We start from the raw sequence: 288,358 nt of genomic DNA, 5'->3' as shown, positions 1-288,358 counted from the left end.
TCACTCTATCGGTGCGGAGATCTTCGCGCGGAGACATCCCAACTCCTGTCTGAACTGCTGCAAGATCAGCAACGCACTAAGCAGCTACCTACTGTATCTCTTACACGTGTTGTTCAAAGACCGTTGTAGCTGAAATGTTTCCCTGTATCTACTCCTGCATTCCCTGCATCTATTTATAGTCCTGCGCCTCCTTTCAGCTACGTGGAGTGCTAAGACTGTGCTTCGGTGGGCTAGTCAAATAGCTAGGCCACCCGTGTATGGCTTCAACCAACTGCCATTCACTCTTCCTGGGAAAGGTTCTCCATTTAACTTTACCAACTGCACCGCGCCTCCATATATGACTTCCTTAATAACATATAGTCACAGCCAATGTATTCTAAATTTTCCCGGGAATTTATCAAACTTACTATCATACAGTAACACCAAATCATTCACCTTGAAGGTGCTCAACTTAATATGTTGATCGTGCCAAGCCTTTTCGTATTGCTTTTGTACATGTCGGTGAGATCCAGCCAGAAATCGTTCTTCCTCGAGTTCCTCCAACTGTGGGAGTCTTTCCTCCAGAGCTTCGCGGTCCGTCATACCTGTGAGCGCTACTATGCACAGACTAGGCACAATGTATCCCATCGGCATTACGGCTTCCACTCCATAGACCAGCAGAAAAGGTGTCTACCCCGTTAGTTTCTTGTATGTCGTCCTATAAGCCCATAATACTGCAGGTACAGGTAGGTCCCAATCACTTCGATGCGTGTTGCATACTTTGGTTAGCACAGTCTCCACTACTTTGTTAAATGCTTCTACTGTCCTGTTGGCTTGTGGGTGATATGGTGTGCTTTTCTAATGATACACCTGAAACTCTTCTGTCAGCGCATTGATCATCTCGTTCAGGAAATGTGTACCACAGTCGCTCATCAAGATCTTTGAACATCCAAATCATGTCAATATGTGTTCAAACACAAACTTCGCAGCTGTGGTGATCGTGAAATCTTTTACCGGCTGCGCTTCTGCCCAACAAGTCAGGTACTCTGTCACAGTGATAATATATCTCGCGCCCTTTTTTCCTTGAGGTTTGATAGGTCCTACAAAGTCGATCGCCCACTTTCAAAGGGCTGCAGCGTCATTTGCGGATTCAAAGGCATCTTGTCCCTCCACGATGGTTTACGTATTCTTTGACATACATCACAGGCCTTGCAATGTGCTTTTGAATCGTGATGAAGGGTCAGCCACCACAACCCTGCGCGGAGAATCTTCTGCGCGATCGCTCTCCCTGCATAATGTCCTCCCACAGTGCCCACATGCGCATCCGCGAGGATATGGCTTCTTTCAAATTCAGGCACATACCTTCGCAGTATCTCATCATTGCCCATCTTATATAAGTGCCCCACAATGACATAGAAATATGCCACGCGCACCGCTAGTTCCTTCTTCTGCTGGACGGAGTACTTTTTCGGCGCAGTTCCAGTCGTAAGAAAGTGGATTATATCTTCAAAATGTCCATTCGCTACGCACACAGCAAAGAGCTGTGCGTCAGGTAATCCTTCCTCCATACTAGTAGGTTCCTCTCCTGTCTCAATGCACAACAGGTGATCCGGTCCTGCGTTCAATCATCCAGGTTTCACAACAACTTCAAAACCATATTCTTGGAACAATAAAAGCCATCTACATATGCACCCCCCAACACATGCTTATTGATCGTATTCCCCAACGCGTAGTTCATGTCTATCCATGCAGGTTGTTTACCATATGCCTGTACCCACCTGGACAGATGCGCGCATGGACCATCCCATCCATTGTATTTATCTGTCAATCGCACTATAGGTTTCCCAAACCGTGAGCGCTGCATTTTCCTACATGCACGCCAGTGTTCAAAGCTTCCTCTATACGTACCCCACCACCTTGCGGGCGTAGTGCGCAGTACCCAATTCAAGGTCTAGAAACGTTGCTTTTCCGGCACCTCCCTTTCAAACCTATCTAGGAAAGTATCTACCTCACTTAACCCATCATAAGTAGGCAAATCCCTTACTTCTGTCGATACACAGCGTAGTGACCTTGTCATCATGTTACAATCAAGCATGGTTACCTTGTGTAACCGGTTCTACCATCATTCTATCTCCTCATCTGAATCCGAAGAACAGGGGCTTTTGCACTCCCATGAGATCCGTTCGTCCACAATGGGATTTACCTAGTCTTGCTCTTACGCAGTTATCTTGTAGATGTATTCCAAATCATAGTCGCGCACCGGCTCGGTGCGGCGCGATCCCTTAGCAGGGTCTAAGGGTATAACTATGCGCAAAGACTTCTTCTCAAAAATCATCTTGCGCTTCTTCATATTAATCACCTTGTTCATGTCAGTGGCCCAATCAATTCCTAAGAGCGTGGGGTGGGGATTACTATCGTCAACAATCTCTATCACTTCAAGTCTGCTAGCATGCTCGCTCCCTCAATATCCACGGTGATTCCCTGCAATCTCCCCATAGGTATTACCTTTTGTTGGTTCTCCATTCACAACTGGATAGAAGACCATTGCAGTGTAGGTCTCCCCATGCGCTCCCATGTCTGCTTCGGCAGAACGTTCGCGTCCAATCCTAAATCGAGAATTACTTGGTCCATCTCATATTCTCCAATCTGCACAGTTAGCCTCATTTCTTTCCGTGTCCTAATCTTGTGTTTTCCAATCCTCCGGACTATGCCCAATTCTCCTAGCACGGTCCCAGCGCATCTGTTAATGAGTTCCTGCAATCCTTTTACAGCCTTACTATCGCATAGTAACTTCATGCATGTTTCCAGGAATGTCGTAAGCATAAATGGGTCCATTTTCAGCTCCAGTCTATCTTTTCTTTCTAAAGTGGAGGCATCAGCGAAGCTCTTCTTAGCTTCCATGAAGGTTTCCTTAGTGCGATCCAAATCAAACTCTGCTTCTTTTGTTGGAACCTTGTGAACCCAAGTACTATCTTCGAGTTGTTTGCCTTTATCATCTCCCGTCATGATTCCACTTCGGAGCACAATGTTCACATTTGGATCTTCCTCGCGTGGCTCAGACCTCATCATCTGTAGGTTCTGAGTCGGGGGAGGTGGTAGTGCTCCCTTATCGCGTATCCTAACTATCAGTGTAGGACAATCCTTCGTCTCATCATCAAACAAGATACAATACAGACATGATGGACACATTGGGTTCGTACAATCCGCAATTGTAGCATATCAGTTGTTCGCAACCTCTTCCAGGTCCTCCTCCACCTTAGCCTTGTCCACGCCCCTGAAATCTGATTCGCGCCACTTTTGCAATCTGGTCTAGGAGTTGCGTTTCGGCCTGAACTCTATAAGTGGGAGTTCTACCCATCATCAGCTCATAACTTCTACAAGTGCACTCATCATGTCCTACTGACCTACAAAAGTTACAAAACAATTGCGGCAAATTCTGTGTGTACTTTTGTAACAAATAGTAGTTTTTCGTAGCATGCTTTCTCCCTGTTTGACAAATCATGCACCACAGGGCAGGTGTTGCACTAGGTTCTGATTGCGCTTCCGGCCTTAACGGCATCGGTCCTCCTCCCGCGAGGTTATTCGCGAACACAAGGCAGTGGTTGTTAGGTCCCTATAATACTAGTGATTACCCCATTACTATTGTAGTTGTATCCCTTATTAATATTTTTGTGCCCCTATTATTCCCATATTGTTATTATTGTGCCCCATAGAATCCCTCTATTGTTATTATTGTGAGGTCGGCTGGGTTATATTGTGACTCCTTAGACTCTTATATATAGAAAGGAGGTTTTGTCATTTGAATCATCAAAGAATCATTCATTTGTGTAATGTAAAGGAGGTTGCCCCCTCGAAGAGGCTGAATTCTAAGGCGTTGATCTATCTTTTCTATCTTTTTGTGAGTCGGTTTCATAACATTTGGTATCAGAGCTTTCAATTCTAGGGTTTCGCTGCTCCAAACAGGTCATCGTGGCATTTGCACTATAACTTTTTTTCTACGACGTTTCAGATGCTAAAAAAAACGATTTGGGCCGAAATCGTTCTAAACGTAGGTCTGAATTTCATAGCTTTTCGCGCTATATTTGCGGAGATATGATATGAGGAAGTTGGCATTTTTGCAAACTCCCAAATTACACTCCAAACAGGTGACCTGGGGAAAATAGTCATAACTTTTGTTGTGAGCATCAGATTGAAACATCGTAAGATGTTACATAAAGAGGACAGATTTTGGTTTCCTATGTATATTTTTCAGATCCTAAGGTCGAAACAGTGACACGTGGCACTTCCTACAAGTTCGCCCTTCTGAAAATGTCTATAATCAGGTCATCTTGGGATATTGTGCATAACTTGGACTTGGAGAATCTAAATTCGATCACACTGGTGGCATTGGAAAGAGGACACAAAGGGCTACTGCAGGTCGCAATTTCAGAACTGGATGATCCGAAATTACAGAGATACATCAGAGGCAATATCGAGCTCCTACAAAGTGAAAAAAGGTGTGTAGATTTTTTTAAATTTTTGCTTAAGCTTGGTTTGAAAAATTATTTTGAAGGAATTCAAAGGGCATAGTAGAGCATTATTATCGGTAACTGATGCCCCAAGGAAAGAAAATAAAAACACCTAGTAAGCAACCTGAAAGCTCTAGAATGACTTAAGAAGAAGAGGAAGAAATGCAACATGATATATCAAAATTACGAGACCAAATGCAGCAAATGTCACTCGCACAAAAACTAACAAAATCTAAGATGGATGGTTTAAGGAAAGATGTAAAATCTAAGATGAATGATGTGGAAGCTAAAATGGAAGATTTGAAGATAGACATGGCAAATTTGAAGACAGACTTGACAAATTTTGTACAAGAAATACTTACTAATGGTAAAAGGGAAGTAAAGGAAACTTATGATGAGAACAAAAGAAATGTTAATCATGATTTCATAGACTCTAATGTTGGATCAAAGACCCACCATATTCCAAAAATCAATATGAGGAAGTTTGATGGCAAGGATCCCGCAACATGGATATTACAGATGGAGCAATTTTTCGATCTCAATAATGTGCAAAACTCACAAAAGGTACGTATTGCAACTTTATATTTGGAACCAAATCAGTTTGTATGGTATCAATGGCTTTGCTCTCGTAAACAAATTATTACTTGGGAAATTTTTATGGAAGAATTGACAGCACATTATGAGGATACAAAAAGCAACACTTTTTTTAGCTAATTGATAAGTCTGAAACAAAAGGGTTCAATAATGGAGCACATTGAGGAGTTCCAAAAATTGAACATAAGGGTAAAAAATATTCCAGAGGAGCATAGGATTGATGTGTTCATAGGGACTTTAAAGGATAATATCCAACATGATGTTCGCCTTTGGGAACCTGATTCATTAGAGAAGGCATTCAGGTTAGCAAGAAAAATGGAAAGAAAAATTATGGCAACCAGGAAGCATACCACTCACAACTATAAATATGGAAGTGTTTTTGCCCTTGGTCTTCCACAACTTATAATGTTGACACAACAACAATTGGAAGAAAAAAGAGCAAAAATGCTTTGTTACAGTTGTGATAGCAAATACACTAAAGATCATAAGTGTGCTAAGAAGAAATTATTCTACATAGATTGTGAAGAGCAAGAAGAAAAGGAGCAAGAAAAGTTAAAAGAAGAGGATATACTCCAAGAACAAAGCCTACATAAAGAATAAATGAATCCGACCATATCTTGTAATGCATTGGCTGGAATTACCACTCCTCAAACCATCAAGATAGAAGGACAAATGAAGAAGAAAAATGTAATAGTGTTGATTGATTTAGGAAGTACCCACAGTTTTATTCATTGTAAGATAGCAAAAGAATTGAATTGCTTCCTATATCCAGCACCAGAGTATCAAGTGATGGTTGCAAATGGAGGAACGATAAATTGCTCTGGAAAGTGCCATAATATCAAGCTATCCATGGGAGAATATGTATTGACTAGCCCAATGCTTTCCATTCCAATGGGAGGTGCTGATGTTGTACAAGGAGTCCAATGGCTACATTCCTTGGGTACAATAGCTTTTAATTTTCAAGAACTTTTCATTAAATTTTCTGCAGAAGGAAAGGAAGTTGAATTAAGGGGTATTGCAGGGAAATCGGAAAAGATAATCAGCTCTAACGATATGAAAAAGCTTCTAAAAAATTAACAAAGAGGTGTAATTGCACAATTATGTTCGCTAGATGTTTCCACATCGAAATCATCTATTTCTCCAAATCTCCAAAAAGTCTTGGATAATCATTCCAAGGTATTTCAGACTCCCAAAGGTCTCCCACCTATTCGTGATCATGGTCATGCTATTCATCTAATTCCAGGAAGTGTTCCTCCAAACATCAAGTCGTACAGATATCCCTATGCCCAAAAGAGTGAAATTGAACGTATGGTTGCAGAAATGCTAGAGGCTGGTATAATTCAACCCAGTCAAAGTTCTTTCTCTGCTCTAGTAGTATTGGTGCACAAGAAGGATGGATCATGGCGCATGTGTCCAGATTATAGGGAGCTCAACAAGCTCACTATTAAAGATAAGTTTCCCATTCCTTTCATTGCTGAATTACTGGATGAATTGCATGGATCAATTTACTTCACCAATTTGGATCTTCGTTTAGGATATCATCAAATCATAATTAAGACTAAAGACATTTTGAAAATAGCATTTAGAACTCATGAGGGTCATTATGAATTTTTGGTCATGCCTTTTGGCCTTACCAATGCACCTTTTACATTTCACGGTTTGATGAAGTCCATTTTCAAACCCTTAGAAAATTTGTGTTAGTATTTTTTGTTGATATACTAATCTACAGCAAGTCTTGGAAGGATCATGTTGAACATATTGACAAGGTGCTACAGCTATTGGATGAGAAACAATTATATGCAAAAAGATCCAAATGTTTCTTTGGAGTACAAGAGGTGGAATATATGGGTCATATTGTATCTCATGAAGGAGTTAAGGTAGACCCTAGCAAAATTAAATCCATTAAGGAATGGAAAATCCCCACATCCATAAAGCATATGCGAGGATTTCTCGGGCTAACAGGGTATTATTGCAAGTTTGTTAAGAATTATGGGAGAATAGCAGCACCTCTAACAACATTATTGAAGAAAGATGCATTTTCATGGACTCCAGAAGCAACAAAGGCCTTCGAACATCTTAAAAAGGTAATGTGCCAAGCACCGGTCTTAGCTACACCAGACTTCACAAAAACCTTTATTGTGGAATGTGATGCTTCAGGAAATGGAGTTGGTGTTGTTTTAATGCAAGATGAAAGACACATTGCTTTTTAAAGTCGTCCAATCAAGGGAAAAATTTTACACAAAGCTATTTATGAGAAGGAAATGTTGGCAATACTACATGCACTTAAGAAATGGCGACCCTACCTAATGGGAAGACACTTCAAGGTAAAAACGGATCATGATAACCTTAAATACTTTTTAGAACAAAGATTATCCTCTGAAGAGCAACAAAAGTGGGTCACAAAGATGTTGGGTTATGACTTTGAAATCATCTACAAAAAAGGGAAGCAAAATGTGGTGGCAGATGCACTCTCAAGAAAGGATGAGGATGTGGAAGCATTGTTGTGCGCCATTTCTATTATCCAACCAGATTGGATAAACGAAGCAAGGGAGGAATGGAAGAATGATGAAGAAGTGTGGGCACTTATTCGAAAGCTACAACAAGATTCCAGTACATCTGATACATTTAGCTGGAAAAATGGTTCTTTATGGTACAAAGATCGCTTATACCTCTGTAAGAATTCCCAACTCAAACAAAAGATTCTTATGGAATTGCACACTTCTCCCTTAAGAGGGCACTCAGGATTTTTAAAAACTTACCACAGGGTTAAGAAGGAATTTTTTGGATGGCCTTAAATCGGATATTCAGAAGTTTGTGGCGGAATGTTTGGTTTGCCAACAAAATAAAGTTGAAACAATTAAGACCCCAGGTCTATTACGACCTTTATCCATTCCAAACCAACGTTGGGAGGAGGTTTCAATGGATTTTATCACAGGTTTACCCAAGTTTGAGGGAAAGAGTGTCATCATGGTGGTAGTTGACAAACTTACCAAGTATGCACACTTTTGTGCATTATCACATCCATTTAAAGACAGTACAGTTTCTAATGCATTTATGGAAACAATTCAAAAACTACATGGAAACCCAAAGATTATTGTAAGTGACGGAGATCCCACTTTCACTCGAAATTTTTGGACAGAATTATTTTCTTGTCTTGGTTCTCAGTTAGCTCATAGATCATCTTATCATCCTCAATCTGATGGGCAAACTGAGATAGTAAACAAATATTTGGAAGGATATCTTTGTTGCTTTGTATCTGATAAATAGACACAATGGGTCAAATGGTTGCCTCCGGCTGAATGGTGGTATAACATCACATCATATTTAAGAGAAAATTCTAAGGTTCAAGCAGTGGAACATCACATCGAGCATCAACAACAAGTCCTCCAACTCTTAAACGATAACCTCGTGTTGGCACAGAATAGAATGAAACAACAGGCAGATCAACATCGCATCGAAAGAAGTTTTGATGTAGGTGATTGGGTATTCCTACGGCTACAGCCATATAAACAAATGTCCCTCAAGCAAGCTAAGAAGGATAATAAATTATCACCAAAGTATTATGGTTCGTACAAGGTGTTGCAAAAGATTGGTATTATGGCATACAAAATGGAGCTTCCTACAGCTTCTCGAGTACACCCAGTTTTCCATGTTTCATGTTTAAAGAAGGTTATAGGCGACAAGCTCCCAGTTCAAACAATATTGCCAGAACTTGACGAGGAAGGAAAAATTATATTGGAACCGGAAGCAGTCACAGAAACAAGAACTCGACAGGTACGAAATCGATCAATTTCGGAGTATCTCATCAAGTGGAAGAACTTATCCGCTGAAGATTCCACATGGGAGGATGAAAATTTTATGCAGAAGCATCCATAACTACTCAATCGTTGAGGACAACACTTTTTTGAAGGAGAGGGGCATGTTAGGTCCCTATAATACTAGTTATTACCCCATTACTATTGTATTTGTATCCCTTATTAATATTGTTGTGCCCCTATTGTCCCAATATTGTTATTATTGTGCCACATAGAATCCCTCTATTGTTATTTTTGTGCCTTTATATTATTATTGTTAGGTCGGTTGGGTTATATTGTGACTCCTTAGACTCCTATATATAGAAAGGAGGTTTTGTCATTTGAATCATAAAAGAATCATTCATTTGTGTAATGTAAAGGAGGTTGCCCCCTCGAAGAGGCTGAATTCTAAGGCATTGATCTATCTTTTCTATCTTTTTGTGAGTTGGTTTCATAACAGTGGTCCTTATCATGACCTTGACCCTTGCATTTTACACACCACACCTCTTCGCACACTTCTGGTCGGGTTGTCCTATCCTGTTTCAGACTCTGCATCTCAAGGCACAAGTTTTTCAACTAAACGTGGATCTGCTGAACTCGCAAGTTAGGATCTTGCATCGGGGTTTCATTTAGCCTCATCGCGACCTCCAAGCCCTCTGCCTAAGTTGTTAACCTCTGTTACGATAGCGCATTCATAAAATGCGGTGTTAGCAATGCTACAAACCATTCACGGTGATGCCCATCTGTCAAAGTCATATTAGCTTTGCAAATCGTACACTTTAGTCTCTGATCCAGCTCCCAAGGAGTCTCGCCTGGTAGCATTGTCATCTCTTTGAATCCATTGATCATTTTTTCTTCTAACTTTGGCATGCTAAATTCTCTGTTTAGTGCAATTTGGATATCTGTGATTCCCACATTCGGATTGTCATTAGAATGCTTAATATACCAGGTCAGCACGCAATCCTGCAAAGTGCTGACCAGCGTCGCTTTCTTTATATTATCATATATGTAACTCCCTGCGCTTCCCATACGGTTCTTATCACAAACCAAAACTGGTCTGAATCTTAATTTCCTACTCCCTTAAACACAAGCAACTTTATCGTGCTTGCCATATTGACTCGCGGTTGTGGCGTAGGTGGTACGGGCGAAGATGGAGGTGAAGGCGGTGAAACTGGCGGCAGTGTGGGTGGGGGTGGTATGTGCAGAATTATTTGCCTTATAAAATGGATCGCACTTTGCGGCGAGACCTTCACGAGCTCTTCCTTGTCCCCTCACGAAGGTGAAATCAAAGGGATATTCTCTGGTCCCTTACTTCGTTCATTTCTGTAGGTTTTTCCACTTCGCATAGCTCCGGACATCAATGTAGTTGCATAATCCTCTTTTCACACAATAGCATTTTAATCCAAATATTCAAATACTTTACATACTTACCTTGCGGTCCTTTGAGAAAGCGTCGCATTGTCTCGCTATAGCTGACTAAAGTATCTACCGCAAACTCAGTAATAAATCCCTTTATAATTCGATCAAGCCAGTGATCAACAGCACGCGTGATCTTATCTTCCGATGCTTCCAATATGCGCACCAACTTTGGGGTCCACAAAATAGGATTTTTGAATTTCCACCTTCTTTGGCTATCTTCTAGCTTCACGATCCACTCATACAACTCAGTAGAGAAAGATGTGAAAAAAATTTCGTGGATTTCTGTGTACAAGTAGCAATCTAACCACTCTTCTTTTGTCAGTCACGGGTTCCTGTTCTCCTGTGCCATGAACTCATGAATTCTTATGTCCAACCAACCTTCAATTTCCTTCTTAGTTGGATTCCAATGGTATGACATCAGACATCTCTATGCAGATTCTAGTCCCGACAATGGAACCATTTGTTGGCTTGAGGGGACCTGACCAAGGTTCAGAGTTAATTAGCCAAAAAAATCCCTGTACCACTGGCCCTTTCGGCAACAGCCCACGGAGCGCAAACTGAGGTCTCACCCGAAGCAGTATGGGGGGATGCTAGAACCAAGTTTCTGCACCCTTGAGATGTCTGAGGGGTCCGTTTAGTCCAACTATGAATACCTTCACACAGGTCGCTTCGCGCACTGTCCTAACCTGCGAGGCCTTCGCGATCTGTTATAATCACCTTCTCGCTGCCCTAGCAGCAATATGCGCTACTTCCCCAAGTTATACCGCGGATCTTACTTATCTTCTTATTACAGTTAGTTATATTCGCGTAAACAGATACTTTATCTTATATTCACTTTATCAACACATTCATATAAGTTCACGCATCATATAAACAATAGAAATGCAATTTATATCTGATACATTCAATGCACAAAACAGGAAAAAGATACACAGAAATGATGTAAAACTTCTCTTTATTAATTCTCTAAATGTTACAGACTCAACTCGCCCTATACACTCAACTGCAGGGGTCCATGCACTCAGCGGCGGACTACTAAGCCTCTGTGCACTCAGTTGGAGAGCCTTCTCCTACTCTACGACCCAAAGACTCGACTCTACACTTAGATAAGACTCAATTCCCCATCTATTACTTCCACTTCTCGTACTTCGGTCATTTACAACTTAGAGCCTCGCTCTATTTATACAATCCCATGATCGTAGATCTTTAAAGCCAAAATTACATTACAGAAATGAGGGCGGACAACCCTAGGACTCATTTACAATCTTCGCGGTCCATGCCCACAAAACACGGAGTCTTTACATCATATTTAGTCAAAATCTGGGCTTTAAGCCCAAAAACTTACCTTGGGGGATCCCGCGCCCAACACCTATCTAGGGTAATCCATCAACACCTATTCAGCAAGTTGTCCCAAGTACTCCACAAACTCTGGTTCAATTTTTTTTGTAACTTTTGTTCAAAATCCAGTTCCAAGTTCACCCTCAACTCCCATCCTAGGAGTATCACAAGTAATTGTTCCAATTACTTCCCAAGTAATAGTGGAACCAATTACTCGAACTATTCCTCAGGCATTTGTTTATCAAATTGTTCCTACAGTTCATTCTATACCCCAAATACCTATGGTACATCCTAATACACCATATATGCAAACACTGTTTCAAGGGAATGTTTTTCAAGGTCAACCCGAGAGTCAATTTTTTCAAGGCCAACCTTTACAAAGCCAACATTTTCAAAGTCAATTCTCCCAACGTCAACCTTTGCAAAGTCAACCCTTCTAGGGACATTTCATCCAAGGTAAAATGGGTCAGGGTCCTCCTTTCGAGAATCAACCATACCCCAGTCATACTTTTCAAGTACTAATTCAACTGCAATTCAGTATGGTTCATCCTAGATATCCGGGAGGTATGAAAATTCCAACTGCTCAGGCTATTCCAAGATATCCTGGGTATCCTCCTCCAAGAACAGGACTCGTCCCTCAGGGTTATCAATACCCACAACAGGACCCTAACCATCAATTACCATTTATTGCAACTTTGGATTTATCAAATCTATCTCGGTTAACAAATGATCCAATTTTCTATCTACCGTTTTTGTGGAAATCTATACAAAGTTTCCCAGTTACACTCCAAAATTTGAAGGTAAATTAGGAGAGGACCCATTAAATCATGTCATGACTTATCATCTTTGGTGAACCTCGAACTCATTAGTCGATGATTCCATTATATTGTGACTTTTTCAACGGACTTTAACTGGTTTGGAAGCGAAGTGGTATGTTGAATTACTGCGAGCTTCTTTCAGTACTTTCAATGCCATAGCCATTACTTTTTTGACGCATTTTCAACTGCCCATCCGGTATGATAATGGTACTGGACTTTTAACTTCTCTGAAACAGTCAACGTCTACTTATATTTCAAATCATATTCATGAATGGAGATGAAGACGTCGTTTCTCAAGTTTATCATCATCATGATTTTAATAGAGAGTATACATATCCTTTACTGCGATCATCATCATAAATTCAATAAAAACCTAACTTAACCATTTAATATTACAATCATCATAATACCAATAGATAACATACATAACTATTCATGCTATCTTCATCATAATATCAATGGAGAACATACATAAACATCACAACCATGAATATCTCAATCACTAATACTAGCGTCATGTGCCCAGATCCTCAACCTAAGGTCCTCAAAGAATAATGTGTGGGCCTTAGGGCTAAATAAATGTTAGTGTCATATCATTGTCAGTCAACTAGAACAAGCACTACAAGGATCACGCGTTGTTGATGGTGTGATTTGTTCTGTTAGCCAAAATCCTAAGACTAAAAAGAAAAATTCTAAGACTCAGATTTTTGCCTTACTAGATTCACCCAAAGAAGATCCTTCTCCTAAAATTACTTCTGAAATAAATGTCATAGATTTATTTACTGGCAAAAAAAAATAACCCGGGTGCAAAAAAAAAAGGGAAGGGAAAAACCAAACAAGACACTGCGCCCAAGGAGAAATCAAACAATAATGAACCATCTAACGAAAAGAAGAAACCTCGTTATCCTTGTTTAATTTGTGATGATGATCATTACACCAAGGAATGCACTCATCGCGTTGAAGTTTCTAAATTTGTTAAGGGTTCACCTACTCCCATTGTTTTGAAGGATATGTTTCCTTCTAAAGACACTAAGATGGTTTCCCATAACCCATCTTCCTCTTCCACATCGGCAGAAATTATGATGATGTCCTCACAAGTTACGGTAGCTACGAGGTCCAAATACTATGGATATAAAAGTCATAGTGTAGATGGAAATGATATTGGTTCACCTTGTCATTCTTCAACATCAACTCTTCGCATTTTTGAACCTTTACAAATTGAAAAACCTAATCCTAATATTGTAATTCGACAGCCTCCTAAAGGTGTTATTCGAAAGTCAACTTTTAATCCTCATGCTAGAGCTACTCAGAATTACAACATTGTTGAAGATCTAGCCATAGGTTCAGTTGATCCACGGGACTCTAATCTAATCGTTTTTTATCTTGAAATCATGTACCAAGACTCCCACATCAGTTGACCTTCCAAATACCAGTTTTTTTCAAGACCAAAGGATTTTTTCGAATGATAATTGACAAAGGAGCGTCTACATGCATTGTGTCTATCGCTTGTTGGAGAGCTTTAGGTTCTCAAAGCTATCAATCAGTCTCCCACGAATTTTAAAGCCTTTGATGGAAGAGGTTTTAGACCTTATGGAATTTTGAACGACCTACCTGTAGAATTAGAAGGTAAAACGGTTGTCGTTGAAGTTGAGGTCGTTGACACTCAACTTGATTATAACTTGTTACTAGGCCGAAGTTGGACTTACGCCATGTTTGTCGTGGTCTCATCGTTTTTTCGAATGATTATGTTTCCTCATAAAGGAAATATTACAAAAGTAGACCAACTGTCCTATTACACTTCGGACCCTAACTCTACTAGTAGTGTTCCCTTTGTTGGAAAATTGATTACTGCATATGAGGATGTTGGTGTTGGTCTTCTTAAAGACTCATCTCTTATGGGAACTTTCGCATTCCCTCCACCAAATCTTCATCATAATGTTGCCCAGGTTAATATGATTACATCAAGAACTTTTGAATCTTCAGATCCTTGGAAAGTGCCTTCAGAGTTAGAGTTAGCCTTGTATGGCAATCAAATTCCTCTTAGTCCTTTTGAATTGGCTTATGTGGCAGTTCAATCCTTTTCCAACCCATCACCATCTGAAGATAATTGAGTGAATACGATCATCGATGATTATTCTCATTTGACACATTTAAAACCAATATCAATACCTGATCCTTTTGATAAAGAGTTTATAGCTAATGAAGGCATTATGGAGGTAATGACTTTCGATGAAATGCCATGGGACGATTACCGTCATCACTCATCTTTCTTACCCTACCTTGACAAAATCGAGAATAATTTTTCATCTATGTTTTCACCTGAGATTGTGAATAATCCAGAATGTCTTATGTTTATCCTTCACCCTGAATCTAAAAATAATTTAAAACATATCGGCAACTATGCCAATAAACATCTCAATGAAACCAAGAATTACTGAGAATATTCATATAGGAGCTTCTTGTTCTTTTGAATTAATTCAAACATATAAAGCCCTATTCCAGACATTTCACGACATTTTTGCTTGGTCTTACAAAGAAATGCCAGGAATCGATCCTAGTATTGTAGTGCATGAAATTAAGACTTATTTGGATGCAAAACCCGTTAAACAAATATTGCGTCCAATGCATCCGCGAAAAGTTGCTGCTATAAAAGTTGAAGTTGAAAAACTATTAAAAGCAGGATTTATTTACCCCATTCCTTTGACTGATTGGGTATCAAATATTGTACTAGTTAATAAGAAACAAGGAACCATTCAAGTATGTGTCGATTACAGGGACATTAAAAAGGCTTGTCCAAAAGACAATTACCCAACCCCGTATATCAATCAAATTGTTGATGATTGTGCCGGAAATGATATTTTCTCTTTCATGGATGGATTTTTCGGTTACAACCAAATAAACATACTCCATGTCGATCAACATAAGACTGCATTCATATGCCCATGGGGAAATTTTTCTTATCGTAAACTCCCATTCGGCTTGAAGAATGTTGGCGCAGATTTTCAAAGAGCGATGTCTTACGCTTTTCATGATATAAAACACATTGTCTAGCCCTACCTAGATGACCTACCAGCTCACTCACAGAAATGGCAAGATCATCCATTGCATTGGAAAGAAATTTTCATTAGATATAGGCACTACAATATTTTTTTGAATCTGCACAAATACGTTTTTTCGTACAATCCGATCAACTGCTAGGATTTGTCATTTTGGAAGAAGGCATTTGTGTCAATCCTCTTAAGGTAGAGGCAATTCTAAACTTTCCTGCTCCCTCTACTCTTCGTCAACTCCAAAGTTTGCAGGGGAAAGCAAACTTTTTACATAGCTTCATACCTAACTATGCCGAGCCGACCAAAGGTTTTACCCGACTTTTGAAAAAGGGATTTCCTTTCATTTTGGATGAGCTTGCTGAAAAAGCTTTTGATGCATTGAAATACGCATTGACCCATGCACTGTTATTGCATCCACCTGATTATCATCAGGATTACTTTCTATATCTAGCCGCATCAAATGCCACCATTAGCATGGTATCAGTACAGGAGGATGAATCTAATAATGAACATGTTATTACCTACGTGGAAATCTCACTAAAACTGAGACCAAGTATGCACATGTGGAAAAATTAGCATTGGCAGTTTTTTAAGTTATTCAATGTTTTCGTCACTATATACTTTTGTGAAAAACAACAGTCATTTCGGATTGCAACCCTATGATGTATATTCTTACCAATCAATTTCTAGGGGGAAATACTCCAAATGGATAGTCATTTTACAAGAATGTGATTTAGAATTCAAAAGATCCAAATCAAAGAAATCATTAGTTTTCACTGAATTATTATGTGACTTTCCCTGTACTGACACAGAAACAGTGATAGAAGATTCTTTGGCAGATGAATCTCTATTTCTAATCAGTGTGTTCGATCCTTGGTATGGATATATCATCACATATCTTCAAACCTAAACTTTTAGGCCTAATCTATCTCGAACGAATCGTCGTCGCAAAAGCTATCAATCCCAGCAATATAACATTGTTTGTAATACTCTTTATCATCGTAGTGTTGATTCTATCTTTCGATGATGCTTAACTCTTCAAGAGGCTGAAAAATCACTAAATGATTTCCATTCTAAAGCGTGTGGTGGTCATATGTCTAGGTATGCCACTTCCAAAAATATATTGTGTGATGGCTATTTTTTGCCTTCCAAGTTTAAAGATTGCATTATTGCAGTGAAAAAATGTCATAATTGTCAGGATTATGATCGCAAGATGCAAGCGCCTCCAGCTCCTCTTCACCCTATTATAATTGTCAGTCCTTTTTCAAAATGGGGCATAGATTTCGTCACCTGTAACCCTCACTTGACTAGGGGGCATTGGTATATTATCCTTGCAGTTGATTATTTTACGAAATGGGCCGAGGCAATACCTACATACAAGGACAACAAAAAAACAGCGGTAATTTTCATTTTTCGATCATGAGATTGCTCAATTGGGTGTCCCACAAGCCATTGTTATGAACCATGGTAGCCATTTTCGCAATTTTATGATGACTGAACTATCTGCACAACTCAGCCTATGCCATGATAGCTCTACCCCTTATTATCCACAAGCAAATGGTCAAGTCAAAGTTGTTAACAAAGTTTTAACAAACATGATTAAATGGATAGTTGGCATTCATAAAGTAAACTGGCATACCATGCTTCTTTTAGCCTTGTGGGCATACCGTACTACTGCAAAAACATATATGGGTTTCACTCCCTTCCAACTTGTTTAAGGTTTGGAGGCAGTTTTACCAATTGAATGTGAAATTCCATCTTTGAAACTAGCCATCGAGTTATTATTAGTGACCTCTACAGAGGAAGATTGTTTTTTGCACTTAGCAGTCTAGATAAAACTCATTGCGAGGCTGCACTAGCTAGCGTGGCTCATAAAAATGAGTCAAAACTCAATTTGATCAAAAATTGAATCCTCGTTCTTATGTAGAAGGTGACCTAGTCTTGGTCTATGATCAAGCACATGACAAATTAGGTGCAGATAAATTCGAGCCTATGTGGCATGGCCCTTACATTGTAAAACATGTATTAGCTAAAGGAGCCTATGAGTTGGTCGATTATGATGGTGTTCCTTTGGGAAAGCCCAGAAATGGCATTTCCTTGAAAAGATATTATGCATAAAATATTTCGTGGAGACTTGTACGTTACTTGTATTATAATTTTATAGGCATGTGCGGTAGTTTTATCATTTTTTTACAGTTCACTACTACTTCTCCTGCTTATCTTGTTTTACACTTGATTTGCAGAGGTCAACGTCCCCTCAAACTTACATTGGCTTTGCCAATGGCGCTAGTTGTAGTACTCAAAACTTGTCTTCCGCAACCTGGGTCATTTATTCACCCAGTGATGAGTTAGTTTCTATTCATGGGATATACCTTGGTCAAACAACGAACAACATATCAGAATCTAGTGCAGTTATTGAACTATTATATGACACCATCTCATTTGGCATTCGAAGTTTGATTGTTAGGTTAGATTCGCAATTCATAGTATTACATTTAAAAAGTGTTTACACAATAAGAAGTTCATCAATGTTAAGAATGTTTTTATAGGACCGTCTTTTGGAAAGGTAATTTGATTACATTGAATATCAACACCTTCCAAGAAATTTAAGCACATTAACCGATGTATTAGCCAATCACGTCTTAAATAGACATTTGCAACATTTGTAAGTAAAAGCAATGTCCATCCATACATTGAACAAGATAAACTGAAATCAAAAGTAGTAGTCTCCATTAAATAAAGTCTATAGAGAGTGTGTTATACAAAAAATATGTCATCCAAGGACATAAGGCCCCGTGGCCTTTATTATCTGAATATGTCGATACAAAAATCAAAATGTAGCCCTAGAAGACTAAGCAGCTAAGCATGATGATGATCATGATAGCAGACTATAGCATGAGAAACCTAGTGTAACAATCACCTGAGCAGTCCTAGAACCCCAACCACGTGCCTCTCGTACCGGAGAGGCAAATCATCAATCCCAGTCTCTGGGATATATATAATCAACCTCTCTAGGTTGTGTTCCAGCTCAGTCAACGCCTCTACTACCTCTGGGTTTTGTGTTGCAACTGCTATAGGCTGGTCACCCCGCCTGTCAAAACGTCGTAGCCATGTTGGTCGAACTAGGCCCCTAGCTGCATCTACATTTTGAATAATTAGCCTTGAAAGACAAAAAACAAATAAAATTTATAAACTTTAAAAGAAACACCAAAATGAGAATTTTTTAACTAGGTCACCCCATTGTGTCCCTATTGGAAGTGGTATATCTGGGTCACCCCTGTAGTCCAACCCTGCATATGGGAAATCCTTGATTGAGATGATCTATTGACCAAGCCATACAAAAAACTCAAGAGCATATCTCACCACCGAACCATTACCTCCATGGGACAAGCCATAAGTGAAACCCACCTCAGCATCCATGGATCTCGAGGCCCTCCCTCATCCACCAAAATATGTTATGGCTTGAGGAGTGGAATCCTCTCTAGACCAAAAGAAATAAGAATGGCACCATAACCGAAATTCTTCAGTATGCCATTCTTAGCTTTGTTCAGTGGTCCTTTCATATTGACAACCACTGCCTCACACCAGCGAAAGACCGTGGACTCCCAACATTCCACGGCATTCTACGTCTGGGCCTTTGTGGCCAAGTGAAGAGTTGTGCTACCACACAGTTTTTTAATAGTGAAATCTATGGTCCTCCAGGCCAGGTTCCCAATAGTCTGAATATCAATTTTGTCGTCCTTGAGTTGTGCATTCCGACAGTATCGTCGCAGGTATCCAACAAAAGTATCATCACCCGGCCTTTGCCCATTTAAAGAAATATCAACTCCTCTATGAGAGAGCTCAATCAAAAATTATACATCATCGGCATCAATGGTGACATGATGATTCTTGATCACAAAAAACTGATCCTGGACATCCCAGGATTTCACCAACCATGTCATGAGCTCTACCTGAGCTTTCATCCCCGGAATAATCCAATATTTGTAGATGCCACAATTTCCCAAACCCTACAAAGTGGTCAGATCATCCAAAGTTGTTGAATTTTGGTTATCATGTTCTCTTTCCCTCCATTCCATTTTGAATGGTTAAAAATCCTAAAAATGACATTTAAAAGGAGTCAGCTTAACATTTGAAACAAGTTTTGCATTTTTTGGGGCAGAATTTCTGCATTTTGAAAACCTTGGTGCTTGCGCGATCGCTTTTTGGTGAATAGAGCACAGTTGCTCAGTTACTCAGGAAATCTTTCACACAGACAGTGTTTCTCCGTACACCAAAAATCACTGGCGTGCGCAGACCTAATGATGAGAAATCGTGCAAGCCAGAGGGCAAATTTTTTAACATAAAAACCCCCCAAAAAAGTAAAAGAAACCCCAAAATTGAAATTTATACGGATGAAAATGTAGATATTGAATAAATCTTACCTAGAGGAAATGGTTCGAGATTTCGTCCACCAATTTGCTCAGAATCAGCCTCGAAAGTTTGGCGGTAAAAACCCTCTTTTTGCTCTAAAACTAGTTAAAAATCAAATGGTAAAAACAAAATTACTTTTTGAAGTTTTAAAGTTTTTGGTGATTAAAATATTATTTTTATGCCTAAGACCTTTTAAAATTCAAATTTTTAATGTTTTTACCCTAATATCGAGCATTTGTGATAATTTAGTGAGTTTAATGTGCAGAACGGGTTACAGCATAAAAATGGATCATTTTAACTGAGCAGAGTTTTATCGCTTTTCATACTCTTGAAAATCATGAAAAAGTGAAACCCTGGAGTCCTCTTTTAAGTCCTTTTCAGACTCTCAAAACATGAAAAGATTGTCAAGCACTTGTTTGTTCGAACTCGTAAAAGTAAATGAACAACTGTCCACTCAGTATAAGTTTACCCCTTTTACGGACTAAACTGGATTATTTATGAAAAAGGTATATGTTGACTAATTATGGTCAATATAGTTCTCTCCTGCATTATTTTATCCTTTTTCAAGTTTAAGGGACTAAATTTATGAAAAATAACAATGGGAATTTACTTATGTTTTTCTGCTGACTCCCTAAAACTAAGAGCTTTACTTTCTCCAAGATCGTTAAAATTTTACAGTAAAAGAACTGAATGAGTTTTCTTTTTGTGCATTTTCAAACTCTTTAAACATGAAAACGACATCGAGTTACCCCTTTACTAGACTAATTAAGCATAACGAGACCGAACCACTCCTTAGTGCTCGTTAAAAATACTTCAGAGTACTCATCCGAAGGATGAGCTTACAGGACAAGCATATGTTATCCTCCTCAAGCTTGTAAAAAATAAAGAGGTACTTGCCAGTAATGGTGGGGGGGGGGATGGAAAAAGGTATTCATTTTACATTCATTATAAAGGCAGTATGTCGCTCTTGAACACGACACTCCGTCACACCTGTGTCTAGGTTGGGAAATCCATTTTTTCTTAGAATTAATCAAACCCCATTGAAAGTCTTCAGCTGGTTTTCAATGTTATCGTTGAGTCAAATGTTTCCAAGTCAATTGTCGTGTCACTATGTGTTCAGGAGAATTTTAACCTCAGTTCATATTCCTTTGCAAATTTTAGCCTTTAGTTGCATCAGCCATCCCTCAATCAGTCCTTTCAACTATTCTTCAAAACCTGACATTGTTATTCGTGTCGTAGGGCCTCTTGCGACAGGTCGCTTCCTATCGATATCAACTCATTATCTAGGAAGTTGATCTAGAAATATTCAGTACCTTGAGGCCTGCATGCCTTAATGGCAGGTTTTTCGCCTTCGACGATAGGTTCTCATCATTTGCCTTCAATCGAACAATTCTATGAGTGTTCGACTTCAAATCATATTTTCACACTCTATAGATTGTACTGAGAATACCTTGAGAGCCATTGTCATTATTGATGGTTTCTCTCACGCTTGTTAACGATTCACATCATTGATCAGTAATCAAGTGGTTTCTACCATGTTCGACTTCGAGACATTCACTCGCATCGCTAGATTTGTACTACGTATCAAGAGATGGAGATCAAGACTCTGGATCTAGTTTCAACAATCTAGGTTGCGAGGAGATATATATTCATGATTATGTAGACAAATTCATAACTGATAGTTTTGTCCATACTGTGTCTACTATGGATATGATTTTTGAGTTTTTTCGTACTTGTTCATTGATTATTCTGAGTATGGAAATGTCTATCTCAATGATGATTATATATTGCATTGTAATCATTGAATGTTTCTTATAGGTTTCCAACCATTGTCTCTGATCCAATCTTTGGCATGATAAAGCACTTCAATCTTTAAAACTTATTTTTCAAACTTTGCACTTTAGGGGGCAATCTATTACACGTCATTTTGTCAACATGACACTTGATTGTTAAAATGGATCACTCGCCATCCATAAACATGTTCCATTACACTCCCTTACAAGTCAAACAATCAAAAACTCTTGAAAAAGATGTGAATTTTGGGTAAAATGGCTTTATGGCTTGTTAAGTATGACCTGCGCACTTTTCCTAGTCAGTTTCCATGTATTTGCAGTTTATATACCTAAAAACTACGTAGAACTGTGCTCTGTCTTTCATTATAGACGCACAAATAAATCAAAGAAAAGCAAAAATAAAAATCGAATTCCAAAAGTATTGTTGGTCAAATATATCCCAACTGAAAGCTTCTAGGTCATATCTATTCGAGTCATACCCCTCAAATCATGGAGCTAATTCCCTTTCATCGAGGAACCCTAATCCCCCAATTAGAGGATCTCATCCTTCTCTTTTGGATTTGAAAATTCTTCCTCTTGGCCTATAAATTGACTAGAGGATAGAGGGATTAGGGGGTTCAAAAAAGTGAAGAAATTTCAACCCCCAATCCAGTTATCAATTTTCCTTATCACTCCATGCATTTAGTTTTAAATCCAAACATGATAAAAATTATAAAATCTGGAAATGACAATATTTTCTGAAAACACAAATTCAAAAATTTCGCAACCACCGAAATTGCAGAAATAAATGACAGCCACACACAGAAAATAACACAGTGTTTTTTTGTCAATGTGACTGTTGGAAATACTGAAAGGGGGGGGGGGGGGGGGGGGGGGGGGTGGTGAATCAGTATTCCTTTTTTTTGTTGTTCATGTTGTTACCAAAAGCACATATATATATATATGAAACACAGAAATAGATAGATGGAATTAATGTTTTTATTAACACAAAACAGTGCAATGAAATAAATACAATATAAGTATATATCTGGTTGTGATTAGTTGCCAAGCTCCAACTTGGACTTCAATGAGGCTCCAACCTCCAGAGCACCAAACCCTGTTTTGCAATGGTTTTGCACTTAGGAGCACCAACCCCCCAGCATTTCAATCATGTTTAGTTCTGAGGCTCCAACCTCTTGGGCTCCAACCCAACACTGGTATAAATTGTTATGTCGCTGATCTCTGTTATGTTGAGGTTCTCCTTCACTCCTATTCTCCTGCTTCTCCTGCCTCTACTGCCTTTGCTGCTTCTTCTGCAATTGCTACCTCTCACTCTATTTATTCAACATAACTACTCACGAAGTTCTTTGCTTTTTCTGTTTTATTCATTCCCCATGCCTCTGTCCATTCGTTTCCGCTTACACCGCCTCTTTGGCTTCCTCCTCGGTCGTTGTGGCTTCCTCTGCGCTGTGCAAGTTCACCGACTCTTCTGGGGACACGTAGATTCATTAGAGAGATCCAAATAATCCACGAACAACACATATTCCTGGTTAACTGTAATAGCGCTCCTTTTGAAAATGATTTCAAGCATACACAAAAATTTTCAGTTTAACAGAGGTGTTATGCCCCAATCGCAATCTCCATTGCCATGATGCACCCCATTTAATTGACGTTCAACCTCCTGAATCATCGGAGCAGTTATCATAGGTCTTTCGGCCTAAAAAACCCCGTGCAGGCCAAAAAACTCGATTACACAGTGAACATGGGCGAAACAGTCGAAAAGACTAAAGGGCGAACTTCAGGATATATTACACCCGCATCTATTTTTGTATCGGGTCCGCGCTTAAATCGCAATCGGAAAATTCGTGACTCATGGAGGTCCTTTATATGTCGAGACCATGGCATCGCCGATGGTCGACGGCCGATCCTCCACAGTTTCATCGCAATCGGACCCAAAACGTTTTCCACATCATCCATGGCTTTTCCTTTCGAAACCGGAATGTCCTTGAAGAATGCCTAAACACCCCGAATCACCCAACAGATCACCCTTTTAACTATATCCACCTGTTTTCCTTTTAAACATAAATACTTTGAAAAATACCCCAAAACACTGGTGTTTACCTTTTCCTATTGGCGCACTTACCATACGCCGAAGTCAACATGCCAAGCATTTGTGACCATTGATCTGAAGCGATGAGATCTGACGGTCCAGATCAAATCGCCTTGTCGACAATTGGAGGTCCCAATGGACTGCACCATCGGCACTATTCCTTTGGTCCGATGCAATATCGTTGATCGCTATCGGCGATTTACAATGGCGCTTAACACTTAATACACTCCCGCTCCGATATTCCAATGCGATGTAAGTCCCAGACCTGATTGGATCCCAAAACTCCGATGCATATATTTTCAAGTCCGCAATTTGCCTCTGATAGTGTATTTTCCCTAGAGCCAAGTTTTCCGCCTCCGATAGTATAAAGGCATTTATTCGTGAGCTTTTGGCCTCCGATAGTGTATTTTCCATGTACTTTGCCGGAAGCCTGCGTCGTTAGTATATTTTCCATATTGCATAGTTTTGCCCACCGATAGTGTTAAAGCATGCATACATGGGTTTCACGAGCCCAATAACGTAAATATATATATGAGTTCAGCTTCCGATAACTATGTCTACTGTTAAAAGCATGCATATAAGCTCTCTGATGGCTCTGTTTGCTTTGTGTGCTCCTCTTCTTTGGCTGATATATATGACATATACATACAATGGCTTTGTTTGCTCTGTGTGCTCCATATACATATGTGGCTCCTCTTGGCTCTAATATGCCTCCTTGCTCTGATTGCTTCCTCCTATGGCTCTGACTGCTCTGTGCTCTATTAGCTCCTGTGGTGGGTCTGTCCGCTCCTCTTGGCTCTTCCGATAGCTCTGTGTGCTCCTCGAATATTGCCACAATGACAATTTGTGTCCAACAATCTCCCCCTTTGTTATTGATGGCAATATTCCTCAGCTCTCCTCCCTTTACATCAATGGCAAAGGAATGCATACGGACTCCCCCTGTCCTGCTACATCTTTATGAATGAAATTGAGTGATGATAAAGAGATAACCCCCATCTTTTCACATAGATGTTTGAATGCTTCTCAAGGAAGAGGTTTTGTGAAAATATCAGCTATATGCTCCTTAGTACTGATATATTCCAGGACGATGTTTTGTTTAGCTACTTGCTCACGGAGGAAATGATACTTGATTGGTATGTGTTTGGTCCTTGAGTGCATCATTGGATTTTTGCTGAGACTAATAGCACTTGTGTTGTCACAATAGATGGTAATTGGTTGATCTGTACATATGTTGACATCTTTTAGAGCTTCCTTCATCCATGGTATTTGAGTACAACAGTGTGCTGCAGCAATATATTCGGCTTCGGTTTTGGATAATGATATGGATGACTGTTTTTTGCTGAGCCAGGATACTAAACAGTCTCCTAGGAAGAACGCATTTCCACTAGTACTTTTCTGATCATCTATACTTCCAACCCAATCAGCATCAGTGTATGCAGTTACAGTCAATGTTGAGCTCTTTGGGTACCAAAAACCGAAATCGGGAGTTCCTTTCAAATATCTGAGAATTCTTTTTACAGCGAATAAATGGGATTATTTGGGAGCAGATTGAAATTTTCCCACCATTCCTACTGCCTGCATCATGTCTGGTCTTGTCGTTGTTAAGTATAGAAGGGCTCCAAAGGCGTTTATTCGATTCCCTGTTCGTGCGGTAAAGTTTATATAGGGGAAACAGGGAGATCCTTTGGAGTAAGATTAAAAGAACACATTAGTGATATTACTAGAAATAGGTCTGATAAATCAGGTCTTGCAGAGCACGCTTGTTCCTCCTCTCACTATATATGCATGGAACAAGCTAAATTAATCCATAAGGAAGACCACCATTTAAAAAGAAGAATTAAAGAGGCAATTGAAATTGAAAAATCTTCTAATAATATGAATAGGGATGATGGTCTTAAGCTAAGTAATACTTGGAAACCCTTGCTGAATAAAATAAAGTAACCTTAATTTTATACAAATTCTTCATGGAGACAGCATTTACAGCTCATAAATTTATAAAATTAAAACAAGTATATATATTTAAATTAAAACAAGTATAAATATTTAAATTAATCAATTAAAATAAAATTTAAACTAAATTTAAAATTAATATTAATTAATTAATTAATTAAATTAATTTTATTTTAAATCTAGTTTAAAATAAAATTTTATTTTAATTAATTAATTAATTAAAATAAAATTTAAACCAAATTTAATTAATTAATTAATTAATTAAATAAATTGATTTTATTTTAAATTTAGTTTAAAATAAAATTTTATTTTTAATTTAGGTTAAATTTATTTCATTTTTAATTAAAATAATTTAAAACTAAGTTAAAATTAATTTAATCAATTGATTAATAAATTTATGTAAATCAAGCCGACCTCACCATCCCAAAGTTATCTCTCTATCCTTCTATTAATAGGTTCACATTTTCTTGACTCTCTCTTCTCAAAATACAGATCTCATTACCCTGATGATGGACTCACCTAGCTAGTCTGAAACGTCGGTTTCAAAAATTGCTCATAGGTTTTTTCCATTAATTATAAGACCTATAATGAGTTGCATCCACTGGAGGGGAGTCATCGTCTTTTCTCAATTTGCAGTTTGTGGTCATAGCCATGGGTGCATAGTCCTCCATTCCATATCTTTTGAGCATGTCTTTTAGATATTTGGTTTGAGATATATACAGTGCTGCTCTGGTTTGAGATACTTGAAGTCCAAGGAAGTGAGACAGCTCTCCTATCATTAACATCTCAAACTTTTTTGACATATTTTGAGAAAATTCATGGCTCATTTCATCATTATTGCTAGCAAAAATCAGATCATCGACATAAACAAGAGTAGCTAGTAACTTACCTTCATCTGTCTTTATGTACAGATTACTTCCAGCCACTCCCTTTTTGGAGCCTTGTTGTTGTAGATAGTGATCCAATCTTCCATACCAAGCTCTAAGAGCTTGTTTCAACCCATATAAAGCCTTTTTCAACTTATAGACTAATTCCTTTCCCTCTATTAAATCAAACCCTTCTAGATGTTCCATGTAGACTTCTTCCTTGAGTTCCCCATTTAAAAATGCTAATTTCATGTCCATTTGATAGATTTTGAATCCTTTTGAGCAAGCAAATGTTAGGTCCCTATAATACTAGTGATTACCCCATTACTATTGTAGTTGTATCCCTTATTGATATTGTTGTGCCCCTATTGTCCCAATATTGTCATTACTATGCCCAATAGAATCCCTCTATTGTTATTTTTGTGCCTTTATATTATTATTGTTAGGTTGGCTGGGTTATATTGTGACTCCTTATACTCCTATATATAGAAAGGAGGTTTTGTCATTTGAATCATAAAAGATCATTCATTTGTGTAATGTAAAAGAGGTTTCCCCCTCAAAGAGGCTGAATTCTAAGGCGTTGATCTATCTTTTCTATCTTGTTGTGAGCTGGTTTCATAACATTTGGTATCAGAGATTTGGATTCTAGGGTTACGCTACTCCAAACAGGTCATCGTAGCATTTGCGCTATAACTTTTTTTCTGCGACGTTTCAGATGCTAAAAAAAAAAACCATTTGGGTTGAAATCGTTCTGAACCTCGCGTCCAAAATTCAAATTTGTTCACGCTATATTTGCGGAGACATGATCTGAGGAAGTTGGCCTTTTTGCAGACTCCCAAATTTCAATCCAAACAGGTGACATGGGGAAAAGTGTCATAACTTCTGTTTTGAGCATCAGATTGAAATTTCGTAAGAAATTACAAAAAGAGGACGGACTGTAGTTTCATGTGTATATTTTTCAGATACTAAGGTCAAAAAAGTGACACGTGGCACTTCATACAAGTTAGCTCTTCTGGAAAGGTCTATAATCAGGTCATCTTGAGAAATTGTGCATAACTTTGCCTTGGAGAATCTAAATTCGGTGAGACTAGTGGCATTAGAAAGATGACACAGAGGGCTACTGCAGGTCGCAATTTCAGAACTAGATAATCTGAAATTACAGAGATACATCAGATTCAATATCAAGCTCCTACAAAGTAAAAAAAAAGTGTGTAGTTTTTTTTAACTTTTGCATAAGCTTGGTTTGAAAAATTAGTTTGAAGGAATTCAAAGGGCATAGTAAAGCATTATTATCAGTGATTGATGCCCCGAGAAAAGAAAATGCAAACACCTAGTAAACAACCTAAAAGCTCTAGCATTACTTATGAAGAAGAAGAAGAAATATCAAAATTATGAACAACAAATGTCACTCGCACAAAAAGTAACAAAATCTAAGATGGATTGTTTAAAGAAAGATATAGAAGCCAAGATGAATGACGTGGAAGCTAAGATTGACGATTTGAAAATAGATTTGAAGACAGATTTGAAGACAGATTTGACAAATTTTCTACAAGAAATACTTACTAATGGTGAAAGGGTAGTAAAGGAAACTCATGATGAGAACAAAAGAAATGTTAATTATGATTTCATAGACTCTAATGTTGGATCGAAGACCCACCATATTCCAAAAATCGATATGAGGAAGTTTGATGGCAAGGATCCCGCAACATGGATATTACAGATGGAACAATTTTTCGATCCCAATAATGTACAACACACAAAAGGTACATATTGCAACTTTATATTTGGAACGAAATCAGTTTGTATGGTATCAATGGCTTTACTCTTGTAAACAAATAATCACTTGGGAAATTTTTACGGAAGAATTGACAGCACATTATGATGATACAAAAAAACACTTTTTTTAGCAAATTGATAAATCTCAAACAAAAGGGTTCAATAATGGAGGACATTGAGGAGTTCCAAAAATTGAACATAAGGGTAAAAAATATTCCAGAGGAGCATAGGATTGATGGGTTCATAAGGACTTTGAAGGATAATATCCAACATGATGTTCACCTTTGGGAACCTGATTCATTAGAGAAGGCATTCAGGTTAGCAAGAAAAATGGAAAGCAAAATTATGGCAACCAGGAAGCATACCACTCACAAATATAAAGATCGAAGTGTTGTTTCCCCTAGTATTCCACAACCTATAAGGTTGACACCACAACAATTGGAAGAAAAAAGAGCAAAAGGGCTTTGTTACAGTTGTGATAGCAAATACACTAAAGGTCATAAGTGTGCTGAGAAGAAATTATTCTACATAGATTGTGAAGAGCAAAAAGAAAAGGAGCAAGAAAGGTCAAAATAAGAGGATATACTCCAGGAACAAAGCCTAGATAAAGAAGAAATGAATCTGACAATATCTTGTAATGCATTGGCTAGAATTACCACTCCTCAAACCATCAAGATAGAAGGACAAATCAAGAAAAAAAAATGTAATAGTGTTGATTGATTCAGGAAGTACCCACAATTTTATTCATTGTAAGATAGCAAAATAATTGAATTGCTTCCTATATCCAGCACCAGAGTGTCAAGTGATAGTTGCAAATGGAGGAACGATAAATTGCTTTAGAAAGTGCCATAATATTGAGCTATCCATGGGAGAATATGTATTGACTAGCCCAATGCTTTCCATTCCAATGGGAGGTGCTGATGTTGTACTAGGAGTCCAATGGCTACAATCCTTGGGTACAATAGCTTTTAATTTTCATGAAATTTTTTGCAGAAGGAAAGGAAGTTGAATTAAGGGGCATTGCAGGGAAACCAAGAAAGATAATCAGCTCTAACGGTATGACAAAGCTTCTAAAAAAGGAACAAAGAGGTGTAATTGCACAATTATGTTCGCTAGATGTTTCCACATCGAAATCATCTATTTCTCCAGATCTCCAAAAAGTCTTGGACAATCATTCCAAGGTATTGGAGACTCCCAAAGGTCTCCCACCTATTCGTGATCATGATCATGCTATTCATCTGATTCCAGGAAGTTTTCCTCCAAACATCAGGCCGTACAAATATCCCTATGCCTAAAAGAGTGAAATTGAACGTATGGTTGCAGAAATGCTAGAGGCTGGTATAATTCAACCTATCCAAAGTTCTTTCTCTGCTCCAATAGTATTGGTGCACAAGAAGGATGGATCATGGCGCATGTGTCCGGATTATAGGGAGCTCAACAAGCGCACTATTAAAGATAAGTTTCTCATTCCTTTCATTGATGAATTACTGGATGAATTGCATGGATCAATTTACTTCCCTAAGTTGGATCTTCGTTCAGGATATCATCAAATCAGAATGAACACTGAAGACATTCCGAAAACAGCGTTTAGAACTCATGAGGGTCATTAGGAATTTTTGGAGCTCAACAAGCTCACTATTAAAGATAAGTTTCTCATTCCTGTCATTGATGAATTACTGGATGAATTGCATGGATCAATTTACTTCCCCAAGTTGGATCTTCGTTCAGGATATCATCAAATCAGAATGAAGACTGAAGACATTCCGAAAACAGCATTTAGAACTCATGAGGGTCATTAGGAATTTTTGGTCATGCCTTTTGGCCTTACCAATGCACCTTCTACATTGCAAGGTTTGATGAATTCCATTTTCAAACCCTTCCTTAGAAAATTTGTGTTAGTATTTTTTGATGATATACTAATCCACAGCAAGTCTTGGAAGGATCATATTGAACATGTTGACAGGGTGCTACAACTATTGGAGGAGAAACAATTATATGCAAAAAGATCCAAATGTTTATTTGGAGTACAAAAGGTGGAATATCTGGGTCATATTGTATCTCATGGAGTTAAGGTAGACCCTAGAAAAATTAAAGCCATTAAGGAATGGAAAATCCCCACATCCATAAAGTATCTGCGAGGATTTCTCAGGTTTGACAGGGTATTATTGCAAGTTTGTTAAGAATTATGAGAGAATAGCAGCACCTCTAACAACATTATTGAAGAAAGATGCATTTTCATGGACTCCAAAAGCAACAAAGGCCTTCGAACATCTTAAAGAGGCAATGTGCCAAGTACCGGTCTTAGCTACACCGAACTTCACAAAAACCTTTATTGTGGAATGTGATGCTTCAAGAAATGGAATTGGTGTTGTTTTAATGCAAGATAAAAGACCCATTGCTTTTGAAAGTCATCCAATCAAGGGAAAGTTTTTACACAAAGCTATTTATGAGAAGGAAATGTTGGCAATACTACATGCACTTAAGAAATGGCAACCCTACCTAATGGGAAAACACTTCAAGGTAAAAACGGATCATGATAGCCTTAAATACTTTTTAGAGCAAAGATTATCCTCTGAAGAGCAACAAAAGTGGGTCACAAAGATGTTGGGTTATGACTTTGAAATCATCTACAAAAAAGGGAAGAAAAATGTGGTGGCAGATGCACTCTCAAGAAAGGATGAGGATGTGAAAGCATTGTTGTGCGCCATTATTATTATCCAACCAGATTGGATAAACGAAGGGGAGGAACGGAAGAATGATGAAGAAGTGTGGGCACTTATTTGAAAGTTACAACAAGATTCCAGTACATCTAATACATTTAGCTGGCAAAATGATTCGTTATGGTACAAAGATCGCTTATACCTCTATAAGAATTCCCAACTCAAACAAAAGATTCTTATGGAACTGCACACTTCTCCCTTAGGAGGGCACTCAGGATTTTTAAAAACTTACCACAGGGTTAAGAAGGAATTTTTTCGGGGTGGCCTTAAATCGAATATTCAAAAGTTTGTGGCGGAATGTTTGGTTTGCCAACAAAATAAAGTTGAAACAATTAAGACCTCGAGTCTATTACAACCTTTATCCATTCCAAGCCAACTTTGGGAGGAGATTTCAATGGATTTTATCACAGTTTTACCCAAGTCTGAGGGAAAGAGTGTCATCATGGTGGTAGTTGATAGACTTACCAAGTATGCACACTTTTGTGCATTATCACATCCATTTAAAGCCAGTACAGTTTCTACTGCATTTATGAAAACAATTCAAAAGCTACATGGAAACCCAAAGATTATTGTAAGTGACAGAAATCCCATTTTCACTGGAAATTTTTGGACAGAATTATTTTCTTTTCTTGGTACTCAGTTAGCTCATAGCTCATCTTGTCATCCTCAATCTGATGGGCAAATTGAGATAGTAAACAAATGTTTGGAAGGATATCTTCGTTGCTTTGTATCTGATAAACAGACACAATGGGTCAAATGGTTGCCTATGGTTGAATGGTGGTATAACACTTCCTTCCATACAGCAACCAAAATGACCCCATTTATGGCACTTTATGGATATCAGCCACCGTCCATCACATCATATTTAAGAGAAAATTCTAAGGTTCAAGCAATGGAACATCACATCAAGCATCAACAACAAGTCCTCCAACTCTTAAAGGATAACCTCATGTTGGCGTAGAATAGAATGAAACAACAGGCAGATCAATATTACAACGAAAGAAGTTTTGATGTAGGTGATTGGGTATTCCTACGGCTACAACCATATAAACAAATGTCCCTCAAGAAAGCTAAGAAGGATAATAAATTATCACCAAAGTATTATGGTTCGTACAAAGTGTTGCAAAAGATTGGTACTATGGCATACAAATTGGAGCTTCCTACAGCTTCTCGAGTGCACCCAGTTTTCCATGTTTCATGTTTAAAAAAGGTTATAAGCGACAAGCTCCCAGTTCAAACAATATTGCCAGAACTTGACGAGGAAGGAAAAATTATATTGGAACCAAAAGCAGTCACAGAAACAAGAACTCGACAGCTACGAAAGCGATCAATTTCGAAGTATCTCATTAAGTGGAAGAACTTATCCGCTGAAGATTCCACATGGGAGGATGAGAATTTTATACAGAAGCATCCAAAACTACTAAAGCATTGACAACACATTTTTTAAGAAGGGGCATGTTAGGTCCCTATAATACTACTGATTACACCATTACTATTGTATGTGTATCCCTTATTAATATTGTTGTGCCCCTATTGTCCTCATATTGTTATTATTATGCCCCATAGAATCCCTCTATTGTTATTTTTGTGCCTTTATATTATTATTGTTAGGTCGGCTGGGTTATATTATGACTCCTTAGACTCCTATATATAGAAAGGAGGTTTTGTCATTTGAATCATAAAAGAATCATTCATTTATGTAATGTAAAGGAGGTTGCCCCCTCAAAGAGGCTGAATTCTAAGGCATTGATCTATCTTTTTTATCTTTTTGTGAACTAGTTTCATAATAGCAAGTGCCAAGAGCATCGTGATAGCTTCCATACGAGCTACTGGTGCAAATGTCTCTTCAAATTCAATTCCTTCAATTTCTGAATAGCATTTGCAGACAAGCCTTGCCTTGTTTCTAATAACCTGTCCTTCTTCATTCATTTTATTTTTGAACACCCACTTGGTTCCTATTATGATTTTGTCCTTTGGACGAGGTACCAGCTCCCATGTCTTGTTCTTCTCAATTTGGGACATTTCTTCTTCCATGGCTTTTACCCAATGAGGATCCTTGCTTCTACAAATGTTTCTGGTTCTATCATAGATAGAAGAGCAATAACATTTCTCTTTGGTGTAATGGTCATCCTTCTTCGGGTTTGCATCCCTTCATTTCTATTGCCGATAATCTGCTCTTCTGGATGATATTTCTGGATAAACTTCATCCTTGAAAGGGTATGAGGTGATTCTTTCTCCTCTTCTTCTTCTTCCTCATCTATTTCTTCTTCTTTAGGTTCTTTTTCTTCAATCAGAAGATCATCTTGATGTCATTCAATTTCGTTTTTTGGAAGGTCTTCATCAACCTTTACATCAATGCTTTCCACTATTTTCTTCAGTTGAAAATTGTAGCACTTGTAAGCCTTGCTCTGTGTAGAGTATCCAAGAAATATCCCTTCATCAACCCGAGAATCAAACTTTCCTGGTGAGCCATCATTGATTTTTATGAAGCACTTGCTTCCAAAGATATTGAAGTACTTTACTGAAGCTGGTCTTCCTTTCCATAACTCATAAGGAGTTTTTTGTTATGAAACCAGCTCAAGAGAAGATAGAAATGATAGATCAACGCCTTAGAATTCAGCCTCTTCGAGGGGGCAACCTCCTTTACATTACATAAATGAACAATTCTTGGATGATACAAATGAAAAGACCTCCTTTCTATATATAGGATTCTAAGGGGTCATAACATAATCAGAGCCGACATAACAAAAATAATGTAAGGGCACAATAATAACAATAGTGGGCTTCTATGGGGCACAATAGTAGCAATATGGGCACTACATGGGTACATCAATATAATAAGTGGGTTGTACTAATAACAATAAGGGGTTACACTAGTAGTATAGGGGCCTAACATGCCCCTCTCCTTCAAAAAGCGTTGTCCTCAACGCTTGAGTAGTTCTTGATGCTTCTGTATAAAATTCTTGTGCTCCCATGTGGAATCTTCAGTGGATAAATTCTTCCACTTGATGAGATACTCTGAAATTGATCGATTTCGTAGCTGTCGGGTTCTTGTTTCTGTGACTGCTCCAGGTTCCAATATGATTTTTCCTTCCTCTTCAATTTCTGGAAATATTGTTTGAATTGGGATCTTTTGCAACTTTTGAATAACTGGCCATACTTCTTCGTCCTTCTTCCATTCATCGCTTGCTTCGTTTATCCAATCTCGTTGGATAATAGAAATAGCACAAAGCAATGCTTCCACATCCTCATCCTTGAAGAGTCTTCCCATTCGATAAGGTCGCCATTTTTTAAGTGCATATAGTATTGCCAACATTTCCTTCTCATAAATAGCTTGCTTGAGATGTAGCAGTAAAAATACCCAATCACCTACATCAAAACATTTTTCAATACGTTGTTGATCTACCTGTTTTTTCGTTTGATTTTGCACCAAAGTGGCGTTATCCTTTAAAATTTGGAGAACTTTTTGTTGATGCTCGATGTGATCTTTCACTGCTTGAACCTTTTTCCTCTTGATATGTCCTTCTATCTCTAAAGTTTGAGGAGTGGTAATTTCTTCCAATCCTTTACAAGATATGGTCGGATTCATTTCTTGATGCTCGATGTGATCTTTCACTTCTTGAACATTTTTCTTCTTGATATGTCCTTCTATCTTGATAATTTGAGGAGTTGTAATTTCGACCAATGAATTACAAGATATGGTTGGATTCATTTCTTATTTCTTGATGTGATCTTTCGCTTCTTGCACCTTTTTCTTCTTGATATGTCCTTCTATTTTGAGAGTTTGAGGAGTGGTAATTCCTGCCAATGCATTACAAGATATGATCGGATTTATTTGTTCTTCATCTAGGCTTTGTTCCTGGAGTATATCCTCTTCTTTTGATCTTTCTTGCTCCTTTTCTTCTTCCTCTTCACAATCTATGTAGAATAATTTCTTCTCAGCACACTTATGACCTTTTGTGTATTTGCTATCACAATTGTAACAAAGCCCTTTTGCTCTTTTTTCTTCCAATTGTTGTGGTGTCAACCTTGTAGGTTGTGGAAGACTACGGGCAACAACACTTCCGTCTTTATAGTTGTGAATGGTATGCTTCCTAGTTGTCATAATTTTGCTTTCCATTTTTCTTGCTAACCTGAATACCTTCTCTAATGAATCAAATTCCCAAAGGCGAACATCATGTTGGATATTATCCTTTAAAGACCCTATGAACACATCAATCCTATGCTCCTCTCGAATATCTTTTACCCTTATGTTCAATTTTTGGAACTCCTCAATGTGCTCCATTATTGAACCCTTTTGTTTGAGACTTATCAATTGGCTAAAAGAGTGTTGATTTTTGTATCCTCATAATGTGCTATCAATTCTTCCGTAAAAATTGCCCAAGTGATAAATTGTTTACGAGAACAAAGCCATTGATACCATACAAATTGATTTGGTTCCAAATATACAGTTGCCATACGTACCTTTTGTGCGTTTTGCACATTATTGAGATCGAAGAATTGTTCCATCTGTAATATCCATGTGGCGGGATCCTTGCCATCAAACTTCCTCATATCGATTTTTGGAATATGGTGATTCTTCGATCCAACATTAGCGTCTATGGAATCATGATTAACATTTCTTTTGTTCTCATCATGAGTTTCATTTACTACCTTTTCACCATTAGTAAGTATTTCTTGTAGAAAATTTGTCAAATCTGTCTTCAAATCTGTCATGCCTGTCTTCAAATTTGTGTTCAAATCTATCTTCAAATTGTCCATCTTAGCTTCCATGCCATTCATCTTAGCTTCCACGCCATTTATCTTAGATTCTGTTAACTTTTGTGAGCGTGACATTTGTTGCACTTGTTCGTGTAATTTTAATATATCATGTAGCATTTCTTCCTCTTCTTCATGAGTCATGCTAGAGCTTTCAGGTTCCTTACTAGGTGTTTGTATTTTCTTTCCTCGGGGCATCAGTTACCAATAATAATGCTCTACTATGCCTTTTGAATTCCTTCAAAATAAATTTTCAAACCAAGCTTAAGCAAAAATTTAAAAAAATCTACACACCTTTTTTCACTTTGTAGGAGCTTGATATTGCCTCTTATGTATCTCTGTACTTTCCAATCATCTAGTTCTGAATTTGTGACCTGTAATAGCTCTCTGTGTCCTCTTTCCAATTCCACCAGTCTGATCCAAATTGGATTCTCCAAGAAAGAGTTATGCACAATCTCCCAAGATGACCTGATTATAGACCTTTCCAGAAGAGCGAACTTGTATGAAGTGCCACGTGTACAATTTTCGATCTTTGGTTCTGAAAAAGATATACAAGAAACTACAGTCCGTCCTCTTTCTGTACCTTCTTACGAAATTTCAATCTGATTCCCAGAGAGAAAGTTATGACGATTTTCCCCAGGTCACCTGTTTTGAATGTAATTCAGGAGTCTGCAAAAAGACCAACTTCCTCAGATCATATCTCCGCAAATATCGTGCGAAAAGCTCTAAAATTTGGACCCAAGGTTCAACGCGATTTCTTCTCAAATGGTTTTTTTGTTGCGACTTCTGAAACGTCACAGAAAAAAGTTATAGCAAAAATGCCACGATGACCTGTTTGGAGCAGCCAAACCCTAGAATCCAAAGATCTGATACCAAATGTTATGAAACCAGCTTAAGAGAAGATAGAAAAGATAGATCAACGCCTTAGAATTCAGCGTCTTCGAGGAGGTAACCTCCTTTACATTACATAAATGAACAATTCTTGGATGATACAAATGAAAAGACCTCCTTTCTATATATAGGAGTCTAAGGGGTCATAACATAATCAGAGCCGACATAACAATAATAATGTAAGGGCACAATAATAACAATAGTGGGCTTCTATGGGGCACAATAGTAACAATATGGGCACTACATGGGTACATCAATATAATAAGTGGGTTGTACTAATCACAATAAGGGGTTACACTAGTAGTATAGGGGCCTAACATTTTTTCACAGTTTGGTCTTAATTGAGTTCGATTTAATGTATAGACAGTCGTCCCTACTGCTTCTCTCCAGAATTTTGGTTGTAAGTTTGCTGCTAATAACATTATTCTTGCCATTTCTTGGACTGTTTTGTTTCTTCTTTCAACTACCCTATTTTGCTGAGGTGTTCTGGCAGCAGAGAATTCCCTTTTAATTCCATGAATATTACAGAACTCACTAAACTCGTTTGATGTGAATTCTCCCCCTCTGTCTGTTCTGAGGCACTTAATTTTTGAATCTTTTTCATTTTCTACAAGGGCTTTTAGAATCTTAAAACACTCAAAAGTTTCAGATTTAAACTTTATAAAATATATCCACATCATTGTAGTATAGTCATCAACAAATAACACAAAGTACCTTTCTCCTTGGAGTGCCTGATTTCTAGTTGGTCCACACAAATCAGCATGGATGATCTCCAAGGGCTTTGATGTAGAGAGCTCCTTTGTCTTGTGGCTGGTTCTGGGTTGCTTTCCATGTTGACATGGACCACATACTCCTTGATTTGGTTTGAACAACCTTGGGACGTCTCGTACATCGTTAATCTTGTTGATATTGATCAGATTTTAGAACCTTGTATGTCCAAGTCGCTTGTGCCACAGCTAACTTTCATCTGTCTGACTCAAGTAGCATTTATTTTTGAATCTTGTCCAGAATGTAAATGTTGTCTGGTGTTCTAACCCCTTTCGCCACAAGTTCCCCAGAGGAAGAGTTCCTTATTTCACAGTCTTTGGTGCTGAAGACAACCTTATGTCCATGATCACAGATTTGGCTAACACTCAGGAGATTGTGTTTGAGCCCGTCTACTAACAAAGCATCTTGAGCTTTTCCTTTTCCATTGATCAGAGTAACAGTTCCTTTTCATGTAATTCTGCTAGATCCACTTCCAAAGGACACATTCCCTTCCTTTTTGCTCAATGAAACAAACTTCCTTTTGTCTCCTATCATGTGTCTGAAGCACTCACTATCCACAAACCAATGATTTCCATTATTTTGAGCATATAGAGCCAGGCCGCATTTATCCATGTTGGAATTCTTACTACTCGTCTTTCTTCCTTTTACTGGGAAGTCTTGTTCATAGTGTCCATTATTGTAGCAGAATGAGCAAATCAGATCAAATTTGGTCAAGGGATCAAATGAATTGAAGGTTTTGATTTGTCCCTACATTTTGGGGGCATATGAATTGATTATTCAGTCCTTTAGCTTTGGTGTTTCACTTCTGCGAGCCATGCAATGTCTGGCTTGATGACCGAAGTTTTTACAATGAAAACAGTGTCCAAGAATGATGGTTTTGTACCTGTTGAAGCAGCCACGGTTTGAGACGGTTTCCTTCCTGGGAATTACTCCTCCCTCATTCTTTGGATTTGAGATGGGCTCTTGGTGGAGTACAGATTTGTATTTTCTGTAGTGTCCATGATTCGACTCCACATTCTTCTTTGGAGTAATTCTCTCTTCATTCTTTGGATCTGGGATGCGCTTTTGATAACATGCTTTTTCTTCTTTTGGATTGCAGGAAAGTGCATCGGCATAGCTTTTCGCACTATTCTTAATGCTTGAGGATTCTCCTTTGAAACCCATTCCAAACTTTTCATGTTGAGGTTTTTGACTTTTTAAAATAGTCTCACGTATTTGAGAGCTTTTACAACCCTTTTTAATTTGCTCCAACTCCTTTCTCAGAGACACTATTTCGGCCTCACATTCTTCACAAGTCTCTTCTTTTTCTTTTAGCTTTACTTCCAAGAGATCTTCTCTCCTTCTTGTTTCCTCTTTTTCCACTTTGAGAGAAATGATTTTATTCCGTAGTTTCTCATTTTCTTCAATGGCACTTATTAACAGTTCATCTACATTTCCTTCCAGCCCTGAGTCATCATCATTTGCGAATGCCATGAATAATGTTTCTTGGCTTTCATCATGGTCATCTGATTTATTTTTTATGACCATAAACTCATCCTCATCAGACTCATCTTGCTTAGAGAAGAAGTCTTCTTGTTGAACCCTTTTTCTGTGTGCAATTCTTTTAGAATTTCCTTCATCATCACTATCATGTTTATGAGGACATTTTGTTGCATAATGACCTATTTTTCCACACTTAAAACACATAAGAGGGTACTTGCCTTTAAGCTTAGATCCTTTCTTCAGCTTTCGTACAAATTGAGCCAATTCGGATTCCACATCAAACTCATCACTACAGTCATTCCTTTCTTTCCCCTTCTTTGACTTTGAAGCCTTGAATGTTGCATCTTTGGAGGTTGGGCCACCTTTCCTCATCTCATAGGCAGTGAGGATTCCATGGAGTTCATCCATCTTGAGGGTATCTAGATCCTTTGCTTCTTCTATGGCACTTATTTTGGAGTCAAATCTGTCTGGAAGAGATCTTAATACCTTTTGAACAATGGTACTTTCTTCAATTTTTTTGTCCAAACCTTTAAGGGAGTTGACCACTTCAGCTACTCAGAGGAGGTATGCTGCAATATCTTCTTCATCTTCCATCCTCAGACTTTCAAATTGTCTTCTGTGAGTTTGAAGCTTTGCCTTTTTGACTTTTGATTCTCCATCGTATAAGCCAACTAGCTTCTCCCACATTTTTTTGGCAGAGGTACAGTGCATGACTTTTGTAAACTCGGAATCAGTGATTCCACTAGTGATGGAGTTCAAGGCCTTTGCATTTGCAATGTAGGATTTCCTCTCGTCTTGATTTGTTGGAAGAGTGGTAGGCATATGGTACTCATTTTGAACAAAATTCCAGACTTCAAGTCCAAGGGACATTAAGTAGTAGGTCATTCCTTTTTTCCAGAAACCAAAGTTAGTGCCATCGAACAGAGAAGGTCTTCCTGATGCTTCGTGATTTCTCATCATGGCTGCGGATCCTTCTTCAAGCTGTTAGGCTAGTATGAAGAAGTCTGCTCTGATACCAATTGTTGGAAACACTGAGAGGGGGGTTGAATCAGTGTTCCTTTTTTTTGTTGTTCATGTTGTTACCAGAAGCACATATATATATATGAAACACAGAAATAGATAGTTGGAATTAATGTTTTTATTAACACAAAACAGTGCAATGAAATAAATACAATATAAGTATATATCTAGTTGTGATTAGTTGCCAAGCTCCAACTTGGACTTCAGTGAGGCTCCAATCTCCAGAGCACCAACTCTGTTTTGCAATGGTTCTACACTTAGGAGCACCAACTCCCAAGGATTTCAATCCTGTTCAGTTCTGAGGCTCCAACCCAACCCGGATATAAACTGTTATGCTGTTGATCTATGTTCTACTGAGGTTCTCCTTCACTCCTATTCTCCTACTTCTCCTGCCTCTGTTGCTTCTTCTACCTCTGCTGCCTCTCACTCTGGTTATTCACCACAACTACTCACGTTGTTCTTTGTTTTTTCTGTTTTATTCATTCCCCATGCCTCTGTCCATTCGTTTCCTCGTACACCGCCTCTTTGGCTTCCTCGGTTGCTGTGGCTTCCTCTGCGCTATGCAAGTTCACCGACTCTTCTGGGGACACGTAGACTCATTAGAGAGATCCAAATAATCCATGGACAACACAACTTCCCGTTTAACTGTAACAGCGCTGCTTTTGACAATGATTGTAGGCATACACAGAGTTTTTCAGTTTAACGGAGGTGTTATGCCCCAACCGCAATCTCCATTGCCATGATGCACCCCATTTAACTGACGCTCAGCGTCCTGAATCATCGGAGAAATTATCATAAGCCTTTCAGCCTAAAAAACCCCACGCAGGCAAAAAAACTCGATTACACAAGAAACATGGGCGAAACAGTCGAAAAGACTAAAGGGCGGACTTCGGGATATATTACACCCGCATCTATTTCTGTATCGGGTTCGCACTTAAATCGCAATTGGCGATTCGTAACTCCCAGAGGTCCTTTATATGTCGAGACCATGGCATCGTCGATGGCCGACGGCCGATCCTCCACAGTTTCATTGCAATCGGCCCCAAAAACTTTTCCACATCATCCATGCCTTTTCCTTTCGGAACCGGAATGTCCTTGAAGAATGCCTAAACACCCCGAATCACCCCACGGATCACCCTTTTAACTATATCCTCCTGTTTTCCTTTTAAACAGAAATACTTTGAAAAATACCCCAAAACACTGGTTTTTACCTTTTCCTATCGGCGCGCTTACCGTATGCCAAAGTCAATGCGCCAAGCATTTGTGACTGTTGATCTAGAGCGATGAGATCTAATGGTCCAAATCAAATCGCCTTATCGGCAATCGAAGGTCCCAATGGACTGCACTATCAGCATTATTCCTTTGGCCCAATGTGATATTGTTGATTGTTATCGGCGATTTACAATGGCGCTTAACACTTAATACACTCCCGCTCCGATATGCCGATGCGATGTAAGTCCCGGACCCGATTGGATCCCAAAACTCCCGTGCATATATTTTCAAGTCCGCAATCCGCCTCTGATAGTGTATTTGCCCTAGAGCGAAGTTCTAGCCCTCTGATAGTATAGAGGCATTTATTCGTGAGTTTTTGGCCTTCGATAGTGTATTTTCCATGTATTTTTCCCGAAGTCTGCGTCGATAGTATATTTGCCATATTGCATAGTTTTGCTTGCCGACAGTGTTGAAGCATGCATACATGGGTTTCACGGACCCGATAATGTATATATATATATATATATATATATATATATATATATATATATATGAGTTCGGCTTCTGATAACTCTGTCTACTATTAAAAGCATGCATATAAGCTCTTCGATGGCTCTATTTGCTCTATGTGCTCCTCTTCTTTGGCATATATATATGACATATACATACGATGGCTTTGTTTGCTTTGTGTGCTCCATATACATATGTGGCTCCTCTTGGCTCCAATATGCCTCCTTGCTCTGGTTGCTTCTTCCTATGGCTCTGACTACTCTGTGCTCTGTTAGCTCCTATGGTAGCTCTGTCTGCTCCTCTTGGCTCCTTCGATAGCTCTGTGTGCTCCTCGAATATTGCCATAATGACAATTTGTGTCTAACAGTGACCCTGGAAAAACCCCCTACAACTCTTAGGGAAAACCAGTTTGAGAGCTCTTTTTTATTTCTTAAAATTCTTTTACAGAGAAACTGAAATACACAATGAAAATTCCAACAACCATAAATTACAACTTATCTCGATTTTCGTGCTTGAACTCCACCTCGAAAATCGTGTCAATCAGCGAACAGCGAAAACAAAAATTTTCCAGCAATAAAATAGCATTAAATGTTGTACGGCCTACCTCAAAAACCATGATCATAATATGTTGTATAGACTGTACGTACCGTACAGATTTCAATAGTACAACCCCCTCGAAAATCATGCCCAAATCTGCCTCAAAATTCGTGCCCTTACTATTTTCCTTCTGCCTCGATTTTTGTGCCTTTCTCCTATTGTACGATTTTTCTTTGAGATGTGTGCCAATAAATGTTGCTACCCATATTTGTTGAAATGTCTTCTTGTTGCTCTCTTTCACTTCCTCATTGCTCAGAAATTTTCTCCTTGCTCTCTCCTCTTTCTCTCAAATGCTTATGAAAGAATGAATTGGTTTTTTTCTCTTCTCTTCTCCTTTTACTCTCTAAATGACCTTTTGGGTTACCCTAAGATCTAGTCGTTGAGATTCATTTAGATCTAGGGATGATAACAAATGTGCATTTAATTCTCACTTTCTATTTTTTTACTCACCCACTTAAATAAAGACCCACTTAGCGTTTTATTTCCATAGTCACTTTTTCACTTTCTAATTCTTCATCGGCTTTAATAAAGTCACATTTAAATTAGAATGTAACTTTACCACTTATAAAGTCACTTTAGGAGAAAAGTACAAATAAATTTGGACACTTTTCCCTAGGCCAAAGATCAAAGCCTTAGGGAACCACTTGTCCTCTGGTACCCAAATTTTAACACTCCCTCTTACCCAGGAAAGTGTTCCTCACCACTCACATCTTGTCTCTGAAGTAGACATGCTTGCCCCGTGGTAAGGCTTTGGTGAAAATGTCTGCTACCTGCTCATTTGTGGAAATGTTCTCAAGCTTGACAGCTCCCTTTTAGACAGTCTCTAATGAAGTAATACTTGATCTCAATATGCTTTGACCTGTCATGAAAAACTAAATTCTCTGTGAGTTTTGGTTATCACAACAAATTACTGAAGGTCTCAATGCTTAACCAAATAGACCAAACAACATCTTGTGAATCCATATGGCCTCACAACTAGCCAAACTAGCAGCCATATACTCTATCTCAGCTGAACCCAATGCAACTCATTGTTGTTTCCGGCTGATCCACGACACAACTGCCGAACCCAACTCAAAACAGCACCCGAAAGTACTCTTCCTATCTAAAGCACAACCTGCCCAATCTAAATCTATGTACCCTGTCAGTCTCACTCCATCACCCTGTCTATAATCCAGACCAAAATCCAAAATACCTGTTATCACCCTAAGAAACTCTCCTAGGTTGTAGCTCGGAGATGCTCGGGAACATTACAAGTTCAACTTATTGTTGCAAATGGATGAACGGAAGAGATGATGCTTGTTAAAGCCAGATAACCACTTCTACTATGCTTAACTCCAGACATGCGTGAACACCTCCAAACTACAAGGCTTTAAACCACCAATTACTCACAGTTCAGAAATTGGGTGAATATGGAGAATATTGACCACACCAGCAGATGCACAAGACTTTGTGATGGCCGGCTGCAACCAGTAAAGAGGTCTGCAAATCTAATTCTCTAGTGTACAGATAGGATGACAGCTCTCTGTCACTAAGTGAAAAGAAACCTGAATAACACATTCACTAACACATGCAAGATTTAAACCCAGAGGTAGGATGACAACTCCTCTAATGCTAAACATCAAGAGTTCAAGAAAATTGCATATCATGCACAGCCTAGAACAGAATAGAAATGGAAAGTGAGCAATTAACAGCGAAAGAAGCTTGTATTAGCTGAAAATGAAGATGAGATGCTGCAAGTATCAAAATAGTTACAGTCTCCAGAAGTTAAACCTTACATCAAAACAACAACCATCAACCCTGATTATATCTTGTTTCTGGGTATATATAGAGTTTCATTACAAAAGCACTTGGCCATTCTAAGTATGGAGGGGTCATAATTGACCACCAACCGCTTTAACTGACAAATGAAGTCTCTGGTGCGATTGCTTGTCTCTGTGAGTGAATTTGATCTCCTCGGGTGCTCTGTTGTCCTCTCGGGCGGCTGGAGTGTCCTTATCCATTAAGTTCCATAACTGCTAAATGCAGCTACACACTCATACTTGGTCCTTTTCTTTCATAGCCATACTGCCTGTTAAATGTGGTTGTTGAGGAGGAAATGCGCCAGGTATTGGTAGGCAGTTTCCTTCGTCCTTCAGGTGCATGGAATGGTCAGGGCAAGTGGACTTCATGGCGAATGTACGAGCCAGATGGAAAAGCCAGACTGGCCGTCAAATTAAGGGGATAGATGGCGGGGATTACTTGGTTGAGGGTATCGGGAGAGACGGAAGCGGAGTGAGTGCGAATCGTTGGATCTCGGGCGGAAAAATCAACGGCTATCAGACGGGGGAGACGTGCGAGAGGTTATCGGGCAGGAATGTGGGACCGGGCGGTAAGCAGTATTGCTCGCACCGCTTTCGAACGATGGGCGGTAAAAGGACGACAAGGGGCGATCTCCATCAGCGTGTGACGCGTGGCAGCGGGGGAGGAATGAAACCACTTTTCATCGCACGTTATCGTGCCGTCACTTTGCAGGCGTGGGGAAAGCATTTGCTGTCCAATCGCGACGGAGATAATCGGGCAGTGGAGGTTTGATCGCACAGATCTTTGCGACAGGGGCCGTTAGATCGAGGTGATGGAGATCAACGGCTGTAGCTACAACGGCGAGAGTTTGTGAAAGCGCGCAGTCATATGGGCGCGGGTTTATGAGGGCATGGGTTTAAGCGCTTGGGGCTTAAAGACAATGGATTTTATATGATTTTTTAACAAAAAGCACAGGAAAAAGAGATGAAGGGGGGTGAGAGAGGTAAAAGGGAAGGTGAGGATGGCCATTATAGGCCCCTTTTGAGCATGACCAAGAGCCAAGTTGGCTTCCAGCTTTCGAAAATCCAGATTTTATAGCAAAGCTAACATTGGCTCCTTTTGGGGATGAGATCCTCCCTATGAGGTCTCAAGAACTGCAGATCATTGCCTTTCCTGTGAAAACCAAATTAGAAAAATTTCCTAGTGTTCCATTGGGCATGGAATCTAACTGAGCCTACACTAAAACTGATAAGATAACATATTTACAAATTTAAAGTCGAAGATCCTAAATAACATAAATTTTCAAAAATCAGCGATTAACTGGGCCATCAAAAACTGTCTTCCCTTCCACACTTTGCAGTATGAAAGTATTGTTCCCTTGGATCTGAGAAATGATAAAAGGCCCTGTCCAAAAAGCATCAAACTTCCCATGGTTGCCTTTCTTCTCTTTCAGTGCATCCCACTTCAGAACCAAATCTCCAACCTGAAAATTATTTGTCTTGGCCCTTCTGTCAAAAGCTTCCTTGATCTTCTTCTGATGTGCCACAGATCTTTCAACGAGCTATTCTCCGATTTGATGTACCTCTGCTATATCAGTGATCCTTTTCGCCATGTCCTCTTCCTCATTCTACTCTTCTTGTAAGAACTTTGCCACAAGGAGGGTTAACTGAATTAGAAATACATCCTCAGTGCCATATACCAGCTTGAATGGAGGATTCCCTGTGGATTTCTCGGTGGTTACTCTGTCAGCCCATAGTGCATACTTGAGCTTAGAATCCGAATTTTTCTTGTTGTCTCCCAACATCTTCTTCATTATCCTTATCAGGCTCTTGTTAGAAGATTCTGCTAGACCATTGCGTTGAGGGTAATATGAGGTGGAATGAACCAGCCTAATGCCCATTGAATCACACATATCCACCAATTCTTTTGCCCTAAACGTTGTTGCATTGTCTGTGATCAATTTATGTGGACAACCAAATCTGGTGAAAATATTCTCTATCAAGAACCTCATGACCACATTATGATCAGCCTTTATGGTAGGGATGGCCTCAATCCATTTAGTGAAGTAATCTGTGGCTACTAAGATCCATCTGTGCTGGCCACTGGAATGTGGATTTATTTCTCCAATGAAATCCAAGCCCCACTGCTGGAAACGGCCACTAGCATGTATAGATTTTATGGGCAGGGATTTCAATTGTTGGTTCCCTTCAAATCTTTGGCACTTGTCACATGGTTTAACAAATGAAAAGATATCAGCAAACAAGGTGGCCCAAAAGTTCCCAGCTCTGAGGATTTTGTGAACTGTAGTTTTCCAATAATGATTCCCTCCACACATGCTGGAATGCAACTGCTGCATGACTTCAATGGATTGTTCTTTGTCCAGACACCTTAGCAGAATTCCAGAGGGATCCCTCCAGTAAAGCAGATTTTCATGAATGCAATATTTGGCTGCTCTAAGTTTAACAGTTCTGGTTTGGCTTGAACTAAGGCCTGGAGGAATTTCTAGCTTCAACAAAAATTGAGTTATTGCAGAGTACTAATCACAAGAAGCTAAATTTTCTTCCAATGACTGATTTTTCTGTGGTTTAGCTGTTTCTTCTTCTGTCTGACCATTCTTTGAAATCGTGCTCATGAGATTTATGTCTAGCATTCTGCAATTTTCTTCTGCCATCAGTCTGCCAAGGCCCTGACCTCTGACCAGTTTGGTGGGCTTTAATTCTATGTTAAATTCAATAAGTTTTGAAAACCATTTAGCTCTTCTTCCATCAACATCAGGTTGCATTAGAACATCTGTAATTGAAACAGAGGGTACATATGCAATTATCTTGGAATGTAGAATGTAAATTCTAAAAGCTTTCAAAGATTTGATAAGAGCATATGCATGTTTTTCAATGATATCATACTTCAGCTCAGCATCCCTTAATGTTTTGTTGAAAAATGCCATTGGATGCTTTGAACCTTCTTCATCTGCTTGCAATAAAACTGTTGCAAAGGTGTCTTCAGAAGCAAATGAAAATATATGGAACTCCTTGCTATAATCTGGACTTCTTAAAGTGGGAGCTTCCATAATAGTTTTCTTAATGGACTCAAAGGATCTTCTTGCTGCATCAGTCCATTTGATCTCCAACCCCTTTCTCAACATGGAAGCAATATGCTTTACAACTTCTGCAAAATTTGGGATAAACCTCTTTACAAAATTTATCTTGCCCAGAAAGGACTGGATGTCTTTTTTTGATCTTAGGACAGATAAGGTCTGTATTGCTCTTACTCTTTCTGGGTCAATTTTGACACCTGCAGCAGAAACAACATGTCCTAACAGCTTGCCCTCTTCTAAAGCAAACTATGACTTTTTAGGATTGACTGAAATCCCAAACCTTCTGCACTTCAGGAACACTTTCTTCAAATGTTGTAAATGGTCTTGATGGCTGCTGGAATACACTGTTATATCATCAAGGTAGACAAGGACAAATTTGTCCTTCTCTCCCACAAATGCTATATCCATGGCTCTCTGAAAGGTGGCTCCAGCATTCATCAACCCAAATGGCATCTTGGAATACATAAAAGTGCCCCAAGGAGTGGTGAATGCAGTCTTTTCTTGGTCATCTGGATGTACGGCAACCTGATTATACCCTGAAAATCCATCCAAGAAAGACATTACTTTGGCCCCTGAGACCTTATGTAGCAAATGCTCCATCTTGGGTAGAGGATAATTGTCTTTCTTAGAACATTTGTTTAAGTTTCTGAAATCAACGCAAAACCTTATTTCTCCACTTTTCTTCCTCACCACTACCAAATTGGCTACCCATTTGAATATCTGAGATGCACTATAATTTTGACAACCAAGTAACTTCTTGATTTCCTTTTCAATCAGAGGAAGAAGCAAAGGGTTTATTGGTATCAGCTTCTGCTTGAAAGGGATGGTGTCTTTCTCTAAAGGGAGTTTATGCTAAATGATCTTTTTGTCATAAGTTTTCAGGTCACTATATTCCCAGGCAAAGACATCAGCGAACTACTTCATTAGATTGTGGTACTCAGAACTTTAGCAGCAGACAAATGGGTGGACAGATTTATATATCTTGGTTGTCCTCGACTCCCTATATTATGCTTACAGATTTCAGATTGGTCTTCTTTTTGGGCAGCCTTATAAGGCACATCGTTCTGGTCAAACAACTTTTCTAAAGGAACTAAACCCTTAGGTATATGATTGCTGAGTAGTTGGACAATGCTATCTTTGCCAATTTTGTTTCTAAGCCAGGGCTGGGAATTTTCTTCCAAGGCTTCATTCTCTTGGTCAACTTGTATTTCAGAGAATTCATCACTGACTTGCAGAAATCTATTTACCTCAGCATCATCCTCAAAAACTTTCCAATGCTGGACATTATCAGGCAAGGATGGTCTATATTTCATTTGGACCTCATAAACTAGTCTGGGAGGCATGGGAGAAATAAACATGCTAGCAGACACAGCAAGGGAATCAGCAAGCTGGTTTTTTACTCTAGGGATGTATAAGATACAAAACTTATCAAAAGAATCTTTGAGTCTCCATACCTCATCTCTATATGCTTTCAGCCTTGGGTGCTTTGCTTGAAATGTTATGTTTACTTGCTGAATGATAAGATCAGCATCTCCAATCACCTCTATGCTTATGATCCCTCTGTCTTTGGATGCGTTGAGACCCAATATCAGAGCCTCATACTTTGCTATATTGTTGGTGACTTGAAATGCCAACTTAAAAGACAGATGTGTACTTTCTTGTCTTGGAGATATCAGCACCACCCCTGCTCTTGCGGTTTCCCTTGAACATGCTCCATCAAAGAACATCTCCCAAACCTGACTTCTTTGCTCTCCCTTGGCCTGAACAACTGGTCTCTTGAGCTGCAATGAGGCCTTCTGGGATTTTTCAATTTGGAGGATACATGCTCCAAAATCAGTGTCCACAGCATAAATGGGATGATTAGAAGGATTCTTCTCATCACTGATGATATAGGCCAGTTGTGCTTCTCTGTACAGTCTCCTGCTTTCCCCTCCAAAAACTGGGACAGTGGCATAAGATAAATCATTTTGTAATGTCCCACCTAGTCTCTTAATCCATCCTCTGGACAACAGCATGCCAAACTTAGGAGGGACATCTGCTACAACAATATCCATCATCATGCTCTTCATGGGCAGTTGGGTTAGGGTAATGGCCAGGTCTTTGATTAATCCTAAGCATTTTACCTTCCTTGAACCAAATGACAATAAATCATGATATGGTCTGGTGATATCAAGGCCTAACTCTTTCATGGCAGCGTTAGGCATCAGATTGTGGCTGGCCTCTGTGTCTATTGTGGAGGATTTTGTCATGAATGATCAAGGAGACATAAAATGATGGAGAATTATCAGCAGATTCGATCATTGGGCTAAGCACGATTGCAGGCTTATCATCTTGCAAATTGACGTAGTCAATGGAGGTTTGTGAGGCTTTCAGTTCAAGAGCATCAAGGATAGGCTTTCTAAAAACTTCACTCTTTACAAGTTCTATCAGAGGCACAGATATTTTTAACTTATGGACTTCTGATTCAAAGCTGAAAGGTGAAGGGAACTTGTCAGGACCTCTTACCTCTTGAGCTGGTGCTTTGAGGATGATTGGATCAGTTGTTGGCTTCTTCTGTCTGATATTTTGTTGCTCTGTCGGGACAGCAGCTCTTTGGGTAGGATTCTCCTTGACACTGTTTGTTTTTGCTACTCACCAGTCTGCAGAACAGCCTCTCTGTCCCACTCTTGACTGGTTTGGTCTTGTAGTAATGATTCTTCATATGCGGCCAATGTCAAAAAGGCAGCACTGCCTTTGTCTTCCATACAATGAATTTCATCCTCATCTTCAAATTGCTCCTCCTCCATGACTATGTTTTGGAAAGGAGCTTTAACCTTTTGTTCTTCATTTGCTTCTTTACCCCTCTGAATGATCTGCAACTACTCGTTTGCTCTTCTAAATGGATTTCGGTTTCTTGGAGCAAATGTGTTTTGAAGCCTTGTCTTTCCATAGCTCTACTCAACCTTCAGCTTAGATATCTCAGCAGCCAATGACTCTATCATTTTAGTCATTCTGTCTAGTTTGGGTTCTGGAGATGAAGCAAAGGAACAAGAAGCCTCACCTATTTGCCTCCTTCTATCAGCGTGACTTTTAAGCTTTTTTGCAACCATGATATTAGACTCCACCTCAAGGGCTGCATCTTGCATTTCAGCCAGAGTGTCACATCTTCTTTCTCTCAAAAGCAAGTAGAAATCAGATTCAAAAGCATTGGCATAAGTGAGTTTGGCGGAGGTGGGGGTAGGCTTTACTTCAGCTGGTATCTTACTATACATACGGTTAAATCTTTTATTAAAATCAGGGAATGATTCCTCATTATCTCTCTTGAGGTTTCCAAACTCTGTATGGTAATAGAGCAGGTCTTTCTTATCCCCCCATTGCTTCAGGAATGCATCATCCAATGCTTCAATGTCTGCTATAGACCTAGGTGCCAGTTCTCTAAACCACTTTCTAGCCTCTCCATCAAGGCTCTGGACAAACACTCTCATCCACACATCATCTTCACTGATATCTAGGTTATCAGCATAACTATAAAAAGATTCACGGTGTTCTTCGGTTGTTACTCCTTCTGTACCAGTGAACTTAGGCATATATTTTTGATACTCTCCTGCAGGCATGGCATTCAAAGGAACAGGCAAGACCAAGGGTCCATACCTAGCAGCTATGATTCTTTCCATCTTGGTGGGAGCTTGCTGACCTGCCATGACTGGGATAGGTGGAAGGATACTGGCAGCTTGAATAGTAGGAAGCAATGAAATAGATGACAGAGACAAAGGAATATGATGGACTGTATGCGAGACTTTCTTTGGACTGAGATCCAAAGGGGAACTAAATAAACAAGGAGCTTTATGAATCTCTGAAGGTATTTCTTCACTAACAACGTTAGGCTCTAGATCTTCAAACTGTATATTCTCAGTTATAACCTTCTCTTGCAGAGATACATAAGATTTCTTAGGCTTACCTGATCCTGATGCTCCTTTTTGTGATGTTTTCCTTTGCTTAGCAACCTTCTCAGGGTCAGGTACTGGGTCAGCTGATGATTCCTAAGGATTTCTCCGGGTATGCCTCACAAACTGAGCCAAAACTGAAAAGTGGAGTCGCCACTAGGTTGGTTCTCCAGTGGAGTCGCCAGATAGATGATTACAACCAGAAATGTGTCCAGGCCTTGTCTATCATCAAAGCATGGAACTGTGTCGTTTCCCAGGGAAGCTGAGCTTCAATCTCCTCTCCCCGGCAACGGCGCCAATTAATGTTATCACCCCAAGAAACTCTCCTAGGTTGTAGCCCGGAGATGATCAGAAACATTACAAGTTCAACTTATTGTTGCAAATGGATGAATGGAAGAGATGATGCTTGTTCAAGCCAAATAACCACTTCTACTATGCTCAACTCCAGAGATGCGTGAACACCCCCAGACTACGAGGCTTTAGACCACCAATTACTCACAGTTTAGAGATTGGGTGAATATGGAGAATACTGACCACACCAGCGGATGCACAAGACTTTGTGATGGCCGGCTGCAACCAGTAAAGAGGTCTGCAAATCTAATTCCCTAGTGTACAGACAGGATGGCAGCTCTCTGCCACTAAGTGAAAAGAAACCTGAATAACACATTCACTAGTACATGCAAGATTTAAACACAGAGGTAGGATGACAGCTCCTCTAATGCTAAACATCAAGAGTTCAGGAAAACTGCATATCAGGCACAGCCTAGAACAGAATAGAAATGGAAAGTGAGCAATTAACAGCGAAAGAAGCTTGTATTCGCTGAAAATGAATATGAGACGCTGCAAGTATCAAAATAGTTATAGTATCCAGAAGTTGAACCTTACATCAAAACAACAACCATCAACCCTGATTATATCTTGTTTCTGGGTATATATAGAGTTTCATTACAAAGGCATTCGGCCATTCTAAATATGGAGGGGTCATAATTGACCACCAACCACTTTAACTGACTGATGAAGTCTCTGGTGCGATTGCTTGTCTTTGTGGGTGAATTTGATCTCCTCGGGTGCTATGTTGTCCTCTTGGGCAGCTAGAGTGTCCTAATTCATTAAGTTCCATAACTGCTAAATGCAACTACACACTCATACTTGGTCCTTTTCTTTCATAGCCATACTGCCCGTTAAATGCGGTTGTTGAGGAGGAAATGCACGAGGTACTGGTAGGCGATTGTCTTCATCCTTCGGGTGCATGGAATGGTCAGGGCAAGTGGACTTCATGGCGAATGTACGAGCCGAATGGAAGAGCCAGACTGGCCGTCGGATTAAGGGGATAGACTGTAGGGATTACTTGGTTGAGGGTATCGGGAGATACGAAAGCTGAGTGAGTGGGGTCGTTGGATCTCGAGCAGACAGATCCAACGGCTGACGGACAAGGGAGACATGCGGGAGGTTATCGGGCGGGAACGTGGGACCGGGCGGTAAGCGGTATTGCTCACACCGCTTTCGGACGATGGGCGGTAAAAAGACGACGGGGGGCAATCTCAATCGTGGTGGCAGGGGAGGAATGAAACCACTTTTCATCGCACGTTATCGCGCCGTCACTTTGCGAGCGCAGGGAAAGCGTTTGCCATCCGATTGCGACGGAGATGATCGGACAGTAGAGATTTGATCACACAAATCTTTGCAACAGGAGCCATTAGATCGGGGTGACGGAGATCAACGGCTATAGCTACGACGGTGAGAGTTTGTGAAGGTACGCAGTCATATGGGCGTGGATTTATGAGGGTATGGGTTTAAGCACTCGGGGCTTAAAGATAATGGATTTTATATGATTTTTTAACAAAAAGCGCAAGAAAAAGAGATGAAGGGGGGTGAGAGAGGTAAATGGGAAGGTGAGGATGGCCATTATAGGCCCCTTTTGAGCACGACCAAGGGCCAAGTTGGCTTCCAGCTTTCAAAAATCCAGATTTTATAGCAGAGCTAATAGTCCCCTGCAAGTAACGAAGAATGTGTTTTGCAGCTACCCAATGCACTCTCCTAGGCTCACACATGAACTGACTCATAGTGTTAACTGCAAAACATATATCTAGTCGAGTGTTGACCAAATACATCAATTTACCAATCAGCTATCTGTATAGAATAGGATCCACCGACTCGGAATCAGAAGCGTGAAGCTTCTTCCAGTTAGTGATCATAAGTGTAGGCATGGGTTTGCAGTCCTCCATGTGCAATCTGTTAAGAATATCCACAATGTACTTCCCTTGTTCCAAGAAGAAATTCCCCTCCTCCTGCCACACCTCCAATCCCAAAAAATAATGCATCAAGCCAATATCCTTCATCTCAAACTCTGAAGAAAGATCTCTCTTGCAACCCTCAATGAGTCTCTCTACACCAGTGATGATCAAATCATCAACATACAACACCAGAATGAGAGGCTCCTCACCCACCACAATGAAGTATAGGTTCATATCAACCTCACTCTTTATGAAACCCAACTGTTGCAATTATGTATCAATCCTAGAGTACCAAGTTCTAGGAGCTTGCTTCAAGCCATATAGTGTCTTTTTCAATCTACATACATGGACTTATTCCCATGCACCTCAAAGCCCTGCAGCTGCTCAATATAAACCTCTTCCTGAATGAAGCCATTAAGAAATGCAGCCTTCACATCCATCTGTTGGATCTTCCAACCCATCTCCACTGCAATCGATATAATGGAGCGAATATATGTATATCGAGCTATGAGAGCGAAGGTCTCCTCATAATCAACTCCTTCTACCTGTGAGAACCCTCTCGCCACAAATCGAGCCTTGAACTTCTCGATGTTGCCATCTACAGCATGCTTTATCTTGTAGAGCCATCTAGAAGTAACCACTGATTTACCTTCAAGCCTCGACACTACCTCCCAAACATCGTTCTTCATAAAAGAAGAATACTCCTCCATCATGGCCTCTCTCCAGACTCGCTGGCTGGCTGCCTCCTCATAACTAGAAGGCTCGGAGTCAACAATGCTTGTTACCAATGCCATGTAACTACAGAACCGCTCAGGTGGTTTACTCTCTCTAACCTGTTTCTTTGGCCCAAAAACTGATGTGAACTCACGCAAGGTATCTTGAAGCCTCTTGGGCTTCCTCTTCCCTGAGCATATTTCTCCCACCGGAGTGAAAGAATCCTCATTGTCATCAGAAGCCTAAACTCCTGAAGGCCTGCCAACTGACCTCATGCATGAATCTGTGCCTGTAGAAGCTGAAGTACCGTGCGAACTGTTCATTAGTGGACTACCCTGTGAACTGCTCTCTGGATTGCCCTGCATTCTGCCCAAAGAACCACCCACCTGACTCTAAGAGCCACCGCTCACTAATGGACCTAACACTATAATCGATGTACCTCCTGATCCTTGACCAGTGGATCCCTGTGACTGACTCAGCTACTCCTAAGGGTCTAGTGACTCTCGATACTCTTAACTCTCGTGACCACCTGAAATCTCTCTCCTCCTCGAACTTCACATCCCGCTTGACAACCACTTTCCTCTGCGTAAGAATATAAATCTGATAAGCTTTTGAGGTCTCGCTATAACCCACAAAGATGCCCTTGTCTGCAGTGGGCTCTAGCTTGGTCCTGTTCTCCTTGGGGATATAGGAATATGTAAGGCACCCAAAGATATGAAAGTGCCCAACATCAGGCTTCTTCCCAGAAAAATCCTCCTCCAGAGTCACATTTCCCAAGGCACAATGTGAACTCTTGTTCTGCAAGTACACAGTAGTGTTGTAGGCCTTTTCCCACAAAAATAAAGGTAACCCCTTATCATGAAGCATGGCTTTAGCAGCCCCTACAATGGATCTGTTCTTCCTCTCTACAACCCCAATCTGCTGGGGGTTGTAAGGAACTGTGAACTCCCTCCTAATGCATGTCTCAGTACAAAAATCAACAAACTCACCAAGGGTATACTCCCCTCCATTGTCTGACCTGAAGACCTTGATCTTCCTACCTGTTTGGGTCTCCACAAGAGCTTTGAACTCTTGAAACCGCTTGAAGACATCACTCTTGGTCTTCAAGAAATAAATCCGGGTCTTCCTGGAGTGGTCATCAATGAATAAAACATAGTACTCATAGCCACTCAAGGATACATGATACATCTGACCACTCACATCGGTATGAATCAAGTCAAGGATCTCGGTTGCTCTATTGTCACTGCTGGGAAAAGCAGATCTAGCAAACTTTCCCATATCACATCCTTTGGATACATCAAGGTGATCAGAACTGAAACCTGGCACACCAGTGGTGATCTCCCGCGATGTACTCAAGGCCCCATGATACATGTGCCCCATCCTGCAGTGCCAAATCTCACACAACTTTGAACTGCTAGATCTATTGTCGGTCCTGTCTCGGGTGCTGCTACTCAATGCCATCAGGGCTGGAAAGAGAACTTGTACACCTTGGCATGGAGCACACCAATCACTCTCGCTGAAGAAGTTGGAGTTCCCCTAAGATATATAAGCACCTGCCCTCTCCTGAAAAACACATCATATCCTCTGTCCTCAAGTGTTGAGACAGATATCAGGTTCTTCTTCATTCCAAGCACATATAGAACATCTGACAATTTCAAGGGAGGTTTGGGTCCCCTATCAAATGTCGATGTCCCCACACCTACTACTCTAACAACGTTGTCATCACCAAGTACTACCTCCATATCAGTATCATCCTCTGAAAGCTCAGAGAAGTACTCTTTGACTCCTGTCATGTGGCAAGAAGCGCCACTGTCAACATACCAAATGTTAGAAAATGCGATGCTAGTAGCGGGGACTGCACACTCCCTCTGAACCTGTATGGCAGGTGATTCTACACTAGTGGCCTCACAAGCTATGAACCCAAACTCCCGATCAAAGCTCTCTGAGAAGCTCTCTATCTCTACAGAAGTTACCATGGGTTTGTCTTTCCCTTTATTGTTCGTCTTCTCTGAACACACAACAGCATAGTGTCCCAACTTTTGACAATTCCAACATTTGACTTTGGAATAGTCCTTCTCCTTGTTCTGCTGTTTGTTTTTACCTTTACCTTTGCCTCCACTATTGGAAGCTTGCTTCTTTGCTCTGCCCTTCTTGCCTCTTGCTAACAATGCCACATTGTCATCCTCCTGCCCCTGTTTGGCTGCCCCAAGATGGTTCTTTATGATCTCATTTTGAATGCAATCATCCCACAACCTCTCCCAATCGGAAAGGTTTTCTCGTGCAACAATGCCATCCACAAAAATTTCCCAAGTCTTGGGAAGACCATTCAAAGCAATCCTCACCAACTAATGCGTGCAATGATCTCACCTACGGTTGCCAACTCATCTCTCACTAAAGTGATCTTTGTGAGGTATGTTGTAGCACTGTCAGTCTTAGCCATTTTAATGGCCTTCAGTGTCTCCTTTAGCACCATTTTTCTGTTTTCATTTGAGCTCTAGTAAAGATTGGTCAAGGTTGTCCACATCTCATGTGCATAAGTCTTTCCTCTCACATGAGAAATGACATGATCTTTGATTCCTTCCAGAATCAATTTTTTTTTCTTAGCATTCTTTTTGTTAAACTCTGTCAACTGTACAGGGTCAGCAGGTACTACTACTGGGTTCTTTGTGGTATTTACCATAATGTCCCAGACTTCTGCTTCTTCAAAGATGCTCTCGATTCTCTCCTTCCATGCATTGTAGTTGTTCTACCATCCAACCTATCTTCCACTCTCAAACCCAAAGACATGTTTCATTGTCCTACAAAACTGAAATTTTCAAATTTGTGGTAAAGATTTCTGTTTTCTGTGTAAAAATTGGCTTATAATTTTCACTTTGTTGTCCCAAAATGCACTTTTCAACCAACCAAGCTCTAATACCATGAATAAATTTCAACCCCCACTCCAGTTATCAATTTTCCTTATCACTCCATGCATTTAGTTTTAAATCCAAGCATGACAAAAACTCTAAAATCTAGAAATGACAATATTTTTTGAAAACACAAATTTAGAGATTTCACAACTGTTGAAATAGCATAAATAAAACACAACAAAATTATGACAGCCACACACAAAAAATAACAGTGATTTTTTGTCAATATGACCCTGGCAAAACCCCTTAAAACTCTTGGGGAAAACCAGTTTGAGAGCTCTTCTTTATTTCTGAAAATGCTTTTACAAAGAAACTGAAATACATAGTAAAAATTCCAGCAACCACAAATTACAACTTATCTCAATTTTCGTGCTTGAACTCCACCTTGAAAATCATGCCAATCAGCAAACAACCAAAACAAAAAATTTCTAGTAATAAAATAGCATTAAATGTTGTACAAATTGCCTCGAAAAGTCCAAAATCTGTTGTACAGACCATATGGATTTCAGTTGTACGACTACCTCGAAATTCGTGCCCTTGTTGTTGTCCCTCTTCTTTAATTTTTATGTCTTTTTCCTGCTGTACAATTTTGCCTTGGGATGCATGCCAATAAATGTCGCTGCCCAAAGTTGCTGAAATATCTTCTTGTTGCTCTCCTTCACTTCGTCACTGCTCAGAAATTTTCTCCTTGTTCTCTCTTCTCTTTCTCTCAAATGTTCATGAAAGAATGAATTGATCTTTTTCTCTTCTCTTCTCCTTTTACTCTCTAAATGACCTTTTGGGTTACCCTAAATTTAGATCTAAAAATGAGAATAAATGTGCATTTAATTCTCACTTTCTATTTTTTAACTCACCCACTTAGCGTTTTATTTCCATAGTCACTTTTTCACTTTCTAATTCTTCATTGAATTTAATAAAGTCACCTTTAAATTAGAATGTAACTTTACCACTTATAAAGTCATTTTTAAATTAGAATGTATATTTACCACTTATAAAGTCACTTTTAAATTAAATTGACTTTACCACTTATAAAGCCACTTTAAGAGAAAAGTAGAAATAAATTTGGACACTTTTCCCTAGGCCAAAGATCAAAGCCTTAGGGACCACTTGTCCTCTAGTACCCAAATTTTAACAAAAAGATACACTTATACTGTTGGATTTAGACTGGAAGGCTTATCAACGAATGAGAGGTTTAGAGGCATTTGGGAGGAACCTCATGACATCAAGGCAGAGGTTGTAAGCCTCTTCTTTATCCTTGAATTAATACAAATGGATCATTTTTCTCATTGCATTGTCTTGTTGAAATGATGAATGATTGATGCTTCTTTTGATATTCATTAGCATAATTTCAATTTCTAATCTCCTTGATCATTAGATTAAGCTTGTTTGGATTGTTATGATGCATATGTCTTTGGTCACTCTTATGTTTGTGATTGCAAGTCTTTTTTAGAAATGGGAAGTTTCATTGAGACAGAGCAGAGATCGTTATCAAGCATTTCGCAAATAGGTAAGGGGCTTATTCTCCTACTCTTGTATTTACAATTCGAAAAAAATAAGCTTAGGGAAAGAGTTATTCAATTGTTTGTTTGTTTCTAGTTTTCTTTAGGATCTAGGGAGATCGCTCTTATCAGCAAGAAGGATTTATCCGCCATAACAACTCCATTTGAAACTTTTACATAGCTTTTGATGGTTATTATCTAGAAAGGGTCAGCTGACCTGGAGTTGGAGGGAATTTAAAATTAAATTCAAATCTGTTCCTCTGATTTTGGTCATCTAAATTAATTTTTGGACCATGATAACTTTTTGGCATTATAATTAAACTTATTTTTATCACTTCTTTAAATATTAAATTGCCACATCATTTAACCAATGATCTGATGCCACAACATCATTGTTTGGGGCTTCTGCCCGCAGGTTGGGGTCTTCAACTTCAAACAAGGATATCTCTCAAAACCGTGAGGCCGCTCGAGACGCTCCACATATTAATGGAATCAACATGATGAGGAGAATCCACTAGCAAGGGTCTCCAAGGAAAACTAGGTGATTTGTTGTTTCAAAAAATCTCCAACAAGTGCGGGATATATCCATCATCCAAAATCAAACCCTAGACCTAGGGTTTCATTATTGTATCATCTCATCCATATATGAGAACATGACAAGGACATCAATGACAATATCTTGCACCTTCTGCTACTATGTTGCACCTGTTTTGACATCAACAAAAACATACTCAACACTGATCTCAAAGAGGCTACAACATGTTATGAGGACTCCAATCATCAAAAATCAATCCAGGCTTCAACATGGCTTCTTACAAGGCGCCAACCTTGTATGAGGACTCCAATTCTCTAGGGATCCAACCCTCTTTACTTCCTTTAATCCTTTAAGGTGGCTTCAATACTACTTCAAGACTTCCAAAAACTTCTTCAACAAGCCTTGAAAAAAGTCTTCAGCAATGCAACGCTTCAAGGATTTCTGAAGGGGTCTTCAAGAGGTTCTCCAAATCAGCTTCAAGAGTGCCTTTGATTTTGCTCCAACAGTCTTCAGTAGTCTTCTCAAGGTGATTGTCCCAAAATCCTATCTAGGTCTTGTCAAAATTTGGCTTAATATCTGCTTCCAAATTAGGTTAAGGTCTTGCTAAAAGAACTGCTCCTAAATGTACAAAAACTTCTTTAAGAGGTACTCCAAAATCTACTTCAATTATGCCTCAAGATTGCTTCAAGAAGGGCCTAAAAGGTCTTCAGGACTACAAGAATAGGTCTACACATGGTTCTGTTTCAATTGGCTTTAAAATTGCTCCAAAATATTGCTTCAATATCTGCTCCAAAAGGAATTTTAAGAATTCATCTAAAAGGATCTTCAAAAACTCAAAATGTATTCGATTATGTTCCAAAATCTCCAAATCTGCTTTAGGTTGAATTTCATAAACAATATCAATACATAGTTTATTTTTTTGTTTAAGGTTTTGTTCTTAAGGTCTGGGAGTTATTCTTGCCACAGAGGTAGGTTGACATCACAAACTTAAGACCAAGAATTCTACACTTGACAGTCCTACTCCAAATGAAGGCCAAGTATTGTTCTAGGCCTAAAACTTCCACAGGAGGCCTGAGTTTTCTTTTTCACTGAGCAGAGTTACGCCATAGGAATTTAGCACAAAGATGTGCCTCAGATTCTCACTCCTTTAGCACAGAGATTACCTCAAATCTTTGTTCCTCTTCAATAGAAATATGCCACAGACTTTCACTCTTCTTCAATAGAAATATGCGACAGACTTTCACTCCTCCTCAACAAAGATGTCAAAAAAAATTCGCTCTAGATCACATATATGATTTCTTCTTGCGGTCGAATTGCTTTTCTTTTGTCTTGTGGTTTCTTCTTCACTTAATTCTTTACCAAATCAGAGATATTATCCAAAAGGCCTTCCTCCTCATCACTTTGCCTCAGGATGAACTTCTTGACTTCCTTGCTCAGATGGATGGCCAAAAGGAGTCTTTATGCCAATTTATAGTGATTTGTCCTTGTTCAAATGAACATGTCTTTTGGGAGAAGGGCTATCCTAATATTGGAGTTGGCCTAACCTTTTGAAATGGCATGATCATAAGAAGTTGACCTGTGCATTATCAATTTCTTTTAATTGTTTTAGGGTGAACTAGAGTAAGTTGCATAGGCAATAAAACTCCATATCATTTATGCGGTCCAGCGTTAATGACAATATAGGTTGAGATATATGTTAAATTATGCAACTAGGGTCAAATTCCACTTTGGACGACTCATTTGATGGAGATAATTATTGCATTAAATTCCTCTTTCCAAGAGGACCAAAATCAACCTAAATATCACTCAAATCAGACAAGGAGAAGTGTGCTTTTGAATTAATACCCACTCATGTGCAAACTGTCAAGGTCGACTTCAATGACATGTAGGCTCAAGAAGCCTAAAGGACGTGTCTTTTCACCCTCATCGATTCATATAAATACAAGTGACCTTCATCCTCATTTGGCAACTCACAGATCTTATCTCTCCTCTCCCTATTGGTTCATACAACTCAGAGAAGAAATGATTTTCTCACACATGTGAAGGACAAGGGACTGTTTTTCTAGGCCAAATTACAAAGTTGTTGTAGGTCAAATTACAGAACAGTTGCAAGGCATTGACCAATGTTGACCAGGCACTTTGAGTTATCATTTAACTGTGACCTTTCCACTAAAATTTCATTTTTTGCAGGCCACAGCTTTGGGCACCAAAATCGAAAAATTCTGGGCACTTTGACCAACATTCACTACAAGAATGATCGCAGATTTGACCGCAAAAAATTGCAAGTATGTTGTAGGGTGTTCACCAGCGTTGACCAAGGTGAAATGGACATCATTTGACTTTGATTTTGGGTGGAACAAATCAATTTTTGCATGCCGCATTGAAGGACACCAAAAACGAGGGATCCTAAGCAGCTTCACTGTCATTGACTTTCTCGTTTGACCACAAAAAATTGCCGAGTGTGATAGCAAACTTTCTCTCTATTGACCAAGGTTGACTGGAGTTTTGCTAGTTGTTTTCACTGATCCTTGACCATTGATTGGGCATTGACCAAATTAAATTAGAGCAAATTGAAACTTGGTTTGGCTATTGTTGACTTGACTGGTTCAGGCAGTCAACTATCATTGACTTTTTGCAGCTTTGACAGTTGACTAGATTTGACTCTTCATCGTCATCTTTGACATTGGTATATTAATTTGTTTGGATATTGACATTGGACATTGGCTAGTCAAAGTTTGACTTTGACCCTTGGATGATGTACCCTCTCCACTGAACATTTGAAGACTATCTAATAGAAGAAGATTTGTAAGGGTTTCCCCCCTAGTGGGGTTTTTCCCTGTCATTGACCAAATATTGTGTCTCGTCTCTTGGTTGTCTTTCATTGTGCATTTTTCTAATTGTTCTATCTATTATTTCTCCACTGTCATTGGATAATTGAAGAAGTAAATTGTTAAATTGGATGTTATTGGATATTGCTGAAGTAATAGTTGCAGCATAAAACAAATTGATGAAAAATTAACAATATATACATTATACTTTTCCATATTGTCTTTAACAGTTCCATAGATTTCAAGGTCAATAGCATTATGAACATCACCCTTAGAAGGCATGCTTGAACTCACAGCATATAACGCTGTGGAATTTCAGTCCTCTTCATCAGAGGTTTGAACATGTAGATTAGATACACATTTTCTTAATTCTCTATAGATCTTACAGTGATATGTTAGTGTGTAAGGATTGATAGTTGTTGAGATAAACTCTAGGTTTTGTTTCCATGGTGACCATTTAAGGTTGCATATATTTTTAAGGTTTTCATATATATATATATATATATGCAAACCTTAAAAATATATGTTATGAAACCAGCTCAAGAAAAGATAGATCAACGCCTTAGAATTCAGCCTCTTCGAGGGGGCAACCTCCTTTACATTACATAAATGAACAATTCTTGGATGATACAAATGACAAAACATCTTTTCTATATATAGGAGTCTAAGGAGTCACAATATAATCCAGCCGACCTAACAATAATAATATAAAGCCACAAAAATAACAATAGAGGGATTCTATGGGGCACAGAGATAATAATATGGGGATAATAGGGGCACAACAATATAAATAAGGGGTATAACTACAATAGTAATGGGGTAATCACTAGTATTATAGGGACCCAACATGCCCCTCTCCTTCAAAAAAGTGTTGTCCTCAACGCTTGAGTAGTTCTGGATACTTCTGCATAAAATTCTCATCCTCCCATGTGGAATCTTCAGCGGATAAGTTCTTCCACTTGATAAGATACTCTGAAATTGATCGATTTCGTAGCTGTCGAGTTCTTGTTTCTGTGACTGCTTCCGGTTCCAATATAAATTTTCCTTCCTCATCAAGTTCTGGCAATATTGTTTGAACTAGGAGCTTGTCGCCTATAACCTTCTTTAAACATGAAACATGGAAAACTGGGTGCAATCGAGAAGCTGCAGGAAGCTCCAATTTGTATGCCATAGTACCAATCTTTTCCAACACCTTGTACGGACCATAATACTTTGGTGATAATTTATTATCCTTCTTAGCTTGCTTTAGGGACATTTGCTTATATGGTTGTAGCCGTAGGAATACCCAATCACCTACATCAAAACTTCTTTCACTGCGATGTTGATCTGCCTGTTGTTTCATTCTATTTTGTGCCAACACGAGGTTATCCTTTAAGAGTTGGAGGACTTGTTGTTGATGTTCGATGTGATGTTCCACTGCTTGAACCTTAGAATTTTCTCTTAAATATGATGTGATTGATGGTGGTTGATACCCATAAAGTGCCATAAATGGGGTCATTTTTGTTGCTGTATGGAAGGAAGTGTTATACCACCATTCAGCCAGAGGCAACCATTTGACCCATTGTGTCTGTTTATCAGATACAAAGCAACGAAGATATCCTTCCAAACATTTGTTTACTATCTCAGTTTGCCCATCAGATTGAGGATGATAAGATGAGCTATGAGCTAACTGAGTACCCAGACAAGAAAATAATTCTGTCCAAAAATTTCCAGTGAAAATGGGATCTCTGTCACTTACAATAATCTTTGGGTTTCCATGTAGCTTTTGAACTGTTTCCATAAATGCAGTAGAAACTGTACTGGCTTTAAATGGATGTGATAATGCACAAAAGTGTGCATACTTGGTAAGTCTGTCAACTACCACCATGATGACACTCTTTCCCTCAGACTTGGGTAAACCTGTGATAAAATCCATTGAAACCTCCTCCCAACGTTGGCTTGGAATGGATAAAGGTTGTAATAGACCCGGTGTCTTAATTGTTTCAACTTTATTTTGTTGGCAAACCAAACATTCCGCCACAAACTTTTGAATATCTGATTTAAGGCCATCCCAAAAAAATTCCTTCTTAACCCTGTGGTAAGTTTTTAAAAATCCTGAGTGCCCTCCTAAGGGAGAAGTGTGCAATTCCATAAGAATCTTTTGTTTTAGCTGGGAATTCTTACAGAGGTATAAGCGATCTTTGTACCATAACGAATCATTTTTCCAGCTAAATGTATCAGAAGTACTGGAATCTTGTTGTAGCTTTCGAATAAGTGCCCACACTTCTTCGTCATTCTTCCATTCCTCCTTTGCTTCGTTTATCCAATCTGGTTGGATAATAGAAATGGCACACAACAATGCTTCCATATCCTCATCCTTTCTTGAGAGTGCATCTGCCACCACATTTTGCTTCCCTTTTTTGTAGATGATTTCAAAGTCATAACCCAACATCTTTGTGACCCACTTTTGTTGCTCTTCAGAGGATAATCTTTGTTCTAAAAAGTATTTAAGGCTATCATGATCCGTTTTTACCTTGAAGTGTCTTCCCATTAGGTAGGGTCGCCATTTCTTAAGTGCATGGAGTATTGCCAACATTTCCTTCTCATAAATAGCTTTGCTTAAAAACTTTCCCTTGATTGGACGACTTTCAAAAGCAATGGGTCTTTCATCTTGCATTAGAACAGCACCAATTCCATTTCCTGAAGCATCACATTCCACAATAAAGGTTTTTGTGAAGTCCGGTGTAGCTAAGACCGGTGCTTGGCACATTGCCTCTTTAAGATGTTTAAAGGCCTTTGTTGCTTCCGGAGTCCATGAAAATGAATCTTTCTTCAATAATGTTGTTAGAGGTGCTGCTATTCTCCCATAATTCTTAACAAACTTGCGATAATACCCTGTCAACCCAAGAAATCCTCGCAGATGCTTTATGGATGTGGGGATTTTCCATTCCTTAATGGCTTTAATTTTGCTAGGGTCTACCTTAACTCCTTCATGAGATACAATATGACCCAAATATTCCACCTCCTGGACTCCAAAGAAACATTTGGATCTTTTTGCATATAATTGTTTCTCCTCCAATAGTTGTAGCACCTTGTCAACATGTTCAACATGATCCTTCCAAGACTTGCTGTAGATTAGTATATCATCAAAAAATACTAACACAAATTTTCTAAGGAATGGTTTGAAAATTGAATTCATCAAACCTTGAAATGTTGAAGGTGCATTGGTAAGGCCAAAAGGCATGACCAAAAATTCATAATGACCCTCATGAGTTCTAAATGTCGTTTTCGGAATGTCTTCAATCTTCATTCTGATTTGATGATATCCCGAACGAAGATCCAACTTGGTGAAGTAAATTGATCCATGCAATTCATCCAGTAATTCATCAATGACAGGAATGGGAAACTTATCTTTAATAGTGAGCTTGTTGAGCTCCCTATAATCTGGACACATGCGCCATGATCCATCCTTCTTGTGCACCAATACTACTGGAGCTGAGAAAGAACTTTGACTCGGTTGAATTATACCAGCCTCTAGCATTTCTGCAACCATACGTTCAATTTCACTTTTTTGGACATATGGATATCTGTACGGCCTGATGTTTGGAGGAACACTTCCTGGAATCAGATGAATAGCATGATCATGATCACGCATAGGTGGGAGACCTTTGGGAGTCTCAAATACCTTGGAATGATTGTCCAGGACTTTTTGGAGATCTGGAGAAATAGATGATTCCAATGTGGAAACATCTAGCGAACATAATTGTGCAATTACACCTCTTTGCTCCTTTTTTAGAAGCTTTGTCATGCCATTAGAGCTGATTATCTTTCCTGGTTTCCCTGCAATACCCCTTAATTCAACTTCCTTTCCTTCCACAGAAAATTTCATGAAAAGTTCTTGAAAATTAAAAGCTATTGTACCCAAGGATTGTAGCCATTGGACTCCTAGTACAACATCAGCACCTCCCATTGGAATGGAAAGCATTGGGCTAGTCAATACATATTCTCCCATGGATAGCTTGATATTATGGCACTTTCCAGAACAATTTATTGTTCCTCCATTTGCAATCATCACTTGACACTTTGGTGCTGGATATAGGAAGCAATTCAATTCTTTTGCTACCCTACAATGAATAAAATTGTGGGTGCTTCCTGAATCAATCAACACTATTACCTTTTTCTTCTTGATTTGTCCTTCTATCTTGATGGTTTGAGGAGTGGTAATTCCCGCCAATGCATTACAAGATATGGTCGGATTTATTTGTTCTTCATCTAGGCTTTGTTCCTGGAATATATTCTCTTCTTTTGACCTTTCTTGCTCCTTTTCTTCTTCCTCTTCACAATCTATGTAGAATAATTTCTTCTCAGCACACTTATGACCTTTTGTGTATTTGCTATCACAATTGTAACAAAGCCCTTTTGCTCTTTTTTCTTCCAATTGTTGTGGTGTCAACCTTGTAGGTTGTGGAAGACTATGGGCAACAACACTTCCGTCTTTATAGTTGTGAATGGTATGCTTCCTAGTTGCCATAATTTTGCTTTCCATTTTTCTTGCTAACCTGAATGCCTTCTCTAATGAATCAGGTTCCCAAAGGCGCACATCATGTTGGATATTATCCTTTAAAGACCCTATGAACACATCAATCCTATGCTCCTTTGGAATATCTTTTACCCTTATGTTCAATTTTTGGAACTCCTCAATGTGCTCCATTATTGAACCCTTTTGTTTGAGACTTATCAATTGGCTAAAAAAAGTGTTGCTTTTTGTATCCTCATAATGTGCTATCAATTCTTCCGTAAAAATTGCCCAAGTGATAAATTGTTTACGAGAACAAAGCCATTGATACCATACAAACTGATTTGGTTCCAAATATAAAGTTGCCATACGTACCTTTTGTGTGTTTTGCACATTATTGAGATCGAAGAATTGCTCCATTTGTAATATCCATGTGGCGGGATCCTTGCCATCAAACTTCCTCATATCGATTTTTGAAATATGGTGATTCTTCGATCCAACATTAGCGTCTATGGAATCATGATTAACATTTCTTTTGTTCTCATCATGAGTTTCCTTTACTACCTTTTCACCATTAGTAAGTATTTCTTGTAGAAAATTAGTCAAATCTGTCTTCAAATCTGCCATGCCTGTCTTCAAATTTGTGTTCAAATCTATCTTCAAATTGTCCATCTTAGCTTCCATGCCATTCATCTTAGCTTCCACGCCATTTATCTTAGCATCTATTAACTTTTGTGAGCGTAACATTTGTTGCACTTGTTCTTGTAATTTTGATATATCATGTAGCATTTCTTCCTCTTCTTCATGAGTCATGCTAGAGCTTTCAGGTTCCTTACTAGGTGTTTGCATTTTCTTTCCTCGGGGCATCAGTTACTGATAATAATGCTCTACTATGCCCTTTGAATTCCTTCAAAATAAATTTTCAAACCAAGCTTAAGCAAAAATTTAAAAAAATCTACACACCTTTTTTCACTTTGTAGGAGCTCGATATTGCCTCTGATGTATCTCTGTACTTTCCAGTCATCTAGTTCTGAACTTGTGACCTGTAGTAGCTCTCTGTGTCCTCTTTCCAATGCCACAAGTCTGACCCAAATTGGATTCTCCAAGGAAGATTTATGCGAAATCTCCCATAGTGACTTGATTATAGACTAGTTCAGTAGAGCTAACTTGTACGACGTGCCGCGAGTCACTGTTTCGACCTTTGGATCTAAAAAACACCCACAAGAAACTACAATCCGTCCTCTTTCTGTAACGTTTTACGAAATTTCAATCTGATCCTCAGAGAGAAAGTTATGACGATTTTCCCCAGGTCACCTGTTTTGAATGTAATTCAGGAGTCTGCAAAAAGACCAACTTCCTCAGATCATATCTCCGAAAATATCGTGCGAAACGCTCTGAAATTCGGACCCAAGGTTCAGCGTCAATTCTTCTGAAATGGGTTTTTTTTGCGACTTCTGAAACGTCACAGAAAAAAAGTTATAGCGAAAATGCCACGATGACCTGTTTGGAGCAGCGAAACCCTAGAATCCAAAGCTCTGATACCAAATGTTATGAAACCAGCTCAAGAAAAGATAGAAAAGATAGATCAATGCCTTAGAATTCAGCCTCTTCGAGGGGGCAACCTCCTTTACATTACATAAATGAACAATTCTTGGATGATACAAATGACAAAACCTCATTTCTATATATAGGAGTCTAAGGAGTCACAATATAATCCAGCCGACCTAACAATAATAATATAAAGCCACAAAAATAACAATAGAGGGATTCTATGGGGCACAGAAATAATAATATGGGGGTAATAGGGGCACAACAATATAAATAAGGGGTATAACTACAATAGTAATGGGGTAATCACTAGTATTATAGGGACCCAACAATATATGCAACCTTAAATGGTCACAGTGCCTTCAATAAACCTCTCTGCATGGAAACAAATATATATATATATATATATATATATATATATATATATCAGTGTGGTTAGAGTCTTACCATATTCATTAGATTTGAAACACAGTTAATCTGACTCAAGGATTGACAATATGTTTGCCAAATATGTTTCACAATCCTTTTATTGTGACAAGTTAGGGCTACCAGTAAATAACCAAACAACAATCCTTCTCATAGGTAGAGATGTGTTCCTTATTTAATGTAATGAGATGGAGCACAACTCCTTTTGTTTGGGCCATTAATGACAATAAAGACTACATCTCAACAGATACAATATTACTTCTTTAGAGCATTCCAATCATCAAGCAATTATACATGAAAAAATTTAACCATTCACTTCTACAATAGAGCAATAGAGATCACAGTAAACAATGAGATAAGAGACGAGACACCAAAATTTAGGCCAGCAGCCAAGGCAAAACCCACAAGGGGAAAACCCAACAATATGTCCTTATGAGAGTGTCCAATTCATCAATTTGTACATCAGGCAAAATAGCATGCCATAACCAAGATCCTTCAACAAGGTATATAGGAAAAATTGACCATCATGATGGCCTACCATAAGTGCCAAGTCAATTCTTCAATATGCCAAGATAATCATCATCAATCTTCCTTCAAAAAGATCTAATACAAAGTCTTTAATTAGGTCTGCCACAGATCTTTAAGAGGACCGAAATTTAGCTTGTTTCTCAGTCATAGAACTCGGATTAATGGTGCCTCAGATCTTCGTATGAACCACAAAAAATAGTGTCGCAGAGCCTTCGCTTTAGCCATAGAAGAATACTTACAGAACTCGGCCTCCTTATGTCTTCAAGAGAAAGGTATAAGCTTTTTTTTTTGGCCTCAAACTCTTTCCTTCGCTAGAATAGAGATGATTCTTGAGATGATTCAATTTCCCTAATGAGGAGAGGTATCATATATATATATATAGCTTTCAAAGGGGGTTGAATGGGTGCCTCGAAGGGCCAACTTGACACTTGTGGGGTCATAAATGTAAATTTAACTTTTTCTTTTCTTTTATTACTGAAAATACCGACCATGGCTACTAAATTTCCAATGAGTTGCGTCTTCTCTCAAGGGTATTCAGTCTCCATGAGCATAACTCAACCCTCTTAGGGCATGCTTAGCACAAGAGAGCTCGCATCTCTCTTGCACGAAATGTGACCCTCACCTTCGGCCTCCTCTATTTATGCTTTTCATTGGGTCACCTAGGAAACCTCTAGATCTAGGGTTTTAGCCTCTTGACCCTTAGAATAAATAATTATTTCTCTTTTGGTCCTAAACCCATTGCTTGGGTCCAAAACCTCACTTTTGGGTAAATCGCCCAACAAACTCCTTTTTTGTGGGTTGTCTTCTTTTGGAAATACCTTCTGAGCTACCCAAAATCCAAAACTAAAGGGTCTTAGGAAAGTGTACTTGGACTTTGGTAAATCTTACCTTTTCCCTAATCATTAGACCTTGCATCACTTTAAACCCTCCTTTGTTGAATAAAGTTTAGGTGTTCTTTGTACGGAAGCCCCCACTTGTGGGATTTAATTCACCACTATATAGTTGGAGAGAAGCCATTGAGGTGACAATGGCAGCCAATCTCTCGCTGCCATAAGGTCTATATTGCCTGGGGGATTTTGCACTAGGCCTGCTAGATTTTGCGATAACAATGCCCAATCATCATTTTGAAACTTATTGGTCGTAATGAAATTCTCATTTCATTTGACTCTCTATTGTTGGATAATTACTTTGTAAGTCTCATTTGATCTAAATGTGCTTATTGTCTTGTTTATGTTTCATCTAATACACTAAGCCAATAAACTCCCTCTTTATATGGTACAGAACATTCAAGTCTAGTTCTCATGCTATCATAGGTGTTTGGATTTCAAATTCATTAGGTAACATAACAGTTTTACATAACATAGCTTATATGGTGCAAATTCATCGGGTATAATAATAGTTTTACCATAACCTAGCTTGTATGGTGTAAAGTTGTAAACCAAGTTGTTTTCAAGCTGTTTAATATGCCCACGTTGCTTCAATGAATGTATTAACCCAAGCTTTTATGTGTGTTTACATTGTCTTTGTTAAGATGTTCTCGGTATTTGTAACTTCCACTTGTTCATTGGTTTATGGATAATAGGAGTCGATTTTTTATGATGAATTTTGTACAAGCCCAGTCTATCTTTCAATCAAGTAAAGATGTGAATTGAGAACCTTGATTTGTCATTATGTCCTATGGAACATCGAATTTAGTGAATATTTCATTATAAGAATTCCACTACTACATCTTTTTTGGGAATTCTAAAATGGTTTGACTTCTATCCATTTAGAAAGATAGCTACCAAGAATCACAATGTATTATTTCTGATTTGAAGGTATATATATATATATATATATATATATATATATATATATATAGGTTCTACAAAGTACATCCCACATTTCCCAAATGGCTCGAACAACACTACTGGTTGTAAAGACAGTAATTCATCTACTTAAACAGGTTTTCCCGTGCATTAACATTCATCACTTTGAAGATTTTTCCAAATTAATTGCAAATTTTTCCCAGGTAACATATCCCAAGAAAAAACCCCGAGCACGCACTTCATTCTAAAGATGATACCTGGGGTAAATTCTAAATTCTTCAGGGCACAAGGCCAGGTCAAAAACAAGGCGCAAAGCTGTTACAACAATATACACATTACGAACTCAACATGTCACTCCTCTCAACCACCTGACCTAAACCCAATTCACAAATCTTAACATGACTTATGTACTACTGCACATTAGTTTACTAAACATGAATAGAAGCCATCTTTATGACTAGTCTATTCTTGTCCCTGACAACAGAATTGTCAGAACACATTTTGAACTTGAACTTCTACTAATAGCGTAGAACCTGACAGGATTTTTTGTTTTTTAAGATTATCTATATATCATAATAAAAAATGATGGTATTTATTGCATAAAAGCTCACCCTTTCTCTGTTTATGTACAAAGACTTGGAGGCAAACTCCACCAAAGAAAATGCACCAGGCATCCATACATACCCCTGGATGACTGACTCAAGTTGGCTATAATTTGAATCCACCTATACTTGTGCCCGTATACAAACTTCGATGAAATAAAATAATTTCCATGAAGCCTTGACTGGATCCATTTATGTTTTACAGCGGCTAAAGGCATGGAAACAGATTCCCTGGAGGAAAGTCAAAGTTATATACACAAGATTCAAACATTATTCAATGACAGAATTTTTCACCAATAAGAGGGGCAATAACGATTGCACTTGTTCTAACTCTACTGTGTACAGAGTATTAAATATCTTGCCTGCAGACAGGGCAAGATCCATGCCTAATGAGCCATTTGTCTACACAGGACATGTGAAACATGTGATGACATTGAGGCAAGCTCCTAGCAATTTCACCTTGTTGAAGATCCTAATCAAAACAGACGTGAGAGACACAAACATATCAAATATTCAGCAATAATCAAAGAAAGAAAACCAGCTGCACACATCCATCGATCCCATCCCAAAAACTAACCTTGATACAGATTCAGGATATAATTAAAACAAACTACAAAGAGTCAAACCTGCAAACATATAGTGCAACAAATGTTCTCCCCAGAAGCATCTTTCTTATTTTCTTTTGTGATGAGATGTGAAGGAAGTTTCGCTAGAGAAGCCCCAGACAATCCTTGTGTTCCAACTTCTCCAAAGATGTCAAAAATCTCTTCATGACTCATCTCTGCAATATTAACCTGTTACAATATACACTGTGATCTGCATAAAAGAAATGGACAGATGAAAATTCTTACATTCAAATAACAAATCATAATTAGTCTTTGCATGAGACGAGAAAAACCTGCCAGCGATATGCAGTTAACATTGCTGGGCCAACCTGTTCTTGCACAAATCTTCCATTCAGCAGCTCTTCAATGAAATCTGCCTATACAGTTTAAAGAAGTCCATCAATAACAAAAGAAAATGAATAATTTCTATGATATAAAATATTTTAACCAATTTGAGTGACATAGGGTTTCATACAAACATATAATCTTGTCCATAGGACACTTGTATTTCTGATAATGTGAACACTGGACAGGACAACAAGCAAACAAGAAAAGAAAATTGTATTTATGTCAGCAGTAGAGCAAAAATAATCAAAAACTCATATCAAATAGAATAAACACAGAGTTGAATGCGTGAGCTATCTCTAAAGTATTTGTGTCAACAGTAGAGCAAAATTGATCAAACACACGTATCAATAGAATCATTATAGAGATGAATACGTAAGATATCTCTTCAGTACACCTATCTAGTTACAAGATTAACTAAATAAAACCAACTAAAACACAATCTAGCAAACATAAAGCAGGGCATCAGCATATAACAGATGCAGGTATCCTATCAAAGGTAGAGAACAAAATAAATATCACACTCTACAATTCAAAGCCTCTGGAGTCTGGCTACTGTGATAACTAGGGAAGTTGAAAGTAGAAGAGGCCAACACCCAAGTTCAATTTTTCAAATTTAACTCTTAATTTTTCCATCAAATAAGATGAATTAAGCACCAAAGTAATAGTAATTATTAATAGTAGAATATGGGAGTCCATGGCAAGAACATAATCTCAGCACTATTTCATACAAATGATCCAGTTGGTAAATTCCTGGCTTTCACAATATCTTGCCAGTCTATGTGAATATGGAAGTTCATGACATGAACATAACGTCAGCACTTCCATATAAATGATCCAGTTGGTAAATTAGTCGCTCTAGCCTGTTACAATATCTTGTATGTTAAGCGCATATATCTCTTTTCACAAAGTGGCCACAAAAGGATCCATAAGTTCAAATCCTGGTGAATTGATTTAGGAAACTGTCTATAATGTAATAAGATTCCAATCAATCTGGAACCTCGGGATACATGAATGCTGGACCCACAAACCATTCCATATTTGGAACTTGATCTCAATGGGGCATCAAAAGACAATGCCAGAAAAAAATTATCGGAGGAATTAACCAAAATAGTCAAGGCAATCCCGTTTTTATATATGTTCAAATATTGGAGATACAATGAATAATATGGCAGAAGCAATTGTAGGAAAAAAAGGCCTGAAGATAGCTATTAATTTAAATATTCAAGAGTTGATACTGAAGGCAATTCAAAATTTATAACTTATCCATAGATAAAATCTAGAGGTAGATGTTTACAGTCCAACTGTAAAGTTGGAACCAGTGATTAGAAACATCCAAGAAATAACAAGTCTTTCCAGGAACTCCAATGCATTAATGTCAAAGACAAAGTCAATATAATCACAGACAAATTGGTAAATATGGGCATTGAAGTGCATGGTGTTAGCGAAGAGAAACTTCTGAGAATATTAGAGATAATGTAATGACTGATAACTGATAAGTGTTAGCACCCAGATTTGCACCCTGTGCAAACACAGGTGTTAAGTTTGGGTTCTCTCAATTCATCAAGCGTAGTTTTTCAAGGTCACAATGTCAAATTGTTGAATTCATGAGTCGTGAGATTTGTGCATCTACGGGATGGTTCATTAATTTGATGGCTGAACAGAAACAGTTTGTTGTCACGGATCTGAGAGAGGATCACATGTTTTATTTGCCTTCAGTATTTATGAGCTAGCAAGATGGACATATCTGCATATTGTTCATCACATGCACACATCGTCACTGATTTTGGATAAATATATCAACATGATTGCCACTGAATATCCCTTCCGGAACAGAACATGAGGGGCAGAGCATGATTGGGGACCATACACAGCACGTTAGCATCTAGCATAAGGAAGACATAGATCCTAGACCCTCTGAACCTGGAAAATGGACACTGAAGCAGGCATAGCACTGAGCGGTAAAATAAAGCTAGTTTATTGTCACGGATCTGAGGGAGGATCAGTATTCTGAGGAACTCCATCAACATTATTTCTGCCAAATATCTCCTCTGGAACAGAACACAAGGAGCAGATCATGATTAGGGACCATACACAACACGTTAACATCCAGAAGAGGGAAGACATAGATCCTAGACCCTCTGAACCTGGAAAATGCATACTGAACCATGGATTAGCACTGAGAGGTAAAATAAAGCTATATTGAAATGCAAGAGGGGAGTGATAAGCAGCCTATAGTTTGCTGGTTTATGATGTCTGTCTCTGGGGATCCAGAGGACTTAAAATTCTTTTTATGATAAATCAAGTATAAATTTCCTTATGTGAGCTTTTGTTTTGGCAGACAACCTGTAAATCACCTGTTTTGCAATAATAGATTGAGATTTGGGCAGGTTTCGTCTGAGAGTTGGTCATTCAAACATGTGAAAATGCATCCTTTAGATGATATTCATTGAGTGCAAATCATATTTAGAAACCCCAGTTCAAGTCCTTGTCACTAGATTCACTCAAAAACGCAGATATTTATTAATCTTTGTCATTTGCATGTTTGGGTCTGAGAGCCTAAGTCTTGGAAGAACGCAGCAGTATGATATCAGCACCTTAGAGTTGAAGATATGCATGAAGAGTATCTTAGTATTCAGTGCACTGTAAGGTGATGAGATCACTGGTTGTTTAAAGATAAAGTTCTGTATTTACTTTCAGAGAATCGTGTTGCACTAATTGCCAAAAAATCGTGATAAAACGATTTTTATCGCGATTTTCTCAAAAGAAAAGATAAAATCGAGTTTTCTTTTTAGCCGATTTTTATGAAAAAATTGAAGATCGCGATTTTTTGGGAAAAAATCATGGAACAAAAAAAAAAACTTTTTTTTTTTTGAGAAGGAGGTGACCTAAGCTACCCCTGTCACCAATAGTGGACGTGGTCTACCTTCTGTAGCTCCTAGTTCTTCAGCTTCTAGAGCACAATAGAGTCCACTGCCAACTCCACCGACATCTACATCTAGAGGGCCAAAGGAAATTAGTAGTATTAGACTTTAGTTATTTGGTTCATTTCATTGTATATGACATTATGACTCATGATATGAGATACATTATTATATTTTTCTTTGATATTTTGAGGCTGAGTTGGGAGTCATGAGTTAGGACTTACTATTTAGGACATGATTCACTGTTATGTGTGATGTGGCACTAAAAATGATATTAAACATCTTATATATTAGTTCTTTTATCATATTTATGTGTCAATATATTTATTTTATGTTGTAGATGCTTTAGATATTAAAAAAATTGCAAAAAAATGAATATTTTTGTATGTTACGATTTTTTTCCGATTTTTACCGATTTTTTCTGATTTTTTCCTGCGCCGATAATATACCAATAACGATTAGTGCAACATTGTCAAAGATATCTCCAGTATTTTGCATGATGTTGTGTCTCAGTTCAGCGACCTAGTTTGCTAGTATATTGGATGAAGTCAATCATGATTAGTGTGTTGGAATTCTTGGTGCAATCAGTACATGTGGCCAGAGCCAGTTCATATGTATCATTACTATAACTGTACTTGTAATCATGGGTAAGGAAATCCATTATTTCATATTGTATTACTAAGGGTGGTAATGCCGACCTAGTCAAATTCATTATGTATACTCGATAACCCTCTTGGGAAGCCTGCCCTACTTATTTGAACAAATAACCCCTCTTGGGAGGATACCCTACTTGAGTTGTGTATAATTACACAACTCAAACCTCATTTGCTAAGTAACATAGCAGGTCCCTCAGGAACTCTCAGTCCATATACACTAAGAAAGGTGTCCTAAAATAAGACATGTTCCCTACTGTGTCCCGACATGTCAAACAGCAAGGCATGAAAAGATAATTGTCTTGACGATATGGGTTTGGACTGCAATGTTCAATTGACATTAGCCAACTTGAATCATAATGAACTAATGCCAGAGCCGATCACTTTTGATAATGATGATCCTCTTAAAGGGTCATTCTCCATGCCAGCAGATGCAGATATGGGATTGGAAATAGAGATGGATGGAGGAGATTAGATAAGATAATTATATTAATGTCCAACAACTGACCACAAAAGTAGGCCAATGGGACTATTGAGTACAATGATGTCAATACAAAGCAGGAATACCAAAATGTCTCCTATATAAATAATAAGAAGTGAAGCATGAGACCTATTCTAAAACATGGAAAACCCTTGACTCCAAGTGCAAGCGACCACCACAGGAGAGAGAGAGAGAGAACTAGATCATGGTCAACTAGATCTATCTCTCCTAACATACAAGGCCGAATGAAGAAAAGTCAAGATAGAATAGTGCCCTAAGGAAGAGTTGGGGGGAGATTTAGACCACCAACTATGTTGTTGTCTAGAAGAAGTAAACCATCATTAATGTCTGGGTAATCTCATTTGCCTGCTGGTAAGAGATCTAGCCTGGCAATGTCTTTGAGGTCTCTAGGGAGGGGGATGGTCCCTCATGTCCACATTGTTGGAAATAGTGAGAGGGGGGTGAATCAGTGTTTCTTTTCAATTGTTAACCAGTTAGATTCTACACAATTAAAATCAAATAAATGAATAATTTTATTAATAAAAAAAAAAGAACAAACAATCCTTTTACAAATGAAGATGTACAATGATTGCCAAGCAGCAACTTGGACTTAATGAGGCTCCGACCTCTAGGGCTTCGACCCTATCTTCACCAAGGCTCCAACCTTGAGTTTAGGAGCACCTACCCCAAGGACACCAATCCTTCTCTGCGAAGGTCTCTTCAAATCTGCTTCTTAAAGGTCAGTCATAGTTTTCACTGCCACACCAATTATGTTATGATGTATGCACCCAACCAAAAATACTGTAGCTCTCCATAGCCCACTCTCACTGTTCTGTTCAAAAGATAATCCACAATGGTAGATAGTTCACTCTCACTACTCTGTCCAAAAGATAGCCCACAATGGTAGATAGCCCACTCTCACTGTTCTGTCCAAAAGACAGTCCACAATCTGCAATCCAAATAGTCCGAGGGCTTAAACCTTCAATACAGTCCAAGGGCTTAAACCTTCAATACAGTCCGAGGGCTAGTGTGTCACAGTTTGATAGGTGCAAAGTCCAAATCCACAGTTGATTGGTGCCCTAATCCGCAATCCTTTTTACTCCTTCGTAGTTGGTATGAAACAGATTGTAACACAGTCCAACAGCCCAAGGTTTAGCACATGTTTCCTTACCGCAGATGTATCTGAAGGTGCACAGGAAGGTTCCGAGGTGCACAGAAAAGTCACCGTAGAGTCCAGCAGTTCGAATGTGCACAGGAAAGTTACCACAGTGAAGACTGTCTTGCTGTCATTAGCCCATAAATGTTTGCTACAACTCAGCCCTAAACCGCACTCCTGTTTCTATAAAGTATTTAACCAGAAGTCCGCAATCTCTATTGTGGGTAAGCTCCGTCCTGTACTATTCTTTTCTCCTCATACTGCCCTTAACCTTGGTGCAAGTTCACAAGATGTGAACTTTTGCGTCCTTGTTCTTTTCCACAGTCCGAATTTGTTGAAGATGATCAAAATGCCGAGTTTCTTGTGCATATATATATCCTTCTTTAGGCCTAGAAACAAATGGATGTGTCCCTAAATGAGGCCGACATGTATTGACATGTTCAGGTCGGCTTACTGACCAGGATTATACCTTATCTTTAAAAAATTCATATCTCTTAAAATATTTGGAGTTTCAGGGCATGTGATAGCTCATTAGAAAGCTAAAAATATGCTCTAAAATATGGCCTGGGTATCATGATGATATTCATCCTCTAAGATGGAGAAAAATATTATTTAATGTGACTAATCATCATTAGTACAGAAATGGAGGCAGAGCAGAGTGTCTTTGAGTGTTGGGTTTCTTCATCGTTGGTTTTTTCATTGATTGCCACCATGTCCCTGCCTTCTTGATGTCATGAAGTCTTCAATCAAACTTCTTCTCGGTAGGGCACCATCCATCGATCACTTCCCTTCTTGGTTTGTTATGTCATTGCTTCGTGGAAAGTGACTATCAGGTTCTTCTTGTCATCTTGGCTACTCCTTTGTCATCTTGTCCATGCTTCAGAATGCTCTCGTCATGGATGCTCCATCGAACTTGCTAGGTTATATGCTTTGACCTAGTAGCCCATCGTGACTTCATCCTGATATTGCTTCAATACTGCTTTTCCTTTTGTTGGATTTGGATGGCTTCTTCATCACGAGATCTTTATAGAGTAGATTCAGTTATCTATGCCTTCTATATTTCCAAGGCCTTCATAAGTGTCAAGGGTCCTTTCTACCTTTATCAGAGTTGTCCTGCCTTCTTTCGGAAGATATCTTTCAAGGCATTTTACCAGATAGTGATTCTTGGTGATCATGGTGTTCTTCACATGCTTGATCTCTTTCTTCATTTGTTTCTTCTCAGATAGATAGGTCAACCATCTAATGCTTATTGCAAGAGCATTCATTCATTGCTTGCTTCCTGGACTTTTTAGCATTTCTTCTTGCTTCTTAGTTAGCAATTCCGATGCTCCTTATGTGAGCATATTCTTTTGTTGACCTTCATCGCATTGCAATGCATGCCTTCGAGCATGTCCTTGGTGAAAGAGATTATTTCATGCTTGTTCATATTATACCCATGACTCAATAATATACAAATGATAACATGACTAAAATTTTGATGCATACATGCCTCATCTTGATTCTCCTTTGATCATCCTTTGGTGTGGCCCTTCTTGCTTCATCTTAGCTTGCCTACATATCATCCTTTTCTTGAATCCCATGAATGGGATTCCCAATGAGACATCTGCCTTGGTTCATGAACCTTCTTTTGAAGATTCCATCATAGGATCTTAAAGATCCTTGCCTTGCAAATGTTTCCTTTCTTTGATGATTTAGGTCTTCTAAGATTCTTATTATGATCAAGTTTTCTTTCATCATGTATGAGGTCCTATACTAGGTATGCTCCTTCTACATGAATATCTTGAGCTATATTTGCCATGCTCCTATATTCTAGAAGATATTTCTACTTATGCATTTTTGTTCTTCTCATAAATGCTACATCTACATGAGTGTCTAGAACTCTATGTACATCATGCTGCTAGATTCTAGAGGGTGATTCTAGCCATGCAATTTAATTTATTCCTACATGCTCCTATTCTACTCAAAACTTTGAAAGAAGTCTAGAAGTGAAGATTTTGACCTAGTCATAGTAGCGATCCAGAGGATCTTCCTTCTTTTGGTTCTTTCCTCCTTCTTTCATCTCTTGAGTTATGTGAGCTGCTTCCCTCTTTCTTTTGTTATTGTTGTCCTTCTTAAGCTTAGGACAATCCCTTTTGTAGTGTCCATATTCTTGGCATCCAAAACATTGGATCTTGGACATGTCTTTGTTGCTTGTTCTTTGTGGACCAAACTTGCCAAATTTACCCTTTCTCTTGGCCATGGTAGCAAATGCTTGCTCATTTGATCCCACATCTTCTTTTGCCTTAAGTCTGGTTTCCTTTGTTCTGCATAGAGACCACATTTAACTGAGAGTGGTTGCTTCCTTCTTGGCATAAATGCTAGATGTGAAGTTTCCCCAATCCTCAGGTAGAGCATTGAGTACAACAATTGTCATTTCTTTGTCAGACATGACTTCCCCAAGCTCTTGAAGTTGATCTCTCATTTTAGAGATTTTCATGAAGTAGGGAGCTACTCCTTCCTTTGTTATCTTCATCTTGTATAATTCATTCCTGAGAGATATTACTTCTCCGATTGTGGATACCAAGAATAGCTCTACTAGCTTATCATAAATTTCTTTTGATGTCTCAAACTTGGAGACGTAAGGAATGAGAGAGTCTTTGATTGATTCTATCAGAATCCTTTGAGCTCTTGTCTCATCCCCATTGTACTTGGCTAAGGCTTGACTATGTTCCTTAGCAGGGATAGCGATGTTCCCTTTGACATATTCTAGGAGTGCATTCTCCTTGAGAAGTAGATCAGTCCTCTTCTTACATGCAAGAAAGTTATTGGTGCCTACCAATTTATTGCTTTCCTTGCAAAAAGACATTGATGTATTTTCAGAAGGGGACATGTACTTACTTAATAGATTTTAAGATTTGATGGATTTGCTTCCTCCATGAAGGCTTGATGGCTTGTCTTCCCTGGATCTTGATGTCCTTCAAGTGGACTTGCTTGGTGTTGAGGTTCGCTTGAAGACTTGTAGCTTGATGTAGATTTGCTCTTCTTTGTAGGTGCCTTTATATAAGGCTCTTCTTCTAGCTTTGTAGCCCACCTTGATGAATGATGGATTGTAGACTCTTTTTGTCCTTGAAGTAGTTGAGACTTCTAAGCTTGATGCTTCAACTTTGTAGATGCTTTGAGTGTTCTTGAGTTTCCCTTTCCTTGATGTGTCACCTAAGCTCTGAAACCATGTTAGAGAATCTAGGGCAAAGTAGTGTTGTGATGATTCTCCGTGACTTAATAACAATTTGTGAAGTCTTTTTACTTTTCTTGTTAGCTTATTCCTTTTCTTCTTCTTATTAGTGCATATGTGTGTGCTTCATCAAACTGCTACCAAGACAAAATAACAAGAACACAAATTTTGGCTCTCTGCCAGGGACAAACCCTCTCCACTCTTGAGAGGAAAACCCTTTGTACGATTTCTCTTATTAAAGCTTCTTATTTGAACAACTGCCAAACCCTAGACTTGGATATCCTCCAAGCATAAGTCAAATCCTTCCTCTTTCTACACTGTCATTTCCAACACATCTTCCGGTAGTTCTTCCAGCACTTTGTCTTCCAATAGTTCTTTTTCCCCTTAGAGAGACGGGCTCCTTCACTAGGCTTGTGAGTCCTTGGAGGCTTGATCTATCACCCAAATGAAGGATTGTTCAACGTTGTCATACCCTTGATGTACCTTGCATGTGTGACTATTTCTAGCCCTAGAAACAGTCATGTATACTTCATTTTTTTGCTTTCTTCCTTCGCTTGAGATTCTTTCTTTCTCAATGAAGTAGGAGGCCTTTGTTGACCTATTTACTAGCCCAACCAATGAAGAATATGCACCTATGATTTTACTTCTGATTTAGCCACAAACTTCCTTCACTTTCTCACACATATGACTGTGTGTACACTTGAAAAGAGGCCCTTGGACTTCGCTATTCTTCTTCCTTTCCTCGCTACCCTAGTAGACCTTTTCCCTTTGTCTTTTCTTCCCTTCCTCTTTGATAATTTCAGAGCTCTTATTGTACGTTTTCTTTTGGTGTGGACGACCTCTATAAATAGAGGTTTGTTGCTCCAATTAAGCCAACATGTCTGGCTGCCTTTAGGCTGACTTACAGTTTGCATTATAATTCAACTTTTACCCATCATTTTGCTGCTTGGAGACTTCACTGATGCTAGGAAAGGATTTTACCATGCTTGGAGGTGTTCCCATGACGTTGTATGATGTCATACATGAAGTAACATGCCCTCAAAGGGTCTCATCATAATTACATTTTGACTTTGACTCTCTAGAAGCACTTCAAAATGTGCTTGTCCTATTTTCATTGAGCAAGAAACTCATTGACAAATAATATCAAATAAATTCTCTTTTCTTGAATAAGTACAAATATCAAAATTACATTTATGAAGACCAAACCTAGTTACATTTTCTCCAACAGAGGAGGCCCCCATCATTATCTTGGATATGATCTTGTGTGGAAGGACTCAAACTCATCTATGTAGATCCCAAAAAGGGTGGGAGATGTTGAGAAATCCTTAGGGCGGCATAGTTAGGGTTTTATTTAATTTGATTTCTCTTTCTTGACACTTTCTTTTGATATTCCTTATTAATTCTTCTTTACAATTATTATATCTTTATCATCAAGACAAATGTCAAATAATGAAGATCACAAACACAACAAAAGAACACAAGATGTAGGCACTCAGCGAGGGCAAAACCCCTCTTCTAGGGGAAAACCCAAAAATTCTTCTTCTCTTCTTTTAGAACCAAATCAAATGAGACAACCAAGACCCTTTGACCAACAATAATGTTGAAGAATCTAGGGCAATTAGATTAATAAGATTCTTCTCGCCATGATAACTATTTGTGAGGTACTTTTAAATTTTTCTTATTAGCACAATCTTTGCTTGTTAATATTAGAGTGTGTCTTCTTAGTTCATCAAATAGTTACCAAAACAAAAGAGACAAGAACACAAGATGTTGGCTTTTTGCCAGGGCCAAAACCTCTCACTCTTTGAGAGGAAAACCCGCACAAAATTCTTCTTATAGAGATTCCAATTGACGAATACCAAGACCATGACCCTTGACCTATTAAGCCACTCCAAGACCAAGACACCAATCCTCTTCTTTGTCATTGCTGAGATCATCATCATCACTACTGCTTCACCGAGGTCATCATTATTGTACCTTCACTGATATATTCATCATAACAACGAGATCATTATTGTTGCACCATAGCTACACCTTCACTGAGATCTTCATCTTGTAACTATATCTCCATCAAGATCATGACTATATCTATACCGAGATCATAATTGAATCTATGCTGAGATCATGACTGCATCTTAGAGGTATGCCGAGACAGAGTATGTCACTGTGAGATCTCCTCATCACAAATATACCGAGATCATGATTGTGTTTTCTCCCTGCACCGAGATCTTCATCATCATAGATATGTCGAGACTGTCTAGTATGTCGAGACAGTGATTGTGTTCTCTTCATCATCATAGATATGTCGAGATTGCAAGGAGATAGGTCCGAGCAACATAACATGAAATCTCAGAGATTGTTACAGTAATTACCCACTGTAATTACCACCGAAGTTGCAGAGGTATCCAAGATCATGTACTCCATTGTACCCATCCAAAAATTACAGAGGAATCTGAGTTCTGCACCTGCCTGTAATGCGGATCTTACACGCCTATTTATAGTGGTTAGTCTCCATAATAAGCCGACATGAGATAGTGAATTGTTGTGTCTTCATTATATGAGATGACATGAGTTCCTTTGTGCATTTAGAGGCCGACATAAGAAGGGGACTGTGTGCTTGTCGTTGGAGGACTATTTGACAATGTTTATGACTCAAATATATTTTTCACATGCTCAAGAAGAGCTTCTTCATATGACATTGACTCTTTGACTCGATAATACATCCTAAGGCTCTCAATGGGAGCCACTAACAAATAACCCTCTTGCTCATGAAACCCATGCAATAAGGCATACAAAAATAATTTTATTTCTTTTATTTCATCATTTACAAATATCATGTCATTATGAAGACCGAACCTAGTTACATTTTCTTCAACACTCCCTTTTAACTAGGGAGGTATTCATAATGGTACTTGGTCATTCGAAATCTGAATAATTTCTCATAAGAAGAATCAGATTGGTAACCCATCTGTATAGCATGATAGTAACCAACATTGCTTCCATAGCAAGGCCTTGACTGACAGCTCTATCTCTCATTAGATCAGAGAAAAATGTTGGCGAAACCAATGACTATAGACACCTTTATCATTGTCTTTCAAGGTACATACCCTCCCGGGTGTTCACTAAGTATGACCTTCTAGGACTATTCTTATCTTGGGTTCCCAGCCCTCAAAGAATATCGGTCCTCTTACCTACTCTTATCTTGGATGCCCTACACATCCACAAAGAGCATCAGATGCCAAATGATTACCCAATCCTACATTCTTTCTTCCGAAGTGAAGGCAAGAATGTTGTGTCTATCACTCCCTCTCAACTAGGGAAGATATGCCCATTCCTGTAAAGGAATGTACCCAAGCTCCTTCTGACCAGGAACTTGCCCAAGCTCCCTCTTAATTAGGGACTTGTCAGAGCTCCCTCTTAACTAGGGACTCTCCTTTTCATCAACAGCTTCTTCTTCATGGGTCCTTCAGCTACTTGATCAATTTCTTTCCTTAATAACATGGAATTCAGTCAAGCTTCTTCCTTGTAGGGCATAGGCCATCGATCACTTTCCTTCTTGGTTCGTCATGTCATTCCTTACTTCATGGAAAGTGGCCTTCTGAGTACATATCTGGAACCTTCTTCATATGGCTACTTCTTTCTCATCATGCTTCTTTCAGGGATTTCCATCCACCACATGAATGCTAGTTGTACTTGCACTTACAACTCTTCTTCTAGTAGCTCTGCATGAACTCATCCAAATATTATTCAAGAAATCAAAACATAATATTAAATCAAATAGTACCTTACGAGATGGATCTTCATCATGACATCTTCCTGTAGGTATCAACATCTTGCATACACGTTGACACATCTCGCAAAGATATCCATTGTCAAGGGACTCCATCTTTTCCAAACTTCTATTAGAGTCTTCATATCTTTCCGGGAGATTTTCTAGTCAAATCTTCTTGGTCTTTTGGATGTTGATCACCTTCATCATGGTTGCATATTTCACGATCTCTTCCTTCCTCACACATTCCATTCCCAGGAGCTTTCAATCAGAGTTTCTTAATTGTAGTCAACCACCTCATATTTCATATGAGGGCATATTATGTTGACATTATCTAGTGCGACTTATGCCTTCCTGCATCCTTTCAAAGGAGGAGATCCTTTTTCTCTTGATCATGCTTCTCAAGATAGAAGTAGTGATCCATGTTACCTGCAACCATACGACATGACTTTATAATATTACATACAAGCATACATACCTCATTTTACCTTTAGGTCATCTAGGCTTCTTTCAGCAGCTTCCTTGATTGAAGAGTCTTCAAACCCTTGATCTGCTTCTTCTATTATGTCACCATAACGTCATCCATGAATTCCATAAGTTGGAGTTTCTGATGAAACACTTGCTTCCTCTCTAGATTAGTGAGCCCTCCGATGAGGATTCCATCAGAGAATCTTGAGGATCTTGTATATCCCCATCTGGTAGATGTTTCCTTTTTGACTTGATGTATGATGAGCCTTGTCCTGGATGACTTCTTCCTTTCCTTCAATGTCCAATGAGGTTCCCAAGAGCTATATCCTTCATGTTTGACTGCCATGGATTTTGTCCTTCATGATTCCCATGGTGATGTCACGAGCTCTTGTTTCTAATGCTTCCATGATGCCACGATGCATCTTATTATCATGGTCATATCTATAACAAAAGATTTAGGAGCTTATGATAGGACCCTTTTGTGAGGGATACCATCTCAATCATAGTAGAGATCTGTTACTCCCTCTTTCCTTGGCCCTTTTCTTCAGCTTCCTCCATCCTTCCAGCGATATGAGCTTTCCTTTCATCATCTTTCCATAGCATTGTTCTGTCTTGTTTGAGGATAAACTTCCCTTTTTATTCTGCAAATGTTTGAGTCCTTTAACCTTTAACACTTTTGCCTTCAACTTGTCTTTTTCTATCTAGCATAGACACCACAAGTTGTGGAATGGACATTTGTTACCTTGCTTATCAGTTAGATCAATGATGATTATCTTAGATATCATTTTGGGATTCAACTGCGTTAGGTAAGTCATTCATGTATGACCATTTCCATGAGAGGTAGTCGTAACTGACTAATTTCTCATGATTTTTGAATAGTTCACGTAGCACTCATTGCATCGGGTGATGCTCACACGGGTGAAGAAGTGGGATTGAAACTAGTGAAATGAATCACATAGCATCAATCATCACTTCCGGGGCTTGCACCCGGTAACCAGGACTTCGGGAGATTCGGGAGAGATGATTATCTTCTTATCATCTCTCCCGAATCTCCCAATTGAGATCTCATGAAGATATTCCTTCATTCTTTGATACCTTCAATCAGGTCTGTTATCACTCAGAAGTTTTCCCTAGAAGTTATCAAAAGAAGAAATAATCCGAGGTAACCACAAACCAATCTTCAGACTCAGGTTCTAGCCAACCTAAGTCCAGAGAGGGCTCTCTCTTTATAATTTAGCTTTGTATTGATGAGATTTTAGGCTAGTTCTTAGTGTTCATGGGGTTTTGATTTTAGATTGAGTGGTGGAATTCTAGGAGCAGATGGATAGAGCTAGGTCTTCAAGCCATTGGGCTATGGAGTCAATAAAAGGATAGCATAACTGGATCAGATCATTAAAGGGAATGTTCACAGGGCAGGCTAGCAAAGCAAAAAGCAAAAAGCAAATCTTCAGGTCTAATGGGTGAAATGATTCTAACCAGGGTGAAAGGGCACTTAAGAATCCTTGGACCGAGATCAGAATGAAGAAAAGAGGGTGATCATGAGCAAAGGGCAACTAAGAATCCTTTACTATAGACCAAAGGGGAAACTACAGAAAGCTAAGGAGCAATTAAGAATTCCCTAGCTAAGATAGTTTAGTAGAAAACATTCAAAATGTAAACAGTCAAGACAGAGTGCATTTAAGCAATTTCTGAAATATCATTCCTAGTTATACATTCAGATTTTTAGAAAAACAAACATGATTATGAAATACATGAGGAAAGACAACAATCAACATAAGAGAATACTTATTTGTTTTCGCTTTACACAAGAATCCTGTAAAATATCTTATCTTTATTCCTTGATCCAGCAAACCAATCCAATCATTGATACATTAGAATTTTGATTTGAGAGAGAAAGTATATAGAAATGTCATAAAATCCACCGCAAATACTTCAAAATGTGAAGTATTTATACAAAAAATAATTACAAAATATCTCATAATAGTTTGAGATTTAATTTAGGAAATAAAATATCTTCAAGCATGAAGATAGAGACAGATGGAAAATTGCATCATGCTATCCCTTTTATTGTGGTAGTGCTGGCTGTTGTAGTTGAGTTGTGACCCTTTAAGCTGGCTAATAGTTGTACACTGGAATCTCTTCACTATGATCTTTCACTTATACTCTTTGACTCTGTTACTCTTTGACCCTGCTGATATGTCTTCTACCTCTTTCATCTGGCTGCATTCAGATTTACTGTGGTAACTTTCTGGTGTAAAACTTTTATAGTAAGTCTGTCATTTTTTCCCACCATTCATCTTCAACTAACTTTACCTTCAACATTCTCCTGTAAATTTCGTCTACTTCTGTGTACTTAGCAAAATTGGGCTTGGTGACAAACAAATGTTTCACCTCATGCTCTAAGAAGAACAAGTTTTCAAAAGTGTCATATAGTACTTTCCCTGTTGGCAAGGCTTCGATACCTGAAGAGCTGGCTTGTTCCTTGGCCAACTTCCTAAGTCTATCAGTGTAGTCCAATTGGTCATGGATGACCATAGGACTGGGAAGGCCTTCGTCCCTCAAAATTTGAAATTTGGTCATAAACCTGTCAATGGGCACCTGCATGTTGTGGCAATTTTCTTCCAAGTTGAGCATAAGGTTTCTTTTAGAAAGAACCTTTTTAAATTCTAGGATGGCTTCAGTTCTATCCTCTACACCAAGATCATGGAGCTCATGTATGTTCTTACTGTTTAGGAGGTGGATGAGTCGATTTGCATCCTTAGGTTGGTCTCCTAACTCTTCCCTCACTTTTTGGATAGCCTCAGTGGCTACCTTCACCAATTTAGTTTGCTCAAATATAACTTGAATTGATGGCTAAATATCATTTACAGAGTCAATGATATGGCCCAGAGCATCTCTTTGGTCTGTCCCATAGTTGCGGGGGAGCGCCCCCCCCCTCGAACCCGCTCCCGAATCGCGCTCCGGGCCGGAACGGCTCGAGAGCGGCTCGGGAGCGCACTCCCACAATCGCTCCCGGACGGGAGCGATTTTCGGGAGCGCGCTCCCTAAAAAAAATTTACGCTCCCTGCCCTGTTCGGGAGCGTTTAAGGGAGCGATCGCTCCGTCGCTCCCGGAGCGATTTTTAACGCTCAGGAGCGATCGGGGAGCGATCGCTCCCGGGCGTAAAAAAACGCTCCGAGAGCGTTTCGACTCAGGCCGGGAGCGATCCGGCGGAAAAAATTTCCGCGGACGCGAAAAAAAAAACTAATTTAAAAAAAAAAAAAAATTGGTTTTAAAAGCCCAATGGGCTTAAAAAAATTTCATTGTGACTTCATTGAGCAAGAGTTAAGAGCAAGAGCAAGAGCAAAGGAGCGAGGAGCAAGAGCTGAGGAGCGAGGAGCAACTGCCAAAGAGCGAGCAGCAAGCCTGCAGAGGTAAGTAACTTAGTAATTTAGTTAGTTTAGTTAGTTAGGTAGTGATTTAGTTAATTTAATTTAGTTTATTGAGTTTAAAAATCATAAATTTAAATTAAATTAATAAATTAAATTAATTAATCCTAATAAATTAAATTAATTTGCAGATTCAGGAATCAAAACCCTACAAACATCAAACACCATGGACCTAGCTATATTTCTTGGCATTTTCCTCTTCCTGGTCCCTTTTATGGTTATTATGGTGCTGGAGAGTAGGAAACGGAGGGGCCAACCTGAAGAGGGGGATGAAGAAGCTGGAGAAAGTCAAATTGGTGAAAACCCCGGTGAGGAGGAGCTGGAGGAGGGTGAACATGACCCTCAAAAAACTAAACAAGACCAAACTCCATTGTGGAAATATGTTAACAGAGCTGAAACGGGGAGAGGGGGTGGAACCACTAAATTTCATTGCCCCCATTGCAACACTGATTACACAGGTTCATACACCCATGCTAGAAGACACCTCTGCGGGAAAAGGCCATGGGATGGAGACAAACAAATAGGAATGAAAACTTGTACAGCGGTGTCAGCGGTGGATAGATCCAAATACATAAGAGAAGAGGAGGAAGCCCAACACAGATCAAAAAAATCAAGGGGTTTCTTTGAACCAAGCTCACAATCACAAAGAACTCCTTCAGCATCCTCCCAAGGCAGTGGATATGGAGGCACAGGGTCATCATCTTTACGGCGTAGAACCATATCAGATTTCCTTGATGAGGGGTGTAGGAATGATGTGGATTCAAAGGTTTACAGGTTTCTCTATGCATGTGGGATACCATTCAATGTTCTTCGCTCACCTTATTGGCACGAAATGGTTTCTGCCATAAATGATGCCCCTAAAGGATACAAGAGCCCTGGGTATGACAAGGCAAGAACCGCTGGCCTTGATCATGAAAAAGCCAAAATATCACATTCTTTGAATAGAATGACAAGTTCTTGGACTGACCATGGGATGTCCATTGTATCTGATGGATGGACAAATGTAAAAGGCAAGCCATTGATAAGTGTTCTTGCTGTGTCTGTTAGTAGTCCCATCTTTCTAACTGCACATGATTACTCAGACAAGTTCAAGACCGCTATCAACATTGCAGAAGCATTACTTGAAACAATTGAGCGTATTGGCCCTTACAATGTCATCCAAGTCATCACTGATAATGCTCCTAATTGTAAGGCAACAGGAGCAATTATTGAGGATAAATACCCCAACATATTTTGGTCTGGATGTTTGGTTCACACATTGAACCTTCTGTTGCATGATATTGTCAAGAACAAAAATGCACAATACCAATGGATTGGTGATTTGTACAAGAAAGGCAAAAAAATGATAAAATTTATTACAAATCATAGCAATACCCATGGCCTTTTCCGCAGTCACTCGAGATTGGAGTTGTTGAAGATTGCGAAGACTAGATTTGGTAGCTATTACCTCACCTTCAGGCGCCTTTTGAAGGTAAGAGAGGCATTAGCTAGCATGGTATCAAGTCCACATTGGCAGGTATTAAAGGAAAGGGCTACAAATGCAGCTGACGTGGCAGGTTTTGAAATGGTGGAGGAGGCCGCTCTTGATGGGCAGTTTTGGACAAGTGTGAGGCAGGTATTAGATTTCACCAAGCCAATTTATCACATGATTCGGTTTGCAGATACGGACAAACCAGTGATTGGTGAGGTGTATGAGCAAATGGATACCATGTTGGGGGAAATAAAAGATATTGTTCATAATAAAGATCCCAACTTGTACAAACTGATTCATGATTGTGTGTGTGAACGGTGGAATAGGCTCAATCTTCCACTACATTGCTTGGCGTATATCCTTACGCCAAAATACTACTCTACATCCTGGTTGGGCCAACCTGTAGCAGGGGGTGGGGTTAGGACCAAACCCCATTTAGATCCAGAGGTAACTAGAGGATATTTGGAAGCATTAGAAAAGTTGGTACCTGACAGGGAGGAATGTGCAGCTGTGCGCTTTGAGATAGGCAGATACTTCAGTGGCACTGCTTTGTATGGTAACTTCCATGCAATGGACGACAGAGATAGATTTGATACTCTCACATGGTGGGAAACATATGGCGGCCACGGACTTTTGCCAAAATTGGTAAAAAAAGTTCTTTCACAGGTTGTAAATACTTCTTCTGCAGAGAGGTGTTGGAGCACCTACAGCTACATACATAATGTGAAAAGAAACAGACTCAATGAAAACCGAGCAGAAAGCTTGGTTTATGTGCACTACAACTTGAGATTGTTGAGTCATTACTGTGATCGAGCTTATGAGGATCCCACATATAAAATTTGGGACAATCATTCAGAGGATGACAATTTGGAGGATGGCATTGTACATATTGAAGAACTGGAAGAGGAACTTGTAAGGGATGAAGATGAAGCAGCCATACCACGTCCACGTCCACCTCCACCTCCACCATCCAGTAGCAGTGCTCGAGGTCCGAGTCTTGTTCCTTTGCTGTCGCCACCTCCATCTACACCCTCACGTGGAGGTTCTAGTTCTGGTCGTCGGCCTGTGCGGGAGACTCCTAGAAGACCACCACGACCTGCTTATACTCCTGGAGACTCTCGTGGCAAGGGCCACATGTAGATTTACAGTTTATTTGTCTTTTTTAGTTTCTATTAGACTTTAGTTTTCATAACTGTTGAGTTTTGAGTCCTTGACTCTTGACTCTTGACTCTTGACTCTTTCATATCATAATGATATTTTTTGACATTTGTAAACAATATATCACTGTGACAATGAAAATTTGAAGTTTGAAGTTGGGCCTTGGCAATTATAACTCATTGGTAATGATTGTGAATTATGAATATGATGCTTCGTGAAAGACTAAAGTTGTTCCAATTCATTTCATTATTCATGTTTCATTTTATAAATTTATAACATTTCATATCATGTTAGCAGTTAGAAGTTAGGACTTAGAAATATCTTAGATATTACTTCTTGTAATGGTTAAAGTTTAAACTTAGCTTACAAATACAACTTTGGTGATCAATGATGATAAATGTTATTGAATTTTCAATTTTGAAAGCTTGAAGTTGAAACTTTAAGATTGAATTTGATGAATCATGATTCATGAGACTCAATATGTTGCAGTTGTAATATGTATTTTACTAACTTGTGGACATGGTTGATGACGATTATAATTTCTAGAATCTAGATGATTGATGTGATATGGTTCAATGATCAATCTATGTTTTTCTATGTTTTTTTATTTTATGTCTAATTCATCATTCTACATGTTTTTGTTGACATATATGTATCAAAAATTAAAAAATATAAAAAATATATATATTTTTAAAAAATCGCTCCCAGATTCGCTCCCAAACCGGGAGCTTCCGAAAATGGTCGCTCCCGCTCCCAAGCAACATGGGTCTGTCCCAGTGGCTTCTACAGTGTTAAATCTTTTTCTGGGACTTTGATCTTCTCACCCATCCTTAGGGTTTTCTGTGCTTCTTATCTTTGCCGAATTTGGCCAAGCTTACAGTCAGTTTCTAAGCTTGCCACTTTCTCTTTTAGCCTTTTGAGCTCTGCTGCCTGGATTGACATCTCCTCCATGGTTTTTACTAGCTCTGTTGTTTTCTCTGTTGGCGTGCCTACTGCTGTAGATTCAGTTGCGATTGGTAGTGTTGTGGCAGGTGGAGCTGTAGGTGCCAATGATGCTGCCAATGTAGAAGGAATTGCAGTAGAAACAGTGGGAATGGCAGTCCTAGAAGTGGTGGTTAAGTCACTTTGTTTGGACTGAATCAAGGTGTCTAACTCTTTCTCTGTTTCCTTTAGTTGGTCATTTAGCTTTAGGACCAAGTCCATGAGCTCTTCATGTCCTTTTCGTGCCTCTAGGACTTCCACTGTTTGTGGGTGGTGTAATTGGGGAATCTTGAGCTGTTTCTTCAGAGCAGCTATATCATCATTCTTTTTCTTTATTAATTTTTCGGTGGCCTTTACATCTTTGGGATCATGTCCCAACTCAATGACTAAGTCCTCTAAGGACTTGATTCTACTATCTTTGTCCTCTGAGGAGGCCTTCTCCAGCTGGAACTGCGCTGATATATTTTTCAGGGAATTTTGCAATTGGTGGGGAGCGATGGCTTTCCCTATCAAGGTGGAGTAAATCATCTCCACTGCCTGTTTGTGCAACTCAATCTGGTCAATAGGATGAATGTCCTTTGCCAACACTTCGAAGTCTATCTTTTTGAAGTCTGTTGTTGTTCTCGGTTGCTAAGTAGTGGGCTTCATGAATGTCATCTGTATTTTCCCCTCTTTAACATCATAGGCTGACATGAACCTTGTTTGATTGGTAGGAGTCATTTTTAGGTACTGTGCATAGGTCTAGGCTTTCAGCCTCTCATTTCTGGCCTTTATCTCTTTGTACCTTTCTTTGATATCCTGGTCTCTGTCTGTTGGCATTCTGAAAGAGGATACCTCCACACTCTGTTGTCTTTCCAATATATGGGTATGTGATGTGGAAGGTTCTGGGATGCCTCCAGATGGAGTGGCAATCCTGCTGCCATCTCTTTCGGTGCTTGTGGCATCAACTGTCTCCTCTGTATATTCCTGTCTGGCCTTTATCTCTTTGTACCTTTCTTTGATATCCTAGTCTCTGTCTGTTGGCATTATGAAAGAGGATACCTCCACACTCTGTTGTCTTTCCAATATCTGGGTATGTGATGTGGAAGGTTCTGGGATGCCTCCAGATGGAGTGGCAATCCTACTCCCATCTCTTTCGGTGCTTGTGGCATCAACTGTCTCCTCTGTATATTCCTGTTCAGAGACAGGATTTACCCTTTGTCTTTTAGCCTGGCTAGTCTCTGCATAGGCCTGTGATGTTGCTCTTCCTGAAGTAGTGGCCCCTTCCCTATTTCTTTTGAGGCTTTTCTCCTCATTTAGAGGAGTTTGTAAGACTGGGGGGGTACTCATGGTGGGCTCTGGTCTACCTGTTTGATTTGGCTCCTCTGACAGGTCTGGTTCTTCTGATTCTTCTTGTACTTCTGATTCTCCTTGTGCCTGTGATTCTCCTGGCACCTGCAGGAAAGAATCCTCATCAAGTTGTTTCTCTAGATCAATTAAAGTATTTTCCACAGCAACTTCAGTGCTATCCCTGTCTTCTAAAGTGTTTTCCACCCATTCCAGTTGGTTGGCATACTTTTCTATTTCAGGGATACGGTGATGAATGTAGGGAGCCATCTTGTTTTTCTATCTTCTGTTGCAGATGAAATCCAAGGGATCATACCTCCATATGAAGCTCTGTTTTAGATTTAATCTTTGAAGGATTTGGTCTGCCTCCTTTCCAGCTTCTCGGCTATTACAAATGAAGGGACCTAATTGGTCTTTTATCCTGAGCTGGGCCTTCTTCTTGGCTCTGACAAAGTGTACCTCATCTGAATTGATTACCTGTCTGTAGTACTCCAGCGCAAATAACTTCATTGGGAGGTATTTGGGCAGTTTATATGGGGCCAGCTCACAACCATAAATTCTAATTTCTGTGTGGTTTTGGTCCAAGTACCAATCCCCCACTTTGGATTGTTTTGAGAGTTGCATGATCCTTCTTATATCTGAACTGATTATTTGAGGAGGCCTTCCTAGCAGCATTGTCACAATGGCATGGACAAATAGGTCTATGAAATCTGTATATGAATAGGGAGAGTCATATTTATGGATCAGTGGATTCCATAAAATCACTGACCTAGGGTGACTCTTTGTATCAAGCTTCTGGAGAGTAAAGGGGGACTTATCTGCTTGGGAGTATATAAAAAGGTGGTACAAAATAGAGGAATACTTAAAGACTCTCTCATTACTCATCCTAAGGAATCATGTATCTTGTTAGCGATAAACTTGGCATAATCATAAATAACAGCAAGAGGTTGTCCTGGAGTGAAAATGGACATGAAAGCCAAGATGATTTCATCTATATACTCACTGGTGGTATAACCTAGGATACTGGATATCATTGCTACAATGTCCTGGCCAAATTTGGAAAATATGGTATACACATATGGAGGAGGATCTTTTGGAATATGCTTTTCTTCTACAATGAAGGTTTGGAACATCTCAGCAAGTTTTGCAGTGGTAAGCTTGGGGAATCGGTCTAATAGGTCTCCAATTGAAATAGGGGTTAGGTTTTTCCCTGGTTGAAGTTGCAGCATTTCATTAATTGATTCAGCAGTGATGGTGAAAAGTACAGTCTGGTTTGGGGACATCACTGCTCTTTGGCTGGGGATATAGTTTGCATGGCAGTAATGGACAATTTCTGGGAAAATATGGACTTCAGGGAATTGGTACTTGGGTAAATTGGACTCCCAAAGACCAATTTTATCAGCATGGTTCAGGTATTGGTCTCTGTATCGACAATATAATTTGAGAGGGGATTCATGGACAGAGGTGTCCTTGATTTGGAAATCTTTATCAGCTAGGGGGAGGTGGTCTAAGTTCAGGCGAAGAGAGGAAATTGGCCTTACATCCATAGCAATTGGGGCAACCATTCTCAGTTCTTGTGGACTTGAGAATGGGGGAGGTGATTTTCAGTTTTTTTAGGGCAATGGTGGTTCAATTCCAAGTGGATTTGAGTTACCAGAGTTTCTTTTTTATTTTAATTAAGAGAACTCAGCGACTGTTTCAGAAATTGACAGGGTTTTTCAGTGATTTATGGCTTAAATAACTGGAATTGAAGAAAACCGGGTCTAAACCCGGTGACTGTCAATTGTGAACGGTTGAAAAAGCTTCAAGCAGGCTGGAAGGCAATCTGGGAGCTTTGTGGCATCTTCAGGGTGCAATTGTACGTGGGTTGACAGCTTCGACGTTCGTAAGTGCGTGCATGGAAGTTTTCAGTTGAAAAAAACGAATGATTTGGGGCTTTTTGGCTTTATGCGGGAAAGTCAAAATTGGTGGGTACGGGTGAACAGTGGTTGTTTGTCGTGTAGCGGGGTGAACAGTGGCTTTTTTGGCGCGTAGAGGGCAAGCGGTAAGTGGTTTCCTTTGCATAGCTTTTGGGCGCTTGGCGGTATTGGGGGGAGGTCGCCCGATTCCATTCATTGAGCGACGTTGCCTCGGGGGCCCAGTGGAAAACAACCCTTTTCGGGCGGGTAACATTCGGACGTCAGGCCCTTCCGAAATGGATGAGGACCGTCAGATGTGGAGGGGAGCGATCGTGCGGCGATCAAGCAGTGGAGTTGCACGGAGGGTAGTGGGGGGGCTCGACAGGTAATTAAGTGCAGTGGTTTTTGGTTTAATGAGGGTTTAAGGTAGGGTTAAGGTATCGGGGTGATTAGCGGCGGGATTTAATTGGGTTTTTAGACTAACTTAATCGCAGGTCGATTAGTTAGTGGATTTTCGGGGTTTTGGGTAATATTATAGTTTATATAATTAAACTAAGGTACGGTTTATTAATATTTGCGGAAGTTACATATATACGGAGAAAAGGATTTTTATTTGGGATTTAATAAATAAATTAGTAATTAGTCAAATGAGCGAAAAAGGGCACAATACCCTAAGTATTTGATATTTCATGTTTTAATGCTTTTCCGATGATAACAAAAAACTTAGGATATAGTGTTTTTATGGGTTTTTGATATGAAAATGATTTATGTGGGGGAATGAACACCTTGCCTAGGTAAAAGTAATTTTAACCTTAGGAAAAGAGTATTATTAGGGAAAATGAATGAACTGAAGGAGGGAAATGAATGTTTATGAAGGGGTTTTAGTACTTATTGCCTATAAGTCATTGAACCGAGGGTCCGGTCCCTCCAAAAGTCAGAGAAATGCTCTGAGCCTCTTTGACTTAGGGTTTTCAAGCACTTTGATCTTTATTGTGGGAAATTAGTTAAGTAAAAGGTGAAATGAATGAGGGAAGTTAATTAATTGGTTTTGATATCCATTGCATGCTTGATTGCCCATTAAAATTTGAAACTTTATGATGAGAATAATAAATATGCTTTTGTCTAATCAATCATCATAATTCTGCAACCTTTCTTCTACTTACCCACCTACTCATCTTACCATTTTCACTTCTCTTTATTAGGGTGCATTTGAGCTAGCAAACCCTTATCAAATACTTTTCTTTTCTTTACAATAGTAAACTAACTAAATCTAACCTTATTACATCCAAGGGCTCAGATTAAACAGTTGAGCTCCTTTTATTTACTCTACCTATCTAATTATCTGCCAAGATTAAATAGTTTATAGTAAACTAACTAAATCTAACCTAGCCCCAAGGGTTAGCTCAGTTGGTCAAAATCAGTGCCTCGCCGTCGAGAGGTCACAGGGTCCAATATCCTCGAAGCCCTTGGGGTCAGGCCTCGCTAATGGGCCGTGGGGCTAGATTCCCTTCGGGGTCGATCAGCCCAGATATTTCCGTGGACGTAACGCCCCCGTTGACCAAGGTGTCTGTGAACCACAGCCTAAAAAAAAAAAAAAAAACTAAATCTAACTTTATTACATCCAAGGGCTCAGATTAAACAGTTGAGCTCCGTTTATTTACTCTACCTATCTAATTATCTGCCAAGGTTAAACAGTTTGGTCAAATATTTATTCTCTATCTATATACATGAAATAGCCAAGTTTAAACATTTTGACTATCATGAATTGTGGTAAAAGCTACAAACTGCACACAATCATTTGTTATGCACAAAAAGTAAATAGTAGTGGCATTTTGACTTGCACACTTTCATGGTCCTTTTTCTTTTCTTAGGGTTCATATTTTTCATCTTTTTTGACCTTTTATTCTTTTTGTCCTTTGATTTTTCTTTTAGGACATACCCTCTCTACATTTTTTAATTTTTTGAATATGGAAAACATTTGCAGAAAGCAAAGGTATGTACATATTACAAGGCTTAACCTTAGCCATTCAAAATTATAACTCCTATTGTTATAGGAACCTAACAGTGGCTCCACTTGGGGATGGCATTTCTTGGTGAAATGTCAAGAACTTTGTAGACCAATGGCCTTCTGAATTGCTGTGATGTTATCCTGCAACTTTCCCTTTTCATATTTCTGCATTATTGCTATTTATGACAGTAAAACTTTTGAAGCTTAGGGCCTTCTCTTCGGGCTTCAACTTCAAAAAATCACCATCCAATCCACTCTAGACTTTTGAAAGTAAAATATGTACAAATGATTAGTGAAATCAGTAACTAGGCTCAATATAATGTTTGAGCATTCGACCATTTATTGGTCCTCCTTCTGCTTCTGTGCCATCCATTTCTCTGAGGAAGAAAGCATTATTACCTCTGAAAGCATAAATGATATATGGGCCTTTCCATAGGAAATCAAATTTCCCATGTTTACCTTTATCCTCTCTTCTTGAATCCCATTTTAGAACTTTATCCCTTAGGTAAAAATCTCCTTTTATCAAAAGTTTTCTTGATCCTTTCCTGCACAACTTGAGATTTGATGTACACTTCTTCATTGGTCTACTGTAAGTGAATTGTTTGGTTGATTCTTCTTTGGATGTCATTTGGTTCAACTTGCAATTCTTGGAGTAGTTTCATCACAGGTGTTCCCAAGGAAGATGGGAAAACAGCTTCCATTCCATAAACTAATTGATAAGGACTAGTACCAATGGATTTCTTTGTGGTCAGCCTGTCTGCCCATAAGGCATTTACTAGTTTCTTGTTCCATGTTTTCTTGTTATCTTCTAACAATTTTTTGATGATATTTACCAGACTTTTATTTGAGGACTCTGCTAGTCCATTTCCTTGGGGGTAATAAGTTGTGGAATGGCCCAAAGTTATATGATACTTATTACAGAAATCAATCATTCTTCTAGATTTGAAAGTTGTTGCATTATCAGTGATGATCTTGGTTGGGCACCCAAATCTAGATAGGATGTTGGACTCAAGGAAGGTTATTATAACAGTATCAGTGGCTTGCCTTGATGGTATGGCTTCTATCCATTTGGTAAAATAATCTGTAGCAGTGAGGATCCATTTGTGTTGGGCAGAAGAAGGTGGGTGGATTTCACCAATGAAGTCAAGACCCCATTGTTGAAAAGGTGCTTCAGCAAAGATTGGTCTTAAGGGCAAGGATAAAAGCTTTTTCTTTCCTTCAAAAATCTGACATTTATGACAGGAGGTTACAAATCTCTTTACATCAGAAAACAAAGTAGGCCAATAGAAATCAGCTCTAAGAATCTTGTCAGCGGTGGTTTTCCAGTAAAGATGTCCTCCAAGGACTAGTACCAATGGATTTCTTTGTCGCCAGCCTGTCTGCCCATAAGGCATTTACTAGTTTCGTGTTCCATGTTTTCTTGTTATCTTCTAACAATTTTTTGATGATATTTACCAGACTTTTATTTGAGGACTCTGCTAGTCCATTTCCTTGGGGGTAATAAGCTATGGAATGGCCCAAAGTCATATGATACTTATTACAGAAATCAATCATTCTTCTGGATTTGAAAGTTGTTGAATTCTCAGTGATGATCTTGTTTGGCCACCCAAATCTAGATAGGATGTTGGACTCAAGGAAGGTTATTATAACAGTGTCAGTGGCTTGCCTTGATGGTATGGCTTCTATCCATTTGGTAAAATAAACTGTTGCAGTGAGGATCCATTTGTGTTGGGCAGAAGAAAGTGGGTGGATTTCACCAATGAAGTCAAGACGCCATTGTTGAAAAGGTGCTTCAGCAGAGATTGGTTTTAAAGGCAAGGAAAAATCTTTTTCTTTCCTTCAAAAATCTGACATTTATGACAAGAGGTTACAAATCTCTTTACATCAGAAAACAAAGTAGGTCAATAGAAATCAGCTCTAAGAATCTTGTCAGCAGTGGTTTTCCAATAAAGATGTCCTCCACAGTCACCTGCATGAAACTCTTGTAACACCTTGTCAGATTCTTCTTTTAATAAAGAGTTAAGAAGGATACCTTCATGATTCCTCCAAAACAAAGCATTGTCAATTATGCAAAATTTTATGAGAATGAAAATAATTGTCGGAAAGCAGCTACCCGCCCCTGCGCTCTGCAAGCTAGGGTTCTGGGAGCCATTCAGCACCGCCCTGGCTGCTGCGCCCCTGCGCACAGCCTCGCCCTTCCCCTCGCAGCCAGATGGAGATCCCTGAGGGCTCTGCCCCCCCTGCTGATCCGCCCCCTGAAGTCTCTGCCTTCAGAAATTTGATCGCTTCCGGGACAAAACGCCCTCCTTCTGCAACCCAGCAGAAATTTATCAAAAGAATGGATACGATACCTTCAGTTGCCCTGCCAGAGGAGGATACCTGCAAAGCGGCATTGAACCTGGCAGAAAGAGGTCTCATAGGCCAGTTTACAGGCTTTGTGGGCAAAGGGTACTTTGTTTTTGTATTTGAAAACACGGAAGACAGAAGCTTAATATTCAGAAATGGCCCCTACTTCATGGGGCCGCAGGGCCTGTATTTAAATAAATGGACTCCAGACTTCGATCCCTCCCAAGACGTCCCATCTGCTGTGCCGGTGTGGGTGAGGCTCCCTCATCTGCCTCTTCATTGCTGGAATCAAAAATCGTTCCAGACCATCGGGAACGCGCTAGGCAAATATATAGATCAGGCTGTAAGAAGAGACCAATATTCTTGCGCCCGTATCTGTGTCGAAGTGGACCTTGAGGAAGGATTGCCTGAAGCGATCAAGCTCTCGGTGGCAGGTTGGACGCACATCCAAGAGCTCGACTATGAACAGCTCCCCTTTAAATGCAGACACTGTCATGGTCACGGTCACTTTGCAAAGCATTGTAAGAAGAAAGTAGAGGAGCAATCTGAAAAACATATCGGGGATCAATGGACCCTAGTCCAGAGAACAGCCCATGCAAAGAAAGATGCAGGAAAAAGCGCAGCAACAGGAGATAGGAACATCACCAATCCATCTCAGGAAGCGGGAGAAATCGCAAAAGGAACGGAGGAAGCACAGACCGATCCACCGAACAAAGCTCAGGAGAAAGAGGATCATGTGGAAGCCCCACCTACAAGCAAAGAGGGAGGGGTCGATATCCAAATTGAAGCTACCCAAGGCAGCCCCTCTAAACCCACCTATGCAGAAGCCACAAAGAAAAAGGCAGTCGAAAGCTCAGAGTCCTCAGAGGAAGAATTCTTTGAGCGACCAATAAAAAGAGCCGGAAGGAAATCCCGCAAGGAAAAAAGAGAAGAAGAAGCAGAAAGGCTCAAAACACAAGGGAGCCAGTCCACAATAGAAATGACAATCGGAAGAAATAGCAGGCCCAGGTCATCCAAGGGTGGCTCCACCCCGCTCACAGGTAAATAATGAAGCTAGTCTCTTGGAATTGCAGAGGACTGGGGAACCCCGCAAAAATAGAAGCAGTAAAGGACCTATTAAAGTCGGAACCTGCAGACATCCTCTTGCTCCAAGAGACAAAGATAGCAGGACAAGCTCTGCTAGAAATCAGCAAGTCAAAATGGAAGAAAAGCTCAGGCATAGTTGTCAGCGCTCGAGGCTCTTCGGGAGGACTGGCAACTCTCTGGAACGAAGATAAATTCCAGCTGATCAACACTCACGAGACCCTACATTGGATATTCACAGAAATAATCCACCTTGCAAGTAAGTTGCCTATCTCTCTTGTCAATCTTTATGTCCCTGTCAATTACTCCGAAAAAAGAGACTGCTGGAACTCTCTGGCAGCGTTTCTAGAGCAGGAAATCCCCAACAATATCATTCTTGCTGGAGATCTCAACATCGTTTTGAAAGCCAAAGAAAAAAGAGGAGGTACCAATTCCAAGGATCCCATGGTGGGTGTAGTGGAAGAGCTTGCTCAGCAATGGGATCTGCAAGATTTTAACCCAATACAAGGTCTATTCACCTGGTCAAACAATCGAACTGGCACAGATCACATTTCAGCCCGTTTGGACCGATTTCTAGTGCAAACCTCTCTCCTCATGAACAAGAAAATCATAACAACAAAAATTTTGCCCAAGCTGTCCTCTGATCACAAGCCAATTCAGCTCTGTTTAGAAGATGAAGAGGATTTGGGTCCCATTCCATTTCGTTTTTCTCCTCAATGGATCGAAAGGGAGGGCTTCTTTGAGACGGTGAAAGCAGCTTGGGCCTCCTCCATTACAGGTTCACCAAGCTTCGTTTGGGAGCAAAAGCTGAAACACACCAAAAAAGCTTTGAAGGATTGGATCAAGAAACCAGTCCCCAACCCCATCTCCCAAAGAGTTGCAACAGTCCAGGCTTTGCACTCCCTACAAAACGACATGGAAAGCAAAAACATTAATGAAGATCTACTGGACATGGAAACAAAAGCGCAGAGAGCAGCCTACCAATCCTTCAGAAAAGAGGAAGAATACTGGAGATTAAAGTCTAGAAGTCTGTGGCTAAAAGCTGGGGATCGCAATACCTCTTTCTTCCATCGGCAGTACCGGGCCAGATTGTCAAGGAACTATATAGCAGAAATTAAGACATCGACGGGCCAAACCTGCAAGGGTTTTCAACAAGTCAAAGAAGCAGCTGAAATACACTTCCAAAATCTTTACAATCCGGATGCTCAAGGTGAAGAAGCGGATGAAGCAGAATTCCTCACCCACATCCCTTCCTTAATCTCTCCGGAGGACAACTCTGATCTTTGCAAACCTGTTTCAGAGGAAGAGATAATCAAAGTTATTTGGTCTATGGATTCCGACAAGGCCCCCGGACCGGACGGATTCACCATTCATTTCTACAAAGTATGCTGGGACATCATAAAATATGATCTTCAAAAGATGATAAGGGGATTCATGAAAAAAGCTAAAGTAGGTGGCAGCACCAACTCAACCTATTTAGCTCTGATTCCCAAAGACTCCAACCCGGAAACTTTTGCCAGATTCAGGCCAATTTCGTTATGTAATGCCTCCTATAAGATCTTGGCAAAGCTGTTGGCCAACAGAATAAAGCCCTTGCTCCCTCGAATTATCTCTAGTTCCCAAGGAGGCTTCGTGGAAGGTAGACACATTCTGGACAACGTCATCCAAGTGCAGGAGACCATACATTCAAGCAAGCAGAGAAAAGAGAAAGGTATGCTCATAAAGTTAGACATGGCGAATGCGTTTGACAGAGTCAACAGAACATTCCTCAGCAAAGTTTTGCTCTCCTTTGGCTTTTCTACTCAGTTCGTTAACCTCATAAAAGCTTGCACGAATAACCCATGGATAGCCCCCCTCATAAATGGCAGGCCTGCCAACTTCTTCAAAGCCAAGAGAGGCATCAGGCAGGGATGCCCGCTCTCCCCCTTTCTATACATCTTAATGGCTGAATCGTTAAGTCGAAAACTCGAAGCCGAAAGACTGTCAAGATCCCTTCCGGGCCTCAAACCCACCAGCAGAGTAAACCCTCTGAATCATGCACTCTTTGCAGATGACTCGATTCTTTTGGGGGGTGCCTCAACCAGAATAGCAAAGGCCTTCGACACGGTCATCAGAAACTATTGCAAAGTCTCAGGAGCTTTGGTAAATGAAAGAAAAAGCGAAGTCTTTAGCTGGAATACTGATCAACAGGAGCTCAACATTATAGCTAATATTCTTGGATTCAAAGGGCACTCCCAATGGGACAGAATCAGATATCTTGGGCTTCCCATAATCTCAGGAGTGAACAAGAGGTCGCTTTGGAGCGACATAATATGCAAATTCAAAACCAAGATATCGAAATGGGGAGGATACTGGTTAACAAAAGGAGGTAAGGTCATTTTAATAAAATCTCAGCTGTCTTCCTTAATAATTTACCAAGCAGCATTCTTGCTCGCCCCCAGAAATGTCATGGATCAAATCTCCTCTTTCCTCAGAGACTTCCTCTGGCAAGGAGGCAGGGGCAATGATAAGAAACAACACCTGGTAAACTGGGATACTGTCAAAAAACCCATCGACGAAGGAGGATTGCAAATTCGCGACCCCTCCCTGGTCAACCTTGCCCTTGGCAGTAAAATCTTGTGGAAGATGATTAAAGAACCAAACCATCCTGTTAGTGCCATATTGAGATCAAAATACACTAATAAAGCTGAATTCAGAAACCTCCAGCTGGGATATACAGCCAACAGTACGCTGCTATGGAAACTCTGTTATAAGAGCAGCAATTTCTTCAATCGAAATGCTTACAGAATTCCAGGGAACGGTAAGCACACTCGTCTCTGGCATGATCGTATAATGGGGCGAAATCCACTAATTGATAATGAGGAGATCTCCGATTTAAGGGACTGGCTAGTATCAGTTGGCAAGCTAAGCATTTTTGATATTTCCACTTGGGATCAAAGAGACGAATGGACCGGTTGGGCAATCCCCGATCCCCCTGTCCATCTGCAAACTCAATTAAACACATTTCTCGATCTGATGGAAGATGCAGCTCCGATACATCGCTCAATGCAAGACCGATGGGGCTGGGGTCATTCTGGGGAATATACAACAGCAGAAGGTTATAAAGCGTTTCAGACAACAGGAAACAACAAGCACAGTGCCGCGTTTTGGAAAAATGTATGGGAACCCCTAGCTCTCCCAAAAGTCAACTTTTTCTTCTGGACATTGATACATAATAAGATACTAACCGGTGACAATCTGGCAAAAAGAAAGTTTGCTGGCCCACACTGGTGCGCTCTTTGCAGGTGTAACGCTGAGACAGCCCAACATCTATTCATTGATTGCCTGTTCGCAAAGGAAGTTTGGGATCTCATGCTCCAAGATTTTCGCATAAACTCTCCCGCTCAGATCTCTGTCCCGGATCTTTTCGCAGAATGGAGTCATCTTTACCCACATCGTATTCCTCATAAATCGCTCTGGCGCAAAGTCTGGAATGCCCTGCCCAAGTTTGTCTGTTGGCAGATTTGGTTGGCTCGTAACCAAAAGATTTTTAATGACCTGAATCACACTCCCTTGCAAGTAGCAGCAAAAGCCAGAACTCTCCTCCTAGAAGCGGCTCAGCAGCAGTATCACAAAGAGGACACAACACTCCAGCCGGTTGAGAAGAGGTGGCTCGGATCTCTTGAACTTCAAAGCAGAAAGAACCTTCTCTCTCCTCAAACAGAGCATCCAATCTGGAAAAAGAGAGACTCTGATGAAACATTTCAGCACTGGTGGAGAGCTCAAAAATCCCACACAATCTTCTTTGATGGGGCTTCCAAAGGAAACCCCGGCCCCTCGGGTGCCGGAGGGATCATCTATTCCCCAGATGGGGTTTCCCATGACACTTTCTACTGGGGTCTTGGCCTGAAGACCAACAATCAAGCAGAGCTGCTCAGCCTTCTCAAAGCATGTCAAATTGCTAGAGAGAAAGGGATCAAAGATATACAGGTATTTGGAGACTCGGAGATTCTCATAAAGAAGTTGAACGCTGAAGAGCAATTCAGAAATGCAGGCCTTAACAGAACGTTGGAAAGACTGAAAAGAGTCCTCTCTGTCTTTGCTTCCTACAAATTCTATCATATACTTAGAAGCTCAAATAGTGATGCGGATTCGATGGCCAACAAAGGGAGCGCATTGGATAAAGGGTTGTTGTTCATAAACGAGGACAGATTTGTAGAAATCCCATGCTAAAGTTCAGATAGAATAGCAGTTTCAGCTGTACAAGTATGATGTAATCAGGGTTGCTCTGGCAAAGCCCCACTCTCTTTATTCCTCATAAATAATAAAAAATAAATCATACTCGTTAATGTTAAAAAAAAATTATGCAAAATTTTAAAGATTTCATTTTTAAAAATCTGCTTTTGGTCCTAGATAATTTAGGAGCTTGTAAATTTTGTAAAGCATATATGATGTCAGCATACCATGGTGATTCAATAAAGGCCTCGCTGATTGGTGGAGTCGCCATCTCCTCTCCATTATCCATTTCTGCAATAAAATTTATATCTAAGGCTTGACAGTTCGATTCAATGATGAGCTTGGCTAAACCTTGGCCTTTGATTAGCTTTGTTGGTTTGATTTCCAGGTCATATTCTAATATAGTAGCAATCCATTTCCCTCTCTTTCCATCTGGACCATCCTGAGTTAGGATATCCTTGACGACTGAATTGGGGACATATGCTATTACATGAGAATATAGAATGTAAACTCTAATATATTTGATAGTTTTGACCAAAGCAAAGGCTTGCATTTCCATTATATTGTATTTTAAAGGGGCATCTCTCAGGGCTTTGCTGAAAAAGGCAATAGGTTGTTCATAACCCTCATCATTTTTCTGCAATTGAACTACAACAATTGTGTGTTCTGAGGCAAAGGAAAATATAATGAAATCCCTATCAAACTTTGGACTGACCAAAACTGGTGTTTTTGTTAAGGCTAGCTTAATATCTTCAAAGGATCTCTTAGCTTCAATGGTCCATTTTATGGTCGAATCTTTTTTCAACATGTTATTCAATGATCTAATTAACTCTGCAAACTTAGAAATAAATCTCCTAAGAAAGTTGATTTTTCCTAAAAAGGCTTGTAATTCCCTGATGCTCCTAGGATGTTGTGTATGTAAGATGGCTTCAATTCTTGAAGGATCTATTTAGATACCATCTTTAGAAATTATATGGCCTAGTAACTTTCCCTCTTCTAACCCAAATAAAGATTTTTTTGGATTCAAAGAAATTCCATACTTCCTACATTTGATGAAGACCTGCCTTAGATGATCCAAGTGTTGTTTATCAGATTTTGAGAATACAATGATATCATCTAAGTATATTACGAGGAAGTCATGAATTTCCTTAGCAAAAGCTATGTCCATGGCTCTTTGGAAAGTATCCCCTACATTCTTTAATCTAAAAGGTATCTTCACATATATGAATGTGCCCCAAGGAGTAGTGAACATTGTTTTAGCCTGGTCATCTGGGTGAACTAAAATCTAATTGTAACCAGAAAACCCATCCAATAATGAGATTATGGTTGACCCTACTACCCTTTGTAATATATGATCCATTTTAGGGAGAGGGTAATTGTCTTTGAGTGAAACTTTATTAAGATTCTTGAGATCAACACAAAGTCTGATCTCACCAGTTTTCTTCCTTGAGGGCACCAAATTTGAAACCCAATCGGAGAATCTAATTGGTGCTATTATCTTAGCCTCATACATCCTTCGGATTTCCTTTTCAATAGAAGGCAATAGGATGGGATTAATCCTCCTAAGCTTCTGTCTAAAAGGTTTCTGGTTTTCTTTTATGGGGATGGTGTGTTGTATTATGCTGGTGTCATAGGACTTGAGGTCCTCATAACTCCAAGCAAAGACATCTTGGAATTCCTTTAGTAGTTCAAGGTATTTCACTTTTTCAGTAGGAGGTAAGGTCTTTGAAAGTTTGATCAATTTTGGATTTTCCTCTATGCCTATATTGCACTCCTCTATATCAGATTTTAAGGGTTCCATTTTCGGTTTTCTAGGGACATCATTTGAATAAAACAAGTCTTCCAAAGGGGTCAATCCTTTGGGTAAAAAGTTATCTTTGAGATTAATGATTTCAAAGTCTTCGTTAACTATCTCATCAATTTCGACTTGCTTTAGGTTTTCTACATCTAATTTTGTAAATTTAGTGGGATGAAATCTATCTATCTTTTCATCTTCTATTTCATTAATTTCTACTTTATCTTCGAAATCATGATCTACTGTTATGTCAGTGTCTATATTAATATTAACAAATTCTTCCTCTAGGTTAAAAAATTCTTCCTCTACTTTTTCAAGTTATCTGGGATAACAGGTCTGTGCCTGACCTCAGCAGTGTATTGATGGTTAGGTTGGAATGGTAACTTACAAGTGCTAGCAAACATTGCTAAACTATGAGCCTGCATATTATGCTTCCTAGGAATTACAGCAACTTTGGTTTCTAGGAAAGTGTTTAGTATTTCTATAATAGTTCTTCTGTAATAACTTAATCTAGGGTGTCGAATTGAGGCTTCTGTGATCCATATCAAAACGCATACTAAGCAGTATCTTCATGCCGATTCTCATCATTTCCCTGCTCAAAAGATGGGTGTTCTTAACACCCTTGCTACTCGTGCCCTGAGGATCTCCGATAATAAGAGCTTTGATAAGGAGCGATCCCATCTCCTTAATGTCTTTGTGGAGAATGGCTACAGTAGGCGCCTAGGTCAGAGGGCTTTCCTTAAAGCCTCTAAAAATGCGTTAATTAATAAAGAACCGAAGGAGCGCCGACTAGGGGTCCATCTTCCCTATGTACAAGGAACCACAGACAAAATTGCTCGGATCCTTAAGAGGTATGACATCCCCTCTACCTTTAGGCCCCTCAACACCATTCATAAATCCCTCCGATCGGTGAAAGATCCTGTTGACCCTATGGACATGAAGGGTGTCTACTTGATCCCTTGTTCTTGTGGAACCCCCTATATCGGGGAAACAGGACGCTCCATCCATCAGAGGATAAGCGAACATGCAGCTGACCTAAGACATGGGAGAACCAAGTCTTCAGCATTAGCAGAGCATGTGGAAAAGACCAAGCATCATGTTTGTATTGAGGAGGCCAAGGTTGTTGCTAAGGTTGCTCATTTCCATCATCGTAAATTCAGGGAAGCTATTGAGATTGAAAGAAGGCCTAATAATCTCAATAGAGATGACGGCTGGAAAATCAGTAGCTGTTGGATCCCTGCCCTGTCGTCTTAGTCTTTCTCCTTCCCCCTCCTTTTAGCTTTGTGCTCGCTTTCTGTGTTCCCCCTGAAGCCTTCCTTCCTCCTAGGGTTGATCCGTTTTGCTCTGTCCCTCCCCCTTTTTATTTTTTGTCGTTCTCTCTGTTTTATTTTTATTTCTTATTCATATACCTTATTTATATATACTTATTATTATTATTATTATTTTTTATTTATTTTTAATTAATTAGTTTATTTATTTTATTTTTATTTTACTTTATTTTATTTTTATTTATTTATTTATTTATTTATTTATTTTATTTTTATTAATTAATTAATTAGTTAGTTTATTTATTTATTTATTTATTTATTTATTTTTATTTGATTTTATTTTTAATTTATTTTATTTTTATTTATTTATTTTTATTTATTTTATTTTTTAATTAATTAATTTATTTATTTATTTATTCATTTTTTTTTTTTTTTTTTTCAGTATAATGATCTATTTATTATTTTTATTCCTTTTTCAACTATCTTTTACCTTAGCTCTGTTCTCTTTTATATATTTTGATTTTTATTATTTTATTCTTGTTATTTATTTTTTTATTTTTTTATTTTAACCTTGACTAACCTCCTTCTGAGTTTTTCCTAAGTTTTAGTTTTATTTATGTATTTATTTTTAATTTTTAAACTAACTTGTACCTTTATTAGCTTTATTTTATTGTTTTTATTTTTATTTTTGATGTATTTGTTTTTCCTCTTTTATTTTGATTTATTATTAATTTGTCTTTTCAACTAACTTTTACCCTTACTAGCTTGGTTCATTTATATTTCTATTATTTTTTCCTTTTTATTTTATTCTCACTAACTATTATTCTATACCCTATGTATGTTGTATTATAATATTTCTTATAACTTATATTTTTATTAAACTTTTGACTAACTAATAACATTAACACCTATTTAATTATTTTATTTATATAAAAATTTATATATTTTAAAAGAATGGTCATCAAATATAACTATATTATTTTGACTTTTTAACTCTGGTCCCATAGTCAAAATTAGTCGTTGGATAAGATAGCCGTTGGGGGTCTCTGCTCATACTATTTAAATTGCATAGCTAGATCTATTTCTTCAACTTGTCCTGACGATGAACCACACTAGTTGGTTCGAAACACGTCGACAAATGATATTCTATGTGATTTACGTTGAAGAATCTCTCATAATTTAATCTAGGGTCTTTGGCCATATATACAGATTTAATCTGATTTATCACTAAATCAGAGTCTCCCATAATAGAAACTCTTATAGCTCCTAACTTTCTAACTAATTTAAAACCTAAAAGAAGTGCTTCATACTCAGCCATGTTGTTAGTGTATTTGAAATTCAGTCTATAAGCATGGCCCTCTGAGTGATCATTCTCCAGATTATATATCCACACTCCTGCTCTTGCTCCTAACTTTCTAACTAATTTAAAACCTAAAAGAAGTGCTTCATACTCAGCCATGTTGTTAGTGTATTTGAAATTCAGTCTATAAGCATGGCCCTCTGAGTGATCATTCTCCAGATTATATATCCACACTCCTGCTCTTGCTCCTAACTTATTCATTGATCCATCAAATTCAAGGTGCCATAATATCTCATGTTCATAATTTTCACTATCAGGGGGAAGAAAATTTTCCTTGTGTGAGGTGTTTTGATCATCTTGTTCATTGGAAATCTCTTGAGCTTGGACAATTTCTTTTTTAGTTGTAACTGAAATTTCTTTTGGTTCTAAAATAATGTTGTTTGAAGTAGTTAGTTGTGTTTGTTCAACATTGTACCAAATGAAAGAATCAATGTCAGAATGCATGGAATAGATAGGAAAGTTTTGAGGTCTATCCCGGCTACTCACCACATATTTCATTAGGGTTTCTCTGTACAGCTTTTTAGGTTGTCCAAAGACTGAGATTGTGGCATATGACACGTCAAGTTGCAAAGATCCTTGGGGTTTAACCCCCCATGACCTAGACAATAGCATGCCATATTTAGGTGGGATATCAGCCACTACTATATCCATGAGAATGGTTTTAGCAGGATATTGTACTAAGGAAACACACAGGTCTTTAATTAATCCTAGACACTTTACTTGACTTGAATCAAATGAAAACAAGTCATTGTAAGGTCTAGTGATGTCCAAGTTTAATTTTTCCATAACTGATTTAGGCATTAAATTGTGTGAAGCTCCTAAATCTAACATTGCATTGTGTAAGATTCAATGTTACTTGGGAGCGGGAGCGGAAGCGGGGAGCGGGAGCGGAAGCGGGAGCGGGAGCGACCATTTTCAGAAGCTCCTGGTTTGGGAGCGAATCCCGGAGCGATTTTTTAAAAATATATATATTTTTTATATTTTTTAATTTTTGATACATATATGTCAACAAAAACATGTAGAATGATGAAATAGACATAAAAAACATAAAAAAACATAAATTGATCACTGAACCATATCACATCAATCATCTAGAAATTATAATCGTCATCAACCTTAGTAAAATTAAAATACATATTACAACTGCAACATATTGAGTCTTATAAATCATGATTCATCAAATTCAATATTAAAGTTTCAACTTCAAGCTTTCAGAATTGAAAATTCAATAACATTTATCATCATTGATCACCAAAGTAACAAGTTGTACTTGTAAGCCAAGTTTAACCATTACAAGAAGTAATATCGAAGATATTTCTAAGTCCTGACTCCTAACTTCTAACTATTAACATGATATGAAATGTTAAAAATTTATAAAATGAAACATGAATAATGAGATGAAATGAAACAACTTTAGTGACTAGTCTTTCACAAAGCATCATATTCATAATTCACAATCATTACCAATGAGTTATAATTGCCAAGGCCCAACTTCAAACTTCAAATTTTCATTGTCACAGTGATATAATGTTTACAAAAAATATCATAATGTCATAATGATATGAAAGAGTCAAGACTCAAGAGTCAAGAGTCAAGGACTCAAAACTCAACACTGAACAGTTATGAAAACTAAAGTGACAAGTCTAATAGAAACTAAAAAAGACAAGTAAACTGTAAATCTACAAGTGGCCCTTGCCACGAGAGTCTCCAGGAGTATAAGTAGGTCGTGGTGGTCTTCTAGGAGTCTCCCGCCCAAACCGACGACCAGAACTAGAGCCTCCACGCGAGGGTGCCGATGGAGGTGGCGACAGCAATGGAACAAGACTCGGGCCCCGAGAACTGCTACTGGATGGTGGAGTTGGAGGTGCCATGGCTGCTGCAGCTGCTTCAGCTTCATCTCGTACAAGCTCCTCTTCTAGTTCTTCCATATGTACAATGCCATCCTCCAAATTGTCGTCCTCAGGGTGATTGTCCCAAATTTTATATGTGGGATCTTCATTAGCCCGATCACAGTAATGGCTCAACAACCTCAAGTTGTAGTGCACATAAACCAAGCTTTCTGCTCGGTTTTCGTTGAGCCTGTTTCTTTTCACATTATGTATATAACTGTAGGTGCTCCAACACCTCTCTGCAGAAGAAGAATTTACAACCTGTGAAAGAACTTTTATTGCCAATTTTCGCAAAAGTCCGTGGCCGCCATATGTTTCCCACCATGTGAGAGAATCAAATTTATCTTTGTCATCCATTGCATGGAAGTTACCATACAAACCACTGCCAGTGAAGTATCTGCCTATTTCAAGGCGCACAGCTGCACATTCCTCCCTGTCAGGCACCAACTTTTCTAATGCTTCCAGATATCCTCTAGTTACCTCTCGATCTAAATGGGGTTTGGTCCTAACACCACCCCCTGCTGCAGGTTTGCCCAACCAAGAATCTGAGTAGTATTTTGGCGTAAGGATATACGCCAAGCAATGTAGTGGAAGGTTAAGCCTATTCCACCGTTCACACACACAATCGTGAATCAGTTTGTACAAGTCGGGATCTTTGTTATGAACAATGTCTTTTATTTCCCCCAACATGGTATCCATTTGCTCATACACCTCGCCAATCACTGGTTTGTCTGTATCTGCAAACCGAATCATGTTATAAATTGGCTTGGTGAAATCCAATACCTGTCTCACAGTTGTCAAAAACTGCCCATCAAGAGCGGCCTCCTCCACCGTTTCAAAACCTGCAATGTCAGCTACATTTGTAGCCCTTTCCTTTAACACCTGCCAATGTGGACTTGATACCATGCTAGCTAATGCCTCTCTTACCTTCAAAAGGCGCCTGAAGGTGAGGTAATAGCTACCAAATCTAGTCCTCGCAATCTTCAGCAACTCCAATCTCGAGTGACTGCGGAAAAGGCCATGGGTATTGCTATGATTTGTAATAAATTTTATCATTTTTTTCCTTTCTTGTACAAATCACCAATCCATTGGTATTGTTCATTTTTGTTTTTGACAATATCATGCAACAGAAGGTTCAATGTGTGAACCAAACATCCAGACCAAAATATGTTCGGGTATTTATCCTCAATAATTGCTCCCGCTGCCTTACAATTAGGAGCATTATCAGTGATGACTTGGATGACATTGTATGGGCCAATACGCTCAATTGTTTCAAGCAATGCTTCTGCAATGTTGATAGCGGTCTTGAACTTGTCTGAGTAATCATGTGCAGCTAGAAAGATGGGACCACTAACAGACACAGCAAGAACACTTATCAATGGCTTGCCTTTTACATTTGTCCATCCATCAGATACAATGGACACCCCATTGTCAGTCCAAGAACTTGTCATTTTATTCAAAGAATGTGATATTTTTGTTTTTTCATGATCAAGGCCAACAGTTCTTGCCTTGTCATACCCAGGGCTCTTGTATCCTTTAGGGGCATCATTTATGGCAGAAACCATTTCGTGCCAATAAGGTGAGCGTAGAACATTGAATGGTATCCCACATGCATAGAGGAACCTGTAAACTTTTGAATCCACATCATTCCTACACCCCTCATCAAGGAAATCTGATATGGTTCTACGGCGTAAAGATGATGACCCTGTGCCTCCATGTCCATATCCACTGCCTTGGGAGGATGCTGAAGGAGTTCTTTGTGAGCTTGGTTCAAAGAAACCCCTTGATCTTTTTGCTCTGTATTGGGCGTCCTCCTCTTCCTTTATGTATTTGGCTCTATCTGTTGTTGACACCTTGTCACAAGTTTTGATTCCTATTTGTTTCTCTCCATCCCATGGCCTTTTCCCACAGAGGTGTCTTCTAGCACGGGTGTATGAGCCTGTGTAGTCAGTGTTGCAATGGGGGCAATGAAATTTAGTGGTTCCACCCCCTCTCCCTGTTTCAGCCCTGTGAACATATTTCCACAATGGAGTTTGGTCTTGTTTAGTTTTTTGACCCTCATGTTCACCCTCCTCCACATCCTCCTCACTGGGGTTTTCACCCATTTGACTTCCTCCGGCTTCTTCATCCACCTCTTCAGTTTCAGGCCCCCTCCGTTTCCTACTCTCCACCACCATAATAACCAGAAAGGGGACCAGGAAGAGGAAAATGCCAATAAAAATGCTCAGGTCCATCGTGTTTGATGTTTGTAGGGTTTGAGTCTTGAATCTGCAAATTAATTTAGTTTATTGGGATTAATTCATTTAATTTATTAATTTAATTTAAATTAATGATCTTTAAACTCAAACAGGTAAATGAAACTAACCAAATTAACTACCTAACCAGCTAAACTAACTAAATGATTAAGTTACTTACCTCTGCAAGCTTCCTCCTCGCTCCTTGGCACTTGCTCCTCGCTCCTCAGCTCTGGCTCCTTGCTCCTCAGCTCTTGCTCCTTGCTCCTTTGCTCTTGCTCAGCTCTCAATCTCAAGCTCAATGAAGTTGAAATGAGTTTTTTTTGGCCCATTGGGCTTATAAACAAAAAAAATTAGTTAAATTTTTTTGATTTTTCGGGTCCGGCGGAATTTTTTTCCGCCGAACCGCTCCCGGCCGGTTAAAAATCGCTCCCGGAGCGTTTTTTAATGCCCGGGAGCGATCAGGGAGCGATCGCTCCCCGATCGCTCTCGGGCATTAAAAAGCGCTCCGGGAGCTCGGGAGCGATCGCTCCCTGAAACTCTCCCTATCAGAGCAGGGAGCGTAAATTTTTTTAAGGGAGCGCGCTCCCGAAAATCGCTCCCGTCCGGGAGCGATTTTGGGAGCGCGCTCCCGACCCGCTCCCGAGCCGCTCCGGCCCGGAGCGCGCTTCGGGAGCGGGTTCGAGGGGGGGGGGGGCGCTCCCCCGCAACACTGGTAAGATTTTATCATGAATGCTAAGGCTAATATAAAAGGGTGGTATTCCTCCTTCTAGTGGTTTCCCATTAACATCAGGACCGAATATAAGCTCAGGCCGATCATCAAACAAGTTGACAGAGTCTTCATTCTCAACAAAGTTTAAGGTTTTGCTTATTTGAGACTTATAGGTTTCATTTTTAATCAGCTCTGTTAAGGGAACTGAAATGCTACCTCTGCTCCCAAATTGAAAGGTAAAGGGGTTTTTTCTATTTGAGTGTTTGGAATTTTCATAGCAGGATTTGCAGTAGGTTGCTCTTCTTTTTCTGCATTTGAAGTATCTTTCTGTGGATTTCTTTACATATGCTTCCTCTCAATGTTCTCTATCCTATCCATCAGTGTTTCCATTCCTTTGGTTAGGACATCTATTTTAAGGCCAGAGGGTGAGGTTTCATCTTTCATGGGTACTCTCCTTTCAAAGAAATGATGAAAATTTTGCAGGTACAGACTCATTTCCCCAATATGAACTTTTTGAACCATTTGCAGATTGGGAAATAAAAAATGGTTGTTGCAAGAAGAAGCCACAAGTGAGAGCTTCTCAATGTATTGAAAGGACATTGCAATATTTGAGAACTTTCTCGACACCTTGGGATTATCAAAGTTTAGAATTCAGAAATCCCATTGTCCCAAATCCTTTTGCACAACTCTATGGACTTGAAAGAGTTGATGAATCTGTGTTAGCTGACAACACTGAAGAAGTCAAGAAAATTACTCTTTGGCTCAAAGAATTTCATAGACTTAAGTTGCCTGAAAAATTGTCTATGATCAAAACCTTAGAAGAACTTCAAGGAAGATTAAGAGTAATCAAATTACTGATCAATCAAAAGGCATTAATTACTATTAGTGTTATGGCAGGAAATTGGAGTGATGATGTAGTTTGTCTGATAAGCTTATTACTGTCAACCAAGGTATGTTCATCCATGATTTTTGAATTAGGATGGCAACAGGTGGCAAATATCAATCATAACTGCAAGCTTTGGATCCAATGCGCCATAGAACGCTCTGTCAGCATGTTTCAAATTTTCAAATGGGAATTATTAGATGGAGTTGAAATGTCAGTTCAATCAATGCCTGAATTCCGTAAAAGCAAAAAAGATTCCTTCCTTGACATAGAGATAGATCCAATGGCTTATGTTAATAGGTGGACAAAGTCCGATGATAAATATCTCTTTCCACAGAAGAATCTCTATGTTACAACCGACACGATAAAGTTTGATATAGGACAATCATCAAAGGCACTACTAAAAGGAGAATCTTCTACAGTCTCAACAAAAGAAAAAGCAGCTACAGCAAAAGGAAAAGAGAAGGTATCTGATGATAAAGCAACCATTTTCGTAGATTTGTACCAAGATGCACAGGAGCAATAGGACCACGCATGGGAATCAAAATATTTGGAATGGTTAAATCAGTCATGGCTAAAGCAAAAGCTTCCCTCATCCTCATCAGAAGCAGACGAACCCGACTACGAATATGATAGTGACCGAAGTCCGAAAGGACCTTGGTAGTGCATTTTCTTTTAATTATTGTACTCGAGAATATTGAGCAGACACCGTCTGGACTAAGTAATGTCTGACAGGACCCTCAATAATTCTCACATGTTCTTAGGATTTATATATATGTGTGTGTGTGCGCGCGCGAGAGAGTGAGAGAAAGAGTGTTTGTATTCTGTGCTTTAAGAGACCAGAGACTAAAAGGCTCTACTCTGAGGCATTACTTGGTATGTAACATATTTATTTGAATTAATACTGAAGCCTGTTGGGCCGCCTGTCTGAGGACAGTTTATTCCAAGATCACCTTAAGTCGGGATTATAAAGCGAGTAGAAGACCAGAGGAGTCGTGTGTGTTCTCGTATTTCCCGTGCCCGTGGTGGACGGTGTGAGGAATTTCAGCTATTCTTCAGTGATTCAAGTAAGTTACTGAGGACTGAATTGCAATGACATTGGTAGTCTTTGAAACATAAGTTCATTTTTTTAGTTCTGAGTGATATAGATATGCAAACTGATTGAGTTGTCTACTCTTGTGATTCGGATGTCGATAAGGAGTTATTGTGATTTGATTTTCCCTCATCACACTGACATTGGTAGTCTTCGAAACATAAGTTCATTTTTTTAGTTCTGAGTGATATAGATATGCAAACTGATTGAGTTGTCTGCTCTTGTGATTCGGATGTCGATAAGGAGTTATTGTGATTTGATTTTCCCTTATCATACGTGTGAAAACTTCTCGATTTACTTCAGGTATTGTTGTTGAGATGGTTACAGGGCCTTCATTTGGATTTTTCATCATTTGAACTGCAATATCTGAATATGTTAATACTTGCATTAGTTTGTCGTCATCGAGTTGTGGTATTGACTGAATCAGTTTTCATTCATTTTTCTTCAACTTGGATTGTTACGTTTGAAGACTTTGATGCTTCTTTCGTGATAAGTTCTTCTAATTTGTTTTTCAATTATTTCTTGTCATTTTTGAGTTTCTTAATTTGCATCAATAATTTCTCACTGTGGTCCTTGAGCCGAGAAACCTCATTTTTGTCAACTGTGATTTTGTCAACTTCCCCCCTTTGCATATTTTGTATCATTTTTTTACTTTCCTGAAAAATTACTTTCGAGATATCTTGTATGTTTTCTGGTGTTAGTGAATCTGACTTCAATGTAATATCATGTAGCGTTATTTTTTTATTTTTGTAGGAAAATGTCAAAACTTCTTTTTTGTATTTAGGATGAAGGACCCTAGAGATTCCATCCAGGGCGAACCCAGAATTATATAATTATTGTCACAAAATAAGGTTTTAACGGTGAATTGCGAGATAAAAGTATAATCACCAATACTTAATTGTAGATTGCTTATGTCATATTGTTTGTTATTCGTTTCGAAAAAAAAGCTTCAATTATATTCGATTCAGGAATCACTAATTGGTTAGCACATTCAGTACTAATATAATTATTATCTTCAGTAAGGTCAATAGAGATTATAATATCCCTTCCTAAAAGCAATGTGGAAAAAGTCGAAGTCGGGATTAAATCAACAAGGGTCTAGAAATTGAAAAAGTCATTAAAGTCAGGAGTTTTTTGAAAAAGTCTGCAGAATTAAATATATACAAAAATATTCATTTTTTTTAAATCCCGACTTTTTCAATAAAAAAACCCGATTTTTTCAGAAATAAAAAAAAAAAAAAAAAACTACCTCATTCACGATTTTTTGGAAAAAGTCCCGATTTAATCCCGACTTTTTCAAATGGAAAAAAATCATCAGATTTAATCGGCAGCTAAAATAAATCGCATTTTGGGGATTTAATACCGATTTTTTCCCAACTTTTCCACACTGCCTAAAAGTGATCCTTTGATTTTAAATAGTGTATTAACACATTTACTAAAGGTTTTAGGAAACCTTTCATTATTGGTCTGCATTTTTTTTCTTTTTTGGGATGAGCTTAGGGTTTTAAAGAAAACCCCTTTAACTTTTTATTAATCCTTCAAACCCCTTTAATTTTAGCCCCTTTTAATTATATAATAATGAAATATATTTCAATCTATTTTTTTAAAACCTTTTCTTTTCTTAAATCACTTTTTTTAATATGTCCACCTTCTATAACCCTTGTATAACAAATTTCAACTCTTTGCTTTTCGGAAGTGGGTCGGGCAACTTTGAGTAACCCTTTATAATAAGCTCTTCTAACGTGAAGTATATTCACGTAATAAATCAAATGTTCAATGTAATCGCTTCTTTTTAGAATGCCCTTTAATACTTCTATCATTCCACTAAAAGTATATTTTGTTACAATACATTCACCATTTGAACTCAATGATTTATAAGTCACAATCAATGGATATGATGTATAGTCGCAACCCTTCAGAAAAATAATATTTTCAACGTACAGATTGTACAAATAAGTCTGTGCTAGCAATGAATAGCGTAGCAGCGGTCAACCGATTGTGGCAGTGGTTGGCAGCAGCGAGGAGAAAAACGGTGGAAGGCATTAGTGAAAGAGTTGAATGGCAAGGTCGACGAAGCAGGAGGAACAACATGGCGGCAGCGACAGAACAATGGCAGCAATGGAGGAGGAGACAATTGTTGGAGAGGGCAGCTTGTTGCGATGACCGGGTAAAATGTTGCATGCAGACAAGTCACAGACTCAAGCAACGGCAAATGTGCAGTTCGTCAGTAATGGCAACTGCGGCCTATTGGGCAGGTTGTGTCGGGGTTGCGGCTATCGGATGCAGCCAAAAAAAAAAAATATTTTTGGTTTTTTTATTTTGTTTGTATACATATATATATATATATATTTGAACTTTGTTTTATATAAAATCTTTTATTTAAATTTTTAGTTTTATTTTTTATATTTTTCTTTAGATACAATTTTTTTTAACCCTTTTTTCTATTTGTTTTCTTTTATATATAATTTCTCTTTCTTTTTATTTTTGACTTTATATATAGCTCTTTTTTTATTTTATTTTTTATTCTATTTTTTTATATTTATTATTAGTTTTATTTTTAGTTTAATGACCAAAGGCTTAGCAGCAGAATGGAGAACCTCCAACACTGTTTAGCGAAACGCTTCGATTACGACGGCAACGAAGTTGATGAAAATTGATGGCCAAAGGCCAAATCAAACTAGCTCTTTGTAGCGATTGAGCAGCCAGAGGATCGAACAGGTTTGATACCAAACGTTACGAGCAAAGTTCATTTATGCTCTGATACCAAATGTTACAAAAAAAGTTTGTTTACACTCTGATACCAAATGTTATGAACAAAAAGATCATAAACACAGTAGAATACTCAAAAAATCTAAAATATATAAATATCCATGATAGGACATGTTGTTGCCTAAGATGTACACCTAAAAGTGGAAAAACTTCTGACCCCACAAGGTATAGCCTTTAAGGTGTAACGCTTAGAGAAGGGGTTGTCACCTACTCCCAACTCTCTTTGTCTAAGCTCTCTCCTAGGCAAGCTATGGGGGATAGTCCCTAAAGATGATTAGTAAAGGAAAACGTGTTGAAGCAACAAGTTCTAGGAGACTAAGGGCAAGGCAATTACCTCTAGAAGTAACCTGATTTAAAGATTTTTTTCCTCTTGTGGGAAAATTTGAGTAGATCAACCCCGAAGGGAATCAAATCCCGCCGGCCAGACTATCAAGGCCTAACCCCAAAGGTGTCGAGGAGAATTGACCCTTTGACCTCCCGATCGGCGAGGCACTTAACAACAGAGACTCGACCGGTTGAGCTAACCATTGGGGCTACCTGATTTAAAGATTTATTAGCAAGTATGAATATTAATGAGCAATGTAAAAAAGATAGATTCGATTAAGATCAATATGGCATCAAAAGATATAAAGATGAGAAACAAGTGCCTTATGAACAATGCTCAACTAAAGATATAATACTTGCAAATGGAAATAATATTCAAGTTACAAGATAGGCAATTGTTGCAAGACAAGCGTTAGTACAAGAAACCAAGAGATTATAAGAAATTATAAATATGAGCAATAAGATTCAAATACAACTTGCAAAGGAAGAAATTTTGTACTTCAAGTAAAAATGTTTTACAATACAATTTTCAAAAGGCAATAAGCATGAAATTGTCAAGTACAAGAATATAAAGCTTGCAAATAAATAATTAGCCCACAATTCCAATCACAATAACCAATTGAAAGACAATATTAGATGAATGAATGCAAGACCAGACTACGTGAGATACAAGAATCTTGGTTGATTTTAAGTTATATGCCTATTCTATGGTGAAACTTCCCTTCAATTCCACAAAACTTGGCAAGGACTGAGGTGAACCGCAAGAAGGATAGGCCGAGGAGGCGGTTAGTCCATCATTAATGATACCCACCTAGACTCTTTAACAGCCCATGTATCTTTGTTCCTACAAGGGCTCGGCCACAAGAGAACTGCAAGGTCACGTGTTTGAACCTTTTCTCCAAACTAAAATTTCTTGAATTGAATGACAGTTAGGGAAGTTGATCCTAAAAGTTATATCAACCAAGCTTAAGCTTGGCAGTAAATTTTAATGATGCAAGCCTAAGAATAATATGCAAATCAAATGCAAATGTCAATAGAACGCTTCAATGAGATACAAATATAACAAAAAGCTTCAAAGGAAGAAATACCAATCCACTTATAATAAAGATTTATAATGAGAACTTAGGCACAAGATTATAATTATACTACCTTGTAACACTAAGCATGCAAAGATTACTCAATGAAACAAGAGAAAGAGATGACAATTAGATCTGGATGTTAAAACAATAACTCAAATGCCTTTAATGGAAAGTACTCTTTAAAATGTTTCTACACTTACATTATGTTAGGAAAAATAGATCAAGTAAGAATTATATGATGAAAGCACAAGTAAATGATGGCAGATGAGATTGCTAACAAGAAAATAGAAAGACTACTTTAAATTTGAGATACAAATAAGATTAAGACAAAAATTTACCAAAATGCAACTAGATTAAATAGCTAATAATGAATCTTAGATCTACCAAGATGATGCAACCCAAGAGACTAGATCTAAGATGCAATGAGCATGAAACTAGAATTATGTCAATGAAATGCAAGAGAAGAGGTAGCAAATTAGATCTATAGACTAAACAAAAGATAAGAAAAAACAAGAAACAAGATATTCTCCCTTTTAAATAAGGAGGTGTGATACCATGGGAATAAATCCCAGGTTCCCTCAAGAGACAAGATATTTTTATTATTACATGTTACAATGATAGAGACCCTTTGACATCTGAGAAGGGCTCTACAACCCTGAGGAGGTTTACAAGAAATAGATTCTTACAACAACACAGAAATCCCTCCTCAAGCTACAAAATGAATGAGGAAATTTTACAAGGCTTATTCAGTGAGTACAATGAGAGTTTCCCTCAAAGGAATCAATCTTCCACCAAATGTATTGATCTGAAACACAGTTGTCCCAAGATGCACAATGACTGCAAAAAGAGAGAAAATAGGCTCTTTCTTCTCCTCTCATCCTAAAGAAGGAAGGCCTTACAAATTTTAACTTTGAGCTCAAGAAATTAATGTAGGATCTCCTTCAGCGACCAAGCTTAAATCTATAAATCGAATAGCCCTTTAAAAGTGAAAAATAACTCACAGCCTAATAGGAGAAAGGCTTGGAAATTTTGATTGACCTTTATGAAAAAATTTATGATTATTTTCCTTAGATCTAGAGCCTTAAAACCTTTGAAGAATGTGTATTGATTGCAAATCAATCAAGCCCTAAAAAGGCTCTCAGACAGGTGAATATGGAAGTGTTTTGTGCCCTTTGTTCAAAGGAGAAAAAGACCTGCGGCCTTCACCAAAAATTCAAAGAAATTTTAAGCTTCAAACCCTTGAATCCTTTGACACATTTTGATGAAGAAAAATCCCTTAAAGAAGTTTAATTTTTCTCTATAAAATGAGTTTAATGGTTAGATAAATATCAAGAAAAGATCAAGCCCTTTTGGCCTTGCGGCTCTGTGTCCAAAAACTCCTTGCGGCCTACACAAGAGATTAGAAATCAATAATTTTAAAAGGCCACAAAAAAATTTAATTCTAAAACCCTTGAAATTTTTCCTCCACAAAAATGCTTGTGGCCCAACTAAAACTTGTGCCTATAATTTGTAGCCTACACCAAAGGATCAAAAATTCATAATTTCGAAGTCCTTAAAAAAAATAAAAATAGAAAACCTTGACTGCATCCTCCCAGATCGGCTTGCGGCCTCAAAAAAATTGTATTACGGTTGCAAGAAAATTTGTTAAAACCCCAAGCGAATTTGCCAATAGATCTGGAAGTAAAACCCTTATTAAAATTATATATTTTAGTACAAAAAAAAATTTAACCCTGAGATTTTCACTATAGAGAAGAAAAAGATGTTTTTCAAGCCCTTGGCCAAGGGAAAAAGGTTGAAAGCACTTGCATCCCTCTAAAAAAAATTGAAATTTAAGGCCTCCAAAATTGTAGATCACTGCAAAAATTCGAATTTTTAGCCCCTTCAATATGTTAAATCTCCTACAAATTTGATATCAAGACCCTCCAAAAAAAAAAAAAAAAAATTACTTGAAATGACAAATTCCTTGCCAATTTGAATGTTAAGCCTCTAAAAACCCTAGCGGCTAGGATATGAGAGCAAGAAGGTTTCCTTTTGATATCCTGCAAAATAAAATTGTTAAGAAACCCTCGATTTATCTATAGATTTGCAAGGAGAGCAAATAAATATACACAAGATTTAAAAGGGTTAGAAAAATATCTACAAAATTTACATACAAATTACAGATCTACTAGATCTAAAGTGTATGAGTACAACTATGCTCCTAGATCTGTAGATCTATTCAGTAATAGCACAATAATAAGAGAAAATAAATGAGATAGCCCACAGGGCTTTGGATTGACTGTGAATGGGTGCACTGTTAAGGCACTCCTTGCGATAGGTTACTAGTTCAAATCCCCCATGGGTGCTTACCTACCAAAAAAAAAAAGAGAAAATAGATGAGATAAATAAGTTATATCACAAGCCAAGGCCAAGAAAACCTTGCAACAAAGATAATCTCAAATGATAAGCCTTTAGAAAATTAAATTGTGGGTTTTTCCACTTCTACGCTCAAGAGTTGGTTAGTTTAGCCGAAAACGTCCCCTCACGCTTGAGATCTGATTCAAATGATTTCTACACAACTTCAAGATAAATTGTTAAATCCATAGGGGTTAGATAATATAATGAAGAGGAAGTTTTAGAAATTTAACCAAAAAATTTACTAAAATGTCCATGTTGATTTGGGGTAGCATTAGATGTGCTCTAGCCATGAAAATTTGTGGAGAGGCTAAGGCACATGAGATCTCCAAGACCCAGAAATGGTTTGGACAGATTGTACCCAGTTTGGGAGATATTAAAATAATTAATATTTTTAATGGAGTTCCTAAGTCTAAACTTAGGAAAAATAAAATATTAATGGGTATTAATATAAAACTGGGTTAGAAGGTTCCAAAAGTCATGGATCAAGCCAAATCTAATCTTAGCCGTTGATTAGAGATTTAATCTCGACCGCTAAAGGACCAACAGGAAAAGTATAAAAGGAGGCTTGAGGGTCAATTGGAGAACACACCAGAGTGATCAGTCATTCGATTTGCTAGAGCGGGGTTGCTAACCAAAGTTGAATCAGTGATCAGCAGCGAGGGGCAGTGAGTACTAGACAGAGAGGCCGAGATAGTGCAAAGAGACCAACGCAAAGGCAAAGAGCAAGAAGCAACAGCTAGAGCCGACCACGTAGAGCCCAGCAGAGACAGCACAGAGGCCAGAGGACCTGCGTCATCCACGCAAAAGGCAGCAGGAGTGACACAGAGGGTCCCAGAGGCTACGCAGTGCCTCAGAGAGCTGACACAGAGGGTTTTGAGGCTGACGCAGAGCAGCAGGAGGATGACGCAATGCTTCAGAGTTGCTAGAGAGGCTTTCGTGGGATAGGTTTTCTGAATACTTGTTTCCGAATAGAGAGGTATTATTTCCGGTTGTTCTCTCTGTCGGGTAAGCTAGTTTGGCACCCAGTTGTACTCAAGGAAATATTGCATAATAATAAACCCGCATAATAGCTGCACAGGTTTTCCCCCATTGGGTTTTTCCGAGGACGATTGTAAAAATAATGGTGTCACTCGTGTGTTTGTTTTCGTTCAGTTGTTGATCTGTAGATGTTGACACTGTATTGTGTTTATTTTGTTATTTATATGTTTTAAATAACTTGTTCGAGATTAATAACTAGAAGAAATAAACCAAAAGAATATAGATTAAATTTCTAACGGATAGACTTAGAAATTTCAACATGGTATCAGAGGGTGGTTGCAGATCACAGGAGAGTTGAAGGCATCAGTTAAGCAGAGCATTTGTAGCAGAATCAACTGTCCCGAGTGACAGAAGTTGATCCTTCCAGAAAGCAACAGAAGAAGGGTTGATGCAGAGGGTCTGCGTCATCAGTTCGGGCCAAAGAGAGGCCAACGCAGAGGCTGAGGAGGCTGAAAGAGGCTCACGCAGAGCCATGCAGAGACCAGGAGGGTTGACGTAGTTAGCTGAGGGAGTTGTCTTGCTAGTGCCGGGATTGCGCAGAGACCAGGAGGGTTGACGTAGTTAGCTGAGGGAGTTGTCTTGCTAGTGTCGGGATTGCGCAGAGCCTATAGGCTCAGTCCTTCAGTTGCTGGGGCATAGGAAGTTGTGGGCAGCTTGCAAGAGCGAAGCTGGTGGGCTACTGTGGGCAAAACAGTACCTAATAGGGCAAAACCAAGGTAGAGGGAGTTGCTACCGAGGCGGATTTCTAGCCAAGGAATCCAGATCAGTGTTGTAGGTGCACAGAAGATCGGAGAGGTGCAACTTGACAATTGGCGAGAGGATTTCCAAAAGGGAAATCATGACTCAGAGGGAGTCCAGCAGAGAACTTCCAGGCGGGAAGTAGAGAGACTCAGCAAGAGTCGAAGAGAGAACTCCTGGAGGGAAGTAGAGAGACTTGGAGGAGTCGACAGAAGAGCATAGAGATGGCCATGAATGGGCTAAGGGATCAGGACAGGCTAGACGGGACGTCCAACTTTGTGGTCTGGAAGGCCAGGATCCTGTCCATTCTAGATAGACATCGCATCAAGGCCTTCGCCTTGAGCACAATGGCGTTCCCAGTTGACCCAACTGAAAATGAAAAGTTCGAGGAGGCAATGGCCAAGGCAAAATGCATCGTCCTTGATGGGGTCAAGGATCATGTCGTCCAACATATTGCCGAGAAGGATACGGCAAAGGAAATGTGGGACACCTTGAAGACGTTGTACCAGCATACTTCTGTGCAGAGGAAGATGTTACTTGAGAATCAGCTGAGATCATACTAGATGCAGAAGGGGGAGCAGATAGATCACTTCCTAGGTTGATTGAAGGAGATCCGGGACCAACTGGCTTCCATAGGGGTCACGCTTGACGAAGAGATGTTGGTGAGGACTGCACTTAACGCAGTCTCCGAGGAGTGGGAGACATTTGTCCAGAGCATAATAGACAGGGCGGATCTTCCAAGATTGGGAAGAATTGTGGGCAGCTCTTCGCCAAGAAGAGATCAGACGGTTGAGCAAGAAGGGAAGTCGCAGCAAAGGAGTCTGGATCAAGAAGGAAGAGGAAGAGGATGTAGCTTTGGCATCTATGGGAAAGCAGGAGAAGAGGAAGAAAAAGGACCTCTCCAAGGTCAAGTGCTTCAACTGCGAAGAAATGGGTCATTATGCAAACCAGTGTCCGAGGAAAAAGAACAAGAGAAAGGCGTCTGACTCTAAGGCAGCGCTAGCAAAGGCGAAGAAGGAGGTCGAGGAGGTTGACAATTGTGCCATGAGTGCTCACGTACCTCTAGAGAAGAGGTGGTGAGACATCGAGCTGTAGTCAGGAGGACTACAAGCGATGAGGGGCAAGATCCTTGAGGTACCCAACCTCTTGGATTATACTTCTGTGCAGAGGAAGATGTTACTTGAGAATCAGCTGAGATCATACCAGATGCAGAAGGGGGAGCAGATAGATCACTTCCTAGGTTGATTGAAGGAGATCCGGGACCAACTGGCTTCCATAGGGGTCACGCCTGACAAAGAGATGTTGGTGAGGACTGCACTTAACGCAGTCTCCGAGGAGTGGGAGACATTTGTCCAGAGCATAATAGACAGGGCGGATCTTCCAAGATTGGGAAGAATTGTGGGCAGCTCTTCGCCAAGAAGAGATCAGACGGTTGAGCAAGAAGGGAAGTAGCAGCAAAGGAGTCTGGATCAAGAAGGAAGAGGAAGAGGATGTAGCTTTGGCATCTATGGGAAAGCAGGAGAAGAGGAAGAAAAAGGACCTCTCCAAGGTCAAGTGCTTCAACTGCGAAGAAATGGGTCATTATGCAAACCAGTGTCCGAGGAAGAAGAACAAGAGAAAGGCGTCTGACTCTAAGGCAGCGCTAGCAAAGGCGAAGAAGGAGGTCGAGGAGGTTGACAATTGTGCCATGAGTGCTCACGTACCTCTAGAGAAGAGGTGGTGAGACATCGAGCTGTAGTCAGGAGGACTACAAGCGATGAGGGGCAAGATCCTTGAGGTACCCAACCTCTTGGATTATACCTTGCTACGGGAGTCCCGAAGAGAGAGTAGCAACATTGGCGGATGTCGGTAGAGACGGATGTGAATGAAGCAGCAGAGAGTACTACAGTGCAGGAGTCCCCAGGCAGCGCGAGGCTAGCAGGCTGCAACAGCGCAAGATGCATGGAAAGTGTTACAACAGTGCAGAATGGCACAGAAAGGTTTGCAATGGTGCTAGATGCAGGGAGCTATTGCAGCACCGCAGAGGTCAGTAGAGGGAGCACTTGTTAGCGGAAGAGGGAGCTTCAGCATCGGGAGTGTTTCTAGCCTGACAGGGATGTCAAAAGTTGGGAGGATCAATTGCTTACTTCTCAGTAACTGAGTTGTAGTGCAGCAGTAGTTGGCAATAGCACAATGCAACATGATGAGAGGGGGTTGCAGTACAGATGCAGTGTTGGGAGAAGGATTGGCAGCAGCACAGATGCAGAGGGAGACGTCGTACAGATGCAGCAGTGGCAGTGGCAAGGCCATGGGTAGCAGTACAGGATGCAGCAGTGCAGAGGATGTTGGGCGAGGAGGCCTAGCATCAGCACAGGTACCGATGTCGTATAATCAGAGTGATGCTCAGTGTCGAGTATTACTAGAGCACTGTTCTCGCTAAGAGGGAGTGTTGATTTGGGGTAGCATCGGATGTGCTCTAGCCATGAAAATTGGTGGAAAGGCCAAAGCACATGAGATCTCCAAGACCCAGAAATGGTTTGGACAGATTTTACCCAATTTGGAAGATATTAAAATAATTAATATTTTTAATGGAGTTTCTAAGTCTAAACTTAGGAAAAATAAAATATTAACAGATATTAATATAAAATTGGGTTAGAAGGTTCCAAAAGTCATGGATCAAACCAAATTTAATCTTAGCCATTGATTAGAGATTTAATCTCAGTCGTTGAAGGACCAACAGGAAAAGTATAAGAGGAGGCTTAAGGGTCAGTTGGAGAACACACCAGAGTGATCAGTCATTCGATTTGCTAGAGCGGGGTTGCTAACCAAAGTCGAATCAATGATCAGTAGTGAGGGGCTGTGAGTACTAGACAGAGAGGCAGAGATAGTGTGGAGAGACCAACGTAGAGGAAAATAGCAAGAAGCAGTAGCAAGAGCAGGCCACGTAGAGCCCAGCAGAGACAGCGCAGAGGCCAGAGAGCATGCATCATCCACGCAGAAGCCAACAAGAGTGACGCAAAGGGTCCCAGAGGCTGCGCAGTGCCTTAGAGGGCTGACACAGAGGGCTCTGAGGCTGACACAGAGCAGCAGGAGGCCGACGCAGTGCTTCAGAGTTGCTGGATAGGGTTTCGTGGGACAATTTTTCTGAATCCCTGTTTCCAAATGGAGAGGTATTACTGCCGGTTGTTTTTCTCTATCAGGTGAGCCAGTTTGGCACCCAGTTATACTCAAGGAAATGTTGCATAATAATAAACCCTCAAAATAGTTGCACCAGTTTTCCTGCATTGGGTTTTTACGGGGACAATTGTCCAAAAATAACGATGTCACTTGTGTGCTTGTTTTCTTTCAGTTGTTGATCTGTAGATGTTAAGACTGTATTGTGTTTATTTCTTTATTTATATGTTTTAAATAACTTGTTCGAGATTAACAAGTAGAAGAAATAAACCAGAAGAATACAGATTAAATTTCCATAGGATAGACTTAGAAATTTCAACAGTCCAAATATAAAATATTTCTCTAGCCCGAATACCAGTGCAAGATAACTATACACCAATAAATCTATGAAAGCAAATGAATATAACAATTAGAACTATTACCAATATTAGTACCAGTAGAATACTAAGCACATAATCAAAAAAATCATACCATAGCAGTGGAAGAAGAACACCACAAGATTAACCCCAAAGACTTGATTTTATTGGCCAGAATAATTTAGTACATAGCAGAGCTTCAAAGCCAAGAGCTTGATCACAGTATCAAAAGATGTTACAATGAGGTGCATAGGCTTCCTTATATAGAAAAACGAGAGATCTAGATCCCTCTGCAAGTGAAAACGGCTAGGTCCAACGAGTTGCACGATGTCAATTTGATCCTAGAAGAAAGCAGCTAGTTGAATGTTTGATCCATGTCAAAATAATCCCAACCATTGATTGCTTGTGCAAGAAATTCAATCTCCTTGATGGATGAGTTGGATTGACCACAAGATATTTTTGTTTAATTCTTTTTCTCGAAAAATCCTCATTCAATTTAACCTCCTTAGCAAAAAAATTCAATTTTCCCCTGGAAATTATTTTTATTTGGGCCAAAGAACTTTTGTGGGAATTTTCCTATCTTAAATTGTGGAGATTCTTCAAGTTTTTCCTTGATTCCTTCCTCGGGAAAGTGCACAACCTTTTTTAATTATTTTCACATGGAGAAAAATTATTTTTCTCATTTTTATTTTCTGGCTAATTATTTGTCATCTTTTGCTAGAAAATGAAAATAATAAAATTTTGAGGGGATAGACATATTTTTCAACCCTCAAAGAGTGTCTAAATAGAAAGTTGAGGTGTTGAGGTCTAATTTTGATTACTCATACCCCCTTCAACTTCTATTTTACATTTGCATGAAAATAATTATTAAAATTTTGACCTGTGGGAAATTTTAATAATTAAAATGAGACACTTAGACTCAACCAAATTCTGCGAAACTTTAGACATGATCTAGTATGACACTTTACATTGACTCTATACGCTAGGACTCACTTAAGACTTCACCATCAAGCCCCACTCTAGCTTTTAGGTATGTTTGGGAGAAAAACGCAACCAATTATTTGCAGTTGAAAAACACAAATAATGAGCTCGGGAAAAAAAACTCCCTAGAGTGAAGCTCTCTAGAAAAATTCTTAAACTTGTGTTACATGGCTTTATATTCATCATACTAGAATATTTTTACAATGGCCACATACAGCTGCAGAATTTGGGTTACAAACTTTTAAAATCTGTTGAAAGATGATGACTTTTTTGAACCCTCTGACTGCTCTAGCCATGAAAAAATGAACTTTGCATATAAGGTCTTTGAGAATCTTCCTATTGACACTTGAGTGGTCAACATCTGGCTCCACATGGGGACTCATTCTTTCATGAAAGAATTGGAGAATCCAGAGTCTGCATCCAAGCCACACAGGTTATACATTAGAAGCATCCATCCAAATATAAATCAGAAATCATCATGTGAAATCAAGTATTGAAATAGAAGCTCCATTCTAATATACTGAAAAGAGAAACTACTCTAGTAACATGAAATGGAAATCATGAAATTTAATCTATGAAATAGAAATGTTGAAATAAAATTTACTCTATGAGAGTAGGGTTAGAAATACAATACAAAGGATGCGCTATGGCATTAAATGTCATCTTTGTAAAACAGCTTGAGCATTTGGCCATTGGGAAATTTTAATAATTATGAGACACTTAGACTCAACCAAATTCTGCGAAACTTTAGACATGATCTAGTATGACACTTTACATTGACTCTATACACTAGGACTCACTTAAGACTTCACCATCAAGCCCGACTCGAGCTTTGGGGTATGTTTGAGAGAAAAACTCAACCAATTATTTGCAGTTGAAAAACACAAATAATGAGCTGAGGAAAAAAACTCCCTAGAGTGAAGCTCTCTAGAAAAATTCTTAAACTTACCTAAGTGTGTTACATGGCTTTATATTCATCATACTAGAATATTTTTACAATGGCCACATAGCGCTGGAGAATTTAGATTACAAACTTTGAAAATCTGTTGAAAGATGATGATGACTTTTTTGAACATTCTGACTGCTCTGACAATGAAAAAATGAACTTTGCATATAGGGTCTTTGAGAATCTTCCTACTGACACTTGAGTGGTCAACATTTGGCTCCACATGGGAACTCATTCTTTCATGAAAGAACTGGAGAATCTAGACTTTGCATCCAAGCCACACAAGTTACATTAGAAGCATCCATCCAAATATAAATCAAAAATCATCATGTGAAATCAAGTACTGAAATATAAGCTCCATTCTAATATACTGAAAAGAGAAACTACTCTAGTAACATGAAATGGAAATCATGAAATTTAATCTATGAAATAGAAATGTTGAAATAATATCTATTCAATGAAAGTAGGGTTAGAAATACAATACAAAGGATGCGCTATGGCATTAAATGTCATCTTTGTAAAACAGCTTGAGCATTTGGCCATTTGTCGGTAAGCTAAGCGGTTCACTGTCCAATGTGCACAAATAAAATGAATTCAGTCTAGTGGTTCCTCTAATGACGTAAGGTCCCAGCCACAAGCTATTGAACTTCCCATGATTTCCTTGTTTTTCATTCTTGCAATCCCATAACAACACCATATCTCCAACCTGAAAAAGTCTAACTCGAGAAGATTTATCAAAAATTTTCTGAAATTTAGATTGATTTTTATAAATATGATCAAAAGCCTTTCTACGAATTTCATCCAACTCAATTATCTGATCAATTCTATGTTGCACAGAATCCTTATTAGAAGAGAAATGTTGAAGGAGTTTATAAACTGGAAGCCTAAGGTGCACAAGTAAAGTTACATCCAAGAAATAGACAAGTTCAAAGGGGCTTTTTCCAGTCGCTTTCTTTTTCGTAATTCTATATGCACACAGAGCATACTTAATTTTGTTATCCCAAGACCGCTTATTGTCCCCTACTATCTCTTTGATAATGGTTATAAGATTTTTATTACTAGATTCAGCGAGATCATTACCTTGAGGATAGTAGTTTGATGAAAGGGACAAAATAATGCCATACTTGAAACAAAAAGATGAAAACTTTGAGGAACTAAAAGCTTTGGCATTATTGGTCGTAACCTTAGTTGGGACAGCAAATTGAGTAATGCGTTTATCTTCAATAAAGCCCATAACAACCTTTTCAATGGCATTCTTTGTAGGAATGGCTTCAACCCATTTATTAAAATAATTAGTGGCAGTTAAAATCCATGAGTAGCTATTACTAGAATTCTCGCTAAATTTTCCAATAAAAACCAAACCCCAATGTTGAAAAGGAGCCTCAACAACCACTGGCAGTAGCCTGTAGTTGAAGGTCAACTAACTTCTGCTTCCAAGTGAACAGTTGACAACCTTGGCAACTTCTAACGTACTTGTGCACATCCAAAAAGATCGAAGGCCAATAATAGCCAGCTCTAAATATTTTGTGGGCAGTAGTCATTGCAGCAAAATGACAACCACAAAACCTGCATGAAACTCTGAAACAATCTTTTTTGATTCAACTTCATCAACGCACCTAAGTATTATCCCTTTAGGATTCCTCCATCCAAGACCATCTTTCATGATGCAATACTTAGTTGCTTTCATCCTTAGAGCTCTTCTCTTATGAGCAACTAAATGGTTAGGACATGTGAGATTTTGCAAATAATAAATGATGTCCTTATACCACTCAAGTTCTTCTAACCTTTAAAGCTCAGGTGAAGTTGAAACTTTCGATGAATCATTCTGACAAATCAAAACCAAAGCCTTCTCATTACCTTCAATCAACATTTGAACCTATCATTGGTCCTTAACAAGCTTAGTGGGTTTAATCTCCAAATCATATTCTTGAATCTGTGTGACCCATCTAGCTCGAGTACCTAACCAATCAGTTTAAGTTAATATATCTTTAATTTCAGAATGTGGGACAAAAGCAATTACTTTAGAATATCCCACATATGTCCTGAAATGCTTAAGAGACTTGACCAAAGCATAAGCTTGTTTTTCCATGGTACTATAATTTAACTCAAAATTCTGAAGCGACCTACTCATGAAAGCAATCAATTGCTCATGACCTTCCTTATTCTTTTAAAACAAAACACCTACAATAGCATCCCTTAAAACCAAAAAAAAAGGTAATGAACTCCTTTGAATAATCTGGGCTAACTAAAACAGGAGCTTTCACAATAGAACCCTTAATTCCTTGAAAAGCCTTCTTTCCTTCATCTTTCCATATAAACTTTGCATCTTTCTTCAAAAGACTTTGAATAGGCTTAACAATTTCTACATAGTTTGGAATAAACCTTCTAAGAAAGTTAATCTTTCCCAAGAATGACTGAAGGGAATTAAGATTATGAGGCAAAGGAATTTTCTGAATGGCCTCAACTCTTTCAGAATCTATCTTAATCCCATCCTTAGAAATGATGTGACCAAGTAACTTACCTTCAGTTATTCCAAACACGGACTTAGCAGGATTTAAGGAAATCCCAAATTTTCTACACCTGTTAAAGATTCGTCTAAGATGATCTATATGTATTATGAATAATTCCATCTTTTGAAACCATCATAAGATCATCTTGATATATTTCAATAATTTTATCAATTAAACCCTTAAAAGCATAATCCATAGCCCTTTGGAAAGTTGCTCCACCATTGGTCAACCCAAAAGGCATTCTAATGTACTCAAACATTCCCCATTCTATGGTGAAATTAGTCTTATGTCTATCTTCCTTTTTGATCCAGACTTGGTTGTAACCTGCGAAACCATCTAGCAATGTCATCATGCCTGACCTCATTACTCTTTGCACCATAGTATCCATGTTTGGTAATGGATAATTATCATTATTATAGGCTAAATTAAGCTTTCTAAAATCAACACAGAGTTTGATCGAACCATTCTTCTTCCTAACAACCACCAAATTAGAACACCATGATGAATGTTGAGTCTGTGCAATAATTCCAGTTGTGAGCATCTTCTGAAGCTCCTTTTGAACAAAGGGGGGGAACTTAGGATTAATTTGCCTAAGTTTTTGACAAAAGTGCTTAGCATTTTTGTCCTTCAAAGCGATAGTTGTTCCATAAGATACTCCCTGTAACCTTTCAACTCATCATAAGAAAATGCTAAGACATCTCTATATTCACGAAGTAAAACAATCAATTTCTTCCTTTCTTCCTTTCTTCCTTTCTTCCTCACTAGTACCTTTACCAATTTTAACAATCTTTGGGTCTTTCGAGGTACCAAAATTTACTTCTATGAACTCCCCTAGATCAATTTTCTTTTCTTCTCTCCTCTTTATGACATCATGCCTGTCAAAAAGTCGCTCCAGGACTACCTCACCTTTGGGAGTAGGATTTGTTATATCATCACTCTTAGTATAATTACATCCTTCCTCCTTGTAACCAATATTAAAATCCTCAAATTCTTCTAAATTATTTAGAAAACGAGCGACTTAACTTTCATCGTTAAATGCAGTGTTACTTGGGAGCAGGAGCGATAGCAGGGAGCGGGAGCGAAAACAGGTGCGGAAGCGACATTTTCAAAAGCTCCCGGTTTGGGAGCAAATCCAGAAGCGTTTTCTATATAATACATATATATTTTATATTTTTATATTTTGATACATATATGTTAACAAAAACATGTAGAATTATGAATTAGATATAAAAAACAATGTTGTGAAAATCGCGATTTTTTTTTATTTTGGCGATATTATTGCTCGATTTTTATGCTGATTTTTTTCACAAAAAATCGTGAAAAAATCGCGTAAAAATCGCAATTTTTCCCCAAAAATATTCTAAAAAAAAAACAAAAACAAAAAAAATAAACAAAACAAAAAAAAACTCCGATTTTTTTATGAGGAGGAGGTGGCACAACCTACATAGGCTACCCCTGTCACTAGTAGAGAACGTTGTCTACCTCTTGTAGCTCCTAGTTCTTCAGCTTCTAGAGCACAGCAGAATCCACTACCAACTCCACCAGCATCTACATCTACGGGGCAGAGGAAATCAGTAGCATTAGACTTTAGTTATTTGGTTCATTTCATTGTATATGACATTATGACTCATGATATGAGATACATTATCATAATTTTTGTTGATATTTTGAGGCTGAGTTGGGAGTCATGAGTCGGGACTTACTATTCAAGACATGATTCACTGTTATGTGTGATGTAGCACTAGAAATGATGTTAAACATCTTATATATTAGTTCTTTTATCATATTTATGTGTCAATGTATTTATTTTATGTTGTAAATGCTTTAGATATTAAAAAAATTGAAAAAAAAAATGAATAATTTTGTATGTTACGATTTTTTCCCAATTTTTACCGATTTTTCCCCATTTTTACCATTTTTTCCCCTCGCCAATAATATCCCGATAACAATTACTGCAACATTGATAAAAAACATAAAAAAACATAGATTGAACCAATGTGGAAAAAGTCTAAGTCGGGATTAATTCGGCAAGGGTCCAAAAGTTGAAAAACTCGGCAAAGTCGGGAGTTTTTTGAAAAAGTCGGCAAAATTAAAAAAACACAAAATTATTCATTTTTTTAAATTTTTTTTAACATCTAGAGTATCCACAACATCAAATAAATGCATTTCCACATAAACATGTAAAGAAAGCTAATATATAATATGTATATGAAGTCTAGTGCTACATCACATATCAAAATAGTGAATCAACCCCTGAATTTTGAGTCTTGTCTGAGTCTCAACTCTCAAGAGTCAAAATATCAACAAAAAATATAATAAATGTACATCATGAGTCATCTAAAAGTCATCAAGTAATCAGTCACTGAGATCCTCTTCCCCTTTTACGGGAATAGGGAATGGCTTTGCCTTTTCCTCTAGAGGAAGAAGACCCTGCCCCTGGGGATACAAAATCAAATGGACTCAATCGTCCTCTAGAAGCCAATGGAAGAGGTGGCCTCTGTGCTATGTTGCTGCTACTGCCCATCCTAAATGGTGTCACCTCCTCCTCAGCATCCTCATCCAGCTCTGCTACTGCCTCCTGAACTTGATGTTGCTCTGCCTCCTCCTCCTCTATCTCTGGCTCTCCCTCCTCTGCCACTGCTACATCCTCTAGATCCACACCTAACCAATCCGGGATCGAGTCCAAGATCGGCCTCTCAGTCTCGACTCTCCATGAAGAGGTGGTATCAATATTGTCCAATGAGATGGCTTCCACATCAGTAGGTTTTTGAAGCTGTCTCACCCACAATCGAAGATTGTAGTAGACGTAGACCATGTCATTCAGGCGTTGGGACTCCAATCTATATTAGGGTCATAGATTGTAAATTAGTACCTAGAAAAATTTAAATATTAAAATTAATCAAATTAATTCAAAAAAATTAATTTGAAATCTTTTTAGTTTTTACCTGTTGCGCTTTTTGGAGTGTATTTTGTCAAATACACTCCAATTGCGCTCACACCCAGAGGAACTGCATGTTTCGCTGAGCACTCAAATGGCAAACGTTTGGAGATGGGGTACTCTGGCACCATAGCTTGTCCACCAAGCATCTACAAGTTAAAAGAAAAATGAGAAACATAAAAAAAAACACTGAAATTCTAAACTTGAAAGTTTGAAACAAACTGAAGCTTACCTGGCATTTTGGTCGTCCTATTCTTAATAGCCATGTTAAAACCAAATGTGCCACCTCCCATCCTATAGACCTCCATTTCTTTAGAAATCTCCTCACGTTCTTGGCCAGATGACACCATCCTCTCGACACAAATGAAGAATCCATCCATCACCTTGGCATCAAATCTGAAACCACAAGCGTAAAAAAATGCAGGGTTGAGGTAGACACCTGCAGCATGAATGGGGCAATGGAGGGTATTGTTCCATCGCTGATCAATCACTCTCCATATGACCTGTTGTTTCTCTAACCCCTCGTCTCCCTTATCTGCATAATAAGCACAAATAGCTTCTTTGGCCCTATCCATGGCCTCATACAAGTAGCCTATTGCGGGCTTGTCTCCATCAACCAACCGAAGAACCTTTACCAAAGGTTCTGAAATGGCACACACATCCTCTACTCCTGCCCAAAAGCTCTGATCATATGAAACTAGTCTGCATATGCCCTCTCCCTCCGGTTTGCGGCTAATAGCTAAAGAACGCCAATCCGCTGAGAGAAACATGCTCTTCACCTCCCACATAGAATTCAACAGAGACTGAAGAGATATGAAAGTAGTGGCAAATCGTGTAATGGCAGGCCGCACCAACTCTTTGTTGTTGGTGAATCTTCTCATCAAGCTAAGCACAAATGAATGATTATATATAAATTTTGTTATGCTCTTGGATGATTCAACAATATCCCTCACAGTAGGAATCTTACCTATATCCTCCAACATCAAGTCAATGCAATGAGCAGCACAAGGTGTCCAAAACAAGTTAGGATACCTCTCCATAAGCATCTTGCCAGCTACAACATAATTTGCAACGTTGTCCGTTATGACTTGGACAACATTGCGTGGGCCTACTTCCTGAATGAAGAGGTCCAACAACTCACATAATGTACGTGCATCTTTAATGTGTGCAGATGCATCAACAGATTTCATAAACATTGTCCCCTTGGGACAACTAACCAAGAAGTTAAGAAGGGTCCTACCCTTTTGGTCAGTCCAACCATCTGACATGACTGTGCATCCAATGTGTTCCCATGATGCCTTAAACTCTGCCAATCTAGCAGTGCAATTAGTCTTTTCATCTTGAAGAAGAGGCCCTCTCAACTCTGCAAAGGTGGGGGCTTTGTACCCCGGGCCAGCGACAGCAACAGCATCAAACATAGGCTAGTAGAATGGGTTTGTCTTGGCAATGTTGAAAGGATCATCACTCCATAGAAGACACCTACTAACCAACCTGTCAGCTTCTGCCTTTTCCTTTTTTTTCATTGATGATTTGATCCCAGGTTGTGAACCAGCTGTTGTTCTAAGAACAAAAAAGATGAGATAGAAGGATGAGTACCCATGGGTGAGGAAGGTGATGCTGTTGTAGAAGCACTGCCACTCTCAATTCCCCCCACTTTTGAGCCCCCTACAAGTTGGTTTCTTAGTGCTGCCCTGGTGTCTTTTCCGTCCTCTTTATCCATCAATGATTGAATGGCCCGTCGGATGATTTCTGGAGTTGTTTTTGAGCAAAGTTCAATATTTTACCCTGGAATTTGCGCCAAATGGAATTTTAATTTGTTGATGCCTCCTGACATATGCTTGCCACACAACTTGCAAGTCAAATACATTCTATTGACCCCCCCAGTTTCGGGTGTAATATCAGGCTCACCAAACTCCCACATAGCATCCAAAATCCTTGGCATTTTGTTTTAAACTTTGAGCTTGAATTTAAAGTTTAAACCTGGGCACAAAAAAAATTGAAACAAATTAAATTGCTTCAGCCTTCAAATCGGCAAAATATAATTATTAATTTGTATTGCACTCAGAATTTAGAAACAAATTAGTAAATTTAAAATTTAAATTACAAATTTACAATAATTTTAATTTTTTATTTTTTAAATTTTTAGACCCACCGAACAATGAACACTTAAGCCATATATATTTATTATTATATCTTAACAGCTATACTGTTTTGGGCCTTCCATTGATTGTCCATTGTTGACGTAGTCAATTTATGCAGTGTTCACTGTTCACTGATATGTCTTGAGTGACAACGTTGACTGTGCTTTGAAATTGACAAATTACTTATGTAGTGGAGAGTTGATTAGGGACATTTAAAGTCAAAACTCAAAAGGATAGTGATATCTCTATAATAGATTTATTAAACAAGGCCCTCAATAGGTTGATTTTGTCAAGGTTGATATCTTTGATCATATTTGATCTAGTCCCAGAACTGAGAAAAGTTCTATAAAAGAGCAAAAACACAAAATAGAAGGGGGCCTGCATATTCTAGGCAGTCTCTGGACGTAGACCATGTAATTGTTTGGCAGCTGGGTTATTAAAAAACCCAACAGTTTCTGTTTGGACAGTGTGTTAAGGGACTTACAACTTTACAAGTTACAATCTGCTGTGAGCATAATAGAACGATGTGTTTAAATTATACATATAATTTTATAACGAATTTGGTATCATTGTTAACAGTTATACACAATACATATAACAAATTTGGAACTTGGATAATGGCTTTCCGCTGCCCGCAATGCGCATAGCCATATGTAATATTAAATATATATTATATATTAATCATAATGATATTACATATATGAATATTGAATAATGATATTACAAATTTATTACAAACAATCCGTTGAAACCTGAAAGATTTTCATTTAACTGTTAAGAAACATTTAAGTTTTTAATTTTTAACAGTGTACAGGTAACGGGTAGAAATCTAAAGACTGAAGTCTGAGCATACCTTGAGGCTTGTGGGCTCCTCTTGAGTCTTACGCAATGGGAACGTTGCAAATGCAAACTGAAAACTTGAAACCCTCAATTCTCCATAGCGCAGAACAAGCCAAAACAGATAGTGAAAAATTAAAATGAACCGAAATGAACGATTTCTGGCATTTTATCCACGCGGTCATAATGCAAGCCGATTTTTTCAATCGACTCCCGATTAAATCGGGATTAATTCGATAATATCGCGATTTTTTCGTTTATGAAAAAATCGCCAAAAAATCGGCCGATATAATCATTTAGCCCAAAAAATCGTGATTTTAGGAATAAATCCCGATTTTTTCGGGACTTTTTCCACACTGTTTGAACCATATAACAACAATCATCTAGAAGTTGTAATCTTCATCAACCACGTACACAAGTTAGTAACATACAACATATTGAGTCTCGGGATTCAATCAATATATAACATTTATCATCATTGATCACCAAAGTTGTACTTGTAAGCTAAGTGTAACCATTACAACAAATAATATCTAACATGAAATGAAATGTTATAAAATGAAATGAAACAACTTTCAACTTTCATGAAGCATCACATTCATAATTCATTACTAATGAGTTGTAATTGCCAACTTCAAACATAAATTGTCATATATTGTTTAAAAAAATATCATAATAAATATGAAAGAGTCAATAGTTATAAAAACTACTAGAAACTAGAAAAGACAAGTAAATCTATTATCTATTGCTTATGCTTGGGCCTCTTGCCACGACGAGAAATGTCTAGTTTTTTCGTCTTGTTGGAAAATCAGGATCTTTGTCATCAATATCACCCTCTAAGCATTAATGTCCAGGTATCTTTGTCATTACCTTTGTATCTATATAGGGATCTTTGTCATTAATATCACCCTCTAAGCATTAACATAAGATAGAAAAAGCATAGCACGTCCAGTCAAGATTTTGTTTGAGTGATGCATACATTTTTAGGAGGGTCATGATAGAATTATTGAATGAATTACATGGAGCAATTTACTTCACCAAGTTGAATCTTCGTTTAGGATATCATCAAATTAGAATGAATACTGAAGACATTCTCAAAATAGCATTTAAAACTCATGAGGGTCATTATGAATTTTTGGTCATGCCTTTTGGCCTTACGAATGCACCTCCTACATTTCAAGGTTTGATGAATTCCATTTTCAAACCCTTCCTTAGAAAAATTGTGTTAGTATTTTTTGATGATATACTAATCTACAAGAAGTCTTGGAAGGATCATGTTCAACATGTTGACAGGGTGCTCAAACTATTGCAGAAGAAACAATTATATGCAAAAACCTCCAAATGTTTCTTTGGAGTACAAAAGGTAGAATATATGGGTCATATTGTATCTCATGAAGTTGTTAAGGTAGACCCTAGCAAAATTAAAGCCATTAAAGAATGGAAAAACCCCACATCGATAAAGAATCTGCAAGGATTTCTTAGGTTGACAGGGTATTGTTGCAAGTTTGTTAAGAATTATGGGAGAATAGCAACACCTCTAACAACATTACTGAAGAAAGATGAATTTTCTTGGACTCCAGAAGCAACGAAGGCCTTTGAACATCTTAAAGAGGCAATGTGCCAAGCACCTGTCTTAGCTACACCAGACTTCACCAAAACCTTTATTGTGGAACGTGATGCCTCAGAAAATGGAATTGATGTCGTTTTAATGCAAGAAGGAAGACCCCTTGCTTTCGAAAGTTGTCCAATCAAAGGAAAGTATTTACACAAAGCTATCTATGAGAAAGAAATGTTGGCAATACTACATGCACTTAAGAAATGGTGACTGTACCTAAGGGGAAGACACTTCAAGCCTTCAAGGTAAAAACGAATCATGATAGTCTTAAATACTTTTTAGAACAAAGATTATCTTTAAAGGAGCAGCAAAAATGGGTCACAAAGATGTTGCGTTATGACTTTAAAATCCTCTACAAAAGAGGGAAGAAAAATGTTGTGGCAGATACACTCTCAAGAAAGGATGAGGATGTGGAAGCATTGTTTTGTGCCATTTCTATTATCCAACCAGATTGGATAAACAAAGCAAGGAATGAATGGAAGAATGATGAAGAAATGTGGGCACTCATTCAAATGTTGCAGCAAGATCCCAGTACATCTGATACATTTAGCTGGAAAAATGATTCGTTATGGTACAAAGATCGCTTATACCTCTGTAAGAATTCCCAACTCAAACAAAAGATTCTTCTGGAATTGCACACCTCTCCCTTAGGAGGGCACTCAGTATTTTTAAAAATTTACCACAAGGTTAAGAAGGAATTTTTTTGGGATGGCCTTACATCGGATATTCAAAAGTTTGCGGCGGAATGTTTGGTTTGCCAACAAAATAAAGTTGAGACAATTAAGACCCCGGGTCTGTTACAACCTTTATCCATTCTAAGTCAACGTTGGGAGGAGGTTTCAATGGATTTTATCACAAGCTTACCCAAGTCCGAAAGAAAGAGTGTCATCATGGTGGTAGTTGATAGACTTACCAAGCATGCACATTTTTGTGCATTATCTCATCCATTTAAAGCCAGTACAATTGCTACTGCATTTATGGAAACAATTCAAAAGCTACATGGAAACCCAAAGATTATTGTAAGCGATAGAGATCCCATTTTCACCAGAAATTTTTGGACAGAATTATTTTCTTGTCTGGGTACTCAGTTAGCTCATAGCTCATCTTATCATCCTCAATCTGATGGGCAAACTGAGATAGTGAACAAATGTTTGGAAGGATATCTTCGTTGCTTTGTATCTGATAAACAGACACAATGGGTCAAGTGGTTGCCTATGGCTGAATGGTGGTATAACACTTCCTTCCATACTATAGCAAAAATGACCCCATTTATGGCACTTTATAGATATCATCCACTGTCCATCACATCATCTTTAAGAGAAAATCCTAAGGTTCAAGCAGTGGAATATTACATTGAGCATCAACAACAAGTTCTCCAACTCTTAAAGGATAACTTCACTTTGGCGCAGAATAGAATGAAACAATAGGCAAATCAACATCGCAGCGAAAGAAGTTTTGATGTAGGTGACTGGGTATTTCTACAAATACAACAATACAAAAAAATGTCCCTCAAGCAAACTAAGAAGGATGATAAATTATCACCGAAGTATTATGGTCCGTACAAGGTGTTACAAAAGATTGGTATAATGGCACACAAATTGGAGCTTCCTGCATCTTCCCAAGTGCACCCAGTTTTCCATGTTTCATGCTTAAAGAAGGTTATAGGTGACAAGATCCCAATTCAAACAATATTGTCAGAACTTGATGAGGAAGGAAAAAATCATATTCGAACTTGAATCTGTCATAGAAACAAGAACTCGACAGCGACGAAATCGATCAATTTTAGAGTATCTCATCAAGTGGATGAACTTACCCGCTGAAGATTCCACATGGGAGGATGATAATTTTATACATAAGCATATAGAACTACTCAAGCGTTGAGGACAACACTTTTTTGAAGGAGAAGGGCATGTTAGGTCCCTATAATGCTAGTGTATTCCCCCATTACTATTGTCATTGTAGCCCCTTATTGTTATTGTTGTGCCCATGTTGTCCCCATATTGTTATTATTGTGCCCCATAGAAGCCCACTATTGTTATTGTTGTGCCCTTACGTTATTATTGTTATGTCGGCTCTGATTATACTGTGACCCTTTAGACTCCTATATATAGAAAGGAGGTTTTGTCATTTGTATCATCCAAGAATTGTTCATTTGTGTAATGTAAAGGAGGTTGCCCCCTCGAAGAGGTTAATTTTGAAGTCGTTGATCTATCTTTTCTTCTATTTTGTGAGCTAGTTGCATAACATTTTGGGATTGTTTTGACCATGTTTGACCGAGCTAAAGAGGTTGAGTTTTCTACTGCCTTGACCAAACCTTTCGGAGATTGCTTTGACCATTGACCAAGACTGGTTAGGGATGTTGTTGTTGTTGTTGACTTAGACTAGAATTTGCAAATTCAAATTTTGACCAGAGTTGACCTTTTGGGCTCATCTTTGATTGGATATTGAATTGGTATTTGGGATAGCCAAATCTTTGACCTTGACTCTTTGTTGATGAATTTGAGCATTGTATATTTGCTGAACAATTGATGACAATCTAATAGAAGAAGAATTTGGAAAGGGTTTTCCCCCTTGTGGTGTTTTTCCCTGGTCTTTGAACAATCCACTATGTCTCTATTGTTCTTGGTTGTCTTCTATTGTACATTTGATTTACTGTTCTATCTACAAATGTTTATTGTTGCTAGAAGATTGAAATTCTATTGGAAAATGATTGCTAATTGAAGAAGAATTGGAATAAGTGATTGTGTTAAGCATAGAAATTTGGAAAATTAATAGTCCATCTCTCCTACTTCGTGTTTAAAACATTTCGTTCAGTGCCCGATGGATACAGGCATGAACCAATCATAGGTAAAAGACTTCAGAAAATATAAAAACTTTTTTATTTTCAGGAGTAAAAAAGAGTGCGACTACAAGATCATTCATTTGACTGAGCTATGATGAATCGCAGAAGAGTTTCATATGGACGATTGCCCAGCCTTGAGAAATAAAAGCACACTCTAAAGAGAGAGAATCACCGCTAGTGACAGAGGCAATGTTCCTAAACCATCCAGCTCATTGCTTGAGATCCCATTTCATATTCAGTTTAATATTTATAGGCAAAGCCATGGAATGAGTCTAACCAATACTATGCAAAAATCAACTGCTTTCCCCTAGTTAGGGTAAAAGATTTGACCTGGTGGTTATGAATCAATGGGGGGAATAAATCAAGTAGTTCCCAAATGATCACTTAGTAGTTTATCTACACATGGAACCTGTAATATCCCTAATTTTGTGAGAATGGGAGTCACTAAGGAATTTTGCCCAATTTTAGTAATATTAATTAAAAAGGGGTAAATATTACTAGAGAAAGGTGGCTAGTATTATTTTATTGGAAAATAGCGGCAATTCATTATTTTATTAAATGGCGGCAAAAGTAACTTAGTGGAAAATGGCCCCCACTAATAAAATAATATTAAAAAAGGCGTCTAGAGCCATGAGGAAAAATTATAAAAAGAGGATGGACTCATTTTGTGGATTATCTTTTGGCTATTACACTTCATATTTCATCTTCTCTTGGAGTTATTTAGCACAAGGGCCAGAGTGTTGTTTAGGAGGATGGACTCATTTTGTGGATTATCTTTTGGCTATTACACTTCATATTTCATCTTCTCTTGGAGTTATTTAGCACAAGGGCCAGAGTGTTGTTTAGGACTAGGAATTCCAAGCAGAATTCCACCCTCATTTCGGAGAACTTCAAGTGTCTCCCTAGTGAGGCAATTTGGGGAGCTCAATTCAGAGCTTCCATTGGACATCATTGCAGGAGTTTATTCAGTAGTGCATTTTTCTTAGGCGCAGAGGTATTTTGTGGAGCACATTGTGGGAGCAAGTGTGGGTTAGAGGCTCTGAGATTTTGCAGGGAATTTTCTTATTGTTAGATTGGAGTTTGGATAGTGATTTGTCGAGCTGGATTGGAGGCTATTACCTAGGTCAATTTTTCTATCTTTTGGCAAGGGCGCAGAAGCTATTGACCAAGTGTTGCACAGGGGTTTAGAGAAGTGGAGTCGAGAGAGATAAGGGTTGGAGATAGGAGGTATTTCTCAGTGGAGAATTTAGCTGGAGCTGGGAGAAATTTCCCGTGGTAGATTTGGGCATAATTCAGTAGTATCAAAACTATGGGGTGTTTTCTGGCCAGATTGGGCAATTCACACTTGTTGCGGGTCATCGAGGGTTGGTGGATTCAGCCCAAACCCGTTCTGGGTTTTTGTGGTTTTATTGAGAGGAGTCTTCGGCTAATTTTACAGAATTTTCCGGGTGATATTTGCGCCCAAAATCTGCAGTCTTATCGCAGGGTGTATTCTTAATTTGCTGGTAAATTTGCATCACTTTGTGGATTCAATTTTGGCTTGGAGTAGTGCCAAAATATCCAGTCCCATTCTAGCAGCAGCAGCAATTTCCTGAGTGGTGCGCGGTACCAATTTGGGCCAGTATTTCCTCCAGAACAGAGTTGTCTCACCTGGCTTTTGCATAGCTTGCAGTAGCAATCCAGGGTTCCATTTTCCTTACTCATTGTACTCATCATTCTCGAGATTAATAAAATGGCTCAGCTGTTCTGCGTTATTTTCCTGGTGTTTTGATATGCATGTGCGGCATCTGTTTATGGTTATTTTTCCTTGTACATGTTTCTGTTATTTGCTGTAAATTTTCAATTTGGAATATTACAGAACCATAACTGCTACTTTGTACACTGGGTATGAAACCGCAACTTGAACAAACAATAGACCAACTTACCCTATCACCCAGAATCTTGATCAACCAGCATACCCATCAATAATGTGAATTGATAGCAACCAATCAAACTTACTAACCACCTCATAGCCTAGAACCCCTTGCGAAATTTGTGGCAGGTTCTTAAGGGACAATTTCAGGCGCTAACAATAAGTAATGATGGAAAGGGATCTTCAAGCCAAAGAAATGACAGATACAAGAGACCAGGTTTACCATGCCAATAGAGAGATATCTTGGCATCCACTTCACCATTTTCCAAATTACCAGCAACAACAGATTTGTTATGCAGCAGGATGCTTTTTTAATTATTATGTACTCAGCTTCTCTTGTAAATTGCATATTAAAAATCACTCCAATCTAATTATCTGATGTGTTGTAACATACCCATGAGACCATCGCTGTCTCAATGCACGCGTCAACATGTGACTACGTACTGTCTTAAGTCAATATGATTTTTTTACTTGCCAAAGAAAAAAAGAACGTGGTCTGAAATCTTATATCTTGTCAAAAAAATCACAAAATGAATTTGAAAAGCTGCAAAATGCATCCAAGAGAGAATTCCAAAACATCCTAAACAGCAAAGAGATCGTAAAAACAAAGTTAGTGTTCAGGCATTTGACATTTTACTGGGCTGAAAATCTGGGGATTTGCAAAAATTATGTGTCCCTTGTTTGTAAGCATAAAACATGTTCCCAGCCGATATTCTACAGATTTGCAAAAGCTATGCATATTCTGAGTGAGTAAAATTAATAGCAGTAACCTTTAGATATTCCATTCTCCTCTCGAGGCAATGTCAGTAGATCCTATTAGCTCTAACTTTATAATAGGTTAGTGATATCAGTGTTCTCAGCATTTGTTTAACCACTACATTCCGCATTAGCATAGGGCATCATATGAGTAATAAGTGACTATTTACCATTGATGAGGAATTTCTGGATCCAGACCGCTCCGAGTACCAGTAAGCACGAGAAGCTTCCAATACCTCAACAGAAAGAACAGCCCCAGCGACCGCTCCTAAACCAGCTCCACGAATGAGACCGCTGTCAGAGGCTCGTCCTGCTATTGCCCCAGTGATAGCTCCTGTAAAAGCTCCTGCTGTAATTGGAGGTAACATCGGAACTTCAGAACAAAAATTATAGGAAAGTGATATTTGTATAATACTATAATTTGTAAGTGCCGTACTACTGTACTTATTTATGTTCAACAAGATCAGATCTACCTATAAGATCATGATACAATAAGCAAGGTCAAAAGTGAGAAAGTCTCAAACCATAAGGCTTTACTGGTCATCCATAAATGTCAAAAGGTTGGAGTTGATACGATAAACCCTGACCCAAATGAAATTTTTTGAAACATGTTTGACTGAAGCATGAGAGTGTTTAGGACCTAATACAAAAGGTCATGATGTTTTCACTCATCATTTCCTCTTCCAGTCAAGTATTTCTTTATCATAGGCACAGAAAGAATATACTTTCCTATTAATGATAGACAGCTACATAACCCATTGTCAGTTTTCTATTGATAAGCAACGGTTTATTAATAACAACGTTCTATTAACAAACAGACAAATAACACCATCTGACATATGTAATAAACATTAATATAGATAAATATAAATATAAATAAATAATAATTAATAGTGAAAAGATGCATTATAATGAAGAGACACCCTTAATGAAAGGACATGTCTCTTAGTGAAAAGGAATACAGGACCACCGTTGTCTTCTATCACTCTATTCATATTCAATCTCATACATTTTTATAGATTATTTATTGTCCTTGTGCATTTATTTATTTTGTCCCAGATAATTTAGATATTCATGATCTGAACCAGATTGGTTTGTGACATTTGGTATCAGAGCAAGTCTAATCCCAAACTTTGGCCACCAGATCTTTTGATCAAATTTCGTTGCCATTGGTTTTTTGGCCGCATTACATTTGGACAGGGTTTCTCTTTCCCCGGTCTTTGACAAAAAATATATTGAACCTTGGTCAATTATAGTGCAAAAAACTTGTTTCAAGAAGGATTATTCTACCACAAAATTGAAGGATAAAATTAGAAGATTGTATCATTAAAGAAAAGAGCATTATGCTGCAAATAAGGAGAATCAGAAATCAAGAAAAGTAAAAAGCGTGCACAAAGTTCAGAAAAAAATAATATATAATAAAAAAATAAACCTTCCACAAGAGCCGAACCATACAATTGCCAACCTTCCATACAACCTCAGCCACAGCTCAGTTGCCAATCTTCCATACAGCCACCAATCTCAGCCACAACCTCCAGGAACAACTGCTATTTCAACAGCCACTGAATTTTATTGCACCTTACAATTTATATGAACTACCATCCGTACAGCACATCAATTAACTTCTGGTCTGTACAGATCAAAAACTGCCAACTGGTACATTGTTGTCTGTTGTACAATTCTGCTGCCACCGTGGACAGGATAATTTCACTGATTTCATACCTATGTAACAAAATCTTGCTGTTTTCATACCATGGGCAACCAAAATAAAAGAAAAAAAAATTGCTGCAGAGAAAGCCCACAGTCACCTCCGATAATAGTCATGAGGATTAAAGAGAATACATTGAAAAAATTCACGGAGATCATAGAACGAATCATCTGTTGTGGATGACTGTGTCTCTAGCCACTGCCGCCACCATAGTTATTCACATATTCACATAAAATCGCAAAAACACAATTTAACCTAGTCAGAACACTGCCTTTGAAGGAGCATTGTGATGTTTGGAGCAAAAAGCAAAGGTTTTTTTTAAAGAAAAATATTATATAAAAATAAGCAAAATCATATAATACTTTGGGGAAGAAGTCATAAAGCATGCAGAGAATTTATATATTGTTGGTTTTCTAACCCTAGCAAATGACTAATTATTTCCTTGTTGATTTTCAAATTTCAATTTCAGCTTTACTAAATAAAAAATACCACCGGGATTTTAACTAACAAAGAAATAAATAAAACAGTCCAAACAAAACAGCCAATTTCCACAGAAATATACACAAAAATATTTGCCCTTCAAAATCCGTCTTTCATTTAATATATTTTCATCATACAAGGGCCCCCTTAGTGGAAAATATCCCACTCCGAAAACAATTTAGCTACAGCAAAATTCTGGAAATAAACTGGGCTCATGTACAAGTTGTACAGTGCTCCCAAAAATTTATGAATCACCCACAAACCACTTGCTGCCTGCTGACATGACCCATTCAGCCTATACAGCCTCTCGAACCTAATGTATGACTCGAGGCTAATCAAATCCGTGCCCCTGTCTGCTGTACAGCTTGATCTGTGTCTCAACCTGCTTGACCTTCCCCTGTACAGCTACGGCCTCCACACTTCAATGATTTCCCTTGCTGCCACACTGTTATTGTTTTTTTCTGACTGTTGCACACTTGAATGAATGTCCTTCAACCAATCAGTGAGATCCTCACTTATCTCACTATGTCTTGTGCTCAATAATGTGTCTTCTCCCTTAACCCAGCCTTCCTTTTATAAGTTTGAGTTATGACTAAATCCACAACCCTAATCTTCAAAGTGACTGATGGTTGAAAAAAGATCTCAACTTCACTTAAGATCAACGTTTGAGATTTATCTAATTCACCAATGCAAATAACCTCTGCAATCCATTACATTAATCCCACATTTTAATTAAAGTTATTGCTATGGTTAAAGGGTAATTAAGCGACGACTTCCACACATCTAAAAATTAAGACCTGTGCAGAAGTACCTGCCTGAGCTACAAACATCAACATATCTATCAAGAAAATAACCTCTTTAATAAAATATTCAATATATAAAGGATTAAAAGAATTTTAATTAAAGTCAACAACCTTATTATTGAAGAGAAGATCCAATATTTGACGAGAATAGAAGAAGAAATTATAAAAATGAAATATACATTCAAGTATAAATTATTAAAATAGTCAACCCAAAAAGGATCAAAGAAGTTTTGAAGTACAAAAGGGGTACTGTAAAAATAATACCAAAATCATAAAGTACAAAGCTTCAGTGAAATATTGCGAGCAGTCTACTAACGGGAAAAAGGAAGATTTTCTTAAACCTCATCAAAATGTGTTTTCGTACTACATAGGCTCAATGGGATACTTCATGAAAAAAATATTGCTATTTATATTGATCCTACTATATTTAATAATTATATTACTATCAAAGGTACTAACCAATTAGTGATTCCTTAGTCCAATATAATTGAAAACATAGGCTTGTGGAATGAAAAACAATGACATAAGAAATTTACAATTGAACATCAAAGATTATGTAGATAAAAATGTAAAAATTTCTCACCTCAAGAATCACAGTTAAAACTTGATCCACAAATTAAAAACTTAAAAGGTAAAAAGAAGTCGTCAGAAGACAAGTTAGAACAACTTATCAAAAAGGAAGCATCAAAGTCTCCAAATAAGAAAAAATAAAAATAAAAATAAAAAAATCCAAGTTTAAGAGAACGGAACAAATACAAATCCAATTAATATCATGAGTCATGACTCAAGTAAATGCTAACCCAATTGAAATAGAAACATACTCAAATTACTGGAGTACAAATGATGTAAATTCCAAGTGAACATACTAATAAAAATTCAACAACCAACAAGGAAACACCAAGGCATGAAGAAGAAACGATACCAAAAATAGACCAAGAAAACGCTACAAACATGGCAAGGGAAATCATGTTACAAAGACCCTTTATCGGCATCCTAATCATAGGAACAGATACCTTAACCAATCAGTGCATCAGCTGATGGCCTTGAATTTGACTCAAATTAAGTGTCCTTGGACACCAAAGGTCATTAGGATTGGTATTTCCCTCTAATATTTCTTCACATCTATGGTTTACTTTTGCACAAAATCGTATTCTTGTAAACTACGTGGTAACATTTTACTTGGAAATAATGTCATTCTTTATGAGGAACATGTTTCAAGGGATTTGACTGGATTTTAAACCTATGACCTATGGGCTCCCCAATGGCAACATGCCATGGACCAATGGTTCAATTGATTGAGCTAACGCTTCAGGGTTGGACATGATGGTATGCACCCATCAAAATGCATGTACTCTAATAGAACAATCTACTTTACTGAATGGATATTCACTCTACTCTCTTGAAAACACTAAATAGGATCACAAAGATCCAAGTATGGCTCAACCAAAATATCAGGATACCATGTAGCCACAAAGAAGATTGAGCAACAGAGAGTCAACTCACTGGAGCAACCGGAGCCACCAGGGCCAGCAGTTGCCAGGAGAAAATGTTGTCAGGGAGAGACAGCCAGTGGACCAGTAGTCAAGTCGTAGGATGTACAGTCATATGTAGTTGTATAGTAGCCACAATGGCTCAAGCATTGTGCAGGACAACCAGTTTGAGGCCATGCAAATCGTAGGGCGGCAGGAAGTGGCATAGAAATTCGGAACAATAGTTAGGGAGAATACGTGATTGTAGAGTGAAAGGGCGAACCATACAGCAAAAAGATTTTTTTGCAGAGATCGTTGTCACAGTTGTGCTAGTAGTTTGCAGATTTGCAAACAATAACTGGAAAAAATCGGCCTTTAGAAGGAAGGAGGGAGACCATGTCAGTCAAAGGTTTGGCAAGTAAATTTTTGTGGGTGTTTCAAAGGACCGAGACATAGATCTACGCGGAGATCTTAATGGATCCATAAAACAATAGCACGTGTATTCTTATGAATGCTAGAAAGACTTAGGACAAGGAGAAAAATTATCATATCTAGAGATGGCAACAACCAATTTGAGATTCGAGCATAGGTTGGATGGAGCATCCAGCTTCCTACCCAAGAAAGCAAGGGCCACCTTGTTCTTGAAGCAACATGACCATTGGGAGTTTGCAGAAAAGGTTGTTACTAAACCAACAAATCCAACAAATAAGATGGCTCAAGTGAAGGACATCAAAGCCCAAAGGATTATCATGAATGCCATAAATGATCATTTGATCCCACACTTGGGAAAAAATAAGTCAACTAGGGAGATGTTCAAGGCTCTAATGGATCTATTTCAGAGTGACAACATGAACAATGAGACGATCTTGAGAAACAAGCTCAGATCCATCTAGATGTTAGGGTTTGATAACGTTACCAGTTTCTTCATGAGGATCACCTAGACATAGGATCAGCTTGCAACCATTGGGGAGAAAGTGGAAAACATAGAGCTCGTAAATGTAGCACTAAATGGTTTTCCCAAGTCATCGGAACCATTTGTCAAAGGGATTCGAGCTCAGGAACACCTTCCCAAATAAGAAAGGCTTTGGGATGACTGCATACAAAAAGAGACTCGGGAGAATTCTAAAGCCACCAACCAAGGAGATGGAAAAAGAAAACTTAGCCTTGGTGAATATGGCCAAGAAGAGCAAAGAGAAGGATTCCAAAAATAACAGTGAAGGGGAAACTTCTGATCCACTGAAGGACTTGTTGAAATTTGGTACCGGAGGACAGGTGGTTCCCTTAGGCTTTGATCTTTGGCCTAGGGAAAAGTGTCCAAAAGAATTTAATTTTTCTCCTAAAGTGACTTTATAATTTTATAAAGTTAAATCTAATTTAAAAGTGACTTTAAGTGATAAAGTTATTAAGTCTAATTTTAAAGTGACTTTTATAAAGTCAATGAAAAATTAGAAAGGAAAAGTGACTTTGGAAATAAATGACTAAGTGGGTCTTTATTAAAGTGGGGTGAATTAAAAAATAGAAAGTGAGATTTAAATGAGCATTTAATCTCAACCATTGATCTAAATCTATTTCAGCCATTGGATTTAGAGATCACCCAAAAGTCACTTGGATCACCCAAAAGTCACTTGGAGTTATATTAAAGGAGGAAAAGGAGGAAAAGGTCATTCATTCTTTCATGAGCAGATTGGGAGAATGAGAGCAAGAGAGCAAGAAAGATTTCTGAGCAGGAAGGAGAAGGAGACAGCAGCTTGGCACACATTCCAAGGCAGCAGTTGAGCAGATTTGTACAGCTGATTCAGCACATAGTGAAAGGCAGATTTTTGCACAAACATCGAGGAGCAGTTTGCTGATTTTTCTGCACACAAAACGGAGGTCGTACAGCATTTATTGCTGTCCTGTTTGCTGTAATTTCCAGATTGCTGTGAGGCACGGAAAGGAGATAAGTTGTAAATTTGCTTGCTGATTTTTTGCTGAATAATTCTCACTGTAAAAAGACAATTTTCAGAAATAAAGAAGAGCTCTCAAACTGGTTTTCCCCAAGAGTTGTAGGGGGTTTTTCCAGGGTCAAGTTGACCAAAAATATCAGTGTTTTAATGTGTTTTAATGGCTGTTTTTAATTGCTGATTTTTAATTCTGCAATTTCCAGCATTCTGAAAAATTTCCAGAATTTGTGTTTTCAGCAATATTTATTTTTTTCAGTCTGTTAAATGTATGGTTATGGGAATGGGCATTTAACTACATGGGAGAAATAAAGAGAAACTGAAAACCGGGGTGGGAAAACAGAAATTTTTACATGGTATCGGAGCTTGAGTGCTGAAGGGCAGTTTGGGACAGCAAAAGGAAAAATTACAGTTGCTGATTTTTCACTCAGAAAATTCCAGCAAGCTGATTTTTTCATAAACAGCAGTTTTATCTTTACTACAGCAGTGCTATTTTTCAGTTTTAGGACAGCAGGATGTCATTGGGATTGAGGGTGGAGGATAGGCTGGATGGGCATATAAATTACAGCGTTTGGAAGGAGAGAATGCAGAGTATCTTTGAGGAGGCAGAAGTCTGGGATATCATGGTGCATACCGCACAGAACCCTGTTGTTGTGCCCACTGATGTTACTCAGTTGGCTGAGTATAAAAAGAAGAACAATAAGGCTAAGAGGCTGATTCTAGACGGAATCAAAGACCATTGCATTCCTCATGTGAGAGGAAAGAGCAATGCCCATGAGATGTGGACAGCATTGTCCAATCTCTACCAGAGTACCAATGAGAACCGGAAGATGGTCCTGAAGGAGAAGCTGAAGAACATTAAGATGGGTAATGATAGTGCAGCTGGATATCTCACAAAGATTACCAATGTGAGAGATGAGTTGGCAGCGATTGGAGAGGCCATTCCATCCACTGAGTTGGTGCGTATTGCAGTGAATGGCCTCCCCCGTTCATGGTTGAACTTTGTTGATGGGGTTTGTGCACGTGAGACCCTTCCCACATGGGAGAGGTTTTGGGATGATTGCATTCAGACAGAGATCAGGAAAGGACAGCTTGGGGCAGCCAAGCCAGTTGAGCAGGATGAGGATGTAGCACTGGTGGCAGGAGGCAAGAAAGGCAAAGGGAAGAAGCAGGCTTCCACAAGCAGTGGTGGGGGAAAAGGCAAAGGTAAAAGTAAACCGGGGAACACACAGAAGGACTATTCCAAGGTGAAGTGTTGGAATTGTCAAAAGATGGGACACTATGCAGTTGTGTGTCCGGAGAAGAAGAAGAAGAAGGGAAAGAACCAGGACGTGGCAGCTTCAGCTGAGATTGAGGACTTTGCAGGTCGTTTTGACCGGGAGTTTGCGTTCACTACATGTGAGTCCTCTAGTGCAGGATCACCTGCCACACAGGTTCAGAGGGAGCATGCTTTTCCCTCGATTAGCGGAGCATCTACAGGTATTTGGTATGTGGACAGTGGGGCTTCACGTCACATGACAGGAGTCCGTGAGTACTTCTCAGAGCTTTCAGAGAGTGGCACTGATATTGAGGTAGTACTCGGTGATGACAGAGTTGTTAGAGCAGTCGGGGTGGGGACAGTGACATTTCAGAGGGAGTCCAAACCTCCCTTGAAGGTGTCAGAGGTTCTTTATGTGCCAGGGATGAGGAAGAACCTCATATCCGTCTCAGCTTTGGAGGACAGAGGATATGACGTACTGTTCAGGGGAGGACAGGTGTTGATGTATCCCAGGGACACTCCAGCTGATTCAGCTAGAGTGATAGGTGTACGCCATGCAAAGGTGTACAAGTTTGCATTTCAGCCCCTTTTGGCATTGAGCAGTAGTACCGACAGCAGAGCTAGCAGTTCTGAGCTGTGTGAGATTTGGCACCGCAGGATGGGACATATGTATCATGGAGCCTTGAGGACATTGCGGGAGATCACTACAGGTGTGCCAGATTTCAGTACTGATCACTTTGATACTTGCAGAGGTTGTGCGATGGGCAAGTTTGCCAAATCCCCTTTTCCCAACAGTGACAGCAGAGCGACGGGGATACTTGATTTGATTCATTCCGATGTGAGCGGTCGGATGTCTCATGTTTCCTTGAGTGGATATGAGTACTATGTTTTATTCATTGATGATCACTCCAGGAGGACCTAGATTTATTTCTTGAAGACCAAGAGTGAGGTCTTCAAGCGGTTTCAGGAGTTCAGAGCTCTTGTGGAGACACAGACAGGCCGAAAGATCAAGTCCTTGAGGTCGGACAATGGAGGAGAGTACACCCTTGGAGAGTTTGTTGACTATTGTGCGGAGGCAGGCATTAAGAGGGAGTTCACTGTTCCTTACAACCCCCAGCAGAACGGGGTTGCGGAGAGGAAGAACAGATCCATCATAGAGGCTGCCAAAGCTATGTTACATGATCAGGGGTTGCCATTGTTCTTGTGGGCAGAGGCCTGCAACACAGCTGTTTACTTGCAGAACAGGAGTCCGCATCGTGCCTTGGGGCACATGACTCCGGAGGAGGCTTTCTCTGGGAAGAAGCCTGATCTTGGTCATCTTCATATCTTTGGATGCATTACATACTCCTATATACCCAAGGAGAAGAGGACCAAACTAGAGCCCACCGCAGAGAAGGGTATCTTTGTGGGCTACAGTGAGACCTCAAAGGCCTTTCGGATTTACATTCCTGCACAGAGGAGAGTTGTTGTCAGACGGGATGTGAAGTTCGAGGAGGACAGGGCCTTTAGGAGGTCACGGGAGTTAGAGTATCTGGATCAGCTAGACCCTCAGCAGCAGTTGAGTCAGTCGCAGGGATCCAGTGGGCAGGGATCCGGAGGTACATCTATGAGGATGTCAGGTCCGTCAGTGAGCAGTGGCTCATCGAGCCAGAGGGGTGGTGCTCCGGGCAGCATGCAGTGCAGTTCACAGAGCAGTTCACTAGGGAGTCCACTGATGGACAGTTCACACGGTACCTCAGCTTCTACAGGTTCAGGTGCAGGCAGGAGGACAGCAGACAGACAGTCAGGAGTTCAGGCTACTGATGATGATGAGGAGGAGGAGTTTCATTCTCCGGTGGAAGAAGTGCGCTCAGGGAAGAGGAAGCCCAAGTGGCTTCAGGACACCTTGAGAGATGCCACATCTGTTGCTGAGCCGAAGAGGCCGGTCAGAGAGAGTAGACCACCTGAGAGGTTTTGTAGTTATATGGCGATGGTTACCAGCATCCTTGACTCTGAGCCTTCTAGCTATGAGGAGGCAGCTAGCCAGCAGGTCTGGAGAGAGGCCATGCAGGAGGAGTATTCTTCTATCATGAAGAATGATGTTTGGGAGGTGGTGCCGAGGCCTGAGGGCAAATCCGTGGTTACTTCCAGATGGCTTTACAAGGTAAAGCATGCTGCAGATGGCAGCATTGAGAAATTCAAAGCGAGGTTTGTGGCTAGAGGGTTCTCCCAGGTAGAGGGAGTTGATTATGAGGAGACCTTCGCTCCCGTGGCTCGATATACTTCGATCCGCTCCATTATATCGATAGCAGCAGAGATGGGTTGGAAGATCCACCAGATGGATGTGAAGACCGCATTTCTCAATGGCTTCATACAGGAGGAGGTGTACATTGAGCAGCCACAGGGCTTTGAGGTGCATGGGAAGGAGTCCCATGTGTGCAGATTGAAGAAGGCCCTTTATGGCCTGAAGCAAGCTCCCAGAGCTTGGTACTCCAAGATAGATGCATACTTGCAGGGGATGGGTTTCACAAAGAGTGAGGCAGATCCGAACCTTTACTTTATTGTGATTGGTGAGGAGCCTCTCATTCTGGTGCTGTATGTGGATGACTTGATCATTACAGGTGCAGAGAGACTCATAGAGCACTGCAAGAGAGATCTTGCGGCGGAGTTTGAGATGAAGGACATCGGCTTGATGCATTACTTTTTGGGTTTGGAGGTGTGGCAGGAGGAGGGGCATTTCTTCCTGGGGCAGGGGAAGTATATTGTGGACATCCTTAGCAGATTCCACATGGAGGATTGTAGACCCATGTTGACACCGATGATCACCAACTGGAAGAAGCTTCATGCTTCGGATTCCGAGTTGGTGGATCCCACATTGTACAGGCAGCTGATTGGTTCCTTGATGTATTTGGTCAACACTAGACCAAATATCTGTTTTGCAGTCAACACGATGAGTCAGTTTATGTGTGAGCCTAGGAAGGTTCACTGGGTGGCTGCAAAACACATTTTGCGGTACTTGCAGGGGACAGTGGATTATGGTCTGGACTACAGGCAGGGAGATGGAGTGAGATTGGCAGGATACACTGATTTTGATTGGGCAGGTTGTGCTTCTGATAGGAAGAGCACTTCAGGGTGTTGTTTTGGGTTGGGTTCAGCAGTAGTGTCATGGTTCAGCCGGAAGCAGCAGTCAGTAGCACTGAGTTCAGCGGAAGCAGAGTATATGGCAGCCAGTCTAGCTAGTTGTGAGGCCATCTGGCTTCGCAAGATGTTGTTTGGCTTATTTGGTCAGCCGTTGAGACCTTCAGTGATTTACTGTGATAATCAGAGTTGCATTAAACTCACGGAGAATCCAGTATTTCATGACAGGTCAAAGCATATCGGGATCAGATATCATTTCATCAGAGACTATGTTCAGAAGGGAGCTGTGAAGCTTGAGTATATTTCCACTGATGAGCAGGTTGCAGATATCCTTACCAAAGCCTTACCACGGGGCAAGCATGTCTACTTCAGAGACAAGATGGGTGTGGTGAGGAACACCTTCCTCGGTAAGAGGGAGTGTTGAAATTTGGTACCGGAGGACAGGTGGTTCCCTTAGGCTTTGATCTTTGGCCTAGGGAAAAGTGTCCAAAAGAATTTAATTTTTCTCCTAAAGTGACTTTATAATTTTATAAAGTTAAATCTAATTTAAAAGTGACTTTAAGTGATAAAGTTATTAAGTCTAATTTTAAAGTGACTTTTATAAAGTCAATGAAAAATTAGAAAGGAAAAGTGACTTTGGAAATAAATGACTAAGTGGGTCTTTATTAAAGTGGGGTGAATTAAAAAATAGAAAGTGAGATTTAAATGAGCATTTAATCTCAACCATTGATCTAAATCTATTTCAGCCATTGGATTTAGAGATCACCCAAAAGTCACTTGGATCACCCAAAAGTCACTTGGAGTTATATTAAAGGAGGAAAAGGAGGAAAAGGTCATTCATTCTTTCATGAGCAGATTGGGAGAATGAGAGCAAGAGAGCAAGAGAGATTTCTGAGCAGGAAGGAGAAGGAGACAGCAGCTTGGCACACATTCCAAGGCAGCAGTTGAGCAGATTTGTACAGCTGATTCAGCACATAGTGAAAGGCAGATTTTTGCACAAACATCGAGGAGCAGTTTGCTGATTTTTCTGCACACAAAACGGAGGTCGTACAGCATTTATTGCTGTCCTGTTTGCTGTAATTTCCAGATTGCTGTGAGGCACGGGAAAGGAGATAAGTTGTAAATTTGCTTGCTGATTTTTTGCTGAATAATTCTCACTGTAAAAAGACAATTTTCAGAAATAAAGAAGAGCTCTCAAACTGGTTTTCCCCAAGAGTTGTAGGGGGTTTTTCCAGGGTCAAGTTGACCAAAAATATCAGTGTTTTAATGTGTTTTAATGGCTGTTTTTAATTGCTGATTTTTAATTCTGCAATTTCCAGCATTCTGAAAAATTTCCAGAATTTGTGTTTTCAGCAATATTTATTTTTTTCAGTCTATTAAATGTATGGTTATGAGAATGGGCATTTAACTACATGGGAGAAATAAGGAGAAACTGAAAACCGGGGTGGGAAAACAGAAATTTTTACAGGACTTAAGCAAGCTCGAGTGCTTCATTTGCCACAAGAATGGGCACTATGTATCACAATATCTTGAGAAGTAGAAGGGGAAGTGGAAGTCGCAACAAACAGCAGCATCAGCAAAGGTTCAACTTGATGACTTTACAGCGAAGTTCAAGGACTTCTCATTTGTCTCTTGTCTATCTACCAACGCCATTACAAGGAGTGCCTGGTACTTGGATAGTGATGCATCACATTTATATGAAAAAGGCACGAGAGCTATTTAACAATCTGAAAAAGTGATTCATATTTTTCTATGGTGCTTGGTAATGATACCAGGTATGTAGTAAAGGGAGTTGGAACCATTGTTGAAAAAATTGGCATTGGGAATAAATCAACAAGGGTCCATAAAACGAAGAAAAAAAAACAAAACAAAACAAAACATCGGGAAAAACCCAATGAAAATTGCCAAAACATTGACAAAATTTAAAAAAAATACAAAAATATTCAGTTTTTCAGTTTTTTAAGCATCTAAAGTATCCTAAACATCAGATAAATGCATTACCACATAAATATGAAAAGAAAAGTCTTCGTAATTGTATTTGTCAAAAGGAATTTATTGTAGAAGAAAAATATTATTGAAGCATGGATTTCATGCGCTTTCATTTATTTTCTAGGCCATAGCCTCCATTGAAGCCTTTTAGGTTTTGTCAAGAGTCAAAAGAGTCATTTTCACATTTATTAGACCCTTCTTGGGCTTTTGTATCATGTAAAGAAATGTATTCTCGAGTCAAAGTAGTCATTATGTCCCTCCTCACCAAGTCAGCCCTGTCCTGGAGAAGTCGGCCCTATTAGAGGCAATTCAACCTTATGGAAGTAGTATAAATAGAGGGAGCTAGACTCATTTGGAAAAGAACACACTCAAGTTCGATCTCAAGAAGGAATTCGTGATTACAGGAATTTGGGTGCGATTGCAGGAATTCGCAATTACATAAATTCAGGTACAATCGCAGGAATTTGCGATTACAAAAATTCATGTACAATTGCAAGAATTCGCAATTACAGGAATATGGGTACAATTGCAGGAATTCGGGTGTGATTGCAAGAATTCACGATTACAGAAATTCGGGTACAATTACAAAAATTCGCGATTACAAGAATTTGAGTACAATTGTAGGAATTCGTGATTACAAGAATTCGGATACAATTACAGGAATTCGTGATTACAAGAATTCACGTATGATTGCAAGAATTCGTGATTATAGGAATTCACATATAATTGCAGGAGATCAAAGTTGCAGGGTGACGTTGGTTGATGTAGAATCAAGGAAAGACTTATTGAAGGGTTGACTTGGTGATTGGAGGAAGTCTTTATCTAGGTCTAAAGGGTTTTGGATTATCTCATATTGATTTGAATCTACTAGTGGAAGGGTTGGACTTGGTTTTGCCCTAGACAGGGGTTTTGCCCTACCCTGGCTAAGTGCCTACATCTTGTGTCCCTTCCAAAACTTCGATTTTGTCCTTTCCTTCCTTCTTGACCAATTTCGCACTCCTTTTAGCCTCCTTCAACTTTGCACTTTTCCCAGCACTTTCTTGGATATCGAACTTGTGAGAGAGAGTATGTCCAAATGAATTCGATCTACTCCAATATATAGGCTTTTGGTGAGGTCGAATTGCCTAGTTGAGGCTGACTTGATCTCCTTGAGGCCGACTTGGTGTGGAGGTTACATAATTCATCTTTGACTCAAAAATACTTCTTTTTACATCGTTCAAAAGCCCAAGAAGGGTCTCATAAAATATACAATGACTCTAATGACTCAATATTAATCCTGGGACTCCACAATGGGGACTTTGACTAACAAAATGATGACTCAAGCATGAAACCCATGCTTTAATAAGTCATTGTAACAATAATAAAAATTCTTTTGATAAATACATTTATGAAGACCAAACCTAGTTACATTTTTCAACATAGGGTTTGTTGTTGATGTCTAGAAACCCTAGTTTTTCTTAGGGTTTGGTATATTTGGGGTTATGGCTAAACCTTTGTAATAGTCAATATAAAATCGTATAAATGGATCTCTGGGTATATATGCTTCTATATAATTGAAACCCTAGTATGAGAATGATATAAGTCTCTAGGAAATAATACGAAACCCTAGAAATGAAATGTTGATATGTTAACTTGAATGTTGACATTCATGATTTAGTTTTTGAAATCTAGGGTTTGTAACAAACTCTAGTAGAGATTGAAATTCTAGGGCATGATAATGAAACCCTAGAAGTATTGTGTTTTCAAATATTGATATGATTCTGTTTTAATGATGAAATCTAGGGTTTATGACAAAACCCTGGTAAATATTGCTTCAGGAAGTCAAATGAATAAAACTCTTGATTGGTTATAAAACCTAACTAGGTTTAGGTCTTGAATATCTAAAATCTGATTTATTATGACATACTTGACTTCATGCTCTTGTACATACATATTTGTGTTTGGTTGTACTTGTTGTTAAAGGTTTACAGGTACATAGTCTTCAAGATGATGAATATGCTTACCTCATATTTGATAATAATTTGATAATGATGAGCATGATGGTAAGAGAGCTATAAGAACTTCAATGACATGACCATGTAAACATGTCGAGGAATGATGAAGTTTTGGAAGGTCTAAATTTTTCGATGAATTGTCGATGCAAAAAAAAGGAAGAGCCTATGTGACTGGAAGAATAAGATAATTGATGTACTTGTCCTCTAATTACTTGGACAAAGGAGAGTGTATGTCTCCCTAGTTGAGAGGGAGCTTGAAAAGAAGTGAACGACCTGATGAAAAGGCCATGAGGATGTTTGAAATCGAAGAATAGTTGAAGTAACACTGATGGTTATTCGTTATTGATAAAGTTGTGAACAAAACTTGGATGTTTTTGGAAGAATGTACTAAGGCTGAATTTGGTGTTGTTGAAAAGTTGAAGAAGTAAAGCTTCTGAATAGATGTGTTTGATATGATGATGATCTAAGCCATAGTTTTAAAAACCGGAACCGGTGACCGGACCAGTCCACCTAATAAACTGGGTTTTAAATTAGATTCAATCAAACCAGGACTGGTTAGATCTCAATGAAATGGTTTAAAAAAACACATGAAATAATTAATTTTTAATGAACAAAACTTATTTTAAGATTTAAAACCATGATTCCAAACCAATAAACACAAAATATGCAAAGTTTGCTCATATATATACCATGTAAAGGTGAATATATCAAAATGGCACTAAGTGCAATACATATCATCAACAAAATATATAATCAACGAGGCTCTAAATGGCCTCTAGAGTCCAAAAACAAAGCCTACAAACTATGGAGCCACTGGCCTACTACAAGTCTACATATATGATATTAGTGATCAGCATTATCACTTGAAACTTCTCATCATGATAAAACTTAGTTGGTTGAGTCTCCGACTCTCAAATTTTATAACTGCTTGAGTCACAAACTTCTCTGTTGATTCAGTGAATTGAGTCTGAAACTTCTGAAGTTGCTCTGCCCTAATATGCCTTATTACTTCATTTGGTGCTCCACATGGCTTTACATGGCCTCATATCCTAGCCAAGTGTTGCTTGAACCTATAAATACTCCCTCCTTCAATAGATTGAAAGCCATGTGTCTTGAGTCTCAAACTTCTGAAATTATTCTGCCCTAATATACCCTATTACTTCATTTGGTGCTCCACATGGCTTTACATGGCCTCCTATCCCAGCCATGTGTTGCTTGAACCAGTTAATACCCCCTCCTTCAATAGATTTTTGGCAATATTTGCATATTACTTTGCCATCAATCATATCACAATGAGCCAATGCAGTATCCTTGGCTTTTGGAGGCATGATGGCTACTACTTAGCTCAAACTCTCTGTTGTTCCACTACAACAAAAACTCAACACTCTCCAAGCTCACAACAACTCCAAATGAGGTGTGTGAGGCAAATGAGAGGGGAGACCTCCTTCTATTGGCTTGGAGGGGTTGTTTTTGGAGGGAAACAACCCTTATTTTCCCTCCAAACCACCTCACAAGTGTCCAAGAATGTTTCTAGTGGTTCTACAGCCAACCTAGTAATGAACTGGCCAATTTATGATGAAATCAGCCAGTTTATGGGAAAACCAGCGGGTTCCATCATAAATCGGATGGTTTATGCCCGGTTTGTCCAAAAAAAGGGCGAATCAGGTATTTGACCAAGTTTTTTCAGCGGTTCGGCTAGTTTGGCCAATGAACCGGCCGATTTGACAAGTTTCTGGTTCAGACAAACTAGTTTTAATACTATGATCTAAGCAGCATCAAAATGATTAAGAACCCTGAAGGTTTGTGTTAAATATGTATAGTAAAAGTTTATAACTAATTGCGGTTGTGTTTGTGCAAATCTCTCCATAACAAGGTTGAATGTTTGAAGCATGCTTGGATTGGTGGATATATCTAGTTTAGTTGATAAGGAGAGATGAAGCATCTTGGGGCGACAAGATGCTTGGGAGGACATCTGGCCGGCCTGTGATGATGTCTAGATCCCAAAGTAGGGAGGGTGGCATTGGTCTTGGAGCTCTGACCTTGGATACGCACCTAGATCCCTAGGTTGGTGTTAAAGCTAAAGCCTGATGGTACCTATAGAGGCTAAATCTTGGAACACACCTTAGCCCCACCCGATTAGAATACTTTGGTCAAGTATCTAATCTATAGCACTACGTGCACTATAATTCTTTATAGAGTATATCATTTTAAGATCTTCCATTTACCTCTGTATATATGTAATTATGAATACCTCCCTAGTTAAAATGGAGTGTTGAAGAATGTAACCAGTTTCGGTCTTCATAATTGTATTTGTCAAAAGAAAAATTATTGTAAACGAAAATATTATTAAGGATGAGTTTCATGCTCTTTCATTTATTTTCTAGGTCATAGCCTCCATTAAAAGCTTCTAGGTTTTGTTAAGAGTCAAAAGAGTCATTTCCACATTTATTAGACTCTTCTTGGGCTTTTGTATCATATAAAGAAATTTATTTTTGAGTCAAAGTAGTCATTATGTCCCTCCTCACCAAGTCAGCCCTGACCTGGAGAAGTCGGCCCTATTGGAGGCAATTCGACGTTATGAAAGCAGTATAAATAGAGGGAGCTCGACTCATTTGGAAACACATACTCAAGTTCGATCTCAAGAAGAAATTCGTAATTACAGGAATTCGGGTACGATTGCAGGAATTCGCAATTACAGAAATTCGAGTAAGATTGCATGAATTCAGGTACAATTGCAGGAATTCGTGGTTACAAGAATTCGGATACAATTGCAGGAATTCGTGGTTATAGGAATTCGGATACAATTGCAGGAATTCGTGATTACCGGAATTCTGATGTGATTGCAAGAATTCGCGATTACAGAAATTTGGGTATGATTGCAGGAATTCGCGATTATAGGAATTTGGGTGCAATTGCAAGAATTTGTGATCACAAGAATTCAAGTACTTTTGCAGGAATTTGTGATAACAAGAATTCGCGTATGATTGCAGGAGATCGAAGTTGCAGGTTGAAGCCGGTTGATGCTGAAACAGGGAAAGACTTGTTGAAGGGTTGACTTGGTGATTGGAGGAGGTCTTTGTCTAGGTCTAAAGGGTCTTGGATTATCTCATCTTGATTTGGATCTACGAGTGGAAGAGTTGGACTGGGTTTTCCTCAAGATATGGATTTTGCCCTAGTTGAGTGCCTATATCTTGTGTCTATTGTTGTGATCTTCATTGTTTGGCATTTGTCTTGATGAAAGGAACATAATAAATTGAAAGAAGAACTAAAAAGAAGAAAAGAGCAATCACAAGAGAATCTCAAAGTTTAAGAGAAAACTACCTAAAGAACCTAATCCATATGATGCCCTAGATTTCTCAACAATAGGCACAAGAGCTATTTAACAATCTGAAAAAGTGAATCAAATTTATCTATGGTGCTTGGTAATGATGTCAAGTATGTAGTAAAGGGGGTGGGAACAATGTTAAAAAAATGGGCATTGGGAATAAATCAACAAGGATCTGACAAAAATGAAAAAAAATGAAACATCAGAAAAAGCTCAATGAAAATTGGCAAAACATTGACAAATTTTTGAAAAAAATACAAAAATATTCATTTTTTCAGCTTTTTTAGCATTTAAAGCATCAAGAACATCAGATAAATGCATTACTAGATAAATATAAAAAGAAAACTAATATATAAGATGTATAAGAACTCTAGTGCTACATCACATATCAACAATGAATCATGTCCTGAATCCCGAGTCCTAACCCAGACTTAATAGTCAAAATATCAAAAAAAAATATAATAAATGTATCTCATCATCATGAGTCGTCTACAATAAGATTAGGTACATAAACTAGTGAATTTATTTGCCCCTTTTATGAGAAATATAAGGTAGCCTCTAATGTCCTCTATTGGTAAACATGTTAGGTGGTGTCACCTCCTCCTCCACCTCTTCCTCCTCCTCTACCTCTCTCTCCCATGCGGCGGGCTACCTCCTCTAGTCCCTCCTCCCCTAACCAATCAAGGACCAATTCCATGACAGGCCTCTCAATCTCAACCCTCCATGCAACAGTGGAATCAACCCAGGACTCCAACCTATTTGAGGGTCATAAATTATAAATTAATAATTATAAAATTTAAATATTGAAGATAATAATTTATAATTTATAATCAATTCATCTTGCACTTCTTCATTTGTATTTTTTCAAATGCACTCCAATTGCGCTCGCATCTAGAGGAACTACATGTTTGGTTGTGCACTCGAATGGCAAGCTTTTGGAGATAGGGTATTATGCCACCATAGCTTGTCCACCAAGCATCTAAAAGTTAAAACAAATAACTCGCTTTTTTCCTCCTCCTCGACGCCTAGAAACCCTTTGCTTCTCCCCTAAGCTAGAAACGTGTTGTTGGGCATGCAAAATGACCCAAAAAAACATAAAAAGCTAATTTAATTGATGCCAGTAGCAACCCGCGATTTGTTTCATCGACTCGAAAAAAAACCATGACTTTTACGATAAAATTAGGAGCCAAGGATATGTTGTTTGTACCAAGACTGAAGAAGAACTTGCTCTTAGTCTCAATGATCGAGAGCATAGGATATAAGGTCATGTTTAAGAATGGGTAGGTGCTCATTTTTCCAAAGGAGTCCAACCCGAACACAACAATGGTTATTGAGGGTAGAGAGAGTAGCTTATACAGGTTGACGGACAGACCTTTTCAGGCATTGGTACATGATTGATAACCTATGTGAGATATGGTGCAAGAGGATAGGACACTTGCACAAGCGTTGCCAATCTTGAGGGGGATTTGACTGGCCTCCTAGATTTCAGCATTGAGCAGCAGGGCATGTGCAAAGGGTGTGCTCTTGACAAGAATGCCAAGGCTACTTTTCCAAGCAACAAGAGTAGGTCCAAGGGGATCTTGGATCTTATTCACTCATATGTATGAGGATCGTTGTCAGTGTAGTAAATTAGTACAGGGAGCACAGTACTATGTCACATTCATTGATGACTATTCTAGGAAAACCTGGATCTTCTTCATGAAGACCAAGGATGAGGTCTTTAGTCGGTTCCAAGAGTTCAAGGCCTAGGAGGAGAACTAGACAGGCAAGAAGATCAAAGCTTTGAGGTCAGATAATGGGGGTGAGTACACTTCCAATGACTTCAAGGATTTCTTCAAGGAAGCATGGATCAAGAGGGAGATGACAATCTCATATAGCCCTAAGCAAAATGGGGTTGCAGAGAGAGAATCGATCCATCATTGACTCTAGCAGGGCTATGATATGTGAGAATTTCAAGTCTGAAATCCTATTGCAGCAACTGGAATTAATTCTTCTAATTGTTAATTAATTTAACAATTTATTTGCTATGGTAAATATCGAATAAACCACACTACAACCTTCACAACTAAAACTACGGAAAATAATAGCACTGGAAGTTGAGAAAACTCTAGCACACACACACATAAAATATGACAATTATTTTTGGACAAATGTACCTGGAAACACCCAACTTAGGAAAATTGGTGCAGCAGCTGAGGGTTTTTATTATTATGCAGCAGCGAAATAATTTGAGTAAAGTTGGATACCTAAATTGGCAATCCACTACAGGAAAACTAGCCACAAAAATTAGTGAGACAAATTTTGTCTCACCCGATACTGATCCAGCTCCAACACTGGCTTTGAATGGGCTCCACGAAACCCCTGGATCAACGTCTACATCAAGTCGGCGCAAGCACTAGGACACTCTTCCTGGAATTGCAATTGTCCAATCCAGCCTCCGAGAATGACTCGTTGGCCCCTTCCAAAAATCTTCCCAACCTCCAGCAACTTAATCGACCCTCTGTCTGGCTAAATTGAACTTTGCCTCTTAGGCTTCTACGCAGCCTCACTGAGGAACACGACCTCTTGTAGTTGACTCTCTGGATCTAGAAAAACTTTCCTCTGGACTCACTGTCCCTGCCCCTCTCTTTCTTTGCTTCCCTTCTAAAGTTCAAACCCTTTTGGCAACTGCTGGCCCTCTGGAAAAATCAAACTCTCCAAGGAAATCGATCTCAAGTGTATGTTTTCCATCCACCCATCGACTTCTTATAATCTTCTGTTGGGGGTTTCCAACGGCCAAAATTAAAACTTAATCGAGGGCCAAGAACATATCGAAGTCGATCCGTGTGAGTTTCTAAACGAGACACTTCTAGGTCAAATTTCCAAAAACGATTTTTGGGTTATGGAGAACTCATGTGTTTTAGCCTCTCCACACAGTTTCGAGACTATAACACCTCTGATGCTACAAAAAATAACACTCTCTCTTAGCAAGGAAGGTGTTTTAACACTGCACAACTGCAACAACACCCTGTCTCTTTATCACCCTCTGCCACGCTACTGATGTTCGGCCACTATGACTTCCACTCGGCATTGATTCTGCTACTACAAACTACTACAAAACCCTTTGTGCCCAAACAAGGAATCTGCTCAGCGAAAATCTGAGTTGTTGCTACACCCTCTGCCCGCCAGAATCACTCAACTGGAAAGCCAAATTTTTCTGTCAACCTGCACTGAAAAAATCGAACTTCCCCAAGCAACTCGATCTACCTAGCTCAGGCTCTTCGCAGCCTCCAGAAATTCATCCTACTGCTCCCTCTGAACAACGAATTTTTGCCTCCACTTCTGAGATTCCCCGTCTAATCAATCACGCTCTGATACCATGTGAAAATTTCAAGTCTGAAATCCTATTGTAGCAACTGGAATTAATTCTTCTAATTGTTAATTAATTTAATAATTTATTTGCTACTGCAAATATGGAATAAATCCCACTGCAACCTTCACAAATAAAATTGCGAAAAATAATAGCGCTGGAAACTGAGAAAATTCTAGCGCACACAAAATATGACAGTTATTTTTGGACAAATGTCCCCAGAAAAACCCAACTTGGGAAAACAGATGCAATAGCTGAGGGTTTTTATTATTGTGCAGCAATGAAATAATCTAAGTACAACTGGATGCCTAAACTCATCCACTACTGGAAAACTGGCCACAAAAATTACTGAAACGAATTTTGTCTCGGCCAACGCTAATCTAGCTCTGAAAGGGCTCCTCGAAACCCCTGCATCAGCCTCTGCATCAAGTCTACGCAGGCACTAGGACATTATGCCTGTAACTGCAACTGATCAAGTCATCTGTCCAATCTAGCCTCTAAGAATGACTCCTTGGCCCCTTTCGGAAATCTTCCCGAACTCTAGCAACTAAATCGACTCTCTATCTGGCTAAATCGAACTCTATGTCTGAGGCTTCTGTGCAACCTCACTGAGGAACTCAGCCTCTTGTAGGTGACCCTCCGGATCTGGAAAACCTTTCCTCGAGAGTCATTGTCCCTGACCCTCTTTGTCTTTACATCCCTTTTGAAGCTCGAACTCTTCCGGCAACTGTTGGCCCTCTGGAAAAATCGAACACAAGGGGAGGTATCGTTAATCAAGCTTTTGCTTGCTTCCCGTTGGCTTCTATCCACAACCTACTCTAGAGACTAGTTCCAAAATAGTTAAGAAAAAGGATACACCTAGAATAGTCATATAATTAAAAGTAACCAAGATTCTTGCATTTCACGTAAGTCTTAGGATTTGCATAGCATATAGGATAGTCATTCATTCAAGCAGGGTTGTTCATCCAGTTACTTGGTCTCTAATTGACATAAAGCAAGTTCTCCATAACACATTGGTCTCACATATAAATCTAATCTAATTTCTAAAACTTGCTAAATCAACCAAGTGGCTAGGTGATTCAATCGTGTCTCCCAGACTCGTTGGTTGCCAACTTGTCCTTCATTTCCATCTTCCATAGGGACTAACCCCCATAGCCTGTTGTTGGTGTTAATCAAGGTTGTCATTGATGTCAATATGGCATTGTTGGAGATGGCAAATATTGTTGTGATGCATGAATAACCCCTTTGTGATGTTGCCCTAACCTCATGCAAACCCTAGGAAGAAACCCTCGCCCTATCCAAACCCTAACTTGCAAGCTTTGCATGATACCCTAGCCTTAGTTAAAGCATGCTTTATGATAATGAAGTCCATGACAACGATGACCCTAGCTTTATTGAAAACCTAACCTTGCTATCCTAAGTCCCAAATGCATATGCCAAATATTTAACACTGCCCTAGGAGCATAAAGATGATGAAATCCTAGATAATGAAATCCTAAATGATGAAACCCTACCCTAATTGTGTTGTCACCTTAATGAAACCCTAACCCTAATTTTGTTTAAAACCTGAACTCTAATATTATAACAAAACCCTAATCCTAATGATACCCTAATCACTTAACGATATAACTCTAATCCTAGAAAAAAATGTTCATGAACATATTACATATTACATGAAAAGCTAAATGCATTAACACAACATTGCATATTTAAAATCCTTGACCCCACACAAAAAAACGAAACGTTGATGGATTAAACAAAATTTGAATGTATTAAGAACTTGACGTTGCATACTAGATGAATTTTCTCACGTATTATAAAAAGATTATATAATTGATGTTGGTCGGCCAATAAGTCGGTCCTCGTTGAGTCAGCGGTTGTGACTTTTAAACATTATATATACATACATGTCATCACCGTCCAGGAAGGTATTCGATCAAATAGTGGAATTCGATAAAAATAAAGGTGAAGACAGTTCGCATTTCGAGGAATATATCTAAAGTTTTTTTTCTATAGACTATTGCAGACTCATCATACGACTTGAAGCTCGAACCTGTGAACTGTAGTATTTTTGGTGAAGAAAGGGATCAAAACAACGAAGAAAAAAGGGCAGAAGGACGACAAGGAATGGAGAGATTTCTAAATTGAAAAATATGTTGAAAGACGTTTTTCTGTGAACTGATTTTGTGCAAACCTATGGTAAATAATTGCAACAGATTCAGAGTGTGACAAAAACAACAGCTCAGATCAATAATATACCTAAGTACAGTCTCGGACTTGTGGTTAATGTTTGGGAAATTTCTGTATCCTTCAAGCTCAGACTGGAAACCTCAGATCTGAAGGACAGTTACCGTTCATTCTTGTCGGACCCGTGGACAATGATCTTTTGGTGGCTCGATTTCATTACTTGTTGACTATATAACTCAGACAAAGCTTTGTGGCACATATAGCTGATCTCTACCTCAGATCACTTGTTGTAGTCTATCACATCGGATTGGTGCATCAACCTTCTCATTAGACCGTGTCATCATCATTTGCTTGATGTAGCTTTGAATTGTGTCATATACAGTGTGAACAATATACTCGAATCTCCCCATTGACTATGTTATCATTGGCTCTGTGATTGTAAAGAAGGTTAGGTCTACACACTTCGGATTGGATAACATCAGGACTTTGAAGAAGAGCTTGGGTATAGTAGACGGAGACATGAAGCTTCTGTGTGTAGACTTCCTGTGGGATTAACCTTAGAGACATTTTGGTGAAGTAGACTTGAAGATAACATTGAAAACCATGATGCATCATTGATGTCATCATGAGGTAGCTTGGAGAAATTGCTTGGGTATGATGAAGAGCAATGGTGACACCTTTTAAGAGATCAAGGTTGTCATTAATGACGTGACGTGGGGACTAAAGTGAAGACTAACTGAAGATTGAAAGGGCTCGTTGAAGAAGACATTGGGAGCCATGAAGTATAACCAAATACATCTTGACAAAGTAAAGTAAGGGTTGGATCCCAAGAGGTTGGAGCCTCGAAAAGGCAAGGTTGGTGCCTTGGAGGATAGGGTTGGAGCCCTAGAGGATCAAAGTCCTCAAGAAACCAGGTCGGAGCCTGAACCAGATATAGGGTTGGAGCCCTTGAGTTTGGTGCCTCTAAATTGACAAGGTTAGAGCCTCAAAAGTCCAAGTCAATGCTTGGCACAATACAGGTTGGAGCCTGGGAGATTGAAGATCGGTGTCTTTATCTAGGGTTGGAGCCCTACATATATTGTACTTGATTCATTGTAAAGAAGAAATTAATAAAAGCATTTATTCTTATTGTTTATTTTGTGCTCTAAATATAAGTGATCTAATTGGTAAAAATAACAATTGAAAAGAAATATCGATTCACCCTCCCTCTCAGCATTTCCAATAGTTGGGAGATAGCTAGAACGAAGAGGTCGGGGATCAGGGTGACAGCCCCCAACCTGAGTCGTTGCATCGTGCCTGTACAATTTGAGCAACAACATTTTTTGGCGCCGTTGTCGTGGACCAATTTATTGGGCTTTAGCGTGACAACAATCATCATCACTCTTCTTCTTCTGCTAATCAGTTTCATCTTCCTTTTCCGCCAACACCACAACATTTTTTGGCGTCGTTGCCAGGGATATTATATTCTCGACACTTCAACAGCATCTTTCATCATTTCATTAGCCCGTCAATCGGCAAATTTCTTGGCACCATTGATATCTGTTCATCTTTTCATCACCTTATCTTTTTTCCTCTCATTAATCCTTTCATCTTGTCTATCCGCACCTTTAGCACCTGGACGTTTCGGTTGGTTTCCTGCTTGGGTGGAAACTCCACTTGTTCATCCATTTACAAGAGCTTACTCTAGAAGAAATCCTGCTAGCTTGGCTAACCCCGCTCCAGACCCTGAAAAGGTTCTAAAAGCTCGGTTAAACAAATTACACTCTAGAAAGCATTTAATATTTCTCGGGCAAGAAGCTCTCCCTGATATCCACTTGCTTTTTCTTAATCCCGCCAATCAAGAATTCATGGATTATTACAGTCCTTGTAGCTTTGCCAACATTCAAGGATATCTGCATGATCTTCTAGATGATTCAGTGATAAACAAGCTTCCAACATTCCAAGGGAATAATGCAGTCAATGTCGATGCTCATATAAATAAGTTCAACACTTTTATACAAAGATTTGCTCATGCAACTTCTTACAATCATGAAGATGTCAGGATGAAGTTATTTGTCCTTTCATTAGAAGATGATGCATTGGATTGGTTTCATGACAAGCCGAATAATGCCTTTGATTCTTTGAGGGCCCTCATTGATGCATTCAAAGATAAATTTGGGGACAAAAGAGAAGGGAAATATTTGGCTAAAGAGCTCAACTCCATCAAGAAAAGGGAAAATGAAACAGTTGAAGAGTTCAATCAAATATTTAATGGTCTTCTTAAACATATGACTCAGGATTACAAGCCACCTAACAAAACAGTGTTAGAGCAATATCTTGAAGCATTTAATGTTGACACCCAATACGAGATTAGACGTGCCAAGCCTACTACTTTAGTTTTTGCTGGTTTTGAAAGAGGTCTAGTCAAAAGTAAAGGAAAAGAAATTAAAGAGGTTGAGCATGATCCAATTAAAGAATTAACTCAAATGGTTAAGGAAATGAGAGTTGATTATGCTCGAGAAATGAGTGCCATGCAGTCTAGGTTGGTTCAAATGGAAAGAAATCAAGCCCAAAATATGCAGCCTAGAAATAATAATAACAACAGAGGAAACAATAATCCATGGCCAAGAAAGAATCCTCCTAATGATCAGAGACCTCCTACTCCACTTGAGTCTGCCAATGTTGTTGATCAGCCTATACCATTTTGCAGACCATGTGAAAGTTTCCATGAGGAAAGTGCATGTGCCCTTGCTAGAAAAATCTTGGATGAAGCAACAAATGAACAGATAAATAATGTTGGTCAAAGTTCTTCCAAGGAAATTCATTGCATAGATATGATTTCTTCATCCTTCACCATTAACAACTTCAATGATGAAAAAGATCCTATCACGCAAATGTATGGTGAAAATCCATCTCAAGAACAAATTCTAGAGATTGCTAAAAGTAAGGGTTATACTTATCAAAGAAAAGGTAAAGGACAAAGTCAGAATAAGCAGGTTGCATCTGAAAGATATAATTCAGGATTAAAGGTGGATTGGGCTATATGGATTAATAGCATTAAGATGTTTGTCCCAGTTCTTGAACTTCTGAAAATTTTATCTTAAAGGGCATCATTCTTGAAAGCTTTGGGTATGGTTCAATAGGATAAGATTGATAACAATCCTAAAGATGGAAGTAATTAAATTAAAAAATCTAAATCGCTACATGACTAACGAGAATCATCAACCTTTCTTCCTAACTTTGGATATTAATGATCGTCTGCTTCATAATTGCATGCTTGATTTTAGTGCTTCAACGAATGTTATGACTAAAAATGTTATGGACCAATTGAACTTGAGAATTTCTAAGCCTTACCATAACATTTGCCTGATGGATTCCAGAAAGGTTGAAATCCTTGGTGTGGTCAAAGATTTACAGGTCTCCTTAACTAACTATCCATATAAGATCATCACCATGTATATAGCTATCATTGATGTGCCAGATGTATGGGGAATGCTCCTATCCAGTAAGTTTGCAGCTCACATGGGTGGATCTATTTAGACAGATCTATCATATGCTACTATTCCCGCAGCAGCAAGTTGTATGGTCGGATTATACAAGGAAGTTGAAAGAAGATACCATGTTGAGTATCCAAAGAGACCAGAAAATGGTGAGGAGATTAAGCCACAGGGTCATCCACCGCATTTTGAGGCAAAATTCATTCAGCCAATATATCACTTTTTCTCGTCTCATCTTCGAGTCCATCTTCCAAGCAAAAAAAGAAGAAAGCTTCTGTATGACAGGGATGTGCAGCGCAGTGATCAAAATTTGCATCAATCGAAAAGGGTTAAGTTTCAAGAGGAGACATCTGACAAACAGCCTGTTGATCTACCTATATGCAAACAGATGTTCCAGATTGTGCCACACAGATGACATCTGATGCCATAGGGCATCTTTTGTATAGTATCTCTAACCCTACTCATTTTCATTGGTGTCATTAGCTAATTTCCTTTTATGCACTTATGTTTTATGTCTTTATATTTCAATTTGTTAGAGTAGATTTTTTCTATTCCAGCAAATATTTTGTGTATGCATGATGATTTCGATTTTGAATGGATATCTATTTGATGGATCTTTTTTTTCTTGGATACAGGATTCTGGATTCTCACATTGCTCCATTGAAGCAATGTGTCCCCATATGGAGCCAGGTGTTGCACCCATTTTTTCAACATTCCAAGGAAGTAGGATCCAGAAGCTTGACAGAATTTTTTCAAAGTTCAAAATCATCAGTCCGCTGTCTATCATGTCACTATAAACCCATTCTGCAAATTTATAATGTAAATGATATTATTACGACCTTTTAATTATGCAGCAACCTAGGTAAGCCTATGATTTTGACGACGAATTTCATTCTAAGAGTTTTTTTGTCTTACTGATTATCTGTGTTTCTAAACACGAATGATTAGTAGATTTTTTCCCTCCAGCCTCAACCTTAAAGCTAGGCTGCAATTTATCGTCGAAGTCTTAGGTGAGTCCTAGTGGTTTAGTCGAGTCTATTGTAAAAGTTATTTGATTTAAGCTACTTGGCTAAATTATTTAATTACAAATCACTTGGTCTAATAAATCATATTGTGTTGCAGAATTGGGTAAATATTATGAGGGTCTATAGCGAACTCTGTATTCCCCTTTTGAGGGTTGAATTTGTAAAATCCTATGTAAAAAATATTTTAGTGTATGGTCCCTCATACTTAGACACCATGGCTAAAATATTTGAGGGTGGAAAAATAATTAATTCCCTCATGAGTCAATTAATTAATTTTTCTGGCAAAATAAAATTAAATCCTAAGTCAGAAAATTAATTAATTTAGAATCAAAATTAAAATGTTAGAGAAATTAATTTCTCAGGAAAAAATGGTGGGTCTAAAAGAGGCCCCCACCAAGGGAATATTTGAAATTTCAGAAGAATTTGGACCCTTGTACCTTGGTTAAGTCAAAGTCAATTTTTTGCGGAAATTAGTTCAAACTAATTATTTTTGAACTAATAAAAAATGGTTTTAATAAGAAATTCGATAATTCCTCAAAAATAAGTATTTTCAACAGGCAAAGATTAAAAGTTGATCAAAGATTTATTAACGGTCGAGATTATTTTGATGGGGATCAAACCAACTAGCTGTTATTTTCCACTTGGAGGAATTTCTCTATAAATAGAAGGTTATTGAGCTTCTATTGATCATGATGATCTTTGGTCTGATGTAATTTTGTAAACGCTGGTGTGAAGCCATTGTTCTGCTGGGAACATTTGAATCTCATAATAAAAGACTTTGGGGTACAATTCATGGTGTATTTGTCTCATTGATCTGTGGTATGTATTGGGTATGTGCTTTCCTATATTGTGCTTCAATATTATTTGAATCGTTATTTCATTTGTAGATGATAGGAACATTATATTGGTAAGTTCTGGGTTGATCTTAGGTGATCTAATTCATTGTATGTTCTAACGATTTTTCTTAAGAAAATATATAGAGTTTGCAGGTTCCCCGGCCCTTGGGCTCCAAGTTCACAGATTTTCCTACTTCGCTAAGCCTGTGGTTAACATCTATTTTTTGAAATATATCTAACCATTGTCAAATTTCATAAAATAAAATAAAAAAATCATTCTCCAAAATTTCTTTTCAAGCATTGTATATTTTGTATATTTGTAAATTAATTTTGTAAAATAAATCTTTGTAGAGTAATTTTATTTTCTAACTCTTGTTTTGCAGTTGGGATTTTGAATTTTTGTACATATTTGGGGTTTGGGCACTTCTAATTTTATTTGTGCAAGTGAAATTCAAGAAGATTTGTTGGGTTAGAGCTAGATCTAGGCCCTTGAGGGTAATATCTAGTCTCTAGAATTTTTGCAGGGCCAACATCAATGAATTTTGAGCAAAACATTGAAGATAGGCCTCAGTGGGTTTGGCATTGCCTTGCCTTGCCTTGCCTTGCCTTCTAGCCTTTCTCTAGCCCTCATCCTTGCCATATTACCCTCCTCCATCTCTAATCTGATCATTTGTTTTCCAGACTGAATATTGGTGTGTTTTATATAGATACTTGGCATAATTTTTGGTGTTTGCAGGTGTTTCAGCCATTGGAAAAATTTGGGCAATTTGAGCTAGTGAACTTGAAGGCCCAAGGCCTAAGGGTTTTATCTTCTAACCCTTGTTTCCTCACTGTTTTTCTTCAGCAAGTAAACTAATTCATAACAACGGTAAAATCCCGTTTAAATTAGCCTAATATCAATACATAAGTTGCTTGACACACTAAAGAATTATTTGCATAAGTTGGGCATCCATCGTTGGGTTTGTTTTATGTCTTATTGTTGACTATCATAAGTGTAATCAGATTTGATATAACAGTGAAAATTGCATCATAAGAGAGCTAAAGTACTTAAGATCGTGTGTTGGCAAACTTAATTTGGCATTTGGGTTGCTATTGCTTATTTTGCATCTAAAAGTGCTCTAACGATAATAATCTTACTATTGTCCTATTGTTCATTGAATATCATAAGTGATATAATCATCTCTTCACTGATTGCATTGAAAGGAAGTGATAAGCAACTTATTACTGTCGTAAATTTCTCTTGCTTGGATAACGTTGCTTATGCTCTAGTTCATTGTGGAGGAAATTTATTTAAAGTACTTTTATTGTATAGCAATGGTAAGATTGAATAAGAACACTAACATTTGCTTGTCTCTTGTAAGCTCGTTCATAATCTCTAAAAGATCATTAACTTTGCACTAAATTCACTCATACAAACACTTAAGCAATTTGTGAATTTGGCTAATTGAAAATCTAAGTGTTCTTAAGTTTGAATCTAATTGCATATTTTGTTAGCATAAAAGAGCCTAATTGTTGACGAATACTGGCTAAGAATATTTGCATTCTTATTGTCTCTTTTGGATAATTGTCAATTGGCATATCATATTGAATCATTGATTAAATTGTACGGAGTGGAGAATTGCTTTAATTATCTTTCATAGTTCATGTTATTAACGAATATATTTTGTGAACTCTTTATATTTGTGAATCATCGTGAAAAGCACTTTTCTTATACTTGACCAATTGTATCGTGGGCATTTCTCTTGTTATAAGATAATCAACATCAAGTACTTAAAGAACATTAAACAATCTTAACTCGAAAGGCACTCATTCACCTTGCATCTCATTTTTAAGCTACTCTTGCATTTAATAACTTACCTCCAAGCATAAGCTTAGTTGATAGAGAATAGGACAACTTTTCTCACCTACCTTGAGGAGTCTAGCACCTCTTTAGTAGTTAACACGATGACATTGCAATCGTCAGAGCCACAACCTCTGCAACGTCGGATGCATTGGGTGATTAGAACACGGGGGATATCGTTAATCAAGCCTTTGCTTGCTTCCTGTTGGCTTCTATCCCACAACCTTCTCGAAAGACTAGTTCCAAAATAGTTAAGAGAAAGGATACACCTAGAATAGGCTCATAATTCAAAGCAACCAAGATTCTTGCATTTCAGCTAAGTCTTGGGATTTGAGTAGCATATAGGATAGTCATTCATTCAAGCAGCAGTTGTTCATCTAGTTACTTGGTCTCTAATTGATATAAAGCAAATAAGTTGACTCCATATCGCACTGGTCCCACATTAAATATAATCTAATCTCTAAAACTTGCTAAATCAACCCAGTGGCTAGGCCATTCAATCGTGTCTCCCGGACTCGTTGGTTGCCAACTCATCCTTCATTTCCATCTTCCATAGGGACTACCCCCCATAGCTTGCTATTGGGATACAGCTAGAACGGAGAGGTGAGGGATCGGGGTGACAGTCCCTGACCTGAGTCATTGTTGCACCATGCCTATACAATCTAAGCGACAACAGGACACTTAGTGGCATAGTGTCCAAACTAATGGCAATGGAAGCACTTGATCTTGCTTAGATCCTTCTTCTTGCCCTTTTGACTGGACTCGGCCACTCCTTGGCCATCCTTGCCCTTGGCCTTGTTGCTCTTGCTTGCGAGGGCAAAGTTCTCCTCGTCCTCTGTCTTCATCGATCTACCATCTCTGGTCCCTCTCCAAATCCCTTCCTGAATGTAATCAGTCCATACCGTTTCCCCACTGGGAAATTTTTCTCTGCCACTTACTGCATCTTGGAAACCATACCAAGACTTGTGAAGTCCTAGAAGAGCAAAACTCACAAGGTCATGCTCTGGTACAGTCACGCCCACACCACCCAAATCATCTCATACCTGAGTGAACCTCGACAAATATGTGGCGATGTGATCTCCAGCGCTCATCTAGATACTCCTTAACTTCTCCTTAAGAGCAACCTTCCTAGTAACACTGGTACTCTAATATAGATCTAAAATAATTTTGAACATCTCAAAAGTTGCTTCTTCTCAAGCATTTGAGTAACTATATGATCTCGAACCCCTTCTAGAATAATCCTCCTTGCCTTGATATCATTCTTAGTATGTTGAGTCAATTATTGGGGATCTTGTGGTGGTGGCATAGTGTTCTTGACAAACTCTACCATCGCATCATCCTCAAATACTATCATGATCCTCCCTTTCCATGGAACGAAGTTAGAGACTCCCTCTAAACAATGGTCTGATCTCAACTCTTAGAACGCTATTTTTGTTGGATGGTGTTGTCATTCATGTCAACCCCAGGGGTTTGACTAGGTTTGGCTTTGACTAAAACACCATTCATTGATGTCAAATAAGCAACGAACGCATCTTATAATTGTTTGAATTACACCAAGCTGAAGGCTACTCTATTGGATGGTTGAAACCCCAAGTCCTAAGGTTTGGGTTCCTTGGACTGAGGATGTACCCCGACTTTGTCGCGGGTTTTTGAAGTGGCAAATAATTGAATTTGTCTTGTAGATCCACGTCATTGGATTCTCCTCGTCGAGGTGTTTCCAATGGTATCTGGTACGCCCCGAGAGGCCTCCTGGTTTGAGAGATATTCACGTTTGAAGTTAATGACCCCAGTTTTTCGACTAAAACCCTAAAGGGTGGTGACTTGGCATATCTTTAGTAGTTGTTATGAATAGGCATTACAAATATGTTTGCACCCATAAGAAGTACCCCTCACAATTTTAAAGACTAAATCCCTCACCATAAAGTCTAGTGGTCCTCTTCCTTGGGGATTAAGGTAACTTGTTTTTTTAGATATGTCAACATTATTAAAGGATGTTTTAGACCCTAAAGTCTCCTCCAACATTCACATTTAGAGCCCCTCCTTAGTTCAATCATTTACTATAAAAGTGAGACTTAATGTACTCCCATAGCACATCAAATCTCAATACATGATTTCATATTTTAGCTTTGAAATTCGGTATACCTGTGGAAGAACATTTCGGCCTACCTTAGGAATTGCAGAAGGTAAGGTTTTATTTTTTATTTTTGGTTTTTAACTTCTTTGGGATTCACTTGGATAGATTGATCTGGCAAGTTTGAACTTATCCTCTCCCCAAATTAGCGTAAATTTTGAAGCACTATGCATGACTTTTCTGAGGCAACAAAGTATCTTATTGATTAGAGCTAGGGCATCCATTTCAGGAGTGGTTAAGGCTTGAAGCACTATTTTTTACTATAGCCATCAAGCTTGGTACCTCGGCCTCATTTCAAGACCCTATTACAACTGCAAGTATTGAGTTTTGACCTCATTCAAATGTATTTCAGACCTCGGCCTCACTAGATGTCTCGTTTTTGAACAGTGAAGCTTTCTAGGCATTGTGTAGCAATCAAAACAAAGGTTCTTCATTGTTTTTAATTGAAAAATCAAAGTAATTATATTACGGTTTGATTCTCCTTTCTTGATAATTACTTGTGAGTGTGTTGGCTTCTTTTGCTTTTTCTTATTATCTTATTTTTCATCAAGCAATTACCATATTATGTGTGTATGAAGATCACAAAACAAGAGACACAAGATATAGACACATGCTAGGGCAAAACCCCCCTCGAGGGAAAAACCCAGTCAAGATAATTCTTCCTTTCAATAGTATTCTTTGAGACTCTTTACCCTAGACCAAGACCAGACTTTCCCTCCACACCAAGTCAGCCTCCCAAATCTTCGACCCCTTCCAGCAACATCGACTATGCAGCGCAACAGCTTCCGACAACAGCGAAATCTTAGGAGACTTCGATCTCCCAATCCAGACCACAGAACTAAGAGAGAGAGGCACCAAAATCTCGCTTTTCTTCCTCTCTATAGACTTCCCCAAACTCGCACTTCTTTCGACCTCCTGGCAACAAGCTTCGCACTTCTCCAGCGCCCCTTCAGATATCGAACTTGCTTGAGAGTTGATGCTTCAAATGACTTTGACCTCCTTGTATATATAGGCTTCTTGTGGGTCGAATTAGGGTCCTTAGGCCGACTTGATCTCTCTTAGACCGACTTGATGTGGAGGGTACATAATTCATATTTGACTCAATATAAAACATGATTCAAAAGCCCAAGAAGGGTCTCTTTGAATGTACAATGACTCTATAAACTCAATATTAATCCTAGGATTCCACAATGGGGACTTTGACTAATACAATGATGACCCAAGCATGGATTCCACAATGGGGACTTTAACTAATACAATGATGACCCAAGCATGAAACCCGTGCTTTAATAAGTCAATGTTACAATAATAAAAATTATTTTCTTTATTCCTTTGACAAGTACATTACATAATGACTCAAGTACATTATCGAAGACTGAACATAGTTACATTTTCTAACAGGTCTCTGGTTGTAGATCATTGGCCCTATCTAAGGGACAAAAACCAAAACAGCAACAAATTGTGTCGACCTCTTCTAACTCTCGGCTCCCTAATTTCTTAAAGGATCTCGGCAATTATTGTTTCAGGTCCCATACTTGTGTATTAGGACTTGAGTACCGTTTCTAGACTAGGGCAGCAAGCTTGTTCCCATATCTCATGTTTCGGACCTGTGTATTAAAGGTTGAGTAATAGACTTAGAAACCATTACCAAGTCTTCATTAGGGCATGTTGGGTTGTAGCAATTAACGTTCTCAATGTTTCATCATAGCAGTAGTATAGGTTCATATTAATCTTGCAAGGTCTTCGTATTCAAGAGGTAGAGCTACGGTTGCAGCACTGTAACATTTGTGATGAACACTTGTGACAGTCTCAGTAGTTCTCTTCAGACCAAGGACAGAAGATGAAGTTTGTTCACCTACAGTTGTCAATATATGACAATAATTATCACCGGAATCCCATTACATATCACTGACTATCTTCAAAAATGCACTAAGTCAATCAATGACTTCACAACCTTGGTAGGATCAAATGGACTAAGACAATCATTGACTTCAAATTCTAGTGGAATTTAAATCCTTGATATATATATATATATATATATATAAAAGACCCTAACATGACTTTACATTTTGACACATGGACTTGAGTTCTTTGACACACTGACATACCTTATGTGACCTCGTCCTTATGTTGCAAAACAGTGAAAACCGTGACATGATTTTGACATGACTATTTTAAAATGATACCTGAATTCTAATGAGATTTAATGTGATAGTTGAACAAAGCAGTGAAACTGTGATATTAACCTATATGATAGTTGAGTCTTGGTGTATGATCTGATATATGCAATATATGAAGATTTCTTTATATGACAATGAATATATAAATCATTACTTGGCAGTGACTTTACAAGCCTAACAAGTGGCATGACTTCATGTGATGTGATGGACAAGTATATTATGCAACAGTATTGTTAGTAACTTGGCCTAGACTCACTACACAGACCTGACCTATTGACTACATTGATCTTATTATACCTACAGTTCATTGATATAGTAATGAAGACTTGATAAATTGACACTTTGACTTTGACTTGACGTAGACTGTGATGACCTAGGAATTTGTATTAGATGTCTTATAGTGATGACCTAGACGGTGTACTGTCTTAGTGACATAATTGTGACCTTTCAAGGTAGCAAGTCTTTAAGGACATTATCACCTTGTTGTTCGGGTTATTGACGAGAAAGATGGATAGCAGTGTATGACAAGTGATCAGCAGTAAGACATATGCTGGTAGCTCTCTATGGACAGTATTTGAGAGCATTGGAGGCAGGTCATAGGGATGACCTGAGACATCTTGGAGTGTGCCATTATCAGACATTCGAGTTCAACATTTGCAGCAATACAGGATGTTTGATTCAATGATGTTGGTAGCCACTGTTGTGAGCACTTGAACACTCATCTATTCATGTGTAGTGCAGTGATTCAGTAGTAATGTGCAGTGGCCTATGTGAGCAGTGACATGTAGTGATGTGCAGTGGTCAGTGGTAGCAATTTGTACAGTGATGAACAGTGGTTAGCTTGTGCAGTTGTCAGTTGATTTGGAAGCGTTGAATGTCAGAGTTTGATGTGCAGTGCAGTGAACAATTTGTGCAACAAAGTGCAGTGATTAGTTTGAACCATAGTTCCACCAAGTTTTCGGGACATGGGGATGGGGGAGCGGGAAAACACAGGAGCGACCTATGTAAAAGCTCCCCACTAATTTTTAGGAAATGTTGGGGGACATCGGGGACTTTAACACATGGGACCCCAACAACAATAGTAAAATACTAAAAAATTATAAATATATCATTGAAATTATATAATTTAACTATCTTTATCATTATATAACACTTACATCAGGAAGGATAAATCGATGAATCATATAACTGAAACAAATTTAAAATGAAAAGCATGATACAATCATACATGTAACTGTATTCAAATTTTTATAGAGTCAAGTCTAATATATCATATATAAAGATTCAAAACAAACTAAAGTCTACCACTGAAGTCCAAAACAGGAGCGAATAACATAAGAACATATCAAATGACAAATGAACATAATTGCTCAAGGTAATGCCCCGCTATTCTCTGCATCCAGCTGCCGCATGAATAAATAAGGATCAACCATCTCACCATCTGAATTAGAATCACTTGCATTCTCAAACATGCTATGTGGCACACCAACCAACCCCATCTGTGTCTCATCAAGTCCCTCCATATCTACCTGTGCATCATCCTTGGGATCAACATCCCATCGTGTTGCTGAACCCTTCAAACATGAAATAACCAAAAAAACCCTTCCCCCCCATCAATTCATATTATATTTATAATATTTAAAAAAATAAGGATTTGACTTTTTTTTTAATGATTCGACCTAAAAAAAATTGGAAATGCAATAAATGTTTCCTCTTTTGGGAGGAAACGTCCCCCCATCGAGTTTCCTCGCATTTCCCTTTTTTTGGGGACATGGGGAAACGTCTCCCAGACATCCCCATGTACCTTGAGCGCAAGGAAGCGTGGTGACGCGTTTCCTAGGTGGGGGGATGCCTCTTCGTGGAACACTGATTTGAAGAGTTTTGTACATTGATCAGTGGCTACCAAGATTTGACAGCTTATACAGTACAACAATACCTTCTATTCAGCTATCTTATATTGATTCAAAGCACAAGGGGATCCACTCTAAAAATTGTGAAACATGGTCCATCGAATCTTCAGGGTGACTGGAGTCACCTTCAGGTTGTGGCCTGAAAACGCTTCAAGGCGGCAGGGTGGTGCTAGAGCAGGTCGTAGCCTGCACAGGGCGTTGCAGCGTCCTTTTAGTTGGGGTTGATAAACAGAGTGTTGGGGCACTCGTCAGGTTGTGGCCTGACTCACAAGGTGTAAAAGTGTCCTTCTGGTTGCAACAGGATATCAGGGTGTAGTAGTGTCCTACAGGTTGTAGCATGTAAATCAAGGGGTTGTAGTCTCATTCAGTTGTGGCTAAGAACTTGATGTAACTAACTGTTCTTTTAAAGAGAAGAACAAGAAAATTACCAAAAAGCGTTCAGTGGTTTTTGAACCGAAGGATGTTTTCCACTTAAAATATTGTGTCTATTGTTTTATCCTTTTGTACTGTTGTATGGTGTTGTCTACTGCATTTTATATCTGGTAAAGACTAATAATAATAATAATGTTGAAGAATAACTAATGCTCTAAAAAATATTAATAATGTGCCAATTGCTAAGAAATATTGATTCACCCCCCTCCCAGTGTTTCCAACAATTGGTATCAGAGTAGGTTCCTTCAATAGCAGCTTAATAGATGGAAGGCAGATCTCAAGGTACAGAGATAGGATAATCGAAGAAGAAAGCCGCCAAGCAAGTTTCAGGTACTGTAACAGTTTCCAAATCTAAAGAAACTCAGTGATGTACACCAACTCTCGAATTTGATGAAGATAATTACTAGATATGGGAATCTAGAATGATAGTATGGCAATATGTTGTTTCCGGAAACACGTGATGTATGGCAATATGTTGTTTCTAGAAACACATCTACCGAAAAAGCTAAAAGGTACAATACGAAAGCCATGAATGTCATTTTTAATGTTCTGCCAGATCCCGTAAAAGCAAAAGTTGGTCAATGCTCAACGACCAAAATTCTTTGGGAAAGGCTCCATAATCTCTACTCAAAGAAGCATGCAGGTCAAGATATAGATGTTGATAATCATGCGGATCCTGATATCAAGGAATCAAACAATGATGATAGTGAAGAAATTGAAGAAATGAGTGAAATTGAATTTCAAAATGAAGTTGTCAAAGTTATAAAGGAACTCAAGAATGAAAAGGAAAGGGTTCAATTTCTGGAAGAAGGACTGATTATGGCAAAAGGACATATCGGAAGACTTAATAAGAAAAATGAAGAATCCAAGGAAATTATCAACAGTCTTAGAATCGAGTTAGAAAAAGTCAGAAAAGTCGAAAAGTCAGAGAATCATACACTCAAAGAAGTTGCTCTATTGAAACTCCAAGTGCAAGAAGCAGAGCAGAAAGAGAAAGATTTGGCAAGTCAATTAAAGGAATCTGGTAAAAGGTATGTATCTGAAGTTGATCAAAAGCAAAAGGAACTGGATATAACTATTGCAGAAATAGACAGGCTCGGGAAGGAAAATGGAAGGCAAAAGGAACCAGATATAACTATTGCAGAAATAGACAGGCTCAGGAAGGAAAATGGAAGGCAAAAGGAACAGATACAAGTTCTCAACAAAGAAGCTAGAAAGGTCACTCTTCTAAAGCTACAAATAGAAGAAGCAAAAAGAAGACAAATCTTGAAAAGTCGGTTTCAAGAAGACCATCCTCAAAAGCAATAAGAACTTGGCGCAACCCTTAATGAAGTCAACAAGTTCAAGGATTGGCAAAAGGAACATTTGCAGGTCATTGACAGGAAAGTTCAAGAATTGGCCCAATTGAAGATAAAGACAGAAAAAGCGGGTAAAGCTCCCATATGATGAAGGCACAAGCTCTAAATCTTTGCAAAATCAAGCTGAGGAAAACACTGAGAATATTGCAACTTCAAAGAATGATGGTGAAGCAGTCAAGGACAAAGGACAACAAAAGACTACACCACTGCCTCCAAAGAAGAACGAATATAGAAGACCAGCCAGGGACGTTGATTCATTTAATGGTTATTGTTTTTCATGTACTATGGACATATGGCCAGGGATTGTGAAGTTGTTGACAGGTACAATTATCAAGAACCACCGCCTCCAAAGAAGAATGAATCCAAACAGGATAACTCATCCAAGTACGCTCGTTTATTTAATGGTTATTGTTTTTCATGTACTAACTATGGACATGTTCTGAGGGGAAGCTCAATTGGTTAATCCGAGAAATGTGAAATCGTTGAAACTCAAAAGACCCAGGTTCAAATCACCCCCTTGTTATGACCTGGGCTACGGAAAGGAGGACATATCGTAGCTCCCAAGAGATTTACTGGTAGTTATGTGTTAGGCGAGTTATTGGGTTCCTCTGGGTTATAGAGAAATTAAAAAAAATGTACTAACTATGGACATAAGGCTAGGAATTGTGAAGTTTTTTACAAGTACAATTACCAAAGGCATCCGCAAAACCCTAGAAGTGAGTTTGCAGGATCACGAGACAGGTTTCATGATGACTTTGTCAGCAGAAAATACATGCCAGACGGGTCAATCATTGAATGCTTCAAATTCCACAACTATGGCCACATAGCTCGTGATTGCAGATATCAGACAAAATCCTCTATGGATGACATTGAATGTTTCAAATGTCATAACTACGAACACATAGCTTGAGAGTGCAGATACAACCCTGATAAGGAATGTTATAAATGTCATAACTGTGGACACATAGCTCGTCACTGCAAGTACAAGCTGGAATCAACCACGAATGAAAAGCTTGATGACGGGAATAAGAAGGTATGGCAAAGAAAACATATACAAGATGAGCAGGAGGAAGAGGAAGGAAAGAAGGTGTCAGCGATCATGCTTTCACGGTTCATGATGGAAAAGGGCCTTGATGAGTCAGCAGATGCATTCGATGATGACCGGAGTCAAGATGGTCTAGCTGAAGGGCTGGGTGATACTTTATTTTGAAAAAATCCAACTTGTTGACTCTCTTGAATAGCAGCTTCAAGTCAGATCCATAACAGGTTAAGGGGAAGATGAATAGTCATAGGATACAGGTCCACAGTGATCGATCATCAAAGTATTTGCATTAATAACAGGTTAGCACTATAGATCAGCAGATGGTTATCATATTCACCAAAGGCAATCCATATGATGCACAGCGTGACAGGGGGAGACAAGTCAACAAGTATTGTGGAAGACATTTCAAAGCAAATAAGTACTTTGCAAAAAATCAGAGAAAGACTTCTTGTCAAGGGGGAGCACAAGAAGGTTACAGGTCCATAGGAAGCAGCTAGATTGTCAGGGGGAGTCACCTTTTTCCATTGATGTCAAAGGGGGAGAGAAAACCTAAGAAGGAGATGACGCATGAAGTCAAGGGGAGTTGTACTCACAAAAGGAGTACATATGCTGCCATCAATGACAAAGGGGTAAATTGTTGGATGGTGTTGTCATTGATGTCAAACCTAGGGGTTTGATTAGGTTTGACTTTGACTAAAACACCAGCTATTGATGTCAAATAAGCAATGAACGCTTCTTATAATTATCTGGATTACATCATGTTGAAGGCTACATTATTGGATGATTGAAAACCCCCAAGTCCTCGGGTATGGGTTCCCTAGACTGAGGATGTACCCAGACTTTGTTGAGGGTATTTGAAGCAGCAAATCATTGAGTTTGGCTTGGAGATCCACATCAATGGATTCTTCTCATCGAGACATTTCCGGTGGTATGTGGTACACCCCGAGAGGCCTCCTGGTTTGAGAGATATTCAAATTTGAAGTTGATGGCCACAATTTCTAGGCTAAAACCCCAAGGGGTAGTGAATTGGCATATCTTTATTAGTTGTTATGCATAGGTATTACATATATGTTTGCACACATAAGAAGTACCCCTCACAATTTAAAAGACTAAATTCCTCACCATAAAGTCTAGCGGTCCTCTTACCTAGGGATTAAGGTAAACTATTTTCTTAGATATGTCAGCATTATAAAAGGATGTTTTAGACCTTAAAATCTCCTCCAACGTTAGCATTTAGAGCCCCTCCTTAGTCCAATCCTTTATTATAAAAAAGAGACCTAATGTACTCCCATAACACATCAAATTTCATATTTTGGCTCTGAAATTCGATCTACCTATAGAAGAACTTTTCAGCCTACCTGAGGAATTGCAAAAGGTAAGGTTTTATTTTTGGTTTTTGGTTTTGAACTCTTTGGGATTCGCTTGGATAGATTGATTTGGCAGGTTTCAACTTATTCTCTCCCCAAATCAGCGAAACTTTTGAAGCACTATGGCATGACTTTTCTGAGGCAGCGAAGTATCTTATTGATCAGAGCTAGGGCACCCATTTCAGGAGTGGTTAAGGCTTGAAGCACTATTTTTAACCGTAGCCATCAAGCTTGGTACCTAAGCCTCATTTCAGGAACCTATTACAGCTGCAAGTATTGAGTTTTTCCCTCATTCAAATGTATTTCAGACCTGGGTCCACTAGATGTCTCCTTTTTGAACAGCGAAGCTTTCTACGCATTGTATAGCAATCAAAACAAAGTTTCTTCATCGTTTTTAATTGAGCATTCGCTTGTACTAGGTCTCTAGTTGTACATCTTTGGCCCTATCTAAGGCACAAAAACTGAAACAGCAACCTATTGTGTCGACCTCTTCTAACTCTCGGCTCCCTAATTTCTTATAGGATCTTGGCATTTACTGTTTCAAGTTTCATACTTGTGTATTAGGGCTTGAGTACCGTTTCTAGACTAGGGTAGCAAGCTTGTTTTCTTATCCAAATGGATCCTAGAATAGTCTCTAAGTCTTCAAAATCATTCAAAAGACCAAAACAATCGCATAAGGAAAACCTATGGAAAAGTGAGATTACACTATCGGTAGCCAAAAACACCAAGAAAACGTTGAAAAACAAAGTAGCGGAGGCTTTAACAGTGAATGCACAGTGGCTTTCAGATATGGCCGATCAACGGTCCAGATCTAATCGGCGGATATCGGCGCAGACCCTGTGGAACTTGCGATGGCAATCGGCGGAGTCAACGAGGATCGTCGATCAAGCATGCAGATCGACGGCACACGTTGCATCGCCAAATCACAATCGGCAAACATAATGGCGCAGGGCTTATATACATACATATATATATATATATATATATAATATATATATATATATATGCACGATGCGATCAGCTGGACCCAATGGAAATATAGGCGTTATTTCATAGGATTTGAGATCTGTCAAACGCCATTTTTAATGTATTTTCATATATTTTGTTATTTAACGAAATACAAAGAAACAACGTCGATGCGATAAAACCCGGACCCGAAGGGGTTTGGGAATGAAAAAACATAATATTTCAAATCCACCCAAAGCCATTTTTACGGGATTTTAATGTTTTAACGCATTTTTAATATAAAATGGAAATAACAAAATAGGCCGGTTTTTGGGAGGACCCAAAGGCAATAAGTGGTTTGGGTCGGGCTCCGCCCGATCCCACACACCGACTGCCACGTGTCCAAGCTAAGGAGAGAGGGAACCACCCTCATCGGGTGGTTAACCTCCATACGAAAGAGTGGCCCGAAATGAAACATAGTCGTTGGATCTGGATCTCCCAGATCAACGGTGGAGATGCGATAAGCGGCCTAAAGGCGCACCCGATTATGAATATTTGAAATCCAGATGAACAGTGTTTTGGAGGATATTCTATGTTTTTGCAGCGTTTCTCTGTGTTAACGAAAAATGGTCGTTTCAAGGATTTTGAAGCCCTAATGCACTCATTCGTTGCAGAATAGGTGGCCATCTCCCCTAAAGGTGTTATACAATGATTATTTAACGCTAGAAGAGGGATTCGAGCGGACAGAGGTCGGGAGACAGAAAGCCGAGAAGAGGAAACGAACAGGCAGAGCAGATTGGCTTTAAAGCCACAGAAGACAGAAACAAAGGCAAGCAGTATTGAAGGCAGTGCCAAGACAGAGAGCAAAGACAGAGACAGAGAGTGATTGAGAGAGTCTGTGTACTCATAGAGGCTTGAGAGGTTCAAGCAAACTCTTGTTGTTGTATCTGTTGTGTGTTGAGTCTCAAATTGAGCTCACACTGTTGTAAAACTCTGTTTGAAGACATAATAGAGAGGTCACCACTGAAGGCTGGACCAGGAGATGTAGCCCAGGAGTATTGGGTGAACTCCTTATTAAATTTGTTGTGTTTATGTGTGTTGTCTATTATGCTTCTTTACTGCTTCATTGTCTGTGTATTTCGCAATCTTATCGATCCATTGCATAAAATAACATAGGCAAATCCATGCACATGAGTCTGTAATACCTTATTAATTGTTAAGATCTCATTTTCAGATCAAGTGGTATCAGAGCTTTAGGTTGCTAAGGTTAGACAAGCTTGTGCTGGATTGGTGAATGATAACTAGGTCAAAGCTCAAATTAGGAGAAGGAGAACTGGTTGAAGCTAACCCAAAAATAGGAAGAGTCTATCCTAGGAGGAAAATGGCAGAAGAAAATCCCTTGGAATCAGACTCTCAGTTCATGGACAGTTTCATGACCATGAGAGCCATGGTAGAAGAGATGTATCGAGAATTTAAGAAAGGTCGAAGTGAAGATTCTTCAACCTCCAAACAAGACAAAGGAACAGAGGAATCTCTTCTAGATGGCCATTCTGAAGGCAAAGGGAAAGGAAAAGAGCCTCCTCTAACAACACCTCCTGATAGCCCTGAAAATAAAAAGAAGAAAACATCTTTGATTAAATTAGATGTTAAATTTGATTTGCCAATATATGATGGAGAATTAAATGCAAAGAAGCTAGATAACTGGATTAGACAGATTGATGTGTATTGCAGGGTGCAGAATATTGATTCAGGCAGGAGTAAAATTCAGCTCGCCAGCCTACGCCTTGGAGGAATTGCCTTGGTATGGTGGGAAGGCAGGACACAAGCTGACTTGAAGAAGCGTGGTAAAATTCTTTATGCCTGGAGTGAATTTGTTTCTGCCATTAAAAAACAATTCTATCCACTAGCTTATATGCAGCAAGCTATGATGAGTTGGCAAACTCTTCGCCAATTAAAGGGGCAAAGTGTATAAAGCTAAACCCAAGAATTTAAAAAAAGAGCTTTAATTCTAGGCATATCTCTAGACTCACCTGAAACTTTGCTAAAGTATATAGGTGGTCTACACAGCTATTTGAGGCACACCATTCTCATGTTTAACCCTACTAGCATAGATGAGGTATCTGTTCAAGCTACACATATGGAGGCTAGAGGCAAGAATGTGAACCCAAAGATTGGGGGATCATCAAAACCCACTACAAGCAAAAACAAGGAAAAGAGAAAGCAAAATGGAAAGAGAGGAAGGCATATGTTGTATAGAAAGACAAACCTTCACGCACTCACTGTAAGAAGGATGGACATGATGATGAACATTGCTGGTCTTTGCATCCGAAGCTGAAACCCAAGAAGTTCGGTGGCAAGAAGAAGAAGACTGTTGCTGCTATACAGAAAGATTTGGGGTTAGACTCAGGTGATGAAACAACAATCGCAGCCACAAGTATAAAAGATAAAAATTCTGAAGCATCTACTAGTAATTCTGCACAATCTAATGATAATGAAGAGGAAAAGACATGAGCTTTTTCATATTAGAGTTATTTCCAAGCATCAAAAGATTGATACTTTATTTGATAGTGGCTCACAAGTAAACTTGATTTCTGAAGCAATTGTAAAGAAATTGGGACTACTAACCACACCTCACAAGAAGCCATATCCATTAGGTTGGGTATGTGATAAAGCAAAGCTATAAGTGACTAGACAATGTAAACTTAAGTTTGCTTTTGGGTCAGCATTTGTAGATGAGGTTGATTTAGATATAGTTCCCTTTGATATATGTAGTATTGTTTTAGGAGTCATTACTTGTATGATAGAAAAGCCATTTTAAGTATCAACTCACAAAAGATGGAATAGAATATATTGTAAGAGCTCATCAGATCAAAAATAACTACACTCTCATTAACTCGGGGCAGATGAAAAGAATTGTAAATTCATGCAAGCAGTTTTTACTAATGGTTGTAAAAGAAAAGAAACCTGATAAAACCAATGTATTTGAAGGCTGTGATGCTAAACAGCAAGCTGATTTAGAAAAAGTTGTTTCAGAATATGATATCCTATTTCAAGAACCTAAAGGTTTGCCACCCAAAAGGGAAATTGTACATGATATTAATTTGCAGCAAGATGCTCCATTGCCTAACATCGGAATGTACAGGTTATCCACTTTAAAGAATGCAAAGATCAAGAAGCAGGTACAAGAGTTGCTCGACAAAGAATTCATAAGGCCAAGCACTTCACCATGCGGATCTCCAATCGTGTTGGTGAGAAAGAAAGACGGTTCATGGAGGATGTGCATTGATTACAGAGCTAAATAAAATAACGATCAAGAATCGTTATCCTCTTCCTCGCATAGATGATCTATTAGATCAGTTAAAAGAAGTTGTTAACTTTTCCAAGTTGGACTTGCGTACTGGTTACCATCAGGTCGGAGTAGCAGAGCAAGATGCATGGAAGACTGCTTTCAAAACAAAGCAAGGGTTGTATGAATGGTTAGTTATGCCTTTTGGCTCCTGCCACTTTCATGAGAGTTATGAATGATATACTCCGACCTTTTATTGATGATTTTGTAATTGTATATTTAGATGGCATTCTTGTTTTCAGTAAAACGTGGGAAGAACATTTGAAGCATGTAAAGCAGACTCTAGATGTTTTGAAAAAAGAAAATCTCTATGTTAAATCATCAAAGTGTGAATTTGGCAAAACATTTTTAAATTATTTGGGTCATATTGTAGGGGGTGGTGAATTGAAGATAGATCCCTCTAAGGTTGAATTCATTGTAAACTGGCCTAAACCCAAATCTGCTACAGAAGTTAGAAGCTTCCTAGGAGAAGCACAGTATTGGAGAAAGTTTATTGCTAACTTTTCCTTAATTGCAGCTCCCTTACATGCTTTAACAAGATTGAACAAGGTGTTTCAGTGGGGAGGCAAACAGCAGAAAGCCTTCGACACCTTGAAAGAAAAAATTAGTATAGCACCAGTACTAGCATTGCCAGATCTTCAAAGACCATTTGAGATCGAAACAGATGCCAGTGACTATGCCATGGGAGCAGTGTTGATGCAACATGGTAAACCCATATGTTATCATTCTGAAACATTTAATTCTACAGTAACTAATTATCCCACATATGATAAAGAACTGTATGCATTAGTGCACAGTGTGAAAAAATGGAAACATTACCTATTGGGCAAAGAAACAATTATACATACTGATCATCAACCACTTCAATATTTACACTCACAAACTAAATTGCAGCAATCAAGACACTATAGGTGGATGGGTTTTCTACAGCAGTTTCATCTAGTCATCAGATATAAGAAAGGCATACACAATAAAGTTGCAGATATGTTGTCCAAACCAATCATAAATGCATCTACTATACTTAAGCATAATTCAGTGTTGCATAAAAGCTACCTTGAACAATATGCTCAAGATGTAGATTTTAAAGATGTATATGCAATTTTAAGTCATGGCAAACAAGTAGAAGAACTAGATTATCATGTTAAGGACCAACTCTTGTATCATTTGGGAAAGCTATGCATCCCACAAACTGAAAGAGTTAACATAATCCGAGAAGCACACACTTCTCTAATATCAGGTCACTTTGGTGTGAGTAAAACAGTTGCACAGCTACAAAGATTTTGTTATTGGCCAAGAATGCATGAAACAGTTTCTAGATATACTAAAGGGTGTACCATGTGTGCTAAAGCAAGCCTAGCAATAGAAAATTAGGCTTGTACACTCCACTTCCAGTTCCTTCTCATCCTTGGGAAAGTGTTTCCATGGACTTTGTTGGGGGACTACCAAAATCTAGAAAAGGTCATGACTATTTATATGTTATTGTGGACAGGTTCAGCAAAATGTGTATTTAATACCTTGTAACAAACAGATTACAGCTGAACAAAGAGCAAAGTTGTTCTTTAAATATGTCTGGGTGCATTTTGGGTTACCCACTTCTATTGTATCTGATCAAGATTCCCGATTTGTCGGGAAGTTTTGGTAAAATCTATCGGAGTTGATGGACACTAGACTGAAGAAGAGCACAGCGTTTCATCCACAAACAGATGGCCAAACAGAGGTGGTCAACAAGACAGTGATCCAGTTGCTCAGGGGTTATTACAACATGCTTACAACCATGCTAAGCATTCTTCTACACAGAGATCTCCTTTTGAGACTTGTTTTGGTTTTATACCAAGGTCTCCCTTGGATTTTGTCTTTGAAAAAGACATAGCGGTTGATGAACACAGCGATGTGGACAAAGCAACCAGGTTCATTGAACAGATCCAAGAAATTCACCAGGCAGTGCAAGAACAGCTAGAGAGACGCCAAGCCAAGTACAAGGCAAGGCATGATAAGCATCGGATGGAGCATAGCTTCCAAGTTGGTGATAAAGTCTAGTTGTACATCAGCAAGGACAAAATGCAAGGTGAAGGTAAAAAGTTGAAGCCAATAAGGTATGGGCCTTTCAAGATACTTGAAAAAATTGGTGAGAATGCTTTTCGCCTTGATTTGCCAGCTTACATGCACATCTATTCCGTAGTTAATGCAGAGAACTTGAGACTATTTGAACCTTCTTTGATTGAATATCCCGAAGAGCAAAGTCAGTTGTCTTCTATTGATGATCTGTTGCCTGAATATCTCATTGAGTTGCAGGAAGACACAGTTCTAGACAGGAAGGTGAGAACTACACGCAGTGGGGATGTTGAGTACCTAAGAATTGGACTCAAAGGTTCAAAACCAAGCAGTGCAAAATGGATAGAGATTGGACAAGTGAGGATGCTATATCCTCACTTGATCGATGCTTAAAAACCAGCTTTTGGTGGTCCAAAAGCCTTTTTCAGTGGGAAAATCATTTAAAACAATCGCATAAGGAAAACCTATGGAAAAGTCGGATTACACTATCAGCAGCCAAAAACACCAAGAAAATGTTGAAAAACAGAGTAGCGGAGGCTAGAATAGTGAATGCATAGTAGTCGTCAGTTCTGGTCGATCAACGGTCCAAATCTGATCGGCGAATCGCAATCGGCGGATATCGACGCAGACCTTGTGGAACTTGCGATGGCGATCGGCAGAGTCAACGAGGATCGTCGATCAAGAGCGCAGATCGATGGCCCACGTTGCATTGCCAAATCGCAATCGACAAACACAATGGCGCGAGGCTTATATATAATATGCGCGCTACGATCAGGCAAACCCGATGGAAATATAGGCGCTATTTCATAGGATTTCAAATCCGTCAAACGCCATTTTTAATGTATTTTCATCTATTTTGTTATTTAACGAAATATAAAGAAACAGCGCCAATGCGATAAACCCGAACACGAAGGGGTTTGGGAATGAAAATACATAATATTTCAAATCCGCCCAAAGCCATTTTTACGGGATTTTAATGTTTTAACGCATTTTTAATATAGAAGGGAAATAACAAAATAGGCCGGTTTTTAGGAGGACCCAAAGGCAGTAAGTAGTTTGGGTCAGGCTCCGCCCGATCCCACACACCGGCTGCCACGTGTCTAGGTTAAGGAGAGAGGAAACCACCCCCATTGGGCGGTTAACCTCCATACGAAAGAGTGGCCTAAAATGAACCACAACTGTTGGATCTGGATCTCCCAAATCAACGGTGGAGATGCGATAAGCAGCCTAAAGGCAGACCCGATAGGAGAATAGGACGCGATTATGAATATTTGAAGTCCGGATGAACAGTGTTTTGGAGGATTTTATGTGTTTTTGCAGCGTTTCTCTGTGTTAACGAAAAATGGCTGTTTCAAGGATTTTGAAGGCCCGATGCACTCATCCATTGCAGAATAGGTGGCCACCTCCCCTAAAGGCGTTATACAAAGATTATTTAATGCTAGAAGAGGGATTCGAGCGGACAAAGGCTAGGAGACAGAAAGCCGAGAAGAGGAAACGAACAGGCAGAGCAGATTGGATTTAAAGCCACAAAAGACAGAAACAAAGGCAGGCAATACTGAAGGCAGTGCCAAGACAAAGAGCAAAGACAGAGACAAAGAGTGATTGAGAGAATCTGTGTACTCAGAGAGGCTTGAGAGGTTCAAGCAAACTCTTGTTGTTGTACTTGTTGTGTGTTGAGTCTCAAATTGAGCTCATATTGTTGTAAAACTCTGTTTGAAGACATAATAGAGAGGTCACCACTGAAGGTTGGACCAGAAGATGTAGCCCACGAGTATTGGGTGAACTCCTTATTAAATTTGTTGTGTTTATGTGTGTTGTCTATTATGCTTCTTTACTGCTTCATTGTCTGTGTATTTCGTAATCTTATCGATCCATTGCATAAAATAACATAGGCAAATCCATACACATGAGTCTGTAATACCTTATTAATTGTTAAGATCTCATTTCCAAATCATTTTCATATCTCAAGTTTCAAACCTATGTATTAAAGGTTGAATAACAAACTTAGAAACCATTACCAACTCTTCATTAAGGCCTATTGGGTCATAGTAATTAAGGCTTTCATTGTTTCATCATTGCAGTAGTATAGGTTCATATTAATCTTGCAAGGTTTTCATAATCAAGAGGCAAAGCTACAGTTGCAGCAATGTAACATTTTGTTATAAACACTTATGACAGCCTCAGTAGTTGTCTTCAGACCGAGGATAGAAGACAAAGTTTGTTCACCTACAATTGTCAATTTATGATAACAATTCTCACCGTAATCTCATTACGCATCAGTGACTATCTTCAAAAATGCACTAAGCCAATCAATGACTTCACAACCTTGGTAGGATCAAATGCACTAATCCAATCATTGACTTCAATTTCTAGTGGAATTGAAAATACATTGTATAAATTCTCGATATATATATATATATATATATATATAAGACCCTGACATGACTTTACATTTTGACACATGGACTGAGTTCTTTGACACAGTGACATACCTTATGTGACCTTGTCATTATGTTGCAAAACAATGAAAACCATGACATGATTTTGACATGACTATTTTAAAATGATACCTTAATTCTGATGAGATTTAATGTGATAGTTGAACAAAGCAATGAGACTGTGAGATCTATATGATAAATGAGTCTTGGTGTATGATCTGATATATGTAGTGAACTAATATATGAAGATTTGTTGATATGACAATGAATACATAACTCATTACTTGGCAGTGACTTTACAAGCCTAACAAGTGACATGACTTGACTCGATGTGATGGACAAGTATATGCAGCAGTATTGTTAGTAACTTGACAGAGACTCACTACACAGACCTGACCTATCGACTACATTCATCTATTTATAGCTATAGTTCAATGATATAGTGATGAAAACATAATAAATTGACACTTTGACTTTGACTTGACATAGGTTGGAATGACCTAGGTATTTGTATTAGGTGTCTTATAGTGATGACCAGGAGGGTGTACTGTCTTAGTGACATAATTGTGACCTTTCAGGGTAGCAGGTCTTTGAGGACATTATCACCTTGTTGTTCATTTTATTGACGAGAAAAATGGATAGCAGTGTATGACAAGTGATCAACAATAAGACATATGTTGGTAGCTCTTTGTGGGCAGTATTTGAGAGCATTGGAAGCAGGTCATAGGGATGACCTGAGACATCTTGGAGTATGCCATTATCAGACATTTGGGTTCAACATTTGTAGCAGTACATGGTGTTTGATTCAGTGATGTTGGTAACCAACGTTGTGAGCACTTGAACGCTCATCTATTCATGTGCAATACAGCAATTCAGTAGTAATGTGCAGCGGCCTATGTGAGCAAGCACTGGTAGTGATGTGCAGTGGTCAATGGAAGCAGTTTGTACAGTCATGAGCAATGGTTAGCTTGTACAGTTGTCAATTGATTTGGAAGCGTTGACTATTAAGGTTTGATGTGCAGTGCAGTGAACAGATTGTGTAGCAAAGTGCAATAATTAGTTTGAATAGTTTTGTACAGTGATCAGAGGCTACCAGGATTTGACAAGTTATAACAGATTATATTGTACAGCAGTAACTTTTATTCAGCTATCTTATATTGACTTAGAGCACAGGGGGATCCACTCTGAAAAATGTGAAATGTGGTTCGTCAACTCTTCAACGTGATTGGAGTCACCTTCAATTTGTGGCCCGAGAATACTTCAAGGCGGCAAGGTGGTGCTAGGGCAGGTCGTAGCCTAGACAGGGCGTTGTCCTTCAATTGGGGTTGTTAAATTACAGGGTGACGAAGCATCCTTCCAACAGCAGCTAGCAAATAGAGTGTTGGGGTACTCGTCAGGTTATGGCCTGACTCACAGGGCGTAGGGCTGTCGTTCCGGTTGCAGCAGGATAGGGTGTAGTAGTGTCCTACAAGTTGTAGCATGTAAATCAAGGGGTTGTGACCTCATTCAGTTGTGGTTGAGAACTTGATGTAATTAATTTTTCTTTTAAAGAGAAGAAGACGACAATTACTAAGAAGCGTTCAGTGGTTTTTGACTCAAAGGAAGGTTTCCACCTAAAATCTTGTGTCTATTGTTTTATCTTTCTGCATTGTTGTATGGTGTTGTCTATTGCATTTTATATTTGGTAAAGAATAATAATAATAATGGTAATAATGTTGAAGAATAACTGATGTTATGAAAAAGATTAATAAAGTGTCAATTGCTAAGAAATATTGATTCACCCCCCTCTCAGTGTTTCCAACAATTGGTATCAGAGCAAGTTCTTTCAGTAGCATCTTAACAGCTGGAACGCAAATCTCAGGGTACAAAGATGGGAAAATTGAAGAAAAAAGCCGCCAAGCAAGTTTCAAGTACTGTAACAGTCTCCAAATCTGAAGAAAATCAGTATTGTACACTAGCTCTCAAATTTGATGATAATTACTAGATATGGGAATCTAGAATGATAGTCCATCTGAAAGCTCATGATGTATGGCAATATGTTGTTTCTGGAAACACATCTACCGACGAAGCTAAAAGGTACAATACGAAAGCCATGAATGTCATTTTTAATGTTAATGCTCAACAACCAAAATATTTTGGGAAAGGCTCCATAATCTCTACTCAAAGAAGCATGCAGGTCAAGATATAGATGTTGATAATCATGTGGATCCTGACATCAAGAAATCAAACAATGAAGATAGTGAAAACGCTGATCAAATGAGTGAAATCGAATTTCAAAATGAAGTTGTTAGAGTTATAAAGCAACTCAAGAGTGAAAAAGAAAGGGCTAAATTTCTGGAAGAATAACTAAAGATAGGAAAAGGACATGTCGGAAGACTTAATAAGAAGAATGAAGAATCCGAGGAAATTATCAACAGTCTTAGAATACAATTATAAGAAGTCGGAAAAGTCGAAGAGTCAACAAATAATACACTCAAAGAAGAAGTTGCTCTATTGAAACTCCAAGTGCAGGTAGCGGAGCAGAAAGAGAAAGATTTGGCAAGTCAATTAAAGGAATCTGGTAAAAGGTACATATCTGAAGTTGATCAAAAGCAAAAGAATTGGATATAACTATTGCATAAATAGACAAGCTTAGGAAGGAAAATGGAAGGCAGAAGGAACAGATACAAGTTCTCAACAGAGAAGCAGAAAAGGTCACTCTTCTAAAGCTACAAATAGAAGAAGCAGAAAGAAGACAAATCTTGAAAAGTCAGTTTCAAGAAGACCTTGCTCAAAAGCAAGAAGAACTTGACACAACCCTTAATGAAGTCAACAAGTTCAAGGATTGGCAAAAGGAACATTTGCAGGTTATTGACATGAAAGATCAAGAATTGGCCCAGTTGAAGATAAAGGCAGAAGAAGCAGGTAAAGCTCCATGTGACGAAGGCACAAGCTCTAAATCTTTGCAAAATCAAGATGAGGAAAAGACTGAGAATATTGCAGCTTCAAAGAATGATGGTGAAGCAGTCAAGGACAAAGGACAACGAAAGACTACACCACCGCCTTCAAAGAAGAACGAATATAGAAGACCATCTAGGTATGCTCATTCATTTAATGGTTATTGTTTTTCATGTACTAACTATGGACATATGGTTAGGGATTATGAAGTTGTTGACAGGTACAATTATCAAGAAGCACCACCTCTGAAGAAGAATGAATCCAAACAAGATAACTCATCCAGGTACACTTGTTTATTTAATGGTTATTGTTTTTCATGTGCTAACTATGGACATAAGGCTAGGATTGTTAAGTTTTTAACAGGTACAATTACCAGAGGCACCCGCAAAACCCTAGAAGCGAGTTTGCAGGATCACGAGATAGGTTTCACGATGACTTTGTCAGCAAAAAATACATGCCAAATGGGCTATTCATTGAAAGCTTCAAATGCCACAACTATGGCCATATAGCTTGCAATTGTAGATATCAAACAGAATCCTCTATGGATGATATTAATTGTTTCAAATGTCATAACTATGGACACATAGCTCGAGAGTGCAGATACAACCCTTATAAGGAATGTTATAAATGTCATAACTATGGACACACAGCTTGTCACTACAGGTACAAGATGGAATCAACCATGAAAGAAAATCTTGACTGCGGGAATAAGAAGGTCTGGCAAAGAAATCAAGTACGAGATGAGCAAGAAGAGCAGAAAGGCAAGAAGATCTCACCACTCATGCTTTCAAGTTTCGTGATGGAAAAGGGTCTTGATGAGTCTGCAAATGCATCCGATGATGACTGGAGTCAAGAGGGTCCAGCTGAAGAGTTGGGTGATACTCTATTTTGAACAAATCCAACTTGTTGACTCCCTGAATATTGAAGAGGGGGAGTCTATGCAGCAGTATGTGGCACAGGTCTACAACTGACAGAATAGCAGCTTCAAGTCAGATCCATAACAAGTTCAGGGGTAGACGAACAGTCATAGGATACATGTCCACAACGAACGATCATCAGAATATCTGCATTGATAACAAGATAGCACTACAGATCAACAGATGGTTATCATATTCACCAAAGACAATCCATATGATGCACAACATGACAGCGGACACAGGTCAACAAGTATTGTGGAAGAGATTTCAAAGTAGATAAGTACTTTGTAGAGAATCAGAGAAAGGCTTCTTCTCAAGGGGAGCACAAGAAGGTTACAAGTCCACAAGAAGCAGGTTGATTGTCAGGTGGAGTCACCCTTTGCCATTGATGTCAAAGGGGGAGAGAAAACCTGAGAAGGAGATTGAAATCTCGAGAAAGAGATGATGCATGAAGTCAAGGAGAGTTGTACTCGCAAAAGGAGTACATATGTTACCATCAATGACAAAGGGGGAGATTGTTGGATGGTGTTGTCATTGATGTCAACCCCAAGGGTTTGACTGTGTTTGACTTTGACTAAAACACCAGTCATTGATGTCAAATAAGCAATGAACGCTTCTTAGAATTGTCTGGATTACATCAAGTTGAAGGCTACACTATTGGATGGTTGAAAACCCAAGTCCTAGGGTTTGGGTTCCCTGGTTGAGGATGTACCTCGACTTTGTCGAGGGTTTTTAAAGTGGAAAATTATTGAGTTTGGCTTGGAGATCCACGTCATTGGATTCTCCTCGTCGAGAAATTTTCGATGGTATGTGGTACGCCCCAAGAGGCCTCTCGGTTTGAGAGATATTCACGTTTGAAGTTGACGACCCCAGTTTTTGGGCTAAAACCCCAAGGGGTGGTGACTTGGCATATCTTTATTAGCTGTTATGAATAGGCATTACAAATATGTTTGCACCCATAAGGAGTACCGCTCACAATTTAAAAGACTAAATCCCTCACCATATGGCATAAAGTCTAGCGGTCCTCTTACTTAGGGATTAAGGTAACCTATTTTTTTAGATATGTCAGCATTATTAAAGGATGTTTTAGACCCTAAAGTCTCCTCCAACGTTAACATTTAGAGCCCCTCCTTAATATAATCCTCTACTATAAAAAGGAGACCTAATATACTCCCATAACACATCAAATCTCAATACATGATTTAATATTTTGGCTCTGAAATCCGGTCTACCTGTGGAAGAATTTTTCAGCCTACCTGAGGAATTGCAAAAGGTACGGTTTTATTTTTTATTTTTAGTATTGAACTTCTTTGGGATTCACTTGGATAGATTGATCTGGCAGGTTTGAACTTATCCTCTCCCCAAATCAGTGAAACTTTTGAAGCACTATGGCATGACTTTTCTAAGGCAGTGAAGTACCTTATTGATCTGAGCTAAGGCATCCATTTTAGGAGTGGTTAAGGCTTGAAGCATTAGTTTTTACCATAGCTAGCAAGCTTAGTACCTCGGCCTCATTTCAGGACCCTATTACAGCTGCAAGTATTGAGTTTTGCCCTCATTCAAATGTATTTCAGACCTCGGCCTCACTAGATGTCTCCTTTTTGAACAGTGAAGCTTTCTAGGCATTGTGTAGTAATCAAAACAAAGGTTCTTCATTGTTTTTAATTGAATATTTGCTTGTGTACAAGAGTAGGTCTCTGGTTGTAGATCTTCAACCCTATCTATGGCACAAAAACCAAAACAACAACCTATTGTGTCGACCTTTTCTAACTCTCAGCTCCCTGATTTCTTATAGGGTCTCAACATTTATTGTTTCAGGTCTCATACTTATGTATTAGGGCTTGAGTATAATCTCCAGACAAGGGCAGCAAGCTTGTTTTCATATCTCAGGTTTTGGACCTATGTATTGAAGGTTGAGTAACAAACTTATAAACCATTACATAGTCTTCATTAGGGCCTACTGGGTTGTAGGAATTAAGGCTCTCATTGTTTCATCCTTGCAATAGTATAGGTTCATATTAATCTTGCAGGGTTTTCATATTCAACCCAATTGTCAGTATATGACAACAATTCTCACCATAATCTCATTACGTATGAGTGACTATCTTTGAAAATGCACTAAGCCAATCATTGACTTCAAATTCTAGTGGAATTGAAAATACATTGTATAAATTCTTGATATATATATATATATAAGACCCTGACATGACTTTACATTTTGACACATGGACTTGAGTTCTTTGACACAGTGACATACCTTATGTGACCTTGTCATTATGTTGCAAAACAATCAAAATCATGACATGATTTTGACATGACTATTTTAAAATGATACCTTATTTCTGATGAGATTTAATGTGATAGTTGAACAAAGCAATGAGACTGTGGGATTAACCTATATGATAGTTGAGTCTTGGTGTATGATCTAATATATGCAGTGAACAAATATATGAAGATTTTTTGATATGACAATGAATATATAACTCATTACTTGACAGTGACTTTACAAGCCTAACAACTTGACTTGATGTGATGGACAAGTATATGCAGCAGTATTGTTAGTAACTTGACATAGACTCACTAGACAGACCTGACCTATTGACTACATTGATCTTATTATAGATATATTTCAACGAAATAGTAATGAAGACTTGATAAATTGACACTTTGACTTTGACTTGACATAGGCTATGATGACCTAGGAATTTGTATTAGGTGTCTTTATAGTGATGACCTAGAGGGTGTACTGTCTTAGTGACATAACTGTGACCTTTTAAGTTAGCAGGTCCTTGAGGACATTATCACCTTCTTGTTTGGTTTATCGGCGAGAAAGATGGATACCAGTGTATGGGCAGTAATCAATAGTAAGACATATGTTGGTAGCTCTCTGTGGGCATATTTGAGAGCATTGGAAGCAGGTCATAGGGATGACCTGAGACATCTTGGAGTATGTCATTCTCAGACATTTGAGTTCAACATTTGTAGCAGTATAGGGTGTTTGGTTCAGTGATGTTGGTAGCCAATGTTATGAGCACTTGAACGCTCATCTATTCATGTGCAGTGTAGTGATTCAGTAGTAATGTGCAATGGCCTATGTGAGCAGTAGCATGTAGTGATGTGCAGTGGTCAATGGTACTAGTTTGTAAAGTGATGAGCAGTGGTTAGCTTGTGCGGTGGTCAGTTGATTTGGCAGCACTGACTGTCTAAGTTTGATCTGCAATGCAGTGAACAGTTTGTGCAACAAAGTGCAGTGATCAGTTTGAACAGTTTTGTACAGTGATCAGTGGCTACCAGGATTTGACAGGTTATACACTAAGTTGCATGAAGCGCCGAAACGTTTCGGAGTTTCCGAAACAGGTACATTTAGAAACGCTAACTCCCAAAAATGGAAATGTCACCCGAAATGTCATATATGTTTACATATAAAAAAAAAATATATATATATATATATATATAAACAAGTGAATAACAAATTATCTTGCAAGAAAAAAGGGAATAAGACCCATAGATGACAACTTGGAAGGAAAACCAAGTCTATATTAACTCTTATAGATGATTACATGATGGTCGACTTTCGACCAAGTTTCAGAGTTTTGGGTATAGGTACGTCCCGAAATGTTGGGTTCCTAGAAGTTTTGTGCAACTTAGGAACTTATAAAGTACAACAGTACCTTCTATACAACTATCTTATATTGATTCAAAGCACAGGAGGATCCGCTCTTCGTCAGCGCTTCAGGGTGATTGGAGTCACCTTCAGATTATGGCCTTAGAACACTTCAGGGTGGGGCAGGGTGGTGCTAGGGCAGGTCGTAGCCTGCACAAGGCATTGTGGTGTCCTTTCAATTGGGGCTGATAAATTATCAAGTGACGAAGCATCCTTCTGACAACAAAAGGTAAACATAGTGTTAGGGCACTAGTCAGGTTATGGCCTAACTCACAGGGCGTAGGGGTGTCCTTCTAGTCGCAGCAGGATATTAGGGTGTAGTAGCATCCTATAGGTTGTATCCTATAAATCAGGGGGTTGTGGCCTCCTTCAGTTGTGGCTAAGAACTTGATGTAATTATTTTTTCTTTTAAAGAGAAGAAGAAGACAATTACTAAGAAGCGTTCAGTGGTTTTGACCCGAAGGGGGTTTTCCACCTAAAATCTTGTGTCTACTGTTTTATCTTTCTGCATTGTTGTATGGTGTTGTCTACTGCATTTTATATATGGTAAAGAATAATAATAATAATGTTGAAGAATAACTAATGCTCTGAAAAAGATTAATAAAGTGTCAATTGATAAGAAATATTGATTCACCCCCCTCTCATTATTTCCAACAATTTTGCTTACCCAGAGAGCTCTCCTCCACAAACTGATCTTTGTCCTCCATAAATCTGATCAGCTATGCTCTTAAAAAAAATTGCCCTCTGAACTGTCACAAGCCTGCTCCTTGTTGACAGTACTAGGGCACCATAAACAGGGTTCCCACTGGCAATAACAAGTTTGCCCACTTGTTCTTAGGGCATCTTCTAGCAACCTACACAACAATGAATCCTCACACGTTCCACTATAACTTAGGACCACTCTCTGTTGTCCAAAACACGCAGAACGACCCTCCACACGTCTAGAGACACCTTCTATGCAATTGTATGTTTGCTCCTCCTCGACCTTGTTAGTATTCTTTGTGGTCACCTTAGGACGACCCTAACCAGCCACCATTACAAACCATACAGATTTTTTTTTACCCCAATCATGGACCCTTAAACTAGCACTCAAAAAATGCATAGTTCAACTACTTTAAGGGACTCGGCTCTCCCTGATCCACTAAAATAGCTTAGACTAAAATAGCTTAGCCCTAGTCACAAGAACAAGCCATAGTCTTATGCACAAAATACCAGCCCAAACACTCGTCTAATCTGCATAGAAAATTCGTCCTAATCACAGAGTAAACTCAATCTCATCTTCAGTTATCCTAGCACAGATAAATCACGGAATACTCTTCTCATAGTTGCGACCTTTTCTCCTGAGACTAGATGTCCACTTTAGGTATGTCTCACATAATTTGAATTTCCTTGGATCTATTAATCAACTTGGTGTTGTTCTTGAAAAGGATTTGCGCTCTCATACCATGGTGAATTTCCTTGGAATTTTGCAACTACTTAGATGATTTCTGAAAACTGAACTTGTTGACTTATCACCAAGATATAGAATTCCTCAACAATAGAAGCAACATAAATAAACACAGAGATAAAGACACAATTGCACAAGAGACGCGATAATTATCTCGAGAACCCAACTTGGAAAACCCTCTACTTGCTATAGATTTTATTAAGAAAAAAATTCTAAGCAATAAGATTTCTTTACAAATTGTTTCAATAGAAAAACACAAGTGTTCTCTCTGCTAGTACTTAGTTGAAACTCCCTACAAGAACCTCTGATCAGACTCCTCTTTCCTTGTGCAATCTGGCTCCTATTCCTAAGCATTGGAAATCCCTACTTGCTAGTGCAAACCTGAGCCCCCCTATTATTTAGGAATTTCTCCCTAAATCCTGGCACACAACAAGGAAATTCTAGGGAACCCAACTAGGAAAGCCCTCTAATTGTTGTAGATTTTATTGAGAAAAAATTCTGATCAATCATATTTCTTTACAAATTGTTTCAATAGAAAAACACAAGTGTTCTCTCTGTTAGTAATTTGTCAAAACTCCCTACAAGAACCTCTAATCAGACTCCTCTTTCCTTGCACAATCTGGCTCCTATTCCTTAGCGCTAGAAATACCTATTTCCTAGAGTAGACCTAAGCCTCTATTATTTAGGAAATTCTCCCTAAATCCTAGCACACAACACAAGGAAATTCTCCTCTCAAAACTGTGTATAGGCTAGACCTGACCCTCTATTATTTAGGAAATTCTCCCTAAATCCTAGCACACAACACAAGGAAATTCTCCTCTCAAAACTGTGTATAGGATGCTCCTTACACACTCCGCTAGAAAGATGTTCTCACACACACAACCTATGCTTACAAGAATGAATAACAAAGGTGCCTTCATCCTCTTTATAAGCTTTTCGACTCAGCTATAACTAGCAAGTTTAAATTTAGAACTCGAACTCGTCACTGATTTGTTAACTGAGCCACACTGACTCTTCTAACTCGTCCTGCCTTAATTAGACATTGAAGCTCACTAATTGGTCCTTTTCCAAAAATAAACTCACACCCAGAGAGAAACAACACTGAGCCTCCAACTCCTGCCTGAGTTAACTACTCCATGACTCGTCCTATTTCTTAGGAACTCATGCATTCTAAAGGAAGATTGTTTGTGGTCTTTCTCGACTAAAGTACAAGTCAAGAAGGACCTTCTTCGCTACACTTTTCAACGGGCATTAGATAGCATGGGATAGCTTAGATGCTTGCATGGAATCTTAGAGTTGTCTTGAGGATGCCTACATTAAGACGAGTTCATCCAGGGGGAGTGGACCTGGTGGAGTACATGGCTTAGAAGGTTCGTTAGAGTGTTTGGAAGTTTGTATGAGGAGCATTGGACACACCTCATGGAGCATCCATGCATTTGGACTCTAGAACTTTGCTTATGGGCGACATCACCTTAGAATATGACATGTGTACTATTGGAGTGTAGTGCTCCACATGTATGAGCCTATATTTGTTCTTTATAGGTTGCTTGTAAGGGCATAGACCCACATATGTATTGTTCGCCTCCCTTACCACTCATATATATAGAGAAAGGAGAGAGTTCTTTCTCATCATCATCATGCGTACTTTTCTCTTTGTATTTGTCTTCTTAGATTGAGTCACTAGGGTTCATGAGGAAAACCTAGAAGAAGCTATGAAAGAGAAAGATCATGTTTTTATTGGGAGCTTGCTCTTTTTGAGATACTAGGGTTTAACCTTGTGAAAAAGATGTTGGAGATGATTGTTATTCTACACTTGTCATTTTTGTGTATAAATGTAATAAGTAGGAGCACACTATTTGATCTCTCTCACCCTTGGAGTAGCTAGATTTTCTTGAGCTTCTTGGAGCACCTTGAAGACTAGGGTTAGGGTTTCCTCCCTTGAAAACTTGGAGATTAGGGTTTTGAGATGAAACCCTAGGTTGTGCTTGTTGAAGTGAAAAGGAAGAGAAGATGCATTGCCTTGGAAGACATGTTTGTGTTATGCATGTTTATTGGAACTCCTAGGTGTGAGCTAGGCTTTTCATTCTTTACCCCAGTTAGGGTGTTAGAGAGCTAGAGACTTGTACGAGCCTTGTGATCAAACCATGGTATGTTCATAACCTTCATATTTATGCATATTAATAAAGGTTGTAGCCATCCAATACTTGTGTAATTGCATATTTAATCTTCAACCATCTATTTCTTCATGGTTTTGTGATTTTTGTTAGACACCTAATCCTTAGGGATTTGCTAAATTGTAAATATTTTGTAAATATGGAAATAAGAGATATTAAAAAGTTAGGATAGAAAGAAACATCAAACCTTAGAAGTTGAAACCAAAGGTCATGAAATCATTGTATATATATGAATGCTTAGATTAATGGAAAATCAATGAAGGTTGAAATTTCTCCTCTAACTAATCTCCGACAGTGGTATCAAAGTTGGTGTAACTCCCTTCATTCTTTACTAGACAATATATCTCCCAATTTCTCTATCGATCTATCGTTTTCTCTGTAAGTTTGAGCTTACAGATCTCCTTTCTTTTGTGTAGCCATGTCTCTGCCTATGCATGAGAAACCCTAGCAATGTGCTCTCTCTCCTATCAAAAACCATAACTCCTCTCTTTGCATTAAAGAAACCATAACCACCGGTCATCATCTATCGATTGCTCATCCACAATAGCAACAACAAAAGGAAAATTAAAATCACGCCTCACACTCATTCTTTAATGTCATTTGCCCCTCTCTAGTTCAAATTCAAGACGTGAATGTTTTGTGGAACCACCACTCATCCCCAATTGTTTCCCAATGAGGCACATGCAAACTGAGAAGACACAGTGGTTGACATACTTTGAGCGCCTTCAAGGATTCGACACTAGGATAAACTTCAAATTTGCACGTACATTCTAGAATACTTCAATTATGGTAAGAGGTGTAGAGGACAAGATTGGGGATAGGCGAAGTAGGCAAGGAAAATGAATGCTTGGATTAATGGAAAATCAATGAAGATTGCAGTTCTTCCTCTAACCAATCTCCAATAGTGGTATCAATTCTCTTTACTAGACTATATCTCTGCCATATTCTCTATTGGCCTGTCATTTTCTCTATAAGTTTAAGCTTACAGATCTCCTTTCTTTCGTGCAGCCATTTCTCTGCCTATGCATGAGAAACCCTAGCAATGTTCTCTCTCTCTTGTGTCAAAAATCATAACTCCTCTCTCTGCATTGAAGAAACCATAACCACCCATCACCATCTATTGAATACTCGTTCATGACAGTAAAAGAAGAAAGAGATTTTATCTTCACTGTGATAGGTGTGGCAAAAATGGACATGAGGCGAAGACATCCAGAATCCCTTGGGACAAGATTAAAGATAAGCAAAGTCAAAAGAATGCAGAGACAACATTAGATTTGGCAAATGATAAACCATTTGAATTTGCTAATTACGTTGTTTCCCACCTCAATTTTGGAATGCCAGATGCAAAGATGTAGCTAGAGTCGTAGTCCATCAGCAAACGAATTGAGGTCATCCTTAAACCACCATTTAGTAGAATACCGAAGACTTCTACTAGACATCAATTTATGGTCATCTTTAAACCATCATCCAATACAAGACATTAGCTTCTGCTAGCCATCCAATTTGTGGTCATCCCAAAACCACTAGATTCAAAGAGCACATTCAACCATTAGTAGCAATCCTTTGTCTCTCTATGTGGACTAACAAATACCCCTTCAAATTTGGGGTGGGGGAAGGGGGAATGTTAGACACTTAATCCTTGGGGATTGGTGAATTGTAAATATGTAAATAAGAGATATCTGAAGAGTAAGAATAGAAATAGACATCAAACCTTGGAAGTTGAAACTTGAAATCAAAGGTCACATAATCATAATGCTTGGATTAATGGAAAATCAGTGAAGGTTGCCTTTTTCCCCTAACGAATGCCTTGCTGATTTGACATACGTTAAGGGTGAGTGTATTAAGTGATTTAACATTAGAATTGAAGAAGGGCAGATTTGTTGATGTATTAAGAGCTTTCATAAATGATTTTCAGATCTGTTATATGTATGATAGCATTGCCCTAAAGTGCTAAAACTTATTGGAACACTTTGGTATCTTATCTCTAAAATCACCTAGTCGATTGCGGTTGTTGAGAGTTGAAATATTGTTTGGTATTGTTTTATTTATATTTCATAACAACCCTAAGGCTGAAAATTCACAAGGTTGAGATTCAAGAAATCTCTATTTTGGTGAAATTTTTGTTTTGCATGAATTGTAGTTTGTCCATAAAGTTCTACATTCCTATCTTTAATGATCAAGGGTGCCAATTTGTGCAACCATAACTCTTGCAAGTTGGCTCTTAATTGAACTCTCTGTACTATGCCTATCACCTTTGCTTCAAGAAGAACATGTGGTAGTTTTCCATTAAAGGGAGGATTCATCCTAGGGGACTAGAGTCTAGATTGAATCAATAAGCCTAGTCACTTCTTATTCTTAAGGGATCAAAACAGTGACCTTGACGCCTCTTGACATGGAGGGAAGGATACAATACTTACCTCTAAGTGATGAGTTTTGGGCTGACATATATTAAAGCTCTAGAGCTTAAATGAACAAAGTTTTGGTAGGGATGTTCTAGACAAACAAGATACCCCCTTTCCTAATGTGAAAGATGTAGAGATGATTAAGGTTTTTCATCAATCATTGCTTGAGTCCATTATTTTTTCCATTTTTTGTTCTTTTGATTCCTTGCATGTTAACCTAATCAAGCAAGTTTGTGAGTGAGCACTGGAAGTCATTCTCATGGTATTTATGTCACTATATCCCTAAACATAATGAGAGTTTAAGTGTTGAGGAACAATTCAACCCCTTCAATACTTTGAGTGTGATACTGATATGTTCAAGCCTTGTACTAAACAACTCTAGAATAAAGGTAACTATTGGTGGCCAATTCTTATTTATTTTGATGACTTTGATTTTTTTTTTCTCTGTAAAGACTAATTCTATTAAAAGGAAAGAAAAGTATAATTACAAAGAGGCAGAAGCCTCAGTCTAGAGCATCTAAGTGCTTTCAGTCATCAAAACGGTCCCATAATTGGGAAAACCAATTACAGTGAACAGGAAAAACCATACATAGGAGCCGGAATACAACAACAAGACCAAAATGAGGATATGAGATAACCCCTTTTGAACCAGTCGAGACAAACACCGAGAGACAGAAAATTTGTACATGTCAGCAATAGAACCACAGACTACCGAGCCACAAAAACATGAACAAAACCACAAAATCATGAACAACTGAATCTAACCAGTGAGCAGTAAAAGAACTCTGAGTAGACATGAGGGGGTCCAAGTGGCGTTACATGGGGACATCCTGGTCTAGTGGCTCCTCCATGACGGGGCAAGCATTGCCATACCAAATTTCGCCATCCCTCGCCACGTCACCAGCCACGCTGCCACCTGGAGGATCCAACGTAGGACGGGTTCCGCTTGAGCTGCCCGCAATGGCCATCGAAACTGTGGCACCATGAGAGCTGCCACCTGGTGGTCGGGTGTCGCCTAGAGTGTCACCCTCCTCATGCTGCTCGCCACGCCTTTCCGCCTTGCCTTCATCTGCCGGGTTCTGCTCAGAGCCATGGCTGCCCGCAACTCTACGAACGCCCTGAGAATGCTCTGCCGAGGTACGCACAGGAACATGAGGCTGAGCTTCTTCTTCAGAGAAAATGATGGTGATATTAGCCGTGATGATGGGCCTGTTCAGGCTGCTCTGAAATCTGAAATGAGTCGACTGGAAGGCATTGTGCGGGAAGGGTCTGCTGGACGGGCTGGGGGGAGGAGAATTAGCTTGAGATGAGGTCGGAGAGGCAGGGGGCGGTGGTTGATCAACGGACTGAGCAGCCTGAGAACGCGCGCGACCACCACGGCTCCCTCCATGGCGGCTTCTCATGCGATGACGGACCATGGCTAAGCAGCGAAGGGGAAGCTCAGTAGAATGGGGCTCTTTGATGGGAAGCCGAGAATGCTCAGCGGGATCCTGGACAGGGTTCAGAGAGCAAGGCTGGGAATGGGAGAAAGGAAACCCAATTCCAAAATCAAGAACCAACAGGAGCCAACAGCAATTTCCTGTAACCGTTCTGCTGCAGGGGATTCCTGCATGGAGCGGGCAGAGGCTAGAGGACGAGGTGCGAACAGTGGGGTTGAAGGCCGAATGCGCCATGTTTAAACCATCAGCTGCCTTGTCTCGGCCGAAGTGAGCATTTAAGTCATTCTGCAGGCGGACCTGCTCTCGCCTTAGGTGAGCCATCATGTGCCAAGTCTGGGCTTGGATAATAGTGTTGTCCAGCAGCTGGCAGGGCCGAGCGCCATCACACCTAATTAACACCATTAATGAGCTCGGGAATCACCCGCATCTGGGTATTTTGATGACTTTGATTAATTGATGTGTACTCTTTGAATTGATTGGTTTCAGGTGTATTGGCTACCCAATCAATTTTCCCTAAGTTACTAGATTCAGCATATGGGGGTCCAGGATCTGCGGATCCGTGAATCCGATCTGGATCCGCCTTGATCCATCCAAGACACGGCAATGTGGCAAATATCTATTTTTTGGAAATGGATCTTGTGTAAAATACAGTCAGATTTCAATTTAATTGCAGTGTAGTTCTTAGTTTTAGGTTTCTTCTGGTGGTTAATTCGATGAAGTGGTCCTTGTTTGTCTTATTCCATGAGTTTGTCAGTCGCACCTACTCAATTTCAAATAGCAACTACGCAACAGACAAGGATTCACCAGGCAACGACCCCACTCAGGTTTGGAATTCATCCACAGTTTAATTTTAAATTTTTGGTAGCCTTTAGAACCTAACCTAAACTCCTTACTGCGTATTTGCACGACCCTTGTTACAGTGCTTCCAAAATAAAACCACGGAACCACATGGCCCCTCTTGCTTTTAGGGAAGACCTCAAAAAGCCTATTTAATTAATATTTAGATAGCTCAATTGTGGGTGAGGAACGTTTGGTTCTCACCCCCAAAAGCGCAAGGAATGAACAGCTAGCTCTCTTTTAGGAACTACATGTCAAACTTATAAGATTATATAAGCGGTTGGGGTAGGCACTTACATAAAGCGTTCTATTTAAATTACAAGGCATCCATCCATCGGGGTTGCATTTGTTGGCCCTTTACCCGTGGAATCAGCCACCCTTCTCTCTGTTGTATAATCAATTAAAAATTTAAATCACAGTTTACAAGGCATTGAAAAAATTACAGGAAATGAGGGATGATACTTATAATGAATGTTACTTAAATTAACATATAAATTACTATTAACTTATTAAGCTACATTAATTAATTTAAGCTTAATGTTAATAAATTAATGTAGCTTAACTTAAATGTAAATTATTGTTGTGTTGTGTAATGATTAATTTTTTATTTTATTTTAATTAAATTAATGAAAATGTAATCAAAGCATGCATAATAAATTATTAATAAAATGTTGTGTATTTTAATTAAATTAATTTTTATGTACTTTAATTTTTAATTTTTATGTATTTTAATTTTTTATTTTGTGTATTCATAATAGTTTGAATTTTGGATTTTCTCATATATGCAGTCACACACTATAGCCTACAACCTATAGAAATGGAACTATCGCAGCAGAGTGAAAAGGAAAACATCAAAATAGAACCAAAATCTTCTTTATGGCAATATGTGGAGATTATTGGAAAAAATCTTGAAAGTGGTTCATATAAATGGAAGTGCAATGGATGCTAAGATATCAAAAATGGCTCATATACCAGAGTGAAGGCCCATCTGACTGGACAAACTAACAGAGGGGTGCAATTATGCACCGAGCCAAAAGATGCGAATAGAAAACCTAGCGAAGATTTGAGTCTTGCAAAAATTAAATTCTATGCATCTTTGCAAGATGTTCCTGATAGGAAACTTGCTAAGGGACATCACCCTGTGCAAAGCTCTACAACTAGGCCTCCATTGCCATCTAGGCCTGCTGCCACAACTAATAAAAGGCCCACTCTAGCCCCTCTTGAAGTAGCTTTCAATAACTAAGGTAGAGACACAGTCGATGAACATGTAACTCGTTGCATCTATGCAAATAGGTTGACATTCAATTTGGTGTGTTCCCCTTATTGACAACAAATGACTAAAGTGTTTAATGAAGCACCAAAAGGGTAAAAAAGCCCTAAATATGAGAAGGTCCACACTACTTTGTTGGCATCAAAAAGACAATCTGTGGATAGACAATATAGTCAATCCGAGATACATGGGCAGAAACAGAGGTGTCCATCATTTCTAATGGATGGAGAGACCAAAGAAACCACCCATTAGTTAATGTTATTGCAATATGCCCCCAAGTGGTAATGGTTTTAAAGGTTGTTGATTGCAGTGGAATAGAGAAAACGCATCTTTCATATCCACAATTCTTATTGATGCAAAGAAAGTGTGGGGCCACATAATGTTGTCCAAGTTATTACGAACAACACACAGGTTTGTAGAGCTACAGGGTTGATTGTGGAGGGTCATTATGATCACATCTTTTGGACTCCATGTGTAGTACATCCATTGAACCTTATGCTTGTCAAGATTGGTGAGATTGAATAGATTAATGAAATATATGTAGCAGCAAAAGAAATCCAAATGTTCATAACCAATCATTCAATGTCCCAGGCCATATATCGAGGTATTGCAAAGTTGGAGCTACTGAAGGTACTATTTTTTTAATCAATAATATTTGTATTGGAAATTCTTAATTTTAATTACAAATTTATATGTGATTGCTCATTTGCGATTTGACTTTTTGAATCTTGTAGGTTGTTAAAACTCGTTTTGCCTCCCACACTCTTGTCATATAGAGGCTTGTGGAAGTGAGACAAGCATTACAAGAAAAGGTCATTGACCCTCTTTGTGAATCATGGAGAACTTCCACTTTTGATAGAGGACAAAAAAATCAAGTCCATCATTCTCGATGATGCATGGTGGGACAAAGTCCAATACCTTCTGCGGTTTACTGAACCAATCCTGACCTTGATCAGGACATTTGACACAGATACACCTTACTTGGGGGATGTTTTTGAAAACATTGATAATAGGATGAAGAAGATAAGGGAAATTATCAAGGTAGGTGAAAATGGCCCTTTTGAAACATTTTATTATGAAGTGAAGGACATAGTTACCGAAAGGTGGAACAAAATGACCACACCATTACACCTTTTAGCCTATACATTGCACCCCAAATATTATCATTCCAAAATTTTGTCTTTGCCTAGTAGAACAATGCCAAAGAAGGATTCTGAAGTGGTACAAGGATACAAGACAACTTTGAAGAAAATGTATAGAGATGTGGGAGTTGCAATGGAAGTAAGTCAAGAATTTGGAGGATTTGTACAATCTACTGATAGCTTTCAGATCCAGTAGCTATGGATGATCGAAGACATCTTAATCCTATTACTTGGTGGGGCTTCCATGGTGGGAATAGCATTCATCTTTCGATTGTAGCCACCAAGTTGTTATCACAAGTTGCTAGTTCCTCATCAACTAAGTGGAATTGGTGTACATATGGCAAAACAGGTTGGGAGCGGCAAAGGCTAAGGATGAAGCCATATGTACTCCAATTCCTCTCAATTGATGAGGAACTACTAGCTTGTGATAACAACCTTGGTGGCTAGAGTCGAGAGATGAATGTTATCCCCACCATGGAAACCCCACCAAGTAATAGGATCAAGATGTCCTCGATCATCCATACCTACTCGATCTACAAAGCTACTAGTAGATTGTACAAATCCTCTAAATCCTTGGCATACTTCCATTGTGACTCCCAAATCTCTATACATTCTCCTCAAAGTTGTCTTGTATCCTTGTACTTCAGAATCCTTTAGCATTGTTCTACCAGGTAAAAACAAAATTTTGAAATGATAATATCTAAGGTGCAATGCATAGGCCAAAAGGTGGTCATTTTGTTCCACGTTTCGGTAACTATGTCCTTCACTTCATGATAAAATGTTTCAAAACGGTCATTTTCACTTGCTTGGTAATTTCCCCTATCCTCTCCAGCATACTATCAATGTTTTCAAAAACTTCCCCCAAACAAGGTGTATCTGTGTCAATTGTCCTGATCAAGGTCAGGATTGATTCAGTAAATCGCAGAAGGTATTAGACCTTGTCCCACCATGCATCATCAAGAATGGACTTGATTTTTTTCCCTCTATCAGAAGTGGAAGTCCTTCATGATTCCCAAAGAGGGTCAATGGGCATTGTTTGTAATGTTTGTCTCACCTCCACAAGCCTCTATATGAGTGGGAGGCAAAACGGGTTTCAACAACCTATAAGTTTCAAAAATTCAAATCTCAAATGAGCAATCATATATAAATTCGTAATTAAAATTAAGAATTTCCAATACAAATAATATTGATTGAAAAAAGAGTACCTTCAGTAGCTCCAACTTTGCAAAACCTCGATATATGGCCAGGGACATTGAATGAATGGTTATGAACATTTGAATTTCTTTTGATGGTACATATATTTCATTAATCCATTCAATCTCACCAATCTTGGCAAGCATAAGGTTCAATGAATGTACTACACATGGAGTCCAAAAGATGTGATCATATCAACCCTCCACAATCAAACATGCAGCTTTACAAACATGTACATTGTCCATAATGACTTGGACAACATTATGTGGCCCTACACTTTCTATTGCATCAATAAAAATTGTAGATATAAAAAATGCATCTTTCTCTATTCCACTACAATCAACAACTTTCAAAAACATTGCCCCTTGGCGGCATATTACAATAACATTAATTAATTGGTGGTTTTTTTGGTTTCTCCATCCATCAAAAATTATAGACACCCCTGTTTCTGCCCATGTATCCCGGATTGATTGTAGTTGTCTATCCACGGATTGTCCCTCTGATGCCAACAAAGTAGTGCAAAAAAATTCATATCCAAGGCTCATGTACCCTTTTGGCGCTTCATTAACCGCCTTAACCATTTGTTGCCAATAAGGGGAACGCACCAAATTGAATGCTAGCCCATTTGCATAGATGCAACGAGCTACATGTTCATCAGTTGTGTCTCTACCCTGGTTATTGAAAGCTGCTTCAAGGGGGCCTAGAGAGGCTCTTTTATTAGTTGTGGCAGCAGGCCTAAATTGCAATGAAGGCCTAGTTGTAGAGCTCTGCATGGGGTGTTTTCCCTTAGCAAGCTTCCTTTTAGCAGCATCTTGCAAAGATGCATAGAATTTAATTTTTACGGGACTCAAATCTTGGTCAGATTTACCATTTGCATATTTTGGCCCGATGCATACTTGCACCCCTCTATTAGTTTGTCCAGTTAAATGGGTCTTCACTCTGGTATATGAAGCATTTTTTATATATTGGCATTCATTGAACTTCCATTTATATGAACCACCTCTGGCATTTTTTCCAATAATCTTCACATACTGCCATAAAGGAGATTTTGGCTCTGTTTTGATGTTTTCTCTTTCATTCTGCTATGATGGTTCCATTTCTATAGGTTGTAGACTATAGTGTGTGACTGGAGAAAATCCAAAATTCAAACTATTATGAGTACACAAAATTAAAAATTAAAATACATAAAAATTAAAAATTAAGGTACATAAAAATTATGCGTGCTTTGATTACATTTTCATTAATTTAATTAAAATTAAATTAAAAATTAATCATTACACGACACAACAACAATTTACATTTAAATTAAGCTACATTAATTAATTAACATTAAGCTTAAATTAATTAATGTAGCTTAACTTAAATTATCAATTAAATTAATTAATGTAGCTTAATAAGTTAATAGTAATTTATATGTTAATTTAAGTAACATTCATTATAGGTATCATCCCTCAATCCCTGTAATTTAAATTTTTTTTTCAACGCCCTGTAGGCTGTGATTTAAATTTTTAATTGATTATACAACAAAGAGAAGGGTGGCCGATTCCACGGGCAGAGAGCCAACAGATGCAACCCCGACAGATGGATGGACGCCCTGTAATTTAAATAGAATGCTTTATGTAAGTGCCTACCCCAACCACTTATATAATCTTACAAGTCTAACATGTAGTTCCTAAAAGAGAGCTAGTTGTTCGTTCCTCACCCTTTTGGGGGCGAGAACTAAACGTTCCTCACCCACAACTAAGTTGTCTAAATATTAATTAAATAGGCTTTCCTAGGTCTTCCCTAAAAGCAAGAGGGGCCATGTGGTTTCGTGGTTGGATTTTGGAAGCACTATAACAAGGGTTGTGCAAATACGTGGTAAGGAGTGCAAGTTCAATTCTAAAGACTACAAAAAATTAAAATTAAACTGTCGACGAATTCCAAACCTAAGTGGGGTCGTTGCCTAGCGAATCCTTGTCTATTGCACTGTTGCTATCTGAAATTGAGCAGGTGCAGCCAACAAACTCATGGAATAAGACAAACATGGTCCATTTCAGCGAATTAACCACGAAAAGAAACCTAAAACTAAAAACTACACCGTAATTAAATTGAAATCCGATCTTATTTTACACGAGATCCATTTCCAACAAATAGAGATCCACCATGTTGTTGTTTCCTAGACAAATCAAGACGGACCCGAATTCGGATCAGATTCATGGATCCGCGGATTCTGGACCCCCATGTGCTAGAGCCGGTAACTTAGTTGAGATCTCTGACTTGAACATGACAGTGAATGCTATGACTCACCTCAACCTACTTCAGGATGTTGTTCCACCATCAATCCAGCGTTCTGATGCAGCTTCCTACATTCCAGGACCCCCATCATCTATTCATGATGTAGAGTTGCAATTTGCAGAAGAATAGAATGTAGATCCATTTGAGGATATGTAGTTAAACCTACTGCACATTATCATATTAATAGAGTGATCATGGATGAGACGCTCATTTTTGTACTTACTATTATCATTTATGATATTATCCTTTTTGTATGAGGGAGGATGCATCATTTCAGTGTTTCAGCCTTAATATTTATAATATATTTAATGATTAAATAGTAAATGTTGTGATTTATAAATGGATTTGATTTTTGAACTCTAAAAGTGTTTTTTTTTATTTTAAAAATATTATTATATTTTTTGTACTTGACGTATCCTTGCCGTATACGGATGATTTTTGAAAATCTAGCAGATCTAGATCGTATCCGTATCCGAATCCTAGTAACTTAGAATTTTTCCCCTCTTTCTCTAACTCCATGCCAATTGGATTTAAGGCACAGTCAAAAGAAAACTAAAATGAACCATTTATTCAGTGATTTCTGAAATTGATATTTGCAGATCTGCAATTTTTAGAAGTAGATATGAAGTGGGTTATCATAAATTTGCACGAAAACCAAGTTAATTGGACATTGCAAAGTGACAATGCAAATTTTCCCTCTCTTTCTCTAACTCCATGCCAATTGATTTTAAGAAACCAGTCAAAAACACTAAACCATTTATTCAGTGATTTCTGAAATAAATAATTGCAGATCTGTAACTTTAGGGGCAGACCTGAAGTGGGTTATCACAGATTTGCATGGACATCAAGTTAATTGGACAATACCAAGTGTAAATATGAATTGTACTCGCTGTTGGGAACCATTTTTGGTGAAAAAGTTTAGAAGTGTTGTTGGCAGGAAAATGCTTGATTTTATACTTCAAACCGTAGGGATTGCCCCATGTGGGTTAGCATGCACTAGTCAAAAATGCAGAGGGATTGTACAAGACGACAATGGTACCTTGCCTAAGCTACAGAGGGGGTTGATAAACATCTATGTTGTACTGGTTTCTGTGATGGGAAAATGGCAGTTACGGGCACATGTTCCCAAGACAGCTAGAGCACACCCCCAAATTTTTCAGGGGTCGAGAGGTTGGGGACAGCAATATATATATATATATATATATCGAAAATAGTTACACTTGAGTTTTCTAAAGCTAAACCGCATCTTGCTCATGTCTAGCAGCCAAATATGGAATGTCACTCAGCCGTTTTTAAATTGCTCGAGATTTTCTAGAATTGGAGAGTATAAGGGTTGTGCATAGAACTATATAGTGTAGCTTGTTATGCTTACAAGCTTGAAACAACTACAAATGTTAATAGTGAATTCTGATTTTTTTAATATATATATATATATTGAAAATAGTTACACTTAAGTTTTCTAAAGCTAAACCACATCTTACTCATGTCTAGCAGTCAAATATGGAATGTCACTCGGCCATTTTTAAATTGCTCGAGATTTTCTAGAATTGGAAAGTGTAAGGGTTGTGCATAGAACTATATAGTGTAGCTTGTTATGCTTACAAGCTTGAAACAACTATAAATGTTAATAGTGAATTCTGATTTTTTTAATATATATATATATATTGAAAATAGTTAAACTTTAGTTTTCTAAAGCTAAACTAAACTTTGCTCATGTCTAGCAGCCAATTATGGAATGTCACTCAACCCTTTTTTAAATTGCTCGAGATTTTCCAAAAGTGGAAAGTGTGAAGGTTGTGCGTAAAACTATATAGTATAGCTTGTCATGCTTACTGTGAAAATTCTATCACTGCAACATCTAATTTACTTTGCCTACTTATTTTCAATAAGTTATTTATGAAATTCCTTCAATAAACATTAAAATATATCATGTTGCAGATATCACATCATGATACAGAAACAAACACATGCACAAGAATCAACACATCGACATAGATATTTTGGACAACAATCTCCGGAAAAACCCAATGTGAGAAAACCGATGCAACAAGGGAGGATTTTATTATTCAGTAATTCTTCAGTACACCCGAGTGCCAAACTGGCTTACCCAACAGAGAGAAAAATTCTCCAGCACTTCTCCCAGTCCCAGCGTCAGCCTGGCTGACCTCTGCGTAGCTCCCAGACACTCTGTGTCAGCCCCTGCTTGTCTGCGTCAGCCCTGGGCCTCTCTGTGTCACCCACGCAGGCCCTCTAGTGACTGCGCAGTCTCCTGCTGCTTCAGCATCTGCCTCTACGCTGGTCCTCTGTTGTTGATCCCGACTCTCTGCTCCGTACTTGCTGCCTCTTGCTGCTCTCCAGACCACTAGTTTGAATTTCTCAGCTAACCCCGCTCCAGAAATCGAATTGACTAGTTTCCCTCAGTGTGTTCTCCAACTGTCCCTCAAGCCTCTTCTTATACTTTTCTCGTTGGTCCATCAACAGCGGAGATTAAGTCCCTAATCAACAACTAAGATTAGATCTGGCTTGATCCATGACTTTTGGACCATTCTAACTCAGTTTTATATTAATTCACATTAATATTTTATTTTCCCTAAGTTTAGACTTAGGGACTTCATTAAAAATATTAATTATTTTAAAATCTTCCAAACTGGTTAAATTCTACCCAAACCATTTATGGTTCTTGGAGATCTCACTGAGTATCACCCTGATCATCCGACATCGATCCCTGTGTTGATGCTAAGCCTCCCTGCCCAACATCCTCTGCACTGCTACATCCTGTACTGCTACCCATGGCTCTGCTACTACCACTGCTACATCTATACAGCAGCTCCCTCTGCATCCGTGGTGTTGTTGGTCCTTTTCTCCCAACACTACATCTGCACTGCAACTCCCTCTTCATTTGTGCTGCTATCACCCCCATTTCTACTACTAAAACGGGTTCTTTATCATCCCCATATTTTCCCTGAAGTAATCAAACTTTGTCCTTCCAAGGGCCTTGGTGAGGATGTCCGCCACTTGTTCTCCTGTAGGAGTGTAGCTCAACTATACAGCTCCTCGCTAGACACAGTCTCTGACAAAGTGACATCGGATATCAATATGCTTTGACCGATCATGAAACACTGGATTTTCAGAGAGCTTGATGCAACTCGCACATGATCCTGGTCGCCTCCATTTTCCTTCTAAATAGGTTCACATTGACAAGCAGTTTTCTAAGCCATGTGGCCTCACACGAAGTTGTGCTCGCCACCATATATTCTGCCTCAGATGAGTTCAGAGCCACGAACTTCTGTTTCCTACTGCACCAGGAAGTCACTCTTGATCCAATGTTGAAACAGTACCCAGAGGTACTTTTCCGATCCACTGAACTACCTGCCCAATTTGCATCAATAAATCCACTCAATCTAATATCCTTACCCTTGGTGTACAAGAGTCCATAATCAACTGTTCCCTGTAAATACCTGAGAACATGTTTGGTTGCTGCCCAGTGCACCCTCTTCGGTTCCACCATGCACTGATTGAGGGTGTTGACAACATAGCAAATGTTTGGCCTGGTATTGACCAGATACATCAAGTACCCTATGAGTTGCCTGTATAGGGTGGGATCAACATCCTTGTCTTCTGATGCATCAATCTTCTTCCAGTTGGTGATCATTGGAGTAGCCATGGGTCTACAGTCCTCCATCCTGAATCTTTTCAGGATTTCTGTAGCATACCTCCCTTGCCCAAGGAAGATCTCTCCCTTCTGCTGCCAAACTTCCAACCCTAGGAAGTAATGCATTAGTCCCAAATCCTTCATATCGAATTCTGTGGCTAGATTCTTCTTGTAGTCCCCAATGAGCCTGGATGATCCTGTCAGAAAAAGATCATCCACATACAATACTAAGATTAGTGGCTCATTCTCTAGAACCAAATAGTAGAGATTTAGATCCACGTCACTCTTGACAAATCCCATCTTCTGCAAGAAGCCATCGATTCGACCATACCATGCTCTAGATGCTTGTTTTAGCCCATACAAGGTTTTCTTCAATCTGCATACATGAGACTTCTTCTTATGTGTCTCAAAGCCCTATGGTTGTTCAATGTATATCTCTTCCTCTATTACCCCGTTTAGAAAAGTCGTTTTGACATCCATCTGATGAATCTCCCACCCCATCTGAGCTTCAAGAGATATTACAGTCCTAATAGATGTATACCTAGCTACCGGGGCGAAGGTCTCCTCGTAATCAATTCCTTCCTTTTGAGCATACCCCTTAGCCACAAACCTGGCCTTCTATTTCTCAACACTGTCGTCTGCAACGTATTTGATCTTGTAGATCCATCTCGAACCCACTACTGATCTATCTTGAGGCCTTGGCACTACCTCCCAGACATTTCACCATTATGGAGTTGCACTCCTCTACCATCGCATCTAGCCAAACCTGATGTTGAGTTGCCTCCTGGAAACTAGCAAGCTCCCCATCCTGAGCTACTAATGCCTGATATCTATCTGGTTGTTTTCGCTCCCTCTTATTGTTTCTTGGTGCACTGATGAAGTCCTCTGCATCTCGCAGAATTTGACGAAGTTCCCTGCTAGTTCTTCCTCTACTAGCAGGTGCCTCTGTTAGCTCCTCCTCATCCTGTGAATCTTCTTGATCCGAGGAAGAATTCTTTACTTCTATTGGTTGAAGAGGTTTAACCAACGGCTCTTCTTTTGACTACTCCTCGGAAGGCATCTCACGAGATTTTCTGAAAGCCCTGTCCTCCATGAACTTTACATCTCGTCAAACCACTACCTTCCTGCTCCCTGGAAGATAGATTTTGTATGCCTTAGCATTCTCGCTATATCCCACTAGATATCCCTTTTCCGCAGTTTGATCCAGCTTTTTCCTCTTTTCCTCGGGTATGCGGCAATATGCTAAACTCCCAAATATCCTGAAATGACTGACTTCAGGCGTCTTCCCTGTGAAAACTTTCTCTGGAGTAATCTTGCCCAACGCCCGATGAGGAGTCCTGTTCTGAACATAGACTATTGTGTTGCATGCTTCTGCCCACAGGAATTTTGGCATATCCTGATCATACATCATGGCCCTAGTTGCTTCTACAATAGTCCTGTTCTTCCTTTCTGCTACTCCATTCTGCTCTGGATTGTACGGAGCTATCCACTCTCTTCTGATGCCCTCCTTAGCGCAAAAATCAATGAAGTCCTTATCGACATACTCTCCTCCATTATCTGAGCGCAAAACTTTTATTTTCTTCCCAGTCAGATTCTCCACCAAAGCCTTGAACTCTTTGAATCGACAGAAAACCTCATCCTTGGTTTTCAAAAAATAAATCCAAGTTTTCCTTGAGTGGTCATCAATGAAGGTAAGGAAATACTCGGCACCACTAAGAGATTTGGTGGACATAGGTCTGCAAATATCTGAGTGTATCAATCCTAGTACACTCTTGGCCCTGTGTTTACTCCTAGGAAATGTTGCCTTGGCATACTTTCCTAGAGCACATCCTCTGCATACATCATCTTGTTCCGTACTAAGATCCGTAACTCCTGTTACAGTGCTCCTAAGAATTCTCAAAGCCCCATGGTGCAAATGTCCCATTCTTCTGTGCCATAGTTCGTTCAAGTCCTTGTCTCCATGACTTCCTATTAGTGCCATTGGTGATTCTAGTTGTAATCTATACAACCTGTTACTTTTGATCCCGATCTGCACTTTCTTTTTCCAGCTCGGGTGTTTGACGTATACCTTCTCCTTGATGAAGTAGACGTCATAGCCCTTGCCTTGAAGTTGCGACACAGAAAGTAAGTTCATCCCCAATCCTGGTACATGCAGCACATTTGTAGCGCGGAACCGTTCTCCCAATTTTGTTTGAAAAACTATGGTACCCTTCCCTACTGGAGTACACTTTGCCTTGTTCCCCATGGTGATCTGAAAGTTCATCTTCTCTTCTCGATACTCTGAGAAACATTCCCTGATTCCCGTCATATGCCAAGAGGCTCCATTGTCTATATACCATACTTCTGATGATGCAGAACTAGTCATACAAGCCACTTCTTCCATCCTGGAAGCCAACATGGAGAAATTGAAATCTCTTGTGCAATTTTTTGAAAATCTGTGCGAGTCCCCTGACGTGGATGCCTCTGCATCATGGTCTCGACCCATAACTGATTTTCCCTTCCTGTCTCTGATTACTCGCTCTGATACCATGTGAAAATTCTATCACTGCAACATCTGATTTACTTTTCCTACTTATTTTCAATAAGTTATTTATGAAATTCCTTCAATAAACATTAAAATAAATTATGCTGCAGATATCACACCATAATACAGAAACAAACACATGCACAAGAATCAACACATCGACACAGATATTTTGGACAACAGTCCCCGGAAAAACCCAATGTGGGAAAACCGGTGCAGCAAGGGAGGATTTTATTATTCAGCAATTCTTCAGTACAACCAGGTACCAAACTGGCTTACCCAACAGAGAGAAAAATTCTCCAACACTTCTCCCAGTCCCAGCATCAGCCTGGCTGACCTCTGCGTAGCTCCCAGACACTCTGCGTCAGCCCCTGCTTGTCTGCATCAGCCCTGGGCCTCTCTATGTCACCCACGCAAGCCCTCTAGTGACTGCGCAGTCTCCTGCTACTTCAGCGTCTGCCTGAAAGGCCCTGCGTCTACTTTTGCGCTGGTCTTCTGTTGCTAACCCTGACTCTCCGCTTCGTACTTGTTGCCTCCTGCTGCTCTCCAGACCACTAGTTCGAATTTCGCAGCTAACCCCGCACTAGAAATCGAACTGACTGGTCTCCCTCAGTGTGTTCTCCAACTGACCCTCAAGCCTCTTCTTATAGTTTTCTCATTGGTCCATCAACGGCCAAGATTAAGTCCCTAATCAACAGCTAAGATTAAATCTAGCTTGATCCATGACTTTTGGACCATTATAACTCAGTTTTATATTAATTCACATTAATATTTTATTTTCAACTTAGGGACTTCATTAAAAATATTAATTATTTTAATATCTTCCAAACTAGTTAGATTCTGCCCAAACGGTTTATAGGTCTTGGAGATCTCATGTGCTTTAGCCTCTCCACCAATTTTCATGGCTAGAGCACATTCGATGCTATCCCAAATCAACACTTACAAGTTTGAAGCAACTACAAATGTTAATAATGAATTGTAGTTGCTTCAAGCTTGCAAGCATAACAAGTTATACTATATAATTTTACACAAAACCCTCACACTTTAGAATTCAGGAAAATCTCGAGCAATTTAATAAAGAGGGCTGAGTGGCATTCCATAATTGGCTGTTAGACATGAGCAAAATGCATTTTTGCTTTAGAAAACTTAAGTGTAGCTATTTTCAATTTGCAATAGGGTCCATGAGACAAAAAATTGTCTCTATAGCAGCTTTTCTTCATCATATTTATTTTTAACCAGCCTAGATCCATCTTAACTCCGAATCTACCAAGTGTTCGAGAGGGATCAAATCTCTTGAGATGCAATAACATAGAATTTTTATTTTTATTATTTTAGTTTGAAGCTATTTTTATTTTAACAAAGAGTTTATTTTATTCTTGTTTTTATTTTATTTTCACTATGTAAAAATGTTTACAGGACATTACAACATCTCTTCCATACCAGGCTAGAGAGCAACCCTTGGCGCAATGATGATTATATTAAACGTAAAAAGCATTCCCTTCTTAATAAGTTTTATAAACATTTACAGCTGAAACCACTAAGAAATACCTTTATTCTGTAAAGAGATTAGATTCATATTTTAAATTAATGTGATTAAATAGGAATTTATTCAAACAATTAGTGCCCAATCCAAGTCACTATTATTTGATTCTTTTGACAATACTTGAGGTTGGAATAGTGGAAGAACCAAACTTGAATGACTCCAGGAAACCCATGTGCAATATGTAAAAGCTAAGATGACAAATGAGAAAGAACAAGAGTAATAACCACAAGAATCAGTCTTTTGAAATGTTGCATTTCTTGTTTTTCTGACATAGAGGCTTTGCCGGTTGTAATTTTGTCGTTGAAAATACAATATTTAAATCATCAGAAATACAAACTGAAATCCATCAAAAAAACCGATGTTTTGAGCTACAACTTGTAGAACAGATTTAGATTTAGTGCAATACAAAAAAAAAATGGATGGGAAAAATGATCATATTGTCCAATCATCAATGTCCATGATCATCAAAATTGAAGATATGTGTTCAGATTATCCTTGAAATCTGCCCAAAAAATCCTTGAAATCTGTTTAGAACATCCCTAAAATCTGCCCGGAATGTCTTGGGGACGGCCAACAAGTCCCCAACTCCCTGATGAAATCCCCAATAGTTTGGGGACGTTTCCTAAGGGTCCATAAGTCCCTGGAACATGGGAATGCAGGGGACATGGGTTTTTTGGGTGGAGACAGGTCCCCATGCAACACAGATAAGCATTCGTGATTCAATAAACATTGTTAAATTCTTCTCCAGGACTTGTATATTGGCATCAGGATTGTCAAGTCCCACACACAAAGGTATCATGTGCCTCCTATGCAATGTACTGGTGTAGGGCTTGTCAAGTCCCATGTAGAGAGGATTCATGTGGCATATTCCTAAGGACTGCTCACTTATTTGAAAACTAAAACGACGATCAAGAACAGTATAAGAACATTCAAATGGATGATGATTTTCCAGAGGATGAAGAAGTGTTGAATTTAGAGCATAAGTTGTTGACCCTTTGTGATATGGATTTCAGATTTGAGGAGAAGGATCAACAAATTCACTACAAGGACTTGAATCAGCAAGAGAATTTGTTGCCACCATCTATGAGGTTACTGATGTGAACAGAACCACATGAAGAACTTCCTGAGCTCCAGAAATCAATGATGATGTCCCTTCCCTGGATTGTGACAAATATTATGAGGAAGAAAAGGATTATGAGAGGGCTTATGCATCTCATGTTATTAATAATGGGGGCCATGGAGATGGCAAAGATGAAATTAATTTGCAACATGATCTTTCCAGCAGTAATTGCATATTTGAACTGTCAGTGCAGTGGATGGGGTTCATGGAGATTTGGTTGTTACTACTTATTTTTCATTTATTGTTGCCATCTTTTTCAAACAGCCCTTGATTGCAGCTGTCGATTTTTTCAGACCGCAGGGAGCACACGCTGATTTCTCAATTATTCAGAACAGTGTGAAGAACAGTCTTTTAAGTATGGTTGGTTTTTCCAAACAGCGTGAGGAACATCTTTTGCTTGCCAATTTTACAAACAATGGTCCTTGATTGTCACTGCTGCTTTTTCCAAACAACAAGAACACACTGATTTGGTAATGATTTCTCAATCTGATTTTATTTCAGCAGTTATTTTTGATTTAAAATTTAAATCATTGTCTGGATTCAACAAGTTACGTTAACCCAATTAAGCAGTGTATAGAAGATTCCTTTTGGAGGTTGACAGAAAAGAATCTTGGATTTTCTTCCTTCTTACCATGATATAATCAATCGGCATTAACCAATTCCATGGTTGGCCTCACTGGAGATTTGACTCATTGATTACTTTTCCAGAGTCAACATATGACATGAATGGCTTCATTGGTTGTCAAGTATTTTTGATCAGTGATCAGTAGCTTCAAGACCACAATAAAAGAAAATAACAATAATATAAAGAAAAGAAAAGCAATAAAGGTACTTTGTAGTTTGTACCATTTAGGATTGGGCTAGGTTGATAGATCCAACCCCATTTTGGTTAGATAATGCTTACGGTTCTTTAAAAGAGTCTAGGTCTTGAGTTTCCAATTTTCATTTATCAAGTTTATTTGCTTCCGAGTTCCACAAGTTGTTTCTGTTTTCAGTTGGTGGCCTTGAATTTGACTCAAAATAAGTGCCCTTGGACACCAAAGGTCGTTATGATTGGAATTTCACTATAATCTTTCTACACATCTATGGTCTACTTTTGCACAAAACCATATTCTTGTAAACTACATTGTAAAAGTTTACTTGGGAAAGATGTCATTCTTTATGTGGAACATGCTTCGAAGGACTCGACTGGATTTTGAACCTATCACCTATGGCCTCCCCATTGGCAACATGCCATATGCCAATGGTTCAACGGTCAACCGACTGAGCTAACCCTTCAGAGTTGGACATGATGGTATGCACTCATCCAAATGCATGTAATGTAAGAAAACAATCTACTTTTAATGCCTGGATTTTGAACCTATGACCTATGGCCGTCTCATTGGCAACATGCCATAGGCCAATGGTTCAACTGACTGAGCTAACCCTTCAGGGTTGGACATGATGGTATGCACTCATCCAAATGCATGTAATCTAATAAAACAATCTACTTTAATGAATGGATATTCACTCTACTCTGCTGAAAACAATCAATAGGATCACAAAGATCCAAGTATGGCTCAAGCAAAACATTTGGAATTGGGTAACCAACACTGTCAATCCACATAGGTGTAAAATGACAAATGTGTTGCTGGTGACAACATTACCAATGGAGGTGATTCAAGGTAAAAAGTTAAAAACACTCTTTCACCACTTGCCCATGACCACCTTCAATGACTTTTGTTTCTTTTTCAAACAATACATGATGCTGATCAGAAAATTTATGATAAAAGGTGAGAATTCCATCAAAGAGAAGTTAAGAGATCTTCGTTACCTCTTCTAAATCCTATTCACATGGAGATTCATCATACAGAGGACTATATTCAGAACTAGAAGCTAAAAGTAATTATATTCACATAGATGATGTCTACATATCATTCTTCACAAACACTCCCAAATCCGACCATGCATCTATTTTCTCTTTCTATGCCAATTGAAATAATAAACCTGTCACATACATCCATCATTTTTTCCAAGGTTTCCATCATAGCCTTCCTTGAAAATGTGATTTTTTTTTCAACCAGAACCAGAAGCTAAAAGTAATTATGTTCACATGGTTGGATGATGTCTACATATCATTCTTCACAAGCCAGTCCCAAACCTGACCATGCATTTATTTTCTCTTTCTATGCCAATTGAAATAATAAACTTGTCACATGCATCCATCTTTTATTCCAACATTTCCATCCTAGCCTTGCTTGAATATGTGTTCGTTTTTTCAACATTTTTTCCAAGCTAGGATTTCATACAAAAAATAAAAGATCAGTTGCACTCACTAAATCTCCCTTAATAATACAAATGTGAGACTAAGAATGTGTATGCAAGTTGATTTGAGTTGTTTCATGAAACAGTAAAACACGGCACTTGATTTGCTTGCCCCAAATTGAAATTATGGTGGTTTTCCCATTTCCTCAGCGATCTTGAAGCTGAAAAAGAATGGCAGCCTTCAAAAAATGCAACTCGTTGAACATCTCTCAGAATTATAACAAATAATATAGCATATTGTCGTCGCAGAATTTAACTTTCAAGTCGTGTTGGATTGCCTTCAATTTCGATAGTCTATCAAAAGTTATGAGATATGCAATATATAAAAAATTTCATGTCCTGAAATTAAAAATGTGCTCATCCAATTTGAAATTATCAGTAACTTCTTTCATTATACATCCCAAATAAAACATATGATATTATCAAGATTCAATACGAAGCTAAGAATATGGACTTCCAATGGGTAATTCAAACCTAGAATTTTCTTATGAAAAACAGCCAAAATTTTGAAATAATAGTCACGGCCGTAGTAGAAACATGCTTTTGGTATGGCTTTTAAACTGCCATGTCTTGATCATCTGATCTCCTATTTGGATAGGTTCTCTTTTTAAGTTTTTAAAACCATCTACAGTTTGAACTTTGAAGTACTTTCTGGAACTGGTATTACTTTCTGAAAAATATCTGCTGGATAGATGCAGAGATATGCAACCTCCTCTGTGAATACAGAAAAGCCCTAATGCTCTAGCAAGGTGCTCTAAAGCTCAGACGGTGATGGGGATCCATCGGCACTTCATGTTTGTCTGTATGTACCAGTGATGGTGCATTGGGTGCATTGACTAGTACAGACACATCTAAACCCAGGTCTCATATTCACTTCGTGATTGTGAAGCTTAAGAAAAAATATATGGAGTTCACGCAAATGACCAATCTATCGATACTAGGATTTGAGGTATGCGACCTGGAGCTAATCTCACGCTTTAGTGCATATCAGACCGAGGTTTAGATGGGTCAATGCTAGTAATAATCAGTAATTTTAGCATAGCAGGTGTAGAAAGCAAGCGCCTAGGTAATATGAGGACCCAAGGTAACGTGGTGAGGTGATAATGAAGAGAAACCCAAAAAAATGCTTAAAACGTTCTCCCTAACATTTTCTCCATCTCAGGAAATCCAGCCAATTAAATAGACAATCTTTCTCAATTTCAATTCATCGGTCCACTTAAAATACCTAATCACAATCTATTATTACCTACATGTCTAAAATTAGGTCTCTAATGTCATCGTGAATAAGAATGGAATGGAGGGCATGTATATAAGTGTGTACCTAAAGCAAACATGCCAGTTAAAGCTCCAGACAGAACGCCTGACAGGAGACCTGGAACGCAGAAACGAGATCCACCCTCATTAGCCCCTCTTCCACCATTCCTAGCAGATGTGACCCTGTTGTGGGGCTGAAATTGAATCACCGGCCTGAGATTCCCGCACATGGTGCACGCGTTCAGGTTCCAATCGTTTCCAGACGTGCACGCATCGCAAACCCAACCGGATTCCTCCATCGCTCCTTTGCTTCTCCTGCACTACCATATGACCTCCAGGCCTAAATATAATTTCAACAATTTTCTGGATGTTACAAGAAATATTCGAAAAAATAAATTGGGTGTTCACAGGTTTTAATATCTGCAGAATTTAAATTTAAATGGAAGCCATTGATAAACTGCATATGACAGACTCCAATCGAGAACAAGAACGAAAATCTCGATGACATAGGAAGCCAGGAAGGAACGAGAATAAGTTGCCTTTTACAGCTGTAACAACCGCTTTATATTTACCGTGACGGAATTGCCGACGGTAATCGGCGGTAGTCCCCGACGGTAGCCGGTCGTACATGATTTTACAGTGTTTTCAAGACTTGTGACCGTTTATGTAAAAGCTCGCTCATAATTAGTTGCCACGTGTCGTGGACAACATTTTTGCGAAGCGCTTTGTGCTGAGTCGAAATGTCCACTGCCACAGTGGCAGGAAGATTGCGTGGTGATGACCTTTTTTGCTTTTTCCGTGGTAAGTATTTTTGGCGATTTAATGTGAAATTTAGAATCTTTTTGAAAGGACTACCTACTATGGAGCAGGCTTCGAATTTGATAGGACGTATTTCATGTTTCAGAACGTATTTGATTGGTGATAAAAAAAAATTCAACGTTAAGTTTGACGGGTTTATAGATGGATAACTTGTCAATCCGAGGTTCAAATTGAATTGGTAAGTATTTTTGGCGATTTAATGTGAAATTTAGAATCTTTTTGAAAGGACTACATACTATGGAGTAGGGTTGGAATTTGATAGGACGTATTTCATGTTTCAGAACGTATTTCACTGGTGATAAATCTTTTTCAACGTTAAGTTTGACAGGTTTATAGATGGATAACTTGTCAATCTGATATTCAAATTCAAATTCAACCCGTCATAATTTATGGTACATGTTGAAGTGCCTCTAGTGGATATTAATTAATTAAATATCACTATAGAACATATAGAATATCATTATGTTAATAATTTATTTTCTTGCCTACCCTCCAGGCGTGACCGTGCCAAGTTCCCATTTCCAGATATTGAATCCGCAGTTTCTTAATATGATAAGAAAAGTCTTCGAAAATGGTGAGATTGGACCTTTGTAATAAAAGCGCAGTTATAGCATGTTCTTAACAGAGATATCAGGGTATTTACCCCCAAAGTAATTTAGTGTTTCTATACATTAAATTCTTGGAAAGCCTAAATGGATACAAGGCCACCAGGTTGGCAAAAAAAAGGTGTTGGTGGTTGTGGTGGACTTTTTATATATAGAAATTCATAAGTGTTTGCAGAGGAAGTTTAAAGAGTGTGGGCAGAGTGAGGGACCATCTATTTCAGTAAACTGGGAATATTGAAGAAGAGGAGACTTTGTTGGGAAAGTAAAGATTGTTGTTTTTTGAATTCAGTCCATGCCCGCGTGTAGCATATTCATTCATTTGGTGTATCCTTCATCTCTGCCAGACCATATATTTCATGACCCTATTTTGTTTCGTTCGTTAGGAGGGCGTTGATGCGAATTTGAGATTGATATATACAACAATCGTATTATAGCGACGATTTGTTGTTGTTCACCGTAGGGTTTAATTCAATGATGTGACTTCTTTCTCTTGTAACGGGAAAGGTTGGTTTGGATCGGCCTCCACTACTAAAGAAATTACTCAAGGAATCAATGCTTCCAATCTCAAAGCGATTGTCACTGGTACAATAGTTTTTTTATTTTTTAAGTTATAATTTCATGAGTTTCTCTGATGTCTTTATTATGGTGTTTTGTTCCAACATTATCTGGATTCTACACCATTTATAGTATAAATTATCTAACTAATTTGAACCAGACTCTCTTCTAAACTTTAAAGTTGCTTTATGTTGTAATGTGGTTAAAATTCTGGTTCTTCTTCTTAAACTTGGATCTTGAATCTAAGAAGAACAAAACTTCTTATATTTATCATCCTCTAAAGAACAAAACTTATTATATTTATCATCATTCGCCGAAAGAAATGGCTCCCTAATCTTAAACTTGGAGCTTGAATCTAAGAAGAACAAAACTTCTTATATTTATCATCCTCTAAAGAACAAAACTTATTATATTTATCATCATTCGCCGAAAGAAATGGCTCCCTAAATAAATGTACAATGCAGAACTTGCATAATACAAATATAAAAGAGACACACCACTGAATAAATGTTTAGATAAATGTTCATTTCAATTTTGAATATTAACTTAAATTCATTATGTACATAGGTTTATATTTATTATAAAATGGGGGCGAATAAAATAGAATCTAAAAATAAATGGTCATTTAAATATCTAAGGTTAAGTTAATTTTGTTGTCAACATGCCTTTATATTTCTTATAAAATAGGGCGAATAAAATAAACTTGACAAAAGCTTTTTTTTCCATGTTCATTATTAAACGATTATATCCACAAAATATATTTATTTTACTCTAATGCGATGAGATTTAATATAAAAAGTTTAATGTTGATTTTTTTAAGTATGTTAATTTAGCAGTTTAAAGGAGCAATAAGAGCTTTTTTTCCTTAGTCATGTTTTATTTATTTATTTATTTATTTTTGTTAATTTTGCTTTAAATTGGGTGGGGATTTCTTGAAATTGTAATTTTCAGATGTAAAAATCTAAAAAATATTGAGTGTCCTGGGATTCTTTAGAAGATATGGTGAGCAACTTTCAAATTTGAAATGCTGGTCATTTCATCTGGAAATTCATTTAACCTTTTAAAGATTAATGATTATAAAAAATGTACTTTATTAAAAATGTATATTAATTATTAAAAATGTCAAAATGATTTTTTTTAGAAAGTTATTAATGAAAGTTGAAATATAAGAGTAGTTGCAAAGAGAATTTCCATAAAGAAAAATTTACACTTGCAAATTTAGATAAAACGTAAAATGAAAAGCATGAAAATTGCAAAACTGTCATCAAATTTTCATTTGACAGGCAAAGAGGATTTGAAATTCCAACGCTGCTATGGAGCTTTTTGGTATGTGTTTCTCGTATGGTTAAGAAACCACATTATGGCAAAACAAGAGATGAAAGGATAATAATCTTATATACAATTTTATCTTAAAATCTTCTACTAAATAGAGTGTTTATTTATAATGAAATAATAATTGTAAAAAAATTAAAATAATGTAGAAATAAGTTTTATTAGTTTGAGAGTTTATAATAAAATTTAGTTAAAAATCAAAATAGTTTTTATAAGTATGGACAATTTTAAAAAGTAGACATTTAGAGAAACATCTATTATCTAGATAATTAAGAAGAGGTGAAAACATCCAATTTAATGGACATTGAATTCATGGCATTGTGTGGAGGAGTAGGTCCTTTGTTGCGTGTGAGAATTGTTTTGACCTTTGCCAAGCGCTTATACATATTATTGAACTGTGATTGAAGCTCCTCCATCATCAATTGTATTTCAGCTTTCACATCATTCTTTTCTAGGAGGACTTTAAAAATGAGAGACTTGAGTTGCTAGCAGAGGCTCACCATGTGTAGCTATTGTTTTAAATGCCCCTTATATTATATGTTTCTACCACCCATATGGCCACAGTCGTCGGAACCTCAAAATCAAAACAGTAGTGTTTGTTCAGTATAATCTCCTCCTCCACCTCCCTTAACTCCTGCTAGATTTCTAAAGGAGTTTGCATGTGAAAAGGTTGAGCAGAAAACTAGGTTCGAGCCCGTGCACGCGAACCTCCATTAGAACCTCTTCCTCATGTGCCACATTAAGACCTAGCTCATTTTCATGTCATTCTAGTCGCTATGTGAGATAGAGATGAAACTACCCAATTCTGCCACTACACCCTGGGATAGAAACCTGAGTGAGAAGAAACAAGAAATGACCAAAGACTATAGGCAACTAAGACATCGCTCGGATCATAGACTCCAAAGCTTGAAGCAACTTTTACTTTCCTCTTAATTTACACCTTCAAACAACAAAATAAGCAAACAATAACCAAGATTGGAGCAGACAGGGGGCACAAGGACACAAGTACCTTCACCTAAAATTGCACTGAGCAAAGTGTGACACAACCAAGAGACCTTGCTATAGACGAACATGCAAGCTTCCTAAGCAACCACGAAGAAACTGAAGGGGTGAGAGCGAATGGACACATTAATGTAGCCAAATAGGAGTATAGAGAATGCCACCATTAACCAGTGCAAATGAGCTTTAATAAACTTCCCATATTCATAAATTGATCCATCAAAGGTTGCATACGGGAAAGGGGCATGTCAGGTTTAAGATGTAGTTAGACTCCACTAATAATGTTTCAAACGCAAACAATGTCGCAACCATGAAATGGGGTGGCAAGTACATCTCATTAAATGATCCTTGAGATGATGATGAATATATGAATCTCACCACTGTGCAGTGCCTTGTCACCCCATCCAAGATTTTGAAATTCAGTAAAATTTTAGAAAAAAAATAATATTAAATTAGTAAATTTAGACAATTAAAATATTTTAATTTTTTTCAAATATTAAATCTATTTTTATATTTAAAAATATAATTTAAATAATAAACTATTATAATCTTATTATACTTGCCTTAAGCATGGTATAACGCATTGAGTTTTGTTTTTTACTGGGTATTAGTTTGTCTTTAGCCAAAAATTTATCACACTTATCAATAGTTTAACATTAGGAATTCAATTTTTATTATTTTTTATTATTATAAAAATTTAGTTATTTGTAAGGTTATTGGTTGGGGTCTTATTATGGGTTGTTTAGTAACTTCCATTTTGATCAGTTACTATTTTTTTTTTAGTTTTACTTCCTTTTTATTTTACTTTTTGATTTTTTCTTTTTCTTTTCTATCATTTTTATTTTCATGAATTATAATTTTTTCACAATATAGTCAATGTGACTTATTATTATATTAAAAACATATTTTAGTAAATTTAATTATAGAGAATTATATATATTAATAATAATAAAATTAAAACATACTCGCACATATAGATATAGATATATTTATTTTAATATAAACAATATTAGTTAATGGAGAGAATGGAGCGCGAGGGCGATTACGGGTAGAGTATCGTGTTCGCAGTACCACTCTGCAACTGGTAGCATAATACAGGAACACGTAGACTGCTGGACTAGAAGGTCTGCTCTACTATACCCCTTGTACCTGCCCCCGTATCAAGGCTTTTTACTATTTTAATGTGCCATTTAACCTACTTGCTCTGCGCCCGACGTTTAGGCTCTAGTCACCTTCGCCAGCCCTTCTTGCTGCTCCCTCGACAATTAACCACAAGCAGCTGGTGATCTATGTTCCCCGCCAACAATGGACCTCGATCTTGTTGACTACTCAGAGGATCCACTGGTGGAAGGCTCCATATGGACGACCCCACATACAACCAAGGAAGGCTTGACCCCGTTTAGCTGTGAGTTGAACTAAACTATCGCCGGCCTACCTCCGTTCTCGGGGCCTTTGGACCACCGGGTGATTCTGCCGAATGACCCCCCGACCTAGTCGTCCCTTTCCACTCCTCCGTCGTCACCTTCCTCGCTAGGGTTTGCCTTAACCCTAACCCTACGGAAAATTATGTTGGTCTTACCTCCCTCCCTTCATCTTCTGATTACATCTTTTCACTTCCCTACTCGTCCACCATAGCTGTCTCTGAGCCCCTAATCACACCGCATACATCTATTCCCCCATCCGGCAACTTCTCGAACATCCCTCCCTTATCTAACGCCCTACCTTTCGTACCTTCCCCTCCTCCTGAGGACCCTCCTGTATCCAAGGACAGTATTGTTCGTCGGAAGGACTTAGCTGTGGAAGCGAGGCCTTGCAAGAAAGCCAGGTGCTTCAGAAATAAAGCAGAAGACATCATTCTTAGACTCGAGGAGGACATCTAGCTCGGGGAAACAATGGATTTTGTTGATAAGGTTTTGGTTGGAAGAATTCGTGGCTGAAATTACACTGCGACCCATTTAAAGTTATGGGCCTTTGAGGTCTGGGGACAACACTTGGCCGATCTTCCCACCGTGCAGACCTTTGTGAGAGGCTGGTTCGCGTTAAGGTTTGCCAGGCCCGACCACACAAATTGGTTTTTATTGTCATATTGGCATTTCGAGCATGTGCTTATCCTTCTGAAGAGATGGACACCACTTTTCCACCCGGAATCAGAGCAGATGGGGGTCGACCCAATCTGGATTAGATTGTCGGGGCTCCCGCTACACTTCTGGTCCAAAGAAATCTTTCGTCACATCGACAATTCCCTTAGTCCTTATATGGAGTACGAACAATCCTACCTCTCCACAGGGAAGATGGCATATGTGAGGATACTGGTGCATATGGACACCAGAGGGGGTTTTAAGGAACACATCACCATTCAGTGGAGGACATACTCTCGGAAACAGCTATTGGATTACGAAGGAGTACCCTACAGATGTCGAAGATGCCGCAAGGTCGGCCATGTATACAGGGATTGTCCCCTGATTAACAAGGGGGGCCAAAGGACACCTGAAAAATAACCAGGCACTACAAACCCTCAGGACCTGTCTCAGATCGCAATGGAGGTTGAAGAACAGCCTCAACAGTTACCTGTAGAAGCGGGCAAGGCACTTGACAAAGATGCAAAGAAGAAGCATGGGAAATCTCCACTTTGGCCACCCTCTCCACCTCTAATGAGAGCTCGGGCGGCTAGCGGGGATGCATTTTCCACGGGTATGACTAATCCTCCTCACTGCTTTGCTTTTACTACATCTGAATCTCTTTGCACTTCTACATCTCACTTTCAAGTTAGGGCCTCTGATTTCTAGGATGTATCTCTCTATACCACTCCCTCTCAGACACCCCATCCTTTCCCCAAGCCCTCCCTGCAGCGCCCCATTAACCAGCACTGCCCTATAGCGCATCCTCCCCCTGTTTACACTATTTCCTAGCCATCCATTCCTGAGGCCCCTCTAATCTCGTCATCCGACCACCCTATTAGCATTGAATCTCGATACCCCCTCCGCTCGAGGCTATGCTCACAGGGCCTTGACGCTATAGGTTTCGGTATCGACTCTACTCCTCCATTACCTAAACCAGGACGGGGCCGCCCCTCGTCACTCTCCAGAGCAAAGCATCAAGCAAGGGAGGAGATTGCCACGGGTAAGCAAAAAACCATTGACTGGGTTCTTAGAGCAAAGCAAACCCTAAATCTTCCCCCTCCATGAATATGCTCTCCTTTAATTGCCGAGGGTTGGCTAGCCCTGGGAAAGACTAGCCATGTGACGTCTGATTGCTTTGGAAACTCTAGATATCATTTTTCTCCAAGAAACCCTAGGTTCTGCCTCTACCATCACTCCCCTTCTTTAATCATGGCTAACAGGATGGTCTTTTTATTCGCTAGATGCCACGGGTAGATCTGGAGGGGTAGCCCTAGGCATATGTAATCGCTCTATTAAGATGATCAGTGTTTGGGGGGGACTCGGATACCTGGAAGCAGACATTTTTCACCCTCTCTTGAAGTTGGATACAAAATTATCAATGTATATGGTCCCTGTCATGATAGGGCCGATTACCTGGAGGAATTTGTTAAACTCAACAATCCTCCAGCAAGACAACATAATACTGGGTGGGGATCTGAATTTTTCTATAGGGTATGTGGAGTCATGGGGCCAACAAGCTCAGGTGGATTCTTTGTCTGTATTCTTTGAGAATCTTCTGGAGGATCACAATCTAATAGACATCCCCTCTGCCAAAATCCAGCCCACTTGGAGGAATAATAGAACTAGTGAGGCAAGCCTGGCCAGAAGGCTCGATAGATTCCTCATTAAAGAGCCTCTGGTCAATAGAGGTACTCGTATTAGACAATGGGTTGGTTCGGGGGGTCTATCTGATCACAGACCTATCTATCTGGAATTTCAGGATGTCATCGATAAGCCAAAGGCTCCCTTCAAATTTAACTCCACTTGGTTAAGGGATGTTGAGTATATGAGGATGGTGGCTGATTTTTGGAGGGCTCACCCACTAGGTATTGACGAGAATATAGCGGAAGACTTCGCCCATAATATGAAGGAATTGAAATCCCTTTCCAAGGCATGGGCTCATAGGAAAAGGGAACAGGAAGAGCAACTACTCAGAACAGCAGAGGAGGAAATCTTCACTCTCGAGGAGGGCACAGGAGGAATTATTAACTCCCAGGAACAAAAGGATAAAATTGCCTCTCTAATGCATAGGAGGACTCAAATCCTGAAGGATAGAGAAGAGAGCTGGAGGCTACAGAGTCAGGCAACCTGGCTCAAGGAAGGGGATGACAATACCAAATTTTACCACAAATATGCTAATGGGAGGAAGGCGATCAATACAATATGGGAGCTTAAAAATGAGCAAGGACAATCTATCCAATCCTTTCGTGAATTGGCAACTCTGGCAAACTCACATTTTAAGAAATATACAAAGCTCCTGCTATTGCTACTCTGGCTGAAGTGATGCGTACTGTCCAGCTTTTCCCCAAATTTGTAGACCAGGAGGCAGAACAGGAACTTACAAGAGAAGTCTCCCTAGATGAGTTCAAAGCAACCTTGAAGTGCCTCAAGAAGGATAAGAGCCCGGGGCCGGATGGGTGGATAGTGGAATTCTACATTGCCTTCTTTGATATTATAGGGGCAGATCTGTTAAGTATCATAGAAGACTGCCGTAGACGAGGGAGGATGTCAGAAGGCCCCAATACCACTTTCATAGCTTTCATACCTAAAGTTAACAAACCCTCCACTTTCGATGATTTTATGCCTATATCATTATGTAATTGCAACTACAAAATCATTGCAAAGACCATCGCCAACCGCCTAAGGCCTGTCCTATCCATGCACATCTCCTTGAATAGTTTGCCTTCCTACAAAACGGAGAGATACATGAGGTGGTAGGCACTGCTTAGGAACTTCTTCATTCTGTACAGATCAAAAAACTAAAAGGTATGATATTGAAGATAGACCTATCTAAAGCCTTCAATAGAGTCAACTGGCTATACATTCGAATCTTGCTAACTCATTTGGGCTTCCCCTACACCTTCATCAAGTGGATCATGTGTTGTATAACCAACATCTCTTATAATGTACTCATCAATGGCTCGACATCGCCCTTTTTCCATGCGGAACGAGGGCTCAAGCAGGGATGCCCTCTATCCCCTCTCTTATTCCTTCTCATAATGGAGGGTCTCAGCAGAATCATTGGATAGGACCACAGGCAAGGGCGGATCATGGGAATCAAGATTACCGACTCTTGTATATTGACTCACTTGTTATTTTTTGATGACGTTCTCATTTTTCTCAATGGAGGCATAGGCGACCTTACATCTCTCCATAACGCATTTGGTATATTCCAAAAGGCCACGGGAATGGTACTGAACGAAGCAAAATCCACTATCATAGTCACAGGATGCTCCCCATATGAAAACCAATATGCGCTCAGGAGATTCACCTTTACTATCTTGCCTCTGGAGGAAGGGTTGAGGTACCTTGGTTATTGACTAAAGCCACATGGGTACAAAATTGTCGATTGGACATGGCTAATCACCAAGGTGGAAAAACGACTAAACATATGGTACCACAAATATTTGTCCAGAGCAGGCAGGTTGGTCCTAATCAAGGTCGTCTTGGAAGCAACACCCGTATACTGGATGACGCTGGCCTGGATCCCTAGAGGGATTTTGGACAGATTACAAAACATTTTTTGTTGATTCTTATGGAAAGGGAAACAGCCTGGGAGAGTCTTCTCATGGGCCAGATGGGAATCTCTTGCATTACCCAAGCGGTGGGGAGGTTGGGGGATTAAGAGATTGGATATCTTCTCCAAAGCATTGGCAGCAAAGTTAGGATGGAAATTGTTCAATAATCGCAGTCTATGGATGAAGGTGGTTATATCTAAATATATATCCCCCTCCAATCCACTTGATTGGATTAGGCAAGCACAAAGACCTACAGCTAACATATCCATCATATGGAAGGCTGTTATAAATTCCATGGGCCTTATACGAAACAGACTGACATGGAGAATCTGATCTGGGAATCTGGTTCGCATAGGGGAAGACCCTTGGGTGGGCTGTGGTAATGCACATAGGCTGGCTGCGGAGCTGAAAACACATCTTGTCGATCAAGGCATCACTCACATTTGCCACATCGCCAATAATGCCGATTCCACTTTGACCCAACAGGCCTGGAAATCAAGGACCTCACTAAACATCCCTCCGCTTTGGCATCAGGACTAGTGAGACTACCTAAATGCTTTAACAAAGGTCCACATCAGAATCACTGAAGGGGATGACGAACTTATTTGGGCATTTTCCAACATGGCTCATACGCACCTAAGATAGGATACCTAGTTTTGATGGAGCCCTATAAGCCACAAGTCACAGAGCCTTGGTGGAACCTTATGTGGAATCTAAAGGTGGCCCCCAAAACGAGGCTATTATTGTGGTCTATTCAGCATAACAAAATCCCGATTAGTGCAAACTTGATGAAGTGTTCTTACTTAGGTCCATTCTAGTGCCACCTTTGTAGGAATTCCAGTGAAGACAACGACCATCTCTTTTTGGAGTGTCCTACCACACAAGAACTATGGAACAACCTTCTCACATCGCTCCCCATTTCATGTCGGTGGCACAGAGACAACATAAAATATGCTTGGAACAACTGGTGGAAGGAAGCCACTGGCAAGGAGAGGAACATACCACTACTCATCTGCTGGGCTATATGGATAGCTAAGAATCGAATTATTTTTCAATAGAAGGATCCACACTGGCCCTCTATACTATCTAGAACTTTAGCCGACTATCACTCTATTCCAGAAGAATCTATACAACATCCCCACAGGAACATCAAGTCGGAAAGCATCAATACCTCCATGCCATGGGCTTACTTTGACGGATCGACACAGGAGATAGGATGGGGGAGCCATACTACACATATCAAAAACCCATTCCTACAAAATACAAATGGGCCTGGGTAGAGGATCCAATAATTATGTTGAGCTTTTAGCTACCAGATACCTCATACATTTTGCCTTGAACAAACAATGCACGAACCTCCAACTCTTTGGTGACTCAAAATTAGTAGGCAACTGGATAAACAAAAAATCTCATTGCAATGCATACACATTGAGGCATATTTTGGATGATACTCACAGACTCATCTCGACTTTTGACTCATTTTCTTGCCATCATATGTACAGGGAGCGCAACACAGCTACCGATCACCTATCCAAGGAAGCAACAGACATGGATGATGGTACTTGGATGATACAAGAAGACAAGGATGGTCTTACCTATCAGCACTATCATAGGCCGTTCATAGATCCAAAAGCATAACTGAAGGCTCATTTTGAGTCAGAAATATATATTTTGATCTTATGTCAATATTTATATACACTTTTACCTATTTATCACAGAACTATGTTGCACAATACTCTCTCTACGAAGAGACCAAAATGCTTTTTGCTTTTTTGAACAGCGTGCTCCCTGCATGGAGTACTATATCATTGCTATTATCTTTTTGGACAGGCAATGCCTTACCTTATGCATATTCTCAACATCTACAAAATGTAATTTTCTCTTTTAATAATGAAAATTACGACTTTTTCCACGGGAAAAAAATTATTAGTTAATTATATTTCTTAATTTTTGGTGATTACATTCAACAATATAATAGTCGTTACTTAATAATAATATTTGTTTTTAATATATTAATTTATTTATGTCATAATTTAAATACTATTGTTCAAATTTAGCCATTACTTGAAATTACGATCTCTACATTGCTCTCTGTTTAAGCCTTTGCCATGGTCTGCCTCTTCACCTGAACGCATCGGCCAAAAATTTCTCCTTCTCTTATGTGATTTCTACAAAAAAAAATCTTAATTTTATTAGTTTTTTATTTTTGTGATTCAATTTTTGTCTTTGTTATTTTTTAGTTTCATTAAACTATATTTAAACTAAATGACAAATACTAATTACTATATAATTTTTGTTCAAAATTATTTCAACAAATTATCATCTTATTAAACCATAAAAAATTACATTAACACTTGAAATCCTTTGTAAAACATAATGGGAATTTTCAATGACAATGTCTTTAAACACTAGTGCTCACTAGTTCCAAAAATGAGTTTGGGTTTCTTCTTTTGAGAATAACGCATTTAAAATGGACCTTAAAATCCAACAAATTACATAAATGATGTACACCTTTTTTTTTCTTTTCTTTTTTTAAAGCTTGATTGTATTTACTAGATAAAGATATAAAATGCAAATTACATCTTGATATAGCATGATAAAGAGATATAACCAACCCTGTACAAAACTGTAGAGGAAGGAAAACAAGTCCTGATATGACATGTGGTCAAAAATCCCCCATAACAGGTGCAGAAACAAGAAGATATGTGCTTCCAAGAAGCAATCAACTAGAAGGGAAAATAAAACATTAAGACAGATGGCGGAATAGCAAGTCTAGAAAATTCCAAAACCCCGATAAGTGGTCTCTTGTACCACCAATGAGGGAATATGCAAAATATACTAAAAAACAGTATCCTGAAAAACATGCCTGGGAATTCTGTGATAGAAAAAAGAGGTTATGTGCCAGGGAGAGAGAATTCCTGAATGGAATAACTTCCAGCTTCAATTTTTATATCCATATTCCAATAGCCCATTTGAGAAAGGAGTCCTTTCTTTGATAATATATTAGCTTGACAATTTTGTGCTCTGTTGATATGTTGAATAGTATAGTCATCCTTCCTCCCCCGGAGAGAAATGATTATGTTCAACCAACCAGATAGATGTTGTTTTTTAATATGGTTCTTCCCTGTGACATGATCAATTATTAATTTGGAATCACCGAAAATCTGTAGAGACTGAATATTTAGAAAAAAAAAACTGAAAATAAGAAGTCTTGTTATCGCCATTGCCTTTGCTTTGTTATTGGTTCCGTTCCCCCCATTCCAGAAGATTTGGAATTGCTGATATTTATCCATAACAATAAGGACCCCACATCCACATATGTCATTTTGTGCTGCACCATCAAAATATGCTCTTGGGAAAACCATAAGATCTGATGGTTGCTCTATTTATTTTCCCTTGCTATACTAAGAAAGTTTGGCAAGGATAGTGTTATAGAGAGAGATAATGTTGTCAAAAACTACCCCAAAGCCCTCTTTTTTGTTTTGAAGCAAAATATTATTCCTCCATTTCCATATAAACCAGAGAACTAGTTGAAGGATTGGCCTCCACGATTCTTTTTTACTACTCCACCAAAAAATGGCTTCTTTTATTGAAAAGTGTAATACATAGTTAAAACCAAAATATGAAACAAGGTTTCTCTAGAGCTACTGGGAGATAGAACATTGAAAAAACATGTGGTAATTATTTTCTTCAGCTGTTTTGTAGATATAGCAATACCCAGGCCCTGACCAATTCCTCTTCTGCAAGTTTTCCCACGACAGATTTTTATTATGGAAAACCAACCATGAGAAAATGATGGTTTTATAAGGACATCCTATTTTCCATAATACCACTGGAAAGATGGAAAGAGTTTGAGTACAGTTTATACTGATAAGATTTGAGTAGATATCTTTTACCCTGACTGTCTGCAATCCACTTGTCCCCCTCCATATAAGGACATCATCTTCATTTGTTCGACAAAAACCACTATTTATTAAACACCATTGAATCTGATCCCATTGTTGCGCTAAAAATCCTGTCATTCCCATAGACAAGGCATTTTTCCAGGTTGGGAAAGGACCCTGCTAGTCCGCAATGACCTGATTCCATGTGAAATACCCTTTTCTATGAAAGAAATTCAATAGCAGATGTGATATATAGATATCATCGCCCTCACCCATGATCAGATCAAGCCCAATAAGAATCTCTTTTCCCGTTTGAAAGCTCTAGACCAAGTTTTTGAGAAAGATAGATTCAACCTTACGAAAGCTCATCCAAATTGTTGATCCCTGAGAGGACCCAATCTTCCCCATCTTGAACCAATATGAGATATCTCTGCTAGCCATATGTTTTTTCTTGATAGATTTTCTCCATGAGTCATCCCCAAAAACTCCCCTCCATAGAGACTTGCATAATAAAACCTTCCCAAAAGTCCTAAGATCCAAAATACCCCTACCACCTTGCTTCTTAGGAAGAGTGAGATCAAATAATTTTGATAAGTGATATTTTCTTTTCTCCTTATTACCTCCCCAAATAAAATTTTCATTCATTTTATTCATCATATGAATGGTACTCGCTGGAATATAATAAAGATGAGCCCAGTACATAGCTAATTGGACCAGCACTGATTGAGTAAGAACTGCTCTACCTGCCATTGAGAGACACTTATGTTCCCACCTAGAGATCCTTTTAAAATATCTATTCGGAATCCATTGTCAATCTGATTTAGTATAGCCTTTTTCTTTTAAATGAAACCCCAGGTATTTCATACCTTCCTTTATGGACCTCGCCTCTATCCCAAACAGCTGAATTAGATATTCTAATACTTCCATATTAACATCTCCATGATAAAAAGAGGATTTTGATTCATTTATATGCAGACCAGTAGCTTTTTGAAACCTATCCAAAATATCATGAAAACATTCCCAGGTAAGTCTACAGAGCATACCAAATATCAAGATGTCATCCACAAATAAATTGTGGGAGATAAAATTATTCCTGTTGATCTTCAAAGGCCAACACCTATTTTCCGTGACCGCCCTATTGATGTGGAGGCTTAAAGAGTCCATAGCCAAAATAAATAAGAGAGGGGATAAAGAACAGCCCTGTCTTAGACCTCTAGCAGCCGAGAAATAGGTGGAAGGCAAACCATTTATGATGATTGCATAATTTACTTTTTCAACGCAGGCCATAATCCAATTTATCAACTGGGAATTTAATCCAATTTTTGCAAGAAGACATCTAATAAATCCCCAGTCAAGACAATCATATGCCTTTCTAAGATCAATCTTCAGAATGACCACTTCACTTTTTTTTGAATGCATAGAGAACAGACTTTCCTGGGTGTTTGCTACAGCATCCAGAATATTCCTTCCTTGGAGAAAACCATGTTGATCCTGGGTCAAAAACCTGGAAAGAATACCCCAAATTCTTCCAGCAATGATTTTTGAAATAATTTTAAAGGAGATGTTGCAAAGTGATATGGGTCTGAAATCCAGGAAGGAGGATACTTCCGATTTTTTCGGAATGAGAGCTATATAAGTAGATGAAATGAGCTGATGAATGTTGCCTGATATTCTTGATTCCTCTACCATCCCCAATAAATCATTTTTTATGAGATCAAAGAAATGGATAAAAAATTCAATCGTCCACCCATTCGGGCCTGGACTCTTGTCTTTTTTAAAGGATTTCATAACCCCCAAGAGTTCCTCTTCAGAGACCGGCTTGTAGAGGCACTCATTTTGAGCTTCATCAAACATTTGAGGGTATAAGTCAATACCCCAAATAATATCCTCAATCCTAACATCCCTAGATCTTTTGTATTGATTTTCAAAAAATTTCACAGCCTCATTTGTGATGTCTTTCTGAGTGTGAAGATAATTACCCTCCTCATCATTTATCCCCCAAATAGTATTTCTTTCACGCCTGGAGTTTGCAAATCTATGAAAAAATTTGGTGTTTCTATCACCCTCTTTTAGCCAAATAGCACGACTTTTCAGTCTCCATGAAGCTTCTTCAATATCTAGAATCTTCTGTTTTTTCATTTCCAGCTCTTTTATATGACAACGCATTTCTAAGGAAATGGAATTTTCTGTCAAGACACCAACAATCCTGTCCAATTCCATTTGAATGTCATGAAGGGCCTTCCTATTGAGTTGTCTTTTCTTGAATTGCCACTCTTTTACATTCTTTCTGATAGATGAAAGTTTTTCTATAAAAGACAAGGTGGGAGAAGATTGGTCCAATGAAGGGAAGTCAGTCTAGGATTTTTTAATGTGTTCATTAAATTCAAAATCTTCCAACCAAATTCTGTTAAACTTAAAAGGATAGCCTTTCCTGAACCCCTGATTCCTCCATTTAAGAGAGATTGGTCTGTGATCAGAGATGAAACATTTTTCAATGTTTGATACTGGCATTCCCAATCGATCAATTATGTTGTCATGGATAATAAATCGATCTAACCTTTTTGCAATATATGCAACTTCATTTCTACCATTGTCCCAAGTAGGTCCCATCTGGGAGGGACAAATATCAACAAAATTTCGATGTAGCATCGCATTTTTTATAAGGTTTGCCAGTGAGTCGTTTTTCCTACCACAACCCCATGTAGAAATTTTGAATAATATGACACTTATTCACAGAGATTATCCCGATTATACACTATTGCGGAATACATGCATAATACATAAGCTCCTCTATGTTGATCATCAATTTAGCAACATTAAAAACAATGAAACATCAATCGCATGCACACATTAACACAGTATGTAACCCGGGGAAAGCATACAGCTGAAAACCCCGCACTATTTGTATATTATAATGATTGAGAACATGTAACAATACATAGTACAATACTCCTCACAAGTACTTAGTACTATCTCCACCTGTTACACACAAAACTAGCTCAGATCTGAACAAGTCACAGGTTCAAATCTTCTCCGCTGCTTTGCCTGCCTCCACTGCACAATCCAAAGTGAAAATCACGTGAGCACAAGCTACAATTTCCTTGGTATTGGCCCACACTGCACAGTCCTCATTGGAATAACTCAATCCCATTGATTGTGCAAGATCTCATGCACAACTATAGTCACAACTGATAGTAATCTCAACCTCTAACACCTGTCTCCATTGAACTGTCCATGCACTAAGTTAACTGATGTATTCTTCAGTTGCTTTATGAGTTAATAATTAGTGAATTAATTAATAATTTAATTCACACAACTCATCACTAGAGTATTCTTTAGTTAGACTAAAATACAACTAGTTCAACCAAGTCAAACTGAACACAACTCCATCAACTCCACAATCAACTCCACCAAACTCAACCACATGAGTTCTAACTGAAGTCCTGCATGCAATAGATCAACTGACCCACAAGCAAAGCGTATTTCCTTCTGACAGCTGCATGTGCCACATCTGTAGCTCAAACTGAAGTGCTCCAAGAGGATAAGATAATGTTTATAGTCCAAATATTATTATGAGACAATAATATTCGACTGTTCTATTTTTAGCCTGGCAGTCTAAAAATAGAAACCTGCCCATATGTCTAAAAATAGAATTCCATCTATTTTTACGAACATGACCAATCATCGACAAATAACATCCTGCAACTCATAGACCATGATCCATATGTCTAAAAATAGACTTTGCGCCAAAAATAGCCTGCGGGCCCACTTAGTGAAGGCGACTCCTTTCCACTAAGCTCCATCATCTTGTTGCATTTTCAACACCCATACTTCGTCAAAATTCAAGGTAACATTCAGGTCACCAGCAATCATCAAGGAATCAATGTCTAATAATTCTGATGACAAGAGTCTGTCCCAGAAAGGGAGCCTGTCCTTGTATGGGGCATAAATATTCAAAATATGAAAGGGGCCAGCATAACCCTGAAAATTTGCTAGGAGCAGGATGCCGGCAAAACATCTGAAAGCCCTTGCCTTAATCCAATCAGGATCCCATAGAACTACCAGCCCCCCCGATTGACCAATTGCCTCAGTAGCCACAATGTGCCAAAAAGGAAACATCCGCCTAAAATAGGTTATGGATTCAGGAACACCATGCATAGTCTCTTGAATGAGAATAATTTTGGGTTGAACAGAGTGAAACAGATTCTTTAGGGCCAAGTATTTTTGGTCTGCCCCTAGACCTCTAATGTTCATTGAAAATATGTGAGTCATGATGGTCTATTCTCAGGCTGGCTTGCTCTAAGAGGCCCATTTGCAGACAGATCGATAATAGGGATATCAATGAGAGAGAGGTCTCAAATCTCAATGCCAGATATGTCCTTCCTGCCCCGGAAATGCCTACTTCCTCTGTTATGCTTTCTCCTAACAGTTATGTTCTTTGCCGAATTAGGACTAATATGTGGAGAAGATGGCTTTCCAGGTTTGTGGATCGTGAGAGGATGTAGTTCAAGAGATTTTTTACTCAGAAGAAAATCAAGGTCACTTCCCACAGAGTTTATGGGAGATGAGACAGGTGAGTTTTGGGGAGTGACAGATATACATGGTTCTTTTCCTTTTTCTGAGGGTAGAATTTTTTTTGGGGGGATGGAGAAGAAGATGGAATATATGTAATGTGAGAAGCAGATGGAATATCATGAAAGGGAGGGGGAATGGGTTCAGGGGGGCGAATTTCTATATCAACAGGAGGCTCCGAGGGATATTGGTTAATAAGATTATGATCCACCCTCCCAAAAGGAGTGACCGACCTTCGGGATCTTTCAGATAAAAAACTATTCTTCAGAGATTTAGTCCTAGGGGAGATATGATTCCTTACATAATTCTTAAATGGAGATGAAGATTTTCGGGGCAGATGATCATATGAAGCAGTCTTTTTGGATGGGCTTCTAGACAAGTTGGGAGATGAACTGATAGGAGTAGATAACATAGACATACCTGTAAGAGAGGACCTCTGCTTCCTCCCATATGATTTAGACTGAAATTTCTCTTGATGCTTCCTCCCATAAGATTTATGACCAGGACGACGAGGACAATTTCTATTTAAATGTCCTGTTCTATGACAAACCGAGCATCTGAAAGGGACCCCCCAAAAATCAAGTCTCTGTTTTATATTTAAATCTCCCCAAAATAATTCTATATGATCAGGAAAACCTCCTCTATATGCTTTTTCAATTAGAATCCATGCTACTCGTTTGTCCTTTGCCCCGAGACACTTCGGGTCCACATAAACAAATTTACCTATAGCGTTCCCTATGTCAGATAGAGTTTCCTTCGTCCATAATTCAATGGGAAGTCCAGGCAACTTTACCCAAATTAGATTGTTTGATGGTGTATTTCTCAAGGGATTGTAACCTATGTACCATTTATGAAGAGCAAGAAAACTTTTTCCGTGGACCCATGGAAGATTCTGAATGATTTCCAGATCTTCAGCACTCATGAAATGAAAACTGTACCAATCCTTCATAAGTTTGACAATTTGAGGAATATATCCCAGTAAAGAGTTCCACTTAGAACCAAGCCACTTTCGCATCTGTTCATCATCCATTTCTGGAAAAAACCAGCGACCAACAAGGGCTCAATTTTGCAGACTAGCTATGCGGTCAAAGAGGAAAACGCTATCAAGGTTAATAGCAGAAGGTGGCAGGATAGTTTTTATCGGTCGCTGATTATGTTTACGTCTCATGGGGCCGTGTTCACCACCTTTTAATTCATGTCGTGCGAAATCTTGGCTACCACCTTCCCGCACACTTCGCACGAAATCCTGGTCATCACCTTCCCCCTCACGTGCCGGTAGAGTAGAAGGGATCAAATCCTCTGCCAGCGTGGAATGCCAATCACTTAAGGGAAAGGTGACTCCGTGGAGCGCTTCGGCTTGAATGGTGGCCCGCACCATGGCAGACGTGGCCGACACTTCCGAGAAGAAATCCATACGACCGAGCAGGACAAAGATAAGAACGTCAGCAACACTAACTCAGATGGACGATCAAAAGATTCGACGTTGATTTCCACGGGCTAGTGCTTTAAATGGAAATTGAAAATATCTATGAACATTCCGATAAGGAATGATATGGCCAGGTAAGGAGAGAAAGTTCCCGTAATGTGAACCCTGACAGAATAAGCCTCGAAAAGGTAAAACATACCTTTCAAGAAAAATCTAGCCAAAAGTGGATAGAGGCTGACAAGAAAATTAATAAGCAATGACGTCAACAGGAGGAAAGACAGTGATGCAGACTGAAAAGTCTAAAATGGTGGCAAATTTTTGACAATTCCCTTACATATCCTTCCAAATATCAATCACAAGTTCGTCCCAGTAATCGGAAATCAAGAATTTGACATTTTCAGTCTCGGAAAAACTAGAGAGATAAATTCGTATTTTTCCGTTCTCGAAAAAACCAGATAGCAGGGGAGAAATAGAAAGACGGCTCTCATAGTCATATAGACTCTAGGATAAATGCTTGATGATCAAAAATCCCCTATAGATTCAGGAAAAACTAGAGAGACTTATACAACAACAATAACACCCCTTACATGTACACCACCAATTCCCGAATCTAAAACTAAAATCAACACATGGTCTGGAAATAATACATATTTCAAATAGCTTGAAGGGAAATTTGCAGGAAAATTTCAGTAAAAGAGCCTGTTTGACAATTTTGGCTATTAAATCCTCCAGGTAGCTATAAGAACAAAACATAGACATTTACAAAAAAACCTTTGCATCCCCACAGATACAATAATCTAATGCAAGATGAATATAGTAAGACAAAGACTCCTTTCTATTCCATTATGAAGACAGTCGAGACCATACATAGACATATATTGTTCTAATATGTCGACCCAGAAATAAGAATTAAAGGCAGATAATTCCAGGTGAAATAACTATGCTTTTCTGACAAAAAAATTCGCTGGATTTACTCTAAGTTTGAAGCTGTAATATATCTCTTACCTCTTTACTCCCGAGACGCTGTCGTCGAGCCTCCTCAAGAACATGCAAGACTCCCTTTCGATAGACACCAACTTTTCTCGACAGAGCCCAGAAAACCACAAACTATTACTTGCCAAAACAACAACAGTAACAATAGAAAAAATCGAAATACTTTGAGACTTCCAGATGGATAGCAATTCGAATAAGAGACTGGTGAAAAGATTTAGAGAGTGAAGGCAGGATTATGTTGAGAAAAGGAAAAACCTCGCCGGTAATACTGTAGTTGTTTCTAAGCCTAAGGAGAAACCAGAAATTAGACACCCGCAGCTCTGGGCACTTACTGAGAGGGTTCGTGATATCTACTGTGAAAAAGACTCGACTCACAAGAAAAACCCGCTACATACTATCAGAAACAAAAGGGATGTTGGAGTAGGTTGATGACCGACACATTTAAACAAAAGACACTGGTAAATTTGCATGAAGGGGACAACTGTAACATTCCTAAAAGAAAAAATTTTCCCGGAACGGGAAATACATGTTGTAAAAAAATTACTATTCCGGTTAAACCTTTGTGGAAAGAAAACAACTGTCGCATTTATGAACTAGTAGGTCCATCTCTGGTCTCCTAAACAGAAAAAACACGGGTTCTCAACTCGTCTCCAGTGAAAGTTTACCAGCTGTCGCCTTCATAAAGATTCAGTATGTCCAGCTCCGTTCCTCTACAGTGAAAAAACGGGTTCTCGGCTCGGCTCGGAGAAAACACAAAACCTCCATAAATGATGTACACCTTAACTATTAAGGTGTACATCATTTATGCAATTTGTTGGATTTTAATGTCCATTTTAAAAGCTTTATCCTCAAAAGAAGAAACCCATTTTTTGAAAAATGCGTAGGTTTAATGGTTTATTGCAGTTGATATGTAAATTAATTATTTACAATTTATTGTTGTGATTTCATTTTCACATTTAAAGAAACAAAGAAAAAAAACTTTTTCTTTTAAATATAATTTCATTTCTAAGTTCAATAATAATATTTGTAAATTTAATCTGGTAATTGTTGTTATGTAAATTTAGTGAGTAATATTTATAGTTTTTATGTTGATGAAAATTTATGGTAAATTTTGTGTTGTTTTTATTAATATGTTTACCGAAAACAATATATAGTTTATTAGAAATTTTCATGAACATATGTTTTTTCACTTTTATTTATATGGAAAAGTAAAATGGTGACTAAGTGTTTTTTTTTACCTAAAAAAGAAAATGTAATTTTATTTTTATATATAATCACTTTATGTACATATGTGTTAAAACACATAATCAATAATCTATGTTGATGAAAATTTATGGTATACTGTGTTGTTTTTATTAATATGCTTAACGAAAACAACATACAATTTATTATTAATATGCTTAACGAAAACAACATACAATTTATTAGAAATTTTCATCAACATATGTTTTTTCACTTTCATTTTCATTTATATGGAAAAGTAAGATGGTGACTAAGCATTTTTTTCCTAAAAAAGAAAATGTAATTTATTTTTATATATAATCACTTCATGTACATGTGTTAAAACACACATTCAAAAATGGATCCATATATGGATCAACAACACAAAATGGTCCAAGACCTTACAACCTAACATCAAAATTCTCAAAATTCAGTAATGTCCAAGTTGTAAAAGCCTCCAATATAGATACATATAGAAGTCCTAGCAAAATATTATTTTCTATACTAATAAAGTCTATGAATCAAGCTAATAAATAAAAAGTGTTCAATGTATCATTGTAGGTTTTTTATTTTGGTTTTTTTATTTATGATTTAAAAAGGATATTTTATGACATTGTTATAATTTAGCTTAAATTTATGTACCAGTTTAGATTTGTCTTAACTTTGTGTTGGAGAGGTAAATCCCCTCTGCGGACAGAGGTGATCCCACTAGCCCAAAATGGGTCTAGCAACAATCAATTAACGGCACCATGCAAGTTCCTAGTTGCAAATTGAAAGTGGATTATGAGAACCAACCTAGAGTCCAACGCTAGTGTCGTAGACGAGTTGATACTCTCGTTCCCTTGCTCCGGCAGGTCACGATCCTCACGATCTCCGCAAATGGATACCTGCACATGCAAAGAACGAAGCGAATACAAGCATAAAATCCACTAAATACAACTATATATCGGTCAGAAAAGACATAGATCAAACATTATCATAATGAACAATAAGATCGGAACCATAACGATAGTAGTTTATTAATGAATAATCAACAGAGAAAAATACAACCAAAGTTCTAACGTTGAATCTCTCCTCTGGCTGGGCGAGCAGCTACATATGTCTTGCAATAGACCTTTCTCTCTCTTTGATTATGAATACACAGCTTAGACTTCTGGCAGCATAACCTCCCTATGCTCCAAGACTCTTACTATCACTCAAGACAAGCGTTATCACTACTAGCACTATCACCACTACTCAAAAACTAGCTTGTCAAATGCATGAGGACAGACTTTTATAGATGGAGAAGGGGAGGAAGATACAATGCATCAAGACACCCATTATGGATTGGCATTATCTCTAAAAAGCCGCTGTGGATAGATGTAAGGGATAGATGATGAATCTCGACATCTAGAAGATTAGCTTTATCCTCAAAAGACTTCATGACTTGAAGGGAAAAAACATCCGGGCGCGCATTTGTTAAAAATCTTTTCCAAACTCGGTTGGCGCAGGTGTTACTCTAAGACAGAGCGCCAATGGGCGCGCCTTCTTTTGAGGATCTCCCTCATTGGCGCGGGTGGTACACTGTGGACCTGCGCTAATGGAAAAATGGCACTTTTCAGGGATATTTTGCAGGAGGTGTCTTGAGGGCACATGAAGTCCATACTTAGGGGAACATAATGCAAGTGTTTTTAAGTTATGTCACTGCTCACAGGTCCCAGAATGAGTCCTCCAAAGTACGGGAAAGGGGTAACAAGGACGGTGACCAATGGTGACAAATTACTGTGTAACAGATGCCCCCTAAAGCATGAGGCCCGAGAGAGAGAGGGGTGAACTGCTTTACAAGAACACATGTAGCTGCCGCCGAGAATCTGCATCGAGAGATACAACTGATAGCTCAAGTACATGATATATGTGGTATGGTCACAGCCATCCATAAGAGAGTACATAATAATCTAGATCCATAGTATGGGCGTAGCCATCTGATTAGGATCAATGAATAGACTCAGGTATGGTCGCAGCCATCCAGTGAATGAGTCGTGTAACAAGAATCACGCCTGGATTACAATAGACAAAATCCAGGGTCTTGCGCTCCATCTCGACCCGAACAAAAGTACAAGTTCAAGCATGCGAATATATGAGCTGAAGTCGAACATGCATGAACATCGTCTGATTACCAATCAATAATGAAAACTGTTAACAGACGCGAGAGGTACCACCAATAATGACAATGGCCCTCAAGGTACTATAGGTACAATCTACGGCATGCGAATTAGTGATCTGGCGTCGAACACTCGTAGAATCATTTGATCGGAGGCCAATGATGAAACCTCACGTCGAACACGAAGAACCTGCCATTGAGGCATGCAGGGTCCAAGGCACCGGAAGGGAGTCTCTAGATTAGCCTCCTGGATAATGAGCTGAAGTCGACAGAAAGTGACCTTGATCGAAGGTGGGCCATGATGTTTCCCACATCAACGACACGAGACAGAGAGATAATGTTGTGAATCAGGATTATGTGAGCTATCATAGGGAGGTTGTTTTTCTGCAGAGGTCAACTTCTCTTGAACATATCGGCGGCACGATAGTGGAATTGGAAGTATTTGACACCAATGGATCAGAGGTCATGGTGACGAGGCAATGAGCAGATGAGAGGTCAAACAGGATTATCCAAATCCACGGAGGTAAGTGAAAAATGAGATGAGATATCCCCACCCAGACACGAAAGCAGACAAGTGCCATGTTCAAGAGCGACATACTGCCGACACGACAATAATTATGGTTCCATTTTCCCCCGCCATTTCTGGCGAGTACCCCAATTATTTTTAACAAGCTTGATGGGGATATCATATGCTTGTGGTGCGTCATTTCGACAGAATCCGATGTCATCAGGTTTTAATGAGTCTGACAAAGGAAGAACTCGACGTCTTTTCATGTTTAGAGAGTTTGAAAAGACAGCAAAAAAGGAAACTCCAAGGGTGTCCTTTTTCGTAAAGTTGTGTCTCTCGAGTCCGAAAAAGTATAAAATAATGCTCGAAAGAACCGCCCGACCATTACGATCGAGGAGTACTTTTCATAAATAGTGATTTCGACCTGAAAAAGTAAAAAAGCGATCAAAACCACGTCGTTTCGTAACCATTAACGAGTCTGAAACGACAAAAACCCGGTAATCTTTTTATGTTTTAACGGTCAACAAAAAGAACTTAAAACGACCGCCTCTTATTAACGTTTAACGAGTAAAGAGGGGTAACTCGGCAATCTTTTCGTCTTTAAACGGTCAGAAAAGAGCTGAAAGCGGACCTCAAAGTAACCTTTTCACATGTCTTATCGAGCTTGAAAAAGTGGAAAAAAGGAGCTCGTTTCGTCGCTTGAGTTGCACCAACACCTGTCATCATACCAAAAACAACGTAAAATCCATTTTGATATAAATATATTCAAAAATACCCAAAAAATAATATTTTTAATGCTTTTTAGGTCAAAAAATGCTATAAAATAGTGAAATGGTAAAAAACAAATTCACTTTTTACTTTTCACCTTGTGAGTTTACCATTGGAGGTTTTTGGGTGCAAACTTCAACCGTCGATTGTGATCAATCCAGGAAAGCAATCGAGCCGCCGTCTGGAGCAGGTAAGAGGTCCTGTCCTTAGCTTCATTTTCGTTCTGTTTTTCAGTTTTCCATCCACAGACGGATCCCTTGCAAGGGGATTTGAAAAATTTAGGGTTGCGCCTGTTAGCGCTTGAAATTTCACCTCAGGCTGAAAAAGGTTAACTCCAAGGCAACATCAAACCACTTAGCCTCGTAGCTAGCCCTACGGGGCAGTAGAGGGCTCTCTTTGGTCTATCTCGATAAAGATCTTCAAAGGGCGAGAAAACCAATAAGGAAACACTGATTTTAGGCTAGTAAACTGATAAAAGGTTTGATTTGAGATTTTTGGGATTTTGGTGGAAAATCGGGGAAAGGCAATTTTGGGTGCGGGGATTGGACATAGTTTTTGCAGGGGGTTCTTTGGGGCAAGGTAGGAGACTGTACTGATGCCTTTAAATTAAGTGAATGGATAGGAATGACCGGTGAGGAGCTAAAGAGAGCAAGAAACCTTCAAGAGTTCTCTTTAGACAGATGAAAACATAAATATTAAGCAAACTTAAAAGCAGAGCATGGAAATCATGAATTCTACTTTAACACTTCATTTGCCTAATTTGCAGAAGGAAAAGTAAGGAGATGATTCACATAACAAACTTACAAGTACAAAGAGAAACACACCATCAATACATGTAACCACAGGAATCCCAAAAAGGACTGCAAAACCCTGGTCTTTCTTCCTTTGCCAAAATTGCAGAGATACAATGAGTAATACAATAGAAGCTTTCTCCCTCAAGAGTCCAACCCTCCAACCTCTGAAAATAACTAAGAAAATACATAATATAGGCAAGCTAACACCTTTCCTTACCTCTAGGGGTCGAGCTCATCCTTCTAGGAGCTGTTTCAACCAATTCTAAACTGAGCACTAAAATCTAGGCAGTCAAAACAACTTGCCTCTATAAGCTAGGAAACCAATTCATTCATTAAATGTTTGCTATTTCATGAATGAATCTTCTAGAATAGGTAAATAAGTGTCATGTCAACATGAAAATACATTAATTACATCAAAGAGGGTGAAAAATCCCATCAGAAGTCAAAACTGGTCAAAGCTGGGCAAATTCCTGAGCTGTAGATGAATTCCTGTGAAAACTGCCCAACGGGTCGCGCCCTCTTCCTGAACGGGTCACGCTACTTTGGAGCTGATTTTGAGGTACTTCCAGGTGTCCAAATGAGGCAAAAGTGGGCTTGTTGGAAAGGCCTGGATGTCTAATTTCCAACCCAAGTGGAATTTCTGAATTTGGTGGTCATTTTCCCCTCCAAAATTGCAATCTCCCAAGACTGTTTATTGTGTGTCAAAAAGGTGGCAGAAAGTCATTTTTTGCTTGTTTTTTTGACCTTCTGGAGGCTCAAAACTTGGTGAAATTTCTTGGCAATGCCTGAGCAAGTGTATCTTTGCATGACAAATCCAAAAATGCTGAGTTTTCCCAAAAAGGAGTTGCCCAACGAAAAGGTCGCGCGCGGCGCGCGACCTGTTGGTGGAGAAAACCTGTTTTTTGCCAAAAAAATTCACAAATGACCAAAAATGCTCAAAATTTTTAGAGTTTTGTTCTGGAGTTAAGTCATTTAGTATCATGCTCCTTCAAGGAAGCCTCAACCAAGATGTGGAGGGGATCGGGCCTTTTCCTTCGTTTTAGTGCTTTGGCCAGCAACCTCTCCAAATGAGCATTGACCTGGAGAAACATAGCCTCTCGAGAGATAAAATCCTCCCATGGGATACCCTGCTGTTTTGACTGTTTAAATGCTGCTCCAAGGGGACAAAAACACAAGGGAGATGTTTAGGGAGGGGGACTTTTGAAGGGATTTAGGGAAAATACATATGAAAGGGGAATTTAGGGAAGCAATTATGAAACATATACCATCACATAATCATATTTTGTAAGGGTTTCATAGGAGGTAGGGTTTAGGGACTTTGATATTTTTGGTAAGGAGATTAGGTGAAAATGACAAGGGAGATGGTTGGGATGTGGGGAAAAAATGGGAGTGAAAGGGATGACCTTGAGAGCAGCAAAACAAAACCCTAGATTTACTGGCACTTTGACATTTTTAAACAAAATACACATGAACTTCTCCTTTCAAATTGATGGCATTAAAACACATTTTCATGCTCATGCAAGCTTTAGCAAGCAATAAACCTTGATGATTAGAGGCCTACCTGCAACCTTGAAGAGATTTGGGGTCAATTTGCAGTTTATAAGCAATTTTTTGTGGATGATTTCCCAACAGGTAGCGCGCGCCCAACAGGTCGCGCCAGTGTATTTTCCCAACTGGTAAGACCCCCCTGATAGGTCGCGCGCACCCAACAGGTCGCGCGCTTTTGCAGGAGGCTTTTGGAGGCCTTCCCGGTGTCGGAATCGGGTGCAGGACAGCTCGTTGGAAAGGTCTTTGAGTCGAATTTCCAACCCAACTGGAATTTTTCAATTTGGAGTTCATTTTCCTTGTCAAAAATCAAATCTCCCAAAACTGGTCAAAAAGTGCCAAATGAGGCTGCCTCAAGGAAGAGTGCTGTTGCAGTCAACTTTTGAATGCCTTCCTCAACCCAAAATTGAGCTCATGATAGCTCATTGGAAAGCTATTTGTGTTTAGTTATCATTTTACCCATCAAGCAAATCATTTGGCCAACCAAGCTAGGAGAAAAATTGATTTTTCCAAGGTCACTTCAGAGGTGTCTTTGATTCTCCTGAGGCAACGGTATTCTTGACATTTCTCTCAAGCCATGACACCTGTGCAAAATGTGAAGGAGGGTTTTCTTATTTGGCGTGTTTTGGACAAAAACCTCTTTCAATTTTCCAAAATTCATCTTTTATTGCTCTGAAACATCTTTTGAGTGAAACTTATCCCGATGTGTGGAACAAGGGATTTTGTCGAAATGAAGCGAAATGAAGGGGATAGGGGGCTTCTAAATTCTTGAAGAAATTTTGGGGAATAGGGAGGGATGTTAGAAAGCAGGGGAAAGTGGAATCTTAGAGGTTGAGTGAGGGGAAGGGGTCCAAAAGGGAAAAACACCGACCTAACCTAGAAAATTGCCAGGTTGTAGCTAGAAACTAGGGTTTGTGCGAAAATGAGGAATTTGGCGGATCTAAGGGATGGGAAACATTTAATAAGGTACTTTAAGGATAGGGGAAGGTGTATGAACATCAGGATACAAGTTTTGCCGATGATTTGACCATCCAAGAGAAATTGGTTTCAAAACCCTAGGAGAGGAAAATGACCTTACCTAGGCGCAACTGAAGCATGAACAAGGTGTAAAATGACTCATTAGACACTGACATGATAATGAAAACCCTATGAATGATGATAGACTCAGCTGAATAGTGACATAGATTGGCATTTGGGCAATTTTAGAAGGAGTGAAAGCAAACCCTAGACCTAATGCCTAGTGACCAAATTTTGCTTGAAAACTCTTTGAAATGACAAAATTTGACCTTGACACTCAGAGACCACTTTGTAAGAGCATATTTGATCACTGGAGGAAGGCTGGAAATACTGACACTAACATTGGCTCCAATGGGGATGGTAGCTCCTTGGAGGTGCCAAGAACCGCAGACCTCTGGGAGAGCAGACCAATGCTTTCAACCATTGGGCAATGGAGTCAAAAACTCAAGCTGAAATGCATGACTAAAAACTGATGACTTGACAACACAAATTGACTCTCACTCAACTAAAAACTGACTCGATACTTAAACACAACCGACAAACTGAAATGATGCTCAAGTTTGAGCTTATTCATCAAAACCTACTCTAACAGTTTCATTCATCACCTGATCAAGTGAAATGAAACAACCAATGCAACCAAGTAAGTATCACGTCTGCTGGTTGAATTCTCCACAAGTTCTCGCTTATGAATAACAAGAGAGAACTCCTGAAAGGCAACTCCCATGACAACTTAGAAACAGATCCGTGGAATGATATGAATTCTCTATCCACCTCCAAAAACACTGCATAAGGATCTTGAAATTCAAGCACACTAGAACTTAGCTCATCTAATGGATTACTTCTCGTTTCCTCATACCATGAATGCAAACTTTGATTTGAGCCTTGTGACGAGACCTCTGTTGAAAATGAGAAAGAAACCGGCTGCCGGATCAAACTCATATCAGCACATGTTTCAAGCTCACATGTAGTTAATGGAGAAAAACTTTGACGGCAAACCGCATCCAAAACATCAGCTATTGGATCATGAAAAACTTGAAAAGACTGCTGTAATGTATCCATTGAAAATGTATGACATCCTTCTAGCTATTCATCTTTTTCTTGAGAGATTTTACGAAGATTCTTCCTTATAAACTGAAATGCTTCGAAACAAAAGGGTATAGAATCGTCCTGCATCATCAAATCATGTATTTCGTCTTCCACAACTTCATCTGTAATCTGCCCTTCAATTTCATTTGGTGGCTGCAAATCTGATGCTACAGGCTGCTCAAGAATTTTGTTATCCGTCTCATCCTCAACATTAACACTGAGAGATTGCTGATTTGTTATAGGCTGTTCATTTGAAGATTTACTATGTGATCTATCCTTCAAAAACTGAAATGATTCAAAACAAAATGGTACGGAGTCACCTTGAATCATTAAATCATGTGTGTGCACTTCCAAGTCTTCATCTGCAACTTGAAAATCAATGGCTTTCGGGGGTTGCAAATCTGAATATGAGAAGTCTTGAACAAAATTTCCTTTGCTCTCAAGATGATTCAAATCAAGACTTGTTGACATTTGATTTCTGATTGCATGGTAGTTATCTCTGATGAACTGAAACGAATCAAAACAAAAAGGCAAAGATCCTTCACTTACTTCAAACTTTGCTGCACTTTCCTCGTCAATGTCATAGCTGATATGCATCATTTGATCATTGTACTCGAGCTGCTGTAAGTGAACATCCTCCTCCCACAAACTAGCTGCTGATTTGTCTGCAAGATTAGCTTCTGTTTGGAGAACATAATCATCATCATACTGATCAAACTGAGGCAAATCATCGGTATAAAACATATCATCAAACATGCAGGTCATATCAACAGTGCTTTCTTTGACAAGGTGATCTACAAAACAATCATTATCAGATCTATGACAACTAGGATAAGAAACAAAATCTTTTGGATCAACAACTTGTTCTTCTTCAATCAGCGAGCCTTGAACATCATAATCATTCCTTGTGTTGATCTTGTCCATCATCTTTTCCACTGCATTTACCAAAATGTCAAGCTTTACCTCTAGAGATGTCGATTTTTCCGGATCTATGTTTTTCATTTCTTCTTCCTTCAACCTTGCTCGTCAGATCAGCAGATGCGCCTCTACATTTACTGCACTGTTTTGCATCTCATGAAGTGTTGCAATATCCCTTTCTCTCAGCTGAAACTCCATCTCCGGATCAAAGGCACCCGGATAGTGCAAGAGAGCAGATCTAGGAGAAGGTCTTATATCAACTGGCATCGAATAATAAACTTGGTTAAATCTGGCTGAAAACTGTTGTACTGTCTCTACTGTCTCCCTTGGCAATCTTTTTAGCTGGTTATACTCTTCTACAATCAAGAAAAGGTTCTGCCCGATCATCCACCTATCGAGAAAAACTTTGACGAACTGCTGGAAATCTGAGATGCTCGCATCAGGCAGGGTTTTGAACCAACTCTTCACTTTAGCTTGCAAAGAAAGAGCAAAAAGCCTAATACTAACATCTTCTTCATCAACTTCAAAAAGATCTAGAAAATTCTCAAAATTCTGCACATGTTGCTCAGCGTTGACATTCATATTTTCACCATCAAACCTCAGCAAGTATAGATCATAGTTTTTGGGGAAAGCATGAAGAACAGGAGGTAAAACAAGAGGTTTATACCGATCTGGAATTTTACAAGGTGTAGGGGTATGTACAACAGGTATAGAATTTGTCTTGGTCTTTTGAGATTCATCAATTTGAAGATGGTCATCACAAAATTCGGAAAAAGGATCTTGATCAAGCTCAAAGGCATGCAAATCTTTGGTATTCACAATCTTCAAAGGGAAAGAATCAACTGTAGGCCGAGGATCTTTTCTCAAGCATACTATACTTTGCAAAGCCTTCTTGACATTCTTGGGAAAAGAGAAGAAATAATTTATGACAAAGAACAAAATGTCTTGGATGAAATTCCAACTTGAGTACCTGATCTGTCCATATTGTCCTTTCATGTTTTCGCTGGTCGGGATCATCCTCCAGTGGAGTCTTTGGATCTGATCTTGAAACTGACTTAGAGTCGCCAAGTGAATGATTTCAGCCTTTCAAGTGTCTAATCGTTGTCCACCATCAACAATCATATCTGAACTTGATACATGTACTGGGGTAAAATGCAAATGAAGTGTTGTATTCACAAGCTCACGGAGATTGACTGAAGCAACGTTTATCTACTTCCGCTAATGCAAAGCAAAAGCGTTTCGAGGGCTACCTGGCATAACTTCAGGCTCCGTCTAAGGCTTATGAAATAAACACATCAACCCAAAAACAAGTTTGTTCTCCCCAGTATGGTTGCCAATATGTTAGCGCTTGAAATTTCACCTCAGGCTGAAAAAGGTTAACTCCAAGGCAACATCAAACCACTTAGCCTCGTAGCTAGCCCTACGGGGCAGGAGAGGGCTCTCTCCGGTCTATCTCGATAAAGATCTTCAAAGGGCGAGATAACCAATAAGGAAACACTGATTTTAGGCTAGTAAACTGATAAAAGGTTTGATTTGAGATTTTTGGGATTTTGGTGGAAAATCGGGGAAAGGCAATTTTGGGTGCGGGGATTGGACACAGTTTTTGCAGGGGGTTCTTTGGGGCAAGGTAGGAGACTGTACTGATGCCTTTAAATTAAGTGAATGGATAGGAATGACCGGTGAGGAGCTAAAGAGAGCAAGAAACCTTCAAGAGTTCTCTTTAGACAGATGAAAACATAAATATTAAGCAAACTTAAAAGCAGAGCATGGAAATCATGAATTCTACTTTAACACTTCATTTGCCTAATTTGCAGAAGGAAAAGTAAGGAGATGATTCACATAAAAAACTTACAAGTACAAAGAGAAACACACCATCAATACATGTAACCACAGGAATCCCAAAAAGGACTGCAAAACCCTGGTCTTTCTTCCTTTGCCAAAATTGCAGAGATACAATGAGTAATACAATAGAAGCTTTCTCCCTCAAGAGTCCAACCCTCCAACCTCTGAAAATGACTAAGAAAATACATAATATAGGCAAGCTAACACCTTTCCTTGCCTCTAGGGGTCGAGCTCATCCTTCTAGGAGCTGTTTCAACCAATTCTAAACTGAGCACTAAAATCTAGGCAGTCAAAACAACTTGCCTCTATAAGCTAGGAAACCAATTCATTCATTAAATGTTTGCTATTTCATGAATGAATCTTCTAGAATAGGTAAATAAGTGTCATGTCAACATGAAAATACATTAATTACATCAAAGAGGGTGAAAAATCCCATCACAAGTCAAAACTGGTCAAAGCTGGGCAAATTCCTGAGCTGTAGATGAATTCCTGTGAAAACTGCCCAACGGGTCGCGCCCTCTTCCTGAACGGGCCGCGCTACTTTGGAGTTGATTTTGAGGTACTTCCAGGTGTCCAAATGAGGCAAAAGTGGGCTTGTTGGAAAGGCCTGGATGTCTACTTTCCAACCCAAGTGGAATTTCTAAATTTGGTGGTCATTTGCCCCTCCAAAATTGCAATCTCCCAAGACTGCTTCCTGTGTGTCAAAAAGGTGGCAGAAAGTCATTTTTTGCTTGTTTTTTTGACCTTCTGAAGGCTCAAAACTTGGTGAAATTTCTTGGAAATGGCTGAGAAAGTGTATCTTTGCATGAAAAATCCAAAAATGCTGAGTTTTCCCAAAAAGGAGTTGCCCAACGAAAAGGTCGCGCGCCGCTGGTGGAGAAACCCTGTTTTTTGCCAAAAAAAATCACAAATGACCAAAAATGCTCAAAATTTTTAGAATTTTGTGCTGGAGTTAAGTCATTTAGTATCATGCTCCTTCAAGGAAGCCTCAGCCAAGATGTGGAGGGGATCGGGCCTTTTCCTTCGTTTTAGTGCTTTGGCCAGCAACCTCTCCAAATGAGCATTGACCTGGAGAAACATAGCCTCTCGAGAGATAAAATCCTCCCATGGGATACCCTGCTGTTTTGACTGTTTAAATGCTGCTCCAAGGGGACAAAAACACAAGGGAGATGTTTAGGGAGGGGGACTTTTGAAGGGATTTAGGGAAAATACATATGAAAGGGGAATTTAGGGAAGCAATTATGAAACATATACCATCACATAATCATATTTTGTAAGGGTTTCATAGGAGGTAGGGTTTAGGGACTTTGATATTTTTGGTAAGGAGATTAGGTGAAAATGACAAGGGAGATGGTTGGGATGTGGGGAAAAAATGGGAGTGAAAGGGATGACATTGAGAGCAGCAAAACAAAACCCTAGCTTTACTTGCACTTTGACATTTTTAAACAAAATACACATGAACTTCTCCTTTCAAATTGATGGCATTAAAACACATTTTCATGCTCATGCAAGCTTTAGCAAGCAATAAAACTTGATGATTAGAGGCCTACCTGCAACCTTGAAGAGATTTGGGGTCAATTTGCAGTTTATAAGCAATTTTTTGTGGATGATTTCCCAACAGGTCGCGCGCTTTTGAAGGAGGCTTTTGGAGGCCTTCCCGGTGTCAGAATCGGGTGCGGGATAGCTCGTTGGAAATTTATTTGAGTCTAATTTCCAACCCAACTAGAATTTTTCAATTTGGAGTTCATTTTCCCTATCAAAAATCAAATCTCCCAAAACTGGTCAAAAAGTGCCAAATGAGGCTGCCTCAAGGAAGAGTGCTGTTGCAGTCAACTTTTGAATGCCTTCCTCAACCCTAAATTGAGCTCATGATAGCTCATTGGAAAGCTATTTGTGTCTAGTTATCATTTTACCCATCAATAAAATCATTTGGCCAACCAAGCTAGGAGAAAACTTGATTTTCCCAAGGTCACTTCAGAGGTGTCTTTGAATCTCCTGAGGCAACGGTATTCTTGACATTTCTCTCAAACCATGACACCGGTGTAAAAAGTGAAGGAGGTTTTTCTTCTTTGGCGTGTTGTGGACAAAAACCTCTTTCAGGTTTCCAAAATTCATCTTTGATTGCTCTAAAACATATTTTGAGTGAAACTTATCCCGATGTGTGGAACAAGGGATTTTGTTGAAATGAAGGGGATAGGGGGCTTCTAAATTCTTGAGGAAATTTTGGGGAATAGGGAGGGATGTTATAAAGCAGGGGAAAGTGGAACCTTAGAGATTGAGTGAGGGGAAGGGGTCCAAAAGGGCAAAACACAGGCCCAACCTAGAAAATTGCCAGGTTGTAGCTAGAAACTAGGGTTTGTGCGAAAATGAGGAATTTGGTGGATCTAAAGGATGGGAAACATTTAATAAGGTACTTTAAGGATAGGGGAAGGTGTATGAACATCAGGATACAAGTTTTGCCGATGATTTGACCATCCAAGAGAAATTGGTTTCAAAACCCTAGGAGAGGAAAATGACCTTACCTAGGTGCAACTGAAGCATGAACAAGGTGTAAAATGACTCATTAGACACTGACATGATAATGACAACCCTATGAATGATGATAGACTCAGATGAATAGTGACATAGATTGGCATTTGGGCAATTTTAGAAGGAGTGAAAGCAAACCCTAGACCTAATGCCTTGTGACCAAATTTTGCTTGAAAACTCTTTGAAATGACAAAATTTGACCTTGACACTCAGAGACCACTTTGTAAGAGCATATTTGATCACTGGAGGAAGGCTGGAAAGACTGACACTAACAGCGCCATTGGCATGGGTTTCCCACTTGGGACCGTGCTAATGGGATTATTTTCCAAAAGGGGGCGCGCCACCCGCGCGACCTAATTTTCCCGTGGATTTTACCGTTAATTTTGCAAATTTCCTTGAATTATGGTTTCACCAGTGATCTAATGATGGTATTTTCGACTTTATGGTTGCAGGGATTCGTCAAAATGGTTGTAGAATGGAGAGAAAGAGAGCATGATGCTATAGACACTCTGGCACTAAAGGATGAAGCCTGCATGGATGCCTTGAGGGATTGCGGCTTAAAGAAGTTTTTCCTCACCTCCTATTTGCGTGCACAACCGGAGCTACTACGATTTATCGTGGATGCTTGGGACATAGAGGATCAGGTATTCCGCTTGCGAGATCAGACATTGGATCTGGATGTTTCCGATGTCTATTTCATCACTGGGTTATCGCGGAGAGGTGCACGACCCATTTTGACTGGAAGTAGGCCTTCCGGATAAAAGATGGGGGAGGTGATGGACCGGGTTTGTCTGGGGGCACAGTTTGGACCTAGTGCTACGGGTGATACTATTCAATATTACACGGACGGCGGGGGTACAGGCGCCCCATGAGGCCAGCAAGAATCATTTACTGCTGGCAACCGAGTGTCTCAACCCTACTCTGTTTGACTGGGCCACAGCTGTGACCCTTAACATCAAGAGACAACTTACGAAGTGTAAGCGTGGGGGCAACAAACAGTTCGGGTATGGATCCATTGTGGTATCCTTCTTCTTGGAGCGACTACCGATTTTCCGGATTCAGGGAGGTACAGTGGCAGATCCAGTGCCACGGGAACCGAGGATGACTCGATGGGCAACACTCATGCCCAGAGGAGGAGGGGGCCAGCAGATGGCCTGGAGAATCGAGTTCTTCATATGGCTTCGTCACCAGATGATCGTTATAGAGGATTGGCCTTATGCGGGCACCGATTTTACTGGAGACCCAAATCTCCCATTGCCTGCGGGAGAAGACTGGGATGAGGAGCTTGGTAAGAACTCTTTGTGTTTTTGATGTATTTAATAATTTTTTTTTTTTTTTTTGTAATACATGCATGTCTCTGACAACAACTATATATATGTATGCAGATGTTGGTGCAGAGCGACCAGCTGGTCTGTCTCACATAGCACGGAGGGTACAACCCGCAGCCGACCCTCAGGTAGAGGGTGGTGTGGGTGAAGAGCTAGTACAGAACCTTGAGGGACTCACTCGAGGGATTCCAGACTATGCCAGATTGGCGGATGTGCCCTTCGCGTACCAAAGGCACATAGTGGGAGTACCGACTCGTGTCCACCGTCTGCTGAAACGTTTGGTGCGCGGTGACTGCTATCATGAGCATCACCGTGATTAGACGCCTAGGTTTCATTTTTGCATATTTTTGAGAGACATGTTGTCTCCGGCCATATGAGATGAACATGTATTATTTTTTGGACTATGTAACGCGCACGGCGCAAACATTATGACACACACGTATATATATACATATGCCTATGGTTTATTATTGTGCTTTCATGTGCTTGCTTGTATAATGTTTTGATTACAAATTACGCAAATGTCTATCTAATACATGATTAGCCAATGCATCAGATAATGTGTTTAATTGTCGTGGAATATGCTGATATGTGATAAAATCAAAGTTCCTTTCTAACAATCTCACACGTAAATACAACCTTAGAATGCGATGGTCTCTGACGGAATATTGCCCGTTGAGCTGGTGGACGACAAGTTGAGAGTCCAGGTTCACTACCAATGCACGAATGCCGAGATTAGTTGCTTCAACAAGTAGCTCGATTACAGCACAATATTCGGTGACATTGTTAGTGGTACGACCCAAACACACACCTTGAAAATCTATCAGCTCGCCATGAGGATCATAGATCACCCACGCCACAGAGGACAAGTTGCGAGTATTGCGGCAGGCACCATCAGCGAAACCAACATAAGGTGCATCAGACATCTGCACAAGAAGCGAAAGACATAATAAGTGGCAGTTACGCCTTTAAAACTGACACACATACACACAACACACTTGCTAGAGTACATGTATGTACAAAATAAAGTGTACAAGCATCATGCATAGTACTTTTTCTAGTACAGCCCGTTTCGGGGCTTCCCGAGAGGGTTCCCTTCATAATCAATTAGCTCGTAGGCCCCTTTTTGCAAAACTTTCTTGACAATGTAAGGGCCTAGCCACATAGGCTCGAGCTTTCCTGCTCCCAGCTTATCGTTTTCCTGATCGTATAGCAGGACTAAATCTCCCTCAACAAAAGAACGTGGATGTACAGTCTGATCGAAGTGAGCCTTGACTCGCTTCTTTTGTGTTTCGATGGCCAAAGAGGCCAGGCGACGGGTCTCATCTAGCCGTTCCAGGTAAAGAAGGCATTCTTCTAATGGAGTAGTGTTGGGAAGTAGTTTGACAGCCAATTTTAATGAAGGGATTTCGCACTCGATTGGAAGGGTAGCCTCTAGTCCATAAACTAGTTGAAATGGAGTGAAACCAGTGGCGTCCTTCACGGAGGTTCGATAGGCCCACAAGGCAGGGAACAACATCAAATGCCAGTTAGACTTATGCATGCCAACGGTACGCTGAAGAATTGTAACCAAAATCTTATTGATAGCTTCAACTTGGCCATTGGACTGAGGGTAGTATGGAGTCGAACTATCATGCTGTAAGCCTAGCTGGGTTGTTAGTTCCGACATCATATGATTACGGAAATGTTTCCTGTGATCAGTGACGATGGCTTGAGGGACGCCGAATTGCGAAATAACATGGTTGAATAAAAATTGCTCCGCTGTGTGACCGTCTTCAGTTAATGTAGGCATCGCCTCGGCCCATTTAGTAAAGTAATCGACGGCAACGATAATAAACCCATGCCCCCCGGCCGAGCGAGGGTTACAGGTCGTATAATCAATGCCCCATTTTGCAAAAGGGCCGACGGTGACAACAGGGTGCAATGGAGTGGGAGGCGCTCGCATCTTCCGCTGGTATATCTGGCACTCATGACAAGAACGGACGACAAGAATGCAATCCTTAAAGATAGAGGGCCAAAAGTAGCCAGGACGGAGGATTTTTTGGGCAGTAGCATATCCGGACATGTGACCACCATAGGCACCAGAGTGGCAGTCATTCAAGACACGCTCAGCTTCCTCGAGAGTTAGACAACGACGAAGAACAGAGTCGGCGCCGAGGCGATATAGTGTATCCCCAATGATACGGTATGGTTGAGACTGATGACGAATCCTTCGCCGAGCGTCTTTGGACATGCCAGGGCGAAAGGAGGACGTCTGCAGATATATAATGATATCTCCGTACCAGGGATCGAGGGTGCTGATGAGAAATAAAGTCTCATCTGGAATTTGATCCTCTGTATAAGAGGGCGGGGAAGAAGATGGCAAAGAGCAAAGTAACTCAGCAAAGACAAGGGATTTCTTGGACTTGGCAGTGGTAAATTCCAAGTCGAACTCTTGGAGGATGACAATCCACTTTGAGTACTTGCCCCCCAGCAACTGGCGTGACAAAATATACGTCATGGGGTTGCAATCAGAAATCACGGTAGTAGTGCGCAGCAGAATATAATGACGGAAACATTGGACAACACAAACGACGGCCAAAGCCAACTTCTCGACATAAGCATATCGTGTTTCCGTATCTAAAAGATTGCGGCTGAGATAATATATAACATGCTCAGTGTCATCATCGTCAGTTTGAACGAGAACCATGCCGATAGTGGTGTCGGCGACAGCCAAATACAGAGTGTAGTCATGATGATAGTTCGGAGGACGAAGCAATGGAGCAGAAACAAGGAGACCCTTGAGACGCTCAAAAGATTCCTAAGCCATGGTATCCCAATGAAAAGGGACATCTCACTTTAGTAATCGTGTGAAACCTTTGGCCACCTCGGCATAGTTTGGAACGAAACGTCGTAGAAAATTTGCTTTACCCTGCAAGCTTTGCAATTGCTGTAAAGAAGCAGGGGGAGGAAGATTCACTATAGCCTCAACTTTAAGGGGATCTAAACGGATGCCCTCTCGGGAGACGACAAACCCGAGAAGTCGGCTGGATTCAATGCAGAAGACACATTTGTGTGGATTGAGTCTAATTCGGTAGTGTTGACAGCGAAGAAAGATCTCGCGAAGGTGAGTCGGGTGGTCCTGACGTTTGGCTGAATGAGCTGGAAGATCATCCAGGTATGGCTGTACAATGTGTTGAATGTCATGAAAAGCATAGGACATTGCACGTTGGAAGGTAGCACCGACATTTTTGAGACTGAAAGGGAGCTTCTTATAGGCAAAAGTGCCCCATGGACAGATAAAGGCGGCCTTGTGTTGATCAGCGGGAGCAATATTGATCTGGTTATATCCAGAAAAACCGTCCATAAAAGAGTACATTTCGCTTCTGGCACACTCGTCAATAATTTGATCAATGAATGGTGTGGGGAAATTATCTTTAGGACAGGCCCGATTAATATCACGATAATCAACACAAACACGGATTGTACCCTGTTTTTTATTCACAGGTATGATATTGGAAACCCAATTTGTGAGCGGGATAGGATAAAGAAAACCGGCTTTAAGAAGCTTCTCTACTTCGGCCTTAATAGCTGTAGCCTTTCTAGGGTGTACAGGGTGTAAACGTTGACGAACAGGCTTAGCACCTGGGTACGTGATTATCTCATGCACCACTATGCTAGGATCAATGCCGGGCATTTCTTCATAGGACCATGCAAATACGTCACAAAATTCGCGAAAAAGATTGGAATAAAGTTGAATTTCCTCCGAAGTACAAGTGACTCCAATGTGAAGATGTTCGACAATCCCTGGTTTCACAGAGATGTCGATGGGCTGGGTTTGCGTAATGTTCGCCATATTTCCTTCAGAGGACACTTGATAAACTTGGATAGGTGTTTGAAGGATTTGAAATGGGAGACAAGGAGAAAACCGCTCGAAACAAGTAAGCATATCCTAATGGGCAGGTAGAAACGAGGAACGATGGTGAGAATCATGCCAAGGAGGTTCCTCGAGAGACATAGTCTCAATAATGGCTTCGTCGGAAGGGAATGTTTCTTTTAAAGGGTCCGAAGAAGTCTCATCTACAAGCCCTGAGGATGGAGCGAACGAGTGGAGAACCTTGCTCGAAAGGGCAAGTTCAAAAGGGGGAGCCGATGCAGCAATGATTTCGACATAGTTGAGCTCGACAGGACTCAACGGCATCTGGTCGCCCCAAGAATCTACTTGGTCGGTGGGAGGGAGGATCCACGGATCAGAACAAGTAGTAATCATATTAACGGAAGCGACATTAGGAGGTGGGAGCGGAAAAACACCCATCAGGGCGGGATCCTTGAAAAGCCCGTGACCCAGACTCTCAGATGATCTGGCGGTATGCTCCACAAAAGGGATGTTTCCTTCAGAAGAGGAAGCGAAGAATGACAGCTGGTCTACAGTAACAATCTTCCCTTGATGAGGGAAACAGATGATACGAAACAAAGATGAAGCTACAGCTTGCATCGCGTATATCCAGCTACGTCCGAGAAGGAGGTTGTAGGTAAGAGTAGCATCAACAACTTCAACTTCCATTTCGACTGTCTTCCCTTCCAAAGAGATGGGAAAACGTTGGAGTATACCATAAGGACGGGATGCTCTTCCATCAAAAGCTTCCAAGGTTGTGGGAGACTGGCTCAGCGTCGGAGATCCAATAGCTTTCCAACAGGCAACAAACATGATGCAAGTAGAAGCACCTTCATCAATGACTGTACGATGAATCCTTTTGGAATCAATAATAACCTGTATAAGGAATGCAATTTGGGGAGGCAGTCTCTGCGTATGGCATTCCAAGTAAAAAGTAATTAAATCCGAGTCGGCCGGGTCTATGCCACCGATAGCGGATAGCAAGGACTTCCTCTGAGAAGGGCAGCTCTGGAGAACTTCTAAAGCGGACATAGCCGATGTAGTCTGAGCTAAGTCCTCAACGATATTATAGTGCTGTGTAGCACGGGCGTTTGGGTTGTAAGAAGATTTCCGGAGTACTCCTTTTGGAGGGGGTCGAATAAGTGTCTCAGTACTAGGTCTCTCGATGTGGAGCGGGCCTGAACTGAACGGAGGAGCACTGGAGGGGACCTCAGGCTCTTTCCCGGCAGATGATGGATAATATTTTGTTCGAGTACTGATATTGACAGGTATTGTTCCAGCCATAAACACTTGAGAACCGAAGGAAGAGGGAGGTTGAGAGGGGTCAGCAACCATTTGAGTTTGTTGTGAGGGAAAGGGTTCTTTGAGCACCGCAGGAATCATAGGAGCGCCTTTCAACAAACGACTAACTTCGGACCGCCTAGGGTAGTCTTTGGTATAGTGATCTTCATCACAGATAAGACAAGGATACTTGGGTTTGCGCTTGGCACCGTTCTCGGGCGGAGGTTTAGGGGAGTCCTGTTTAGGTTAATCTGGCTTATTCTTCGCTTTCCCTTTCTTCTTTCCTTTCGAGGCTTTGTCTGCCGTGGTGGACTGGACGACATTGACCTCGGAAGTAATATTCGAAGCGTGTGTTACCTGAGAAGTGGGTTCATTTGAAGCACTTGATTTTTGCTTCCCAGGGTTCGCGAAATTTTTCTTTGAGGACGAATTAACAGAACCAATAATACCATTAACAATTGGTGTTGGCGGGGCTTTGGATGTTCCTGGTCTCGGGGCGTTAGGCAGATAATCATACAATGTACCTGACTGAGAATAAACCAAGTCAAGGTACCGAGCGCGCGTGATAGCTTGCTCTTCAGTGACACACGCCCCCATGGCAATGTCCCGAGCTATTGGAGGAACGAACGAAGTCGTAAACCAATCGGTAAGAAGTTGGTTGGGAATCCAAAATTTGATCATACGTATACGCCGTCTCCATTCATGGATATGATCAGAGATATGCGTGGCCGTTGTCTGTCTTAAGGATGTCAGGAGGTGTGTACCTGTTTCATATCGAATGGGCAACTGAAAATGAGGGAGAAATGCCATAGCCAACGAGTTGAAATCCTGAAAGGATCCGCGATTGAGCTCAATATACCACTTAGCTGCAGAGCCAGTGAGAGTCCTTTGAAAAAGGCGAAGCCGAATTGAATCATCAAGCCATGAATTGGATGAACACCACAGGTGATAAGTCATGACATGAGCTTGTGGATCTTCATTAGCTTTACCATCGAATTTTGGACAGTCACCGGGGATTTTCGTTGGAACCGGAGGCCAATATGGATTATGGAGAATAGGATCATTGGTCAATTTGGACACATCCGATAATTCTAAAGTCGCTAAGAAAGGTAACTGAGGATTGAAGGACATCTGGGGCTGCTGGTGGGATGGAACACCAGGGTTCCAACCAACTGGTGGTTGCCCCCAAGGGCTTGGTCCGGACGGATTTAGCCCCATAGGGTTTTGTGCGTAGGGATTTGGGTTCTGCCCCCCAGCGTTCCATGGATTACCAAACGGTCCTGCAGGAGCACCATATGGTTGCGGATAATTCTGAAAAGGATTCGCCTGCAGTTGTTGATAATTTTGATATGGGGCAAACAAAGGTTGCCCTTGAGGTTGCTGGTAACCATACGGTGGCTGGACTCCAAACTGAGTTTGAGAAATAGGCTGAGTTTGATAGACTGGTTGGGATTGAACTCCAACTTGCATTTGAAGACCGGATGGGGTTTGGGGTCCAGCTTGGGGCAAAAAACCAGGTTGAGCCAGAAGGATGTCATGTAGGTAGGGCTATCTGGCCAGAAGGATGACCTTGTTAATATTGAAGTTGGCCTACCTGCCCAGAAGGTTGTACCTGCTGGGAGTGGAGTTGTTGTTGCATAGCTGAAGGTTGTCCTGACAGACCAGATGGCCGAGTGGGCTGGGCAGTTGGTTGGCCTAATTGGGTTTGAGGATGACCGACTTGCCCAGAAGGTTGATTATACTGGGCGGTGGGCTGACCAGGTGGTTGAGCAGCTTGTCCAGATATTGGACCATACTGGACATTGGGTTGATTTGGGTTAACAAATGATTGACCAATTTGTCCAGTAGGATAACCTTGCTGGATACCACGTTGGGCTTGTTGAACAGAAGATTGACCTGAGTTACCCGAAGGTTGAGCATAAGAGGTGAAAAACGGACCACCAGAGGCGAAAGGGTTTCCTTGAAAAGATTGTCCTTGTCGGTCTTGATGAGGTGGTCTTTGGGATTGCGCAGACGATGCTTGGCCACCATGATAAGAGGTGGGACCCCAAGCAATTGACAGCGGAACTGAAATCTCGACAGTCGGTTGAGACAACAAAGGCCCACCAAGATGTGGTACATACTGCTCGTATGGGCCCTCAGGTGGGACGTTTGATGTAGGATCGAAGACTCCGAATAAAGAGGCCAAAGGTCGACTAAAAATAGGAGTCGAAGAAGCCACACATACCGTTGGAGCGGTTGTGATTGAGGTAACATACGTACTGCGACTTTGTGGAGTGAAAGGTTCCGTGGTGGAAAAAGTGAGTTTTGACCAAATGGAACTCGTGAAGGGAGTTCCAGAAGACATAACATTGCTTATTACTTTATAGCCTGGAGGTAGTCTCCCAGTAGTAGGAGTGCTACTAACAGGCGTAGATTCCGTTGCGGATTCGTCAGTCGAAGTAGGGGATACGTCCTCGATGTCAAAAGAAAATGGTGGGGCTGGAACACGAGGAGAAGTGTATTCCCAAAAAGGGATACCGTCCTCAGAAGGTTCCCAAACAGGGTTCCAATGAAACTCGTAAGTCTCGTCGCCTGGAGCATGAGAACTAATCGGTTGTATACTCGGAACAACATAAAGAGTTTCACTCACAACCGGTATCTCGGAAGATGAAATTGGTAATTCCGCCAGGATGAAACTTCACAAAATCCTAGGGAATCTAACGAGACAAGACCCTACTCAAACTAATGCAAACAAAATCTAACCAGGTAAATGTGTATCGTGGCCGAATAAATTTTAAGACAATAGGAACTGAACTTGACCTTTTCATGTTTTAAGAGTCGAGAAAAGGACAAAAAGGTGACTCTAGTCTCCTTCGAATGTTTAATGAGCACGAAGTGACAAGACGCTCACTAGCACCTTTTCTTTTAAGGAGTCCGAAAAGGATCAAAAGTGACTACTCTTGAGACTCTAGGCAAAGGGTTTACCAAACAATCCGTAAAACTGCTTATACACCTTGGCAATCAGATGAAAACCAAGGACTTCCCGTACGGCAGTCAATCTTCCCGAATGCTGTGTTCAGTGCATTACGGCTTGTAAGGGGGCAGACACGGCTTCCTGTGGATAAAGGATGATAACCTAGTGGGGTCTCCACATATACTCGACGGTACGTGGGAGCACAAATCCGAGCTAGACCACTACCGAGTCACAAAAGGAGGAATCACCCAACCGTAATGTGAAACAATAGTGGCTAGGTTTAACGACGCCGGAACACGTCTCTAGCCTAGACCTCTAGAATGTATGCGTTAAGTTCCAATGCGTTGTTAGATTCATTCAGTTCATTTTACAGTTGATCTTCAATTAGATTTCAGTTTTTAGGTCCTACCGTATGTGATCTCTCAGAATTTCCTAAATGCAAACTATATACCAAAACATATCATTCCGTTCAATGAATGCTAACTACAGAAGAGTTGAGATTTTCAAACAAACAAAATGATCACCAAACAATCAACAAAGATCCTAATGCAACTAATAGCAATAAATGAAACTTTTTTTTCTTTTCTTTTCTTAAAAAGTGACTAATTGCCAATAACAATGAAGAATGCTAGCTAATGTAATGCAAAAAAGATCATTTGTTTTTTTTTTTTTAAATGGCATAATGCATTTAAACAAATTTCAAGAGATGATAACAAAAGTAAACAGACAAATTTCACTCAATGCAAGTAGAACCAAGTCTGAAACACCAAGACAATCTGTCAGAAACCTCACAAAGACCTCAATGAACTATGTGATCTAAGCCCAAAACGAAGTCAAGTGAAATCCAAACGATCAATAAGTGGATTGCTCGAAGCACACAATAAAAGGTTTTGTCAACCACTAGACAAGTGCAGAAAACAACCAAAGAGTTGACTGGACAATCAAAGAACCAGAAACTCCCACGGAAGGCTCGATGTACCAAGCCACTAGATGCTCTAGGGCTGGGATATAAGATCGATGGAAAAAGGCAAACACCCGAAGGATAATGGTAAAAAACCAGTCAACCAGAGTTCTAACACACTCCAGTAGCTGAAAAGGATGTAAAAATACAGAAATCTGAGTTTAAAAAGCTTCCAACAAACAAACTGGCAAAGTTCACAGGACTGGCGCGACTGTCAGCCTGTAACTCGCGCTATTAAGGAATTAGCGCGAGTTGCTTTTGTGCAACCTGCGCCAACTGGCACGACTGTCAGGTAGAAAAACGCGCTAATAAAGTTTGCTGGCTTAAAAAATAAATCAAGCAGTTCAGGGTCTGGTCGACAGTATTCAGACAGATCAAACAGCAAGAAACAACTTTAAAACTAACCCAGAAAGCTCATTTACGCAAGCAAGCAAGAGAAAACCAAAATGCAAGACAAACTCCAAGCTGTTCGGTTCATAAACCAAACCGGAGATTGACTGAAGTGGCGTTGATCTACTTCGCTAATGCAAAGCAATAGCGTTTCGAAGGCTGCCTGGCCGTACTTCAGGCTCCGTCCAAGGTTTATGAATCAAACAACAAATAGCTTCCCCAGTGGAGTCGCCAAATTGTTGGAGAGGTAAATCCCCTCTGCGGACAGAGGCGATCCCACTAGCCCAAAATGGGTCTAGCAACAATCAATTAACGCTACCATGCAAGTTCCTAGTTGCAAATTGAAAGTGGATTATGAGAACCAACCTGGAGTCCAACGCTAGTGTCGTAGATGAGTTGATACTCTCGTTCCCTTGCTCCGGCAGGTCACGATCCTCACGATCTCCGCGAATGGATACCTGCACATGCAAAGAACGAAGCGAATACAAGCATAAAATCCACTAAATACAACTATATATCGGTAAGAAAAGACATAGATCAAACATTATCATAATGAACAATAAGATCGGAACCATAACGATAGTCGTTTATTAATGAATAATCAACAGAGAAAAATACAACCAAAGTTCTGATGTTGAATCTCTCCTCTGGCTGGGCGAGCAGCTACATATGTCTTGCAATAGACCTTTCTCTCTCTTTGATTATGAATACACAGCTCAGACTTCTGGCAGCATAACCTCCCTATGCTCCAAGACTCTTACTATCACTCAAGACAAGCGTTATCACTACTAGCACTATCACCACTACTCAAAAACTAGCTTGTCAAATGCATGAGGACAAACTTTTACAGATGGAGAAGGGGAGGAAGATACAATGCATCAAGACACCCATTATGGATTGGCATTATCTCCAAAAAGCCGCTGTGGATAGATGTAAGGGATAGATGATGAATGTCGACATCTAGAAGATTAGCTTTATCCTTAAAAGACTTCATGACTTGAAGGGAAAAAACATCCGGGCGCGCGTTTGTTAAAAATCTTTTCCAAACTCGGTTGGCGCGGGTGTTACTCTAAGACAGAGCGCCAATGGGCGCGCCTTCTTTTGAGGATCTCCCTCATTGGCGCGGGTGGTACACTGTGGACCCGCGCTAATGGAAAAAGGGTACTTTTCAGGGATATTTTGCAGGAGGTGTCTTCAGGGCACATGAAGTCCATACTTAGGGGAACATAATGCAAGTGTTTTTAAGTTATGTCACTGCTCACAGGTCCCGGAATGAGTCCTCCAAAGTGCGGGAAAGGGGTAACAGGGACAGTGACCAATGGTAACAAATTACTGTGTAACACTTTGGATCCATCACGCACCAAGAGGGATCAACTCTTTCAAGGTGCAAACATCTTTTTTTAGTGCAAAACTTGAGGAAAGGTTTGCACCTCGAGAGATTTGATTCCTATTAATGCTTGATAGATACAAAGTTAAGATGGATTTAGGTTGGTTGTGTGTGTGTGTGTCTATAAAGATAGATCTACATTGAAACTTGAAATCCTTCATAAAAAGAAATGGGGATTTTCAATGGCAATGTCTTTGAATAATAGTGCTCACTAGTTACAAAATACTTAATAAAAAATATTAAGGTATACATCATCTATGTAAGTTGTTGGATTTTAACGTCCAATTTAAAAGCTTTATCCTCAAAAGAAGAAACCCACTTTTTGAAAAATGCGTAGGTTTAATGGTTTATTGTTGTTTATATGTAAATTAATGATTTAAAAATTATAGTTGTGATTTCATTTTCACCTTTAAAGAAACAAAGAAAAGGAAACTTTTTTTCTAAAATATACCTTCATCTCTAAGTTCAATGATTTATTATTGTCGACCTGTAAATTAAATGAGGTAATTGCTGTTATGTAAATTCAGTGAGTAATGTTTACAATTTTTTAGTATGAATATTTTTATAGTCAATAATTTATTATTGGGAATCACGATTGTCATTATACCAAAACCCGAAGGTGTTAGTCAACGATTGCATCGCCAGAGATAAGGATCCACAAGAGGTGGTTAGTCCATGTCACGAAACACATGGGGAGCATTGGTTTATCCAATGTCCAACAATCCCCCCCCCAAACGTGAGCCAGGTGTATATCGAACTCATGACCTATGCTCTGATACCACTTGTTGGGAATCACGGTCATCGTTAGACCAAAACCTGCAGGTGTTAGTCAACGATCACATCGCTAGAGATAAGGATACACAAGAGGTTGTTAGTCCATGTCATGAAACACACGGGGTGCGTTGGTTTATCTAATGTCCAACATTTATGTTGATGAAAAAAAGGCAAATTGTGTGTTGTTTTCGTTGATATGCTTAACGAAAACAACATATAGTTTACTAGAAATTTTCATCGACATTTTCATCAACATCAATGTTTATAGTTGTTTTTTCACCTTCACTTATATGAAAATGTAAGATGGTGACTAAGCATTTTTTTCCTAAATAAATGTAATTTTTATTTAATATATAATCACTTCATGTACATATGTGTTAAAACACACATTCAAAAATAAATCCATATATGGATCAACAACACAAAATGACCCAAGGCCTTACAACCTAACATTATAATTCTCAAAATTTAGTAATGTCCAATCTGTAAAAGCTTCCAATACAGATGTCTTCCCAGAAAACTGCTCTCCCACGTTGCGTTCTCCCCCTAAGATTGCTCCTCCTCCCTCAGCCTACGTTTTCTCCCCATGGCCCCTCCGAATTCTGATCCGGAGGGGGCTCACTCAGATGTTGTACCCCCCTCTGATGTTGTTGCTCTGGTCGTTGCCAGTCTTGTTTCTTCCCTCGTCCCCCCTCGAGATCGTCCTACTATCTCTAAGTTTGTAAAAAAACTTGAGGACATCCCAGAAATAGTTCTACCTCCTGCATTACCTCAAAGAGCTGCTCTCTCCTTATCTAAGAAAGGTCTAGTTAGGCAATTCATTGGCGTATGCCCCTCTCCAAAAACTATGCAAAAATGGGTTGAGAGAAACTGGTCTCCTTCAACTCAAGGAAAAATATCTATTCGCTTCTGTGGAAGAGGCTATTTCACCTTTTATTTTGAATCCAAAGAAGACAGAGATCTCATCTTAAGAAATAAGCCTTACTTCATGGATACTAGAGGCTTATACTTAAACAGATGGACTCCGGACTTTGATCCCGAGTTCGATGTTCCTAATGTTGTTCTAGTTTGGGTCTGCCTCCCCCACCTTCCTCTTCATTGCTGGGGGGATGAATCTGTCAAAGAAATAGGCAACACATTTGGAAAATATATAGATCGAAGTGAACCAAAGGAAAACATGCATGCTTGTGCTCGAATCTATGTGGAAGTTGACTTGGGAAAGGGACTACCAGAAGCAATGAAGATCAAGGTAGATAACTGGGCACACATTCAACAGTTGGATTATGAGAAACTTCCATTCAAATGCAAGGTATGTCATGAATACGGTCATTTTGCAAATAGATGTTCGAAGAAAGAAATAGAATAAACAATTGATTCTCAAGACCCTCAATGGGATCCTGTTAAAAAAAAAAAAAAAAAAAAAAAAACCTTAGAACTAAGCCTCCAAAATATGCATCCCCTTCCTCTTTTGCTCCCCCTTCTCAAAGTGCACCTCCCCCCTCTTCCTCTCCCTCTTTTACTTCAGACTCCAATCCCTTTGCCTCTCTAGATCCCCTTCTCGGTCCCCTCCCTACTAAAGAAGATGCTCCCTCTCGAATCCCTAGCCTATTCTCCTCCCTCTCCTCTAGCCCCTTCCCCTCTCCCAACCTCGGCCCCCCACCCCACCCCCCCTCCCACATCCTTCTTCCCCTGGCCTCCCCCTTAGCCCCCTTCCTCCTCCCTTTGAAAGAATCCTGACTAGAAATCAGTCCAAGGAATCTCTCTTCCCATCTGACAGTCATAAGAAGCCCAGAAGGAAAACCAATAAGGAAATAAGGGACGAAGCAACAATAAAAGAAATGGCCATGGGGACCCAACAACCAATGGAAACATACATAGAAAAAAGTATTGGAAACAAGGAAAAAACAAATCAGACAGTGCGAGGGAAAGGTCCCTCTGCTCCATCTCATAGTAAATAATGTATATGGTCTCCTAGAATTGTAGAGGCCTCGGACATCCCTCGAAAGTCAATATAGAAAAATATCTTATTAAATCTAAATGTCCAGACTTCTTCCTAATACAGGAGACCAAGTCCTTTGAACAAGAAATGAATCAAATAATCCAAAAAACTAAAAATTATGAAGGAACAACTATAAAAGAAACAGGTGCATCAGGTGGTATTTGTACAATGTGGAAACAATCCTCATGGGAACTTATATGTCAGTATAAAGAGTTGCATTGGATCAAGACTGAATTCAGAAATAAGATCTTCGGCTATCAAATATGTCTCTTCAATATTTACGCTCCCTCTCATTTTAGAGACAAGGACCATTGTTGGAATTCCTTGGCTAACTGCTTAAGCCTTGAAACCAATAAAAAATTCATAATTGGAGGAGACCTTAACTTGATATTGAATGCAGATGAAAAACAAGGTGGAAACTTTCAGGTAGATCCTTTCAAAGATAAGCTCGAAAACATCATAGAAACTCACAATCTAATGGACATTCTGCCCAAAAATGGTAAATACACTTGGAGCAACAAAAGGCTAGGTCCAGGTAATATCAAAGAGAGATTGGACAAATTTTTAATCCAAGACAACATCATCTCAGACTATAACTCTGTGATTTCAAAGATCATCCCTTCAGCTGCTTCAGACCACAAGCCTATTGCCATAAAATTTGGGGAAAGTGAAAACTTGGGACCTCTTCCCTTTCGTTACAATCCCCTCTAGACAAATTTTGAAGAAGTTAGAACTCTGGTCTCCACAACATGGAATCAAAGCATCAATGGCTCCCCAAGTTTTGTTTGGGAATCAAAGCTAAAAAATGTAAAAAAAAACTCTAAAATATTGGGCTCGATTACATTATAAAGAACCTCAGCAAAAGAAAGTAGAGATGCAAAGGGAGCTTGAAAATGTTCAGAAGATCATGGAGGAAGGAGAAGTAACAAAAGAGAATTAGCTGAAAGAAAAATAAATACATTGGGAAATTTATAAGAACAACAGAAATGAGGAAGAGACTTGGAGACTAAAGTCCAGAAACTTGTGGATTCAGGTCGGTGATAAGAATATTGCATTCTTCCATAACACCACTAAAATGAGAATAATAAAAAACCACATAGAGACAATCAAAGGAGAAGGGGATGTTGAAATAAAGGGATAGGAAGAAATAAAAAGGGAAGCATATCAACACTTCAAAAGTTTTCTCTCAGCAGATCTTGGGAATCAAAACTATGAAGACTTCATAAGACACATCCCTAAATTAATTTCAGAAGAGACAAATTTTGCTATCACAAAAGAAGTGGAAGAAGATGAACTTCAACTAGCCATTTGGTTTCTCTATTTTTTTCTACCATTCCCTCTAATTTCTCATTAAAAAGGACTTGCTATACATGGTCTGATGGGTCTTAAAAAGAAAAATAGGTGGCATTACCAACTTCACTTATCTAGCCCTCATCCCTAAGGAAGCTAAACCCTCCTCCTTTCATCGCTTTAGACCCATATCCTTATGCAACTCCTCCTATAAAATTATCTCCAAAGTTTTAGCAAATCGGCTCAAGCCTCTCCTCCCCAACTTGATTTCTGAAAATCAAGGAGGCTTTGTATTGAATAGGCAAATTGTCGATAATATAATGCTTGTTGAAGAAACCATTCACTCCAATCTGTCTATAAACAAAAAAGGCTTCTTATTAGAACTAGACATGGCTAATGCCTTTGATCAAGTCAACCATTCTTTTCTAATTATTGTTCTTCATAAGTTTGGTTTCGCTTTAGATTTCATAGCTCTCATAAAAGCCTGCATCATGAGGCCCTGGATATCCCCTCTTATCAATGGCAGACCTGGTGGTTTTTCTCAAAGTTCAAGACGCTTAAGACAAAGTTGCTCGCTCTCTCCATTCCTCTACATTATCATGGTAGAATCTATTAGTAGAAAATTAGAGCATAGCAGACATAATGGCACCATCACCGGTCTTTATTTTAGCACAGTAGTCAAGAGCATTAACCATTCACAATTTGTTTATGACACCTTATTTTTAGGGGGAGTCTCATGTATTGTTGCTAAAAGATTCATAAACATTTTGGACATATTCTTGGAGGTCTCTTGATGCCTCTTAAATAATTTAAAAAGAAATATTTATGGATGGAATACCCCTGCAAGAACTCTTCAGTGTATTTCTCAAATACTAGGAGTCCCTTTCAAAGCAAACTAGGGTCACTTCAAACACTTGGGATTACCAATTTCTAAAGATATTTTGAAGTCAGAGATTTTGATTTCTTCCATAGATAAAATGAAGAAAATTCAAAATTGGGGCATGCTTTGGCTCAATCTAACCGAGAGAGTCACTTTGATCAAATTTGTCTTATCAACTCTTCCATTTTATCAATTTGTTATCATACAAGCACCTGTTGGAATACAAAAGAAAATAGAACTCATTATTAGAAATATCTTATGGCAAGGGGGAAAATCAGAGACCAAAAACTCCAATTTGATCAATTGGAAACAAGTAACAACTCCGTATGAGAATGGTGACATTTCCATTCGACTTCCTGGTCTAATGAATATCGCTTTCGAAGCAAAGATCATTTGGAGATTCATAACAGGGGAGCCCTCCTGGTGGAAACAAGTTTTGGAGGCAAAGTACTTAATCTCCACTCGTCAGCATTTTCTAACAACAAAAATGCCCATCAGACCATGTTCGCAAATATGGAAGCTTCTTAGAAAAGATATGCCTCTTGTAAAAGAAAACACATCCATAATTCCAGGTGGTGGTCAGGACATTAACTTATGGAGAGATAGTATCATGGGAAATTCTCCTCTCTTTGAACTTCGAGGCATACAACCACTCATGACTTGGATGACAAATAAAGGAATATATTCTCTCGACCAAATCTCAATCTGGAACCAACAAGATAACTCATGGGAAGGTTGACCCCACCTCCCCCCACCCCCCCCCCCCCCCAACAAACCTTTCCTCCTAATCTCAACAATCAATGGAATTTTCTCCTTTCACACCTCAAGGGAGCAACTCCAATAAGCCTTGGTCAACAAGACAAATTCAAATGGAACCCATCAGGAGGGGATTTCTCTGTAAAATCAGGTTATGTGAAGCTTCAAGAAGAATATGGACATCAGGATTGGCCTTTGTGGAAATCAGTTTGGAAAACAGAGAGCCTTCCAAAAATCAAAATTTTTATTTGGACTATGCTAAAAGGCAAGATCCTAACTGCAGAAAATCTAAAGAAAAAAGGCATCCATGGTCCTTCAAGATGTCCCCTGTGTCAAAAAGAGGAAGAAACAATTCAACATCTCTTCTTAAGTTGCAAATTTTCTGAAGAATGTTGGCTCTCGTTGATCTGCCTGATTGAGGCCAATATCAACTTTAATCTCACCCTCTCATAATTCTATGCTAATTGGAAAGTAAGTTATCCCTATTCTTTAAAAAACAAGAATTTGATAAAGAGGTTCTGGAGAAGTCTCCCTTCATTTTTATGCTGGAAAATATGGCTCGCCCGAAATAAACAAATATTTCAAAACATAAAGCCGAAAGTCAGGAAAATTTTAGCCAAAACTTGGGGATTGGCTTCTGAATTTATTTTTGCAAAAGGAGCAAAGAAATTGGACAAGAGTATCCTTCAACATGAAGAGAAAATCTGGATCAATTTTGTTTTAGATAGGCCACAAATCATGGGCAGCCCTCTTAAAACCATTCTCTGCAAGCCCAAAGATTGGAAAATTCGTTTGAAATAAAGGGATTTTTTTACATGGTTAAATTCCCTAAAAAGACCATGTTTTGTTTTGTTTTGTTTTTTGTTTTTGTTTTTGTTTTTTGTTTTTTTGTTTTGTTTTTGTTTTTGTTTTGTTTTGTTTTGTTTGTTTGTTTGTTTGTTTTGTTTGTTTTGTTTTTGTTTTTGTTTTGTTTTTGTTTTTGTTTTGTTTTGTTTTGTTTTGTTTTTTGTTTTTGTTTTTGTTTTTTTGTTTGGTTTTTTGTTTTGTTTTTTGTTTTTTGGAGAGCTTCAAAATCCAACCCAGGTAGAGTAGGTTTTGGAGGTTACATCATTGATCATGAGAATGCAAGCTCGATCTCCTTCGAGTGGCGGTTCGGTATAGAAACAAACAATAAAGCGGAAGTGTATGGATTTCTATTGGGATCCCAAATCCTAAGCAACAAAAATTATATGAACCTATTCATCACTGGGGAATCCTCAACACCAATTCAACAAATGAGTAAGAATAAAAAGCTGAAAAATGTTGATCCCGGTCAAATTAGTACCAAAATCCAACATCAACAAAAAAATTGGAAAATGTTTCCTTCTTTCACATTCTAAGAGAGAACATTAAGGTGGTTGACAAGCACGCAAATAATGCTTGTGTCCGACCTAAGGGAGAAGTAAAAATAAATGATGAAATACTCTCCAAAATCATCCCCTAATTCCTCTCATCCCTCCCCTGTCTTGCTTGATTATCACGTGTTCAGAAAAGACTTCTCTCAACTCTCATACCTTCGCTCCATGGTGAGCAACCTTATCCCTTTGATCTCCTCACCTGCCACAAATATCATCATAAAGAAGATTTTCATCCCTCCTCAATCCATTCCCTCTGCCATTTGTGCTTCTTAATACCATGGTAATCATGCCTCCTTAGACCATCAGGCTTCCCATTTGACTCTCCCTTCCTATTTCTTCCTGTCTCCACCTTCATTTCCCTGCGCTTCCCTCTCTCTTCACTCCAACATTTCCTTTCTTCTTCCCCTGCAGCTCCAGTTCCTTCCCTCTTCGTTCTCCTCATCTCCCTCAGTTCCCCTGCTTCCTTCATCATGGATCCCACTGCTCTGTTTCCTAAGACTCAAACTTGCCCTCACTATAAGTCCCTCAAGGTCGCTCTGGATCAGATTCGATCCATGCATATTCAGTATCGAGATAAAAGCAAGACAGATATTACGTACCTCTATCATTAATGCAATGAGTACAGAAAACAATTTGAGCAACTCAACAACAAATGTGCTCATTTGGAAAATGCAATCAGTGTGCTGCAAGAGATGGTTGCCAAAAAACCAAGAGAATGCTCAAATACTTTGGACTATGGCAGTAAAATCCAGAAGATAAAGGAAATGTCAGTCAATAAAGACTAACAGGAATACCAGCTCATGGCTCACTATGACTCTCCTTTTAAATCAACAAAAATTATTCCTTGCTCTCGGCTTTATATTTTCAATCATATTTAGCTATGCTATGTAAATGTATTATGCTTCTACAGCAGTTTGTTAGATATTTCAAGTTAAATGCAGTAGGAAATTTAGGAACTTTTGAAGTTAATGTAATAGTTTGAAAGGAAGGATCAGAGATTTTTGTCTCTCCATATCCCTTGATCACTTAAAATTTTATGTACAAGGGAGCCCTGCTTTCTTCTATTTTTAAATAAATATAATATGCCTGAATCTATTAGTGTTTAATACAGATACATAGAGAAGTCCCAACAAAATATTATTTTTCCTATACAAATAAAGTCTATGAATCAAGCAGGTAAATAAAAAGTGTTCAAGGTATTGTTGTAGGTTTTTTATTTTGGTTTTATTTATTTATTTATGATTTAAAGAGGATATTTTATGACATTGTTATTCTTTAGCTTAAATTTATATACCAATTTAGATTCATCTTAACTTTGGATCTATCAAGAACCAAGAGGGATCAACTCTTTCAAGGTGCAATCATCCTTTTTTAGTGCAAAACTTGAGGAAATGTTTGCACCTCGAGAGATTTGATTCCAATTAACACTTGATAGATACAAAGTTAAGATGGATCTAGGTTGTGTGTGTGTGTGTATACACACACACACACACAACCCATGAATATATAACATATATATATTCATGGGTTGTGTGTATGTGTGTATAGAGAGAGAGAGATATTCATGGGTTGTCAAAACCTGGAACCCAAAAACCGCTAACTGTAAATTGATAATTATAATTAATAAAAAAAAATTGTTACTTTTATTTTTATGTAATTTGACAAAGTCAAAATGTTTACATAGCATAACATAATAAGACATTACAACATCTCTTCCATATTGGGTTCTGTTGATTTTTTGGGTAGATGCGGAAGGTATTCCCTAGCTACAAAAGTTAAAAGAAATAAAATCTAATTTAATTTGCAAAGAGATGTGCCTCTTGGGAACCGTAACATAATTACTAAAAGACACTTAAATTTCTCATTTTCTCATTCACTCATCACTCACATATTTCTCTCTCTCACACAAGTGGGAAGCAATCTACGTAGTAGGCCGTATTGTTTAACTACTTGACCAATTGAATTTTCTATGTGTACTTGCTTAATGAATTTTCTAGGATGTACAAACATAATGTCATATATCATTGGAAGTAATTACTAGATGCATAAATTTGTGCTTGTCTAATTAGCACAAGAAAAACAACAAGCTCGAAAGTGACTCTAAATGCAATGAAGGCAATATCAATGTTTTTTATTGTTGAATATTTTTCTTCAAATAGAAAGAGGCTATAAATGTTTGGTAGTTATTTATTAAATTTTTAGACAAATTTATTACTAGAAGTGGATGTCATAACAATTGAAGCATGAGCCCTCAAGGTGGGTGCCATAAGGTGGACCCCCTTTCTCCATAATGATTCGATGGATATATATCACAGGAAGGATTATGGCATGTCCACCACCCGCCTCAAAGTAGCTCAATGTGTCACCCCTACATGGCACAATCCAACAACTTTTCCAAACCATCAAGCTCACACAAGCTTATGCAACCATGGCCTTCAGACTACATTTCCACACCGCAAGAAATGACCACTTTGCACCATAATTTGGACATGACTAAATCTCATCATTATTATACGATCTCCTTTCATTCCTTTGAGGACAAGCCTCCTTGCAACATCTCCAACAATCTGTTGACGGTGCTGGACCCCAAACATGTCAGGAGATCTCCCCGGTAAGAAGTCCCAACTAGACCTCAAACTGTTTGGTGTAGGAGTCCTAGCAGTGGGTCGTGCGATATCGCCTTGACTGTGGTTTCACACAAAGGAAAGTAAGATGTCCTTGTTGGTAGCAAGGGTGTGACATATTCAGAAATTCAAGGAAGGTGCATGAGCGGTTCTAACACACGAAGGGTGAGGTGAGTGTGCCCCTTGGATACCTGTGAAAGCACGGAGTTAAGAAGGGAACACACGAGAAAAGATGCATCACAACATGGAAGGCAAGTGAGCTAGCAATCCAAAGTGATGGTTAAACCAACAACACATTTTAGTAAGATTCATACATGCATATATAGAAAATTGCTACACATGCATGTGTAAGCAAACATATACATATATCATTTAGAGTAATCAAGATAGCTGAAATACAATACGACATATGCATGACATGTGTTGGCTCTGTTATATCAAGAAGTGTAAGTTCCAGTGATACAATACAACCATGACTAACCACTAGTTCCGACAGCGGAACGTTACAGTCACTGCTGCCTGCTCCTCCAAAGAGATATACTAGCTCTGCACAATGGAGAAGCCAAGGCTCGTTACAATATTGTCCAAGCTCTCTCTAAGATACTCCAATCGGAAGTTTGGCTAACCAAAAGCCTTAACAATGAGTTATGAGGGACTATATATAGCAAAGGGTGGGGTGGCCCTTGACATTCCCAATTGTGACAGTTAATCTACCCTCATGACTCTTCATCTACTCTATGACTGTTACATCCAACTATCGACACTTGAACTTGCACTTGACGAGACATTGCATACAATCTGCACATGTACCCATGTGAAACAAAATAGGCTTGAGCAAGCCATGCAAGACATCACTATGACTTAGACAACTGTGAGAAGACTAGCTCTTCGACATCTTCATGGTGATCGACAGTAGCGAACTAATGCCAAGCTCGGTAGTCTGCGATGATGTCAGTGTACTCCAAGGTGACATCTTTTTGAAAACGAACTCTTGCCTCCATAGCATTTGGGTACACTGCTCGATCTCCTCTGTCCAACTTTTCTGATAACATGCACATCATTGCCTTGAGTGCGATCAGACTAGCGACATACTGATGCATGGTGTTTGCATTGGTCGCCAAGTCTGGGCTGGTGGCTATGCGCATCAACTCGTCAAAGTATGAGTCAAGCTCTAGTCGGACATGTGCCTTTGTCTTTTCCTGGGTGAGTGTCCAATAGATGGGATCATGTGTGTGTGCACAACAACATCCATGCTCATGAATACCCATGCATAGGAAGCCTACACACTAGTGATGAGCTATGGGAGATCTTCATAGTTCTGGATCTGACTCCGGATGTGTGCCTTAAGCTCGACCGCTCTGGGCTTCACCATCTTGGGCAATTGTAATGGGGCTCCCTTGCATCTCATTGTCTATGTTTGCATGTAATCAACAACAACATGCATGGTCGACAAGATACGTGCTCTCATAGCACATAGCTGCTACCAACCGTTGAGATGGACAACTGCCTTATGCATGGTACTAAACTTGGAATACAACGCCCGCATGACTGTGTCAAGGGACAATAATTCATCCAGTATTTCCTTCTTCAACTTTTCTTGGGCGGATGTTGTAACCAATTCTCCTCCCTGCTTGGTTGTATGTAACTCCTTAGCCATTCGCTCATTCTCAGCTATCAAGAAGTGAACAATCGAGCTATTGGCTTTGGCATGTGCTCTGGTAGCATCAGCCAATGCTACTGGATGTTTGCGTACATCAGACACGACCACTTGGTCCTCA

At 39.1% G+C, this 288,358-nt stretch overlaps 1 protein-coding gene across 2 annotated transcripts; it reads right to left on the bottom strand.

Annotated features, from left to right (window-relative positions):
- Positions 1-71,233: 71,233 nt before the first annotated feature.
- LOC149163712 (NEP1-interacting protein-like 2) lies at positions 71,234-229,989 on the bottom strand. 2 transcript variants are annotated; one of them, XM_089431831.1, is made up of 5 exons: positions 229,521-229,989; positions 145,530-145,705; positions 72,166-72,249; positions 71,894-72,061; positions 71,234-71,739 (listed from the first exon to the last, which is right to left on the bottom strand). In XM_089431831.1, the coding sequence occupies exons 1-5, from the start codon at positions 229,750-229,752 to the stop codon at positions 71,617-71,619; spliced, it is 783 nt and encodes a 260-aa protein (XP_089287957.1). In that variant the 5' UTR covers positions 229,753-229,989; the 3' UTR covers positions 71,234-71,616. The 2 variants fall into 2 exon arrangements, with proteins under 2 accessions (XP_089287957.1, XP_089287956.1); XM_089431830.1 differs by having other exon boundaries at positions 145,530-145,708; positions 229,521-229,988.
- Positions 229,990-288,358: the final 58,369 nt, after the last annotated feature.

This window comes from Pinus tabuliformis, chromosome 5_1, assembly GCF_031772625.1.
Source record: "Pinus tabuliformis cultivar Carrire ecotype Pingquan chromosome 5_1, CPIR1, whole genome shotgun sequence".
Lineage (NCBI taxonomy): Eukaryota > Viridiplantae > Streptophyta > Pinopsida > Pinales > Pinaceae > Pinus > Pinus tabuliformis.
Note: the sequence above shows the minus strand (reverse complement) of the source record. Positions and strands in the feature narration are given on the sequence as shown.

What these genes read in the sequence shown, in the direction of transcription:
- LOC149163712 (XM_089431830.1), bottom strand. Translation starts at nt 229,752, where the DNA reads ATGGAGGAATCCGGTTGGGTTTGCGATGCGTGCACGTCTGGAAACGAT. An exon ending in TAACTGCATATCGCTGGCAG is followed by an intron (nt 72,062 to 72,165) that starts GTTTTTCTCGTC and finishes ATATTGTAACAG; the next exon opens with GTTAATATTGCAGAGATGAG. An exon ending in GTTGCACTATATGTTTGCAG is followed by an intron (nt 71,740 to 71,893) that starts GTTTGACTCTTT and finishes TGTTTTGATTAG; the next exon opens with GATCTTCAACAAGGTGAAAT.